The following is a 213,449-nucleotide window of genomic DNA, read 5'->3' as shown; positions in this document are numbered from 1 at the left end:
GAAACCCTGATATATGCCCTGATTGAATTCAAACCGGCAACCTTTCAGTGCACAGATGATACTCAACCAACTGAGCCACTCTGGCCGGGGCCCCTTGTCTCTCTTGCCTTCCAGCAGTCCTCCTAATCTGTGATCGTTATGTGTCTCGGTGCCTCTGTTTGCCATCTTTAGCACCCTCTGGAATGTAAGCTCTCTGGATACAGGAAGTCTCTTGTCTTAGTCACTGCCATATCCCTGGCAGCTGGCTCTGGACCTCAATAAACAGTTATTAAATTGATAAAAGAAACATGAGTTAGAAACATGGCTCCTACTTCAAGAGCCATGTTTCTAACAAGGATTTAAGGCAGAATGTGCTTCACCGTACAATGATAAGACTAGTGTGAGCAGGCTTTGTGGAGGAGGGGCATTTTCTCTGGGTTTTTAAGGTGGAGCAGAAATCTAACAGAACAGGAGACAGAGAAACTTGCCAGGTGGAGGGTGTGAATATGTGTAGGTTCAGCGTGCCAATAGGTAGTCACTTGGAGCAGAAGAAGCCAAAGTGTGGTCCAGTTGCTTGGAGGAAATGGCAGTCCAGTTGGTGACAGGAGGGGGACTAGATTATATGGCAAATGTAAATAAATGTATTACCTACGAGCTTGGAAATTCTTCAGTGAGAAGCAGGGAGCCATGCATGGTTTCTGAGCTGAAGAGCAACAGAGAAAGGACACTGCTCTAGGAATACTGGAGAGCAGTAGAAAGGGAATGGATGTGGGCAGGGGGATAAGCTTGGGGGGATTGCAGTAATCCAAGGGGAGGTAATAGGGACAGAGGGGACCTCCAGGATAGACAGAATCTGCAGTGAGATTCTCTCACTCTTCTTTGCCTCACCTCCAGGCCTGCAGATTCTGTCTATCCTGGAGGTCCCCTCTGTCCCTATTACCTCCCCTTGGGTTACTGCAATCCCCCCAAGCTTATCCCCCTGCCCACATCCATTCCCTTTCTACTGCTCTCCAGTATTCCTAGAGCAGTGTCCTTTCTCTGTTGCTCTTCAGCTCAGAAACCATGCATGGCTCCCTGCTTCTCACTGAAGAATTTCCAAGCTTGTAGGTAATACATTTATTTACATTTGCCATATAATCTAGTCCCCCTCCTGTCACCAACTGGACTGCCATTTCCTCCAAGCAACTGGACCACACTTTGGCTTCTTCTGCTCCAAGTGACTACCTATTGGCACGCTGAACCTACACATATTCACACCCTCCACCTGGCAAGTGGACAGTGGAGTGCTGAGATGGGTTGGAGATGGAAAATTCCTTGCTACTCCTCCCAACCAGAAGGGAGGGTCTATGTTCCCTGCCCTTGGGTGTGGGCAGGAGTTGTGATTGCTTTACTGGCAGAAGTGACCCTGTGTCCATTTGTGGACTCAGAACTTACATCCTGGCAGCTCCTCCTTCCTGTTTCCTGGGACATTCATCCTTGGAATCCAGCTGCCATACTGTGAGAAAGCCCAAGTGGAGAGGAACCCATTTCCAAACTGCTTTATGCGAGTAAAGTAGGCATACTGGCGGTGGGTACTCTATGCTGGCAGGTTCCATGCAGAGCAGAGTTACACCATCCCACCGAGCCCTGTTCAAAATGCAGATTTGTGAGCATTTGGGGCATGTTTGTTACACAGCTATAGAGAACTAGAACAGGCTGCCAGCTATGGGAAGGGAATGCGCCCAATTGGTGGAAAAGGTCAGGAGGGCAGCCCTGGATGGATGCCCAGAATCTCAGCATCTTTAGACCTAGGGAAGACCCGCCACCCGCCCCCTGGTTCAGGTCAGGTTCCTGTGGCAGGGCATGAGTTGTGAATCATAGGGCTGAGCAGTGGAGGGTGAGGACCATATCCCACTGGGGAGGGGTGCCTACAGCCCTCAATCCTGCTGGCATAGGGCTGGCTCTGCTGAGCAATGGAGGGTCTACATGTGTTCATGACCCAGAAAAGGGATGGGGCAACACCAGCCTCCCTGAGGTCTCATCCCTGGGCCCCCACCCCCAGTACCCTCAGGCCCTGATCTCTGGCCCCTCATGCCTGGGGCCTCTAGCTCCTGCACTGTGTCCTTAGCTTGCCCTTCTGAGTGTCTTACCCCCTGTCCTGGAGCAATATGTGCCATGAGTCCCAGATACAACAACCCTCTAGGACCTATGGTCTGGGGCAGTGTCTCTCTGGATTCTTGTTTTCCAAGCCCTCCAGCTTCACCCCCACATTTCACTCACGCATAGGGATTTGCCCTCAAGACAGGCAGTCTCAGGAAGGAACGAGAATCCTCCTCTACCTTCCAGGCTCGGCTTAGAACCCACTCTTCCAGGCAGCTCTCTCTGACTTCTTCCCCCTTCTTGCTTCATGGACACTCAAATTTGCTGTTCAGTGGTCCCCCCCTTCCCCGGTGGGGGCAAGGGCACTGCCTTTCTCCCAGCCTGTGAGCTTCCTGAGGACAGTTCCCATCCTGCCCCCACCAAGCACTGAATATAGAGCTCAGTGACTGAGCAGGTCAGAGGTAGGCTGGACTTCAGGAGCCCTTTAGAAGGGGGACATGGCAAAGCCCCCAAAGATTTTGCCCCCAGTGCACCTTCCAAGAAGTCAGTCCTACAGAATTCAGCTGTCTGCTATATCAGGGAAAGGAGCCCTGGCTGGGAATGGTGCCAGAAGGTAGAAGCCCCACTGGGTCCCTGGCTTACTGTGTGACTCTGGGAATGTGGCATCCCCTCTCTGAGCCTGTCCACTCTATGAAAGGAGGGTGTGGAAAGAGCTGATTTCTGAGGTTCCTTCCAGTTCAAACATCTTATGTTCTATGAAAGCCACATGATTGTCGCCATGGAGACATCAGAGAGGAACTGTAGCAGTGCTAAGTGCAAATTCTGCCTCAAAGAGAGAAGAACCGCCCTAGCTGGTTTGGCTCAGTGCAGTGGTCGGCAAACTCATTAGTCAACAGAGCCAAATATCAACAGTACAACGACTGAAATTTCTTTTGAGAACCGAAAACCGACTTCTGCGCATGGGCCACAAAGTCTCAATTGCACTGTACGTGTGCACCTGCACGTGGTATTTTGTGGAAGAGCCACACTCGAGGGGCCAAGGAACCGCATGTGGCTCACGAGCTGCAGTTTGCCGACCACTGGATCAGTGGATAGAGCTTTGGCCTGTGGACCAAAGGGTCCCAGGTTTGATTCCGGCCAAGGGCACATGCCCGGGTTGCGGGCTCGATTCCCCCCCAGTAGGGGATGTGCAGGGGGGAGCCAATCAATGATTCTCTCTCATCATTGATGTTTCTATCTCTCTATCTCTCTCCCTTCCTTTCTGAAATCAATAAAAAATATATTTAAAATAAATAAATAAATAAATAAATAAATAAATAAATAAATAAATAAATGTATCTGTATTTAGTATAAAAAAAAAAAAAAGAGAGAGAAGAACCCACTTACCCCAGAAGCAAGTGGTGTCAGAGATGCGCTCCCCCATTGCCCTCAATGCCCCGGTGTAGCCCACTGAGGCCCTGCCCAGCAGGTGGTAAGGTACAAGTGTCCATTCCTGCCTGAATGGGGAAAGGACCATTCCATGGAGGGCTGGAGCAGAGGGCAGGTCCACCCTCAGCTGTATCACCGCTCACATCAGCTCAGGTCCTCACATATGAGTACTCTTGGCAGTCTCAGGATGCAAAATGTGCCAACTGTAGAACGGAGGAGGCCTGGCTCTGATCCAGATCCTGCACTGAGTCTCCATGTGGGTGAAACTTCTGGGTTTGGGCAACACAGAACATCTCCAGTTGCCTCATGGCCCAGGCTCTCCACGCAGTCTCTGAATGTCACTCCTGGTCTTAAGGTGGGGGAAGGCATAGGTGTAGTGTAAAGGAACAAGATGGACTCCTATATAGCCATGACAACCATTAAAGTCTGAGCAGTGGCTGCCCCTGGGTTGGGCTAAGTGCCTCACTTGCATTGTCTTTTCTTTCTTTTTTTAAAAAATTACATTTTAAGAGAGAAAGAGAGAGAGAGAGAGAGAGAGAGAGAGAGAGAGGGAGATTTGTTGTTGATTTTTGTATATGCCCTGACTGGGACTTGAACCTGCAACCTTGGCATAGCAGGACAATGTTCTAAGCAACTGAGTTACCCAGCCAGGACTTCTTTTCCTTAATTATCCTATCTAATAAAAGAGTAATATGCAAATTGACCATAACTCTAACACACAAGATGGCCCCCCCCATGTGGTCAAAGATGGCTGCCCTCATGTGGACACAAGATGGCTGCCACAAGATGGCCTGCAGGGGAGGGCAGTTGTGGGAGATCAGGCCAGCAGAGGAGGGCAGTTGGGGAAGACCAGGCCAGCAAAGGGCAGTTGGGAGGGACCAGGCTTGCAGGGGAGGGCTGTTAGGAGTGACCAGGCCAGCAGAGGAGGGCAGTTGGGGTGACCAGGCCTACAGGGGAGAGCAGTTAGGGGTGACGGTGCCGGCAGGGGAGGGCAGTTGGGGGGGACCGGGCCTGCAGGGGAGGGCAGTTGGCGGGGGGGGGGGGGACCAGGCCTGCAGGGGAGGGCAGTTGGGGGGAACCAGGCCTGCAGGGAAGGGTAGTTGGGGGGACCAGGCCTGCAGGGGAGGGCAGTTGGGGGGCACCAGGCCAGCAGAAGAGGGCAGTTAGGGGCGACCAGGCCAGCAGAGAAGGGCAGTTAGGGGCGACCAGGCCAACAGGGGAGGGCAGTTAGGGGTGACCGGGCTGGCAGAGGAGGGCAGTTGGGGGGGACCGGGCCTGCAGGGGAGGGCAGTTGGGGGGAACCAGGCCTGCAGGGGAGGGCAGTTAAGGGCGATCAGGCCTTCAGGGGAGAGCAGTTAGGGCCGACCAGGCCAGCAGGGGAGGGCAGTTAGGGGCAATCAGGCTGGCAGGGGAGCAGTTAGGCGTAGATCAGGCTGGCAGGTGAGTGGTTAGGGGGTGATCAGGCTGGCAGGCAGAAACCATTAGAGGCAATCAGGCAGGCAGGCAGGCGAGAGGTTGGGAGCCAGCAGTCCTGGATTGTGAGAGGGATGTCCCACTGACCGGTGGGATTGGACCTAAATGGGTGGGATTGGGCCTAAACAGGCAGTCAGAAATCCCTCAAGGAGTCCCAGATTGGAGAGGGTGCAGGCTGGGCTGAGGGACACCCTCCCCGCCGCCCATGCACGAATTTCGTGCACCAGGCCTCTAGTAAAAATAATATATGATATTTGCTGGTATGTCAACAACTAAGAGGTAAAGTCAAGAATAAAAGTTCTCATCCTCCCCAGATCCTACCTTTTAGAGGTAAGCACTATTAGATTTGGTAATGGCACCTGTATCAGTTTCCTATCACTGCTGTAACAAATTTCCACAAACAGTGGCACAAAACAACTCAAATTTATTATCCTACACTCAGGAGGCCAGAAGTATGAAATGAGTCTTAAGGGGCTAGAGCAGCCGTGGGCAAACTACGGCCTGCAGGCCGGATCCGGCCCGTTCGGCTGTTCTCTTGCTCTCCCCTCCGCTCCTTCACCAGCAGCAGTGTTAACATGGCAACGTAGGGAAACACGGCTGCAGCTCCTTCTTCTGAATGGGCGGATTTATATCTGCCCATTCAGTAGAAGGAACAACCTCTCAATCTTCCAGAGGCTCCTTGTAATGCCCGCAGACGCGTCTCCCGACATCACCCTGGGAATGCGTAGACACGTTATCGTGGTGATATAGGGAGACACGCCCCTGGAGAGCACAGTATCAGAGCCTTTCTGAGGTAAGATTAAGAGCTCTACTCAAACACAATTTTTTCCTGTTCCCACGTTCTGTATATCACAATGACTTGTTAATAAAACAACAAAGACTTTCAGCTTTTAGGGCTTGTATCCACTGCAGTTTTTTTTCCCACTGTGGACATGCGCAGCAGGGAAAAAGACACACAGAGGACACGTCACACTAGCCATGCTGCGGCTGCATTTTTTTGCTGATACGGATGCGGTATAACGCTACCGTGGCCACCAACCGCATGTGTTAGCCGCAAAACAAATGCATTTTGCGCTGCGTTTGCTTCTCCCCCTTGCGCCTGTAAAAATGCATGCTACAGGGCATTTGTGTTAACATGCACCACTACACATTAGCATCAATGCAAACATGATGGAAACCTGTGTACCCTGCATTAACCCTAGCTGCGCTGCATTGCAGTACTGCACCACACTGCAACGGCAGCACGGCTAGTGTGAACGAACCCTAATTCAGTGGGTTGAACTAAAAGATTGTATAGAAATGTGATGAACTAAAGATTTTATTACAAAATCGCTTAATTTCAGGGTTTCAGAAGTAATTGGACAAATGAAAAACTGAAAATCAAATGTTCATATCTAATACTTGGATGAAATCCTTTCCTGGTAATGACAGCCTGAAGTCTTGTACTTATGGACATCATCAGATGCTGGGTTTTCTCCTTTGTAATGCTCTGCCAGGCTGTCACAGTAGGGGTATATATATAAATATCCTGCCATTTCCAGCTTTTAATAAGAAAAACTGTTGCAATGGGCATTTAAAAGTGACACTTGGTTGTTTTTATAGAGTCCAGTGGATGCAATCTGACATTGATAATGGGCTCTTTCACACTATGTGCACTGCGGCTGTTTTTTTGCCAGTAACGGAAGTGCTAGTGGTAACTACTGGTTACCCATGTTTTGCACTGCCCTAGCACCTCCCATACAAGTGTGTCTGGAAGACACAGCAATGTGCAGCTATGTGTGTTACCATAAACAAAGGGCCTGTGTGAAAGATACACAGGTTTCCTATGGAGGAAAGGGGTTGTTCTCTATGGTCAGGGTGTGCCTCTGTCCCATGTCTGAACTTTTTCAGATGATTTTGTTATATATATATTTTTTAGAAGACCAAAAATGTTATAGTAGAGCAAATTCAATCACTTGTTTTTATACTTTACTGTCTTATTTTAGTAAAGAATTTAATAAGAGAATGGTACTGTTGGTTTTAGCCCAATATTAAACATGAGTGGACCAAAGAAAAGGAAAGTGGACAGTGAATGCTGAGTGTTTAAGAGGGAGTGGACAACAAAATATTTTTTCACCGAAGTCCGATCAATGCTGGTATGTCTGATATGCCAGGAAACACTTGCAGTCTTCAAAGAGTACAATCTCAGCCGTCATTTTGCCACAAAGCATGGCAACTATGCTAGCAAGCAGTCACCTCAAGAATGGGAGACTACTGCACAGAGGTTGATGGCTAAATTACAGGCTCAGCAAAATGTCTTTCACAGACAAACTGCAATTCAAGAGACAACTACCAAAGCAAGTTTTATGCTATCATTCAAATTAGCAAAAGCTAGCAAACCTCTCTCTGAAGGCGAGTTTTTGAAAGAATGTATGATAGAGACAGCAGGTCTCTTGTGTCCAGAGAGCAAAGGCAAGTTTGAAAAACTCAGCTTATCACGCAGGACAGTGACTCGTCGAGTGGAACTGATTGATGAAGACTTGGCCAGCAAGTTAAATAGTAAGGCAGAGTTCTTTAAGTTTTATTCACTAGCATTGGATGAAAGTAATGACGTAAAGGACACTGCTCAGCTCTTAATTTTTATCCGAGGGATTAGTGACAATTTTAAAATTACGGAGGAGTTTTTAGCCATGGAGCCACTGAAAGGAAAAACACGGGGAGAGGACTTGTATGACCGGTGTCTACTGTCATCGAGGAAATGAAGCTACCATGGAGTAAACTTGCTAATGTCACGACAGATGGATCTCCAAATTTAACTGGAAAAAATGTTGGACTGCTAAAAAGAATTCAGGATAAAGTGAAAGAGGAGAACCCTAACCAAGATGTTATTTTTCTTCACTGTATTATTCACCAGGAATCATTGTGCAAGTCTATATTACAACTTAATCATGTTGTTAATCCAGTGGTAAAGCTTGTTAATTTCATTCGAGCAAAGGGACTTCAGCACCGTCAATTTATCAAGTTTCTGGAGGAAACTGATGCGGATCACCACGACTTACTTTACCACTCTCGTGTCTGCTGGTTGAGTTTGGGCAAAGTTTTCCAACGAGTGTGGGAGCTCAAAGAAGAGATTGGTGCATTTTTGAAATTAAAGGGGAAGTCTGACGAATTTACTGAGCTGAGTGACAAGAATTGGCTGTGTGACTTTGCATTTGCTGTAGATATATTTTCACATTTGAATGAGCTAAATGTGAAGCTACAGGGAAAAGATAAGTATGTACAGCCGAAACCGGTTTGGCTCAGTGGATAGAGCGTCGGTCTGCGGACTGAAGGGTCCCAGGTTCGATTCCGGTCAAGGGCATGTACCTTGGTTGCGGGCACATCCCCAGTGGGGAGTGTGCAGGAGGCAGCTGATCGATGTTTCTCTCTCATCGATGTTTCTAACTCTCTATCCCTCTCCCTTCCTCTCTGTAAAAAATCAATAAAATATATTTAAAAAAAAAAAAAAAAAAAAAAGATAAGTATGTACATGACATGTACACTAATGTGAAAGCCTTTAAATCGAAGCTGATTTTCTTTTCCAGACAAATTTCAGACAAAGTCTTCACTCATTTTGCCACACTAGCCACACAGAAGGAGACCATCCAAAACGTGAAGAAATACAGCAAATCACTGCATGACCTGCATGCAGAATTCTGTTGTCGGTTTTCTGATGTTGAAAAAATTGACCAGTCACTTCAACTGGTGGCCTGTCCTTTGTCACAAAACCCTGAAACAGCACCAGAAGAGGTGCAACTGGAACTCATTGATCTTCAGTCTGACTTTGTCCTAAAGGAGAAATTCAGCTCTCTTGAACTAAGAGACTTTTATGCTTCACTTAATGAAGCCACTTTTCCAAACATCTGGAGGATGGGACAGAAGATACTGGTGCTGTTTGGGTCAACCTATGTTTGTGAGCAGACATTTAGCATCATGAACATCAACAAAGCCCCTCACAGATCCAGCTTAACTGACGAACACCTCAGATCTATCCTGAGAATAGCCACAACAAAACTAACTCCAGACTTTGATGCATTAGCTAAAAAAGGAGACCAACAACACTGTTCCCACTGAAGTTGATGTTTTAAAGACTAAAAACCTTTCAACCCAGTCTACATTGCCATCTACATCTACGTCCTGGGCATAATTTGGAAGTTGCACTAAAGAAAATCTTAAATTTACTGTTTACACATTTTGTTCTTTTCTATTTGTTTTAGTTTTAAATTATTTTATTATATTTAAGTTTAATTTGAAAGGCTTTTGTACCTTTCCTTTGTTAAGCAATTTTATTTTGCCTTTGCCATCTTCAATATAAGGTATGTTATTGTGCTATGATTCCTCCATTTTTTGAAGTTCCAAATTATAATAATTAGTGTTTACATTCTTCTTGTTAAAATGTTTGAAATGAATAAAACTATTGAAATTAAAAAAAAAAGACCGTACCCTTTTATGTAATGATGTTTACTTTGAATTTATATTAGTTCACACAAACACTCCATCCATGCTTTTGTTCCGGCCCTCCAGTCCAGTTTAAGAACCCATTGTGGCCCTCGAGTCAAAAAGTTTGCCCACCCCTGGGCTAGAGTCAAGGTGTCCGCAAAGCTGATGCCTTCTGGGGGCTCCTGCAGAGAATCCTTATCCTTATGTCTTCAGCTTCTGGTGGCTTCCAGCTTTCTTTGACTCATGGCCACATCACCCCAATTTCCATTTCCATAGTCACCTGGCCTTCTCTTTTTCTGCTGTCAAACCTCCCTTTTATTTTATTTTTATTATTTTTAAAAAATATTTTTTTACTGATTTCAGAGAGGAAGGGAGAAAGAGATAGAAACATCAATGATGAGAGAGAATTATTGATTGGTTGCCTCCCGCACAGCCAACACTGGGGATCAAGCCCACAACTTGGGTATGTGCCCTTGGCCGGAATTGAACCTGGGACCCTTCAGTCCACAGGCCGAGGCTGTATCCACTGAGCCAAACCGGCTAGGGCCAAACCTCCCTTTTATAAGGACACTTGTGATTACATTTAAGGCCCACCTGTGTTACCAGATGGGGCCTGGACCCGGAACAGGTCCACCTCGGGCCCACTGGTAGTGTGTGGGTTTTTTACCCTGTGTAGGAAAGATATCACAATATGAGTCCAGATGATTTTGAGAGTATGTTAATTAAAGCTGGGGACTGTGAAACAAACGGAGGGCTTAAGGCAGAAGAAGCAACAGGAGAGAGCCTAGGCAGAGCTGCTTTGGCTCACTGAAAAATAAAAGTCACAGTGATAGAAGGGAGCTCACTGGGAAATAAAAAAAAAGGGGGGGGCCTTGATCAATAAAAATATATTAAAAAACCAAAAGCTGAACCTGGAGACAGGTTCAGGGGTCTTTAAGCCAGGACGATCTGCCACTGACCACTGATCCCCTGGTGACCCTTAGAAAAAGCAAAGATACAAGGCCTGGGCATGCTCTAGGGAGAGTGTGACTGTGGCTCCTTTGCTTTGAGGCTTTTTATCTTTCTTTGGCTAGCTGGAGTCCTAGGGAAGGTCTCAGGGGAAGGTTTTTAAAAAATATATATTTTTATTGATTTCAGAGAGGAAGGGAGAGACAGAAACATCAGTGGTGAGAGAAAATCATTGATTAGCTGCCTCCTGCACGCCCCCAACTGGGGATCGAGTGGGCAACACCGACATGTGCCCTTGACCAGAATTGAACTTGGGACCCTTCAGTCTGCAGGCCCACGCTCTATCCACTGAGCCAAACTGACTAGGGCTCAGGGGAAGGTTTTAATAGAATATTCAATAGCTTTTCAGGTGTGTCCTTCAATATGTTGACTTACCAAAGTGTTTGTATAGAGAGGTCAGGGGTTATTTTCTGATTAGTTTCTTCTTTTCTATTTTTATTTATTTTTTTAAATATATATTTTATTGATTTTTTACAGAGAGGAAGAGAGAGGGATAGAGAGTTAGAAACATTGATGAGAGAGAAACATCCATCAGCTGCCTCCTGCACACCTCCTACTGGGCATGTGCCTGCAACCAAGGTACATGCCCTTGACTGGAATCGAACCTGGACCCTTCAGTCAGAAGGCCGATGATCTATCCACTGAGCCAAACCGGTTAGGGCAGTTTCTTCTTTTTTAAATTCTCACCTGAGAATATCTTTTCTTTGATTTTTAGAGAGACAGGAAGAGAAAGTGAGAAAGTGACATCAATATGAGAGAGAAACATTGACTGGCTGCCTCCCCCCTCTCCTACTGGGGATTGAGCCCACAAACCGGGCATGTGCCCTTGACCAGAATCAAACCTGGGACCCTTCAGTCTGCAGGTTGATCCTCTATCCATTGAACCAAACTGGCTAGGGACACATGATTAGGTTTTTACAAATTAGCTTTATTTATGTACAATAACATTAACCAATTTTAACTATACAATTTGGTGAGTTTTGACAAGTATATAGTCATTTAAACATCACCATTCTAATTATTTCAATCTTCACCCGAGAATATTTTTTCCATTGATTTAAAAAAAATTTTTTTAAATATGTTTTTATTGATTTTTAGAGAGAGAAGAAGGGAGAGGGATGGAGAGATAGAAACATCAATGAGAGAGAAACATCATCAATTGGCTGCCTCCCGCATGCCCCCTACTGGGGATCTAGCCTGAAACCTGGGCATGTTCCCTGACCGGGATTCAAACCAATGACCTCTTGGTTCCTGGGTCGATTCTCAACCATTGAGCCACACTGGCTGAGCTTCATTGATTTTTTTTTTTTTTTTAGAGAAAGTGGAGAGAAGGGAGGAGGGGGGGAAGAGAGAGACAGAGAAACATTGATGTAAGAGAGACACATCAATGGGTTGCCTCCTGAACATGCCCTCATTGGGCCGGGAATCAAGCCTGCAACCAAGGTACGTGACATTGATGGGAATCGAACCTATGGCCCTTCGGTCTGCAGGCCAATGCTTTAACCAGACAGGTCCCGAAAATATTTTTTTCATTGATTTTTAGAGGGGGAAAGGGAAAGAAAAAGAGAAACATTGATGTGAGATAGACACATCAATTGGTTGCCTCCTGCACATGCCCTGATCGGGGGTTAGGGACTGAACCTACAACCAAGGCTCCCTTGACTGGGAATTGAACCCGAGACCCTTTGGTGCACAGGCTGACTCTCTGACCACTGAGTTACTCCAGCCAGGACAACACCATACTAATTATATAAAACATTTTTATCACCTCCAACATTCCCTCCTGTCCCTTTACAGTAATTTCCTTTCCCTATCTCTAACCCCTGACTACCTGCTTTTTTTGTCACTATAAGTGGTTAGATATTTAAAAAAGTGTTGCCCTAGCCGGCTTGGCTCAGTGGATAGAGCATCGGTCTGCAGACTAAAGGGCCCCGGGTTCAATTCCGGTCAAGGGCACATGTCTGGGTTGTGGGCTCAATCCCCAGTCCGGGGTGTACAAGAGGCAGCCGATCAATGATTCTCTCATCTTTGATGTTTCTATCCCTCCCTCCCCCTTCCTTTTTAAACAAACAAACAAACAAACAAAAACAGTGTTATTGAGGTCTGATTGACATCCAATAAATACGCATATTTAAAGTGTACAATATAAGTTTTGACATATGTATACACTCATGAAACCATCACTGTAAACAAGATAATTAAGATATCCATCACTTGCACATTTACCAACCAATTGCCTAGATTGTCAGGATATCCAGCCTTGTCCCTAGGTCCTCTGGAGACAACTTTCTACTGTGGTGGGTATCTCTGGGCTAGGGTGAGCTTAGCTATTGGACTCAACATGTGCTGTGGTGAGCAGGTGAATGGACCCAGAGCGCCTCTAGGGGGCAGTGTGGCCTAAGGCCACTTTCTTGCCTAATCATTTCCCTTGACCTTGCAAACATAAGGTTACATAAAATAGAACTTGTTAATTGTGCCCTTCAAATCATCTATATCAGTGATTTTTCAACCAGTGTGCAGCAAGAATTTTTAAAACATGCAATACATGACTATTTAGTCAGGGGCACTGACCTATTTTCCCTTAGATGGTCAAATAAAAAATGACAACAGCCAACACAATAGCTGTCTGGTGAAAGTGAATCAAAATTATACTTTTTTTTTTAATATTTTATTGAGTTTTTACAGAGAAGAAGGGAGAGGGAGAGAGAGTTAGAAACATCGATGAGAGAGAAACATCAATCAGCTGCCTCCTGCACACCCCCCCGCAACCAAGGCACATGCCCTTGACCGGAATCGAACCCGGGACCCTTGAGTCCGCAGGCCGACGCTCTATCCACTGAGCCAAACCGGCTAGGGCTATACTTTTTTTTTTTGTCAAATCGGCAAAAAACCCCAATATATTTTGTTGGTGTGCTGCAGAATTTTAGTGATTAACTTATGTGTGCCATGAGAAGAAAAAGGTTAAAAATTGCTGCTCTATATCAGCACTGACTTTAAAAATTGCTTCAGCCCTAGCTGGTTTTGCTCAGTGGATAGAGCATCGGACTGAAGGGTCCAGGGCTTGATTCTGGTCAAGGGCACATGCTTGGGCTGCAGGCTCCATCCCCAGTAGGGGGTGTGCAAGAGGCAGCTGATTAATGATTCTCTCTCATTATTGATGTTTCTGTCTCTCTCCCTCTCCCTTCCTCTCTGAAATCAATTAAAAAAAAAACATTTTTTAAAAGAAAATTACTTCAGCCATGGCCCAGTAGCTCAGTTGGTTAGATCCTTGTCACCATACTCCAAGGTTGTGGGTTTAATCCCCAGTTGGGGAACATACAAGAATCAACCAATGAATGCATAAATAAATGGAACAACAAATCTACGTATCTCTCTCTCTCCCCCCGCCTCACCCCTCTTTCTAAAATAAAAAAAATAATTTTTAAAATTGCTTTATTTTTTTTTAAATATATTTTATTGATACTTTACAGAGAGGAAGGGAGAGGGATAGAGAGCTAGAAACATCGATGAGAGAGAAACATCGATCAGCTGCCTCCTGCACACCTCCCACTGGGGATGTGCCCGCAACCAAGGTACATGCCCTTGACCGGAATCGAACCTGGGACCCTTCAGTCCGCAGGCCGACGCTCTATCCACTGAGCCAAACCGGTTTCGGCTGCTTTATTTTTTGAAAAATATTTTTTATTTATTTCAGAGTGGAAGGGAGAGGGAGAAAGAGATAGAAACATCATTGATGAGAGAGAATCATTGATTGGCTGCGTCCTGCACACCTCACACTAGGGATGGAGCCTGCAACCCCGGCATGTGCCCTGACCGGGAATCAAACCATGATCTCCTGGTTCATAGGTTGATGCTCAACCACTGAGCCATACTGGCCGGGCAAAAAATTGCTTTATTTTTACACTTCAAAGGAAGTTGTAATAAAGTCTCCCACAATGATTTGGTGAATTTCTAATAATTTAGCTTTGCATATTGATATTCTATTTTTGAGAATGCAGTGGTTCATTATATATTTTATACAAGTTATACCTTTAATTAGTGTAAAATAGAAGGTTTATTTTCCCATTTATTATCTTTTGGTTTAGGTTCTATTTTTTTTTTAATCCTCGCCTGAGGATATTCTTTTTTTAAAAAAATATATTTTGCCAAAACCGGTTTGGCTCAGTGGATAGAGCGTCGGCCTGAGGACTGAAGGGTCCCAGGTTCGATTCCGGTCAAGGGCATGTACCTTGGTTGCAGGTACATCCCCAGTAGGAGGTGTGCAGGAGGCAGCTGATCGATGTTTCTCTCTCATAGATGTTTCGGACTCTCTATCTCTCTCCCTTTCTCTCTGTAAAAAATCAATAAAATATATTTTAAAAAAATAATATATATATATATATATATTTTATTGATTTTTTACAGAGAGGAAGGGAGAGGAATAGAGAGTTAGAAACGTCAATGAGAGAGAAACATCGATCAGCTGCCTCCTGCACACTCCCCACTGGGATGTGCCCGCAACCAAGGTACATGCCCCTGACCGGAATCGAACCTCAGACCTTTCAGTCCACAGGCTGACGCTCTATTCACTGAGGCAAACCGGTTAGGACTGAGAATATTCTTTAAATTGCTTTTCAGAGAGAGTGGAAGGGAGGGAGGGAGATCAATGTGAGACACTTTTTTTTAATTAAAATATATTTTATTGATTTTTTACAGAGAGGAAGGGAGAGGGATAGAGAGTTAGAAACATCAATGAGAGAGAAACATCGATCAGCCGCCTCCTGCAAACCCCCCCACTGGGGATGTGCCCACAACCAAGGTACATACATGCCCTTGACCGGAATCGAACCTGGGACCCTTCAGTCCGCAGGCCGACGCTCTATCCACTGAGCCAAACCGGTTAGGGCGAGAGAGACACATTTACTGGTTGTCTCCTGCATGCCCCTGACTGGGGGCAGGAAGCAAACACAAAACCCAGACACATGCCCTGCCCTTGACTGGGAATGGAACCAGAGACCCTTGGGTGCCCAGGGTAATGCTCTAACCACTTAGCACACCGGCCAGGGCAGGTTCAATTTTTAAAAATATATATTTCATTGATTTTTAGAGAGAGGAAGGAAGAGGGATAGAGAGATAGAAACATTGATGAGAGAGAAACATCTGATCAGCTGCCTCCTGCACACCCGTACTGGGGATTAAGCTCACTGTGTTCTGATTAAAATACATTGTTTCTTTTTAAAAAATTATTGATTTTAGAGATAGAGGAATGGAGAAAGAAAGAGAAAAAGAGAGAGAGAGAGAAACAACCATTTGTTGTTCCACTTATTTACTAGTATGCATTCATAGGTTGATTCTTGTATGTGCCCTGATTGAACCTGCACTCTTGGCATATTGGGACGACACTCTAACCAACTGAACTAACCCACCAGGGCTTATTGTTTCATTTTTGTTTTTTAATTTTTTATTCATTTTAGAGAGGGAGGAAGGGAGATAGATAGATAGATAGATAGATAGATGTGAGAGAGATACATTGATTGGTTCCCTCCTGTTTTGCTGGGACCAGGTATTGAACATGCCCTAACAGGGAATTGAACCTGAGACCTTCGAGTGCACGGGGATAATGCTCCAACTTAGCCACACTGGCCAGAGCTCATTGTCTCCTTTTTAATCCTTTCTTGGACCAATCAGGTTTTTTTTGGTTTGTTTGTTTCTCCCCTTTCCAGTAGTTTCCCCCTTTATTTTATGCTACTAGTAATAGTTATCATTAACTGTTAATAAAAACCTTAAAATCAATATCTGATCATGAATTAAGCATTTCTCCAATGTCCCCCTCTCAGAATCAAGCAAAGATCTTTGATAAATTTTATTTTCTCTGTTTTATCACAAAGTTTGTTGAACTAGTCTGAAATTTCATTTTGAAATTATTAATTTCTTCTTTAAACATACCTATTTTCACTCTGGCCAGTGTGGCTCAGTTGGTTGGGCATCGTGCTTTGCACCAAAAGGTTGCTGGTTTGATTCCAGGTTAGGGCACATGCAGGGGTTTCGGGCCCCATCCTCTACAGGGGACGTGCAAAAGGCAGCCTATCCATGTTCTGCTTTCGATGTTTCTCTTTCTCCGTCTCCCTTCTTCTCTCTCTCTAAAAATCAATAAACTATTAAAGAAAAAATATGTATTTTCTATTTCAGAAATAATTCCAAACAATTGCATTTATTCCACAACCATATTCAAACAATCATTTAGACTCGATTAATATTTTTTCCTCATTTTGCACCACTGTTTTTCGTGGGGGTATCTTCCCTCATGTTGAGTTCTTGACTCTTATCAGTTTGTTATTTGTCTGGATTTAAAAGTTTGGGTTTGGAATATAATCTCAGTTTTGGCATTTACCTGCTGTGTGACATGGCACATTTCTTAACCTCTCTGTGCTTTAGTTACATCATTTAATAAAGACAATAATAAAAGTATCCATATCCTAGAGTCCTGAAGACTCAATGGAATAAGGCAATGAATGATTGCATGGGGAAATGACAGATGTGGGATTCCTCCTATCTCTCGGGAAACTATCACCAATCTTTCCACTCATTGTGCCCAATGATGGAACAATTTTTAATTAAGTATTTTTATTGACTTTTAGTGAGGGAGAGGGAAAAAGAGAAACATCTAGGTGAGAAAAAAACATCAATCGGCTGCCTCCTGCACCCCCCCTACCAGGCATTGAGCCCACAACTCCGCACGTGTCCTGACTGGGAATGGACCAGCAACCTTTTGGTGCAGAGGAGGACACCCAACCATTTGAGCCACACCCGCAGGGCTGGAACAATTTTATTATTTCTTCATTATTTAAAAAACTGAGATATAATTCACATACCATAAAATCCACCCTTTTAAGAGCACAACTCAGTGATTTTAAAAGTATATTTACAAGACTGTGCAACCATCATCACTAATTCCGTAGTATCGTCATCCCAAAAAACCCCATATCCATTAGCAGTCACTCTCCATCTACCACACCCCCTGGAGCCATTGATCTACTTCCTGTCTTTATAGATTTGTCTATTTTGGACATTTCCTGTAAATGAAATCATAATAATATGTGGTCCTCTGTGTGGGACTTCTGGAGTGTTTTCAAGGGTGCATTCACGTTGTTAGGTGTGTATTCTTCCCACCACGAGCGTTAGTTTTGTAATTAAATCTTTCACACACAGGAACAGATGCCTCCTATCTAGAGCCGAGCACGGAGTACTTAGTGGGCAAGCGGCGGCCCGAGAGGGAGGACGCGGTGCCCCGTGAGCAGAGCGCAGTGTTCTGTCTGCTGGCAGGCGGGCGGCTGAGAGATGCTGACTTTCACTGTCCCAGGTGAGGCCACTTTGGGCGTCACCTTTGTGACTGCCGGGACTAGCAGTCCTGCCTCGCCGGCGCTCTGGCGGAGCTCCAGGAGAGGACGTATATTTATTGAGTGTCTACAGTGCGACAGGTTCTCGGGATACCGCGCAAATCGAAATGGACAGAGGCGCTGAGAGTGGATGAGCACGCACAGCAGGCGCCCCGAGATCTCCCTCCGGAGGTTATTATTGCTGGTGCTTTCAGTGTTTAACTGTGGAGACCGCGGGGCTGAGAGGCACGAACGCGACCTGGAACTGAGGCGAGCGCGCACAGCGAAGAGTGCGGAGGGGGCGTGACCTTAGGATACCCCGCCCCTCGCGCCTCACCCCGTGCCGCGGCCACACTGCCAGAGCGAAGGGCGGAGCCTTCAGACGGTGACGGAGGGGGCGGAGCCTATAGACGCCCCGCCCCGCCGCGCGGGGAGGAGGAGGAGCCGGTGGCGGGCCGTATTGCAGCGCGAACGCGCGAGCGGGTGGCGGTGGACATTGCGGGTGGCGGGAGCGGGCGTCACGCAGGCAGACAAGCCACGGTCACCCCTGGATCCCGCCCCGCCATGCCGTCCGCAGGCCCCGCCTGAGTCACGGCCGCCGGCGCCGGGCGGGCTCGGGGTCGGGGCCATGCGCGCGCTGCCCTGACGATGCCGCCCGCCCGCCTAGCGCTCGCCCTGGGCCTGGGCCTGTGGCTTGGGGCGCTGGCGGGAGACCCCGGGCGCGGCTGTGGGCCTTGCGCGCCCCCTTGCCTTTGCGGCCCGGCGCCCGGCGCTGCTTGCCGCGTCAATTGCTCTGGCCGCGGACTGCGGACGCTCGGGCCCGCGCTGCGCATCCCCGCGGATGCCACCGCGCTGTGAGTAACCCGCCGCCCCGCAATGCGGACCGGACAGTTGCCATGGCGCCGGGCGGGCGCGAGGACATAGTTGGGAGGTGGGGGCCTAGCGGGGAGCAGGACGGGGGGAGGCCGCCGCGCGCCTGCACCCTCTTGGGAGAGGCTGGCCGGGCAGGCCGCCGGCCTGGCGGGCCTCGCAGGGCGTGGGCGCGTCCCCGGCCTCTAGAAGGGGAAACGGAGTGCGGGCCAGGCCTTTCCCAGGGCGAGGCTCCAGCGTAGTGAGGTCGGCCCAACTAAATAAGGAAAACCTGGGACCGCGGCCGGCTGTCAGCCCGCCTGGAATGAGCCAGAGTGAAACTGAATAATCTCTGTTTCTGTGAAAGCAGAGACATCCCACCCGGTGGGGCTCTGCAAACGCGAGCTGACGGGGGGTTGGAGGGAGCCTGTGGCAGCGTGCGGGGGCGGGGTGGGGCGGTCTCTGAATGGAGACTGCAAACACTGAAGCCCTAATTAGGGACTAATAGGATTCGGCCGGGCGTGGATACCCAGCACCTTAGAGCCCAAAAGGAAGCTAGGAGGTGGAGAGCTCTATGTGGGATGGTAGAAGGATTCCCAGCAGAGGTGTCTGGACAGGGATTTGATGGATGTGTAAGAATTGGCCTGAAACCTAAGGATGGGCAGGAAGGTGGGTCTAGGGCAGGGGTGGGGAAACTTTTTCTGCCGAGGGCCATTTGGATATTTATATAACATCATTCCATCATTCGTGGGGGCCATACAAAATTATCAACTTAAAAATTAGCTTAGCTATATTTGGTGAAACATTTAATTAACTCACCCCTAGTGCCTTGGCAGGGCCAGACCAAATGATTTCACAGTCCGAGGGGCTGGATGTTCCCTACCCCTTGTCTAGAGGTAGGGAGGAGGGAACCATGTAGCAAAGACCTGGAGGCTGGACTTGGTTGTGTGTAGCTGCAGTGTGCAGCTGCAGGGAAAGTGTGAGGGAATGGAGGCACCAGGGGCAGGGGTCCTGAAGGGCCTCAAGTGTCCTGTCTAGGGCTCTGATGTTATTCTGGGAACAGTGGGTGGGTGGGGTTTAAAACACCAAAGAGCTGTCAGGTTTGCATTTTGGAAGTAGAAATGAGTCAGCCTTTATGGAGAGCTTGCCTAGAGTGAGGTCCTGTGCCAAGCTCTGGTTGTGGTTGTCATGCTTAACCCTCATCCTAACCCTCTGAGGTGAAGGTACAGTGAAGATCCCCATTTTACCGATTAGAAAATGGAGATGCTTGTGATGCATCTTGTCCAAGCACAAATACCAAGTAATAGTCAGTACATGGCAGAGCTGGGTTTGACTGAGGTGTTCAGGATCCAGAGTTGGAATAAAAAGGTTGCAGGGGACCAAGATTTGCAGACAGTTTTCCCTGGGGTGGGGGAGGCTCAGGGTCTACTGATCCACATCCCTACGGTCCCCTTTGGATTTCTTGGGCACTTCCAGGCACCTAAGGCAGGCTCCATCTCTCCTTGGACGAAGGTTGTTAAATCTGGGGGTGGGCTCTGGCATTCAGTTTTGTAAAATTGTTCCCTGGGTGACTCCAGTCACCTTTAATTAGGGGGCCTGATGGCCAATGTTTGGATGTTGGGGGGCAGGGAGTAGGGGTGTGTGCTTCTCCTGAGCAATCCAGATGTTCTTGGGGATTTGCCAGGTGGACTTGGGGGTGGGGGAAGGGCAGGTTCTCCAGGACCAGCCAGGAGCTGTGGGGGCTGCTCTGGGCCTGTTGTCTTGCTTCATGCCCACTAAAGCATTTGCCATCTCTGTTGTCTCTGTGGAGATGAGCCTCCTGCCTGCCACCAGTGCTCACATCGTTGCATCAGACCCACCTTATCCCTTGTTTCTTGATGCTGTGGGTGAGATTACTTTAATCCCTGGTGGGCTGGGAGTTGCTAGGGATCTGGCCTGGCTCCTGCTGGCTAGTCCCAGCTGGCTTCTGGGAACTATCCAGGGAATAAACAATGCTGGTGGGTCCAAGGTCAGCAGCAGGGCCCATGCTCAGGAGGCTCTAGGAGACAGTGATGGGGCCCAGGTCTGTTGCCTTGCATGTGTCCCCTTAGGCTCTGCTCCTGGGCGCTGGCGGCCTGGCCCGACCTGACCTGGCAGAATTCTAGGCTTGTTGGCCCCTCTGAGTGTGTGTGACAGGACCCTTGGAAGCAGGTGGATGAAGAAGAGAGGAGACTTCATGCTCTTCTTTACACTCTCAAGCTTCTTCTGGAAGATTTCCAGAAGGCTGAGGGCTAGGACTCAAGGGAAACTGGACCGTTGGGTGCAGATGGTGAGGCCCTGCTGGCTCCCCATCTGCACTCTGTGGGCTGCCCCAGCCATTCTGCCTATCCACCATGCAAATCCCCTCCTCAGGGAGAGGGAGATAGATGAGCCTTCTCTTCTCCAAGGGAGATAGGGCCGAACTTAGAGAAGCCAGGAAGCCTTCTGGGCGAGGGTGTGGATGTGCAGGGGACCCAGCAGCCCCTTCTGGGAGGCTTAGGCTTGGTGCCTCTGTTATCAGGGTCTTGCAGCCACCCCTCTATTTGAGACTCCTTGGCAGGACCTGGGTGAGAGTCTGACCATGTGGGCTCCCGAAGCTCCCAGCCTTTCTTGGGTTAACCAAGCAGCCTGAATACGGTGATGTCACTCAGCAAAATGCTGCTGCTCTGCTTGTAAAGCCTTATGGAGAATTTGAACATATATAGAGGTAGGCAGAATAGCCTGGTGAACTCAGGGACCCACTGCTTTGTGGCCTGATCTGCTCCTCCACACCCCCACTCATTTTTGAAACAAATTCTAGCATCCTATTCTTTGATCTGTAAGCATTTTGGAGTGTATGGCAACACCATGATTATATCTGCGACACATGTCCATTGTGTTCAAATTTTTGGTTGTCTCAGTTTTTTGTTGTTTTTTTTTTTTTTAAATATATTATTGATTTCAGAGAGGAAGGGAAAGGGAAAGAGAGAGATAGGTCTATGATGAAAGAGAATCATCAATCAGCTGCCTACTGCACGCCCCCTACTGGGGATTGAGCCTGCAACCCTGGACACGTCCCCTTGACTGGAATTGAACCCAGGACCCTTCAGTCCGCAGGCTGACACTCTATCCATTGAGCCAAACTGGCTAGGGCAGCGGTCGTCAGTGGACCACTGGTGGTCTGTGAGGTCCGAACGGTTGGTGACCGCTGGGCTAGGGTGTCTCAGTTTTTTATAGTAGTTTGAATTAGGATCCAAATAAGGCCCACACAGTGCATTTATTTATTTATTTATTTATTTATTTATTTATTTATTTTCACACAGTGCATTTAGTTGGTGTCTTTTCTTTTTTTAAAAAAGATAGTCTTTTTTTTTAAATTCCAATTTTTAAAAATTTTTATTTTTAATTGATTTTAGAGAGGGAGTGATACATCAGTACATCCATCAGTTATCTCTGCTATGAGCCTAGTATGTGCCCTGACCGGGAATCAAACCTGAGACCTTCCAGTCTATGGACGACACTCCAACCAACAGCCTCACCAGCCAGGGCAGTTGGTGTCTTTTAGGTCTCTGTTGGTGTATAGGCTTCCCTTTCATCTTTTTCTCCTTGTGCACTTTGTTGAAGAAACTGGCTTGACAGTCCTTGGGATTGGGTTGTGTACGCTCTGCATCACCTCCATGGCATCATCCACATATTCCTCTGCCCTCTGTTTCCTATAGATTGATAGTTGGGTCCAGAGCTGTATTGTGTGGTGAGTCATATTTCAAGTGCTCTGGAGCCAGGTGGCTACTGTGTTGGAAAGGTCAGCACAAAGATAGGATGTTCGTTACCACAGAAAGTTCTAGATGTGACATCGCTGCTGCTCCAGGTGTGGTCTGTCGATCAGTTAGTTTCAGGTGTGGGTGATTTTGGCTGACCATTTCTCAGGTATTGTGTGCTGCTAATGTTGGCCAGGGGCCCTTCCTGGGTTTTGTGTATTGTCTTGTGCATGTTTTGTGTCTGAGTCTAGGCTAGGAACAGGGACTCAATTGGTTTGCTGATTAAAATTTTGGGGACCTTAGGATCATCTGTTGGCTGGGAGCAGTCAGGGCCTCACCCTTCCCTACCTGTACCCCTAAATGACAGGAGAGTGTGGGGGAGGCTCAGCCCCTGTTGTCTGCACAGGATGTGTGTGAGGTAAGGTGAGCAACTCCTGGACTTGGTCTGGCCTGATATGTGTGTGTAACATGTTAGACTTCAGGTGCCACATGTGATGCTGTCTTAAGGGCTGGCTCAGTAACAGAGGGTTCCTTCCATGAGCCCTGGGCATGACTGCTGTGTGTCAGCCCTGTTCCAGGGGTCTTCAGGACCCACCTTTTTGAGGCTCAGTTATGAGGGAGCCATTGTTAAATCATAGACAGATAATCAGGGGGGACCACTTTGGAGGGTCTGCCTACAAGGTCCCCCAGTGTAAGTGACATTGAAGTCTTCACAGAAATCATGTAGGGGCTGGTGAGAGTATCAGCCTAGCAGAGTCTCAGATGGAGGGGTGGGAGGTGGGGCCTTTATTGAGAGAGCAGGTAGGGGCAGCATTGAAGGATCTAGGAGGAAAGTGGCATGGTTGGCATATTCTAGAAAGAACACTGGCGAGCCGCGGTTTGCCACTCTGTTGACTAATGAGTTTGCCGACCACTGGGATAGGGGCTTAATCACAAGGAACAACAACAGCCTGTAATTATTGGAATCGAGAGTCTAGGTCAGTGGTCGGCAAACTCATTAGTCAACAGAGTGGCAAACCGCGGTTCGCGAGCTGCATGGGGCTCGCGTGCCGCAGTTTGCCGACCACTGTACTAGGAGGATCCGTGTGTCCTGCACACTCTGCTGGCTCACCCTCACATTTCCTGAGCTGCACATGATAGTTGGCACTTGGGAATTCAGACTATAAATGTGTGTGTAATGTTAGTTTGCTGATGAGACACAGAATGCAGATTTGCCAAAACTGGGGACAAGAGGGCACACACCTCCTACACGTGGTCCCCTGAATGGGGACCAGGTTGGAGAAAATGTTCAAGTCATCTATTTGATGAGGGACTTGTAGCCAGAATATATAAAAAACCCTTGTAACTCAATGCAAAAAAAGACAAATGACCCGATTAAAAAATGGGAAAACTGACATATCTCTAAAAAAGATATATAAGTGACCAATCAGCACATTAATAGATGCTCAATGTTTAGCTTTCAGGGAAATGCAAGTCAAACCCCAGTGATAACATCCACTGGGATGACTAACACCAAAAAGACAGACAATAACAAGTATTGATGAGGATGTGGAGAAATTGGAAACTTCCTCCACTGCTGGTGGGGATGTAGAATGGGGAAGTCCTTTGGAAAACAGTTGGGCAGTTTCTCAGGAGAGTAAACATAGAGGTACCATAGGTCCTAGCAATTTTGCTTCCAGGTATCTATCTATGGGGAATGAAACGTACGTCCACACAAAAACTTGTATGGGAATCAAACCGGAGACCTTCCAGTCTACAGACGAGACCTTCCAGTGTGGCTCAGTTGGTTGGGTGGCGTTCCATGCACCAAAGGTTGCTGGTTCAATTCCCTGTCAGGACACATGCCCCGGTAGGGGTGTGCAGGAGGCAGCTGATCAATGTTATGCTCTCACACATTGATGTTTCTCTCTTCTCCCTTCCTCTCTTTCTACAAATCAATAAACTATTCTTTGAAAAAACAAAAAACACGTGTATACCAATGTTCATAGCAACGTTATTCTTAGTAGCCAAAGGTGGAAACAACCCAAGTATCGCATCAGATGAATGAACAGAATGTAGTCTATTCATACAGTGGAATATTACTCAGCCTTAAAAAGGAATGGAATACTAGAGAGAAACCAAGATGGCGGCATAGGTAAACACCTAAATTGCTGCCTCGCACAACAATTTCAAAACTATAACTAAAAGACAAAACGGACATCATCCAGAACCACAGGAAGGCTGCCTGAGTGGAAATTCTACAACTAGAAGGAAAGAGAAAAGCACACTGAGACTCAGAGGAGCTGCAGGAGGCAGACGTACTGAGACGTGCGCAGAGAGGACTGGCAACTGAGTGCGCGGCTGGCTTTCTCAAGCGGGAGGGAGACAAAAGCTCCTGACTGCACTGAACTCCAGTTCCGGGCGAGACTCTGGGGACCCAGACTCATACGGGGTGAAACTGGACTGTCAGGAAAGAGAAAAGCACACTGAGACTCAGAGGAACTGCGGAAGGCAGAGGTACCGAGGCGCGCGCGGAGAGATTGGGCAACTGAGTACACTACACGGCTGGCTTTCTCAAGCGGGAGGGAGACAAAAGTTCCCGACTGCACTGAACTCCAGTTCCGGGCGAGACTCTGGGGACCTAGACTCATTCAGGGAGAAACTGGACTGTCTGGCAGCGGGCGGAACTCGAGGGCGGCTTTCTCTCAGAGGTGCTTGCAGCGATTACCATGGGACACTGAGACACAGGGGCCTATTAGGGCAGGGCTGATGGGAAACCAATGCTGTCTGCTCCGCCCTGAAACTCCGCTCCATCCAAGCTAAGCACAGAGGCTTTTGCAAGTCTTGTCTCATAAGGGTGTCTCCAGCACAGAAGTTCTCCCAGCGTAGACACAGCTGATCCTCAAAGCCAATTGGCCTGGAGGTCAATTCCTCCCAGTGATACCAACAACAATCAAGGCTTAACTACAAGACTGTGCACACAGTCCACAAAGGGGTGCACCAAGAGTGTCCACCTCAGGTAACTGGGGAGGCTGAGCCACTGGGCCCTATAGGACACCTAGCACACAGAGCCACTCTATCAACTCAGGGAAGCAACGAAAATGCGGAGACAAAGAAACAGATCACAAATGAAAGAAATGGAGGAAAGCAAATGACTGGATACAGAGTTCAAAACCACGGTTATAAGGTTTTTCAAGAATTTTCTAGAAAAGGCCGATAAATTTAGCGAGACCCTCGAGGATATGAAAAAGGACCAACTAGAAATTAAACATACACTGACTGAAATAAAAAATATTATACAGAGATCTAACAGCAGACTAAAGGATCGCAAGAATCAAGTCAAAGATTTGAAATAAAAAGAAGCAAAAAACACCCAACTGGAAAAGCAAAAAGAAAAAAGAATCCAAAAATATGAAGATAGTGTAAGGAGCCTCTGGAACAACTTCAAGCATACCAACATCAGAATTATGGGGGTGCCAGAAGAAGAGAGAGAGCAAGATACTGAAAACCTATTTGAAGAAATAATGACAGAAACCACCCCCCCACCTGGTGAAAGAAATAGACTTACAAGTCCAGAAAGCACAGAGAACCCCAAACAAAAGGAATCCAAAGAGGACCACACCGAGACACATCATAATTAAAATGCCAAGAGCAAAAGACAAAGAGAATATTAAAAGCAGCAAGAGAAAAACAGTTACCTACAAGGGAGCACCCATACAACTGTCAGCTGATTTCTCAACAGAAACTATGTAGGTTAGAAGGGAGTGGCAAGAAATATTCAAAGTGATGAATAGCAAGAACCTATAACCAAGATTACTCTACCCAGCAAAGCTATCATTCAGAATTGAAGGTCAGATAAAGAGCTTCACAGATAAGAAAAAGCTAAAGGCCCTGACCAGTTTGGCTCAGTGGATAGAGTTTCGGCCTGCGGACTGAAGGGTCCCAGGTTCGATTCCAGTCAAGGGCATGTACCTTGGTTGCGGGCACATCCCCAGTAGGAGGTGTGCAAGAGGCAGCTGATCGATGTTTCTCTCCCATCGATATTTCTTTTTTTTTTTATTTTATTTTATTGATTTTTTACAGAGAGGAAGGGAGAGGGATAGAGAGTTAGAAACATCGATGAGAGAGAAACATCGATCAGCCGCCTCCCGCACACCCCCTACCGGGGATGCGCCCGCAACCCAGGTACATGCCCTTGACCGGAATCGAACCTGGGACCCTTCAGTCCGCAGGCCGACGCTCTATCCACTGAGCCAAACCGGTTTCGGCTCCCATCGATATTTCTAACTCTATCCCTCTCCCTTCCTCTCTGTAAAAAATCAATAAAATTTTTTTTTTAAAAAAAAAGCTAAAGGAGTTCATCACCACCAAACCAGTATTATATGAAATGCTGAAAGATATTCTTTAAGAAGAGGAAGAAGAAGAAAAAGGTAAAGATAAAAATTATGAACAACAAATACATATCTATCAACAAGTGAATCTAAAAATCAAGTGAATAAAAAAATCTGATGAACAGAATAAACTGGTGAATATAATAGAATCAGGGGCATAGAAAGGGAGTGGACTGACAATTCTCAGGGGGATAGGGGTGTGGGGGGTGTGGGAAGAGACTGGACAAAAATCGTACACCTATGGATGAGGACATTGGGGGGGGGTAAGGGCAGAGGGTGGGGTGGGAACCGGGTGGAGGGGAGCTATGGGGGGAAAAAGAGGAACAATTGTAATAATCTGAACAATAAAGATTTATTAAATTAAAAAAAAAAAGGAATGGAATACTGACACATGCTATAATCATAGAGCAATCTTGAAACCTTGATGCTGAGTGAAAGAAGCCAGACACAAAAGGTCACATATTGAATAATTCCACTGATATGAAATGTCCAGGGTGGCCAAATCCATGGAGGCAGAAAGCAGACTAATGTCTACAGCTAGGGTGGGGGATGAGGGTGGGGGGATGATGGTCACAGAATGTGGTGATGAAAATGTTCTAGAAGTAGATAGTGGTGATGGTTGCACAGCCTTGAGAATATGCCAAACCACTGAATTTATACTTTAGAATGGTGAACTTTATAGTATGTGAATTATGTCTAAATTAAAAGACAAATCTCTGAAGAAAATACCCACCACTGCCTGGTCCTATCCCTCTAAAGTTGCCAAGTGCTGGGTTCTGTATTAGACCCTTTCTGACCTTTATCTCATGGTGTCTCAGTGCTATGGGGGTGGAACCACTGTTGGTCCCATGTTACAGACCAGGACACTGGTCTCCTGGAGGTTGAGTCACTTCCTGGGGTCACGTGACTGGTGTGTTGTGGCAGAGAGGTGATTTCATCAACATGCTTTGGGGCATATCCCCACAACTGCATGCAGAGGCCTGGGGTACAGCACCAGCCACCTGGCTTATAAATCAGAGAGAGGTAGCAGTGGGGGTGTCCCTGAGTGGGACCAAGTGGGCTCTGGACTCAGGTCCCAGCTGCTTGCTTGGCCCTGCCCTTCCCACCAACTCCTCCCTCTGCCTTCCTTGTTCTAGTCCTTTCCACCGACTTCCTGTTTGGTTTTAGGAGGGAGGCATGAGAGCCCAGGAGTAGGGAATTCAGGCCCTGGGTCAAACCTGGTTCGTATCCCAGCTCCTATACTTCGGTGTGACCTTCGCCAGGTCATTCAGCCTCTCTGAGTTTGTTTTCTCACCTGGGAAATGGATACCATGAGTGGATACATCTCACGGGCTTGGGCCTCAGAAGTAAAAGTGTATGGTACATCCGCAGGAGTCAATTGCTGATGGTCCCAGTAATTGAACTGTTGCCAGAGTGGCCTCTTCCATCTGTTCCTCTCCATGTTCTCAGAGCCCATTACTGTATCCTAAGCACTGGCCACCAGGAGATGGGTCCCTAGGACCTTCCCTGCTGCAAAGCAGACAGAACTCAAAAGCCTGAGTAGAAGTACCCCTGAGCTGGTGCATATGTGTCCATGACTTTGTTGCTCAGACCAAATGCCTCAGCAGATAGGAGAAACACAGATGAGGCTGAACAGGCAGACTCCTATATACCCCTCAGCACTCAGGCTGGGAGACCACATCCAGAAGCCTGGTCTGACCCTGGAAGTGCCTTCAACGCAGAGCCACACAGCTGGTAGGATTCATCATGCCTAGGACCAGCACATTCCTCTTGTGTTTTTATCTCAGTTTTAAGCCTTTGTTTTTGATGCATTTAGGTGGGGATATGTAAAACAGTGAAGTTATGAGGCATGAAAAGAGTGCTATGAACTCTTTTGAGCACCTTGTTCTTGATGTGGAACCCACATTCATGTAAGCTGCCCAGTGTCCCCCTGCACATCGGCTCTGCTGCCACCTCAGCTGTCACATGCACACCCTGTGATTTCACTGGGGGAGCTAACTTGTTATGCAGGTGCTTTAAGGGAAGATGCGCCTGGCTTTCTTCCAATCTCAGACTCAGTTTCCTTTTCCCAGTTCTCTGCAGGCTTGGCCTGCAGTCCATGCCTCCCCAAGGCCAGGGCATCTCCTGGTGGAATTCCTATTAGGACCACTTTGTCCTCTCTTCAAAAGCCACGCCTGGGGGCCACCATCATGTGACAACTGGCTGGGCTAGTTGGTACTGCCAGATGTGGTCCTACCCTCAAACCCTCTCAGCTGCCCCTGTGCCGGTTGGGTAGGGAGTGTAGAGAGAGACCCTGGCTGGGTTTGGTTTCCAGAAAAGAAGCCATTTTGATGTAGATGCACATTTTCCTTTCTGGAACATTGTGTGGTGGCAGTGCCGCAGTGAGAACCCAGTGGGCCCAGCCTGCTGAGTACTCTGGAATGAAAACATCCCGTTTCCCCTGCCACTGTCTGGGGTGGTGCGGTGTCTGGGTTCTCGGCACACCGGGGCCTGGCCCTGCCTGCTGGGTGTCTGCGTCTCCAGCTGGCCAAGGCGGCAGAGGCGCTGCCAAGTGAAAGGCAGCTGGAAAATGCAGCTCATGTCCTTTTTCCCCGGAACACCTCGTTCTTTATGGTTTGGCAGCCATCTCCGTCAAGGGGCCCAGTGATGCCCAGCTGCTGATGTCAGGGAGGAGACTGCATTTGGGGGCCAAGGTGGGCGGAGCTCTTTCTCTTCCTGAGGAGTCTGTGGGCCCAGGCCTGACAAAGCATAGTGCTCCCAAGTTTAGCAGCCCCATGCCCAGAGCCATGGCGCCCGCTCCTGTATCCTGGGGGCCACTCTGGGGCTTTGTACCAAGGCAGAGCAGAGCCAGCTTTTCCTTCTAGTCGAGATGGGGAATGAGGGCCAGGCTCAGGGCAAGGCTAACGGCACTGGAGGCTCCAGGGTCGCGCACCTCCAAACAGCTCTGTAGCCCTGGCTTCAGGCTGCATCATGCCATTGGCTGTGCCCAGCAGCTGAGTGGGTGGTGGGATTGCCGGCCATGCTGGACTGATGCTTCTGCCCCTGTGCTGGCCCCCTGGCCAGGTTGGGAGAGCCCCGGCTGCCTTCTTCATTCTTCAGATTCTGAAGAAATGATGGTGGGGTGAGGATGGTGGCTTCCCTGAGCCTCAGCATTCTCATCTGTAAAGGGGTGGTGTGGCCCCTGCTCTGGCTGGCTCTGACAGGCGAGCGTTAGAGGGACATGCCTGGGGGGCACCCAGGTGCTGGTTTTTTTCCTCTCCTTAACTTGGAAGGGGGATCCCAACTCCCTAGCTGCAGGTGGAAGGGTGAGCTGGGCCCCTCTCCTGGGCAGGCCCCCCTCTTTCCCAGCCCCTGGCCCCCACCCTGGTCTGTTAGTACCCTGACAGTGGCTGATCTCCTCAGGAATGGGCTATGTGGAGGACACCCCACAGCTTCATCTGCCTGTGGTCTCAGGGGGATCCTAGCCAGACGGTGTTACTGTACCAGACACCCATTGCTCATCCTGGTGACAACTTAGTAATAGGATGGCAAAGCTCCTTGAGGGAGCCCCACAGAACACCCTGTGAAATGGGCACTGCCTGCTGTTCCATGTCCTGGAGCTGAGAGGCTGAGAGGCTGTGGCGGGCTCTCACTCCGGCCTTTCCCTCTAGTTTTCAAGGTTGAGACATCCCCCACACCCCCTTGCTGATTCCCTGGGCCCTGGTTTAGAGCCAGGTGGGGGCTTGGGCACAGAGCCAATGTGGGTCTGCCCCTTCCTGCCCCTTCTCCCTGGCAGGCCTGCCTCCTGCCCACCTCCCCAGCTCATCCTCTTTGCATGTTTTTCTTCAAATCAGCTCTCTCTCTTAAACTTGAATTCATTAAAAGTCATCGTTTCCGGCCCTGGAAGCCAGCCTCACTCTCCACAAATAGGGAATGAAAACAAAATGAGGTTATTAGACTCAAATTGGCGCAGGACTGGGCTCCTAACTGCCTGTATCCAGTGCTACAGGACACATTAGTGAGTGACAAGGTGGCAAGTGGGTGGCACTACCTGGCCTGAGGGCTGAGGTGTGGGGGCAGGGGGCTCCTGAGGGGCCAGGACCAGCACTGTGGCCTTTCTCTCCTTCGGCCTTAGCCTGGCTTCCAGGGACTGTGTGTGGTGTTCCCCTTGCTGGGTGGAGCCTGTGGCACCTCCAGGGAGAGGACAGGCTGGCCCAGCAAGACCCACTGACACTGTATTTCCAGGAGCTCTGAGGGTTCAGGTTGGAGGGAGCCTTGGGCCCTGGATGGGGAGTAGGGTGCCTTTTTCTGCCCGCTGTGCTGTCCTGTCCTGTCGGAGGGAGGAGGCAGTTGCTGGCTTGGGAGGAGCAGGTTACATAACATGTGCAGGCGGCCCTTCTGGAGCCCATTCCCCTCAAGCCCTGTATCCAGCACAGCGGCCAGCACTGGGGTGGGGGTGCTGGGCTGGGGCCTGGCACTCACTCCCGCCGCTGACCACATGTGTCTGGAATGTGCAGATGTTTCCTTGGGGGCTCTGACTGGCCCCCAGACCTTGCCCGGCATCTGGACTAGGGAGCTCTAGACTGGAGAGCAGGCACCCAGGCCAATCCCCTCCTTGGCCGAGGAGAAAACTTAGGCAGCTCTGGGCTGCAGGGCAGCTTCCCAGCTTGTCTGGGGCTTTATTTCCTCAGCTCTAAGAGGGACTGCCCTTGGAGCCACCCAGGGGACACTCTAGCCCTGCTGTCACAGCCAACCTCTCTCCTTGGCCTTCACCTCTCCATTCCACTTACCTTTACACTCAAAGTCCCTTTCTATCTCTTTCTGCTCTGGTCCTGGGACTCCCTCCCCTCCCTTCCTCCTCCCCTCCTCTCTCTTCCCCACCCCTCCACAGCCACCCCTCCACACTGCAAGGCTTGGGATGTGAGCAGGGGCAGAGCCCTGTGTGGGTAGGGCAGGGGAAGCTGCCTTTGCCCATTGGATTGGGAGGGCCCTCAGCCCCTTCTGCTGGGCACCTCCAGCTTGGTGGTGGAAGCAGGGATCCCTCCTTCCCTCACCCTACCCTCTCTCTTGCTTGGAGCAGGAAAGATCAGAGCCAGAGGCACAGGGATGTGCTATTGGATGCTCAAACCCTGAAGACAAGGATGCAGGCCCAGGGGAAGCTAATGGTCTTCCCCTTGAGAATGTCTGATTTAGAAGGCAGGGGGAGTTGGGACCACCCCTGTGCTGGGACAGACTGAGCTCCCCAGTGACTGCTGGGGCCCTGTTGGGGGAAGAGAAGGAGGGCCCAGATGTATGGGGTAGACCAGGGATCTTCCCTTCTTCTCCATCACACGTGCCTGTCTTGGAGCAGGAGAGGGGACAGCAGAAGGAATGGGCTGGGAGTGAGAATCCTCATCTCTGTGGGATTCGTGTTCAGTGTTGCAGGCAGTGGGGGCCCCTCCCAGCCCTATCCCTGGTGCCTAGGGAGGTGACACATGTCTTGTGCTATTGTGGGTGTGTGCCTGTTCGCAGGTCACTCCCCCCCTCTCCCCAAGCTGGCCTAATCTCTCCAACCTTGGCATCCCTGGAAGTTGCTGGCTTGGGGTTTGCAGGGACCTGGGATGGTCCAGCTAGCTCAGAGGGTGGGCCTCTTGGCCTAGCATCTCTCAGGGTGCTGTCTAGCCAAGCTGCTGGCTCTTCTCCCATGGGTCTGGCTCTGCTGTTTCTGCCCACTGTGTGGGCTCCTATAGGCAGCTCCTTGGGCCTGCTGTGTCCTGTCGTTTCCCCCTCCCATGTCGTTTCCCCTCACTTTTTCAGGAGTGTGGGACAGGGAGTCAGATTGCGATGACATCACCTGGGGGTGCAGAGGAAGCTGAGGGGCTGGAGAGGGGATGGGGCTGGCCCGACGCCTTGGCGTTCCCCCAGAACAGTGATGGCAAAAGCAGATGGAGATGTGGAAAGTGGCTGTTCAGGGCCTCGGGGCTGTGGGGCTGGGTGAGGACTCTACCCATGTCCCCTTCCAACGATTCTCCTTTTAGTGACCCTCCCCCATGACCCCTCCAGCGACCTCCACTCCAGTGTTTTCTCTGCTCCCTCCCTTCCCAGTGTACACTGAGCACAGAAATGGGTAGTGCTGCCCACTGTGTCCCCTGGAAGAAAGTATATGCCCCCTCCATGTCTCCCAGACCCACTTTTTAAAAAAAAATATTTTTAGTGATTTTAGAGAGGGGAAGGGAGAGGAAGAGAGAGATAGAAACATCATTGATGAGAGAGAATCATTGATTGGCTGCCTCCTGCACAGCCCCTACTGGGGATCAAGCCTGCAACCAGGGCATGTGCCCTTGATCGGAATCGAACCTGGGACCCTTCAGTCCTCAGGCTGACATTCTATCCACTGAGCCAAACCGGGTAGGGCTCAGACCCACTTTTGAGCATGTATCTCGGCTTACCTGATGGCAGCTGCCAGACTGAAAGGAAAAAGCCTCCTCCCACCCCCATGTCAGAGGGAAGGGGGAAGCTGGATTCAGATGGGGAGAGCAGAGGTGACCCTGCCAGAGGCCCCATCCCCATGTCCCCTAGCCCACAAAGCAGCCGTGGGCAAACTACCGCCCGCGGGCCGGATCCGGCTGTTCTATCCGGTTCTCTTGCTCTCCCCTCCGCTCCTTTACTTTGAATTTATATTAGTTCACACAAACACTCCATCCATGCTTTTGTTCCGGCCCTCCGGTCCAGTTTAAGAACCCACTGTGGCCCTCGAGTCAAAAAGTTTGCCCACCCCTGCCACAAAGACTTCTGCCCCTGGAGTTCTTGGAACCCACACTCTAGGCATGGGTTCCTGTCCCACAACCCTTGAGGCAAACAGACATGCATGTGCGAGCACACACTCCCCTTTCCAGATGGAGAATCTCAGGTCTCGGTAAGAGTGGTGGGCACCGAGCTCAGAGGCAGGGCTGGGGTCTGACCCTGAGGCCACAGTGCCACTTCTTGGAGTGGAGGAGGCCTGGGTCCTGAGCCCCCTGGCTGGAGTGGCTTCTGACTGCACTTGCCCACCCTCTCGCCATCTGTTTCCCGGTGAAGCCCCCTCTCCTGGTCCTGTGTCCTGCCAGCCCCCGTTCCAGGCCCCCTCGGGCAGCCGGCTGTCCACTCTGCACTGAAGCTTTCACATCCCGTTTCTCCTACTTCAAGAGCAGAATGAGAGTGTGGAAAATCTAGGGTACCTGCCTGCTCTTGAGAATGGGTTTGTTACTCTGCACCCCTTCCAGCGCTTTCTTTAGTTCTCAGTTTGAACATTTGGGGAGGGGGGCTGCGGTTTGCACCTGTGTTTCTCGTGCCTTTGTGTGCTGAGGAGGCACCAAGCCACACCGCTGATGGGCTTAGGGCTCTCAAACTAAATCATGTCTCCTGTCACAGGGGCGGGGCAAAGAATGTCTGGGCCTCGCACTGTGTGTGGCTACACTGGTTCCCAAAGCAGTCAGGCTCTCAGGGTTCTGTGTGGCATGACTGCATGAGCTGGCACCTGCACTGCTATTCGACCTTCTTGCTGGGAGGAGAGCCTTGCCAAGTTAGGTGTCCTGGCATCCTGCCTGGTTGGGCCACTTGGTCAGAGCAGTGGTGGGGCTGCTGTGGGTCCTCCTGATGGAAGCCCCGTTTCTATCTGGTCCCAGCAGGAGCTCTGACCCACCAATGCCTCCCCCACCCTAAGGGACCCCAGGCTAGTTTTGCAGAGGCTCCACCGCCGGGAGGACCTGCCTGCTTTTCTGCCAGCCTGGCCCATTTGACCGTGTTTGAAGTTTCTCTCACAGCCCCTCTTGCTCTCTGGAGGACCATGTTCTTGCTCACTTGCTACCTGTACCCTCTGACTGAGGCTGCCCCTGGCCTGCTGCCCACCCCCGGCAGGCTGAGGCCAGTGTCAGTGGAGCTCTTCGTGTCCATGTGCTGTCTGCTTATCGAGTCCCTGGATGGCTACTGCACTTTGCAGAGAGAGAGAGAGACAGACACACACACACCAGGCTCCCAGTGTTAGCTTACTGCATCTATAGTTCAAATCCCCGCACCCCCTTAGTGGAAGCCACAGGGGGATTGGGCCAAGCTCCCTACATTGGTCACTCAAAGGCCAGTGGTGCCCCCAAATTCCCTAGGTAGCCCCCTGGTTATGTTGGGAGCCAGGATAGTGGGAGCAGCCTGGCTGAGACCCAGACTTCAGACCCTGTCCTTGGTAGGTGGCCAGCATTCAAATATTGGTTGCCATGAGCCTCCGTGTGGCCAGCAGGTCTCCAGGGAGGAGCAGTGGTCAGAGGCTGGGTGGGGGTCATTTCCTGAGCCTGGTTCCAGAGGTGGTCCTGGTTGTTGTGAGCTGAGCAGGTAGACTGTGCCAGGCATCCTAGTCTGCCAAACCCTGGGACCTTGTCTTCCTCTCACCCCCATGACCTTGGGGCCTGTGTGTGTGGAGGCCCAGAGGCCTGGGCTGATACTTGGCTCCAGGAGGACCTTGTTTCACACCAGCCTGTTCTTACTAAGCTCCTTTTGTGTTCAGAGCAGGTTGGAGAAAGCAGAGCCAGAGGGTGACTGATAGGAGCTGGGCTTCAGGACACTCTCCCACCCCAGGCTGCATGGGAGCTTGCATAGGAGGGCCCGTGGTGGCTGGGCCAGGGCCAGGGATGGGGGTAGGATGGGGGAGGCTGTGTGTTTTAGGAGCTGGGTTGGCAGGCCTGGAGGAGGCATTGATGAACCCCAGTCTCTGCATGGCTGTGTGGTCACTGATGGGAAGACAGGGTTGATGAGAGGCATTCTGAGACATCAGAGGGCAGAGGCTTATGGGTAGGAGGTCCAGGCCTCATTTATTTATTTATTTTTTTAAACATTTTTTTAATATATTTTATTGATTTTTTTTATAGAGGGGAAGGGAGAGGGATAGAGAGTTAGAAACATTGATGAGAGAGAAACATCGATCAGCTGCCTCCTGCACACCTCCCACTGGGGATGTGCCCGCAACCAAGGTACATGCCCTTGACCGGAATCGAACCTGGGACCCTTCAGTCTGCAGGCCGACGCTCTATCCACTGAGCCAAACCGATCAGGGCTGGGCCTCATTTATTTAGAGACCATGGTCTGGGGTACACAGACCTGTGGGAGCCTGGGGAGAGGCTGAGGAGGATAGGGTGGTTAGGTGACTGGGGGTGTCTAAGTGATCCATGAGTTCCCGTCCCAGGAGATAGATGGGCAGAGCGACTGTGATCTCCCCCTCTCAGCTGGGAGGGAAAGTGGGATTATTGGCTAAGTCCTTGTTGTTTCAGTCCCGTCTTTCTTTGCACAGATTTTTGTGGGGTCACATTCTGTTTCAGGAGATTCCCTTGCTCTCATCTGTCAGTTCATCCACTCCTACGCAGGTAGCATAGTTTAACATAGGGTCAAACCATGTTTCACCTTTTCTTGATGGTTCTTGCCCAATTATGCTTCTCACTGAATTTGTGTTATCTTGACCGTGTGGGGTCATGTTATCGAGGTCATGTTAACCTTGAGGTTTAATAGAGGCTGTTGTTATCACTATGGTGCTGGGTCATCCACTAGGGCCCTATCCCTATTCATCTGGACTTTGTGCCCCACTGTGTCTCAGGGACATTCAGAGGCCTCCCCAGTGGCAGCAGCTGGCCCCTGTGTGGTGGGGGGTGAAGTCTGCCCTCCATGGTGTGGGATGACCTTGCTGAGCCAACGGGAAGGGGACTGGGCAGGGCCTTGGATCTGTAGGAGAGGGGCAGGGCATGGATGGAGTTTGAGGGGCCCCAGGCCTCTCCTGCCTTGGTTTCCCCAGCTGAGAGTTCATTCCGATTCTCCATTCTGGCCCTTGGGATAGGGAGCTTGGGGGTGGGGTACTGGGGAGCTTCCAGGACAGCCTCAGGGTGGCCTTGTGTCCTGCCTAGGGATCCAGTGCTGACCTGTGGCCGCTTTGTTTCCCAGAGATGTCTCCCACAACCTGCTCCGGGCGCTGGATGTTGGGCTCCTGGCGAATCTCTCAGCGCTGACAGAGTTGTGAGTGTCCGCTTTGGCTCAGCTGTGGAATTCCACAGGGTGGGCAGGTGGCGGCAGCTTGTCACCATTGTGGTTATGGGGGCATCCCTCAAAACCTGCCGAATCCCCCCTTTCTTTCAGGGACATAAGCAACAACAAGATTTCTACATTAGAAGAAGGAACATTTGCTAATTTATTTAATTTAAGTGAAATGTAAGTTGCATTTTAAAATATATATATATATATTTTTATTGATTACAGAGAGGGAGAGGGAGAGAGAGATAGAAGCATCAGTGATGAGAGAGAATCATTGATTGGCTGCCTCCTACATGCTCCCCCACTGGGGATTGAGCTTGCAACACAGGCATGTGCTCTTACTGGGAATTGAACTGTGACCTCCTGGTTCATAGGTCGACGCTCAACCCACTGAGCAACACCGGCTGGGCTAAGTTGCATTGTTTTTATTTTCTATTTATTTTTTTGTTAATCTTCACCCAAGGATATTTTTCCATTGATTTTTTTAGAGAGAGTGGAAGTGGGGGCGTGGGGGGGTGTGGAGAAAGAAACATTGATTGCTTGCCTCCTGCATGAGTCCGGATCAGGACCAATGATCAAGCCTGCAATCCAGGTACATGCCCTTGACCGGAATTGAACCTGGGACCCTTCAGTCCGAGGGCCAACACTCTATCCACTGAGCCAAACTGGCTAGGGCTAAGTTGTATTGTTTTTGATGGGTGTCAGTGGCTTGGCCCATGGCCCCCCAAAAACACCACGCCCTCCTGACCTGGCCTTCATACTTGCTTCCTAGTTTGAGACCAGACTCTGAGAGGCCATTTGTTCACTTGTTGGGGGTTGGGGGCCTGACCTCCCTGAGATAAGGACAGCCTAGACTCTTCCTCAAGGCCAGGCCTGGTCCCCTATACCTGCCCTACCACACACTGAGTGCCTGGCCCTGCTCCTCCCACAGAAACCTGAGTGGGAACCCGTTGGAGTGTGACTGTGGCCTAGCTTGGCTGCCGCGCTGGGTAGAGGAGCAGCGGGTTCATGTGGTGCAGCCAGAGGCAGCCACTTGTGCAGGGCCTGGCCCCCTGGCTGGCCTACCCCTCCTTCAAGTCCCCTTGTCTGACAGTGGCTGTGGTGAGTGTGGGCAGGGCCAGCTTCATTTCCTGTGGTACAGCCCTTCCAAGCAGGGACTCTGCAGGTGCTCGGGTCTCCAGCCTAGATGGTAGATGGGGACCTGGGGAACAGGGTTGAGACAGACTAACTGGGTCAGGAAGGCCCTCTGGACCAGGGTGTGGGCAGGATGGGGGAAGACCAGCAGTGGGGTGGGGTGGGGTGATCTGGGATTTGGAGTGGGGGCTGAGAGGCAGCCATCTGCCCCTTTCAGGTGAGAAGTATGTTGCCTGCCTCCCCAACAACAGCTCGGGTGCCATGGTGCTGGTGGTCTTCTCAGTTGCTCATGAGGGTTCACTGGTGCCCGAGGCCTGCAGTGCCTTCTGCTTCTCCACTGGCCAGGACCTTGCGGCCCTCTCAGAGCAGGGCCACTGCCTGTGCGGGGCTGCCCATCCCCCCAACACCTCCTCCACCTGCCTGCCCTTCTGCTCCAGCTCCCCACAGCCCCCTGCCCCTGCCTGCAGGGGCCCTACCATCCTCCAGAATGTCTTCCCTGCCTCCCCAGGGGCTGCCTTGGTGGGGCCCCAAGGACCCCTGGCCTCTGGCCAGCCAGCAGCCTTCCATGTCACTGCCTTGCTGCCTGTCAGCTCCACACACTGGGACTTTGGTGACAGCTCCCCTGAGGTGGACATTGCTGGTCCTGCCAGCGTTCACCACTATGTGTTGCCTGGGCGCTATCACGTGACAGCAGTGCTGGCCCTGGGGGCTGGCTCAGCCCAACTGAGGACAGAGGTGCAGGTGGAGGCGGCTCCCGCTGCCCTAGAACTCATGTGTCCAGCCTCGGTGCATAGTGATGAGACCCTTGAGCTCAGCATCCGAAATCGTGGTGGCTCAGGCCTTGAAGCTACCTACAGCATCATGGCCCTGGGCGAGGAGCCAGTCCAAGGTGGGTGCCTCCCTGGGCCCAGGTCACCACTCCTGTTTTTCACCCCAGGGTCAGGGGTGGGTGGGGCAGAGGCCCAGGTGGGCACACATTAATGCCCTATCTCTCTCCCTGCCGGCCCCCAGTGGTGCATCCGCTATGTCCGTCTGACACTGAGATCTTCCCTGGTAACGGACACTGCTATCGCCTGGTAGCAGAGAAGGCAGCCTGGCTGCAGGCACAGGAGCAGTGCCAGGCCTGGGCTGGGGCCGCCCTGGCCATGGTGGACAGTCCCGCCGTCCAGCACTTCCTGGTTTCCCGGGTCACCAGGTACCTGAACCCAGCCCTGAGAGGCTGGGAGGTTGGGGTGGTGAGGCTGAACACTGGTGGGGACAGAGCCTGAGACAGGAGGACAGGTGAGAGTGGCTGGAGAGGCCTCAGTACCAGCCAAGGCTGGCACTGGGGGGCCAGATCCCCACCTCCTGGTTCCCCGTGTGGGAAGAGCCTAGTTAGACAGTGAAATCATGTCCTGGACATCCTCAGTGTACAGAAGGGGAAATCAGTTGAGGGCCAGAGTGGTCAGACCCATGCCCAAAGTCACTGGTTAATATGCTTAGCCCCAGTCCCTGGCTCTGACCACAGCTCCTCATTTCTCTCTGTCTATCCCTGTCCTTCTGCTTGTCCCTGTCCCTATCCCTCTGCCTGTTTCTGTATCCATCCCTAGCTATGTGTCTACAATTCTTGCTCCTAAGAGGGTCTTCCTACCTTGACAGAACTATGGAGAATATCCCTTTGGGAACTGATATGTGGGTGTCATGGCCTCCCCACAGGACATCGTGCTGGTCTGATTGAGGCAAACTCCTTTGGCTGGGCCCCTAGCCCCATGGTGAGGGTGGCTGGATGGGAATTACTATGGGCCTTGCTCTCCAGGTCATGTCTCTGAGCCTCGGTTTACCCATCTGGATAGTAGGGGCAGGGCCCACCTGAGGGACTGCTATAAGAAGCCTGCCCCTAGAGAGAATGAATGGAGGGGCACTTGTCTTTGGGGAGCCCCCTGAGTCCTTGCCCTCCCCATCATCTGCAGGGGCCTGGATGTGTGGATCGGCTTCTCGGCTGTGGAGGGCGCTGAGGCAGGCCCACTGTCTCGGGGTGAGGCCTTCAGCCTAGAGAGCTGCCAGAACTGGCTACCTGGGGAGCCACATCCCGCTACTGCAGAGCGCTGTGTGCGGCTTGGGCCTGCTGGGCAGTGCAACACAGACCTGTGCTCGGCACCACACAGCTATGTCTGCGAGCTGCGGCCTGGAGGTGTGCTGGGGCTGCTAGGGGGTTTGGGAGTGCCTTCTGCCCTGAGCCAGGACAGCTACTCTCCAAAACAGTCTCCTGGCCCCAGAGCTCCTCCTGCCCTTGGCCAGGACAGTGCCCCCTCCTCCCCCCAGGCTCTTTTCTTAGCCAGTCAGTGTTCATTAGGTGTTTGCTGAGTACCTGCTGTCGTCCTGGGCTGGGTGTGCACTGGAGGAAACAAAACTAGAGGAAGCTGGGGGAGGGGGGGGTGCTGCTGCCAGGTGGCTCAGTCCTGCCCTGGCCCCTTTCACTCTCCTCTTTGGCCTGGGACCAGTACCTCATTGCACACATGCCATCCCAGGCCCCGTGTGGGATGCGGAGAACTTCCTCTTGGGGGCGCCCAGCGGAGACCTGCAGGGACCACTGAGCCCTCTGGCACAGCAAGAGGCCCTCTCTGCCCCCCGGGAACCCATCGAGGTAGGCCAGCCAAGATCCTGCTCCCAGACACAGATCACCCTTATTGTGTGTCTCTTTAAAAAACAAGCTGCTTTTTTAAGGGTCCTTTTTAATTTCCTATGTGCCCAGTAGAAATGGTTTAGAACAGCAGTCGCCAACCCTTCGGACCTCACGAACCACCAGTTGGCGACTGCTGGTTTAGAAAACCCGCTGTTGCGCAGGAAGGAGAAGCCCCTGGCCTGGTATCCAGGAGAGTTCTGAGCTCCTATGCCTTTTCTCTCTGTGTCTGTGGATTAAAAAAAACCACCACGGTGGGGTCCTGCTGCTCACAGGTGCTTTGACATGACTTTTCCTCCCTAGCAAAGCATGTGGGGGGCCTCATAAAGCCCCATGTCGTGGCTCCTTCCCTTCTTGGCTGGTGGAGGCTATAGGCCAGGGTTTGTGGAGCTGAGCATGCCAAATCCCCCCTCCTACTGACACCTCCCCCCACACCCCCTCTGTCCTTATCCCTTTCCACTTCACCAGGTGATGGTGTTCCCTGGCCTGGGCCTGAGCCGTGAAGCCTTCCTCATCACTGCCGAGTTTGGAACCCAAGAGCTAGGCCGGCCTGCCCAGATAAGGCTACAGGTGTACCGACCCATGGGAGGAGCAGGTGGGACCCTGTCCTGGTGGTGGGAGTTGGGGGGCTTGGGTAGCCTCTGTGTGTTGTCATGTCTGCTGGTCTCTTGACCACTGGACTGATCTCCAGCCTCAAGGTGGACAGAATGGTGTCCACAGAGACCACTCGTGCCGGGGTCCCAAGGACAGATTGGATAGGGTTTGCCTGGGTGGCGGGTTCTCCCGGCTCAGTCAGCTGGCCCGGTGTTGGGAAGGGGAGGGGAATGATGGTAGAGGCCGGGAGTACTTCATGGCAGGGCCTCAGGTAGTAGTGGACATCCCTGACTGGAACTCCCCGTAAATCAGGACCTGTGATACCCTTCCTCTCCTCACAGGGGTCCCAGCAAACAGCAGCGAGCCTGAGAGTAGGTCCCTGGAGAACAGGACTGAGCTGGCTCCTGACTGTACACCAGAAGGTGTCTGGTGTCCCAGATCCAACATCTGCCTGCCACTGGACACCCCCTGCTACCCTCAGGCCAACGGGTCCACGGCAGGGCCTGGGCTCCCAGGGGCCTCCTACACACTGTGGAGGGAGTTCCTCTTCTCTGTGCCTGCGGGGCCCCCTGCCCAGTACTCGGTGTGTGTCACTGGCCTGGGTGCCATCTACCTCCCCCTCAGCCACCTGAAGTCTGGGTCTCCCCATTAAACATAGACAATATGCAGATTCTTCCACATAGTCCACGGGCCCCCCCTGCCCACCCCCCAGCCTTGTCAGAGCACTTGTTCATCTCCCAGCACAAGAAGCTCCTGCCCCAGGACTGTTACACTTTCTGTGCCTTCTAAGGAGGACTCTAAACCTCTTGGCTTGGCTTTTTCCTTCCTCTTCTTCAAGTCTTGGCTGCAGTGTCCCTCAGAGGTCCCTCCCCTGTCTGGGAAGCATCACTCTGCCTGCATTCTCTCTGTCTTGCTTTGTGCATGTTCTGTTTGTCTGAGGCTGTCCTTCTGTCCCCACCATGAGTGCCTGGGGCCCCTGTGAAGCCTGGTAGAGTGTGAGTGACTGATGAGTGTTGAGATCCATGTGGAGGAGTGACTCCAGGTTACCTGTGAAGGTCCTACCTACCTGTTGGAGCTCTGGCCCAGTGTTCTCTGCAGACCCCTGACCAGAGGTGGCCCACTGTGAGGCCCTGACACAGCCCCACCTCCCTCTCCTGTAGGTCGCCTTCCGTGGCCAGGATGGCCCCCTCCTCCCTGGTGACCTCATAGGCTTCCAGCATGATGCCGGCCCGGGCGCCCTCCTGCGCTGTACCCCAGCACTCAGCCACCCTGGCCCCGAGGCCCCATACTTCTCTACTAATGCCTCGGCCTGGCTGGGCTGCCTGCCTACCCAGCTAGAGGCCAGCCAAGCTGGCCAAGCCTGTGCCCTGCGGCTGCTCACTGCCACGGAACGGCTCACTCCCCTGCTGGGCCTCAGGCCTAATCCAGGGCTGAGGCGGCCGGGACGCTATGAGGTCCGGGCCTCAGTGGGCAACAGCGTGTTTAGGTGGAACCTATCCTGCAGCTTCGATGTGCTCTCCTCAGTGGCCGGGCTTCGGGTGGTCCACCCCACCCCCCATGATGGCCTCCTCTACGTGTCCACCAATGGCTCGGCCTTGGTGCTCCAGGTAGACTCCGGTGCTAATGCCACAGCCACGGTGCACTGGCCGGGGGGCAACATCAGTGCGCCCTTTGAGACCACCTGCCCTGATTCAGTGGCTGCCCTGGTGCCAAGCTGTGCCTATGAGGCCAACAACACCCTGTTCTCAGTGTTGGCACTGCCGAGACTCAATGAGGGCGAGCATGCAGTGGAGGTTGTGGTGGAGAACAGCGCCAGCCGGGCCAACCTTAGCCTGTGGGTGAAGGTGGAGGAGCCCATCTGCGGCCTCCGAGCCATACCCAGCCCTGAGGCCCGCGTGCTGCAGGGCGTCCTGGTGGTGAGTGTTGCCAGCAGGTCTGTTCGACCTTTCCTGAGATAAGGTGCCCGGGCAAAGAGTGGCCTCTCCCCGATGATAAAAGAGCTTGGTTGGTTAATGGGCAGGTCCTGTTAGGTGGCCATTTATTCCTAAGTTACTGAAAAGTCACTGCTGGAACAGTGGCTCTAAAAATGTTTTTTCCACCCTCACATTTCTAGAAACAAATCGTGAAACCCTTCACACACTTCTGACCTCATTAACACTGGGTGTGTTTTCAGGCCCCAAGCACTTTTTGAGAAGGGGTCTGATGCCACCTGGCCACATCAGGGCCTCTCTGGGAAGGGGCTGTCCCTGGGCCTGGGGTGCCCACCTGAACAAGGCAGCCACCAGCTCTGCACCTTTGCACAGGAACTTTGGAAGGGCAGTTTCTGACAGTCCTGCCACTGTATAGTTGTGTCCCCCAGCTTGCCCAGTCACATCTGTTCTGTCAGGTGATGCAGGTAAATATCTAGGCATGAGATGCATTGAGACTCACATGCCTTCCCAAATGGCACTGTGCTGTTCAACTAAGGGGCTGGAGCAGGAGCCCTGGAAGGGGTGTGCAGGTTCAGAGATGACAGGTGGGGAACTGAGGTACAGAGAGGTCAAGGTGTGACTAAACCCAAGCTCAGCCCCATACCATGTGGCTCCTTAGTCGAGGGTGAGCCCTGAGGCCCTCCTCCTACCCCTTCTCCCCCACAGTGTCTTCAAGTCCTGTCCCAGGAAGCCCCACGGGGAGGTGTGTCCAGGACGGTAGACGTGGGCTGAGGGCAGAGTTGGTCCTCCAAAGACCCTGTGCTGGGGCAGGGTCACCGTGGGCTGATGCTGTGCCCTTTCCTCAGAGGTACAGCCCGGTGGTGGAGGCCGGCTCAGACGTGGTCTTCCGCTGGACCATCGACGACAAGCAGTCGTTGACTTTTCACAATATGGTCTTCAATGTCATCTACCAGAGTGCTGCGGTTTTCAAGCTCTCGGTGGGTGAAGGGCGCAGGAAAGGCTGCGGGTGGGCGGATGACTAGTGCTCGCCCTTGCCTTCTGTTTCTGTTCCCTGTTGCTCCTGACCACCCTGTGGTAGCTGGGGGTGAGTGCAGAGTGGCACTTTGCCCACTCTGCCTTGAGGCCTGCTGGCTACCTGAACACCACCACCTGTCTCCACAGCTCACAGCCACCAACCATGTGAGCAATGTCACTGTGAACTACAACGTCACCGTGGAGCGGATGCATAAGATGCGGGGCCTGCGAGTGTCTGCAGTGCCACCTGTGCTGCCCCCCAATGCCACGCTGGTGCTGGCGGCTGATGTGCTAGTGGACTCGGCCGTGGAGGTGGCCTTTCTGTGAGTGCACTGGGCCCAGCAGGTAGCAGGAGTGGCAGGTTCTCTCAGCACCCCCTTCCCCAGTCCCCTCCTCATCTGTCAGAAGGTGATGGGTACATAGGATCTAGGAGGGGGTGGGAGCTGCAGCAGGGTTGGGTGGTATCCTGAACGAAGGTACAAGAACAGTGACTGTAGCCAGGCAAGGGTGCCCCCTATAGGAGCGGCCAGCCTGTCCCACTCATCCTCCCAGATGCTCACTGCCTGCCTGCTGCCCTGGCAGGTGGACCTTCGGGGATGGGGAGCAGGTGATCAGCCAGTTCAAGCCTCCATACGACGAGTCCTTCCAGGTCCCAGACCCCATGCTGGCCCAGGTGCTAGTGGAGCACAACACCACTCACACCTACACCATCCCAGGTGAGGGCGGGCCCACAGCCCTGCTGGCCCCCACTGGGCAAGACTTGCTTCACTAGTAGCTTGGGGTGATGGCCCAGGGCCTTACTAGAGTGAAAGAGGGGTGGCTAGGGGTGAGGGGTGGACTAGGTCACTGAACCCTGTGAATTGAATTTGCTGATAGGAAACTAGACCCTCCTATGCCCTTCTCTGAGCCTTTTTTTGGAGAGAAGGGGTGGAGGGTTACTGTTTAGTTACTTTTAAAATTCCAGAATCCTCATGCACAGAATGCAAAGTTAATAGCAGGGTTCCCACAGTCCTTGCTTTGCACTGGCACTCACTCTCTTAACCTCAGTGAAGTCTTACTTAGAGACAGTCTGTTCCTCATCCCAGCTCTGCTATAGCCCCGTGTCCTGCTCTGTGCTGATGGCACCCTACACACACATCTCTGCGAGGACCCCTGGGTGGGACCCCAGGGTGTTCTTTCCATTTTGACCATGGCCCTACTCTGCCCTTCTAAGAGGTTCCTGCGCACAGCAGCCCTCATAGGGTTAGGGAGGGATTGTGCTAATAGGCGGCATAGTGGCCACAGCGCCATTCCCGCTCCTGGCCTGTCCCCCAGGTGAGTACAATTTGACCCTGCTCGTGTCCAACGCCTTCGAGAATTTGACGCAGCTGGTGCCTGTGAGTGTGCGTGCCATTCTGCCTGCCGTGGCTGTGGCTGTGGGCAGCCCTGTCCTGGTAGCTGGCCGGCCCGTCACCTTCTCCCCACACCCACTGCCCTCGCCTGGGAGCATCCTGTACACGTGGGACTTTGGGGATGGCTCCCCAGCCATGGTACATCACCAGCCAATGGTCAACCACATATACACCTCGAGGGGTACGTACCACATCTGCCTAGAGGCCAACAACACAGTGAGCAGCACGGTGGCATGCACTGATGTCCGTGTTTTTGAAGAGCTCCGTGGCCTGAGTGTGAGCCTGAGCTCAGCTGTGGAGCAGGGCACGCCAGTGGTGGTCAGCGCTGCCCTGGAGTCAGGCGACAATGTCACATGGACTTTTGACATGGGGGATGGCACGGTGCTCACGGGACCGGAGGCCGCAGTGGAGCATGTGTACTTGCAGGCTCGGAACTACACAGTGACCGTGGGTGTGTCTAGCCCCGCTGGCCACCTAGCCCAGAGCCTGCCCATGCAGGTCTTTGTCCTGGAGGTGTTGTGGATTGACCCTGTGGCCTGCATACCGGTGCAACCACAGGCCCGGCTCACGGCCCACGTCACAGGGAACCCTGCCCACTATGTCTTCGACTGGACCTTTGGGGATGGCTCCTCCAACACGACCATCTGGGGGGACCCGACTGTGACTCACAACTTCACACAGAGTGGCACGTTTCCCTTGGTGCTCATCTTATCAAGCCGTGTGAACAAGGCACATTACTTCACCAGTGTGTGCGTGGAGCCCGAGGTGGGCAACGTCACTCTGCTGCCTGAGAGGCAGTTTGTGCGGCTTGGAGACAAGGCCCAGCTGGTGGCCCACGCCTGGCCCCCGTTCCTCTACCGCTACACCTGGGACTTTGGCACTGAGGATGCACCTTGCGTCGGGGTCCCTGAGGCCACATTCACCTATTGGGATGCAGGCTCCTACCTGGTGACGGTCACTGTGTCCAACAACATCTCGACTGCCAATGACTCAGCGCTCGTGGAGGTGCAGGAGCCCGTGGAGCTCACAGGCATCAGGGTCAATGGATCCCGTGTGCTGGAGCTGCAGCAGCCTTACCTGTTCTCCACTGTGAGCCACGGGCGCCCTATCACCTACCTGTGGGAGCTTGGGGACGGCACACGGCTTGAGGGCCCTTCGGTCACTCACATCTACACCAGCACAGGCCACTTCACCATCAGGGTGGCCGGCTGGAACGAGGTGAGCCGCGGGGAGGCCCAGCTGAATGTCTCAGTACAGCGGCGTGTGCAGGGGCTCAGTATCAATGCCAGCCGCACAGTGGTGCCCCTGAATGGCAGCGTGAGCTTTAGCACCTCGCTGGAGGCGGGCAGTGACGTGCGCTACTCTTGGGTGCTCTGTGACCGTTGCACACCCATTCCTGGGGGCCCCACTATCTCCTACACGTTTCGCTCTGTGGGCACCTTCAACATCATCGTCACAGCTGAGAATGAGGTGGGCGCTGCCCAGGATAGCATCTTTGTCTACGTCCTGCAACGCATTGAAGGGCTGCAGGTGGCTGGTGGTGGCGGCGGCTGCTGCTTCCCCACCAACAGCACCCTTCAGCTACAGGCTGTGGTCAGGGATGGTACCAACATCTCCTATGGCTGGACGGCCCAGCGGGACAGCGGCACAGCCCTGGTTGGCAGCGGCAAAACCTTCTCACTCACTGTGCTCGAGGCTGGCACCTACCACGTCCAGCTGCGGGCCACAAACATGCTGGGCAGTGTCTCGACCAACCGCACCGTGGAATTTGTGGAGCCCATAGGGTGGCTGTCTGTGGCTGCCTCCCCGAACCCGGCCCCTGTCAACATGAGTGTCACCTTCTGCGCCGAACTGGCTGGTGGCAGTGATGTCATTTACACCTGGTCCCTGGAGGAAGGACTGAGCCGGGACACCCCAGAGCCATCCACGACCCACACTTTTCCCACTCCCGGCCTATACCTGGTCACAGTCACGGCCAAGAACCAGCTGGGCTTGGCCAACACCACCATTGAGTTGGCCGTGCAAGTGCCTGTGAGTGGCCTCAGCATCAGGGCCAGTGAGCTGGATGGAAGCTTTGTGATGACTGGCTCCACCGTGCCCTTCTGGGGGCAGGTGGCTTCCGGCACCAACGTCAGCTGGTGCTGGGCTGTTCCAGGTGGCAGCAGACACGGCCAGCACGTCACTGTGGTCTTCCCTGATGCTGGCACCTTTTCTGTTCAGCTCAATGCCTCCAACGCAGTCAGCTGGGTCATCGCCACACACAGCCTCGTGGTGGAGGAGCCTGTTGTGGGCCTGGTGCTATGGGCCAGCAGCAAGGTGGTGGAGCCTGGGCAGCTGGTCCACTTTCAGATCCTGCTAGCCTCTGGTTCAGCCATCAGCTTCCACTTGCAGGTTGCGGGGGCTGGCCTCGAGGCACTCCCAGGGCCTCACTTTTCCCGCAGCTTCCCCCGGGTTGGGGACTACACAGTGAGCATCCAGGCCGAGAACCATGTGAGCCGGGCGCAGGCGCAGGCACGCATCCTGGTACTGGAGGCCGTGGGTGGGCTCCAGGTGCCCAACTGCTGCGAAGCAGGCATCGCCACAGGCACTGAGAGGAACTTCACAGCCCGAGTGCAGCGGGGGTCTCGTGTTGCCTATGCATGGTACTTCTCCTTACAGAAGGTCCAGGGGGACTCACTGGTCATCCTGTCAGGCCGTGAGGTCACCTACACCCCTGTGGCCGCAGGGCTCCTGGAGATCCACGTGCGTGCCTTTAATGAGCTGGGCGGTGTGAACCAAACTCTTGTGGTTGAGGTCCAGGATGTCATCCAGCACGTGGCGCTGCGCAGCAGCCGCTGCTTCACCAACCGCTCAGCCCGGTTCGAGGCTGCCACGAGCCCCAGCCCCCGGCACGTGGCCTACCACTGGGACTTTGGGGATGGGGCCCCAGCAGAGGACACGGAGGATCCCTGGGCTGACCACTCCTACTTGCAGCCTGGGGACTACCATGTGGAGGTGAATGCCTCCAACCTGGTGAGCTTCTTCGTGGCACAGGCCACAGTTACTGTCCATGTGCTGGCCTGCAGGGAGCCCAAGGTGGACGTGGCCCTGCCCCCTCAGGTGCTGATGCGGCGCTCCCAGCGCAACTACCTGGAGGCCCACATTGACCTGCGCGGTTGTGTCAGCTACCAGACTGAGTACCGCTGGGAGGTGTACCGCGCCACCAGCTGCCAGCGGCCTGGGCGCACAGCCCGTGTGTCCCTGCCTGGCGTGGACATGAGCCGGCCCCAGCTGGTGGTGCCTCGCCTGGTGCTGCCTGTGGGCCACTACTGCTTTGTGTTCGTGGTGTCATTTGGGGACACACCCCTGTCGCAGAGCATCCAGGCCAACGTGACAGTAGCCCCTGAGCGCCTAGTACCCATTGTGGAGGGTGGCTCCTACCGAGTGTGGTCAGACGTGCAGGACCTCGTGCTGGATGGGAGCAAGTCCTATGACCCCAACCTGGAGGATGGCGACCAGACACCGCTCAGCTTCCACTGGGCCTGTGTGGCCTCAACGCAGGTCAGATTCTCGGCAGGGCCAGAGGAAGGGGCGTCCTTCCAGTCCCCTCAGGTGTTTGCACCAATGAGCCCAGCAGGGGGAGAGGGTTCATCTGCTGGCAGAGTCCTGGTGAGCTTGATCCCAGCGGGAGGAGGGTGGTCCCCTGCTGTCCTCCGGGTCAGGCTCTGCTTTGAGTGGGGGCCAGGGTCTCACCGCCCCTGTTCTTGGCCACAGAGCGAGACTGGTGGGTGTGTGCTGAACTTTGGGCCCCGCGGAAACAGCATAGTCACCATCCCTCGGGAGCGGCTGCAAGCTGGTGTGGAGTACACCTTCAATCTGACTGTGTGGAAGGCTGGCCGGAAGGAGGAGGCCACCAACCAGACGGTGGGTGCCACCTGCCCTTGGCCTTAGCCCGGGAAAGTGGAGCCGTAGGCCTGCATTGGGGGTGGGGTGGGGGAGGGCTGCCAGGAAGGCTGAGTGCACAGGGCTGCCTCCTGCAGAGAGCACCAAACACCCTTTTAAGGTTTTCTATGTTTGAGTACTTCTAGAGCAGTGGTTTTCAACCTTTCTAATGCCGCGACCCTTTAATACAGTTCCTCATGTTGTGGTGACCCCAACCATAAAATTATTTTCGTTGCTACTTCACAACTGTAATTTTGCTACTGTTATGAATCGTAATGTAAACATCTGTGTTTTCCGATGGCCTTAGGTGACCCACAGGTTGAGAACCGCTTCTGTAGAGCCTAAGACCATCGGAAAACACAGATATTTACATTACGATTCATAACAGTTATGAAGTAGCAACGAAAATAATTTTATGGTTGGGGGTCACCACAACATGAGGAACTGTATTAAAGGGTCGCGTCATTAGAAAGTCTGAGAACCACTGATCTTGAGGCTGTCGGTTCTCCTCTAAGTTACTACTTTTGATACAAATTTTGTTTAACAAGACGTCCTGCTTCAGCATTATTTCCTTCCAAACCTTAGAGGAGCTGAACAGCTCTTGTGATTTGTGAAAAATAAACTGTCCCAACAGCACAAAGGCAGCAGTGAGGAAACACATTCTCCCTGAGAGTGGCTGTCCTGGTTTCCTAACAGGGAGGCCTGCTCTTCCCTCTCTGAGGGCATGTGCTCTGTTCCCCTCCCCTGGACTGGCCAGGCAGGTCAGGACCCCTGTGCAGTGACCCCATGTCAGCCACTCCAGGTGCTGTTGGGCAGGGCCTGCTGATGGGAGCAGGTGTGCCAGGCTTTGCTGGTGCCTGGGTTGGGGTGTCTGTCCCCAATGCCAGGCCTCTCCCGGATGGCCTGCCTCGGGAGTGTCTGGGTAGGTAGGAGCTCCGATCAGGGTCCTGCCCAGTTGGGCTGTCTGAGGTGGACCCTGCCCCCCCAGGACAGCAGGAACCTCAGAAGGGACTGTGTAGAACACAGCTGTCCTCCTTCCTGTGTGCATTCCTATGTGAGCACTTACCAGGTGCCTCCTGTGGGCCAGGCCCAAGATAGGCACTAGAGGCTGGAACGTGGTCTCTGCTCCTTTAGATGATCCGTGCCCTCAAATTGGAAGATCCAAAACCCGATGAATGCCCTGGGTGAGGGCCAAGCTCACTGTCCTTTGGGAACTTGGACTTGGGGCCTAGAGGGGAGCTTCCCCATCTGGGGCAACAGCACGTGCAGAGGAAGAGGCCCTTCTCCTGGGCCCAACCACCCCACTGACCTGGGCAGCCTCGGGGTCTGGGCCTGAGAAGCAGAGGCCCTTATCTCAGGGCCTGGCCTTCCTGTAATCCCACCCCATCTCCAGGTGCTGATCCGGAGTGGCCGGGTGCCCATAGTGTCCTTGGAGTGCGTGTCCTGCAAGGCGCAGGGGGTGTATGCAGTGAGCCGCAGCTCCTACGTTTACTTGGAGGGCCACTGTGACAACTGCAGTGAGGGCTCCAAGCGAGGGGTGAGCTGGGTGGGCCTGAGGTGGGGGCAGGGCTGGGTGTAGGGTCCGGGCTTAGGTGGGGACGTGTCCCAGCTTCAAGGGCTCAGCAGCCCCAATCCTGCCCCTGAGTGCTCATCTACACCCACAGCTCTGGGCTGCTCGCACCTTCAGCAACAAGACGCTGGTGCTGGATGAGACAACCACCTCCACAGGCAGCACTGGCATGCGGTTGGTGGTACGGCGCGGTGTGCTGCGGGACGGTGAGGGCTACACGTTCACGCTCACGGTGCTGGGCCACTCTGGCGAGGAGGAGGGCTGCGCTTCCATCCGCCTCTCCCCCAACCGTCCTCCGCTGGGGGGTTCCTGCCACCTCTTCCCACTGGATGCCGTGCATGCTCTCACCACCAAGGTGCACTTCGAGTGCACGGGTGAGTGTGGCTGGGTGGGAGGCAGGAGGCCACTGTGATGCCCATGGAGGCCTGCATGGAGCGGCTGAGGTGACTCTTGTGGCCCACAGGCTGGCGGGATGCAGAGGATGCGGGTGCCCCCCTGGTGTACGCCCTGCTGCTGCAGCGCTGTCGCCAGGGCCACTGTGAGGAGTTCTGTGTGTACAAGGGCAGTCTCTCCGCCTATGGGGCTGTCCTGCCACCCGGTTTTGCACCCCACTTTGAGGTGGGCCTGGCTGTGGTGGTGCAGGACCAGCTGGGTGCTGCTGTGGTCGCCCTCAACAGGTGAGCAGGGCCTCTGGGAGCAGGGCTTTAGGGATGGGAGCAGGGGCTGCTCTGCCTGTTCACTTATGTCCTCTGTGCAGGTCTCTGGCCATCACCCTGCCAGAGCCCCCAGGTGACCCCCTGGGCGGCCTCCCAGAGCTCACCCCATGGCTGCACAGCCTCACGGAGAGTATGCTGCCCAAGCTGCTGAGACAGGCTGACCCCCAACATGTCATCGAGTACTCACTGGCCCTTATCACTGTGCTCAATGAGGTCAGTTCCGGGGCTGGGGGCGCTGGGGCATTTGCCCTCAGCTGTTGGGTGCTGGCCCAGAGCTGTACTTCTGACTGGATCCTCGAATTCTTGCCAAGGGCTTGTCCCTGGCTTCCGACAGACAAAATCCCTAACCTCCTTGAAATGGCCTCTCCTCTCAGCAGTCCCTTCCTGGGACCCTCCCCAGTGTCAGATTTCCTTTGCCTTGCCTCTCCGTGCACCCAGAACCTCAGGAGGGCCCTTGAAGAAACAGGGTTTGAGTTACTGCCCACATTATGCAGCACCTGAGATGGTCTGCACTCTGCCCACCAACATGGCTACCTGTTGTCCACTGATGGCTGCCTTGTGCCCTCCACCCACAGTACGAGCAGACCCTGGCCATGGTGGCAGAGCCAGACTTAAGGTGGCACCTGCAAGCTGAGATACGCAAGAACATCACAGAGACCCTGGTCTCCCTGCGGGTCAACACTGTGGACGACATCCAGCAGATCGCAGCAGTGCTGGCCCAGTGCATGGTAGGATGGGACCCAGGCTCTTGGGCAGCACTGGGCCTCCCTACCCGAGAGTCTGGCTGGCCATGTGCCCTTCCTGGGGGAGCCCAGCATGAGCCATAGGTGCCCCCCAGGATGACCCTGCAGGGCGACCCAGGGCAAAAGGAGCAGCCCAGGTACGGAGAGGGCTGACATGGTTTCTCCAGTCCCGAGAGGCTGCCCGCCACCTCACCTAGAAACCGGGAGCTGCTGGGCTGGGCCACATCTTGATAGGGGTGGGGGGCACTGTACCTAGGGTGCCAGGGGATTGCTACAGAGGCCTTAGCAGAGGAGCAGAAAGCCTCTGGGAGTCTCCCTGTCTGCCATGTGGCATTTGTGGCTATTTGTGTGGCTGGAAGTGGCGAGTAGGGCTGTATTACCTTGGATTTTGTTGTAGGTAGGGAGGAGCCCCAGAAAGGCTCTCAACAGGGAGGCACATGGGGGAAGCTGTGTTTGGGGTGGTTTGAGAGACCCGATGGAAACAGGCAGGCTGTGGTCATGGAGGGCACCCCAGAATCACAGTGAATGTGATGGAGTTAAGCTGGGCCAGGAGCTTAAGAGGGAGCTTCCAGGCTGGAGCGAGGCTGGACATGGCCCGGGTTCCCTGCAGGTGTCCAGCAGGGAGCCTGTGTGCCTCTCATGCCTAAAGAAGACACTGCACAAGCTGGAGGCCATGATGCGCGTCCTGCAGGCCGAGACCACTGCGGGCACTGGGACACCCACCGCCATTGCCGACAGCATCCTCAACATCACAGGTGTGGGCTGGGGCCGGGGACCACACGGTACTCCTCCAGTCCTCCATCTTTCTGTCCCCCTGCCGCTGCTCCATTTCTCTCCCCCAACCCTTCTTCCTTTTCTTGTCACATTTCTCCCTACCAACCTCTCCCCCAACCCTCCCACCTCCTCCCAACCTTGCCCCCCATGTCTCCCCCGTCCGCAGGTGACCTCATCCACCTGTCCAACTCAAATGTGCAGGACCTGCAGCCCTCAGAGCTGGGGGCTGAGCCGCCTTCACTGATGGTGGCATCCAGGGCCTATCACCTGTCGTCAGCCCTCATGTGCATCCTCATGCGCTCCCGAGTGCTCAATGAGGAGCCCCTGACCCTGGCGGGCGAGGAGATTGTGGCACAGGGCAAGCGCTCAGACCCACTGAGCCTGCTGTGCCAGGGCAATGCCTCGGGCCCCAGCTGCCACTTCTCCATCCCTGCCGCCTTCAGTGGGGCTCTGTCCAACCTCAGCGACGTGGTGCAGCTCATCTTCCTTGTTGACTCCAACCCCTTTCCCTTTGGCTACATAAGCAACTACACCGTCTCCACCAAGGTGGCATCTATGGCCTTCCAGACGCAGGCTGGCACCCAGATCCCCATTGGGCAGCTGGCCTCGGAGCGTGCCATCACCGTGAAGGTGCCCAACAGCCCTGACCAGGCTGCCCGGGTCCACCGCATCCCTGCTGGTTCTGCCACCGTCCCGCCCCGGGCCTCGGTCAGTGCTGTGGTCACCCCCAACCACAGCAAACCTGAGGCCGGGCTGCACCTACAGCTCACCTACACGTTGCTGAACGGTGGGTACCATGGGCCGGGCAGTGGGCTGTGGGGGAACCAGGGAGGAGCAGGAGCTGTTTCCAGCATGGAGGTCCCTGCAGCCCTGCAGGAGGGCGGGTTCAAGGGCTCTCGGGGATGTCGCCCAGGCGGGTGGTCGTCTGACCCTATACATGCCGCCCCCAGAGCACTACCTGTCTGAGGAGCCTGAGCCCTACCTGGCTGTCTACCTGCACTCAGCGCCCTGGCCCAATGAGCACAATTGCTCAGCCAGCAGGAAGATCAGCCTGGAGGCGCTGGTGGGCAAGGACCACAGGCCCTACACCTTTTTCATCGCCCCTGGGTGAGGACCTGGGAGTGGCCTACATGCTGGGTCACTGGGTCTGACAAACCAGACCAGGACTCGTTGGCATGGGTGGGCTAGTCTCTAAGGACGAGCTGGACATGATTAGAACCGTATGTGCCAAGGTCTCATGGGCTCCCTGTGGGAGCAGGTGTGCAGCAGAGTGATCGGGGCGTGGCCAGGCCTGGCCTCGAATGGTGAGCGTGGCTGTGGCTGAGGCTGAGAATACTGCCGTGACTTGAGACCAGGGGCTGGGCAGGGTGTGGCTGTGACATTCCCCCTGCTTCTAACAGGACCAGAGATCTGGGCGGGAGTTACTACCTGAACTTGACCAGCCACTTTCACTGGTCTGCTCTGGAAGTGTCTGTGGGCCTGTACACGTCCCTGTGCCAGTACTTCAGTGAGAAGGAGATGATGTGGCGGACGGAGGGGCTTGTGCCCCTGGAGGAGACCTCACCCAGCCAGGCTGTCTGCCTCACCCGCCACCTCACGGCCTTCGGAGCCAGCCTCTTTGTGCCCCCCAGCCATGTCCACTTCATCTTCCCTGTGAGTGGGGCCATGTTCCTGAGCAGTGTGGAGGCCCCAGCTATATCCTGAGCCTGTGAGGCAAGGGCCATGCTTCCCGGGCCTGATGGCTCTGTCTCCCCAGGAGCCGGCCTTGGACATGAACTACGTCGTCCTGCTGACGTGTGCCATGTGCCTGGTGACCTACGTGGTAATGGCTGTGATCCTCCGTAAGCTGGACCAGCTTGACGTTAGCCGGGTCCGCGTCATCCCTTTCTGTGGGAAGGGGGGCCGCTTCAAGTACGAGATCCTGGTCAAGACTGGCTGGGGCCGAGGCTCAGGTGAGGGGAGGGCCCCTCAGCCAGGCTCCCAGGCCACTCTCCTTTGCTCTGGCCACTTCCCCTACTAGTGATCATAGATGACATAGAACAAGGGCTTACTTGACCAAATGCTGTGTGACCTGTGGACAGGTTGTCACCCTTCCTGAGAATGAGAACAGTCTCTGTGCAGCAGGTGCTGTCAGCCTGGATGACCTTGCTTTGTACGGTCATACGGGACTACCAGTGTGCGCAGGCCATGTGAAAGCGAGCTTAGTGATCAAAAGGGGAAATTATTTTGTTGTTATTTTTTTAGTTAATCCTCACCTGAGGATATTTTTCCATTGACTTTTTTTTAGAGAGGGAGGGAGGGAGGAAGGGAGGAACACATCAATTGGTTGACTCCTGCATGCACCCTGACTAGGGCCAGAGAATGAACCTGCAACCCAGGTACATGCCCTTGACCAGGAATTGAACCCGTGACCCTGCGGTCTGCAGGCTGATGCTCCAACCACTGAGCAATACCAGCCAGGGCGGAAAATGATTATTAAATGATAATAAATCATGGTGAAAACAATCAAGATTATTTCCAAGGTGGTAAAAATCATTGTTTATAAACAGTACAGTGTAACTTGAAACATTTAGTTAGTACAGTGTACTTAAAACAGACACACTGAGAATTAAAGTGTTTTATTTCTTTGTGAAAAACTTACCAAGAATAGTTTGACAGTGTTCTCTCATGTAACTCACAATATGGAGTGAACATCTTTTTGTGCCCTGGCGAATTGCCAGATTCCAACATTTCTTGTTTGCACTCTCCATATCATGAAATACCTTGGAGAGTTCTTTTAATATGAAGTTTTTGCCCCCGTATTTGTTCTGTAACCTCATTGTCCCTTTTGTCACAGCCTCTGTCCTTATTTATGCTGGGAAGTTTGTCACTGATGGCCTTTCTAGAGTCTCTTTGGCAGGGTCCGCACCCCCATGGCTACTGCTTCAGTGGTTCATTTACCTTTGATTCAGAATTCATGTCCAGCATTATTATCATTTTTCATTTATTTGCTGTGCTTTCCTCTTTGCCGGCCAGTGCCCTGCTTTGATGGCCCATTCTTGTAAAACACGGGTGGCTTCATTTTAGGGAGACCAGGAGGCAGCACCATTACACACTGGGTGGTCTGTGGGAACTGAAAGATGCACCGTGACCTGTCATCAGCCGGCTTTGGAAGAAGTGAGCGATTGGCCACTGGTCAGGCTGTGCATCCCTTATTTACATAGTGGACTGGAGAGCTAGCAGCCAAGTTTATATTTCACACAGTTACAGTTAATATACCATCATAACTAATATATGAATCATGTCATTGGGGGCTGTGTTTATTTAACAAATTAGGTAACTGAGATATGTGTTCATAAGAGCTGAGCAGAGTGAGGACTGCCTATACTTGAATGAAGAAGACAGGAAAAAAATGGCTGGGGTCACATGGCTGGTGGGCAGCAAATCTAGAGTCATATCTCCTCTCCTTCTACCCTCCAGGCACCACGGCACATGTGGGCATCATGCTGTATGGGGCGGACAGCCGGAGTGGCCACCGGCACCTGGATGGGGACAGAGCCTTTCACCGCAATAGTTTGGACATCTTCCAGATTGCCACCCCGCACAGCCTGGGCAGTGTGTGGAAGATCCGCGTGTGGCACGACAACAAAGGTCTGTGGGCACCTGCTCCTGCCCTCTTTCCTTCCCGACTGGCACTCTGCAGCCCTGACCCAGCTCCCGCCCCCTCTGCAGGTCTCAGTCCCGCCTGGTTCCTGCAGCACGTCATCGTCCGGGATCTGCAGACTGCCCGCAGCACTTTCTTCTTGGTCAACGACTGGCTGTCAGTGGAGACTGAGGCTAATGGGGGCCTGGTGGAGAAGGAGGTGCTGGCAGCGAGTAAGGGCCTGCTACCCCTCTCGCACCCTGCGGCTGGAGGAGGAGCCAGTGCCGCTGGCCTCCTGGAACACCGTCGGTGCCCTTTCTCTAGGTGACGCAGCCCTTCGGCGGTTCCAGCGCCTCCTGGTGGCTGAGCTCCAGCGTGGCTTTTTTGACAAGCACATCTGGCTCTCCATATGGGACCGGCCACCACGAAGCCGCTTCACTCGAGTCCAGCGGGCCACCTGCTGTGTTCTCCTCATCTGCCTATTCCTGGGTGCCAACGCTGTGTGGTATGGGGTCGTGGGAGACACTGCCTACAGGTGGGTGCCTGTGGGAGTTGGGATGTACTCCCTATGCCCAACCCCTCTTGTTCCCCCTCCTGGCCTAACCTAGCCAGGTCTCTCCTCTCTTGCCACGTAGCTCGGGGCCTGTGTCCAGTCTGATTCCGCTGAGTGTTGACACGATCGCCGTTGGCCTAGTGTCCAGTGTGGTTGTCTACCCCATCTACCTGGTTATCCTGTTCCTCTTCCGGATGTCCCGGAGCAAGGTGGGCTGGGGACCTCGGAGCTTTGGAGAGCAGAGCCTCATTGCCTGTGCAAAGGGCTGTGCTGTCCAGTATGGCAGCTAAAGAGGGAACATCAGCAAGGCCTTTAGCTGAGAAAAGGAGAAATACAGTTGTTGAAATCATGAATGAACAAGGGGATGTCACTACCAACAGCACAGAAATTAACAGGACTGATAACTCAGAAGAAACAAACAAGTTCCTAGAAAGACAAACTACCAAAACTGCCTCAAGGAGAAATAGAAAACCTGAACACACATGTAGCAAGTACAGGGGTTGAATTTAAAACCTCCCATGAAGAGAAGCCCAGATGGCCTCACTGGTGATTATACCAAACAGTTACAGAAGAATCAGCAGTTCTTCCCAGACTGAAAAACAGGAGGGCGAAAATAAATACATTTTAAAAAAAACAAAAACACAAAACCAGGAGGGCGCAGGAGGGAGAACTTCCTAACTCATCCCACGAGGCCAGCACGGCCCTGACACCACAGCCAGACAAGGGCACAACAAGACGAACCACAGACCACTCTCCTTAGGAATATGCAGGCAAAAATCCTCAACAAAATAGCAAATCAAATCCAGCAACTCATAAGAGAGGCCTATACACATGACCAAGAGGGATGTACCCCAGGAGTCCAGTACAGTGATATGAGCCATATGCAGCTGCTTATATTTAAATAAATCAACACCTCGGTTCCTCAGTTGCTCCAGCTACATTTGAAATGCTCCGTAATGTCAAACTCAAAGGCTAACACGAGCCAAATAAACAAGGTTTAAGTTCATGTGGGCCGCAAAAAAACAAAAGCTTCAATTTTCATGGAAACATAGGTTTATTTCGATAGAGACATGCTGAATACAAAGGGCTGAAATAAATGAGTAATCGTTAACATAAAACAATAGAACATCTTAATAAAAATTAATATTTTTTCTTAAAACATTAACTTACCAGACACTGAACAACTACACAAATTAAGTGTAACGCAAATAAACCTATTTTTCTTGTTCTCTGAAAGCGAAATATTTCCTGTTGCACACACCAAACAAGTCAGTCCAAGACTAATGACGTGGCAATTGGCTGCTAAAATATTCACTGCTAGTATTAGTGGAGAGAAATGGTGTGCCTGCGCGTAAGGGAAATGAATGTAACACAATTATAGTCATCAGTCATTAGTGAACGTTGTAGTTTGTTATTAATAAATATATATAACAGGTTATTGTAAAAATTAAGTTATGAAATTTTTATTAAGACGTTTCTTATATACCATTGGCTGGGTCGCAAAAATATTCGTTGGTGGGCCACGAGTTTGACATGCTTGGGCTATGGTGACAGTGCAGGTATAGAATGTGTGCATCATTCTAGAACATTCTCTAGAAAAAACTAGTCTAGACTCCGCTGGCTCAGGAGGGTGCATGTCTCCCTGAAATAGGAGCTAGAGCTGCTCCTGCTGACTACCTGCCTCTCCCTGCAGGTGGCTGGGGCCCCAAACCCTACACCCACAGGGCAGCAGGTCCTGGACATGGACAGCTACCTGGACTCCTCTGTGCTGGACAGCTCCTTCCTCGCCTTCCCTGGGCTCCGTGCCGAGGTGAGGGTTCCCCACGGGCCCTGCCTGGGTTGAGTGGGTCCCACTGCCTCTGGGCAGCTCGGAGTCTGAGGCTCTGTCTGTACTTTTCAACAGGCCTTCGCTGGACAAATGAAAAGTGACTTATTTCTGGATGATTCCAAAAGGTGGGGGCCCCTAGAGAAAATGTGAACCTTGGTGTAGGTCAGCTGCATGTGCCATGTCATGGTTACCCAGGCTGCGTGTGTGCCATGTCATGGGTGTCTGGGCTGCGTGTGTGCCATTGTATGGGTATCTGGGCTGCGTGTGTGCCATGTCATGGGTGTCTGGGCTGCGTGTGTGCCATTGTATGGGTATCCGGGCTGCGTGTGTGCCATGTCATGGTTACCTGGGCTGTATGTGCTGTCATGTGTCCTTGTCCAGTATTTGTTGGCCCTTTGTGTTGTCACATACTGTTCCAGGGGGGTGTTTGCTCAGAAGCCCCATGTATCCGTGTGTGACTGGATGTGTAGGCGTGTTTCCTTGGGCTCCCCCTGCTGACCTGTGTCATTTATAGCCTGGTGTGCTGGCCATCCAGCGAAGGTACGCTCAGTTGGCCAGACTTGCTGAGTGACCCATCCATCATGGGCAGCACCCTGCAGCGGCTGGCACGGGGTCGGATGGGCCACATTCTGGGCCCTGAGGAGGACAGTCTCTCCCTGGTCAGCCCCTCCTCACCTGCCAAATACTTCTCAGCTTCAGGTGAGCAGGAATGGGAGACATCCATAAGTTCTCCCCAAGAGGGTTCTAAGGCTCAGGGTGGGAGGAGCCCAAGCCTCCCTGATGACACATCCTGCTTTCTTTAGATGAAGACCTGATCCGGCAGATCCTGGCTGAAGGGGTCAGCAGCCTGGCCCCCACCCAGGACACTCAAGTAGAAACGGATCTACTCACTGGCCTGTGAGTGCCCAGCTCCTGGGGGGTGGAGGCATGTGTAGGGGACCCAGGCCAAGAAACCCTGCTTCCTGCATGGGACTGGCCTCTTGTTGTCCAGCCCCATGGCCCCAGTGTGGAGCTCGGGTAACGTTGTTTGACCTCTGAGTCCCTCACTAGTTGAAAGGACTTCCTGGGGTCAGCAATGGCCCAGGAATGTTCCCTTTAGTATAGCAGGAGGAGGGACATTTGAGGAACAGAAAGGGTGGCTGTGATGAAGAATCATTGTCAGGTTTTTAAATATCCCATTTTTTTTCTTTTGAGACTACTTGTTTCCAATTTAGTAACAAGATTCATTAGGAACTCCCTTCTACTCTGTTGTTGTCGTTAATCCTTACCCAAGGATCTTTTTTTCATTGCTTTTTAGGGTGAGTGGAAGGGAAGATGGGAGGGAGGGAGAGAAACATTGATGTGAGAGAGACACATCGATTGGTTGCCTCCTGCAAATGCTGCGACCAGGGCTGGGGATCGAACCTGCAAACCAGATGCATGCCCTTGACTGGGAATCGAACCCGGGATCCTTGGGTGCGCAAGCTGGTGCTCTAACTACTCAGAAACACCGGCCAGGCACTTTCTGCTTCTTGTATTTATTTTAATATCTGTATTTCTATTCCTTTAACTCTTCTAATTTTCAAGCAACCAAAAATTACTGAGATGCACAAATTGTCCCAGACACAGAGAAAAAGGGAAAATTTCTGCAATCATTTTATGAAGACATAACCATGACATGATGGCATTTTTATGAAGAAATTTCCAGTTGATTAAAAACTGTAACATAGGGAGATTCTAGGGTAGTAATTATAAGCTGACCGCCCCAACTACCTGAATACCTGCAGCAGCACACCCCCTTGTGGATCTCTGTTCAGACATTGACTGTCTGCCTACAGCTTCTCCTCATGGATAGTGTGCAGTGCAGACTTAACAGCATGCACAGAGCACTTGATTTCCCCACTGAGACATTTCCATCCCCAGCCAAAAATTGTATATTCATCCTTGACTCCTTTCTGCATCCTTCCTCACAGAAGTCTTCTCTCCACCTGCCCTTGCCCCTTCCATCCAAGCGTCATCTTCTGCCTGGTCCATTCCAGGTCCACCTTAGCAGAGTCCTCCATCTGCACCAGAGAAAGTTTGTTCCATGAGGCAGGCCCTGTCACAGCCTTCCTGGGGCATGGGTTAGCTATGGCTGCATAATGGGTTACCCCAAAATTCTAGGCTTAACTCAGATGACAGGCATCTTGGTGCTGGCTGTTGGTGGGAGGCCTCAGCTTCTCTGTCTGGACCACACCATTGAGCTGCTCAAGCGTCCTCGCAATGGGGTAGCTAGTGTCCCCAGAGTGGATGGTCAGTTCCCTTGATGGCTCAGCCTTGTTAGTCACACACTCACTCCACAAGATCCTCTTGGTTTCTCCATGGGAGGAAACTACATAGGGGTGTCCTGCCAGGAGGGAAATGTCATCGGGGCAACTTGAAGGTGCCCACCAGGATTGGGTGCACTCCTTACATGCCCCACCAACCATACCCAGTCAGGCTCCACACCTTCCCAAGTCCTTTCCTGCCACCTTCTCTCTGTTACCCCCTTCCTTTTGGTTACAGCATCCCTCACTCTTCTGCCTCCATCTTTTGTATCTGTTGTTCCCTCTGCGTAGCCTGTTCCTCCCCAAGATAAGAGCTTCATGGTCTACTTCCTTCAGGTCTTCACTCAAAGCTACCTTCCTTCCTGCCTTAAGCAAAGGCAGTAAGGTGCAATAACATGGATCTATGCACGTGTGCACACACACACACACTTAGGCCTCAGTTCCCTCCCCTGCTTCCCATACTTGAAGCAATGTTCATGCTTAATGTTTGCTTCCCCCACTACTGTGTGCACATTATAAGTGCATGGACTTTGCTCTTTTCACTCAGTGCTTGGAACAGTGCCTATATTTGTAGGGGATTAACAACTTGTTGGGTGACTGAAGGAATCAGTGAATGCTATCCAACAGCAAACATAGTCTTTGCTGTCATGCGGCTTAGAGTTGAAAGTAAAATTGTGTGTATTCTATGCTGTATCCACTCTATGATTTGATACAACATGTTTATACCCACATGTAAAATATAAACATGAACATATAGAAAAGGGACTAGAAATAACTATAACAATACTGCTCCTGTCATGATGGAAATGCTGGTATTAAGTATCTGTTCTCTCTCTCTCTTTTAAAATTCAAATGTTTAATAAACTGTGTAGGGCTGGGATGGGGTAAATTTGCCACATGTTGGGGACACCACAGCTGGGCCCATGATGGTGGCTGGACTCGCTGCCTTTGTGTGGTGTGTGTGTGTGTTTGCCAAGATCATTATAGAACTGTACAAACAGCTTTCTAAGTGGCTAGAGTGGTGGCCTCGGAGCCTTCTCGGTGTCCGAGAGGTGACTCAGAAGCCGTCAGCATTCACCATCTTCATGGGCTTGTTTTCTTCCAAAGCAGTAGCTCTAACTGGACACACAGGTCTCTGTACATGGTCTCCACAGTGTGGCACAGTTGTTTGAGTTCTGTTTCCAAATGGCTGATCTTGGCCATTTTCTGGGTGAAACCTTTGGAACATTTTCTGGGTGAAACTCTTGGAACCTTTCCTGATGATCTTGTGGTAATTATAAAGCTGATGCATCCTCTCCTCCAGCTGCTCTGTCAGGTCCAAAACCTTGATCTTGAGGCTGTGCCTGAAGTTGGTCGTGAGTGCATGGTCCTTCTGCCTGCTCTGGTGGATGTTTTCGATCAGCTCCTGGGCCCTCTCCTTCAGGATCTTGATGCTCAAGCCCAGAGGAAAAGTAGGGTCCTGACTTCCCATCCATCATCATCAGCTGGCGATTGGCACTGGAGATAGCAATAGAAGGGCTAGAAACCCGACTCCTGGCTGGCCCCCACCAGCTTCCTCTTTGCAGCCTCCTTGTCCTGCTGCTGCTCCTTGCTCTCCTCCAACGGCTGTAGCTCCTTGTCCTCACACTCTATGTGGGGCATGTCTACTCCCTGTAGCTCTATCTTGTCTTTTCTGTTCTCCGTTTATTATTAACCTACTTCCTACAAATAGTTGATGCTACTTTTATAATCAGAAAAGTCAATTTCAAGGAAAATTTGGCACTGATATCCTCTGTAATTTCCCACTTCCCTAGAAAATGTTGCCTTTTATTCTCTAGGACAGTGGTCGGCAAACACATTAGTCAACAGAGCCAAATATCAACAGTACAACGATTGAAATTTCTTTTGAGAGCCAAATTTTTCAAACTTAAACTTCTTCTAACGTTAGTTCTTCAAAATAGACTCGCCCAGGCCGTGGTATTTTGTAGAAGAGACACACTCAAGGGGCCAAAGAGTCGCATGTGGCTCGCGAGCCGCAGTTTGCCGACCACGGCTCTAGGAAATGCATAAACTAGAAATATTTAGGGTAGCTCGGTGGCAGGCAGGTACTGAGATTTTGGGACCTGTTCTCTTCTGTTTCTGTAATCAGGGCATAGGTGTGCAAACATCACCCTAAGTGTGTGCACTGCCTTCTCATTAAGTGCCTGTCCGGGTCCTGCTTCCCTTTCCCCCCTTTCTCCTTCCTCCCCATTTCCTCTCATTCTCTCTCCCCAGGGTAGCAGCTCTGGAGCTGGGAAGGGCGGTGGCACCATGAGAGACACGCAGTGTCTGGGTCCCATGGAGTGCTGTGCACTATTGGAATTTGAAAAACATACGTCCTTGTTCAAAAGTTAGTCTTAGGTTACAGAGGTGCATGAGCACAGGGCTCCTCTGTGCACCATGTGTGGCAGGGAGGCTGAGGAGGAAGGCCCGAGGCATGGGGAGTGCTCACTGGAAGCCATTCATAGTTTGCTGGTGTGAAGAGCAGGAGTGGGACTCTGCTGTAGTCCTGCTGTAAAGGCATGGCTGCTGGAGTGGTCGCAGGACAGGAGAGGTGGCACAGGTCACAGAGAGTTATGGGGCAAGGTCGATGGAGTAAGCAGGAAGTGAGGGGGTGAGAGAGACAGGCTGCCAGGACCTGGGGGTGGGGGTGAGGAGCAAGGCCCAGAGAGGCTCAAGGAACTGCCTCACAGATGAGGTGAACAGTGTGTGGGCTGCCAGGTGAGTGCCCTCTGCTCCCATCCTGTGCCTCAGGTCCAGCGCTCCTGGGGAGAGGACGGAGATGCTGATGCTGCGGAGACTGGGGGAGAGCGGCCTCCCCAGCCCAGGCCTGACGTGGGAGCAGCCCCAGTCAGCAAGGCTCTCCAGGACAGGTGTGCTCTTGTGTCCCCGGGATGCCCCTCCCTCCCCTCCCTCTGGGCCCCCAGTCACCCATCTGTCTCTGCCTCCCCAGGGCTGGTGGAGGGCCTGCGGAAGCGACTGCTGCCGGCCTGGTGTGCACCCCTGGCCCATGGGCTCAGCCTGCTGCTGGTGGCTGGGGCCGTGGGAGTCTCGGGGTGGGTCGGTGCCAACTTCCCCCCTGGTGTGAGTGTCATGTGGCTCCTCTCAAGCAGCTCCAGCTTCCTGGCCTCATTCCTCGGCTGGGAGCCTCTCAAGGTGAGTGGGATGCAGGGGGCCAGGCTGCCAGCCACTGGCACTTGTGCGCCTCGCTGATGCCACCCCTGGCTCAGGTTCTGCTGGAAGCCCTGTACTTCTCACTGGTGGCCAAGCGGCTGCACCCTGATGAGGATGACACCCTGGTGGAGAGCCCGGCTGTGACACCTGTGAGCGAGCGTGTGCCCCGTGTGCGGCCCCCACACGGCTTTGCGCTCTTTCTGGCAAAGGAGGAAGCCCGAAAAGTCAAGAGGCTACACAAAATGCTGAGGGTGAGTCAGGCTGTTGTGGCCAGTGCCTGCCCATCCTCTTTATCCCTTGGCTAGTGCAGCCTCTTCTCAAAAACCTCACATGTACCCCTTCCTCTCCAAAGAAGGCCCTAGGGCTCTGCAGTCCATCTCCCTCCCATCACCCCAACTCCTGATGCCCCTAGTCCTTCTCTGCCCCTTATACCCACCTCCAGTGCCTCCTTCTGCCTGTTCTGGCAGGGCCCTAGGTGTGGCTTCCTTGGCCTTCAGTGGATCACATGTCTGCCCCTAAGTGGGGCACTGGTGGGGCGTCTGTGCTGCCCTTTCTCAGTGCTAGGCGCCCTGGCTAGGTTGCTGTCCAGAACCTTGCCCTGTTACGGTAGCTGGGCTGGGAATGGCTGACACTAGGGCTGTCCCTGTTCCCCAGAGCCTCCTGGTGTACATGCTTTTCCTGCTGGTGACACTGCTGGCCAACTATGGGGACGCCTCATGCCACAGCCACGCCTACCGCCTGCAAAGTGCCATCAGGCAGGAGCTAGATAGCCAGGCCTTCCTGGCCATCACCCGGTACAGACACCCTGGATGCATGTACACATCTGTTTGCTGGGCCAGGGTGGTACTGATGCCAACCAGGGTTCACCTTGATCCTGCCCTTGGTCCAGCTCATCCCCCAAGGGACATTGGGAAGGGTCTCGACACATTTTTGGTTATTAGGACTGCAGTGGGTGCTGCTGGCAATGGGTAGCAACCAGAGATACTGCTAAACATGCTACGGCACCCAGGACAGCCCGTAAGAGTTACCTGTCCCCAAACGACAATAGGCCGAGGTTGAGGAAAGGGGTCATGCCTCATCCCCTCTGGCGCACTGACAGCCTCTTACGGGCTGGGCCAGGGTTGCAGTAGTTGTGCTCCCTGGACCTCTGACCCCTGGCAGCACGGGGAGCTGAGGGGTTGAGCATGTGACTGTTTCTGGTGCGGGCAGGTCTGATGAGTTCTGGCCGTGGATGTCCCATGTGCTGCTCCCCTACGTCCATGGGAACCAGTCCAGCCCAGAGCTGGGGCCCCCACGGTTGCGGCAGGTGCGGCTGAAGGAAGGTGAGCTGGGGCCACTCTGGCACTTGTCCCTGCTCTTTTCCAAAGAGAAGGCTTTGGCAGGGTTTTGGTTGAACTCCCTAGCTATGTGACCTTTACCCTCTCCCTGGTTCATTTTCCTTATCAATCAGTCAGTGAGACCAGGACAGCTATCTTCAGGATTACTGGGAGGGTTTCAGGGGAGATCATGTGGAGCTGGTAAACAGTAAGCTATCCTGCTTTGGTCATGCTCAATCCCCAGCCCTCTGATTTCAGCTCTCTGCCCAGACCGGCCAGGCTCAGGGGCGCACACGTGCTCAGCAGCTTCCGGTGGCTTCAGCACCAGCGACTATGGCATTGGCTGGGGTAGTGCTGCCCACAACGGCTCTGAGATGTGGGCCTATTCTGCGCCAGATGTGCTGGGGTGAGCACAGGAGAAGCCAGGGTGTTCTCCAGAGGAGCCCCTCCTCCCAGCCAGCATGGCTCCCAGGTTGCTGCAGGGCTGGGCTGTCTAACACTGCCCCTCACTTGCAGCATCTGGTACTGGGGCTACTGCTCTGTGTACGACAGCGGGGGCTACGTGCAGGAGCTGGGGCTGAGCCTGGAGGAGAGCCGCAAGCAGCTGGGCTTTCTGCAGCTGCACAACTGGATCGACAATAGGTAGGCACTCATGAGACAGGCTGCCTCGCTCTGCCGCGATCCACTGAACCCTTGGTGGTACCCCTCATCAGAGATCCCAGTTTACTCTCACTCCCCAGCTTTGCCGCTCCATATCGGTCACTCTACTTCCTCCCCAGTCCACACAATGTCCCCCCCCACCACCACCACCAGAGGCCCTGCCTCTGAGGTTCCTGCCCTCTCACTCCTCCCTCATCCTGTTCCTCATCCCTGCCGTCTGAGAAGGAGCCGCGCAGTGTTCGTGGAGCTCACACGCTACAGCCCAGCCGTGGGACTGCACGCCGCCGTCACATTGCGCCTCGAGTTCCCCGTAGCTGGACACGCGGTGGCCTCCCTCAGCATCCGTCCATTTGCGCTGCGGCGCCTGAGCGCAGGCCTCTCATTGTCTCTGCTCACCACAGTAAGCTCCGCCCTCCTGGGCCTGCCCCCAGCACAGCCCAAGCCCACCCACACCCTCACATCCCAGCCCCGCCCCTAGCACATCCTGACACCACCCACTCAGGTCCTGACCCGCCGCGGCCCCGCCTCTGCAGGTGAGCCTGTTGCTGTTCGCACTGTACTTCTCAGTGGCAGAGGCGCGTGCCTGGCGCAGGGAGGGGCGTGTGCGCTTGGCGCGGCCTGGGGCGTGGGCGCGGTGGCTGCTGGTGGCACTGACTGCTGCCGCAGCCCTCCTACGCCTGGCCCAGCTGGGCGCTGCAGACCGCCAGTGGACGCGCTTCGTGCGCCGCCGCCCGCGCCGCTTCACCAGCTTTGAGCAGGTGGCGCAGCTGAGCGCTGCGGCCCGTGGTCTGGCCGCCTCGCTGCTTTTCCTGCTCTTGGTCAAGGTGAGGCTGGCCCAGCGGGCATGGGGCTGGGCAGGCTGAGCCAGGGTTGGTCGGCTGACGCCCCTTGCCCACAGGCCACGCAGCAGCTGCGCTTCGTGCGTCAGTGGTCGGTTTTCGGCAAGACGTTGTGCCGGGCCCTGCCGGAGCTCCTGGGGGCAGCCTTAGGCCTGGTGACGCTCGCGGTGGCCTATGCTCAGCTGGCTATTCTGGTAGGTAATGGTGGGGCTCTAGGGGGAGGCTTAGCCCGGGGTGCATCCCTCACTCATGCCACCTTTCCCATAGCTGGTATCCTCTTGCATGGACTCACTTAAGAGTGCGGCCCAGGCCCTCTTGGTGATGTGCCCCAGGGCTGGTTGGCCAGCCCTGTGCCCTGAGTCCTGGCGCCTGTCCCCTCTGCTGTGCACGGGGCTCTGGGCCCTGCGGCTATGGGGTGCTCTGAGGCTGGGGGCAGTCCTTCTCCGGTGGCGGTACCATACTCTTCGTGGGGAGCTCTACCGCCCAGCTTGGGAGCCACAGGATTACGAGATGGTAGAATTGTTACTGCGCAGACTGCGCCTCTGGATGGGCTTCAGCAAAGTCAAGGAGGTGGGTACGGCCCAGTGGGGGGGGAGAGGGACGCGCCCTGGGCCCAGGTGAGCCCAGGGTGCAGCCGGACTGACCGAGCCCCTGTGCCGCCCCCAGTTCCGCCACAAAGTCCGCTTTGAAGGGATGGAACCACTGCCCTCCCGCTCATCCAGGGGCTCCAAGTCGTCCCCTGATATGCCCCCACCTACCGGGGACTCCGATGCCTCCCATCTCTCAACTTCTTCTAGCCAGCTGGATGGGCTGGGTGTGGGCCTAGGCAGGCCAGGGCCACGGGTGGAACCCGAGCCCTCCCGCCTCCAAGCCGTGTTCGAGGCCCTACTTGCCCAGTTTGACCGACTCAACCAGGCCACGGAGGACGTCTACCAGCTGGAGCGAAGGCTGCAGAGCCTGCATGGCCGAAGAACCAGCCGGTCCCCAGCTGTGCCTCCCCCTGGCTCCTCCACAGACCTGCAGTCAGCCTTGCCCAGCCGCCTTGCCCGGGCCAGTCGAGGCATCGGCCTGACTACAAGCCCCAGCAGGGCTTCCTTACGGGCCAAGAACAAAGTCCACCCCAGCAGCACTTAGCCCCAAGGGACCTGAGCTCTCGTGCCTTTTCCCTGGGGTGGCCTGTGGCTTCACTCCAGCCCCTTGGGCCCAGGAGTTAATGCTCAGTATTACTTTCTGCCACCCTCAAGGTCTAGGGCCAGGCAGAACAGCTGCATGCAGCTCCCCCAGAGAGTGGGCAGCACTTGTCTCTCTGTGGGCTTCAGCACTTTAAAGAGGCCAAGTGGCCAGTCAGGACCCAGGGTTCCCTCTCCAGGCCTCTGTGGGAGGACACAGCAGTATTGGACCGAGTGCCCGGCCTCAGATACTAATTTATTTCCCAAGTCCTCAGGTACAGCGGGCTGTGCCCGGCCCCACCTCCTGGGCAGACATTTCCCCCTTGCTAAGGATCCAGGCTGCGGGGAGGGAACCTGCACCCCTTATCCTCCCCCTAAATTATTACCTCTCCTGTCCCCTGCTGAGTGCACTTACTTCCAGCTGCCATCTATGTGTCTATTGTCAGTAATTTATATGGGGTTAAAAATGTATATATTTTTGTACGTCGCTATTTTTCACTAGGGCCAAGGGGCCTGGTGGCTGCAATGGCCTGGTGCCCACTGTTGCCTGCATTGAGGGGGAGCTGGGACTGCAGAGCTGGCCTCCTTCCTAGACAGCTGCCCACATGGCCAGAGCCAAGAAAGTGACAGCTGCTGCTTGTTTCTGAGTCTGGCCTTGGGCAGGTGCTGGGACTTTTGTTTGAGGGCAGGGCTACTCCCTAGACAGTTCTTATCACCGCCATGGCCTTGTTCCCCTGCCCAAGGCCAGGCAGTGAGAGGCAGGGCCCAGGCCTGCTGGTGTCGGGTCTGAATCAGGAACAGCACTACTGTGGGGGAAAGACCCCTCCCTGGGGCTGGCTCCTGGGGCTGGGAAAGGGGAGTGTGTGAACACTTGTGTGAGGCTTTCCTGAAGGGGGGAGGCCTTGAAAACAACCTGATGGGCCCCCTTAACTCTGTGGGCATGGCCAAAGCTTCAGCCTTGATCCTGCCCCTCTTCTCCTCCCCCCCAACAGACAAAGTCAAATAAATGAGTTGGCTGACTGCTACCTGTGTCTATGTCCGAGCATTGAGGTCCAGTGGGCACACGACCACTTTATTCATTTGCACAAATAAATACTGCCCAATGCCTTGTAGGGGGCAGGAGGGTCTAGCAGGGCAGCTGCAAAGAGCCCTGGGCATGTCCTCAGCATCTTAGTGAGCTCCAACACGACCAGGCACTGCCCCAGCTGCAGCCTCACACAAACTCTGTGAAGTCATCCACGGAGGAGATGAGGCGCTTCCGCTGGCCTGTCTCATAGGTGGGCATGGGCTCGGCAGGGGCCTGCGCCGGGGCTTTGGCATGGCCCGGGGGGTGCATCAGGGGCAGGCTGGGGTTTGAGTAGTGGGCTTCCTCACGGATCTGAAGGGAAAGGAAGCCTTGGCATCAAGCCCAGAGGACAGCACATGTTTTCTCCCAAGTGGATATTGGCACCCTCCCTGGCCAGCCACCATTGTCTTTGGGGAAGCCTCTGCAACCAGGTGCCCATCCTCCCTACCCGGTGGCGGAGCCTCTTGATGTGGCGGAGCCTGGCGATCCACTTGGAGGGATAGATGTCAGTGGGGTTGGAGCGGCTGTGGTGCACCTGCGAGGCCATCTGGGGCAGGGTGGGCAGAGTGGTGAGTCCTCTGTGGGTGGTACCTACAGCCTGTCCCACCTGCCCAAGATGCCGCCTCTACTCACATTTGCATGTAGGGCCATCTGGCGGGCCACGAAGGGCAGGTTGCGGTCAGACACAATCTTGGCCACGCTGGTGTCCACAAGGCCCTCCATGTCTGGGGGAAACACAGCACTCATATGGGGCTCAGGACCCCAAGAGCCTCCCCGTCAGGCCCTAGGCCTCACCTTTCCTGCACTGCAGCGACACCAGGTTGCACTCATAGTCCAGAGGGGTGATAATCACATGGACAAAGTTGAACTGGCCCTGCTCAGACAAAAGCAGGGTTACCTCAACACCAAAGGCCACTTTCTCCCACTTCCTCATGAAGGGCAGCAGCTCATCAGTGCTAGATGCTCGCTAATGCCACTATTGTTTTTGCACACTCCCTCCTATCCAGCCTGGGGACTAGGGTTGATATATGTCCTCTTGGCTACCTTACATTCTAAAACCCAACTTCTCCACACCAGGATCCCAGCATATGAATTTGCTGAAGTGTAAGTTCACAGTTATAATCATAAATAGTCACAGAGCCACCCCCCCCCCCCCCCCCACACACACACCACTCTGCCTGGGGCACCCGCTGCCACCCGCTGAAAACTGCCTCATTGTCACTTGAAAGCAGCACGTGTAGCTCTGCAGGCTCCCAGCCCCTGGCTCAGATGCCCTCCACACGCTGACAGCTCCCAAGAGCCTCACCAGCCGGCACGTCCAAGCACTGCACACGCACCAGCAGCAGTGCACCTGAGCGCCGCACCTCAAGGAGCAGCCCAGCCACCCCCGCCTCGGGCACTTCCTGGTTTCCCAGCTTTGCAGCAAAGGAGAACCAACCAGCCTCCCTACAGGCACTCCTGCCCTCCACCAGGTTTTCTGCCCGGAGCCTGTGTTCAGTAACCTCCAAAGCTTCCCGTTGCATTGAGGATAAATCTGAACTCCTCTGAGCACCAGCACCTCAGACACTTGGGCTGCGCTGGGCTCCCCATCCTGCTTGGCCTTGGAGCTGTCGCCGTCTTCCATGTCCCCACTCTGACAAGTTGCCAGGACTGAGCCCACCTCCTCCCCTTAGGACCTCGAGCACAAGCACATGAAAAGGGGAGGGAATCCAGGGCCTATCCCCACCCCCCAACCACTCTGCAATGATAGGAGGTAGCAAGGGAACAGGGCTCACAGCATGAGCACACTAAGCACTTACTACATGCCATGCACCGTGCTAAGCACATGTGCATTCAGTTATTCCTCGCAAAACCACAGCCATGTGCCACAGGCTCAAAGAAGAAACTGACAGGGTTGTCATCCTCATTACAGAGGACACAGGCTCAGAGGGGGGACCTGGCCACCCCAGCTGGCAGTGGGGACACTAAAGCAAGTCAGTGCTCCTGCTTATCACCACACTGGTCTCAGTGGCGCTCACTGCTTCCATTCAACATGCACCAGTGGGCACTTCCCCAGAGATGTGGCCTCCAGCTAGGGTGCCCAGGGACCCAGATTCATGCCCACCTGCCCTGAAAGCCCCTTGCTCACTTTGATGGTACCCAGCTTGAAGTCCTCGCCAGAGTCATTGTAGACAATGGACACAAAGTCGTTTCCCAGGTGGCGCTTCTTGTCACAGCGGTGCTTGTCCACGTCCTTGGTGGGCATCAGGGTGGCAATGTGGAAGACAGCTGTGAGGTAGAGGGGGAAAGCTGCATGGGCCCGGCCCGGTCCAGGCAGGGTGCTGGCAAGGGGGCAGTAGGACCTCTATGCCTCTCGCCAGGAGCAGAGGCTCTGGGTGCCTGCAGAAGCCATGTCTCTGGTGCCTGGCCAGCAGCACTTGGCTCCTCTCCCTGAGGGCAGCTTCTGGAAACAGAGCTGCAGCCCAATTGCTGCCTCAGTGTTCAGGCTGATGACCTCAGGCCCTTGGACACCTCCACTGCTCCCCCAAGGATAGGCCAATAGGAATGAGGTTGGGGAGGACACACGCCACAGGAAGGCTCACACCTTGCATGATGTCATCATGCCAGCAGTAGGTGAACTGGCCATCCTCGCCACAGACATCCAGGCCACCCAGGTACACCTTATCCGGCTGACAGTCCTTGAGCTCGATGAGCTTGCCCAGGCCTGTCAGGAACTCCGTGTACCTGTAGGAGCCATGCTCGTTGGACAGGATGGCGAGTTCACTATTGCTCTGTAGAGAGAGAGAAGCATGGTGGCACCTCTCCCAAGTCGCCCCCATCCGTATACTGCCGCCCCCTGAGCACAGCTCCCAAGGGCCCCAGGGGGTTGCTGGGAGTCAGGGCGTGGTTGGTGGGGGGATGAATGGTGTGGCTTGGCAAAGACCCCCACTTCTGTCATCAACCTGGACTCAGTGCAAGGTAACTTCATTCCAACAGTTCCCTAGGTGACATCCTTGACTTCCCCTTTCATAATTAGTCTGCCAGCAAACTTGGTCAGCTCCATTGTCAAAATACACCCAGAACCCTAGCATTCCTCAGCACCTACTGACCTACTCCTCAGACCTGCCCCTCTCTCACTTGGACTGTCACTATCCCACTTCTCCAATCAGCAACCAGAGCGATGTTTTTGAGGTTTCGGTTGAATCATAGCAAACCCTTGACTCAAAACCATCCAAGACCTTCCCACCTCACTGGGAACAGAAATACAGCCTTACAGCGACCCATGAAGCTCTCGCTGATTGGCCCCTCCCCATCACTTCCCCACCTCCACCTCCACCCCCTGCCCAGTGCTTACTCAGTGCCAACCCTTGATGACATGAGGCGTGCCTCTCCCCAGGGCCTTTGCATGGGATGTTTCTACAATGGATGCTCCCACACACACCTGCACACATACTATCTCCCTCGCATCTCTGCTCAGTGTCACCTCCCTTGGATCATTGATGAGAACAGCACCCTGTTCATACTCAGGCTCCTGGGACCTGCCCCTTCCCCTCCACAATCCTCAGCACTCTCTGGTGTACATGTGCTTACACACTGACCCGTCTTTCTCACTCGTCTGTCCTCACATCAGAATAGTACCTGGTATGGAGCTCAATAACCACTTAATACTCTAGCAACTTACATGGTAACAGCTCTGTGGAGGACAAAGGTCCATCCTCCCAACCCCCGCCCCAAATAGGAAGGCCGCCCAGCTCTGCCCTGGCACTTAGGCCAGGCCCTGCCATCCCAGCAGCCTCACCTGGCCTTCTCCCACGTACAGGACGGCAATCTTGTGCGTGTCATATGATGGGATCTGGTCGAGGAGCTGCACTGACCGCTCGAAAGACTACAGCCACAGAGTCCGGTCTGAGTCCAGGGCAGGGGCTTGTCCCCTGCACCAGCCCTGCCTGGCCAGGCTCAGCCAGATGCCTGCCCAAGGGAGGGCTCTCCCCGCCCAGGCCGATCACCACAGGCTGCCACAGGGAGCTGAGGCTGCAGTCCCCTGCAAGCCTGGGTTAAGGCCACCACTACCCAGAGCTGGGCATCCCACTGTGCCCTGACCCCAGGCTCCAGGGAACCCCTGAAGGGGAGGAAAGGCATGCCCACCTCATTGGGCAAAAGGATTGGCTTGTTGGACTCGTCACCAAAGAAGGGCGAATGGTAGAGCTGTAGGAACACAAAGCTGCAGAGGGAAAGATGAGGGCTGAGCGTGGCACTGCAGGTCCCAGATCAACGTCCTGGCTGTGCGATCACACACAAAGAGGCAGTAGGGCCTGTGCCCACTGCCCAAGGACTGCCCTCTCCTGTGACTGAACAGCCCAGGAAGAGGATATGCAGACCATACCCCAGCCTTTTGTATCCCAGGCAATTAGATGCCATGTGACCACAGAGGCTGTCCTGTCCGGGAGCTCCAGCCCAGAGGGTGAGGCTCACCTGGGGTTGATACCTGGCACCTTCTCGGCATTGGAGGCTCCTGCTCTGCTTTTGAAGGAGTCCCTCTCCACCCTCTTGCCCCTGCGTGACGGGGCCGAATCAGAGATGGTGTAGCCTCGGGGCCGCAGGCCACTGGGGGAGCGGGGACAGCTGGAAGGCATGGGACCCTCAGCGTGGGAGGGGCCCCGGCTGGCTTCGCCTGGGGCTGACCAGGCAGCGCCTTCCCCATCTAGGATCCCTGACTGTGACCGAGCCTTAGCCTCAGGGCTCAGCCGGCCAACGTCAGCCTTGTTCCCAGGGTCCCCGAGGATGTCCTGCAGGGTCTGCAGTTCAGGTGAGGAGCTGGACTTGCTCAGGGGCTGCGAGGGCTGGAAAGAGAGGTCCACGGAGGGCCGGGCTGCCTCGGAGGAGACAGCCCGCTCGATGGGGATCCCCCCAGCGGACAGCTCCTCTGCGCGGAATGACTTCTCCTCCTGGCTGGAGGTTGAAGATGACTGGAAAGAACGTATCCCAAGAAAACATTCATTGTCACTGAGCCCACCTGGGGTTTACCTGGAGGCAATGAGGCCCCACATGTCCTCCTGCCCAGGGCCACAGAACCACCAGCACCAAGCTGATGATCCCAACCTCCCCCAGGACAGCACCTGCCTGTGCAACATGCTGGGCAAAGGAGCCAAGAACCCCACAAACCAAAGGATGCCACCAGTGAGGAGCCATCCCTAGATGGAGCTCTTAGAAATCCCTGGTCTGAGCAGAAGGGACTGAGAGGAATAGGCAGCCATTTCTCAGATGAGAAAGATGGGTTAAAAGACTCACCCAAGCCCTGGCTGGTTTGGTTCAGTGGATAGAGCGTCAGCCTAGGGACTGAAGGGTCCCGGATTCTATTCTGCTCAAGGGCACATGCCCGGGTTGCGGGCTCAATCCCCAGTGGGGTGTGTGCAGGAGGCAGCCGATCAATGATTCTCTCTCTCATTGATGTTTCTCTCTCCCTGTCCCTTCCTCTCTGAAATGAACAAAAATATATTTTAAAAAAAAGTTGGGGGAAAAAAAGACTTGCCCAAGTTCAGAACCACAAAGCTTGAGAATGGAGAGTCCCTGCATCTGCTTGTCTGAGACCCTACCCCCTTGCCTTGGCTCTACCCCTGCCTCAGCCCCGCCCTTCCACCTTAGACCCTGCCTCACAGTCTCACCCCACCTCCCACACCCAGTGGCTAGCTGAGATCTGAAAGCAAGCCTGGCTCTGAAGGCCCAAATGGAGAATAACCGAAGGGCCCCTCAAGCCAGTGGCTCTGGTGCCCAGCGATACTCACCCTGCTATAAGCTTCAGTGTGTCGACAGCGCCTGTCTGTGCCTAGTGTTGCCTCAAAGTCCTCCAGTTCTGGGGGCAGCAAATTAGCCTCGTCTGGACTTCCCTCCTCTAGAACCACGGCAGAGTCTGAAAGGACACACATGGCTGCTGGGTGCTGGTCCAGCCCAGGGAGCTCATGTGGCCTCAAAGGTACCAGCCTTTTCCCCATGACAGGGCACAGGTGCCCCCAGTAGAACCTGACCCAAGGCCTTCCTTGCCTGTGGCTCTACGCTACCCCTGCCCACCAAGCCAGCTAAGTGGGTGTGATCCTACACAGGCTCCAGGGGGTCAGGATGAGGGGTCATCTGGCTTCTCTAACCCCCACCCACCCAGCCAGGTATCCAGAGAAGCTGCTGCTGCTCCTCCAGCAAGGCAGGGAGGCGAGGGCAGATGGTCCCCGAGGGGGAGGAACACCTGGGATGAGGCCCAGCTCAGGAGGAGTGGCTGAACCAGCCCCAGAAACTGGGGAAAGAGGCCTGAGCTCCTCCCTGCCTGGACCGGAGGAAAGACAGACACGGGAGAAGTCCCTGTGCAGACAACTGGGGAGCCTGTTCTGGGAAGCAGAGGCTTGCCTTCCAAATCCAAGCCAAACCCGAAGCCAGGTGTGCTCAGGAGAAGGCATGATGCCCCAAAGCAGCATTTCCTGTGCCAGTATCAGGGCCAGGGGCAGGGTAAGAAGCCACCAAGGGTTAGCTCAGCCTAAGGCCACCTGCAAACAGCCCTGCATATGCACAGTTCATTAGCTCCCTGCCAGAGCCCATCTGCACACTGCCCTTTCCTAACTGGCTCCTGCCCACACAGGGGATCCAGGCAGACCAGAGTGCTGTCAGGTCAAACCCTCCCTGCCAGGGCCTGGGGGCAACAGGCCAGAGGTCAGTTTGCAGGGTCCTCAGCAAGCCCATGACTATAGTAAAGGCACACAGCCCAATTTGTGAGTCCACAAAGCCAATCAGATCACCAGAGGACAGGGCAAGGTCAGCTCAGCTGAGCCACCGGGGCCAGGCTCACCCCCAAAAAGCTGTCCCCTGCCAGCATCTGTGGCTCAGCTCCCCAATGTCACCTCATCAAGCCTAAAGAAGGGGCTGGAAGGGCCCATCCAGCCTGGGAATAAAGCTCAGCCACAAAGGCTGGGCAGAGGGGTTCCTGCCGGCAAAGCAGACATTATGCACAGATATCTTCATGCAAGTCAGGGCCCTGATCCTGGAGGGTAAGGAGAGGCTGACAAGATCACGTAGGGATGAGCGGAGGAGGGACAGTGAAAACAGCATCTATGAGGCAGAGTAGGGCTCTGCAGCAAGCACTAAGGAGATGCACGAATACCTGCCCAGGAAATGCTTTCTGCTCAACCTGTGCAGTCTCCTTTGTTGGCTTCCCTTGCAGTGGCCTCTTTCTCGTGGTACAGAGACGAGAAAGAGGCCACTGCAAGGGAAGCCAGCAAAGGAGACTGCACAGGTTGAGCAGAAAGAACAGGCACCACTAGACCTGCACAGAACCAGAGCCTGGAGAAAGGGGAGGGCCAGCAGCATCCGGGCAGGCAGGTGGGCAGAGTGTGCATAGGGTCTCAGCTCTCTAAGCTGCTAGAGTGGATTTTGGGGAGGGGAGTGCATCCCCCCTCCTCAGGAACAGAGCTCAGCCTCTGAGCCCTATCTGTGGCCAGAGGGTGGCCTAGAAGATCGGCTCCAATCCAGTCAGGCAGGGGCATTAGAGCTCACAGGCAGGCTCAGGCTATGTGCTTGGCGCATCCAAATCCACACTCCGACAAAAGTGGGGCCAACCCTATAGCCTCGCACACTGAGCACCCCGAGGAGGGAGCAGGGCAAAGGCTCCTCACAGCCCTGCCCACATCCATCCTGTGAGTAGGACCAGCTGAGGGGACATCAAGTCTGCCGCTCCACCAGTGCCCAGTCTCTAAGGAGAGTCCCTCCTGCTGGAGTAGGCCCTGTTCCCCAACACCAGGGTCAGCAGCATAGGCATCCTCCCACAGGCCAGCCTCCTTGCAATGCCCGAGGCTGGCAGTACCAAGAAAGATTTGAGGACCCGTTGGGCATGTGCCCACAGTGTGGTGGACCACACCGCCATCAGATGGTGTGTACCAGGTGTGAGATAGGCCAGTGCTCACCTGTGTTAGAACGTGGGGGTGGGGAAGGCTTGGCTGAGCTGGCTGCCGGCACTGACAGTGACTTGTACAGGGCCGTGTCGCGGCGCTCCTTGAAGCGCTCTGCGGCCATGAGGGCATTGGACAGCTCCTGCAGTGGCATGTTGTTGATGTCCGAGGAAAAGGGGCTGAGTGGGTTCTCCAGGCTCATCAGCCAGCTGGTATTCCCTGAGGGCAGGCAGCACCCCTCAGGCTGCAAGTCCATGCATCCAACCTGTCCCTTCCCCACCCCCGACCCTCCCTGGGCAGCCCCTGGTGCACTGTCCTTAAGGGCATGTGCCCGGGGCCTTCAGGGCTCTTCGTGCTCAAAGCAGAGAGTGAAGGACCCAGGATCCCCAGGCCGCAAGGTCAGAGTAACACCTATTTGTGGTCACCCTTCTCAGTGATGAGCAAGCCTCTGCCCAGGTCAGCTCTTGCACCCAGACCAGGCTCAGGAGGCATTTCAAAGCAGCAGCCTCCTCGCCAGTGGGCTGGACAGGGCCTAGTTTCAGAGGCTCTGGGCTCTGTCCTCCTCCACACAAGGCTCTGATCCTGGAGGGTAACGACTCGACCTTCCTTACTGAGCCTCCTCACATCACAGTATCACACCTGACCTCAACCCACGTCCTCCTGCCCTACCTGGCCCTTTCTCACCTGGTCTCCCGCCTCCCGAGTGCCCACTCTCCAACGGGAACCCAGGGGGACTGGGCTAAAACACAAGTGAGGAGCCTCTCCGAGCCCCCATCTCAGGGCCTTGCGGCCCAGCATCCCATCCCTCTCACTACTTGGTCACCATCAGCCCAGACCACGACCGAGGTGCCTCCTGAACCCTGCGCCTTGGCTTGTAAGTCCCCCTTTAACCCGAAACACCTGTTATAGTCTGATTGTCTCCCTGAAAATCATGTTGAGTCTTAACCCCCAGGATCTCAGAATGTGCCTCTATTTGGAGATGAGGTCTTTAAATGGGTGATTAAGGTAAAATGAGGTCGTACTGGTGGGCCCTATCCAATCTGACTGGTGTCCTCCTAAGAGGCGATATGGGCATAGACACATATAGGAGGACATCAATGTGGGGACATGGGGAGATAACCATCAATAAAAAAACCAAGGCCTCAGGAAGAACCAGCCCTGCCAACATCTTAATCTCAGACTTCCAGACTCCAGGACTGAGGAAATACATTCATTACGGAAGCCCCCCAGTCTATGGCACTTTGTTATGGAACCTAAGTAGACTGTTATGTTCCCACTTAGCCACCTGCATCTCCCCCACTGTTCACCTCTGCAGACTTAGTTCAAATGCCCCTGTGGCCCAGCCTGCTGTTGCTCACTCCTGTGTTTCCCCCTTATGGGTAACTATCCCCCACTATGTGCTAAGAGATCCACGCTGGCTGAGCACAAGCCACCCCTCAGTACCTGTGGGCCTCCGGACCAAGATCTCTGCCCAGCCCTGGGTCAGCAGGGGCACATAGGCCGCCAGGTTGGTCTTCTTCTGCACTGGGAGCTGGGTGCTGGCTGAGGCCTTCTCAGGCTTGCTGGCTGGTGCAGTCTGTGGGCCTGGGAAAGCAGGGCTGCCTGGGAAGTGGGAGGCTGGAGTGTCCAGGGCACCAATGCGAAGGCCGTGGCCCCCTGAAGGGGTTGAGGGCAGAATGGCTGGTGACCACCTCTTGCCCAGTGCAAAGCCACCAAGCCGACCTGGCTGCTCCACCCAAGGCCCATCTGGCCAAGAAGCCCCACGTCAGTGCCCAGCACAGCTCAGCCCTCCCAGGGCATGGCCCTCTTATGGTATCGGCTTTAGTAGACCCAGGACCACAGGAAGGGGCTCCAGCACCTGTCCCATAATTGCACCATGTCTTATTCCAGCTGCATCTGAGAAGAGCCCCAGGGATGAGCTAAGCTAAGGGCCAAGGCTGCTAAGGGCTCATAGGAAACACTGGCCACGAGAACAGAATCCTCAGCAGCAAGGGGGCCTTGTGTAACAGCTGTGTACAAGGTACACCACCCTTTCCCACCCATGATGCGGGCTCACAGAGACAGCACCTCCATTATTCAGGAACTGGGCCGGGCCAAAAGCCAACCACTTGGTCTCCTGGTTCTCAGAGGCCTTGCTGAGCTCAGGGATCTAGAGACACGTCTGTGAGGGAATGGGGTGGAGGCTCACCAGACATGGAGCGAACCCGGTCCCGGGCCCCGAGGCACACCTGCTGCCCAGTCTGGGACTCCAGTTTGGCTGGTGCCTCCTTTGTCTGTCTCATGTGCATGCTGAGGTCAGAGCTGGAGACAGAGGGCCCATATAGAGTGTGACCAGGGTGCCCCATGGGCCCCAGACCAGCACAGCACTGTCCCATGCAAGCCTGGGCACTGTCAAGGTTGAGCAGGCAGGGGGCGGAAGGTTCAGTCACCTCAACTCTGGACTGCCCTCCAGTTCTCCCGAGTCCAGGCCCAGAAGCGACCGGGTTCCAGTCCCCACACTCGTTGTCACGGTGATAAGCTTATTCCCAACCAGCCAGGTTTTGGTCCTACCTCCGGCCAGGAGAAACTCTCCCACGGGGGATCTGAAAGCACAGGAGTATAGGCCCTGCTACTGGACACCACCAGGTGGAAGCACTGGATGGGCATCCTCAGTCATGCAGAGCTGCCCTGCCTGGGCCAACCCAAGGGAAGGAGCCCCATAGGCCACACCTGCTGCCTCTACTTTGACCAAGAACAGTCACTTGGCCAAAGCAGTGGAGAAAAGCTGGCCCTATGCCCATCCTGCCCCAACCCTGGAGCCTGGCCCACACCTCTTAGGGACTGCTGTGAAGTTGGAGAACACGTATCTGGCCATCATATCCAGACATGTTTCTGTGAGCTCCAAGTGGAGATTTTTCAAGTTGTCATCAGCCTGGGCCATTGAGTTCTCATCTGCAGACCCCAAGCTGGCGCTCGTGAGGGACGTCTGGATCCTGCTGGAGGGAGGGACCATGGCAAGGTCAGGGCACTGGGCAGGCCAAATTATCTACCACTGGGGACCAGAGATGGAGGCATGCATGTGCTGAGAGGGCCAAGCTCAGAAAGACCCCGCCAGTGCACATGGCCACTTGAGCCACAGCTTGGCAACAGAGTGGACATGTCACCCCAGAGAGGAAGTGCAGGAGCTCATGGGAGACCCAGGCCCACTCCTGGGAGCAGAGGCTTAGGAGGCAGGAGAGATAGACATCCCCTCACCAAAGCACGGGAGAATTAGGTGATGGCTTCGTGGCAGAAGTTTAGTCATGCAGAGACAGCGAGACCACGGGACGCACGCACAAAGATTGCATTCTGCCCACAGGGCCTCCCATCGAGGACAGGAAGGGTCTGGGCTTCGTGTGTGGCTCTTTACCCTCACACTCAGGTAACCCTGTGCTCCACATGCACCCCAGTGACCAGAAGAGGGGGGCTTATGCAGGTTTAATTCTCATACAAATTCCACATCACCTTTGCCATGTTTTGTGCATGGAAAAAAGCTAAGAGGGAGCCTCAATGACCACTGCCCCTCCCCGAGCCAAACCCCATTCAGTGGAGGCCAGCCTGAGGCTGGAGCCCAAGCCAGGCATCAGGGAGGAGGTGGGTCTCCGAGCAGCAGGACACAGATCTGAAGGGGCTTCCAAGTGAAGAGGCAGGTATCCCCTGCTTAGTGCAGCCTGGCCTGGTCAGCACAAACAGTGACCCCGAGAGCCAACACCTGCACCCCAACACAGCAGGGAGGAGACCAAGACTTTCATCCTTCAAAAGCCCAGGCCTCCCCTGCCCCTCCCAGGTTGGCCCCCACCCCTATTGCCCTACAAACACACCCCCATTCCCTTTCAGCTACCACAGAAAGCAGACCTTTTCTAGAAGAAAGCTCAAGAAGAACGTTCACTAGAGAGGATATGAAAAGCCAAACCCTCGAGAATGTGTTCCCACTGCTTTAACTTGCAAAGGCCCCTGATCAATGGGGACAGGCCTGCAGGAGGCTGCCAAAGGACACTTGCTTCTGGCTCCCAGACGGCCTGAGGAAGCCGTGTAGCCAGCCCGTGCTTGTTTGAGGCTTGGGGACAGAATGCAACCTTCCCACCCCTCACTGCCAGGCTCCCTGGACCAAGGGCTGGGCTCAGCAGGGCAGGCCACTGTGGCCAAGAGGTACCACTTGGGCTCTCCTCCTGCTCCAGCCAGGGAGGGCATGGGTAGGCAACGAAGTCATGCAAGCAGCCCCATGCACCGCCACCCAGGTGCTCCCGCCTGGCAGCGCCACTTCACGGGCCAAGCTCCAGGGTCTGAGCCCCCCACCCAACAAAGCCCACTACCTGCGGACCACATGTTCAGACACACTGATGCTGCGGCACCGGAAGGCATCGGCTGCAGAGCTCTCCTTGAATTCTTTGACGGGTGGAGAGTTATTCAAGCCTTGTTTGGGGGGTCTGGCTATCCTCAAACTACCAGGTGAGGAAGGAAGGCCCAAGCCCCAGGGAGCCCAGCTCCCGGGAGGGGAGAGCAAGCCATTGGAGGGATGAGGAGGAAAGGTCACAGGCCACAGGGTCAGCATGGAGAGCCCGTGGGTGAGATGAACAAAAAACCATGCCAGAAGCCAGTTAGCAGGGGGAAGAAACAGAAAACAAAAAACGCATGAAAATACATCTTGTAAACATGACAGAAAAAGGTTTCACTCGTGATACCAAAACAAAGAACACTAGTGCAAACTAAACGGGTGTGGATCTCACCGCACGGCAGATTCCAGGCTGTGCTGACCAGGTGTCCGCGCACCCTGAGGAAGGCCAGCACTGCCCAGTTCAGGGACTAGGAAGAGCTGAGGCCCTGAGGGTAACTGTTCAGAGAGGCCAGTTCTTAACTAGCGGCCCCCAGCCACCAGAGGCTTGAGAGAACAGCTTGTGACTTTAGGTCCCACTGACCTGGTCATTCTGGAAAATGCCGTATTCCCACTTAGGGAGAGCCAAAAAAGCTTAGGCAGGAAGGTGGGGGACAGGAAGGGGGTAGCCGTTCAAATGAAATGCAAACAAGAACACAAGGCCTAGCACAGATCTTTGTCAGATTTGGCAGAAGCGGCTGCGATGGTAGAGAAGAACATGTCCCCTAGTTAGCCAAGGGCTGGGAAGTGAGTTCTGGAGAAAGGGCACCCGGCCCGAGGCTGGGCTGACCATAGGGCCCTGGGTCCCCAGGAGAGGGTGTTGGGGCCCTGAGGCTCCTCCCCATCCAGGCCAGGTGTTTGGCTTCTCAGGAGTCACAGATGCCCTAATGCAACCCTGGGCTCATTCAGTAGTCAGATCCAAACACAGATGTCCTACTTACTGCTGGCACCCCAATCCCCAGCTCAGCACCTCTTGCACGGGCCACCCAGGCAGGCCAGGACTGGCCACGGCCCAGCACGCAGTCTCCAGGATGCCGCAGACCACACGGCCGCTTGGTGAGAAGAGCTCTGGGCTCTCCAACTGAATGTGGAGCACTAGTGGCCTTCACAGGCCCTGCCCTGCCTCACCACCCCAGGGCACCTTGGTGCCCAGCACAGCCTGCACAGGGGCCTACCCTCAGCCACAGTCCCATTTCCATTCATTAGCCTGAGGGCAGCCGGGCAGCCTCAGGCCCTGCATGCACCATGCTGGTCACAGGTCACAGCTCACAGACCTGCCCTGCCCCACCCGGACACCAGGCACTCCCATGACAGGCTCCACACCTCTTGGGCCTCTCGTTGAGGCTGGTGCTCCGTGCTCTGAAGCTGTCCTTCTCAGGGGTATCATCAAAAGACAGGAGGACGTTGGAGCGCAGGCCCTGTCAGAGTGGAGCAGATCTGAGCTGGAATTGAGGGAACTGGCCTTTGAGGCACCCACATGCTTCTTCCCTGTGCACCTATCAGCCCTACCCAGGTATACTGCCAACCGGGGATAAGCTGCAGGTCTAGGACAGCAGTGGCAGCTCCTGCCCCCATGCCCACAAGTGTGTCCCAGTGGGCCAGGCTCAGCAGAGCAAGTCCTGAGCATCGTAAGCATAGTACCAAACAATGCCCGACCCCTATCACCATCTATCATCCTGCTCCAGCCATGGACAGTCAACAGCAAAGCCAGTCCCAGCCCTAACACTGGCTTACCTTAGTGATAAAAGGAACAAAGTCTTTCCGGAAGGGCAGGCGGCACCTAATGAACCACATAGCTATGACATGATGGGCCAGGCACACAATGTACTGATTGAACCTGCAAGAAGAAAGTGCAGGAGCTCCATCCTGGCACTTGAGAGAAATGCTCCAGGAACTGGAAGCACAGACCAATTCTAGGGCACAGAGGTCAGCATGGCTCTCTGCTCCAAGAGGCCTGGCCTCCCAGGGCATGCACACCAGCACTTACTTGGAAGGGTTGGTATATGGCAGGGAGATGGCAAACACGCTCGCATACTGCTCTGCTGCAAAGTTCCTGTAGAGATGAGGCAGCCTGGCCAGAGCTGCGAAACAAGGAGACAGCCAGTAAGAGAGCCCAGGCTAGCCCGGCAAAGACGGGCCCAAGGCTGCAGTGGGGGCTGATGTTACCAGTCCTCTGTAGTTTCTGAAAGCCAGTGCTGCCATTCTGACCCAAGAGGGCTGCAAAGGAATAAATGTCACAGCCCACCAAATATGACCTTCCACTGACCCTTGGCCCTGGCCCTCTATACCCAGGGCTGACAAACTATGGTCCCTAGACCAAATCTGGCCAGTGGCGTGCATTTGTATGACCCATGAGCTAAGAATATTTTTACATTTTTAAAAGGGTTGTAAACGAAATGAATGTACAACAGAGGCCGTAGGTGGCTCTTTGCAGAAGTACTGGCCCTGTTTGCCTTCTGTTGTCCACACACCTGAGGGCCTACTTAGGGCCAAACACACACTAGGATACTGAGAATAAAGGGGTGAACGAGGCACCTTGAGTTCCTGGAAGTCAGTCTGAGAGGCGAGTCAGCAAAGCCCCTCCAAGCTGTGGTATGTGCTTTGAGGGGGACAAAGAGGAGGCTGTGAGAGCCAGGCTGATTGCAGGGGCCAATGTCAGGTAACAGGAAGCTTCTGTGCAATTTAAACTGACACTGAGGGGGAAAAAGGAGCCAGCCACTCAAAGGCCAAGAAGGAGAAAAGCATTCAAGGCACAGGTGCAAAGGCCCTGAGGCAGCAGAGGGTGGCATGTCCCAGGTTCCCAGGAGGACGGTGCACCTACATGCAGCCACAGAAAGGTTACGAGATGAGGTCAGAGAAGTCAGTTCAGGGTATTTCAGGAAGGGCAGGGCACAGTCCCAAACTCAAGGGTCCACCCCACATTCACATGCATGCACATGTGCACACATTTACACACATGGAGGTACAGACACTTACTTGACAGGAACTCAAGAAGTGGAATGGCCATACTGGCCGTGGCCGAGATGTGTGTGAGCTTCACAACCAGGATGGGCAGAGCCTTGATCATGATGTCAGGCATCTCCACGCTGCAGATGGCCAGGGCCACCACACACTGGCTGGCACAGCGGTAGATGAGGCCTTGCTCCAGACAGTACACCATCTCCCGCTATGGGCAGCACAGATGCCTCAGCCCCAGCCCCGGACAGACCAGCCCTCTGTATCCCCACCTATCTGACAGCTGTTCTAGTGAACCAGGGCGTTGTCTACCCTCACCTGCTCTAAAATGTTCTACACAGAAGGTCAAGGCTTATGAAGGTTAAGTGCCTTGTCCCAGGTCTCTGAGCATCTAAGTGGAAGAGCGACCAGCAGTTGACCCCACCCAAGCTGACTGGATATGGGGGCTACTCCAGTCAGATGCTTCCTGACACTTTTCCACCAGCCAACACCCTGGAGCCAGGACATGCTGGGCCCATCATCCCCTTGGTTCTGGGACCCCCAACTGGTTGGCCTAAATAAGCAAGGGGAGGTTCTGCCTGACACAATAAGGCTGCTAGGCCCACACGGAGCCTGGCAGTATCCTCCATGAAGACAGTAAGGCTGGGCCTGTGGACTAGTGCCAAGTGCAGGCTTGGGCCACAGCCTCAGCACAAACCACCTGGTGGCTCGAGGCCCCATGGATGATTTTCATTTCCTGCAGCTGCCCCACCCCTCAGAAATATTTCAGGCCTCAAGGTTCTCAGGGAACCTTCAGCCCAGCATGGCTAGCTGCCCCTTTGGGAATACGAGGAGGGAACAGGATGGGAAGTTAAGTGTGAATTCCCAACAGTGCTGTGGTGATCACGAACTCAGAAAGCCCAGAATCTGAGTATAGGCCTCTCTCCTTGCTGGCCATAACTTTGAGCATGCTACCTGACCTCTCTAAGGCAAGGTTTTGACAAAGAAAGGTGTCAGGAAATTATTTTATTATTATTTTTTAATCCTCACCCAAGGATATGTTTTTATTTATTTTAGAGGAAGGGAGAGGGAGAGAGAGAGAAAAAAAACACACATCAATTTGAGAGAGAAACATCAATTGGTTGCCTCCTGTATGCACCCTGAACAACCAGGGATCAAACCCACAACCTGGGTATGTGCCCTGACCGGGAATCAAACCCACAATCTTTTGGTGTATGGAATGATGCTCCAACCAAGCTATACTGGCCAGGGCAGGTGTCGTGAATTTTAATGAGATAGTAGTAAATGTAAGGGCTCAATGTGGGCCTCACTCACAGCAGCAAAGAATAAATAAGTCAAGCATTGCTATTCATGCTTGCTGCACCTGATGACAGATGTGGAGGTAGATGGAAGTCAGGGGGCCCTTGGCCCAGCCACACTGCCTCTCAAAACAGGGCCAGCTCTGCCAAGAGGCTTGGCCACCTGTCCTAAAGCTGTAGCAAGGACAAGGCAGGCAATATTCCTCAAAAAGACACTTCTGCCCAGCCAGCGCGGCTCAGTGGCTGAGCGTCGACCTGTGAATCAGGAGGTCACGGTCTGATTCCCAGTCAGGGCACATGCCCGGTTTGCGGGCTCGATCCCCAGTGGGGGCGTGCAGGAGGCAGCCGATCAATGATTCTCTCCCATCACTGATGCTTCTCTCTCTCTCTCCCCACCTCTCCCTTCCTCTCTGAAATCAATAAAAACATATTCTATAAAAAAAAAACACAAAGAGACACGTCTGGGTGTGTGTTGGGTGGTGGGGGAGGGGGGGGCAATCAGGTGCTGCATTAAGCCCACATACCCCAGAGGAGTGCTCAGGAATGCCAGGGGATTCAGATGTCTGCAGTGCCAGGGTGGGCCACAGCAGGGGTCCAGTGGGCACACAGGGAAGCAAAGCCAGGCCCCTTGTCCTGGCCTAGCAGCCACAGTAAGTTAGGAGGAAAATGTTGAGCCCATTTGCCTGAAGCAAACACCCTGAGGATCAGATAGGCACCACAAAGTTCAACTGTCACTCTCCCATCTGGTACCTGTCTGGCTTTGTCCAAGTAGTTATGGTAAGAGATCAATGCTGTCAGCACAGGAACCACAGCCAGATGTAGGTCAGTTCTGGAGAACCCTTCTGGGGTGCCTCGAAGTCGTTCGAGGGTCTTGGGACCTGAAAGCTAACAAACAAGGGCCAGATGTGAAGCCTTGCCTGGTGGCTAAGTCAACTGTTGGGTGGCCAGAAGTCCCTGGGAACATAGGCCCAGTGGGAGGAGGGTCAAGAGCTCAGGGGCCTTCCTACTTCCATTTCCGGCCAAAGGTCTGCCTTTTCAGGGAGAGACAGGAAATGTGATTGATGTCTCTATCACAGGAGCCCCAGTGAGGCAGAGACATCACACTCAGTATCTTGAGTTCTAGCTCTACATTGGGGACCTTCCATTTTCTGCCCCATACGCTGGGAAAGAAGGACGGGTCCTGGAAGCATGTTCTACACTCTAGACAGAGATCACATCTCTGAAGGAAATGCTTTGATAATGATGTTCGTTTCACCATGCCGCCCAGGGCCTTGAAGCCTTTTGGAGAGAGAGGAACTATGCTGCAGCACCACCATCAGCGGCACAGGAACCCTTCAGTGAGTGACACAGGAAGCAGCATGTTACCATGGAGCACAGAGCAGAAGACAGCTGGTCAACGCTGCACGGAGAGGTGAAAATGAGGACCTTGTAACGCAGCGACTCCGGCAGCTTGCTGAGCACAAGCTTCAGCACCTTCCAGTCAATCTCCTGCAGGAAGAGGGGTCAGTCAGGGGGAGGTCTGCTCCCTGGAGAGGGGAGATGGAGTTTCCAAGTTTGAATTGCTAGTTGGAGCTGAATAGCTGGTGGGGTGGGGTTTGTGGACCCTCCACTTCTCTGTTTTCCACACTTCTGGGCAGGGCAACAGCTGCCCTTCCCTTTGCCAGGCTGAGTGAAGGCCCAGTGTAGAGCCAACACTGCCTCTCTCTTTTTAGCTGGATCTGGAACTTCCACACACCTGGCGCCATCCTTCCCATTCGCCCAACAGAGACCACGGGACTGCCTGCCTACTGCACGGAACCTAAGGGGCCTCACGGATGCCCACTCAGCACGATAGATAAGGTACAGCAGGAAAAAGCTATTACACCAGCTCCAAGGGAGCAGCAGCAAGCATCCCTCTACAATCCACAAGCCCGGGTAACTGTTGCAGGACTGAAGTCAACCCAAGGCCAAAACAATAGGGAGGACCGTCATGGCACCACCAGACCCATTTGGTAGCCCTCCCAACCTCCATTAGAGGTGACCACTGCCCATGAGCTACACCAACTGCCACAAATCCTGAAAGCCTTTCTCAGACCCCATCTGTGATACAGAGGCCTTGACAGTCACAGGAAATCTCAGATGGTCCCCTTTAGTGCCAACGTCAGGCACCCCAGGGAACCTGCCCTGCCCTCCGCTGTAGCCCTCAGGAGCTCCCCTAGCCCATTACAAGCTGTCCTGCCCCACCCTGCCCTGGCACACTGCTGTCCACTTCTTTCTTGCTGGCCCGTCAGGAAACGGGCCTAAACTCTTCTGCCTCCCCATCTCCACCCAGCTAAATCTCTGCTAACAAAACTGCACTGACCCTACTTCAAAGCTTGCTTACTCCTGCCCCTGAAACCTTCCCTGCCTTTCAAAACTGACCTTACTTGCCCCTCCAGGTGCCCCAACCAGATGTGACTGCATCCCTTGCAGTCCCACAGGCCAATCTATGCTCCTGAGGCCAGCCCTGCTCCATGATTCCAGTTGTCTGTCTACACACCTTAGTCTTGCACCAAAACCATCTCCTGGAGACAGGAATGTCTCCACACCCAGCTCTGCACACAGCAGGTGCTCAACACATAGTTACAGAACTGCTGTGGAACCTCAGGGTAGAACCTGAAAACCAGCACGAACTTCCCAAGGTCACTAATACAGGGAAATGAACTGTATGACACTCTGGGCAGCACCAGTCATTGCTCAGTGCCATTAGGGAGCTCAAGGGACCAGCCAACTCACCTGCTTCAAGCACTGCAGGAGGACACGAAAGACCAGGGAGTAGGGCAGAGAGCCAAGCCGTACGGCAGGGCCTGCAGATGCTGGGCCAGACAGCCCGGTGGGAGGTGACAGGGGGCCACTGGCCTTCTTCTCAGAGCCTCTCTCTATCTCCCTGTGGAAGCAAACGGGAAAAGCACTGAGGCTGAAGCCCCTGATCCATAGGGTAAGAAGACCCACTGGGACCCTCAGACACACGACAATCCTTGGGGTGAAAAGCAGCTAGCTCCACCAACCTGCCCCGTAACCTTAATGCCATGAAACTGGGGAAACAGGTCTGATAGTGGCAGAGGGAAGGAGGTCAGCCCACACGTACATGTAGTCACAGAGGCAGTAGGGGCTAAACCGCACAACGCCATCCTTGGTGGGCAGGCCAAGGCGATGTAGTGAGTCGGCCCGCAGCAGCAGCAGGAAGTCGAAGGCCTACAGGGAATAGAAAGCACCATCCACAGAGCAGGACCATAATGGACCCATGCCCTCAGACCCACACGTTTCTCAGGAAAGGCTGCTTTCACTAACAGCAAATACACCCCAACTTCTCCACGCAGACAGTGGCAGGTGGTGAGGTACAGCATTCACGGCCCTCTCCCTCAGAGCCCAAGGGCTCTGACAGTCCCATAGCAGATGGCAATGCTGTGGCCTCTCACACCATAGGTCCCACCTCCAGGAAAAAGGAAAGTGATGCCTTTCATGCTGGCTGGATAGCACTGCTCCAGGCCTGAAGTGCCGGAGAGCAAACTTCTGCTCAGGACACTGTCACTTCCTCCAGTGAATGAAGGGTCACTTAACTGGGCTCCCTAAATGACAGAGGGCTGCCCCACCAGGGAGATGCTCTGGGGAGAGCCAGGCTTCTGTCTGTGACCTCGGCTCAGCCTGGTGCCAGCATGCACAGTGGAAGCTCAAGGCAGTTTGTCCTGCCAAGCCCCTGACCCCACACAGCCACACCTTTTGCTGTAGGTTGCCGACAGATTCTGAAGCACCAGGAATGGAACACATGCTACCCTGTAAATTGGTGTGACACCCTTTCTCTGTCCCCATCCCAGGCCACTGTGTGACTCAGACTGACATGCCACAGAGCCTCTCAGGCTGCAGGCAAAGAGAAGGGCAGCCGGTGCCACAGCTGGTACTAACGGAGGGGACAGTTTGCTGGAGGACCCCCCACCACCACGGACATTTGCCACCAAGTCTCCTGTTTGAGGTCACTATACCACCACGACTGAGGCAGCTGCTGGGCCCCCCGGGGAATCTACCTCAGGCCAGCCCGGTAGGCCCATCATACCTGCAGCCGGATGCTGCTGGCAATGGGCAGGGTATAGCTGTGCTTATAGTGGAGCTGGATGTGACTGACGAGCATCTCGTATACACGCATAGCGTGGCTGGCAGGCAAGGTATACAGCTTGGTCTGCAGAGAAAGTATGCTGGTCACCAGGAGGGCAGGAGGCCACAATGCAGCCAGGGAGCTGTCACCCTGGCACCCAGGAGGAGAGAAACCAGAACAAGCTTTAGAGGCAACTGGGTAGCATCTACCATTTAAAATGCATGAACACTTCAAAGTCTCCAGGACTTTGCCCCTCGGACATCCCCACAGGCAGGCATGCAGTAATAGCAAAAAATTAGAGCCAGCCTCATCCCTATCATCCATAGGGAATCAGTTACTAAACCAGAAAAGTCCATTCAGCAGAGCGCCACACAGCCGTGTGTGAGAGGAGACCCTGCAGGCTGAAAGAGCACACTCAACACCACACAGCAGAGGATAAACCAGGGCAGGACAAGCACGCATGATGCTCTGTGAGGGGTATAGGTATCTTTTTATTATTATTATTATTTGAGTTCAGAGGAAGGGAGGCGTAGATAGAAACATCAACGATAAGAGAGAATCATTGATCGGCTGCCTTCTGCACTCCTCCTACTGGGGAATCAAGCCCACAACCCAGGTATGTGCCCTGACCAGGAATCAAACTGGTGATCTCTTGGTTCATAGGTTAACGCTCAACCATTGAGCCACATCAGTCGGGTATAGGTGTCTTTTGAAGTGATAAAGATGTTCTAAAAGTGTCTGTAGTGATGGCTACACAACTCTGTGAATACACTGAATCATACACTTTAAACAGATGAATTGTATGGTATGTAAATTATCTCAATAAAGCTTTAATAAAATCAAAAAACCTTGGGGACAAATGGATGGCAGCCCTTCCCTCCGCTACTGCTGGGAGAGCTGAGGGCATTGTTGGGCAATGACTCAGGAATGGCTCTGCACAGTATGGCCCTGACCAGGCCGAGTCCACCCCTCTCCATGCTGTGACAAGTCAGAATCACGCCCAGGCTGCCCTCTTTGACCCCCATAAAGCCCAGTTCTCCCAGGAGATGTATCCCAGAAAGATCAGCACTCTAACAGACACAGCTGGTCATCACACCCCCTCCCAGAAGAGTGGAGGCCCACCTGAAGGATGACCAGGAGCCCCAGGACAGCAGTCTTCACATCCTCCAAGGAGGCAGAGTATGCTGCCATGTCTCTTTCCTCCAACTCTGGGGGCGGAGAGAGGGAGCGGGCAATCACCTTGGGAGAGAAGATCTGTATTTAAATCCCGGTTCCAGGCTCCCAGAAGGAGCACCCATCAAATTCCGAACTTTCCCCCAGCATGTATTTTTTTCCTTTATTTCTCAAAAGGAGAGATGCACTTTATGCACCTGAGGAATTATTTAGACACTGTGGTGCATTTCAAAATTAAAAGAAAAGGATGCTGGCTGTGTAGGCAGACCATGGGCCAAGCCCCACCCCAGCCCAACTTGGGCTACCACCAAGCCACTTCCCAGGCTCTGGGCAACAGGACATTGCTGAGCAGCAGCAGGCCCAGCAGATCTTCAGACAGTGCCCATCCCTGCTGGGAGGGAAGCCCTGCCTCTGAGAGACCCAGCCAGTCATTCTGCAGAGGATGGGGATAGAGTCCAGAGAATGCTGCTGCATGCAGGGCCTTGCCCCAAACAGGAGGGGTCCTTCTGGCAGCCCAGGGACCCGGAGCCCCAGCAGCTCTCACTTTCTCAATGATGTCCAGCAGGCTGTTGAAGTGGTGGGTGTGGCAGCCTTCAGCCAGGTCCACCAGCAACTGGGTGGCCAACTTCCGGACCTGATGGTCTCTGTCCTCAGGGATGTGGGAGAGCTGTGAGATGACCACCGTGTTGATGAGCTCCTCCTACAGCAAGCACAGTGGAGTGAGGGGAGCTACCTGCAACAGAGGCTGGAAAGCAGCTAAGGCACCACTCCAAATGGGAAAATGTATGGCAGCAATGGGTCAGCGCTGCCAGAGTCCCTTCCAGGGTGCTCTGCCTGGCCCCTCAGTTCAGGAGAATGGCAATGGCTACATGATGGCCCAGCACAGGCACAGGTCCTCAGGCTCATGATGCAACAGTGAATGTCCTCACTTGCACTTTGTCACTGACCATCACAATTAACATAATCTTACATGGAAGGCCCTCTGTGTGTGCGTCTGGGGTATGAAGGCCTTGTCCCTAACATCACGAGTCCACCTTAATAGGGCAGTATGACGAGAGCTTTTGGGAAGGCAGGGCAAGACTGACCCTGATGTGAGGGATCTGAGAACCCAGAGTGGCTTCCTAGAAGAGCAGCACTAAGCTGGACTCCGAAGGAGGCCGGAATGCCAAGACACAGACTCAGGGAAAGGGAAGGCTGAGAGGGTAGGAGGAGCACCGGGAACGCCCGGTGTGCTGAAAAGCAAGGGGAAACACACAGAGCCTGAGGTGTATCTGCTGGAGGAAAGAGCATGGCGGGCAGGCTCTGGCCACAAACCCAGTGAAAGATGGGCTGGAGGGAGAAACTGGCAGTAGAGAGACAGGCAGGGCCTGGCACTACCCCAGCAGCTAGTGGTCGGGCTGGGGTCCAGAGGGTAAGTGTGATTACAAAGACAAAAAAAGAAAGAAAATATCCCCATGCAGGACTGCAAAACACTCTTTAACAGGACAGAAACTGTGCCCTCCGGCCTGCTCAGCCACACCTCTGAGCCCAGCATAGGCCTGGCAGAGGATACCATGGAATATATGGATGGATGGATGGATGGATGGATGGATGGATAAACAAACAAGGGAGAAACAGACAAAGCCTATTGAGAAAACCTGCCACAAAGGAGTGTGTCAGATCCCAAGTCCGGGCAGATCCCCGGAGGCTCTCAGTGCCCAGTGAGGGCCATGCAGGGCCTCTAGGGCCAGCCTCACCCTCACCCCTGATGCCCCAGGGTGCCCCCGCCAGCCATGGGACACACACCTCATAGAACTGCCTGTTGATGAGCAGCACGAAGGACAGGACGTCCAGCACCTTGATACGCACAGCACTGCGGGATTCACTCCTAGGGGCAGAGGCACACCTTCTGGGGCCTGGTGGGAGCACCACTGCCAGCCTCACCCCCTGCACCCGGCAAGCTATGCCCTGCTAACACTGCATCCCAAACTCCGAGAGCTCCCCTGGCCTCACCTCCTGCACCCGGCAAGCTATGCCCTGCTAACACTGCATCCCAAACTCCGAGAGCTCCCCTGGCCTCACCTCCTGCACCCGGCAAGCTATGCCCTGCTAACACTGCATCCCAAACTCCGAGAGCTCCCCTGGCCTCACCTCCTGCACCCGGCAAGCTATGCCCTGCTAACACTGCATCCCAAACTCCGGGAGCTCCCCTGGCCTCATCTCCTGCACCCGGCAAGCTATGCCCTGCTAACACTGCATCCCAAACTCCGGGAGCTCCCCTGGGGACCCAGACCCCAGGCCCACTGCAGGAAACTAAGCCCCACCCCCTGCCCCAGACTGGGTGGCAAGGAACTGACTCTCTTTCTCTCTGTGTGGGGCCCAGCTTGTCAACATCCAAAGAACTGGGGAATGAGACACAGAGCTCAGCCCTTAGAGAGGCATCTTTCTATACAACCACTCCACAGCAAGAAGCAGAGGCCTCGAGAATTCTGCCCTACAGGAAAACAACATTTTCCTGCTCATTGAGAATGATTACTTTCAAGAATCAGAAAGGATAGCCCTCACTCTTTGTGTTCTAGACCCCAGCCCAAGGCATAGACACAGGGTCAGGTTCCAGGGCCCAAAAGGTCTCCAGAGTCTCCCTACCTGAAGAATTTCTCCATCAGTAACTGCAGGTTGTGAATCCAGCCAACCTTTGCTGGGTGGATTGACTGAGCCCTGTAGGTTATTAAGTTTAAGAGGGAGGACTCCTGTCAAAAGAAGAAAAACCTGTTGTGAATGAGCCACTTTGCCTCTCCAGAGATTTTGTTATAAGCACACCCTGTGCTAATGGCCCAGGAGAACAGTTTGCTCAGTGAGACCAGCCACTTCAAGGCCCAGGTGGGGAGCCTACCAAGACAAAGCTTTACTGGCAGCAGCGAAAATTCATTTAAAAGCACATGTAGAGCCTTGGCATTAAGCTGAGCATTTCTGGCACAAGGACTGCCTACTGCCCAGAGAGCAGACATGTTAAGCAACAAATCTCCATGGCGCTGGCCAGCACCTTCCTCCACACAGGTGGGAGGAAACTGACAGTTAGGCTAGCACTGTGCTCTGAGCCACACATTGTTTTCTGGCACCTTCACAGACTTCCCTGCTGGAATACAAATCTCAGGAGAGCAGAAGCCTTTATTTTAAACACAGTTTCAGACCCACGCAGCCAGGGTTCCCAGAGCTGAGCAGAACCACCCTCCCTACAAGCCTGGTGGAACCACCCTCTTGCCTGAGCAGCAAAGGCCCCACCAGGTTTTCGAGAGGTGGTCTTACAGGTCTTTGGTCTGCACATCTCTCAATGAGCTCAAAGTATCTCTCCTGTGAGCCATGGAACTCGTTCTGATCACATAGCTCTTCCACTGTGGTCAGCAGGTCATGGACAATGGCTCTGAGCTCTGGGCTCTCCAGGCTCTGCAACACAAAGGTGCAATTACACAGGAGTGACTTCTGGCTTCCCTCAAGGACTCAAGACCAGCTGCATCCAGATCCTCCCCATGCCCTTCCACTGGACAGGGGGAATGACCCCCACGCTGCTGGGACCCATGAGGCAGCCAGGCTGTTCCTGCTCATTCACCACCCCCAGGGAGTCCTGGCTGTGCCCACATAGGGACCAGCTCCCAGTACTTCACACCTCCCCGGGCTCAAACACCTTCTGAAGACCCCAGGGAATGGTCTCCAGCCTGCCACTCTGGGATGAAGCACCACCTGGCCAGCTGGTCAGTGGACAATGAGGGATGAGTCCAGTCCTTCCTCCCCTTGGCTGGCCACCTAAACACTGGTCCACGCTAGTCCCCAGAAGACCCAGCTCTGAGCCCTTGCTAGACACGACTTTGTGATCTCCGCAGCCCCCACATCAGCATGTCCCCCTTCCTGCTGTGGTCACACTGTCCTCCAATATTATACCAAGGTTATGGCTTACTTTCTAGATGCTGAGGGAACTGTCTTCAGGGTCCACTTCCAGGCCATAAAGGTGACCCAATCTTAATCAATACCAGCACTGCCCCCTTAAACACCTGCTACATATTCCTGCTCCCAATGATGGAGCGCACTTGGAAAACTCAACTGTCTTTAATGGATGACGAGTAGACACGACTAAAAATCATCAGGGAATACACCAGGCAGGCTCAGAGGGAAGGTCTTATGAGAGTTATCATTCAGGTGAGATGAACCAGCCAGCCCCACAGGTCCAGGCCCTGGTCCCCAGGGAAGGGCCCTTAGGCCTGCTTGTCCATGGTCTTGGTCCTCCCTGTGCCCAGTCTTCTCGCTGGCCTGACCTGAAGCTGCTGAAGCAGGCGTTCGATAATGTTCAGCAGAATGTCCCATGTCACAGCCTGGAGCTCCCTCTTGTACTTTTTGATGAGTCTGGTTATAGAGAGGACGATCTCATAGGACACCACCTCGTTTGGACAGGTCATGGCCTGGAACACAAGGCCCAGGGAGCAGGCAATGTTTAGCTACTTCTTGCTCACCCACAGAAAGCCCCCATCATGTCACCCATGAAACGCAGCATAAGAAGCCTGAGAGGGCCACGCTCCCCATGCTTATCTCACGGGTCACCCAAGTATCATAGGAATCCAGAAGTGTTTTCTACATTGGCTCCAAAAGGCCTGACTCAGCTAAATTTCAGGGCCCTGACTTACTGGCCTAGAGGAGCCTAAAAGCTACCCTGATGCAAGCTATGCCCAAAGACCCCACACTCCACTGCCCAATGAGGAATGGGCAGGGCAGGAAAAACAGCCCATAAGGAGATTCTTTGTTAAACCTGTACACAACACAGCTCGTCGGAGCTGCTTTCCCTGTGGGAAGATGCGGTTGGTACAATGGCCCCGCTCACCGAGGTGCTGTGATAACTACGTGAGAAACATACACAGAAAGTACTCCAAATACGACCAGGCACCATGGAAACAGAAGCCCATCACTGGCCTCCATTCTAGAGCGAGTGATATCACCAAATGAAATCCTCACCAGTTAGTGTCCCATCCCTGGCGGAACCTTGAGCAGTTCTAATGATAATTTTCAAGATACGAAATTCTTAAGATAAACGATTTGCTTGAGGAAGGGACTTTCAAACGGCCCTAAACCTCATTTCCAGTTGCAAAGCAAGTGACTGGAAATATCCCCACTGCCCCTGCAACAGAACCCGTCCAATGGGTCTGTTCTGGCCAGGCAGGAAACCTGAATGAGGTGAGTTCTCTGGCTCTCACCAGCTCCTGCGGCACAAAAAAAGAGTTACCTCATAAAATGATGGCAACACAGATGTCGGGGAGTTCTTGAGAGAATGGAGTCGGTGGGCTCCCCAGAGAGCCATGCCAACAAAGAACACAGCTCCTCTCAGCAGCGGGGCATCTTCCATGTAGGCTCTGAAAATGTTCCCCAGAAAGACGAATGTGAGCAGAGCCTGGGGCCAGTGTCTGCCTACTGCAGGACCCAAGGGTGGGCCCAGGCTCCTTGTAGCCTCCCCAGAGGTCCCTGCACTTATGGGGCAGAAGCAAAGCTGGTGAGAAGTGCTGGTCAGGGAACACAAAGGTCAGGGTCAGCAGCAACCATCTGATTCATTCACACATTGCTCACCACGAAGCCATGCTAGATGCCAGGGCATGGAGGTGAAAGAGCTTACAGTCCGGGTGACACAGACATGAACCACAGAGCCACGTAAGGAAATGCCAAGTTGCTACCTCAAATCACAGCTAAGAAGGAAAATCACGGGATAGGAAAGCAAAACCTGCTTGGGGTGCTCAGGGAATCAACAATGGCGCCTAGATGTCAAGGAGCACTCAGAGAAACTTAACCAAGGTGAAAGATATTCCAGCAAGAGCAAAGGACACATGCAGAGGCCCATGGCAAGATGGAGGGAATGAGAGGCTATGGCTGGGGCAGGGCCTGAGCACCCAGGCTTTGCTGCAGGGAGGAGTTTGGTTTTGATCTGAGAGCCACTATAGCTTCAAGCAAAGGATGACAGAGATCTGTGTTGGAAAAAGAACATGTGGCTGCCGTGAGGAGGAATGGACTTCAAAAGGCCAAGAGTGGCCCTAACCAGTTTGGCTCAGTGGATAGAGCGTCGGCCTGCGGACTGAAAGGTCCCAGGTTCGATTCCGGTCAAGGGCATGTACCTTGGTTGCGGCACATCCCCAGTGGGGAGTGTGCAGGAGGCAGCTGATTGATGTTTCTCTCTCATCGATGTTTCTAACTCTCTATCCCTCTTCCTTCCTCCCTGTAAAAAATCAATAAAATATATTATTAAAAAAAAAAAAAAAAAAAAAAAAAGCCGAAACCGGTTTGGCTCAGTGGATAGAGCGTCAGCCTGCGGACTGAAAGGTCCCAGGTTCGATTCCGGTCAAGGGCATGTACCTTGGTTGTGGGCACATCCCAAGTAGGAGGTGTGCAGGAGGCAGCTGATCGATGTTTCTCTCTCATCGATGTTTCTAACTCTCTATCCCTCTCCCTTCCTCTCTGTAAAAAATCAATAAAATATATTTAAAAAAAAAAAAAAAAAAAAAGGCCAAGAGTGGCCCTAACTGATTTTGCTCAGTGGATAGAGCGTCGGCCTGCGGACTGAAGGGTCCCGGGTTCGATTCCAGTTAAGGGCATGTACCTTGGTTGCGGGCACATCCTCAGTGGGAGGTGTGCAGGAGGCAGCTGATCAATGTTTCTCTCCCATCGATGTTTCTAACTCTCTATCCTTCTCCCTTCCTCTCTGTAAAAAAATCAATAAAATATATATTTTTAAAAAAAGGCCAAGAGTGGGTAGAGGAGTCCATCGAGGAGATGAGAGCTGAAGGGGTGGGGTGGAGGCCCTTGGTGGACAGATGTAAGCCTCCTCTAAGGGACAGAAGCAACAGGACTGATAATGGTTTGGCTGTGAGAGGTGAGGGCGAGGGCCTCAAAACAGGATCAAAGGTGAGGCAGCCTCACTGGACAAGATCCAAATATGGGAGGGAGATTTTGAGTTCAGTTTTGAATGTTCTGATTTTGCCAGCAGAAGTTGAAGAGGAGAGCAGATCAGGATCATTAAGATGTATGCTCTAGTTTTAGCGCAAGCTTCTGGAGCAGTCACCCCAAAGGAACAGGAAACCTCTCCGTTCGCCTATACCGGGCAAAAGCCAACACAGACAACCTCCTCACGAAGGCTCTGCAGCAGCCGATCCAGCCACTTCACCCTCACCTTCTGCCCAGGCCTTAACCACACTCACCTGTCCTCCATGATGCGGCACATGTTATAGATAGCACTGTGGCCCAGGTGGGTGCCCAGAAGGTTACGCATCAGCTGGGAAACAAAACACACCAGATACCATTGGCAGATACAAGTCCCAGGACCCCAAACTCTGGCCAGCCCTGCACAGCCACTGCTCCAACACCCTTCATGTCCAGCCATTTTCAACCATTTCTTCCCAAACACAGAGGCCACAGAGTTCCCAAAATGCCACCAAAACCCTGACCTCAGCTCAACCACCTTGGGGAAATGTCAATGGACTCCCCTTAACAGGCCATTATGTGGCCATTCCAAGAATCAGATGGCCATTCATTAAAGACAAGATGGCCCTTGTCCTGCCCATGTGCCTGGCTTATAACTTCATCTAGGAAAGGACTCTCTAGGACAACAGTTCAAACTCCCACCTTCCAGCAAGGTTCACAGAGCTCCTTGACATTGATGGTGCGACAGAGAGTGACAATAAAGAGGGGGAGGCTCTCAGCTGGCAGGCAGTTGTAGCAGACCACGGCATCCAGCACCTGCAGAGACACCTGGTGGGGTGGAGAGAGGGGTCACACCAGCCCTGCCTCAACTCCTGCCCATAGGGAGGTAACATCCCCAGCCTCCTTCCCACCCTCCTTTGGTCAGTGAGTATTGCCCCTTCCCACTGCCAAAGCAGCCTTCCTCAAAAGCACAAGAGCAAGTGAGTGTCTGGGGGATACTTCTACATCCCAAACATTGTGGATCATCCCATCCTGAACTATGACCCCACAACAGAGGTCACCCAACCACCCTTACTTACAGGAGAGTGTGAGGCTCAGAGAAGCCGAGCAGCTTGCCTGGAGCCACATGGTCAGTGAGGGGACTTAATCCCAGAGCCCACCCAGACTATCCAGAAGGAGGGTGAAAGAAACTGTCTGAGAGGGTAGCTACTGACCTCTATGTCCACAGAGGACACAGTCTGCACACAGAGCAGGCAGATCATGCTGTTGGAGGAAGCGCAAAGTCAACTGAAAGGCTATTTCCCTGAGGCTGCATGGCTCCAATTTACTTTCTGATACTCCACAGAGTCAGTTACATGAGGGGCTCCTCCTCCCTAGGGCCCCACTCATCTACAGATAGGCAGGTGCTCAGGGTTGCCCCTGCCCTCATGGATTTCACAGAGTGTTTAGAAAAAATGACAACAAGTAAATAAAACCAGATAATATTACATCCATTAAAAATAAAATACTAGATCAAGCCTCAAAATATCAACTTAAGTAGCAGGTGGCTATGGCCACTTCTAACTTCTCCATTTATTTGGTGGTTTCAACAGCTCTATTCACCCTACAGAGTTGAACTGAAGACCCAAGACAGTGGGACTAGGATCAGAGTAACGTTATTAGAATTCTTTTCTTACTGGACCATTGATGCAATATATTCATCGAGGTAACAGCTGTTGAATTTGACCAAGTTCACAAGCACCAGAAGGAATTCTGAGGACAGGCCAATATCCATCCACTGCAGGACAAACTCAGCTGGGGAGAAGAGGAAGAGAGCAATGTACTTCCTCCCACCTCCTGCCCAGGAAAACACATCCCATCCCACTCAATGCTGGAAACCCCATCAGCAGTCCCCATGCAATGACAGGCAGGTCACGCAAGCACAAAGTCGAGGGAGGCTCAGCTGGAGCCTGAGCACGTCGGCATTTCAGACTCTGGAATTCAAATTCACCAACCCCCAGCATGCACTGAGGGATATCTGGGCTGAGAATCGGTAGCAGTGCTTGTGCATCTGAGGCTCAGAGACCTGGCCCCAATGCTAGGGGTGCCAGTGTCAGCAGGACACATGTTTAGGAGGCAGATTCCTGGCCCCCTGGCCCCAGAAAGAATCTCTCAAAGGAGACACAAGCAATGCTTGGTGTTAGCCAAGTAAACTTAAGACAGCAAACCTGACCATGACCCCGTCAGCACCTGTCCTGGAGGCAAACTAACAGCTGAGGCCCATTTCTGGCCAATACAACAGCAAGGAATTTAGTCTGATTTACTTCTTCCTCCTCCTTTCCCTCCTCCCCTGACCAGTGACATGAAATCTCAAGACTCACAGAAACCTCACACCATCAGAACAAGCAGCAGAAAAGCCAGCAAAGGAGAGAGCTGGAGGTCAGACCCAGGGCATGAAGAGGGCAAGGAGGCAGACCCACTGAGGCGGCCCCGGCCCCCCAGAAACCTCAGGGCACTCTGGGTATGACACAGTCTAATGCCCAGATCAGCATTCTGCACTTCCTACAGCAGAGCTCAGACCACCTCCTGCCTGCCTGAAAGGCACATCTAAGACACATTCCCCAGGAGTTCTGAGCCAGCAGGTCTGGAGTGAAGCCCAGGACTCTGCATTTTTAACAAGCTCCCCCAGGAGATTCGGGTGGCTAACCCAGGTTGTACATGAGTAAGCAGAGCTGTGTGGTGCAGCGCTGTCTGTAGGCCATTCCTGCAAACTGCAGCACTCCCTCAGGGCCCCAGTGGCTTCCACATCCCAGATTAAATTTGATCACCAAGGCCAGAGAAACCTCACACCCAGTGTGGCACCCACCCAATTCTTCTTCCAAGTAGGTAATATGTCTCCCATTATCCGTAAGGGCCTTGAAAACTTCCAGTCTTTCGTGGAGGTCTTCATTGGAGGGATAATCCTTGATGACCTTGAAGAAGAGGGCCCTGAGAACACCCAAGCGATCCCCCTGAAGACAAAATCACAAGGTCAGCAGCCCAGCTTGGATTCCCTGGTCACCTGGGCTTTCTGGGCAGCTGGAAGAAGTCCAGTAGGCTCCAAAACTCCCAACTCTGGGCCTTTTTTCCTTCCCACAGGAACTGGCTATGAGGGACAAATTGGGAACATCAGAGCAGCTCCGAGTAGGGAACCAGATGCACCGGCCATCTGACCAGCATGTGTGAAGCACCCACTATGTATTTGGCTGTGGGCACAGAGTAGGGACAGTGCAGTTCCATACCCCCACCTCTACCACACTCACAGCCCAGGGTGGACACATTTGTGCTCACAGGACAATGACAACGATCTAACTGCACTGACGGTGATGGGACCTCTGGGGCAGACGGGTGTGAAGGAGTTGAGGAAACAGAGGAGGGGAGGAGCCTTCCAGGCAGCAATGGCAGAAGGTGGCCTGAGTGGTCCAGGAACAGCAGAGACCAGTGTGGCCAAAGCACAGTGAGTATGGGTGGCTCAGGGAGAGGGAACGAGGTCAGCAAGAGCAACAGTACAGTGGCTCTCTCATGCCAGGCACCGTTCTCATCATTTTGCATAAACTGCCTCATTTACTCCCTAAACATTCCAGAGGAGAAAAGAGCCATGAGCAACCTCTTCATAGGTGAGGCTCAGGGAGCTCCAGAGACTTGCCCAGCACCCCACAGATACAAGAGGCAATGCCAGGATGCCCACTATGGCCGTCTAGCTACAGAGACCTTGGGAGCTACAGGCCCTGGGCCTGGTGCCTTCACCAAAGACAAGAATCCAAGTGGGACCAACAGGAGCAGTCAGTGGGTGGCCCAATATCATCCCACACCCATCCTAGCTCCACCTGAGCACAGACCCAACACCCTTACCTGTCCCTGCACGATGGCCTTCAGGAGAGCCAGTACTGCGTGGCGGGCCTCTGGGGGCCGTTCTGGCTGCAGCAGGTCTGCAACTGCCTTCCAGAGTGCTTCCACTGCATGCTGCCACCAGCAAAGAGGGGAGAGAGATTAGGGTGTGCTGGACCCCTCAACTGGAGAGCAAAGGGCAGAGCAGAACAACAGGGTCTTTTGACTTAGATCTTGCGTCATTAAAGCCCACATCTTGTATGCCTATCACAGCCCATAGTGACCATGAGCCTGACAAGGGGAAGCTGCAAGCCACTTCAAAACCCTCACCAGTCCACAGGTTAGGGGAGGAAGAGGAGGGCAGGCAGGACAGAGAAACTGCCCAGGCTGCCTCCAGAGATCACAGGGAGTCCACCTTAAAGCTTGCTCAGACTCTGGTGGGAAAAGCCAGTAGAAGAGACTCAGAACAAGAAGCACCATAGTGGTCCCTGGGCCTGTAGCTTGACATAGAAATCCACCCCCTGGCTTCCCTCTGTGTAAACACACCAGCCCAGCTATAGGCCACTCACTACCAATTCCCTTCCCCACCTCTGCTGCCTTGCTTGACCTGTCAAGAACTCTGTGCAAGCCTTGCCGGTGTTGCTCAGTGGTTGAGCATTGACCTATGAACCAGGAGGTCACAGTCTGATTCCCAGTCAGGCCACATGCCCCGGTTGCAGACTCGATCCCCAGTAGGGGTTGTGCAGGAGGTAGCCAATCAATGATTCTCAATCACTGATGTTTCTAATCTCTCTCCCCCTTTCCCTTCCTCTCTGAAATCAATTTAAAAAAAAACCCACAGCCCTAACCGGTTTGGCTCAGTGGATAGAGCGTCGGCCTGCGGACTCAAGGGTCCCAGGTTCGATTCCAGTCAAGGGCATGTACCTTGGTTGCGGGCACATCCCCAGTAGGGGGTGTGCAGGAGGCAGCTGATTGATGTTTCTCTCTCGTCGATGTTTCTAACTCTCTATCCCTCTCCTTTCCTCTCTGTAAAAAAATCAATAAAATATATTTAAAGATTAAATAAATAAATAAATAAAAACCCACAAAACTCTGTACAAGTTTCTGGAATTTGCCTCTAAATTCACCTAGTCCATGGGAGACCTGGCTCCTGTTCCCTACAGCTACCCAGTATCTCTCGTCACCTTCCCTTCTCTATATTAACCATCCCAGACTCTCTTCAACCGGGGTTTTCAGATGACTCACCCTTTCCTGAGCTCACTCCTTTAGGTCTTGTCTAACTAACTCAGGATATACTTGAACTTTCACCTCCTTTGCCCCATACACAATATTCCTACTGATACAACAAAACGGACACTGAGCCCTAGCCAGGTTTGGCTCAGTATTACAGCGCTGGCCTACAAGTTCAATTCCCAGTCAAGGGCACATACCTCAGTTATAGGCTCGATTCCCAACCCAGGTCTGGGTGCGTGCAGGAGGCAACCAATCTTATGTGTCTCTCTCACATCAATGTTTCTATCTCTCCCCCTTCCTTCTACTCTCTCAAAAAATCAATGGGGGGGAAAACACACAAAACAACAATAACAAAAATGGACACTGAGTTTGTAGACTATCGCAGCCTCATAGACCTATCTGACTATTCACATGTAGCAGCTCAACCACATTTCACCTTTCTATACCTATAAAGGTAAGTTTATGAACACAAATACCTCTTTTCACTTTTAAAAGAAAGTATCTTTATGTTGAAAGTATTACTATTTTCACATTTACCCTTAGTAATGTGCAGCTTGCATGTTTCAGACAGAGCTGCTGAGGGTGCAGTGGTCATTCTCCCCCTTAGCAGATCTGAATCTGCGAGGTGTGAGGTCCACATCTCCCCCGACTCACAAAAACGCCATGCAGGGCTAGAGCAGAGCCCTTGAAGTGGACAGCTTCCAACTCAGAGCCCTGGACATCAGGAGAGAGCCTAGAAAGCGCTGGCTAAAATAAATATGCCTATGTCTGTAAGGCCGCTTGATACCACCAACCACACTCCTCTCCCAAAAAGCCAGACTAGTGGGCCTTGAATTGTTCTCTATGAAACCCACACTCTTCCCTGACACACCTCTATTTTTCCTTCCCCCAATCTGTAATAAGAGGACAAGTAAGGCCCTAACCAGTTTGGCTCAGTGGATAGAGCGTCGGCCTACGGACTCAAGGGTCCCAGGTTTGATTCCGGTCAAGAGCATGTACCTTGGTTGCGGGCACATCCCCAGTAGGGGGTGTGCAGGAGGCAGCTGATTGATGTTTCTCTCTCATCAATGTTTCTAACTCTATACCTCTCCCTTCCTCTCTGTAAAAAATCAATAAAATATATATTTTTTAAAAATGATACCTATTAAAAAAAAAAAAAAGAGGACAAGTAAGGACATTTCTGGAAACTACTACAACCCCTTTCTCAAATCTGCTAGGAAAGCCTTAATCCCTTTGCTCTCCATCTCCGCAGAGGATTGGTCCCTCAGGGTTGTGCTCAGGGCATTTCCAGAAGCTTCCCGGTCACTAAGATGAAGTATCCCAACTGAGACAGACCTACCTCTTCAAATTTTTTCGTTTTTGCGACTTCACAGATCTGCCCTATTACCCGAATGCGATTGTTGAGGCCACATTCAACACTCAGTTCCTGGAAAAAGTAAAAGACAGAAAAGGGGCCGTGCTCAGGCAACAGATCTCCTAACTGCCAAGCGCAGACTACCATAAGAACTGTACCGTATTTCCCACTCTGGAGACTTGCAGCAGACCTTTCTGAAATTAGGCATTACCCCATCTCAGTGGAGTGAAAACAGACTTTTTTTCCAATCACCGCATTTTTTTATTGTGATAAATTCACATCATATAAAACTCACCACTTTAAACCATACAACTAAGGCTCTCGTGGGGTAGCTCAGTTGGTTAGAGCTTCAGCCCGATATGCCAAGGTTGCAGGTTCGATCCCCGGTCAGGACACATACAAGAATTAACCAATGAATGCATAAATAAGTGGAATAACAAATCAATGTTTCTCCCTCGTCCTTTATCAATAAAAAAAATTAAATCATACAATTCATGTTTTAGCATATCTGCAATGCTTGTAACCACCTCCACTAATTACAGAACATTTTCATTACTTCAAAAGGAAACCTCATACCCCTTAGCAGTCACTCTCCATTCCTTTCTCCACCCAGGCCCTGACAAAGCCTAATCTACTTTCTGTCTCTATGGGCTTGCCTATTCTTTGATATTTCATATACATGGAATTACACATTATGTGAACCTTTGTGATTGGTTTCTTTCATTTAGCATGTTTTCAAGGTTCATCCATGTTGTAATTAACATGTATGAGCACTCTGTTCCTTTTTTGACATGCAATACTCCTTTGTATGGCTGTATCACATTTTGTTTATACAGTTGGCCCTTGAACAATGCTGGGTTTGAACTTGAGGGTCCACATACACATGGATTTTTTAAAAACCTAGTTTTAAGGAGGCTTGACTTGTAGTGGTAAACATGCAATATACAGATGATGTATTATAGAAATGTACACCTGAAACCTATATAATTTTATTGACCAATGTCACCCCAATAAATTCAATTTTTAAAAAACACAAAAAATTTGCATTTAAGTAGACCTGTGCAGTTCAAATCTGTGTTATTCAAGGGGTAACTCACCAGATAACTGAACATATGTTCTATTTCTTTTTTTTTTTTTTAATATGTTTTTATTGATTTCAGAGAGGAAGGAAGAGGGAGAGAGAGACAGAAACATCCATGATGAGAGAGAATCATGGATCGGCTGCCTCCTGCAAGTCCCCGACTGGGGATCGAGCCCACAACCCGGGCACGTGCCCTTGACCGGAATCGAACCTGGGACCTTTCAGTTCGCAGGCCGACGCTCTATCCACTGAGCCAAACCGGCTAGGGCGGCGTTCTAGTTTCTGAATGGGATACTTTAAAAGTGCAAAAGCTGCCTTGTCGGTGTGGCTCAGTGGTTGAGCATCAACCTATGAACTAGGAGGTCACACGGTTCGATTCCTGGTCAGGGCAGATGCCCAGGTTTCTGGCTGGACCCTCAGTAGGGATGTGCATGAGGCAGCTGATCAATGATTCTCTCTCATCATTGATGTTTCTATCTCTCCCTCTCCCTCCCTCTCTCTAAAACCAATTTTAAAATTTTTTTAAATAAATAAAGAAAATAAAAGTGCAAAAGCTAAGTGCTGGCTGGGTAGCTCAGATGGTTAGAGCATCATCCAGATATGCCAAGGTTGTGGGTTCGATCCCCAGTCAGGGCACATATAAGAAGCAACCAATGAATGTATAAATAAGTGGAACAACAAATTGATGTTTCTCTCTCTCCCCTATAAACACACTTCCTCTCACTCTAAAATCAATAAATAAAAGTTTTTCAAAAATAAAAATAATAACAAAAGTACAAAGACAACATTTATTTATGGACAAAGTATGGTGTCAGGAATGTAGGGAGATTCAAATAAAGATGAAAAATAAAGACTTCTCACAGGAACTCACAAATTACTACGTAGTTTACACATGGTCATCACCCTAATCACCTGTGGAGACCATGGCATTCATATCCCATATCATAAAACAGGTTTTCTTGAATTGACGTTTGAATACTAACTCATGTGCTGAACCAAGTCGTCAAGATTCTGACTTCCTAAATCTCCAGAAAAAAAAGACATGTAAGCCTCCCTGGTACTGGGGACAGCAGCCTCAAACAGACTGTCACCAGCAACTCATCTCCCACAGAACCTGTTGACAGACCAAACCCAGCCTTCCTTGCACCCCCCAGGCCAGCAGGGAAGACACAGGCAGCTCACTCACTCTCAGGATTTCCGCTGTGATGACAAACTCCGTCTGTTTGCCCTCTGCAGACCTAGGATTTGGTCTTGAAGTTCCCAGTCCCAAAAGAATCTTGAACTTCTCCTTCAAGCCTGAATCTTTGCTTGTTGGTTTGGCCATGGTGGGTAGGAACGCAACATGGGACTCTGCGCGGGGGGCAACAGGCAGAGATCTCAGAAACAACTCCACACACCTGCCCCTGCGGACCTACAGCCACCCGGGAACCCTGTATTTCTGGTGGGCACCTTTCCTCCCACAGCCCCTGGAGAGAACTTAACCACAGCCACACTGTCGAGGCCAGAAATAAACCTGGGAAACGCCAGGCCGCCCGCCCCTTAGTGCATGGGGTGAGGAAGGGGAACTAGGAGTGAAGGGTAGGCACCGCGGGTCCTAGGAAGCCCTGACATTAGCCATCTCTCTCCCCGCCATGTAAAGAAGGACTCTCGGAGGGACGCGGGAAGCAGGATCCCCCTTTCACTGGCCATGACTTAAAACCATGGAGAGCTTGGAGCTCCAGGGTCAGGCTAAGGGGGGCGCGGCCTAGACCCGGACCCGGGCCCAGGCCACTGCGGGGTTCGCCCCCGCCGCCTCATCACCGAGTAGGCCCGGCGCGGCCGCCTCCCCTCGGGGCCGGGCCACACCGCGGTCTGGGCGGGCATCGGTGGTCGGGGAACATCGAGGCACTCACCCCGAGCCGCGCCCGCGGCGCGCGGGGCCGGGCGGTCCCAGCGCAGAGAAGGGAGCACACACCCCTGCCCAGACCTGCCGCCGGAAATGCGCACTGCCGCAGCGGTTGGCGTCCAAGGCCGCCGCACGACTTGCTGGGAGTCGTAGTTCTAGGCTTCCTTTGGCTAAAAGAATGGGTGAGACAAGTCACATGACCGTGCCGCGGGGGCCGCCGGGATGTGTAGTCCGCAAGAGTTCGACATGAACACCGCGAGCACGAGGATGGTGACCCGCAGCTGGAGCCGGGAACCTGGGGTCGGACCGAGGGGGAGTGGGGAAGAGGCCGCGCCGCTCCCAAGGGGAAAGTCGGGTGCAGGTAGCGCCACGACCCGGCCAGGGAAAGGGAGGAGGGGAGAGGGAGGAAACTGCAAGGGACTGAGGGCTGGAGTCCCGAGCCCGCCCTGGAGGGCTCCGAGCTGCGCGGGCTGGGATCCGGACATCGAACGCGGCAGACCCAGCGGCAGCAAGCAAGTTCCTCGGCCCTACGTGCTGCTGGGTTCCCACCTAGCGCCCTTTTCCCAGGAGTCAGGGACTGGGTTCCAGGAGCTCACACTACCCCGACCCTCATCCTAAACAAGGACGTTCTCTGGGTCTCAGCAGCCTGTCCTGAAATGTTCCTCTTGTGCCAAAGCTCCCTGTGGGGCAGATTGGCCCCATTGTCATAGCTGCTTACCTCTCAAGTCTTCTCTCCTTGCTAGAGAGTGATGTGTGCAGGATTGGCCAGAAGGGGATTCCCATAGGCACCCAAGGACCCCAGGGGTAGTCCAGAAAAGGAGACCCACCAGAAGCATAGCGGGAGGAACTGGGGCTAGAAGGAATAGGCAGGTGACAAGTCCAGCCAGATAGGCAGGAGCTTTGATGCCAGGACAGTTTAAGTTCATTATGAGCACAAGGAAAAACCAATGAGGATTTTTAAACAGGAAGTGACACAAGCCAATTTTGATCTTACGAAGTTCTCTCTGACAATGTGGAGACTAGATTAAGGGGCATCATGGTAGAGGCTGTTAACCAGAGTTCTCATCTGTTAACTTGGACTTGGACAGGGGGGCAGTGGCACAAAGAAGGCTGACCTGTCCCGGGTGTGTGCTACAGAAGACAGAGTATACCCCCTCCCCAGTAGTAGATGATGGATGATGGATGCTTGTCGAAAGAATGAAGGATGAGAGATGAGAGAGCACCTTATCCTTGCCTATGTCCCCCACTGAAGGGACTGAGTGACATTTTTTTGCAGAAGGAAGGAAAAGCCACCACCCTGTGAAGCGTCAGCGGAAGGCACAAAGCCTGAAAGTGGCCTATGAAGCCTCAGATGGTGAGAAAGGAGGGGGAATCAAGGTGCCAAGCTGGGAGCCTCAGGACTGGCAGCAGCAGCTGGCAAACATCCGCACCATGAGGAGTGAGAAGGACGCACCTGTGGACCAGCTGGGGGCTGAGCACTGCTATGATCCCAGTGTTCCCCCAAAGGTAGGGAGGGGCCCCATCTGCCTGGTGACCCTCTTCTGAACAAGATGCTTGATTCCTTTCAGGCCTGACACCTGGTAGCTCTTAGCTGACACCACCCTGAGAGGATGCACACCTGGCTCCCAGAGCACTCACTGGGCAGCATTACCTGCTTCATTGTGGCCAATCAACAGGTCGGGGTACCTGTGGCATGAGGCCTCATGCTCTGCCTTCTGCCAGCACTGTGCTGAATCATCAGGGGCATTCAGTAAATTTGCTGATAGAGAAAGAGTTTTTGCACTTCTTTAGCCCAGAGCCTGGTCCTTTGATCAACGTGAATCTAATCCCAGTTCTTCCACTGGGTGACTTGGGCCTCAGTTCGCTTGTCTGTAAAATGGGTAGTAGCATCATTCACATAGAGATAACAATAACAGCCAATGGTTGCTGCACTGACATTGTGCCAGGTACAAGTCTAAGTGTAGTGAAAATTCATTTAAGCTTCACAGGGATTCTGAGAAGCAGGTGCTATTATTGTCCCCATGTTATAGATGAAAAGCAGGCCCAGACCAGATCCCACACACCTCCCCCCATTGGCCAAGGTGGGTAGGAAGCTGACATCCGGTCTATTCCTACATGGGTAAAGGACTTGGCTAGAGCCTGGCCCACAGTGAGCAACCAGGACCGACCATCTTTTTGGTCCCTGTCACTGTGAGCAGGTGCAGAGGTACCAGGTGCTGCTGTCACTGATGCTCTCCAGCCAGACCAAAGACCAGGTGACAGCGGGTGCCATGCAGCGGCTGCGGGCCCAGGGCCTAACGGTGGATAACATCCTGAAGACAGATGACAGCACACTGGGCACACTCATCTACCCCGTGGGCTTCTGGAGGGTGAGCCCAGCCTGTGGCAACTAGGGCCAGGGTTGCCACTGGCCTGGAAAAGACATCAGGTCGCTGAGGGCGGCTGTGGGGGTGGCAGGAGGCTGGGTTGGACATTTCTGACCACAGGGGCCTGGATATGAGTTCTCACTAGAGTGCCCCACCCCTCTGAGCAGTCCACAGTGGGCCAGGCAGTGGGGCCTCAAGTCCAGGCCTCGGAACTCCTTGGCCTTTCCTGTTTGCAGCCCACCCCTTCCTTCCTCCACCTCCCCACCCAGCTGCCTGGCCCTTCCCTTTCTCACTGAGGCTGCCCATCCACCTTTCCCTTTGTTTACCCCGAGCTTCCCTGGAGTGTGTTACACCCTCCCCTCCGGAGTCCCGAGAGGCCACAGCACAGGGTGGCCAGGAGGCAGATCTATTGAAGGTGGCCAGGCGGGTGTGGTACTTCCCTAGGCACTGGTGTGGGTTGCAGTGTGTCAGATGGGTTTTAAATAGCTCTTGTCTGCTCAGGCACAGGATGGGAACCGCCCAGCTGGCCTGTTGGCTGGCAGGGAACCCCAGACTCCAGCCTTCCTTCCTGAAGGTCCAGGTGCTGCTGAACCCAGCTCCTGGCATGGCTGCGCCTGCTTAGCCTGCCTGGCCTCTGGGGGTAATGATGGGGCAGGGGGGAGCCCAACCTGGACCCCCAAGATATGCCATTGGCCCAAACAGGTGGAAGGCAGGCATGCATTGGGCCTCCCTCAGGCTGCCTGTTTCCTTGGTTCATTCCTACCTCCTAGGGCAGTGGTCGGCAAACTCATTAGTCAACAGAGCGGCAAACTGTCCTGGGGGACAGGAGCAAACAGGTGCCTCTGAGTGTGTCCTGGGTAGCTTTGGGCACCTGTGGTTCTTCCTCGGGCCTTGTCCTCCCAGGTTGGACTCCACTCCCACCTCCAGCACTTGACCCCCCTCCCTCCCCATTTTTCAGAGCAAGGTGAAGTACATCAAGCAGACCAGTGCCATCCTGCAGCAGAACTATGGTGGGGACATCCCAGCCTCTGTGGCAGAACTGGTAGCACTGCCAGGCGTTGGGCCCAAAATGGCGCACTTGGCCATGGCTGTGGCCTGGGGTACTGTGTCAGGCATTGGTGAGTGGCATGTGCCCATGAGGAGGGTGGGGCCAGCTCTGAGCTTGCTGACTGCTGTCAGGGTTCCCCACACCCTCTGACCTGTAACCCCAGTTCAGGTCTCCTCATCCACAACTCAGCCCAAAGGGTCAGAAAGATATTGCCAGCGCTGAACTAGGCCTGTCCCGCCTGAGATGAGTACTAATCCATTTGCTGAGCACCTACTTTGTGCTGGGCTCTGGCGATGGACTCGGTGTCTGTGGAAATGATAACTCATCCAAGAGCTGAAGGGTAAGGCGGGGCCAAGAGGAGGAACAATGTTCCAGGCAGAAGAACAGCATCTGCAAAGCCATGAGGTGGGAGAGAGGGCCAGAGCAGGAGGCTCTGGAATGAGTGTGGGCAGGTTAGGGTGATGTTGTGAAGACAGGGGAACCCAGGGAGAGGAGGAATGGGCTAGGGGGATGGGGAAGAGAACTGGGAGTGGGGGAGCCTCTTCCTGGAATCCCTTTCCTGGGTCCAGGCCTAGCAGCCTGGCATCAGAGATCTCTGGGTGGAGACAGGATCTGGGTCACGGTGCAGCGGCTGCTTCCTAAGGTCTTTGCCCAGAGAGTTGGGGCTTCTGAGGCCCCAGCAGCAGGCCCAGCCAGCCCAGAAACCAAGGCTTGACCCGTAACCTCTCTGTATGCCCCAACCCCAGTGCCTCTCTGGGACTCCAGAAGGCGGGGCTGGGAAGGGGTGGGAATCCCCACAGCTTGTGTAGCCTGCCCCCTGGGTGGAGGCCCTTTTCCAGCACTGCCCATGAGTAGGATGGCAGCCCCAGAGAGCCAGAACTGGGCCAAGGAGGGGGCCAAGGCAGAGCCTCCCCTAGAGCTCCTGAAGATGCCATCCTCTCAGCAAATCCTCGAGCTTATCTGGGCAGCTGTCCTCAGCTTCTCTTTCCCGGGAATGGTCTGGCAGGTCTGTGGGTGAAGGGCCCCCTGCCCACCGCCCTAACAGGAGTGTCAAAATGTCATCCTTTCTGGTCACCCATAGGGAAATCCTGGGGAGAGTAGGCTTTGCCTCCCAGGGGCTTGCTTCCCCAGGAGAAGCTCCCTCATGAGAAAGCTGATCCCAGCTCTGCCTCCCCATCTGGGTGACCTTGGGAAAGGCACTTGGTGTCTCTGAGCTTTGACAGTTGCCCTCCTGGACCAGCCCACAGGAGGTTCACACAGTGTGGTGTGACCCTCGGTTGGGCTTCAGGGAGCACAGTCACCTCCATGTTACGGAAGAGGAAACTGAGGCAGGAGGATCCAAGGGTGTAACCCTCTCCCTGGGCTTGTTAGCAGCAGGAGAGAAAGCTGAAGCAGGGACCGGCTTTCTCCTTGACAGTTAGGAGGAGAGGGATTGCAGATAGCTGGGCAAGGGGGCCTGGGTGATTGGGTGCCCAGGCTGGGCTCTGGGGTGGCTGTAAAGGGGAGCAGGGCTGCAACCCAAGTGACAACAGCTGGAGCTGGTCTGGCTGGGCTGCCCACTCTGTTCCTTACAAGTGCTGGCTCTGCAGGCAATAGCCTCATGCTGGCACCCAAAGCCAGTGGCTGGGCCAAGAGACACTGCTCCCTGCACCCCAAATGAGGGCCCAAGTCCTCAGGTTCCTGGCTACAGCCCCTGCCCAGCAGTAGTGGTGGCCTGGTGACCCACTCTCACGTCTGGCTAGTACTGTGCAGTTATGGACCCTCAGAGCTCTGTGTGGGAAGCCAGGGCGACTCACCAACCTGGACTAATGGGTGGGACCATGGGCAAGAACGGGGAGTCTGGACCTGCCCCACATTCACCCCACCCTGTCTCCATGCAGCAGTGGACACACATGTGCACAGAATTGCCAACCGACTCGGGTGGACCAAGAAGGTGACCAAGTCCCCGGAGGAGACCCGTGCAGCCCTGGAGGACTGGCTGCCCAGGTGCTACAACAGGGCAGGATGGGCTCCCCTTCCACCTTCCCTCCTTCCCTCTCTCTCTCTCTGCATTAACCCACTCCCACCCCACAGGGACCTGTGGAGTGAGATTAATGGACTGTTGGTGGGCTTTGGCCAGCAGATCTGTCTGCCTGTCCGCCCTCGATGCCAGACCTGCCTCAACCAGGCCCTGTGCCCAGCTGCACAGGGACTCTGAAGGCCATGTCTATTCTGCGACTTTGTTGGGGAGCGACAGCCTGTTCATAATAAAGTTTGGGGTTTTGCAACAGTTGGGATCTAACTTCTACCCTTGGGAGGCCAGCATGTGGACGTGACAATCTGGGCTGTGTATGTGGGGGGTGGGTGCAAGAGCCCAGACTGAAGAGATGGATCATGGGAGCCAGCTGTTAAGAAGCCTGCTGGTGACGCTAGAGGCCTGGGCTTCCTCCCTCCCTCAGCAGCTGGCTGAGGGCCCAGAAACACCCCTCTCCTGAACTTGTGCACCCTGAGAGCCTGCCACTGCCAGGAGGCCCTACCCCCAGTGCTTACAGAGCCACCTGGCCTCCAAAAGAACACCAGGAAGCCCAGGCTGGGTGCCACAGGGCATGAGGCCTGACCTTTGTACCTGCTGGGGGCTGGAGGGCTATATGAAGGCATGGGGTGCCAGGGGCCCAGAAAGCTTCACAGAGGAAGTGCTGGTAAGGCAGCTGGGCCTCACCAGGCAGAGGAGGTGAGCAAGGGCCTCAGGGGTGAGAGGAGGGCAGGGTTCCAAAGGAAGGGATCCCAAGTAGTCCGGTGAGGGCAGGGGGAGAGGGAAGCAGGAGCTGAGAAGAGTTGGGACTTGGCTACCAGGTGGATGGATTCAGGGAGGGGAGGTTTAAGAAAGACCTGTTGCCCTGGCTGGTTGCTCAGTGGTTAGAGTGGCGGCCCACAGACCAATGGGTTGTGGGTTTGATTCCCAGTCAAGGCCATGTACCTCAGTTGCAGGTTCCCCAGCCCGGTAGGGGCCTGTGCAGGAGGCAACCAATGGATGTGTCTCTCTCCCCCTCCTCCCTCCCTTCTCTAGAAGTCAATGGGAAAAATATCCTCGGGTAAGGATTAAAAACAAACAAAAAAAGAACAAGACCTGTTTCCAGCAGCTGAGATTTGGGGATGGGGCTGCTAGGCTGCTACCTTCCTGCCTAGACCACCATTCCCCCATCCCCTGAGGAAGCACAGAGGCAGCCAAGGGTGTGAGGAAAGCCTGTTTATTCCAAGGGCGCAGATGCGCTATGGCTTACAGGGCAGACAGCAATGTCAGTGGGTTTCAGGGCAGAGTCTGTGGGGTCTACTGGGGGAGGGCACCAGGCAGGGGCCAAGTCCAAAGACGAGTCGCTCCTGGGGTAGGCTCTCACACAGCCACACTCCCCAAGCCTGGGGGCCGTGGCAAAGGAACAAGGGGCCTGTCCAGAGGCTGCCCTCTTCAGGGGCAGGAGGCCTCCATCCTCAGGCCCCTCCGAGAGCCCAGACCCTGCATCCCAGACCCCTGGTGTGGTGGGGACATAGAGGATCTGGCCTAGTGAACCCCCACACCAGAGAAGGCAAAGACAAGGCTGAGGGGAAGCTTCTATAGCCACATCTGGCCTCCCAGCCTCACCTGAAGCCCCCTCAAATTGCCTGCCCACTACCTCTGTCCCAGGAAGTTCCTGGGACTCCCACTGGCATGGCTGCTGCCAAGAAGGAAGGGGTGGGGAGGAAATGGTTTGTAGAGAAAGGCTTGTTTTATTGCAATTATTTAGAGAACATGTCCTGGCGGGGGCGGAGCTCTGGTATTAAGTGAAAACATGTGTGGAGCTGGAGCTCTTTTTGGAAAAAAAAAAAAAAAAAGCAAAACCACAAATTCCTTTAAGTCAGCAGGCCCAGGCAGAGCAGCAAAGGCCCGGCCCCTAGGGTCACCGCTGCTTCTTCCTCTCTCAATGTCTCTCACATATCGGGGGCTCCCTCTCCCCAGTCTTGCTGCCACGTTCCCCCAGCACCCACGGGAATGGTAGGGGGATCAAGACAGGGACTCACTGGGATGTGGGTTGGTTCCTGGGTGGTGATGGGACCACCACGGCCTCTGGGGGTGAGGATGCACCTCCTCCAGTCCACTGAGGCTTGGGGAGCTCTGGTCTGGGCCCAAGGAGGGAGGCCCAAAGTCCGTGCAGGGAGAAGGCCCGGGTCCAGCACACAGGTAGTGAGGGGTTCAGAAATTGCTGAAGATCTCACGCTTCTGGTTCCAGTCCATCTGCGGGGCCCGCTTGTTGACCCTGGTGGCTTTTGCCTTCTCCTTGGCCTCAGCTGCCGTGGGGCTCAGGTGGAGGCCACTTTCCTGAAAAGGGTCGTGCTTCCAGGTGCTGCGGTCCTGGGGGCAGACAGGTAGCCAGAGTGAGCCCTGGACCCAAGCCCCCACACTGATAAATAACCCTTTCCAGGGAGCTCACACCAGAGGCCACTTGGTGGGGCTGAGGTAGCAAGCCCAGGAGGGCTTCCTGGAGGCAGTGGCCCCACTGCCCAGGTTGAAAGCTCCATAAATACCCACCCCAAAGGCCTCTCTGGCCCCCCCAGAGTGTAAGCACAGCAGAGGAAGTGGATGGACATTTGCTACCTCATTGTCCTTGTCTAAGCCAGGCAGATCACTTCGGGATGAACATGCTGAGCCACCATTGAGCTGGGAAACCAAGGGCAAGGTGTAGTAGCTTCAGAGGCCCTGCCCTGTCCTGTCACTAGTGTTCACACACATACACACACACACACCCGCACACACAAAGCTGCATTTATTCCTCCATTCGGCAGTGGGCACCGAGCCTCTACTATGCTCCAGGCTTAGTGTAGGTAGGACACTGGACACTAAACAGTGAAGAGGCAGGTGGCCCGGCCCTGGCCAATTCACAATGGGGAGGAGCTATTCTGATGCATGAATCACCCACATGCGCGTCACCTGGGGCAAAGCCAGGAACAGCTTCCTGAGGAGAGACGGACACTCCAGGTAGCCAGTCAGTGCTGGGCAGAGGGAACAGCAAGGGCAGTAGCCCTGGGGCCCGAGTGCCGTGTGGGGCTGGGGTGTGGCTGACCCAGGACAGGATCCACAGAGGGCATTACAGCTGGGAGTGTCGGGCCAGATTGGGTGTCACAACCTCAAATATACAAGGACAAATATGGGGGAGCTCTGTCAGGCTTAGGGACCCCTAGAGGTGCCACTCCAGTCTCCTGGACCCACCCTGTCCACCTCCACCCATCCTCTCACCTGGGCAGGGCTGGTCCCATTGGTGACAGGTGATGGCAGTGGACCTGTGGGGACAGTGTGTCAAGGGCTGCCCAGCCCCCATGCTCCCCCGCCCACCTTAGACCCCCAGGGCAGCAGCCCACCTTCCACATGCTCCTCGGTGGGTGTTACCCGCAGTCTCTTGAAGTGCTCGTCCGTTTCCGGGTCCACGACCAACAGCCGGGCCTCATCCTCTCGTGCCTTGATGCTGGCAACCACCTCTGCGTGGCGCAGTCCCTCCACATTCTGCCCATTCACCTGCCGCCGGCAGCACAGGACAGCACTGAGGGCAGGCCCCCACCAGCCCCCCGAGCTGCCTGGCCAGGTGTGACATCAAATATTCATCAATGTTGTCACCAGCCACGGCAGCAAGAGGAATGCCAGCTCAAGTTCCCAGAAACTCCCCTCCTCCCAGGGAGGACCTGGGGCCCACACACAAACAGGGGACACGGGCACAGACATGCACACAGGGGACACGGGCACAGACATGCACACAGGGGACATGGGCACAGACGAACACAGGCACCTGCCACCCCAAAGCCTTGGTGATGGGTACCTCAATAAGTCGATCTTGGGCACGGAGGCCAGAGTGGGCGGCCGGCGAGCCCACATCCACCGAACGAATGTACTGTCCTGGCCGGGACTTGTCACTGTGCAGGTTGAACCCATAACCCTGAGGGCCCTTTCGAAGGTGGCAGAGCCTCGGGCGAAGCTCTCTCGGGGGCCCATTGACATCCTGCAGGCACACGGGACAATCTTCAGCCCCGGTCTCTCACCCCAGAGGCCACTGACACCACCCCAAAGCCTCTGGCCCCCAGTGTGCAGCACAGCAGTGGTGGTGGGCAGTAGGGAGCCATAACCCCACACTGGGCATCAGGCCCTGCCCAGTGGCAGAGACAAACACTGTACACCCACACCCGGCGGGGGTGGGGGGGTAGCATTAGGCTGCCTGTGACTGAGCTCCAGCTGCAAAGTCTTAGTTCCCAAACCCCAAAATGACTTCTGATAGGGCCAGGGCCTTAGGGATGTTGGGAGAGTTAACAGGCTCCAGGATAGCACTGAGCACAGGCCAGGGTCCTAAGAGAGGCCAGGCGAGACCCGCTGCCACTCAGCTCGATGTCCCAGTTATCCAAACATGTTCTCAAACATGCTACACAGACACACAAAGCTGTCCTCATGGGCCCTGCCTGCAAGCCCTCTCCCCACCCCCCTCTGTGAGTGCAGGGCTCTGCAGAGTCCTCGGCTTGGGCAGTTTTGTTTTCTCTCCCACAGGGCTGGTGGCAGTGCTACTGTGTTTGCTTTCACATTCCAGAGCAAGCTGGAGCCACCCTCACCTCCACCCCTACCCACACCGAGCCCAGAGACTGGAGGATGACCGGCTGGGCTGCTGCGGCAGGAGCCCAGTGACAGGGCCGAGGGTGTGGCCTGCCCTGCTGCCCTCCCTGCTGAGACACAGGGGCCTATGGTGCCCTGAGGGTCCCCCATCGACATCCCAGGGCCCTGTCTCGCTTTACCTCTGGCATCCTGCAGGAGGGCTGTGGGCCAGGGAGCCTTGCTGGCAGGGGCCAGGCCCCAGTACCCCCACCCAGCCTGGGCCTGGGGCCGTCAGTGACCACAGTGCTGAGTGGCCAGCGGCTACCGGTGCTCAATTAAACATGGCGGTGGCCGGAGTGAGCAGGCAGGCAGCAGCTCAGGTTTCCCGGGACGCTCAGGGCTCCAGTGCGCGTGCAGGTGAAAGGGTTCAGGGTGGGAGTGCTCACCAGGCCCCTCCCTTAAGGGTGCTGGAGGGACCCTAGGTCAGGCTGGGGGTGACCCTCAGGGAAGGTCTCCAGGCCTTGGGTACCTGCCTCCCTACAGCACCAGCCACCCCCTGGGCCATTCCAGCCTCCAGGCCTGCAAACTGATTCAAAACCCCAAATCTGACCGTGAATGCTCTGGCTTGCCAGTTGGTGGCCACCCAGCTGTGGGACCAAAAGTGTCTTTCCTTACCGGGTGGGTGCCTTGCTGTGGGTCCAAATACTTCCTGCCTGTCAGGAGCACCCTATTCCTGTTCAGCCTGTGCCCTTCCTCCAAGACCCCTTCCCTGACCCCCAAAGACTGCCTAGAGCCCCCTGGGGACACCCACTGCAGGCCACCATCTGGCCCTATAACCCCAAGAGCTCCAGGGACAGAGCTGCTGCTCTTCAGTTCCCTGGGGCCTCAGCTGGGCAACATGGTCTAAACTGGAGGGTGAGAGACTCTCACAGACACACCTGGAGGTACAAGTGTGCAGCTTTGAGGAGGGCCCGCACCTCCCCAGAGGTGCCTCTAAGTACAGGCCGCTGGAGCACGGGCCCCCCAAGGCTGGCTGGGACAGAGCAGAGCCAGGGCCAGGGCCAGGGCCAAGCATGGAACCTGGAAGTGGGACATGACCATGCCTGGAATGTAGACATGGGCCCAGGTAGCAGAGGCACATCCCATGGTCAAAGAGACCAGATATCCAAACATATGTTTGCAAACATGCTACACAGACACATAAGGCAACCCACACCTGTGAAAGGATGGCCCAATGCTATGGGGCCCTGTGGCCTCTTCCAACACCCTCCACATTAACCTTCAGGGCAGGATCTGTCAAGGCCCCCAAAAGAGAAAATAATTTGGGGGGCACAGATTTGGGGGCATCCCGGGCCATAAGGCCAGGCTGAAGTCACATCTGGGTTCAAAACCATACTGGCCATCCCTACCTCAATCCAGCACAGCTGCCTCTCATCACACAAGCCAAGAATTTTCTCCTAATGTCTAGCCTTAATCTCTCTCCTTATGAGAGACCAGGGTCCACGGAGCACCAAACCTGGCACTGGACGCACAAGCTAAGGGGCTGCAATGCAATGACCCAGCAGGGAGGCCCTGTGGGAGACCAGGCAACAGTGGGTCTGGAGGGGGCGCAGGCGGGCCAGCACATTGCTCACATTCCTCACTCCCAGCCCTGGCTCAGAGCACTTCCTGCCCTCTCCCAGCCAGGCCCTCAGGCTCCCACGGCTCCCAGCAGGGCCGCCCCAGAACTGGACAAGCCCTGGCCTCCTAGCTGTGCCTGTAACCAGACAAAGAGGCTGGCATGGGGGTACCCCAGGAGCCAGGCTGTGCCCCCCCCCCCCCCCCCGCCAGATGGTGACTCACCAGCGCTGGCAGAGAAAAGCCCCATTGTTCAGGGTCCAGCTTGCTCACACCAGGGTCCCCTCTCCTAACCCTGGGGGACACAAGCTAAACTGGCTGCTGGGGTCCTCACTGCCCACCCTGCCCCCACCACACCTAACCTGCACAAGCCCCTGGGATGGGCTCGGTGGAGGGGCTCCTGAGACCAGGGCGGGTGGTGTGGAATTCCAGGAGTGGGCCATGGAGGCGGGATAGAAGTGGCTGACAGTGAGCATCCAGCTGGCGTGGCCTGAACTCTCTGGCTGGCCCAGGCTGCCACCCCATTTATCTACCTCTCACTGAGGCCCAGGCTCCCCAGGGACAGGTGGGGACATGGGGCTGAGTCACTCTGGGGAACAGGGTGGTGGCTGAGCCCCCCTCCCTTATTCAGGCTCCAGCCCAGGGCCGCCCCCCCCCCCCCCCCCCCGGCTAGGTTTCCGTCCCAAGAAGGGAAGGAAGTTGCTGGAAGGCCCTGCCCTGCTCCCAGGATTCACAGCTGGGGAGACAGGGAGGTAAGGGAGGAACCCCGACCCAGAATAGTATAGTCCTACTGCAGCTCCCGGGGCAGAGGCAGGAGCAAGGAGCCCCAGAAGCCCTCTTATAGGACAAGGTCCTATGCCAAGCAGCCACCACTCACTCTCAGCCCCCAAGGGCCTCCAAAACCAGACTTCCTGTGAGGACGAGGAGGACCCGGGGTCTACCAGTGCCCCCACCTGGCACCACTGGTTGCTAGTTGCTCTGGCTCTTGTGGGGGCTGTCCCCTATCATCACTATCTGGACTGGCTGCACGGTAGATGCAGCCACCCCTAGCCCTGTCTGGCCTGGGACTGAGTCGCCACTGACAAGGCCCTGACGGCCCCGACAGCCCCCAGGGCCAGCCACATTAGTGTCCTCCCCTGCTCCGTCTCTCTCCTCCCAATCCCAGGACAGGAGGTAACAGGCTGAGAGGGTATAAGTGGCCTACAGGGTATAAGTGGCCTACAGGGCCCTGTCTCCAGCCCAGCCCTTACCTCCCAGGGGCAGGAAGCATGGGCCCTTCATCCTGCACCAAAGCAAACCACACACATCCACCTTACCCCTTAGAGCAGAGCCCTGCATGCAAGCATCACACCCCCACACACACACACCCCCAAGGCCCAGTGCCTCCTTCTGATGATCTGAGTTCAGCCAACAAAATTGGGGGTCTCTATCCTCTGGCCAGCCTGAACCACAGAGGAACATGCCAGTCAGGCCCCACTCTGTTCCTCTAAAAATATACCCAGAGGAAGCCCCCTCCCAGGGCTTCCTGCAGCCCCAGAGCCTGAAATAGCAGAGGGGGAAGGCTCCACCCAAGGACTAGGTGGGCCACCCCATCCTGAAGATAAGGCCTGAGGGAGAATTTTTTCCACAGGAAGGTGAACTCAGCCATTTGTGTCCAAGTCAATGGACAAACGTCTGGAAGGAGGGGCACTTCCTGGGGGTGGCGTGTGAGATGCCCAAGGAGGAGGAAGGCTTCAACCCTCAGGCCTGGGAGGGGCCCAGCCAGCACACCATCCCAGGAACCCTCTGCAATCACAAATCTGACCCTAACACCCCCTATTCCAGTGTTCGCTGGCCCCAGGACAAAATGCAAACTATAGGGCCTGGCACTATATACCTGAGACAACCCCCCCTCCAACCCACCCAGGGTTTCTCTGTCCTTGAGCACACATACCCCTTTAGAACAAAAAGCACAGGCCTATACTCCATCCAGGTCACAGGCATAGGGTAAGGCAGACGCTGGGATCCCCTGCACACCCAGAAACTTCAGCTCTCACACCTCCACTGGGCTTAGGCCAGTGGTTTTCAAAGTGGGATCTGGGGAACCCCTGGGCTTGAATCTCCTAAAGGGATTGATTTTTCTTTAAAAATTAAAAAGGGAGAGAGAACATGAGAGACACTAACATGGGGTTTCCAGGAGGGAGGAACTAGCAGCCCCAGGCTCTTCCTCCCAGTGTCCGGATGCTTCCCAGGTAGGGTCACCACGCCCCACCCCCCCCCCCCCCCACACACACACCCCAGGCCCAGAAACCTAGAAGGAGGTAAATTCTTTTCCAGCTCTTCCAGCCTGAGGATGGGGAGAAGGGCAGGAAGAAGAGGGAGGTGCCCCAGTCTATAAACCATCAGATGAGGACTCAGCTTAGAGACAAGGTCCTAAGAGAGGAGACTCCTCTGGTGCCCCCAACCATACACTGTCCACAGAGGAGGTCCAGCCCCCACCCCCAAGGCCTTCACAGAACAATCAGGTGCCTAGAGACAGACACAGGGACAGAGCCAGACGGATAAACACCAGACACAGGCACAGAGCTGGGCTCATTCAGTCCCAGGACATCCGAGCAGCTCCTCCCTAGGTTGGGTTCCTTAGCCCCTCAACTGGGGAGGGGGCCTTGTCAGAGTGGCCCCTACCTAGATCAGATGGCTCTGAGCATCCTGGAAGAGGGCTGGGGGGCGAATGGCCAGGCTGCCCTCATCCTACCCAGCTTAACACAGTCTCAGGGCAGAAAGAGTATAGCCAAGAGGGTAGTCACCAGGGGCAAAGAAGGGCCCTAAGAGGCAGAAGAGACTGAGACAGTGCCTTCTGGAGGGAACCGGAAACAGAGACTGCCATTGAGAGGCCAAGATGGTTCTGGGAGAAGCCAAGGTGGTCCCTGTGGCAGAGTCTTGCCATACCTTCTGGCCATCCTTGCAGCCAAGGCTGCCTGCCCGTGTCCAGACGGGCTTTGGCTCCCAGGGGTCATGGGCGGGTGGAAGCCCTCGCTGGGCCATCTCCTCAGTGCAGGTCAGCTGCCGCCGGCGCAGCTCCTCGTCTGTCTCCTTGTCTACCACCAGCAGCCGGGTCTGCCCTTCCACAGCCTTGATCCTCTGGACCACCTGGGACAGGCAGGTGGTAGTGGGTCAGCAGCCAGCTCTCTGGGCAGCACATGGACAGTGGCACCACCCAAGGCTGGCCAGGCTGACCTACTAGGGGTGGGTGGCTGGACCAAGAGGCTTGCCGGCTCCACCCCCCACCCCCGGCTTCAGCAGCTCCCTCCCTCCTCTCCTGGGGCTCCTGACAGGAGGGCCCAGGCGACAAGGGCCTCAGTGTGGTCCCAGGCCTTGCCTCAGCCCAGGGTCCTCTCCAGCAGGGGTGGGAAGCTGGGTGAGGCAACTGTGCAGGCGTGCATCTATCTGTGTCGGTCTGTCCTCCGTCTGGGTTTGAAAGAGAGGCATCTCTCTGGGTGTCAGTCTGGGTGTATCTGTGCCCATTTCTGTTTTTCTCAGTGGTGGGGCATGGAAGTCTAAATCCCTGCCTCTAGGCCCTCTCTTTGCTCCAGACCATGAGCATAGATCCATTCCTGCTGAACCTGCAGGGTTCCTGTGGCAAGGCACCTCTCAGGTACCACACATGATGCTGTAAGCAGGATTCAGACCCAGCAGGCAGAGGTGTGGAGGGGCAGGTCCAACTGTGGGGCAAGTGTGATATGTGGCCCATCTGTGTGTCTGTGCAGATGCCTGCATGTCTAGAGCATGTGGGTGTCCATGGGGCATGCATGCCAGTGTAAGCCTTGCAGGGAGAAGGAGCACTGTGCATTGGACTAAGGAGGGCAACATCCCCATCCCCACCCCAAGGCCTGCGGGAGGACAGATGGGGCTCCCATCAGCTGCTTGGCAGAAGTTGTCAACAGAGAGGAGGGTCTGAACCAGACCCGTGTTTCCCTGTCCCTCCTCTCTCCCCATGCAGCACCCCGCTGCTTCCCAACTGTGGTACCCAAACGAGTCACTCAGCATCTCCAAGCATCGGTTTTCTCATCTGTAGGATGGGAGCTATAACTGCATGTCCTCCCTCCTGGGGCAGTAGGAGGATCCCATGGGGTCCTGTGTGTGGAGTTCTAAATTTTTTAAAATTTTTTTTAAAATTCATTTTTAGAGAGAGAGGGAAGAGGGAGAGAGAGAGAGGCATCAATTGGTTACCTCCCGCACGCACCCCCACCGGGGATCAAGCCCACAACCTGGGCACATGCCCTGATCAGGAATAGAACTGGCGACCTTTCAGTGCAGGGGATGACGCTCAACCAACTGAGCCACACCAGCCAGGGCTGAAGTACTGAATTTTTAATTTTTATTTTATTTGAGAGAGAGAGGGAGAGAGGGAGAGTTTTATCCCTGCTACCCAGTCAGGACTTGTGAAGTTCTTAGACCAGCACCCAGAAGCCTGGGACAAGCAGGGACAAGGGTGGCAGTTGACTGTTAAACAGTGATCAGGTACCACCTTTGCCAGCCTCTCCCTGTGGTCTGTCAAGCCAAGCCCTCTAGCCCTGACCCCCACCTTCCTTCAGTAAACAGCCTTATCAGGTTGACATTCTGGGTGGAAGACAGGACAGCAGACAGATGGATAGACAAGGGCCCAGGAGCTCAGCTCCTGTCTCAGCCAAGGACCAATATATTAATCTCTAGACCCCAGGGCTGGGCACCCAAACGGATCATGGATGCAGAGGTGCAGGGGGCACACAGAGGAACCTGAGCAGGAGCAGCTGTACACAAGCCAGATGAGTCCCTGGCCGTGGGAAATGGACACCCTCAGGAGTCAGACCCTGCAGAGAGGAGACACTGCCCTCCCTCTGGCCTTCCTCTCCAGCTGCAGGAGGCAGGGGCTGCGGCCCAGTGACACCTGCAGGGCCAGGCAGCCTCCAAGGAGAGGAATGTGCTGTCACCAGCAGTGATTCCTACTGGGATCCAGACACCATCAGCCAGCACACCCACGAGTACCCTGGCTGCCAACACACATTGACGACTACACACAGCCAAGCGGGTCAGCATGCAAGCCTGGACACACACACACATAGAGTGCAGCTCACACACATCCAGGCGTGCAGACCTGTGTATTTTCACACGCAGCCCAGCTCACACACATGTCCAACACACATCGCAGCTCACATACACATGTCCAAGCAAACAGACCTGTTCACGCACATACACACCTAGGTGCAGACCTGTATATTCACATGTACACAGTCCAACCCATACACACTCACTGATGCGGGCACACACAGGTGTGCCCTTACTATGACACTTCCTAGGTTCACATACTAGTAGATAGTTGTCTGCCCACATGGGTGATCCTCTGAGAAACCTGCACACTCACACTCACGCTCATACCCAGGTGAGTACACAAGCTTGTACAAAAGTTGCCCCTCACCTACATACTTAGTACACCCAGGCCAGAACAAGCCTAAAGATCTAGACCGCAGTGCGGGCCCCTCCCTGCCAGGATTCCCCCTCTGAGGTGCAGGACTGCTGAGCTTAGGGGGTGGGGTACTAGGAAGGAGGCCGGCGGCCGCTGCCTCCGTGGCTCCGTCCCCCACTTCCTCGAGCGGGGATGGGGGCGCGCAGGCCCTGGTGCGACCCCCTCCTGGCCGAGAGCAGGGAGCTGAGGCCTGGGCGCAGGCAGCACTGGCCGGGTGGTCCTTGGTACCTCCATGGTCGTGCTCCCGGGGAGGGGGCCCGGCGAGCTGGGACAGGGCGCAGGCACCCACCTGGTGGTGCGTTTCGCCCTCCACGTTGACGCCGTTGACCTCGACCAGGCGGTCTCCAGCGCGCAGCTCGGCCGCCTCGGCCGGGGAACCGGGCTCCACGCGCCGGATGAACTGCCCGCGACGGCCCTTCTCGCCATGCAGGTGGAAGCCGTAGCCTTGCTCGCCACGCACCAGGCAGCACAGGCGCGGCCGCAGTGGTTCTGGGCTGGCCATGGCGCTGGCTATCCACCCGCGGGCCAGGGGCTGGCCTCGGCGCTCACAGCCGCTGCCAGCAAGCCAGGGGCGCGGGCGGCTCGGAGGCAACAGCGGCGCTGGGGACCTGGTGTTGGCTTCCGCGCCTCCCGTTCGGCTCCCGTCGCCTCGGGCTTGGGCTGGAGCTCAGGCTGCGACACCGCCCCCGCACCGCCCCTTCCCCGCCTCCTCCGCCCCCGCCCTGGGTCCAAGCCATCCTGGCCTCGCCCCTATCTCGGCACCCTGCCAGCCCTGGGGAGCCCAGAGGAAGGCTGCAGGAACTGGGGGTTCAGAATCACCGGGAACCCCTCTGACTTGCCCCCACTCTGGACAGCCTCCTTGGCGTCAGCACCTTTGCCTTCTGTTCCAGGCACATTTATTGAGCACCTACTGCATGCAGGGCACTGCACCAAGATAGAGAGGTGGGAGAGGGATGGAGAAGGGTCCTAGGGCCCAAGGAGTCCCACACAGGAGACAAAGGGTAACAACAAGGGCTACAGCTCTGCGCACCCTCCTTGGGAAGCACCACTAGCACTGCTGTCCATGAATCTGGGTCCCTCCTGTGCCCACAGCTGCCCTGGCCCAGTGCAGTCTCCAGGATGGTCCAAGAGGCAAAAGGAGAGGTTTGAAAGTGACATGACTGCAGCCCCTCCCTATCTACTGGAGGCCAGTACCTGAGTGACTCCCTGGCCCTCCCCAGGAGTGTTTGCTCTGTTCTGTGCTGTGTGTGTCCATTAAGCATTCCCATCATCCTCTCCGTGTGCCAGGACCCCTCACTCCTGCCCATTGTCGGTGACTGAAAAAGTGGAAGGGTGGGGTAAGGTAGTACACTTGTCTGGCTGAGATGAGGTCTTGGTCTTTGCTACCCCGTTCCCCATCCTAACCTGGGATATAATGTGCTGAGGAGTTTGATATCTGAGCCCTGGCCTGTGGTCAGCACTCACAGGAGCTGTTTTCATACGTAGGAACCAGTGAATCTCCCCTCCTCTGCCCCCAGTCCTCCCCTGCTTCCATCCTCACTCTCCCCAGCCTCTACCTCCTCCCAGAAAAAGTGCCCCCTTCTGCCAGCCAAACAATAATAATCACAATGGAGAATCATTGCCTCTGAGTGCACTTTTCCTGGAACAACCCTACAAGGCTCAGGCCATTTTACAGATCAGGACTGAGGTCTGGAGAAGGAAGAGTCTCAGGCCAGGTTCCCCAGCTCCTCTTGAGCCGAGGGCTGAGAGATTCCAAGTCCACACTCTTCACAGCTTCAGATACTGGAAGACAACTAGATGCAGGCTCCTCCTCAGTGGACCCCTCCCTAGCACATACCTGGTCCCCAGGAGTCAGGCACAGCCAGCCCAGACAGTTCCCCATTGAAGGCGGGAGCAGGCTCCACTCAGGCCCAGTCCTTGCTGCTACTTCTCCAGTGCCCTCAGCCTGGGCTTCCAGCTCCCACCCAAGCACAGGGCCCGCCTCCGGGCAGTCTCCTGGGCCAAAGCCCCTTGGGTGTCCACACCCCAGCTGCTGCCCATAAAAGCCACTTAGACCAAAACTGCATGGCTACTCCCCCACCCCACCCCACCTCTGAGTTCCTGGCTGATGCTGCCTGCCATAGGCTCCCATCTGGCTGGCCACCTCCATTTGTCTGTTTGCCTGTTCAGAGGTTGCCTGATTGGCCTGTGACTGGCTTCCCTGTACTCAACCTAGTGCTGCTGCATCAGGAGGCGTGAGGATTGGTGCGGGCAGTGAGGTCTATCATATACCACCCCAAGGGGTTACCCCAGAGCAATGAGGACCATCCAAGACCTGCCAGTCTGTAGCTTTGGGGCCACACCAGAGTTGAAGGAGGTGGCCCAATGGGAGACCACCAGACAAGGTCCCCTGGGTCTGAAGGCTTGGAGACCTCCTCCTCACTCCCTGGGACAGAAGCTCCTGATCAGTCTTGGGCCTTTTTTTACCTTCCACAGCAAAGGACTCAACCTGTAAGTGAAGACGGATGGGAACAACACAGCTGGAGGGAGGGGGTAACAGGGCATGTGGTCACAGCCAGGGGCCAGGCGCAAACGCTGGGTCCAAGAGTAACAAAGGAGGCCCCACAGCCGGAAAATACAAGGGAGGGTAACAAGAGTAAGGAAGGGGGTGGGTAACAAAGGAAGTGGGTAACAACAACAAATAAATAAAGGCGCAGGGAAGAACTGCAGGTAAAAATTCCAAAGGGGGAACAGGAATGAGTGAGAGGGAGCAGGGTCAGTGTGGAGGGCCTCAAGTAACAGCCCGGAGGAAGGGCGACCAGCAACTCTCCTGGGCAAACTCTTCCCCAAGTTTCCTGCAGCCTGAGCCTCAGGCGCTGTGATGAAAGTGAGAGACGCAGAACAGGCAAAGGCAGAGGACCAGGAGCGTGGCTGAAAGGTGCCCAGGAGCTGTAAGCAGTTTGGGGTCTCTGGGAAAGGAATAGGGGAGGTGGACGGTGAGGCGGATAACAGGCGGAAGGAAGTCAGGTTGGAGGTGGTCTGGGGGATCCCCCTCCCCCACGCCCTCCCCCACGCCCTCCCCCACTCCTGCCACCTAGCTACGCGGACCTTGCGATAGAGGGCGAGGAGACCTTCCGGTGCTCCCCTCCCCTGGACAGTCGTTCGGCCCACCCTGGGTAAGGAGGGGGCTTTCCTCTGAGCTTTGAGTCCAGCTCCCTGCTGCAACACCCCAGCGATAGGCGGAGCCTGGGCCTGGGCGGTGACTCCCATGGGGTGTGGCAGTGGGAAGAGGCCCGCTCACAGTCAGAGGATGGGTTCGTGCCTCTCGCGGGGGGGAGGGGGCGGGAGTGTCTTACGCCTGTGTAATGGCCTAGAGCTTCCTCGGCCGGCGCCGCCTCCCTCCCTAATGGCAGTAATGGCCCCGAGAGATAACTAGGACCTCAGGCTTAGGGCTCCTCCCGTAGACGACACCAGGCCTCTCTTCCCAGCCCAAAATAGAGCAGCGAGACCAGGGTGACGGGAAGAAATTTGAACGAGACCGACGGGGAGAGAGAAGCGGAGAACCACGAGTACCAAAGAGGGAGGTGGCGCAGGAAGCCCACCGAGGACGCCGGGACGGCCGTGCCCTGCCCACCCCGCTAGGGTTCTGCCAGCGACTCATCCCAGTCGCCCCCACCGCTGGAGGCGCGGAGCGGGCTGTAGCCCAGAAGGCAGCCGCGCAGCGCCACCTGCTGGCTGTGCGTGGGATTGCATGGCCCGAAGGCCTGCCCCAGGTTCCACCCCTCTGACGCCGACAGGGTCCAGCTCTGTGAAGTGGGGATTGGAGCGAGGTCGACACGCTAGGGCTGCTTGCAATACAGGGACTTAGAGGTGCCATATGAGTGGTAGGCAGAGAAGCAAAGACTCTGCAGAGCCCCTAATGGGCTATTCTCCCTCACCTTACCTAGCACCAACCTCTCTGGACTGGGATACCTCAGGCAACATGAAATCTGGCCTTTCACCAAGTGCTCCAGCACTTGTGACCAAATATTTGCTGACCACTAGATGCCAAGCACATTGAGCACTGGGGAAACATCTCTGAGACCCATGGAAACGAGAATTTGTGTACTCGGCAAGGGGAGGCGAGGCCCAGGGCTAGGGAAGCCCGAAGAAGGGGCATTTAACCCAGCCTGGAGCCCAGGAGTCTTTCAGGGTGGACCACGGGGCTGTGTCTGGAACCTGCCGGATGTCTGCAGGCTGTGTGGGGAGGGGAGGGAGCAATGAGAGTGGGGGACAGATCCAGCCCTGTGGCCCAGACCCAGAGATGGATTTCATCCCACCAATGGTGGGGAACCCTTTTAATGTGTACTGGGTGTGACGAGGTCAGTAAACCCATGGTTTGAAAGAACAAGTTCAAGGAGGAGCAGGGGCAGGAGTGGGCTCAGAGAGAGAGAAAGAGGACCTGAGAGGTCTGGATCCACCCCTTCTGCCAGTGCGGATCCTGAAGCAAAAAAAAACTGAGTGGAATCAGGGTAAATAAATTCAGGGTAAGACTTGAGAGAGTGGAGTTAAAATGGGCACCCACATTAGGGGATCACGTGCAGAGGATGCATTCAGGAGATGAGAAGGAATTGCCATTGAGGAGAGATGAGGGCTTCCAGAGGCCAAAGGGGCAGTGTGGGGGCTGGTTCCACATGGGCATCCCAAAGCCAGACAGGCACGGGACCACCTCTCCTCCAGTCTTTGCTGGGTGTCCCAAGGGGAGACCTTGCAGAAGGGCTCCAAGGGCAAACAGCAAGGATCACAGTGCCTAGGTACTGTGAGGTCCAGGACAGTTGTGGGAGTCTGAACCCACACTGAAGAGTTGAAGAGAAAGCGGGAGGGTGGAGGGGCCCAGATACTTGTGAAGGAGGAGCTGGAAGGGGACCAGGTAGAGGAGGTCTTTGCTATTCAAGATGGCACAGCACATTGCCTAGGGGGGCTGGAGCCAATAACTGGGAATGCAGAGGGGAATAAGAGGTAGAGGGTCCTTGAGGAGGCAAGGGGACTCAGTGGTGGGGCTCTTTCTCCCTAGGGGGAAAGCATGGCTGTTAAGGGGGCAGGGGTTCCCACTTTCTCTCCAGAAGCCTTCTGCTGAGAGGAGGGAGGGGTTCCTAGGAAATCTAGGTTTGGAATGAATGCTGGGAGATCAGGGAAAGGTTGGGTGGGCTGCCAGGTCTTGAGATCCCACCTCTTTGGGAAAGATAATCTCCCCAACCTGGCCAGGGGGCATAGTGAGAGAAGCTGAGGGCGAGGTGAGGTTGGGGGGGGGGCGTGCGCTCCATCTCAGTGGGTGAGGTATGAGCTCCTGTTTTCCTCTATTCCTTAGTGCAGTGGTCGGCAAACCACGGCTGGCGAGCCACATGCGGCTCTTTGGCCCCTTGAGTGTGGCTCTTCCACAAAATACCACGGCCTGGGTGAGTCTATTTTGAAGAAATGGCGTTAGAAGTTTAAGTTTAAAAAATTTGGCTCTCAAAAGAAATTTCAATCATTGTACTGTTGATATTTGGCTCTGTTGACTAATGAGTTTGCCGACCACTGCCTTAGTGAATGACAGCAGGAACCCAGGGTCTGACTTACCCTCTCCAGGGCAGACCCCTACCTTCCTGGGGACCCCAGGGCCTGGCCTGATGACCCCCACCTCCGAAACAGGAGGGGCAACACTGGCAGAGAAGGGAGAAGGGAACCCAGGCCCAGGTAGTGTTTCTGTCTCTTTCTCCTCTTCCATCCCTCTTGGACATACAGATCGAGGGACTTGGGGGTTGGGGGGGTGGGGAAGGGACGGGAGAGAGTATTAGATTCTACTGGGCAGCAGAAAGCTCCTTACATTTTCCAGGGTGTGGGCATGGCTGTTTGTGCCCTGAAGCTAGATGGCAAAGTACACATAGCAGAGGAAAAGGATCACACGCGAGGCGCAGGAACCAGGCAAGTTTTATTGATCAAACAGCATGGCTTGACCAGAGCTTCGGGCTCTGGAGGCCAAAGCTACTATGCCTGAGTCAGGCTCCGGGGCGCCGAGGGCAGGGGCTGAGTGCAGGACCGCCCTGGAGCAAGACGAGGCCCGCGAAGGCAGTTCGCTTCTGGGACCAAGGCTGAGCGGGAGACTCTAGAAAGAACATAGCAGGACCATGGGGAGCGGGCTGTGCGCCCTCCACTACCCCACCCCCACCCCTGCTCCAAGAAAGCCTTCCACCGCTTGTAATGAGGGATGAAAAGGTAGGAAGGTGTCACTGGGCACGCAGATCTGCGCTCCGTGTTCAAACTTCCCGAGCCCGCTGCCGTCCCAGCCCCCTTCCCCTTCCCTGGTACCTGGCCTGCTCCGCTAAAGTCCAGGAACCAGCGACCAGCCGCTGCTGGGTTTCAGGCGCAGGCTCCAGGGTGCCCTGACAGGGAGCCCCGCGCGGTATCTACTGAGTCGCGCCTCCTATGGTTTCTGAACACCAGAGGGAGGCAGGACAGCTTGGCGGGTGCAACCTGGAGTAGAGGGTGTCTATGGCAGATGGCCCAAGGGAGTGCGCACGCAGGCCTGGAGTGCCAGGCAAGGGGGCCGGCAGTGGGACGCAGCGCAGCGCAGCCCCACTCGCAGACCCGCGGCGCGGCCCACCCGGGGGTAGCCGGGATTAGCCGCGTGCTTTATACTAGGCCCCTGCGGGCAGCGGCAATTCGAGCAGCGGCACAAGGAGGGGAGCTGGCTCAGCTGAATCTGGGTGTGAGGGGGAACTGGAGTATCTGGGAGCCTAAGCGCAGAAAGCTACGGGCCAAGAGTAGATCTCTGGTGGGTGCAACTATAACTGCTCATTGGCCCCACCCCTGCTCACCCCCGCGGTATTCACTGGGTTCCCAAGAGTAGGGGGGAGGGATGCAGGGAGAAAAGGAGCCCAGGTTAATGCATCTGGATGTGGGTTAGTGGAGCACCCTAGCTGAGTAGGCCTTTATTTATCTATTTATTAAAAACACTTTTATTGATTTCAGAGAGAAAGGGAGCGGGAGAGATAGAAACATCATTGAGAGAGAATCACCGATTGGCTGCTTCCTGCACGCCCCCTACTGGGGATGGAGCCCCAGTAGGGGGCGTGCAGGCATGTTCCCTTGACTAGAATCGAACCCAGGACACTACAGTCCGCAGGGCGACACTCTATCCACCCAGCCAAACCAGCCAGGGCTGAGTAGGCCTTTAGATAGAACTTACGTTGGTGCTCCCCTAAGGGCGCCCCTCTTCCCACCAAAGAGTAAATGCCAGGGCACAGGGGCAAAGAAATGCCCCTTAGCCAGAGTATGTGTGTGTATATATATATATATATATATATATATATATATATATATATATATATATATATAATATATTTTATTGTGTTTTTTTGTTTTTTTGTTTTTTTGTTTGTTACAGAGAGGAAGGGAGAGGGATAGAGAGTTAGAAACATCGATGAGAGAGAAACATCGATCAGCCGCCTCCTGCACACCCCCTACTGGGGATGTGCCCACAACCAAGGTACATGCCCTTGACCAGAATCGAACCTGGGACCCTTCAGTCCACAGGCCGACGCTCTATCCACTGAGCCAAACTGGTTAGGGCTAAAATATATATATTTTTATTGATTTCAGAGAGGTAGAGACACAGAAACATCCATGATGAGAATCATTGATTGGCTGCCTCCTGCACACTCCACACTGGGGATCCAGCCCATGCAACCCGGGCATGTGCCCTGCCTGGGAATCTAACCGTTCATAGGTAGCTGCTCAACCACTGCGCCACACCGGCTGGGCCCAGAGCTCGTTTTGGTGGGGCACCAGCAGAGCAAAGACAGGGAGGCTGGCAGAGCCCAGGTTGGGTAAAGTAGAGCTGATTGGTGAGGGGCCCTCTGCACCATTTAGGACCCCTCTGTGTATCTCCTCCCCAAGGACTGTCCCTTATTTTTACGTAACACAGCTCTCAAATCTGTTCTCACACACTCCCCTCCCACTCCTAGCTTCTCCCCACAAACCTGTTTCCTAGCTGCCGCAGAATAGATGCTTGAAACCACAAGTTTGGCCACAACAAGCCCTCCCTAAGTGGCTAGTGGTTTCCCCAAGTCTTCCAGAATAGCCAGACCCTCCTCATACCCCAGCCCTGGCCTGGGCAGAATAAGAGCCTGGCAACCTCCAGCCTCCTCTGTAGTCACGATCCCCTAAGACCATTTCTTGGGCCCTGGCTGGGTAGGTCAGTGTCATCCCTATACACCAAGTTTGCAGAAGGCATGCGGGAGAGGGAGCCCAGGGCTGGATTAGGGGAATAAAGGGTAGAATAGCTTGATGAACCCTGGGGGCTCCCAATTTGGAGTGCAGAGGAGGGGCTCAGCGACCTGTCCAGCCTGGAGCCCAGGGCCTCAGTGACAAAGCATCTGCCATCCCTCCCACCACCAGAGGCCTGGAGTCAAACCTCCATGGTAGGAGGTGAAGCTCCTACTAGCTCATGAGAGCTCTCCTTTCTGGAGAATCACCTCTCCTTGCATCCACACAACAGCCCCTCCTAGACAGCGACTGATCATGGCTTCAGACTCTCTGCACACCACTTTCCTCCAACACCACACCAAGCCCCCCACTGGCTGGGACCACGTCTGCTTTGCACTCATGGCCCCAACCCCAGGCACAGAGCCTGGTTCCCAATATGAATTCCATCCTAATGACACAGTGAATGAGCAAATCCATTTTGTCATTTTTTTAAAAAAAAGAATAGTTTATTCATTTCAGAGGAAGGGAAACATCTATGTGAAAACCCAACATCCACTGGCTGCCTCCTGCATGCCCTCCCTCCCCCAGCGCATACACACACACTGGAGATTGAGCTCAAAACTCGGGCATGTGCCCTTGACCAGGAATCGAACCAGCAACCTCCTGGTGCATGGGACGATGCCCAACTGAGCCACACTGGCCAGAGCTCCATTTTGTCATTTTTAAAATTATATATCACACATCAAATTCTAATAAGGGAAAAAATAAAGATGTCCCAATGCCACCCTTTCACATGCCAGTTCTGCTTTCCAGGGGCAATTGCTTCCAACTGCTGAAGCTGTTTCTTCTAGTATTTACCTCATTTTAAAACCACAAACTTACCTGCTATTGTTAAAATTGGTGGTCTTTTTAAAGGAGGTATAACACTTTAAGTGCATGCATCTTTTTTTAAATGTTTTTATTGATTTTTAGGGGGGGATAGAGTGATAGAAACATCGATGAGAGGAACATCATCCATTGACTGCCTCCTGGGGACTGAGCCCAAAACCCAGGCATGTGCCTTGAACTGGAATTGAACCAATGACCTCTTGGTTCCTGGGTTGAGCCACGTCTGGGCAAAGTGTGCACATCTTAACATGTTACATATGTATACACCTGTGTGTACACAGCCCAGACCAAGATAAATTTCAGCTCTCAGGAGTGCTCCCTTTGCCCACTCCTAGTCAGAAGCCCCATCTATCACTTTAGCACTACTGACATTTGTGGGGTTGTACTGAGCACTGTGGGATATTTAGCAGCATCCTTGGCCTTTACTCATTTGTGTAGGTAGACTAACCCCTCCCTCAAAGATGACTACACCCTAACGTGTGAATATTCACTTTACATGGTAAGGGGGAATTAAAGTTGCAGATGAAATTGAAGATACTAATTAGCTGACCTTAATTTGACGGCCCAATGTCATCACAAGGGTACTTCAGTTTGGAAGGAGGCGGTCAGAGAGGTAACAAGGAAAACAGAGGTTGGAGGGCTGCACCTTGCAGATGGAAGGGCCACAGGGCACAGAATGCAGAAACCTCCAAAAGCTGGAAAAGGCAAGGAACTGGATTCTCCCCTAAAGTCTTCAGAAGGAATTCTGGCAGCCTGCCCTGGCCGGGTAGCTCAGCTGGTTAGAGTGTCGTCCTGATACTCCAAGGTTATGGGTTCAATCCCCTGGTCAGGGCACATACAAGAATCAACCTTTTTGGCTCAGAGGAGGCTCAGGTGCAACTTTCTTCGGTCATCCCGAATCGGGTTCATCTGACACCAGCTGCCTCCACCATGCAGCTGAAATTCGACCCCAACAAAATCAAAGTCATATATTCGAGGTGCACCAGTGGGGAAGTGGGTGCCAAGATCAGCCCCCAAGATCAGCCCCCTTGGGCCTGTCTCCAAAAAAGGTTGCTGATGCTTGGCCAGCATGGCTCAGTGGTTGAGTGTCGGCCTATGAACCAGGAGGTTGCAGTTCGATTCCTGGTCAGAGCACATGCCCAGGTTTTGGGCTCAATCCCCAGCATGGGGCATGCAGGAGGCAGTCGATCAATGATTGTCTCTTATCGTTGATGTTTCTATCTCTCTCTCCCTCTCCTTTCCTCTCGGAAATCAATTAAAAAAAAAAAGTTGGTGATAACATCGCCAAAGCAACTGGTGATTGGAAAGGTCTGAGGATTACAGTGAAACTGACCATTCAGAACAGACAGGCCCAGATTGTAGTGCCTCTGCCTTTGCCTTGATCATCAAAGCCCTCAAAGAACCGTCAAGAGACAGAAAAAAGCAAAAAACAAAACAAAACATTAAGCACAGTAGAAATATCCCTTTTGCTGAGATTGTCATCACTGCCCAACAAATGTGGCACTGATCTTTAGCTAGAGAACTCTCTGGAACCATTACAGAGATCCTGGGGACTGCCCAGTCTGGTGGCTGCAATGTTGATGGCCGCCACCCTCATGACATCATAGATGGTATCAACAGTGGTGCAGCGGAATGTCCGGCTAGTTAAGAACTACAAAGGAAAATGTTTCAATTAAAGATTATTTGATAACCAAAAAAACCCCCACAAAAACAAACAGTACATAAGGCAAATGGACAATGTTTCTTTCTTCCTGTCTCTGAAGTCAGTAAAAACATATGCTTGGGTAAGGGTTAAAAAAATAAAAATCAATGTGAAAGAAACACTGACTGACATGCACCCTGGCCAGGATTCAACTCCACAACCTTTTGGTGTACAGGATGATGCTTTAACTAACCGAGGCACCCGGCCAGGGCCTGTCATTTCTTTTATATACTTACTAGAGGCCCAGTGCATGAATTTGTGCACAGGTGGGGTCCCTCGCCCTGGCCAGCAATTGGGGCCGATCAGGGGGGCCGTCCGGCCCGGGGTTGGGCGGGCAGGGAGGTTGGCCAGCTGCGGGAGATTGGCCAGCTGCAGGAGGTTGGCTGTGGGAGCACACTGACCACCAGGGGGCAGTTCTTGCATTGAGCATATGCCCCCTGGTGGTCAGTGTGTGTCATAGCAACCAGTCGACTGGTGGTTCGGTCGCTTAGGCTTTTATATATATAGATTTTGCTCTTTCCCCCCAAATGCTATGAGATATGTCAAACTCCTTGCAATAAATTTTCCTAATTCTCAAGCACACAAGGTCACCCATTATCAGTTCCGTATTTATTCTGGAGACCTTCCTCTGGGAGCTGGTGGGCTCCTGACCCAATCTGGACATCCACTTTCTAAGCTCCTGCACAGGAACTACGCAAATGGGAACATAGGAGACAATTTGTTCTTTTTATGTTAATGACATTTTGTGCTAGATTCAAGGTTTTTCTGAGCACAAAATTTGTATGAAAATCATATTCCCGCCGAAACCGGTTTGGCTCAGTGGATAGAGCGTCAGCCTGCGGACTGGAGGGTCCCAGGTTCGATTCCGGTCAAGGGCATGTACCTTGGTTGCGGGCACATCCCCAGTGGGAGGTGTGCAGGAGGCAGCTGATCGATGTTTCTCTCTCATCGATGTTTCTAGCTCTCTATCCCTCTCCCTTCCTCTCTCTGTAAAATATCAATAAAATATATTAAAAAAAAAAAAAAAGAAAATCATATTCCCTCAGAAATTTGAGGAACTTCTAGCTTTCAGCATTCCAGGATTATAAGTGATTCTCTATCCTTTTTATAGGTTGGAATTGGGGTCCCAACATAGGAGAGTCCCTCACCAATAAGCAATTCTAAGATGCTAGCAGAGTATACAATAATTCAGCTAAATTCTGACACTACCTGAAGACAGAGATGATTCCACAGGTAGGGCTCAGTCCTATAAGACCGCTCCCACCCTCCAACATACCTCAGAGATTAGCCAGCCTCCAAGTCCAGGTATTTCTTTCTTTTTTTTAAATATATTTTATTGATTTTTTACAGAGAGGAAGGGAGAGGGAGAGAGAGTTAGAAATATCAATGAGAGAGAAACATCGATCACCTGCCTCCTGCACACCTCCTACTGGGGATGTGCCAGCAACCAAGGTACATGCCCTTGACCGGAATCGAACCTGGGACCCTTGAGTCCGCAGGCCGACTCTCTATCCACTGAGCCAAACCGGTTAGGGCAAGCCCAGGTATTTCTAACCAGAGCTGGCTATACTAGTAAATCAGATTCCCACGACCCACTCCTTGGGCTTGGTTCATTTGCTAGAAGCTCACAGAACTCAGAGAAACATGTTACTTTCTAGATTACAGGTTTATTATCAAAGAATATGACTCAGGGGCAGATAGAAGAGCCACATAAGGCAAGGCACCAGGAAAGGGCAGGCAGCCCCTCGGCCCTGTTCAGGTGCACCACTCTCCCCGCATTTCCATGTGCTCACCAACCTGGAAGCTCTCACAAAATGACCAGCAAACTGCCCCTCTGGGTTTTTTATGGAGGCTTCATTAGAGTTATGATTAAGTCATTAGGAATTGGTAATTGATTCAATCTCTACACGCTACTGATGTATGGGGATGGGACACAAAGTCCAACCCTCTAATCATATGGTTGGCTCCATTGGCAACCAGCCCCCTATCCTTATGTGCTTCCAAAAGTCACCTCATTAACCTAACAAGATACACTTGGGAAATTCCAAGGGTTTAGGGCAGTGGTCGGCAAACTCATTAGTCAACAGAGCCAAATATCAACAGTACAACGATTGAAATTTTGAGAGCCAAATTTTTTAAACTTAAACTTCTAACGCCACTTCTTCAAAATAGACTCGCCCAGGCCGTGGTATTTTGTGGAAGAGCCACACTCAAGGGGCCAAAGAGCCGCATGTGGCTCGCAAGCTGCAGTTTGCCAACCACTGGTTTAGGGAGTAGTGAAGCCAGGAACTATATGGATGAAAACCGAGCATCTTATAAATCACATATCACAGTCCAACCTCTGGTCTTTGAACTCGGATCCCCCACAGCAAATTACTTAAGTCAAAAGATACTGGTCCAGCCCTGACTGGTGTGGTTTGATGGTTAGAGCATCGGCCCACTCACTGAAGAGTCTCAGTCAAGGGCACCTACCTGGGTTGCAGGTTTGATCCCTGGCCCCAGTTGGGGTGCATGCAGGAGGCAACCAACCAACATGTCTCTCACATCAATGTTTCTTTCTCTCTCCCACCCCCCCCCCCTCTTTAAAAATCAATGGAAAAAAATATCCCCAGGTGAGGATTAACAACAAAAAGATACTGGTCCAGCCCTGATTGGTGTGGCTCTGTTGGAGTGTTGTACTGTACACCAAAAGGTGGGTTTGATCCCTGGGATCAATTCTCTCCCCCATCCCCTTCCTCTCTCTAAAAAAGATACTTGTCGCCCTAACTGGTTTGGCTCAGTGGATAGAGCGTCGGCCTGTGGACTGAAGGGTCCCAGGTTCGATTCTGGTCAAGGGCATGTACCTTGGTTGTGGGCACATCCTCAGTAGGGGGTATGCAGGAGGCAGCTGATCAATGTTTCTCTCTCAATGATGTTTCTAACTCTCTATCCCTCTCCCTTCCTCTCTGTAAAAAATAAATAAAATGTATTTTTTTAAAAAATAAATAAAATAAAAAAGATACTTGTCCATTACTAGAATCTCATTCAGTCATGAGTAACTATCCAGCCATCATTTTATCATATGCAAACGTCTTCCAGGGTGATGTCATTCAGGTTTGCAAACCGCCATTCAAACCTGTCAGGTTCCAACAGCATAGGTGGTCTCGGGAAAAACATGGCTTCACCCTTTCAGGCTGTGTCATCTCTTGCTGAGCCCCTCTTCAGGCATTAAAAAATAAAATGTTGGATTTCCCTTGTTGCATAACCCAATTATTCATCCCTTTGTCCTTTGCTATTATTTCTCCTTCTCTCCATCCTTTGAAGGGTCTTTAGGTTCTGCCACTGTGCGGGTCCAGATTGCAGGCAGCCACACTAGTTTAGCCAGTGCCTCCCCTGAGGCACTCTCACTCAGACAGGCTGAGGTTACTGGTGCAGAACTCATGGGCTGCCCGAACCACTACACAACACATCAGCATCCACTGTCAGCCCCAACTCTGCTTGCTGGGGTAAAGGCACAGCCTATCCCATCAGGCCCTTAGGAATTCTGATATAAAGGGTTTAACAGTAGTTACAGTTTCTTGCTTAATAATCCTCCCTGCTTCCAGCACCTGCAGTTGTACCCCTGGTCCTGGGACCACTGCCAGGTAGGGAAAAAAAGCTGCAGTAATGTGGGCAAGAACTTTAGTCACACCAGCACCCCCCATCCCTTCCCCAGAACGTTAAGCCCCCCTCAGATTGTGAGCACACACTGCAGAAGGCATATAAGCCAGCCCTTCATGTCTTTATTCCTGCCGTTTTAGATAACCAATGTTTGAACTGCCCATTTAAATTCTCTATCAAACTCATACTCTGCCTATTGTGGGACATTACTGGCTGTAAAGTGTGTTCCTTGGTTCCAAGAAATGTAACCTGGTGGTACAAACAAGTACAGTACTTTCCGTTCCTATTCTTGAACAGTATTTTGTGCATTTTATCTGCCATTGAGTATGCAAAACCCAGTCTGGAGTTAAATGTCTATTCCTGTAAGGACCCATTTATAGCCCCAAGGTGCTACTGGCATTGATCCAATGTACCCACTTCCCCTGGGAAATCTTTCCCAGAGCCATTTGTAGTCTGTCTCTCTCTCTTTTCTTTTTTTAATATATTCTTTTTTCTTTTTAAAAAAAATATATTTTATTGATTTTTTACAGAGAGGAAGGGAGAGGGATAGAGAGTTAGAAACATCGATGAGAGAGAAACATCGATCAACCACCTCCTGCACACCCCCTACTGGGGATGTGCCCACAACCAAGGTACATGCCCTTGACCAGAATCGAACCTAGGACCCTTCAGTCCACAGGCTGACGCTCTATCCACTGAGCCAAACCGGTTTCAGCAATATATTCTTTTTTTAAAATATATTTTATTGATTTTTTACAGAGAGGAAGGGAGAGGGATAGAGAGTTAGAAACATCCATGAGAGAGAAGCATCGATCAGCTGCTTCCTGCACACCCCCTACTGGGGATATGCCTACAACCAAGGTACATGCCCTTGACCGGAATCGAACCTGGGACCCTTCAGTCCGCAGGCCGACGCTCTATCCACTAAGCCAAACCGGCTACGGCTGCAGTCTGTCTCTTGTTGACAAAGTTCTTGTGCCTTGCAGGGTGCAAGAGAACTATGTCTAGATTCAATCCATCTCTGTATTGCTGTAGCCCCCCTTGCCCACTCATATCATGGGCCCAGGTACCACAACGGTGCACACCAAAGGGTCTACTTGGTGCCAATCACCTTCTGAACTTGGAAGGGCGTTCTTTAGATGGGCATCAACTTGTCCTATTGTAATGTACCCTTCAAATTCCCACAGGGACTTTGGCATCCCTTTAATAAGCCAGATGTCCATTGCCCTAATACCTGACCATTGGCCACTGCCCATGATTGAGTAAAAACCCGAAGGAAGGAGCTTTTACTGCTGTTCAATTCTTGCTATCACTCCTGGAAAAACAGCAAGCAATTCAGCCCATTGAACTGATCTGTTTTTACCTTCTTTGATCAGAGTAGTGGCCTTCCAAACAGGATGTTGTCCGTTTACCTTGGAACTGGTGTTCACAAACCAAGCAGCTCTTTGTTGATCAGCCAAGAGCTATTTATAGGGCACTGTCCAGTGACAACAGAAGCTAGCAGCTCCTCACAGTTTCTAAGTCAGTCCTAGGCGAAAAGACGCTTCCTCCTCCTATCTCCTTGCTATTGCCAGGCAGCATGATCTTTTATAAATCATTTCCATTTTATTATCTTACTCTTCTGGGCCCTGCAATACCTATTAGAGCATTTTTCTGTCATCACCCAAGACATGGTGGGTATTTCAGGTTTCAAGATCACTTTATGTCCTTCAGGCATGAGTAGCTTCAGTTTATGTCTGATAGCAAGGTAGGAAATGCTCCACAAATGAAAATTCTCTTGTCCAGTGTCCCAGTAGTCATCAATAGAAAGTGCTCATGAAGTGCTGCCAAGCCCCAGCCCACACTCCACATGGGCTATTGCACAGAGAAGCTGTTCCAGCTTCTATTCCATCCTGTGTGGGCTCAGGCAATCACACAGGTTCCCATTCAGCATGTCCAATTAATGTGGCCAGAAGGTGCATTTACAAGCCTGTTTTACAAGATGAGGTAGGGAAATGTTCCCCAGTTATATACAATGTCCATCCCATAACACAATCAGGTAAGGGACACGACTTCACATAAAGCCTGCTCAATTGAACTGATCTGTTTTTACCTTCTTTGATCATAGTGGCCAGTTCTCCTACTAACTTTTGCCTGAATTCCATCAACCCTCACATTTCTAACTGTAGGCCCTATTGGGACTTATCAACTGGTCTTGGTTTTACAATACTAGGTAGGGGAAGTGTGCCCCAGTAGGGCATAATATCCACTCCAATAAAACATTAGTTAAAGGAGACACAACTTTAATATATATGTATATGTATATGTATATGTATATGTATATATATGTGTGTGTGTGTGTGTGTGTGTGTGTATATATATATATATATATATATATATATTTTTTTTTTTTTTTTTTTTTTTTCCCCCCCAGAGAGGGAGAGAAACATCAATGATGAGAGAAAATCACTGATCAGCTGCCTCCTGTACGCCACAATGGGGATCGAGCCCACAACCTGGGCATATGCCCTAATTGGGAATTGAACCATGACCTCCTTGTTCATAGGTTGATGCACAACTTCTTTACATAAAGTCTATTTAAATATTCCAACTTTCATAATCTACCGATCATTAGATTTTCATGTTCTCTCAATCTCATTGAGTCAGATTCAGCAACAGGCTTTGGTGCCACAGTTCATGGGAATACCATTATCAAGGAGTACCTAGAAACTTCTCTTTTCCATTCCGACCATTTTACCCACTTTTGTGTAAAAGGCTTTAAGTCCCATAGTGAGGGTCAAGGCAAGGGACCTGGGCCCTTTTGCCAATCCTTGACTTGATTAACTGGCCTAACCCCTGTCCTGGGCAGGTTGCTTGCACAATCCTTTTAGCCTTCCAGGTTCTGCAGTGCCTTCCTTCCTGCAAGGAAGCTACAGGTGTGCTGGGAAACTTGGTCATTGAAGAGTTTCATCATGCTACTCAAGACTGGCTGGCAGGGCAGGCTCTGGCAAAGCTGGGAGGTGCCCTCTGAGTAAGCCCATAGTTTCCTCCACTGTCCACACCCCACATCTCTCCCAGACCCAAGTCCATCTCTGTCCACCCCATTACAGACTGACAGCATCCCCAAGTGTCTTTTTCAGATAGGGCACAAAGTAGGTGCCCACAGAGTACTCATGAGTTACAGAATCCACTTGGCTCCTTTAACATAAATGACTACTTTAAAAAAGAAAAAAGAAGAAACCTATCCCCCAACAGTGTCGTTTCTGCCTCACTTCCAGGAAGAGAAAGTCAGAGTCCCTGGCAGATGTCACCAGCCCAAGCTTTCCATGAACAAACCAGGGAAATTTCACAACGCTGGAAGCAAACAGATCTCAAAGGGCAGCAAACCATGGGAGCCTCAGCTAGGTGCTCCCAGCCAGCAGCTGGCATAGCAGGGAAGGAGGGGGGAGCTCCCTGACGCCCTCTGACCTTTCCAGGGCTTCCCAGTCAGGACAGACTCAGAAACTACCCCCTTCACTAGAGAACTGAATGAGCCCCCCAGTGGGAACTGGCAAGGAGGAAAACTTCATGGAGTTCTCCATGTACCCAAGCACCCTGAGGAGACTTCAATGGTTCTGTCTTGCCCTCTGGGAGGGCACCAATAGATGAAAAATGCCAGTCTCAGTACAGCATTGGGGTGGTGGCAGGAATACAGCTAGCCAAGTTTGCTTCTAAAACAGATTGTTCTTGCCTCTGGAGGTGCCCATTTGCCCTATGCCCCCCCCCCCCCCCACTAGAACTTTAGCCGAAGAGGCAGTAGCTTGTCTAGAAGGGAAAGCTTCACTTTGGTGAGAAAACATACTGATCATGACTAAAACATGAGAGATGGGAAGCTGAATTTGCCAAACCTGGAATGGTCCAGTAGGCAATTTCAAATGTCTAGGAGCAGTGTCAACAGGCTTTCCTGGGTCCTATTATGGACAGGTGGGAAAAGGTAGATGCTTTTCATGGCCTTATTAATATTTCCCCACCAATACTGATTCATAAATGCTACCACTTTGTCAACGGACCAATGGTTTAACGCATGTACAATAGTCAGGAGTGGAAATTTTAGAGTCTCCAGTAGAACTGAGTCCAAACCAGAGTTTTCTCGTTTTATCAAACCAACAATTGTTGGATTTCCAATTTTGTTTTTCTTTTGCTGGAGCCAACTGTTGGGCATCTCTAGCCAGTTTTCCTGTTTCGGCTGTGGATATATCCCTTTGGACCATGACAGACGTTTGACTACTGCTGGTTCCCTTAAGGGCAACATCCCTTGTGGAAGTGTCAGGAGGGGATTTCCTTTAGCTTACAGAGAATCCAGTTTAGAGTGCCCTGGGCTCTTAAGAGCTAAAGCAGCAGGCAGAAGTACAACATCCAATGATTCCCGAACACAGGGCCACTTCTAATTTTAATTGCACTGGAATTCAGCCTGCTGTGAAGTAGCCTAGGTTAAAATGTTGCCTTCATGATTTCAAAAGAGGTTTAGCTTATCCAGTACAGGACTTACAATTTTCATTCTTTAAATATAAGCTGTCTGTAAACCATGAGAAATCAGTATTACCCAGAAGAGCGTGTAGTAGATCCTCACCAGGACTCAGGAGGTGATCCATCAGTGCCACGTGGTCACAAGGAGCTTCACCAGCACTGGAGGAAAGAGCGGCTGGATTAAAGTTACTTCGTGAAAGTTATGTAAGGTAACTTACTGAAAAATGCTGAGAGAATGAGAATCCAGGAGAGCCTCTACAGCATGTGGTACAAAGATGGTTAAAGGGGATCCCTCAATTTCCTTTGTCGTCTTAACCAAAAGGGCATTAATGGTTCTAAGAAGGGTATTGTCCCTGAACCACAGGGTCCAATTGCTGACCATAGTATCCTAGGTGTCTATGGTGATCTCCATGTTTCTGAATGAGTACTGCAAGAGCATTTCCTTCCTTAACATGTACAAAAAGTAAAAAGGGAATCTGATAATTTGGGTGCCCAAGAGCTGGCGGGTTCATTAAACTCTCCTTTAAAGATTTAAAGGCTATGTTGTCTTGTTCTTCCCATAAAATTGGGTCAGGACTGTCATTCTTTAGTAAAACATACAGAGGTTTTGTCCTAAGAGATTTGGGATCGTTTCAACTATAGCTGAGTAGCCCAAGAAAACCTTGCAACTGATGCTTAGTTTTGGGCCTTGGGAAACCTAGGACATCATGAAGCCTATCTGGACTCAGGGTAGTCCTTGTTCTGATATCAGATGTCCCAAATAGCAAATCTGAGTTTGGACAAATTGTAATTTTTATTTAGAGATGTTATGTCCCTTTAAGCCCAAAAGTTCTAACAGGTGTATGCTGTCTTCCTGCAAGACCTGGGAGGAAGAGCAAAGTAAATCATCCACTTCCTACAACAAGGTAGAATCTTTAGGGAAAGTTATGTCATCTAAGTCAGCCTTCAGGATTTGTGAGAATTAGAGGGCTTTCAGTAAAACCAGAGGCATTACTGCCCAGGTAAATTGTTTTCCTTTCCAAGTGAAAGCAGAAAGATATTGGCTAGCTTCATCAAGTGGAATTTTTAAAATGCACTGCATAAATAAATTGCCATCAAGAATTGATGTCCACCCTAGCCGGTTTGGCTAACTGGTTAGAGTGTCAACCTGAGGACTGAAGGGTGCTGGGGTTGCAGGCTCAGTCCCCAGTGAGGGGTGTGCAGGAAGCAGCTAATCAATGATTCTCTCACCACTGATGTTTCTATCTCTCACCCTGAAATCAATAAAAATATATTAAAAAGAAAAAAGATGTTTCTATCTCTCTATCCCTCTTTCTTCCTCTAAAAAAAAAAATCAATAAAAAAACATCCTATATAATAAAAGGCTAATTTGCAAATGACCACATGGTGGAATGACTGGTCACTATGATGCGCACTGACCACCAGGGGGCAGACACTCAATGCAGGAGCTCCCCCTTGGTGGTCAGTGCACTCCCACAGGGGAGCACCGCTCAGCCAGAAGTCGGGCTCATGGCTGGCAAACACAGAAGCAGTGGTGGGAGCTTCTCCCGCCTCCACGGCAATGCTAAGGATGTCAGACTGATGGCTTAGTCTTCCTAAGCCATCAGTCGGACATCCCCCCAGGGCTCCCGGACTGTGAGAAGGCACAGGCCAGGCTGAGGGACCCCCCTGCAAGTGCACGAATTTCGTGCACTGGGCCCCTAGTATTTTAAATAAGCAATAGGGCGTTGAGGGATAACAATGTTGTTTACCCCTTAGAGGTCCTGAACAAAACACCAGCCTCGGATTTTTACAGGTAAAATGGGAGTATTGCTGGGACTAGTGCAAGGAAAAGTGAGGCATGAGTCCCTTTTCAAAAAAATATATTTTTATTGATTTCAGAGAGGAACACTGGGGATTGAGCCCACAACCCGGGCATGTGCCCCGACCGGGAATTGAACCGTGACCTCCTAGTTCATAGGTCGATGTTCAACCACTGAGCCAAGCTGGCTGGGCAGAGGCCCTGAGTCTTATAATCTACCAGAGGACCAGTGCACTAAATTTGTACCCGGGTAGGGTCCCTAGGCCTGGCTGGAGATCAGGGCAGATCGGGGCTTTCCGGCTGCCAGCCAGGGCCTTCCTTGGTTCTGCGCCACTCAATGGCGGTCAGCGCACGTCATAGCGAGCAATCGAACTCCCAGTCTCCCGGTCAAACTCCCGAGGGAACACTTTGCATATTAGCCATATATATATATATATATATATATATATATATATATATATATATATATATACACACACACACACACACACACACACACACACACACACACATATACACACACACACTAGAGGCCTGATATATGAAATTTGTGCAAGGGGCTTGACCTTCGCAGCCCCGGCTTTGTCCGGAAGGTCACCTGGCTGTCTGGTCTAATTAGCATATTATGCTTTTATTATAGATAGATAATGGGCTTTATGCCTTGAGGGCTTCATTAGTTATGAGGTATTAATTTGGGAAGGGGGTTTGAGCAATCTATTTGAATCTTAATAGGTATGGATTCTGCCAATATCAATTGAAAATTTTACCCATAAAGAGAATGGCAAAAAAAAAAAAAAGAGGATGGCAGCTAGTCCAACAGGGACAAATCATCAGGGTTCCTAGATTCAGGTACAGTATGTTCCGAACAAATAAAAGATGCTGAAGAGTCAATTAGTTCACTTGATTAACTATTTTGACAGCTACTGTCAAATTCTATGATTATTTTCCCCTTTCAGGAGAAAGAAATCCTGGCAGGACACTTCCCTAGGTTAATAAATTAATAGGAACCTGGCCAGGTATCTCAGTTGGTTGGAGTATCGTCCTGATGCTCTAAGGTTGTGGTTTCAATCCTGGGAAAGGGCACACGATCAACAAATGTATAAATGGGTGGAACAATAAATTGATGTTTCTCTCTGGAGGAAAAAAATTCAAAGAAAAAACTACTTCAAAACAAACAGAGGTACAAAGAAGGATGCCCTGGTCAGTGTGGCTCAGTTGGTTGGTGTCATCCTGTGCACTGAAGGATTGTTAGTTTGATTCCTAGCCAGGGCACATGCCAGGGTTGAGGGCTCAATCCCGTTTGTGTTGTTGTGCAGGAAGCAGCTGATCAATGTTTCCCTCTTGTATAAATGTTTCTCTCTCTCTCTCTAAAAATCAATTTTAAAAATCTTTAAAATAAAAAAGCATCTCTCTTAAAAGGCATAAACAAAAGGAATAGATTCAGAAACATATTCAGGTTTAAAATCCCACAATTAGAACTATTTTATTACTCTGAAGCTGCTTTATAGCAGTGGGTTGAGCTTAGGACAATGATTCATGGCCGATCTGGAGAAAAGTTTCTCCAAGCCAATTAAGAGGGAGGATTGGGAAGAAGACTTAGTAGTTCTCAGAGCCATCACTGGCGATTAGGAAGACTCTGGGAAGGCTGGAGGCACCTGAAGCGCTAAAATTTGCAACAATCTCTTTTACAATGTCCCAGCTCTTTGTGAAGTATGGTAGCAATCATCTCAGGTAGAAACTGCAGTTCGTTGTGTTTTTTTAAATATATTTTATTGATTTTTACAGAGAGGAAGGGAGAGGGATAGAGAGTTAGAAACATCGATGAAAGAGAAACATTGATCAGATGCCTCCTGCACACTCCCCACTGGGGATGTGCCTGCAACCAAGGTACATGCCCTTGACCGGAATCGAACCTGGGACCCTTGAGCCCGCAGGCCGATGCTCTATTCACTGAGCCAAACCGGTCAGGGCAGAAACTGCACTTTTAACTTTAACCCTGCTGTTTTGGGTTCTGTACTTATTTGCTTGCTAAAACAACAGAAAAAGTATTTTGATTTTCTGAACTTATGTATGCTATCCCAATCAATTGAATACTCCATGGATGGTGGTTTGAATATCCCATTGATTGTGATCTTACTGGTTATCGAAGCACATTCTTCTGTACCTGGGAACCAGGACAGCATAATTACCCTAAATTGTCTCAGTAGCTACAGATAATGTGTTTCGGTTGATTCAGTGGTCCCGGAATCTGGACAGCACAATTCTAAATCGCCTCAGTGGCCCCAGATAATGTGTTTCTGTTGATTCAGTGATCTGCAGACCCAAAAACTATACTTAATCTTTATAGATAACTAACTTGCTCAATTTCGCTTCTGTAACTGCTTTGTGCAAACCAGGTTCCTCATTCCAAACCCAAAGATGTAATCGATACCTTTGTGATATTCTGCCTATATAAGCCAGATGTGGCAAGCATTTCAGGGCTGTGAGATTTGGAGTGCTGTTGCCCCTCGTAAGCCGCCGGCTTTGAATAAATGACTCCATAATTCGGCTTCTTGATTGAGGCGTCCTTTGTGAGATTCGGGGTACACTACAACATTTGCAGTAACAGAAGAATCTAGGAGGCTTTTGTTTTTGTATAGGGGCCTTCATTTGCCGAAGTTGAAAATAAAAATTCTTAGCAGTCTGTGGCTCAGTTGGTTGGGCGTCATCCCCTGCACCCAAAAGGTTGCAGATTTGATTCCTGGTCAGGGCACATGCCTGGATTGTGGGCCAATCTCATCCAATGCTGAGACTGGTCCTCAACGACTAGCAAATGAACTAGCTGATTATAAATTGGGAAACCCAGGCTGGTAGATTTGAGTAACTGTCAAACTCTTCAACAGATGTTGGAGGGTCCTCAGTTGCTTTTGGAAATTCTCTCACTAAGGCTCATAATTTAGCTTTAGTCCAAGGAACATATGAAGCTTGAGGTCTATTAGGATCCTCAGAAAGCTGAACTTGAAATTCAGAGAAGGCAGGCACCAGAGGTAGAGTCCCAAGCAAAGAAGCAGATAGTGGAAAGCCAGATGGCTTCCAAGGAGGATATGGAGAAGAGCCTGAGGCAAAGGAGTTGCGGTGGGGATAGGGGGTTGGACAAGAAAATGCTGGCAGTGAGGAAGCCATGTTCTCTCGCTTTGGAAGTTCAGTATCCTCAGTTAATTCTCAAACTTTATTGCACAATGAGGCAATTTCAAATTCTTGGTAACGTTTGAAGTTTCAAAATAGCATTTCATTTATTTTTGCCAATTTTAGCGCTTGGATTGTCCAATCGTTTTTAAGAAAAGTTTGAGAGTCTCAAAGATTCCCCAAAATGGCCACTGATACTCTTATTAAAAAAAAAAATGTGTCTATTGATTTTTATTTTTTTTAGAGGATATAGAGAAACATAGAAGGGCTGCCTCTTGCACGCCCCCTACTGGCTATGAGCCCGCAACCGGGCATATTCCCTGACCGGGAATCCAACCTATGACCTCTTGGTGCATGGGTGATGCTCAACCACAGAACCACAACAGCTGGGCGCCACTGATACTCTTAATTACTTTTGTACTTTTGGTCAGACAAGCCCATTTAGTTAAATATGCACATAAAGAGTGACTGAGACTTTTAAACATAATAATTTCAGGCGGAGTGCCTTTAGGAAGGGCGTTCTGAAAATATTATTTAGATAACTGACACCCCATTTTCAGAGGCTTTTCTTTAAAGCAAGGGCTCAAAATAGTTTAAAACAGCTCAAGCAACCTGCAGCCAATCTCACTTCAGAACAGCTTGATCACAGAGAGTCCTGGCCAAAGGCTTTTTAAAAAGCAAATTCTTAAGTGGAGACAGTCTGTTCTAGGAAGAAACAATCCAAGGCTGAATAACAAACAGTGCAGCCCCTAGCAGCAGTCTGATTCCCCTTAGGGAGTCTGGCCAGAGTACCCAACTAGCTCACGAACAAACGACACCTTTAGGCAAAACAAAACACTCAAAACAGTTCCAGAATAAAGCTTGAAAAGCTCCAGAACAAGAAGCAGAAGTACTGTTCTGAGAGAAGACTTACCCTTTCCAGCTCCTGAATTGGAAAGGAGACAGTGAACTCAAGACAGCTCTATGGAAGCCAGCACCTGTTTGCCCCTTAGGCCGAAGCAATCGGGGTCTCTTCTCTGGATTCCGAGAGCCCCCAAAATTCGTCGGTAAAAAAAGTCGACCAGGCATTTCATCACCAAAAAGGATTTATTCAGGAAAAAGTAAGGATTGCAACTCAAGAACTTACAGACGTGGTGAGCCACGTGCATTTTCGGCCGAAAAAGGATGGATAAAGTGCTTTAGAAAAGGGCACAGGAAGTTAAGGGGCGGGGCTGATAGGACCATAGAGCTCTGTTGTAACTCTAGAGTTCTTCCCGTAGGCCTCCCCTGATATAGGGTGTGAGAGCGCCCCCTTCACGCCTCTAAATTCTGTCTAGGTTGAGGTCTCTATCACAAATTTTGACACTGGCAACCTTATTGAATGGAGCCCCTGGGTGGAGCCCCTGGAGAGGGCGGCTGAAAAAAAAGGTGCGGGGAGAGATGAGCGGAGACCTCCGAGATGTTCGCTGGGGCAAGAGTACCCGACATCAGAAGGGCTACTCCAACCGGCTCTTCTCTGGGGCGGAAGTCGCTCCTGCACTTCCGCCAGGCTGGGCCGTTGTTGGGCGGGGCGGTGACGTAGCTCCGGAAGGGGCGGGCCCGCCAGGAGACTGGCGGCGCCGCGCCGGCCGGGAGGGGGCCGGAGCCCTTACCATGGCGGCGGGGGCAGACGCCGACAGTCGGCGCGCGGCCCTGGAGACGGTGACGGTGGCGCCCGAACGGTGCGGCGGGAGCTGTGTGCTGTGCTGCGGGGATCTGGAGGCCACGGCGCTGGGCCGCTGCGACCACCCGGTGTGCTACCGCTGCTCCACCAAGATGCGGGTGCTGTGTGAACAGCGATACTGTGCCGTGTGCCGCGAGGAGCTGCGCCAGGTGCGTCGCGGCCGCCGGACCGCGCGTTCGCGGCGCCGGGGCGGTCACGGGGGCGCGGCCGGGCGGGGCGGCACCGGGCGGCGGGCATCCGGCATCCGGAAGGAGACTTTCCTTCCTGATGTCCACCCGCCGGCCTGATGGCGCCTGTTTCCAAAAGAGAGGCCTGGCGGGCCACCCGGGGCAGTGTCCTGACCGTGCGGCCTACTGTGGGTCGTCTGGGGCCGGACGCCGAATGTGGCAGAGATGGATTGAAGAGGGAGTGGTCCCCTAACTCTCTATACCCCGGGAATTCTTGTCGGGCCATAGAAATGAGTATGGTCAGAGTAAGAACTCGACCTGCTCGTCTTTTGGAGTTTATTCCTCAGGAGTCTCCATTCTGGTGGAGGAGACAGGGCAAGTGGGCACCTCTAGAGGCAATCTGTTTTGGAAACAAAGGGTCAAACGTGGCTTTTCCAGCCTGGCTATGTTCCTGGCCCACCCCACCCCACCCCACGGTACTGAGACTGGCATTTTTCATCCATTGGGTGGAGGTAGCACTCAGACCTGCCCACCAGAGGGGAAGACAGAACCATTGAAGTCTCCTCAGGATGCTTGATGGGTGGAGATAAGAGGGGCATGAAGTTTTCCTTCTTGCCAGTTCCCACTGGGGGGCTCATTCAGCTCTCTAGTGAAGGGGGTAGTTTCTGAGTCTGTCCTGACTGGGAAGCCCTGGAAAGGTCAGAGGGCGTCAGGGAGCTCCCCCCTCCTTCCCTGCTATGCCAGCTGCTGGCTGGGAGCACCTAGCTGAGGCTCCCATGGTTTGCTGCCCTTTGAGATCTGTTTGCTTCCAGCGTTGTGAAATTTCCCTGGTTTGTTCATGGAAAGCTTGGGCTGGTGACATCTGCCAGGGACTCTGACTTTCTCTTCCTGGAAGTGAGGCAGAAACGACACTGTTGGGGGATAGGTTTCTTCTTTTTTCTTTTTTAAAGTAGTCATTTATGTTAAAGGAGCCAAGTGGATTCTGTAACTCATGAGTACTCTGTGGGCACCTACTTTGTGCCCTATCTGAAAAAGACACTTGGGGATGCTGTCAGTCTGTAATGGGGTGGACAGAGATGGACTTGGGTCTGGGAGAGATGTGGGGTGTGGACAGTGGAGGAAACTATGGGCTTACTCAGAGGGCACCTCCCAGCTTTGCCAGAGCCTGCCCTGCCAGCCAGTCTTGAGTAGCATGATGAAACTCTTCAATGACCAAGTTTCCCAGCACACCTGTAGCTTCCATCCAGGAAAGATGGTGTGAGGAGACCATGGTCATGGGCACTGCTGGTCTCATCAGAAGTGAGCTGATACCTCTGTTTGTCTACTGTAGCCAACATCTGGTCTCTCACTCCTGTGGGATCCATGCCCTCCCCAAGTGCTTTGTGACAAGGGGGTGTTGACATGAGCTGTCAGCAGGATCCAGCTGGGGTGTGGTTTGGTATCAGATGACCATGGCTGACCCTAGCCTTCTCAGGCCTGCCCCAAATTGCTCAGCAGCAGGAAGTTGTCCCCAGAAGTTTGGGGGGATGATGCTCTTCTCCATCCTGCTTCACTCCCACTCTTTTCTTAGAATATTTTAAAAGTTGATTTTTAGAGAGAGAGTAAAGGAGAGAGGGAGAAAGAGAAACATGGATCGGTTGACTCCAGTACGCACCCTGACCAGGGATTGAACCGGTGACCCCTCGGTGCACCGGATGATGCTTAACCAACTGAGCCACACCAGCCAAGCCACTCCCACTCTTGAACTTGCAGCTTTGCCCTAACCCTTCCTGTTCCCATGTTGAGCTCTACAATGTCCTCTGAATTCCTGTGTCCCGTACCAATTTGGGAATCCCACAGCAACCCCCAGCCCAGGAACCTGCCTCAGCTCTGCCCTCCCTTATGGGACTAACTCTTTGAAAAACACCTGGGAGGAAAGTGTGCCAAGATGCTATGTGAAACAGGCCAACTCTATTTGCTGGTGAATTCTTGCACCTTGACAGAGTGCTTCCCTGTGCCGGCCTGGGGGGCAGGCATGGGAAGAGCAGATGCAGCATAGTCCTGCAGCTGCTGGTCAGGCGAAGAGCCAGATCAATCTAGATTGCTGGCAGGTGCTCAGGGTGGAGGTTGAGTGCATACAGGTTAAAACTGATGTCAAGTCCCTCTGATGGCATCTTTCTCAAGGTAACTTCTTCCAAAAGATGATTCTTGCATTGCTCTCCACCTTGCCCTGATCCCCAGTGATGTCAAAGAGACTTGATGGGACTACTCTGCAAAGTGGGATGGGTCTGAGCTAGGAGGGGCCCTGTAGGCCACCTAATACAGCCCCAACCCCATTTCACAGGCAGGAAGGGGGGTGGCTAAAAGCAGGTTCTGCTGACTCAGGTCATACTTTTCTCTTTTTGGTGCTTCCTCCTCACCACCTTGGTCCTGGAGCTCCTCTAAGATTGTCATCATCTGGGCTCCTCTGGTGCCTGTACACTCTAGGTGGGACAATCCCCAGGGGCCCATACTATATTTTCTCCCTTGCTCAAGACCATTGTCACTGCCCACCTCTCACCATCTGGCGTATTCTTGCTAGTGGTCACTGCTGGCAGCACCTTTCCTCTCGTGACTCACTCTTACTAAGTGCTCACTGCGTACTGGGAGTGGGGAGCAGCAAGGCCCCATTCTCATCCCTGTGGAGTGCTCCAATGTGAGCTCTGTCACTCCCATCTCCCCCTTTCTCTCAGGTACTAGCCTGGCCATCCTGGGCCTAGCCAGGGGTGCACGTTCCTCCTTGGTCAATCACTGCTTCGCCTACCCAGGGCCTGCCCAAGATGGCCCATCCTCAGGTGTCCAGACCTGGTCTGGCCTTTGTCCTTGGACCCATGACCCCCTTCCATCACGTGATCACCATAGTGGGTAGGTCTTGGGCCACATTTGTTGGATCCCTGGTGAATTCCTGCCCATCCCTGGCCAGGCCACCATGCCCTTGTCCTTGTCCAGCCATTCAATCTTACCACTTACTCATCCTCTGCTGGGGACCAGGGATATTAGCCATACCAGGCACACTGCCATCCTCTCGTCTGCTCATTGCTGGGCTCAGTCTCTGGTGCAGGCCTTGCGGGTGGGGAAGAGTCCAGTCTCACAGTTTGGGAGGGGTAATTAGCATTTCCCCACTCCAAACCTGCCACCTTCATTCTCATAAAACCCTAGCCATGCCCACAATCACTTTCCTTTCCCAAGCCTTTTCCTATGGTTCCAGTTGCTTCTTGAGCCAACCTAGTATCTCCCTTCTGGCCTGGCTCAAATGTGCCCAGCCTGGGCTGTCTCACCAGACTACTCAGGAGAGACAGGCACCTACCCAAGCAGCCTATTGATTGGTCTTGAGACCTGTACCTCGCCTCTGTCCATGGCAAAGGTGCCTGCAGCCCAAGGAGACACCACCCACAGTAGATGGGAGCTGGTTGCTGAAAAGAGGATGCTGGAGCAGGGAGGTGTGGTGGGGCATCCCAACACTGTTTTTCTGGGGAAGGAAGTATTTCCTCTGCTAAGTCTGTTATGCTTGGGTATTTCTTAGCAGCCTCAAGGATTCTCTTGCAGGTTGCTTGCCTGGCCACCTTGCAGGCAGATGCTATGGCTCCTAAATCTGCAGCCTGTGTTGCCTCAGCCTAGCTATGGCACCTCATTTGGCGGATAGCTCCTCCAGCAGCATCCTGCCTGGCTCTCAGCCCCTGGGCCTTCAGACACTGGCGTCTGGGCTGGAAAGGTACCCTTGGGAGGACTCAGAAGGCAGGGCTTGCCATAGGAGGGAAAATCCCATGAGAAGACTCCAGCTTGAGGTCCAGGCCTGAGGATAAGCTGGGGAGAGGTGGAGGGTAACCCTTTAGCGGTAGAGCCACAACTCCTCCCTGAGGACATGGGAGCTCCGCTGAGACTAGGCTCCACTCTAGCTCAGCATGTGGCAGAGGGCAGTGCCTGGCCTTACCACACATGAGGGCCAGGGGAAGAAAGTCTGTGGGGCCCTGCTCAACCCCACACCCTCCAGAATGGGTGTGGCTGGGCCATGACTGCATCCCATGGAGGAGCCCCTCCTCTCCTGTGGCATCATGGAAACATTATGAGTGGACACAGGGTGGCTAGGCCCTGACACACAGGCACCTGACCCATCCTGGCCTGGCAGCACTTGTTATTTCCTTACCTGCTTTTGGACTCTGTCTCTCCCCATGAAAACTGTCCTGTGCTCAACCCCTGCGTGATTAAATCCCTGTCACTACCCTGGGTGTCTCTGCCTGTGGGCAGCCTCTGTCTGTCCAGGTGTAGGCTTGGTGGTGAATGAGTGAGGAGCCAGTCGCCTCCTGGTGGCGAGGCTGGGCATTTCATTTCTGACCCAGCAACCCCAAGTTCATGAACTGCAGGTGAGGAGAGGGGCCTGCCTCTCGCTTCCCAGGGGAGCCTTGAGTGCCCTTTCTTTCTTCTTAGCCTGATTGCATCCTCCAGTGGCTGTCCACTGCCTTGCTCACTAGGCCCTCTCACTTTCGGTTCTAGGTGGTCTTCGGGAAGAAGCTTCCCGCCTTTGCCACTATCCCCATCCACCAGCTACAGCATGAGAAGAAGTATGACATCTATTTTGCTGATGGGAAAGTATATGCCTTGTACAGGTGAGAAAGGAAGCATCAATTCAGGCTCCTAGGGTCTGTGGCCAGCCTGCATCTCTGGGGCACTTTATGGCAGGCATGGGCACATCTGTCACCTCCTGTGCTCCCCAAAACCCTCAGTGGGGTGGGGGCACTTGGTGCAGCATGGATGTCAAGGGCCAGGAGGCTGGGTTCCTGTCCTCCATTTCCTCTCTTGTAAGTGGAGACACAACACCCCTCCTTAGTTGGGTAGAGATGGGACAGGAGGTGAAATCAGGGAAAGTGCTCCTGGCATAGCACCCAGCACCTGCTTTCTGGAGCCTTTCAAGGTGCACAAGAGCTCCTGCAAGTCAGGCTCTTGGCCCATGGCGGGAAAACCCCACAAAGGGATATAGTTGTCATGGGGTAGTCTTAGTCTTCCAGGTGAGGGGCAGCCCCTAGCTTGGCTACAACCTGGGCTTCTGACCCCAGCCCCCTGTATGGGCTTATCTTGTTCCCCTGACACAGGGGTTATTCTCTTGGATCATTGATCTAATCCCATCTTGAGGCCTTGCTTGACTTGGGCCCTGGCAGGGAGCAGTTTCTGACCCCTTGCCCAGCACCATCTGACTCAAAGGTCAGAGCCATGGAGGGCACAGGTGGGAGTGCCTGTTCTGGCTCCTGCTCCAGGGCATCTGCAGAGGCATGGAGCCAAGGGGCTGTAAGGAGGTGCCAGTGCTTGCTCCAGATGGCAACGCTGAGTGTCTATGGGGGGCGGGGGGCTCTTGGTGTCTCCTAGGCAGCTGCTGCAACATGAGTGCCCAAGGTGCCCTCAGCTGCCACCTTTCGGCCTCTTCGGGGACCTGGAGCAGCACATGAGGAAGCAGCATGAACTCTTCTGCTGCAAGCTGTGCCTCAAACACCTCAAGGTGCGCCCTACCCTCACAGTCTCCATCTGGGGCTCTCAGGGACACAGGGAGAGCCCCAGGCAGAAGTAGATGGTGGCCAGGCTCTGTAGAGGGGATGGTATGGCGGGGCTTAGCCAAACAGCTGTGAGAGGCTGGTTGCTGTCTCTGACTCTGGACAGGCCAGACCCTGGAGTCCCCAGCATCCTCCCAGTTCTTTTGCCTCACAGAGTGCTTCCTGTGTGAGCTCAGGCTGCACACAGCCCAGGCAGGGAGGGGCTCCCAGTGACTATGTAGGCCCACCAGGCTCCTGGTAACTGGGGTAGAGCTGGCACCTCTCCATAGTTGGGCTGTGGGAAGGGCTGGGAGCCTGCACCCTGTACCCAGCCCCGTTCCTTGCAGATTTTTACATATGAGCGCAAGTGGTACTCACGCAAGGATCTGGCACGGCACCGCATGCAGGGAGACCCCGATGACACATCGCATCGTGGGCACCCGCTCTGTAAGTTCTGTGATGAGCGCTACCTAGACAACGATGAGCTGCTAAAGCACCTGCGTCGAGACCACTACTTCTGCCACTTCTGTGACTCGGATGGAGCCCAAGACTACTACAGGTGGGAGCGGGACAGCATGGGGTGGTCTCTAGGACACCTGGAGCAAGCTGGGCAGAGGCCACTGGTTGGGTGGTGGGGCTGACAGGGCTCCTGCTGACACTGTCAGCGACTATGCTTATCTGCGTGAGCACTTCCGGGAGAAGCACTTCCTGTGTGAGGAGGGCCGCTGCAGTACCGAGCAGTTCACCCATGCGTTCCGCACCGAGATCGACCTCAAGGCCCACAGGACAGCCTGCCACAGCCGGAGCCGCGCTGAGGCCCGCCAGAACCGCCAGATAGACCTGCAGTTCAGCTACACGCCACGACACTCTCGCCGGAATGAAGGTGTGCAGGGCCTCCCCACTGCAAAGCAGGGCTCACAAGGGCTCCAGCCTAGTGTTCCCAAGGCAGGGTTTACATTTTCCTGCTCTGGAGGCTTCAGACGGAGTCCTGATTCAACCTTTCATGTGTCAGTGGGGACAAGGGATTCCTGTTGAGCCTGCTTCTCTGAGCACACTATGACTACAGGGAGCTCTTTTTCCTGGCCATTTCCCCCAGCATCTTGGATCTGCTATTCTGGGGTCCCTGGGACTCTCCCCGGGTTGGAAGATTGTTGAGCACCTGCTGTGTGTGGGTCCTGTCCTGAGGCTGTGTGGTGGCAGGCCCGGACCCTTCTGCAAGCCCGCTTCTTGCTCTGACCTGGTACCCAGGCCATAGAAGCCTGGGGCTGGTGTGGAACCCTTGAGGTGTCTGAGCTTGTCCCTTGAGCTCACATACTGTGGGGACAGGGAAGCCTCTGCTATACAAGCCAGAGCACTAGCATCAGCCTGGCCTGGGCCTGTGACAAGCTATGTGCTGACCATAGGAACCGTCAGTGGCGAGGACTATGAGGAGGTGGACAGGTACAACCGCCAGGGCCGAGCAGGCCGGGCCAGTGGCCGTGGAGCCCAGCAGAGCCGCCGAGGAAGCTGGAGGTACAAGAGGTGGGAGGATTTGCATGCTGCCGACGTTCTTCTGGCACTACTGCTGCGATGGCAGAGGCCCACAGCTGGGCTAGGAACAGGCACAAGAGTCAGAGGACTCTGGCCTTCTGGCACCTGGTGTCCTGGACATGGTAATAGGATCTGCTCATGGTCTTCAGCGAGTAGATATTTTCTCTTCTTTCCTCTAGTTCCAGCCAGACACCAGGACCTGCAGGTTGGGTGGGTGAGAGGTGCCTGTGTCACTTGGAGGTTCACTGCAGCTGTGCTGTGAAACACCAGTGCCGCAGGCACATGGTCAGGCCGGGGACTGCCCTGGATGCCCTGCAGGATCCAGGCCTCTGGGGACCCCAAATGCTATCCCAGAGCACTGAGCCCAGGTGCTGCCTGTAGCCACAGCCCAAGGCTGATGGAAAAACTGCTGCTCCACAGCTCCCTCTTATGGCCAGGGAGGGTGGACCTGCACTGACTGCTGGCCTTAGGCCTACATCCTGGCACCTCCTGGTGACCAGGCTTCCTAAGGACAAGGTCCCTCCCAAGCCCCTTGCCCTGCACATCACTGTAGTCCAGGGCCTTGCCCAGTCTGAAGGCCTCCCCATCTCAGGGAAGAAGAGGACCGAGAAGTGGCAGCTGCCATCCGGGCCTCGGTGGCCACGCAGCAGCAGCAGGAGATACACAGGAGTGAGGACCGGGAGGAGGGCAACAGGCTCAAGAAGGAGGAGGCAGGGATGTGGGGAGCCGAAGAGCCCCGAGGGCCCCGGCGCCTGCTACGGACTCAGGGTGAAGGCCCAGGTGAGCTGGCCCTGCCTGCAGGCAGCTCTGCCTGTGCCAGGGAGCCACCTGGGAAGCTCCTTGGTCATCCCAGAGGGCCTGCTCCTGCCCCTTCAATATTGGTCAGCCCTGACATAGGGTCCTTTTGTGTCTTGTAGGCCCCAAGGAAGCCTCGACAAATAGCCAAGAGGCCTTCCTAGCCAACAGCTCAGCAGCAGGGGCCACACATCTGAGGTACACATGCACATGAACTGGGGCAAAAGTGTGGATCTCATAGAGGGTGGGTACGGGGCAGTCCAGGGCCTGGCAGGCCGCTGACCCCTCTCCCCTCCCTGGGCTCAGCACCCTTCCGCCCTCCACTTCGAAGCTCAAGGATGAAGATTTCCCCAGTCTCTGCACCTCTTCTTCCTCCTGCTCCACGGCAACAGCCCTGGGCCCGGTGGGGCTGGCACTGGTGTACCCTGTTCCTACCAGGGGCAGGAGCACCTTCCAGGAGGATGACTTTCCTGCCCTGGTGTCCTCCACCTCCAAACCCAGCACAGCTCCCACCAGCCTCATCTCTGCCTGGAATAGCAGTGGCAGCAAGAAGGTGGTGCAAACCACCCCAGGGGCCCAGGCTGCTGGTGGGGGCAGTCAACCCCCCAGGAAGGTTGGGAAGGGGGGTAAGGGCAACAAAAAGGGAGGGCCGCCCCCCCCAGAGGAGGAGGAAGAGGAGGATAGCCGCACTGGCCTCACTACCCAGGAGCTGCGGAGCGTGCCCACCACAGTTGCCGTCTCCTCCCTGCTAGCACTGGCCTCCACCCAGACCTTCACCAAAGTCGGCAAGAAGAAGAAGGTGGGGTCTGAGAAGCTGGGTGCCACATCACCCCTGTCACTGCCCTCTGAAAAAGATGGGCCCCCTGGGGCTGAGCAAGCCCCCCCGGCCCCCATAGGCAGAGCTGAGGGGCCAGTCGCTGTCATCGTCAATGGACACACAGAGGGGCCAGCCCCCGCTTGGAGTGTCCCCAAGGAACCCCCGGGGCTCCCACGGCCCCTGGGGCCCCTCCCCTGCCCCACGCCCCAGGAAGACTTCCCAGCGCTTGGAGGTCCCTGCCTGCCTAGGATGCCCCCTCCCCCAGGTAGGTGCACCTGGCTCAGGCCTGCTTCTGAACATCTGGGAAGGGGTTGGGGTAGTAGAGTCAGACTGGAGCCCTCTGCCTGCCCCACCCCACCCCCCAGCCCGAGGTTATATTGTACAGCTAGACACGGGGGAGAGGTAAGCCTGTGCAGAGGTTTTTCAGCTGTCTTGGAAACACAGTGTAACTCTGGATACAGATGCTCCATCTGTGATGAGCATGACCTTGGACCACCACTTAACCTCTCTGTGTCCCTTTTCTCCATGTAAAATTGAGCAATCCTAGCACCCTCTCAAGACAGGGGCAAATGAGTTAACTTAGGCCAGCATTTGCTACAAGGCAGTGCAATATGTGTGCTGGCTCTGGGCTTCATCAGGCTCTGAGCCTGCTCTTCAGGGGAAGTGTGGTCTGTGGATGGAAGCCTGACGTGGGTGAGCTGGGCAGCCTGTGGGATGCAAGGAACAAGGCCTGGCAGTTCCCGGCCAGTGAGGGTCATTACCTGGGTCTTGGTGTGCCACCCCCGCAGGCTTCAGCACTGTGGTGCTCCTGAAGGGCACTCCACCCCCACCTCCACCAGGTCTGGTGCCCCAAGTCAGCAAGCCACCTCCTGGCTTCTCTGGCCTGCCCAGCCCCCACCCAGCCTGCGTCCCCAGCACTACCACCACCACAAAAGCGTAAGTGTGGCAGGCTGCCTGGCCTCCTGCCCCTAGGGGCCAGGGGAGAGTGCCCTCACTTTCAGCAACCCCAAAGACTGAAGCCTCCCATCTCCTGACTCCTAGACCCAGGCTGACACCAGCACCCCGGGCTTACCTTGTCCCCGAGAACTTCCGGGAGAGGAACCTGCAGCTCATCCAGTCCATCAAGGACTTTCTGCAGAGTGACGAAGCCCGCTTTAGCGAGTTCAAAAGTCACTCAGGAGAATTTAGACAGGTCAGGCTGGTGGAGGGAGGCAGTGGGGGGTGGGAGTACAGCCTGCCACCTAGGGCCTAGGCCTGGGCCAGGGGTGACTGGGTCTGGCTCTCGGTGGCAGGGCGTGATCTCCGCAGCCCAGTATTATAAGAGCTGTCGGGACCTGCTTGGGGAAAACTTTCAGAAGATCTTCAATGAGCTGCTGGTGCTCCTGCCCGACACAGCCAAGCAGCAGGAGCTGCTATCTGCACACACGGACTTTCGAGGCCAGGAGAGACTGCCTGGCACCAAGGCCAAGAAGAATAAGAAGAATGCATGGCAAGCCAGCACCCAGCAGGCAGACCTGGACTGCTGTGTGTGCCCCACCTGCCAGCAGGTACTTGCAAATGGTGACTTCCGCAGCCACCAGGCTCTGCACACTGCCCGTGATGACGACTTCCCCTCCCTGCAAGCTGTTGCCAGGACCCTCACATAGCTCCCGCTATGTGGGCAGGAGCGGCCACAACCATGAGCCTCCTTTGTCCCTGCTCTTCCTCCTGGGCTGACAGACAGCCAGGAAAGGCCCTGTTGAGGCCACCTGCTCAGGCCCTTTGGTTGGCCGGCCCACCAGGGGTCACAAGGACAGCCCACTTCACATCAGCACAGTTAGGCAGGTTTCCTGCTGGGAACTGGGCAGATACCTCTGCCTCAGTGATGGGCCAGTCTTGGTTTGTATCTCATGATTTTGGAAGGTGCCAGGGGAAGAAAGGGCCAGGATGCCAGGACTTGTCCATGTTGTCAGAGGCAGTGGCCACAGTGGCCCAATCTAGGACCTTCTGAGCCTGAGGGCTGCAGCACCTTGGCCCCCAAGCCTGAAGCTGTGGGTCCACTGATGCAGGAGTAAGATTTTGAGTGTGTTATGTAAACAGTTGGCTGTTTCATGATTCAAGAGTGTTCAGGATTAAAAGACACAAAATTGTGCTACTTGAAGTTAAATCTTTCTACAAGAAGCTGAATCTGGGATCTCAAATTGCTTCTGACCTTTTATAAAACAGTTTATCTTTAAATAAATTTATTTTGCAATAATGCACATAGCTGGCATTCTGAGCTCTGCCTTCTGAGGTCACTCAGTAGTGAGGGGAACTCTGAGTCTTTACATGTTACAGCTCAGGTGGTTGGCCAATAGAAGAAGGTCTGTGGGGAGAGCTGGGCAGCTGCGCTTTCCTAACAGGAAGCAGAAGCCAACCAAGAGAGTGCAATCCTGGAGGTCTAGCACTGCCCAAGCCTTTCAGGAATAGACACAGCCACTGCTTGACAACTACACTTTGTACCCAGTAAACATATACTTCCAGGACATGGGAGGCATACAGACAAGGTTTACATGCAAAGATGGGTGGGGGGAAAAAAACAACACAGGGTGAAAGAACTACTAAAGGTGAACTTCAAGAACAATTTAGAAACGGGGAGGGGCACAACTGAAATACTGTGAGAAAGTAATTTGTGACAATTTGGGTGGGAACCAGACACATACTGAAATCTCCCTTTTCTGTCCCAAACACATAGATAGGAAAAAGTTCTAAACATTCCAATAAGGCAAAGGAAATGTCTTTAAGTGAGAAGAAATGGAGATGCCTTTCTAAAAGCACCAATAGTATGAAGGCCAAAGTCAGTGGCCTGCAGAGGAGCCAGGCCAAAGCCACATGGCTACATTACCACTGCCTGCCTGAAGCTGAGGATTGGGATGGTACTGCTTGTCCGCCCAGGGCTGGGACTGGAGCAATGTTTCTAGGTGATGGCCATGCATCAGAGGCCACCACTTCCCACCACACACAAGCCTCTCATAGTGCCCTCGTTGCAGACCTGAGTACAACCAACCCCACAGAAGAGCAATGTGGAAATTGGAATATCATGTTAACAATATTGAAAATACCTATTTTTTTACTAGTAAAATACATTTTTATTAATTTCAGAGAGGAAGAGAGATGAGAGAAACATCAACGATGAGAGAGAATCATTGATTGGCCACCTCCTGCATGCCTCCTACTGAGGATCGAACCTGCAACCCGGGCATGTGCCCTTGACTGGAATTGAACCCAGGACCCTTAAGTCCGCAGGCCGACGCTCTATCCACTAAGCCAAACCAGCTAGGGCGAAAATACCTATTCTTAGCAAAACCCATAATAATACTAGGTGACACATTAATTCTGGCTGTGAAAAGCATTCCTTTGGGCTCTTTACAAGTATTAACATATACACTAAGTGGCCAGATTATTATGGCCACCTGACGTAGCCGTACACTGCATCGTATGGGATATGGAAGCTGAAGGCCTGTTGGAACACCTTTGCTGTCTGCAGTTACCAAGATAAAATGTCTCCAATTTGCACAGGAACACAAGGATTGGACAGTTGAGCACTGGAAAAAAGTCATGTGGTCTGATGAATCACATTTCCAGTTGCATCATGCAGATGGCAGCGTGAGAATTTTGTGGAAACAGCATGAAAGCATGCACTCCACATGCATGAGTACAACCCTTCAAGCTGGTGGGGGCAGTGTTATGGTTTGGGGCATGTTTTCCTGGCATGATTTGGGCCCTTTAATTCATGTGGAACAACGTCTGAATAGCACAACATACCTAAGTATCGTTGCTGATCAAGTTCATCCTATCATGTTGATGGCGTATCCCAATGGAGATGGCTTCTTCCAACAAGACAATGCGCTATTGCCAAAACCAGTTTGGCTCAGTGGATAGAGCGTCAGCCTGCGGACTGCGGGGTCCCAGGTTCGATTCCGGTCAAGGGCATGTAACTTGGTTGCGGGCACATCCCCAGTGGGAGGTGTGCAGGAGGCAGCTGATCGATGTTTCCCTCTCATCGATATTTCTGACTATCCCTCTTCCTTCCTCTCTGTAAAAAATCAATAAAATATATATTTTTTTAAAAAATTAAAAAAAAAAAAAAGAATGCGCCATGCCATGGTGCTCGCATTGTGCAGGAGTGGTTTCAAGAACATGAGGGAGACTTGACTTTGCTTAGGTGGCCCCCACAATCACCAGATCTCAATCCAATTGAGCATTTGTGGGACGAAGTTAAAAGCCATCAGGCAGCTGGTTCCACAACCATCAAATCTCAAAGAACTGGACAGTGCTATTCATCAGGCATGGTGTCAGATTCCTCGCATCACCTTTCAACATCTCGTGGAGTCAATGCCAAGAAGAATCGCCGTGATGGGGTGGTCATAATAATCTGGCCACTCAGTGTATTTACACATGTTATCATCGCACCCTATGTGAGAGGAACTATTATCCTTTTACAGAGGAGACTCCAAGGCACAGACAAATTAAGAGACTCGCCCAAGATGACCAAGCTGGAATGTGGCAAAGCCAGCATTCCAGCTCCAGAGATGGATCTTAACTGCTTCACTTAACCAGGAGGTTACTAACCAATAAGAAATCTTAGAAATGAAAAACTGACATAAAAATAGGTTCAAAAGTAAACAAGACTGCCTAGCTAGCCGAAACCGGTTTGGCTCAGTGGATAGAGCGTCGGCCTGCGGACTGAAGGGTCCCAGGTTCAATTCCGGTCAAGGGCACGTACCTTGGTTGCGGGCACATCCCCAGTAGGAGGTGTGTAGGAGGCAGCTGGTCGATGTTTCTCATCGATGTTTCTAACTCTCTATCCTTCTCTCTTCCTCTCTGTAAAAAAATCAATAAAATATATTAAAAAAAAAAAAAAAAAAAGACTGCCTAGCTAGTGTGGCTTGGTGGTTGAGCATCAACCTATGAACCAGGAGGTCATGGTTCAATTCCCAGTCAGTGAACAAGCCCAGGTTGTAGGCTTGATCCCCAGTAGGGGATGTGCAGGAGACAGCAGATCAATGATTCTCTCTAACCACGGTGTTTCTATCTCCCTCTCCTTTCCTCTCTGAAATCAATAAAAAATATATATTTTTTTAAAAAGTTAATAAGACCAAGCTGGGGAAACCTCCAAAGAACAATTGGTCATGCAATGTGGCTCTGGAAGCTGCATGATACACCTGATGGGTCCCAGGAGCAGAAGGTGGTGAGAAAGGGCCATTGGAGAATCATGACTTTTTCCCATGCATTGAAGAAATATAAAAATACAAACAAGCACTAAGGATAATGTTTTCAAGCCATGTCTTAAAAAAATGTTTAAAGACACAACTTAGAGCCCTAACTGGTTTGGCTCAGTGGATAGAGCGTCGGCCTGGGGACTGAAGGGTCCCAGGTTCGATTCCAGTCAAGGGCATGTACCTTGGTTGCGGGCACATCCCCAATAGGGGGTGTGCAGGAGGCAGCTGATCAATGTTTCTCATCGATGTTTCTAACTCTCTATCCCTTTCCCTTCCTCTCTGTAAAAAAAATCAATAAAATATATTTTAAAAAAAATAGACACAACTTAGAAAAATATTTACTAAAGTAACATAACCTACAAAGGAATGCAAATTGTACTGTTATCACTGCTCTCAGCAGCATAAGATCCTAAAAATTACTAGAGAAATACCTTTAAAGTTCTAAGGAAAATGACAATACTTATATACCCAGTAAAACTATCAAGAACATGGGGCTGGCCAGTGTGGCCCAATGGTCGAGCATTGACCCATGCACCAAGAGGTCCCCAGTTCAATTCCAGGTCAGGACACATGCCTGAGTTTTGGGCTTGGTCCTCAGTAGGGGGTGTGCAGGAGGCAGACAATGGATGTTTTTCTCATCCATGTTTCTATCACTCCCTCTTTCTCTAAAAGCAATAAAAACATAAAACAAAATATGGGAATAATATAAAGATTCAAAGTTGGCATCATCCTCTGATGAAAGATATTCTAAAGATATACTACCACAAGAAATATTTAGTACTACTGCTAGTATCATCATCATATATAATAAAAGGCTGACCTGCCCCTGTGCCCCATGCAGCCTCGCAGCCCACAGTACCTTTCAAGGTGCACGAATTCATGCACTGGGCCCCTAGTCCTATATAATAAAGAGGTAATATGTAAATTAACCATCACTCCAACAAACAAGATGGCCGCCCCCATGTGGTCAAAGATGGTCAGTAGGGGAGGGCAGTTGTGGGCAATCAGTCCAACAGGGGAGGGCAGTTGGGAGGGACCAGGCTTGCAAGGGAGGGCAGTTGGGGGCGATCAGGCCTGCAGGGGAGGGCAGTTAGGGGTGACCGGGCCAGCAGGGGAGGGCAGCTGGGGGCAACCAGGCCTGCAGGGGAGGGCATTTGGGGGAGACCAGGCCTGCAGGGGAGGGCAGTTGGGGGGACCAGGCCTGCAAGGAATGGCAGTTAGGGGCGACCAGGCTGGCAAGAGAGGGCAGTTAGAGGTGACTGGACCAGCAGGAGAGGGCAGTTGGGGGGGACCAGGCCTGCAGGGAGGGCAGTTGGGGGGGACCAGGCCTGCAGGGGAGGGCAGTTGGGGGCTATGAGGCTGGCAGGGGAGCGGTTAGGTGGCGATCAAGCTGGTAGGCAGGCAAGTGGTTAGGACCCAGCAGTCGCAGATTGTGAGAGGGATGTCCGACTCCTGGTATGGAATGGGGCCTAAACCTGCAGTCGGACATTCCCCGAGGGGTCCTGGATTGGAGAGGATGCAGGCCAGGCTGAGGGACCCCCCTCCCCCCGTGCATGAATTTCATGCACCAGGCCACTAGTAGATAATAAAGGGCTAATATGCAAATTGACCGAACGGTGGAACAACTGGTCGCTATGATGCGCACTGACCACCAGGGGCAGGCGCTCAACACAGAAGCTGCCCCCTGGTGGTCAGTGCACTCCCACAGGGGGAGTGCTGCTCAGCCAGAAGCCAGGCTCATGACTGACAAGTGCAGCAGTGGTAGTGGGAGCCTCTCCCGCCTCAGTGGCAGTGCTAAAGTTGTCCAACTGATGGCTTAGGCCTGCTCCAGAGCAGGCCCAAGTCGTCAGTCAGACATCCCCCGAGGGCTCCCGGACTGTGAGAGGATGCAGGCCGGGCATAGGGACCCCCACAAGTGCACAAATTTCATGCACCGGGACTCTAGTAAGAGATAAAAGAGATTGGGATCCCCCCAGCATTTCAGAGAGCCTGCTCTGAGCAATCCAGTTCTAGACCAGTGAGATGTGTGGTGAAGGCTAATGGACCTGGAACCCCCAGATTGTGGAGATCAGCCTGGCCTCCATCTCCCTGCCTCTTCCTAGATTCTGAGCCCTGGTGCCCTTCAGAGCCCAGCCTTTGCTACTAGGAGGGGCAAGGATAGGAATGAGTCCAAGAGTGTCTATGGCACAGTAAACTCATTTAGTTTTTATTGTAAAGAAGTTGCAGTTGGAACATGGGACACTGAAAATACACAATCACGGATTGTTCTTTCAGAGGAGCGAGGGAGAGATCCATATATACAAAAAATTGTAAACATGTTCACTTAAATATCCACACATAATTGATATATGCTACAATGTACAGGGTTGTCATTCAACTGCAACTCCAGAGGCATCTGTCTGTAAGAATGAAATGTGGCAACCACATCTGGTATAATGTGAAAAGCCAGCTTCGAGCAATGCATGAGTAGTCAGCTATGCAGAGGGACCCCAACCTTAAACTGGGCCTTAAAATGGGGTGCAGGGTAGGGAGTTGAAGGACTGGTTCAGGAAGCCAAGGTAAAGGAGTTTGCATGGAATGGCTGTCTCCAGGGCACCATGGAGCCTCTGTCCTCGAAAGAGGCTTGTCTTGCCAGGCACACAGGTGTCCCTAGCCACCCTTACTGAAGGGCTGGGAGAGGATTGGTGCCCGGCCTATAGCCATCTTTGTGCCTTCCCTGGCCAGAATCACCCACACCCAGGCAGAGGCCTGGGCCAAGGCATGGAGGGGCTGGGTTGAGCAGCAGGGACCACAGAGAGGGGCTGCTTGTGGGAAACTATCAGTTGAAACTTGAAAACTTGACCACAATCACAACATGGAGAGGACCAGGCTACTCTCGTGAGCAGGTGAGAGGGAATGGAAGGAAGCTCCAGACAGAGCACATGGCCCCACAGGGTGAACCAACATGACAGGAACAAGGACTGTCACTACCCACGGGAACATGGGACGGGGAGCAATGGCCATGCTCCCTGGGTCATGGCATGGGGAATACTGCCCCCAGTCTGGGACAGGCTCTGCACCTAGCAATAAAGGGCAGCTGGATCCCTGATGCCAGAGTAGACAGGTGAGCCCCGGGCTGGCTGCCTCATGAAGGGAATGGCTCCTGCCCAGGCTGATCCACTGGAGGCTGGAGATTAAAGGTACCGGAGGAACTTGAGGGTACAGCCCAGGCACCCTGGGGGCTACCCTCTCTTGGCCCCAGACAGCCCACAGTGGCCAACCCTCCATCCCTGGAGTTGGGCCAGGAGGACCTGAGGGAGGTCCCAGGAGGCCTTGGGCCTTGCATCAGTGGGGCAGCCTTCCAGCCCTGGTCTGGGTTTGCCAGCCACTAGTAGGCGGGCACCTGGTACCCTTTGGGGCTGGTGTCCAGGGTCTCGGTGAAGGGCGGGCTCTGGTAGGTCTCGGTGCCCTCCACACCGCTGCCCACTGGGTAGCCGGGGTAGTCCTGGCCCGCCCCGGAGCCCAGCTGTTCGGTGGCAAAGAGCGACATGTCGGTGCCTAGGCGGAACCGCTGCAGGGCCTTCACGGTGAGAGCCACCTGAAGAGGAGCCCGAAGTCAGCTAGAGTGGACACCGGCCTGGCCCCGGTCTGGCCCTCACCGCCCGCAGGCCGCACTCACCCAACTGAGGATGGAGAAGAAGCTGAAGGCGATGGCGGCCCGCGCTGCGTCTCCCGCCTGTGTGGTGGCCGGCCCGGGCGCCGTGCGCTGCCACTGGTTGGTGAGGAAGCAGAAGCCCACGAACCACAAGAAGGACCAGAGCCCTGCAGGCAGGCGGGCGGCGGTAGGGTTAGGGGAGCTCCCCTGGGGGACTCCATCTAACCACTCTGGGAGCGGGCGTCAGGACGCACGGAAGCCCCGCCGGACCTGCTCCTTTCCCATACACCCCCGAACCGCACTGCACAGCACGCCCTCCGGAGGCCCCGCCCCAGAAGCCCGCGCCGCCCTCGCGAGCCGCCTCCGGCTCGGTCACGCCCACCTGAGAAGCCCAGGTCCAGCAGCACCGCGCGACGGCGGTCGCGGACGCTGCTGATCTGCTGGAAGCGTAGGTCGAGCAGCAGGAAGGCGGCGCAGGCGAGGAAGGCCCCGAGGCCGAGCGTGACGCCGAAGCGACAGGCACCTGCGTTCCCGTTGAAGACGCAGCGCAGCTCCGGGCCGTCGTCGGAGTTCACGTAGCCCTCGTTGACTATGGGCCCGAAGACGGCGATGGAGAATACCTGCGGGCGGGCGGCGGGTGGTGCTCAGGCCTGGGCGTGGCCCGCCCGAGCGGCCACGCCCTGGGGCCTGTCCCTGCGTTCCCTGGCGGCACAGGGTGCGTATCTGGGTGAGGGTCTTCAGCACCCTTCCCTTCAGACCTCCCTCAGGTATTTAGTAATCGTGGACAACATGTACCGTTTAGTCAGCATCTCCTATGCCCAGACACCGTGCTTAAAACTGCTGCTTTATGTGTGTTCGCTCATAGAATCCTCCCAGAAAACCACGAAGGTGCCCTTCATTGTTCTTACTCCCTTTACAGACGAGGAAATTGGGGCTCCAACAGGTGAAGTGATTTGTCTCAGGTCGCATTGCTAATAAGAGCAGGGGCTGATAGTCGAGCTGGGTCTTCTGCACTGCTTGGGGGCCGTAGTGTCTCATCACCCGCACGGCCCACTCCAGAGTGTGGGAACAGGAGCCTCCAGAGTGTGATTCCAGGCTTCAGCCGGTGGTGCTGGGGGAGGTAGGTGTGGAGCCAGGAGAGAGAGGCCAGGGTGTAGGGGGCACAACAGAGGGACAGCTGCAAAGAATGGAACCTGCCTGCCCTCAGCATTCAGAAACTGTGTGGCCCTGTTTCTCAGCATATCACATGTAATTAACAGGCCCAGCTAATGGGGTGTTGGGGACAGAGAAATAATGTCCATCCAGCATTCTACACTTGGTGGGCACTCAAGTGATGATGACCCCACATGACTATACGTGTTTGGGCTCAAAAGGCGAGAGGATTGACCTCTGGGGTTCACTCCAACATCAGCACCCTGTCCCCATGAGGGCTGGAAGGCCAGTAGGAGGTGGAACACAGTCATTTTATTTTAAAATTCTAGAGCATGATCATTTTAAGCCAGATGCTGCTCTTTTAGCTCTGGGCAAGCCTGTTTCTAAAAAAAAAAAAAAAAAAAAAAAAGATCTCCACTTTCAATTTCATTTCTCTCCTTTCCCACCCTAGTTCCTAGAGATGTAGTCAAGAGGAAAACTGAGGTGCAGGATTTAGACTCACCCCCGGAGTGGTACACAAGTCGAACCAGAGCTGGGACCTGAAGGTAGGGTTCCTATATCCTGGTCTGGCCAGAGTCACTCCACCTGGAAGGTGGCAACCCCCTGCCCTACACTGGGCACTGCCCTACTCAAGACCAGCGAGTAGGTGTAGCTACCAGCCGTTACTGGCTGGACAAAACCCAGAACTCAGCACCTCACCTCCATCTCTCCTACCTGGAGAAGTATTAAGGAGGAGCAGGCCACCAAGCAAGCCTAGGGACGCCCTGATAAGCTAGACTGCCCCTAAAATCTGTCCCTCCCTCACCACCACCAGTCAACCATCCCGAAGTAGAGCCGCATCTGGCTGCCCCACCCAGAGGATCCCTGATCAAAACCCCCACTCACAGTTGCAACTGGGGGGCCTGGGAAGGGCCAGCTCCCTTTGAAGGAGCCTGGAGGATGTGTGTGCAGAAGCAGGGGGAGGCTGTGCCAGATTCTCTCAGCTCCCGTAGCCCCCTCCTTAGACTGAGGCTGAGGCTGAGTGCCTGAGCCCCTCCGTGAATCCCACCCCACCCCTGTGCCTGCTTCTAGGTCATGAGACAGGAAAAACGGAGCGAGGGCTTAAGAAGGGGACTGTTAGACCTAAGGAGGAATTGGGGATGGGGGACAGTGGGAAGTGACCTCTCAAGGTCCCAGGCTGTAGCCACCAGCCCCTCCCCCGCCCCAGGTGGGCGCGCCCAGCACGGTGATGTCACCCCAACCTGCGGCCCGCGAGGGAGGAGGCAGCGAGGAAGAGGATGAGGGCGAGGGACAGGGTGGGATCAGGTACCGGGACATTGGCCACTTACCCAGGACACAACCCGCAGCAGGGTCTGGGGCCGCTTCACGAAGCTCACGGGGTCTAGGGCGGCCCCCGCACGGCCCGCGCCAAACGAAGCTCCTTCCATGGCTGGCCCCAGCGGGCCGCGCACCCCTTGCACCCTCTATCAGTCTGTCAGGCCGGCCCTGCCCAAGATAGCCCGGGGCTGCTGCGAACGCTGCTGGAGCTGCTGCTGCCTCTGCTGCCTCCCGGGAGCGCGCACTGGCCGCGGCGGGGACGCGCGGGGCGGGGCCGAGCCCGCACCCCCTCACTGGTCCACGCACCAGGCTGGAGCCCTCTGGTCCCTCCCGTCCGCTGTCCTTCCACCCCCAACCCTCAGCTTCATGACCGGGGTCCAAGATGGACTCACCAGATCACGATCAGGGGGCAGGGCCAAGGAACTGGGCCTTCACCGCCCCTCGCAAGCAGTCAGCAGTGCAGGGGGACACTGGGCTCCGCCTTTGCTGTAGCCGGGCAGATAGACAGAGGGGACCTGACCCCGCGCCACTCCTCTGAGCAGGGCCCTTTCATGAACGTGTAACTGAGGCCAGATGGCTCTAGTGTCTTTCCCCCTCAGGAAATAGGAACAGGGCTCCCCGGCCTTGGTCCCCTGCAAACCAAAGATCGGTCACTGGGGCCTTTCCCCCCATGACCCCCCCCTCCAACACACACACACTGCACCCTAGCTTCTCCTTCAGAGGGTCCTAGCCACCTGACATGGAAAGAGAATGGTCTCTGCTACCAGGGGCACTTGTCCAGGTGGGCAAAGCCCACAGGCCAGTATAAGTGGGAGTTGGGGCCCTGACCGGTTTGGTTCAGTGGATAGAGCGTCCGCCTACGGACTGAAGGGTCCCAGGTTTGATCCCGATCAAGGGCATGTACCTTGGTTGCAGGCACATCCCCAGTAGGGGTGTGCAGGAGGCAGCTGATAGGATGTTTCTCTCTCATCGATGTTTCTAACTCTCTATGCCTCTCCCTTCCTCTCTGTAAAAAGTCAATAAAATATATTTTAAAAAAACAATTGCAGTTTATTTTTAAAAATAGTAAGTGGAAGTTGGGGCATCTCTGCTCCTTTCCTGTGGGTGGCCAGGTGTCATTCCAAGGTTGTTCTGAGCCTTCCACACTCCTGGGTTTCCTGGACTGACTTGTGACTGACATATTTAGTTTGGAGCCAAGGAGTAGGGAGAAACAAAGAGATGGGAGTTTGGCCAAACTGGGACTTCCCAGCCCAGGACCACTGCTGGGTCTTTTCCATAGATCCCCAGGCCCCCAGTTAATGTCCCTTCTTTCAGGTTCCTTCCAGCCCAGCCCAGCCCAGCAGGAGCTCGGATGACTCCTATGTTTCTATCTAGGGCAGCGGTCGCCAACTGGTGGTCCGTGAGGTCCGAAAGGTTGGCGACCGCTGATCTAGGGCAATGATAAGACAAGTTTGTATTTGTTGAGCATTTACAGTGCCAAGTACTTCACAATGTCCCGTGGGGGTAGGAACTGTCATCACCCCCATTTCTCAGGTGGTTAATAGGCAGACTGGTTGAGTGCTGGATCATATAAAGTGAAGAACTGGGGCTCAAATCCAGGTCTCTGTCATAGCATCTATGTGGACAGAGGGTGGTGCCTGGCCCAGCCTCCTGGGAAACCTATGCCAGGGCAGGTGTGGCCAGAGGTGCTGCCCACCAGTCTTCTGTCAAGTGCATTAAACTGCACCCAGTCCTGCTACTTCTCACCTGTCGGCAACTGTCTTGGTCTCTTACATCATCCATTTGCCCCTTAATCATTTGCATCAACACCCAAACATGCTATAATTTCTTCTCTATTAAAAAACATCAACTCTTGACCCCATTGCCCCTCCAGCTGTCCCCATGTCACTGCTCCCTTTACAGGGCCAATTCAGACACTGAGGTCCCCACCCTCCTAACAAGGCTTCTAATGAATGTGACCTTCTCCTCGTTCCTCTTACTTTACAGGCCCTTCCTTGTCACCCTTTCAGTTTTCCTCCTCTTGTCCAACCTGTGATCCTAGAGGCCCCAGAACATGATCATGGCTCTTCTCTATGCTATTGGACTGTGCTAACAGCTCCAGCCAGAACCTTCCCTTGGACTAGAGCAGGGGTGGGCAAACTTTTTGACTCGAGGGCCACAATGGGTTCTTAAACTGGGCCGGAACAAAAGCATGGATGGAGTGTTTGTGTGAACTAATATAAATTCAAAGTAAAGGAGCGGAGGGGAGAGCAAGAGAACCCTCCGCTCGTTCGGCTCCGCGGGCCGGATAGAACAGCCGAACGGGCCGGATCCAGCCCGTGGGCCGTAGTTTGCCCACGGCTGGACTAGAGTCCCACTTGTCTTCCTTCACCTGGTTGCCCTGGAAAAGTCTGTGGCAAAGTTTAAGTTATTAAGGGGTGAAACTTCAGGGAAGCGAGTTAGGGAATAAGGGAAATGAAGCGAGAGCAAATATAGGTGGTATGTCCACAATGGCTCACAGGCTTCTCAGGAAAGACCAGAGATGTGCTGGGGACAGTCCATCAAGGGGAGAAAGAGCAACTTATCTGCTGACTAGTCCCCACCCATTTCTTTGTGTCTCCTGGGTAGCATGTTGTGGAAGCCAGCACCCCTGGGAGAACAGGTCAGGTGAAAGTGGTGAGGAGGCCGTGGCAAAAGCTGGCCCTTTGCCTAGGGAGAGGCTGAAACACGGGGGACAGAGGAGATCAGAGTTTTATGACTACAGGGATGGGACACACTATTGCTGTGACATTCTTGCTGGAAGCCAAGACTTGGGAGCAGGTATGGCTGAGCAGATCAGAAAGGCTCAAGAGCTGGGTCCAGGTCACCCCCAACCCGCTCCCCTCACAGCCTTCTTCATCTCAGATACAAAGAGCAACTCCATCCTCCCAGCTTCTTGGGCCAGAACCCCAGTCACCTTTGGCTCTTCCTCTTCTGTACCTTCAGAATATATCCGGCATCCTCTCCCACCCACCCTGTAGTCAGCCTCCCCCTTCAGCTGCCACATGGGTGCTGCTCTCCCTGCTTCCACCCATGCCTGCCTCATCCCAGCTCAGAGGAAACTTTCAAAAGTCACATCTCACCATTCCTCAGCTCCAAATCCTCCAAGACCTTCCTGTCACAGAAGCTGGGAGTTAAAACCATATCCTTGCTGGGGCCTTGAAGACTTCATGCTGACTCCCCTTCACCTCTTTAACCCTCCCTCAGCTCCAGGAATTCAGCCTCCTTGCTGTTCCTGGAATATCCTGGCCCACTCTTATCTTGAGAACTCTCTAAGGAGCCAGAATCTGGACAGGAGGAAGCAGCTGACCAGAAGAGGGAAGGCCTGTCCATCACTGAAAGTCCAGCAAACACACTGAAGGCAAGTTCTCGTCACTTCTTCAGCATTTTATTTTTGTCTCGAGTTCCAAGGAAGCTGACCCCACGAAGCCTCTGAGGAGCCTGGTACTGCTTATGGAAGGCCATGTGCTGAAGAGAAAAGGAGCTGCGGTGTCGGTGACCCTCAGAGAAGAGCCATGCCTGCACTTTCCCTCCCTGTAGGGACTGAGCAGGGTGGAAAGCTTAGCCTCAGGCCTCTTTCCTGAAAGGCAAAGAGCACACAGCCTCTGAGGATACCTACAGTCACTGCGGCTGTCTCTAGCCACAGTGGGGAGACAATGGCCCGGTCTCAAGGATTTTGTGAGACAGAGGAGCCCAGCCAAGCCTATCACCTTCCTGTGTGGGGAAGTGGGCACCAGGGTGTGAGATGGGCAGGAGGCCACATCCTGAAAAAAGCGACCTAGCCTGGCCATTGTCACTCAGTAATTGAACATCAACCATGAACCAAGAGGTCACCATTTGATTCCTGGTCAGGGCACATGCCTGGTTGCAGGCTCAATCCCCAGTACGGGGCGTGCAGGAGGCAGCTGATCAATGTTTCCATGTTTCTCTCTACCCCTCTAAAAATCAATAAAACGTATTTTAAAAAAGGGGAGGGGACAGCCTAGGTAGTTCCTACTCCTTCACTTGCAGCCCCACAAGGCCTCAGCTGAGGAGGAGGCCATCAGGGTGCCATCAGCAGGCATCCTGAGAAGGAAAGGGCCCCATGGGAAGTGGCTGGGGAACACCCAACTGAAACACAACAGGCTCTGGCTCTGCCACACTTTAAAGAGTGCTACCATGCACTTTAATGATTGCCCTGCCCCTCTCTAGCCAGGCAGCCCCCATGAGCTCTAGCTGGCTGCCCTCTAGTCGCAGGAGCCATCCTTCCAACCATCACGCCAGCGCTCATCCACTTTAGAGCAGTCGAAGTCAGGCTTGCCTAGCTTTCGGTTCACCTCGTTGTGCAGGCGGCACAGCCACTGGGTGAAAGATGCCCGTGTGCGCGTGTCTGGCTGGTTCCTACATATCCTGTGTGGGGGGAAGCATATGGAGAATGAGGACAACAGTGGTCCACTGCCCCACCTGCTCAATTCAGAGAGCGATGGGATGCTGCTGTAAACTACACCCAGGTGTACCTCATGTTCTGAGAGACAGTAATTCCCAGAACAGGGCTGACCTGGTAGTGTCCAGGCTTGGTGGACTCCTGGGCCTGCTCAAAACCTCACTTGGGGAGCTTGAAAACCCTCACAAGAGCCCAGGGCAAGACATTAACACAGATCAGGCAACTTTATAACCTCATAACAATCAGGAAGCCTCACCCAGCTTCCCTGGCCCCAAGCAGTGTGGAAAGGGTGGGGCCTGCAAAAGGCATAACTAAAAGCCAGACCAGTTTCTTAGCACATGGGGCTCTGGTGCCTCAGCTCAGCAGGAGACCTGTTCTAACGGCCCAGGCTTCAAATGGCAAGGGCTGCCTTGCCCCCACATCCAGCCGAGAGACGCCTATGGGTGCCAAACAACCCCAGGCTGCTTGCCCTTTGAGTAGAAAGATGGCTGATGATCCATTCCCCTGTTGTGGTCCCTGCTCTTGGCAACTCTCTGCCATTTCTGCACCTATTTCTCGAGGCTCTCCTTTCTGACTCTGTCAAGGGCCCCAGGCCCAGGCTCCAGGTGGGATGCACTGCTGCTTGCAGATGGTACAGAATAACTTACCTCTTCCTTATGTCTTCTGCACATTCCTCACATGGGTAAAATTTGGAAAATAAATGTATGAGTTGGGCCATGTCTTGCTGTTGTTCTGGGGTGGGCAGGTCGGGGTAGTAGGCAGCCAGGGTGTGGAGGACGGCCCAGCTGTGGCGGCCCAGTTCCTCACGATCCTGAGGACAATCTTCCCTAAATCTGCTGCCCCGCTGCGGAAGGAGGAGAGGGTCAGTTCAGTCTCCCCGGACCAGAAGCCTATGAAGCTCCCCTTTTTCCCTCCCCGGCCGGAGGCCCAAACTCCAAACGTTAGTCCTGCGGCGAATCTGGCCCTTGTGAGGCTGAAAGAATAAAGGCCGGGCCTACCTTGGGGGCAAGGTTCAGGAACAGCCAACCCTAGGGGCGTCCATCAGGCATAGGGCTAGTGGGATCGCTCGGCCGGGGCGTCGGGAGGCCTGCCCAGGGAACCTGAGAACGCGGTGGGAGGGCCGGGGCGGGAAGGGGGAGTCGTGTGCGGGCCGGGGCTAGGGGTGACCAGGGCTTGCGAGCCTCGGAGAAGAGGTAGCGCCCCCCGCCTCCCCGGCATCTGCACCTTCTGCTGCGTCCGCATCCATGACTTGAAGTCCACGCAGGCACGGCAGTGCCGTCTCCGGGAACTGTCCTCGGCTACCTGAGGTTCAGGGGTCGGTGCCAGTGTTGGAGATGGGGCCGAGGCGGCGGCGGAGTCTCTCCGTCCCGCGCCCCGGCCGCGCGCATCCGTCACCAGGTCCTCCATTGCTTCGGAGCGCGCGCCGCCGGGCAGGAAGGAGAAGAGGTTCCCGACCCCGAAGCGCCCCCGTTCGCTGGGCGCCGCCATGTTGCCCGCGCAGTGCCTGCCGGGCCAGCTTGGCCTCCAGAAGGGCCTCCAAGTCGGCCTTCAGACCAGCGTGCGCGCAGCCAACAAAGCCCGGCCACAGGAACCCAGCGCGCACGCCGCGGGCTCGGGCGCGGAGGCCGGGCTGCAGCTACGGCTGGGGTCGGAGTCCGGCGTGGAGGCGGAGTCCGGCGTGGGGGCGGGGCTGGGAGCCGGGGCCCACACCCGGAAGGAGGCAGAGCCTGAGGCTGAGTTTCGGGTCAAGGACCCGCCAGATTCTCGGGCCCGGGCTGAGGCGGGGCCAGAGGCCGGGGTGCTGCCCACGCCCCTAGGCCTTGTTCCGCAGCCGGAGCCCGGCTGGCGAGGTCCATGGCGAGGCTCCCGCTTCCTCCAGTAGAAGAGCAGCGTGTTGTGGAAGGTGCGCAGCGGCCGCGCCGTGGACTCGGACGGCGGCCGAGGCGAAGTCCGTGTTGCGACCCTCAACGCCACCATTGCTCCCTCTGACCGTCCCGCGTGCCAGTAGCCAGGCACTGTGCTTTCAACTGGGGGTACGTCCCGCCGCCGGCTACGCGGCGCTATGGCAACGTAGGGCGGGGCCTGAGCGCAGAGGGCGGAGTGCCCTAGCGGGAGGTCCCGGGGTGGGGGGCGGGAGAGGGAACTGTGCCTGCAAAGGAGGCGGCGCGCCTCTGAGCTGCGCGAAGGAATTAAACCCAAGAAGCAGTGCCGCAGGGAACTCTGCTTCCAGTCATTCCGCAAATATTTGTGTACTGCCTAATCTGTTCCAAGTACTATTCCAGGCTCTGGGTAGGGCGGGTAACAAGATCCAACCCTGACCTCCTAGTCCCAGTGGTCAAGATGGAGGGGGGGAGGGAGTTACACTAATAAATGTTCACTCACAAACTATGGTGGGGTGGAGGCCATAACAGGGTGTGGCAAATTCAGGGGGCCTTCTTGAGAAGGTGACCCTTATGCAGAGGCCTAAAGGATATGGAATCAGCTGAAGGGAGCAGTCATGGACAAGGCTGGAGGTGAACCCTAACCAGTTTGGCTCAGTGGATAGAGCATCGGCCTGCAGACTGAAGGGTCCCAGGTTCGATTCTGGTCAAGGGCATGTACCTTGGTTGCCGGCACATCCCCAGTGGGGGGTGTGCAGGAGGCAGCTGATCAATGTTTCTCTCTCATCGATGTTTGTGACTCTCTATCCCTCTCCCTTCCTCTCTGTAAAAAAAATCAATAAAATATATTAAAAAAAAAAAAAAAAAGGCTGGGGGTGAGAGGTCTCAGCCTCTTGCATAGGCTGAAAGGCCGTGGGACAACAAGGACCTTGTCAGCTGCCATGGGAACTGGGAATTTATTCTGAGAACTGTGGGAAGGTACTGGACAGTTTTGGGTAGGGCTACCTCTATCTGATCCCATTTCTGTTTTGCAGATTCCTCTGGAGAGTCAGCTTCATGGGAACAAGTAAGGAACATGGGCCTTAGGTGGGGGTGAGGGGGTTGTAGTTGCCCAGGTGAGAGATTAGGGTAGGGGCTGCTATGGAGAGGGGAAGAGTGGAAACGATCCAGGGTTGTGTGGAAGCAGTGGGTTAGCTGAGGGGGCCTCAGCAGCCTTCTAGGTCCCTGGCTGTTAGTAAATTGGCCCTTCCCTAGCTTCTATCCTTTGTCTTCCAGGGGAGCAGGGTCTGTTCCTACCTGGACTCTGCCAGGCCAGACGCCCTCAGCATAGCCCCCACTGAGATTAGGGAGAGTGAGACAGTTGGGCTAAAGGCACTCTGAAAATCAGGCCTATGCCAGCAGGTGTTCACTGTCCAGGCCAAGACCAGTGAAGGTTTGAAAGCTTCAGAGAGAGCTGCTGGAGGGATAACACAAAAGCCCTTTGTCCAAGCCAGGTGGTTTCCTGGAGGGATGCCCTAGCCACTGACTCCTCCCTGAAGGGCTTGGGGTGGGGTCCCAACACAGAGCTGGTGGCCTCAATAGCAGGAGGAACAACACTGTGCACCAAGGTTAGATGGAGCTCCAGAAATCTCCCCTATAAGAAAGAAAGCAGCCCGGAATTGTGGGGTACCTGGGCACATCCTCTGGAGACTACAGGGTCTTTTCACCATCCCAGTGGGGGAATGGTCACTCCTGATCTCAGAGGCTGTGTTTGCAGTAACTTGTAATAAATTATAAATTTAGAGGCAACTCTCAAAACAATCCTAGTCAGCCCCCCTCCCCCAAGTGCCAGTAACTGCAGAGATGGACCACCACAGGGAGGGAAACCTCTGGGGTGAGCCTGTGAGACCCGACCCTCCCCAACACATACAGAAAAATTGGCATTATTCACTTAATACAAATTTCCTCCTTTGTGACTTGGGGACATTAAGAAATCTTCCCTCCAATGTGAGGATTAAGCCGTTCCTGATGACAACTGTGTTAACTGTCCAGGCAAGTTCAAAGGCAATGCAGTGGGGCACACCTTGGCAGGAGGCTCTCACCAACCCCAGTATTATGCAGGACTAGGAGAGCAGGGAGGGGGACCAGACCTAGCGGCACTTTGATGGGCTCTTCCTTCTCCACCTCCCTGGCAGCAGTCCCAGCCCCTCCACCGCCTCCGTGCTCCCCCTCCTACAATCCAGGCCCTGTGCTCCCGCTCTTCCATCCAGATCTTCAGTTGGAGGCCCAATGAGGAAGCTAAGGACAGGGGGAGGGCAGTGCTGCAAGGATCTGGCAGGTCTGAGGCATCAGGGGAATTCCAACCAGTCTTCCGGGTGCCCAGAAGTACCTTGTCCCTGTGCGGTTAGGGAGCCAGCAGGATATTCTACCACACACTGCTGACTCCAGAAGCCTAGGACCTGGACCCTTGAGACCACAGATATGGTGGGCCCTAGGCACCCAGTGTCAGTACGTGCAGCAGCTCTGGTGCAGATAGAGAAGCTCCAAGTAAGTGCTGGTCCCTGTGGACCTTAGGAGGAAATAGGGAGGGAAGGAGGGAAGGAGGAAGTTCAGGGCCCAGTCCCTCCCAGGTGCCCCCAGCTTTTCCTCCAAACAGATATTCGCCTTCTCTGTGTGCTGGTCGGATGACAGCAACACCTTGGTGCGGAGAAGCTGGGACGAATTTAAGAGGCTCCATGTGAGTGAACCTGGGACTTCCTCCAACTGAGCGACAGCCCCACCATGCCGGCCCTCACACCTGTGCTGGCTTCTAGCCCCTATGATCCCAGGGAGATCCCCCCACCCTCCCAAGGTTACCCAGTGGGCTCTCAAAGACCAATATGCCGGTTCTCTCCCTTAGAAGATCCTCAAGGAGACCTTCCCGGTGGAGGCAGGCCTGCTGCGGAGATCTGACCGAGTTCTCCCCAAACTTCCGGGTCAGGCATCAGGGATTCTGAGAGTAGTAAGGGGAGGGGGCAGGAGCAGCAACCTGGTGATGGGAGCCCTGGGGTGGGGTCCCACGGTCTATCTCCTGTGGTACCCATAGATGCATCTACATCACTGTTGGCGCGTGGGGGGCGCACAGGCCGTGGCCTGGCGCGCCTGCGGTTGCTGGAGACCTATTCTCAGGCCCTGCTAGAGGCAGAGCGAGTATCCAGGGGGCCAGCACTCATCGCCTTCTTTGAGCCACAGCTCCAGGACCTGGAGCCTTCACTACCACCTGGCAGGTGCCTGACCCACCCCTAACTCCCTGCGGGAAGCATTTGGGTGGTGGGGGCTGAATGATGGAGAAAGGGCCTAGGCAGTACAAGGCTGAAGCGTGGCAGCCCATCCCCACACACCTCTCTCCTGCGACCACCCTTTCCAGCCTGGTGATCTTGCCCGTCCTGGAAGAGCCCCCACCCCGCCCTGTGGGCAGTCTTGCCATAGGCAGCCTGGAGGCTCTGAGCCTGCACTGTCTGCAGCCCTTCAGTACCCAGGATACACGGGGCCAACCCTTCCATGCGCAGGCCCAGGAGGCCCTAGACGTGCTGCTGCGACACCCCTCAGGTGGGGCTGGGCAGGAGTCTTGAGGGTTTGACCTGCTGCAACCAGGATCCCAGCATGCCTGGGGATCTGAACCCCTGCCCTCCTTTGTGTACAGGTTGGTGGCTGGTGGCTAATGAAGACCAGCAGACGGCATGGTTTCCTGCTCCCTACTTGGAGGAGGTGACCCTGGGCCAAGGACAAGATGGGAGACAGCCCTTAGGGAGTAGCGGTAATGAGACTAATCCCCTCCCCATGCCCCCTCCGCTGCTGGGCAGTGTGCAGCAAGGCTGGGGGACAGAAAGCACCTGACCCAAGGGTGAGATGCAGTGGAAAGACTAGGTGGTGGCAGCAGTCCCCTAGTATGTACTTGGGCCCCATAGTGGGCTTGAACCCCAGTGGGTTTTAGAATGGTCCTTGGCATTAGCAGAGACACAAAGAGAGAGGGAGAGCCTGGAAGTGGGATTCAGTGAGAGATCGATGAGGGGACAGATGGAAGCCCTGTGGTAACCACCAAGTGCGCACTCCCAGGTTCCCAGTTCTGTGCATCCCAAGCCTATGAAGGCAGCCAGGCTGATGAGCTGTCAGTGCCTGCGGGGGCAAGAGTGCGCGTGCTGGAAATGTCCGACCGAGGCTGGTGGCTGTGCAGGTGGGGCTTTGGTGGGGGGAGAGGGGCAGAGTCTTAAGGGGTTGGGAGGGCAGGGCCAAGTGCTAAACAAACTCTGTCCTCCTTCCAGGTTCGGTGGCCGCACAGGTCTTCTCCCCTCTGTGTTACTGAAGCCAGATGGGCTAGGCATGCTCCTGAATGGACCAGGGTTCCATTCTGGGGCAGAGGGTGGAGAGAACAGGGCGGGGGAGGCCCAAAGCGCCCCTGAGTCCCCCCAGGTCATGTCACTTCCTCCTACTGTGCCAGCCCGCCCCCTGCTGAGTGCCATTCAGAAACGCTGCTGCACCATCACCCGTAGGGCACTGGGGAGGGACCCACGGAGTCAGGGACATCCTTGAGGGTGTGTGGAACTGCATGAAGAGAGCACTGTGTGCCCTATCACCCCCAGGGCAGGGGAGGTGCATTTGAGGGTGGGACTCTCTGGCTGGCAGGGCCAGGAAGCTACACTCTCCCATTTCCTCTGAGTAAAGTTCTGATTAACCCACATTCAGTGTCCATGCTGAGGAGCAGGGCCTGTTGGATGGCACAGGCCAAGGCACAGGGATGATGTGTGGCCAAGGTTGTAGTCTGGGACCTGGGGTGAGACAAAAGCCTAACAGACACAGGGAACTGGGATAAAACCTTCTGGTGTTTCAACAAAAAACAAAAATAAAAAACAAACAAACAAAAAAAAACCTTCTGGCGTTTCAGAGGGCAGAGGGGGCTGCAGGGAGGGTGGGCAGCTTCATGTTGTGCCACAAGAAGTCTAGGAAGGTGGCTGCCTGCAGGGTCCGACTGAGCCGCTGGAAGTGACGCTCTGGGAATGACGGAAGATGTCAGGGGGTCCATAGAGTCCGGCCAGGCTACTCCCTACCACCCCCCAGGGCTGTGTCCATGTACCTGTGTAGGGCAGCAGGGCCTCAAGTGAGGCCTGCACACCTTCATACGTCAGCAGCTCTTCTGGGGCCTCGTGCCGCAGGAGCACACCCAGCACGGCCTGGGCTTCATGGCAATGCCGCGAGTTGGTGTTCCACGTGACACAGAAGCGCAACAAGGCCTCTGCAGGTGAGAGGGATGGTCAGACCTGCGTGCTGGCCACCCCACTCATATCAGTCATTGTCCAGCCTCTACCCTCCTGCCCCGAACCTTTCTGGTCTCGCCGAAGTCGGAGCACAGTGGCTTCCAGTTTCTCGAAGGCCTCAGGGTCCCTCCGGATGGCTGCAGGAGGAGGGAAAATAAGCTCCAGGGAAGGAGCAGGACAGACCTGAGAGGACCCTCTTCCCCCTCCACGGTCGCCTGTCAGGCCCCTGAGGTAGCACTGACCCTGGATAACAGTCAGCACAGTATGGGGCCGGTCCAGGGAGATGGCCAGGCCCAGTGCCCGCAGGTACCGCTTCTCCTGGAGCAGGTTGTCCAATTCTTGCTGCCTGGCGGGGGAAGGAGGGAGGACAGGGCCACAGGGCTAGGGCTGGGGCTGAAGGCAGAGCCATCAGGAGGCCGGCTTAGGAGTCAGCAGACCAGGCCTGAACACTCACTGATGGTGACCTGTGTCAGTGCTCCAAGCCTGTCTCCCTAGGTCATAAAGCAGGGGTGATGCTAATATACCCTACCCCGAGGGGAGAGGGTGATACTGATGCATGGGAGGTGCAGACATATGGGTGGCACTCACAAGGAAGCTGGGTGGGACCCTCCAGACTTACTTGACCACCTGCTCCTCCCGCTTGGCCAGCTCCTCTGCCTGCTCCATCTCGGTAACATCCTGGGGTTACACTGGGGTCAGAGTGGAACCTCATGCTGCCCTGCCCACTCTTCGCCCACTGCACCAATGCCCACACACCTTCCAGAGGATGACACAGGAGTCACTGGCGCCAGTAAGAGCATGGTCGTCCAGCTGGCTGCAGTGAAGCCCCCAGACCTTGTCATGGTGGGCATCCAGCGTCCTCACGCACTCATTGTTCTTGATGGTCCAGAGCTTCACGAGCCCATCAGAGCCACTGGGTTTGGGATTGGGAGGGGGCTCAGCACTGGGACCTGTCTCCCAGCTCACCACAACCCCTACTCTGTCCCCAGCCCAGTCACCTGGACAGCAGCTGTGTACCCCGGCTCACAAAGGCCACCTTCAACACAGAAGCATCATGCCCCTCGAAAGTCTGCAGGGTTGGGACAGGGAGGGTATGAGATAGCATCAGGGAGGGACCAGGACTGGGGTGGGGGCCGCTTACCTTAAGGCAGCTGAAGTCCTGCAATGCCCAGAGCTTGACAGTGCCATCAGCTGAGGCAGTGGCCAGCACCTGGTCCATAGGTGAGAACTGGACACACCAGAGGCCACGCCGGTGGCCTGAGAAGACACCCAGCAGCTGGCACTGTGGCAGGGCCCAGAGCTTGGCTGTGCGGTCCTGTGAGCCTGTGGCCAGCAACTTGTCATTGGGAGCAACAGCTACACTGTTGATGTCCTAGTGATGGCAACAGGTAGCAGGTCAGATACCCCTATCCCAGTGAGGGCCCTGCCACACTGCCACCCCAGTGTGCTCACCTTGTCATGGCAGCGTTGTGTCGCCTGGGCCTGTAGGAGAACAGGGCCACTGTCTGGGGCTGTGCTCTTGGACAGCAGGACTTTGGGGATGGGCCACAGCTTCACAGTGCAGTCCTGGCTGCCCGTCACCAAGAAGGTCTCCTTCAGCCTAAAGCCCAATTGGGGGGCAGGGAAAGACGCCTGATGAGCCTTTGCCAGCCCAGTCTGCCAGTGCACCACAGCTCAGGCCTGCAGGACCGTGGTCCAGATCAGAGGGGCTGTTCCAGAAGGCAGATCGCCTGAGTTACTCAAACACATCTCCGGGACCACTTGTCTGCACTTCAAGCCCACACTGCCTGCCCTTGGTGCCACCACCCCAGGTGACTTTGTCCCAACAATGGGACCCCAGCCCTAAATACAGGGAGCGCCTTCTCAACCTGCACTTGTTCAGTGTCATTCTCTCTGCCCCAACATCCTACCCCTTTCATCCACCCAGCTCCAAGGCCACTTCCTAGGAACCCCCATCCAACAATGGCACTTGGGGTACTCCTGGCCCATTCGTTCGTTATTCTAGATCCCTAGGTTAAAGCTTCAAAGAGCAAGGTCAAAGGCACCACCTTCTCCTCTGCGTCTCCCTGAGCTGGGACTCCATCAGCAGGGCCTAGGTCTCCACGTCTGTGACACTCTGGATCCCAGCCCTGGCCCACTACCTAGAGCAGCAGATGGTGCCCACGCTGTGTGTGTGCCCAGAGCCCTGAGCCACACAGGTCACTTCGCCAGCCTTGTTCATCCTCCAGATGCGAATGCTCTGGTCCTGGGGACGGGAGGGGTGAGGACAGAGGCTGGGCCCGACTTTCCCACTGGGAACCTATACCTCCACACCTCTTGGGGTACCTCACCTTGGCACAGCTGGCAAAGAGCCACCCCTTCCGAAACACATCCAGGGCAAGGACAATATCTGAAAGAAAAGTGGAAGGAGAACGGTCAGAGATCAATTAAGGGAAAGGGTCCTAGGAGCATTGGCCTGGCACCCTCACCTGTGTGGCCATGGAGAATCTGGCAGGCTGATGTCTGTAGCTCAAATACTTTCAGGCAGGGGCTATTGGAGGCCACGACAATGTGGGAGTCCTCAGGCCCAAGGAACCGGACATCCAACACCTCCTCGCTGTAGCCGGCAAACTGCAGGGTGGAGGGACACAAGCCAGGGCTCATGTGAGAAGAGGGTCTACATCCCCAGACCGAGGGTTGACTGGGGGCAGTGCTCACTTGTTTCTGCAGCTTCAGAGAATGTGCTTCATAGAGCAGAAGGTTGTGGTCAGCAGTGACAGTGAGGAGCAGGCCAGCAGCTCGGACCAGGGTGCAGTGGGTCAGCTCCCGCCCAGGGCCTGACAACTGCTGCTGTGTGTGTACACATTGCCCAGAGGCTGCCTCCCACACACGCAGCACACCTATGCAGAGACAGAGGCTGCTGGGACTCAGGTCCATGGGCCACCCCCAGTCCCTGCTGCCTGCCCTGGCCTGGCCCCACACACCTTGGTTGCCAGCTGTCAGGAAGTGCAGGCCCGTGGACTTCACACCCAGCTTGGGTGCCAGCTCCTCTGGCAATAGCACTGCGGCCTCCACACTCTGAGGAGGAGCAGGTCAGAGGTGGCAGCCCCAATCATAGCCCTAACCCACTCACTGTCCCTGACCCCCCAGGTGTCCCACCTCAAACACAGGGATGGTCCTCAGGGCCTGGTGGCTCCGCAGGTCCCAGACAATGCAGATCTTGTCCCGGCCCGAGCTGGGGGAAACAGCCACCTCAGTTCCCGAATCTCAGCCATGGCCCTCCCTGCCTGCTAAGACCTGGGTAGCTGGTTACTGACCTGAGCATGGTGTGGCCATCAGCACTAAAGGTAAGTGAGGTGACAGCACTGTAGTGGGCAGTCAGTACAGCCAGGCACGACTGGTCCTGTAGCGACCATATGCGGATGGCGGCGTCTGTGGCTGAGGAGAAGAGCAGCAGGCGTACGGGGTCCGGGTGGAAGGCCACCAAACTGCAGGTAGGTAGGTGCGGCAGGTGAGCTGTGCCATCCCAGCGTGATGCCCCACTCACCCAGGCTCTGCTGTCCCTACTCACTGCACGACACCTGGCGAGCCCCGGAAGTGGTGTGTCCCATAGTGCCGCACAATGTCCCAGATACGCACAGCCCCATCACAACCGCCTGTGGAAATGTGTTTGAGGTGAGGGGCCTGGTGTGCCCAAAGCCCCGTGCCCGCCAGCCGGCCCATCTACCTGCTGGGGCCCTACCTGTGGCCAGCAGTGTGGAGGTGGGATCAAAGGCCATGGTGGCCACAGGGGCTGTGTGTATCGCTTTCCACAGGCGGATGACACTGCCCTCTCGCCAGGCCCAATGAGCCAGCAGCAGTGCCCGACTGGCTGTCACTAGCACCTAGGGGAGGATGTAGTTTACCTGGGGGGTCGGGGGGTAGAGGCAAGGCCACCCATCCTCATAGACTCAAAGTTTGATTGGGACGTACTGGAGCCCACCTCCTACCCCTGCCCCATATACCTCATCATCAGGACTGAGATCAAAGGCAGTAATGTCCTCCTGGTCCTCCTAGGGGCAAGAGTGGGCGCACAGAATGCTATGAGAATAGGCTGTTTTTCCACACTAGTGCCTAACCCTGGCTCTCCCTGCCCTCACCTGCTCCAGGCTCTGCAGGATGGCCCCTGAGGCCACATCCAGGATGTTGACTTTGGTACCACAGACGCAGAAGAGGTACTGCCCAGTCTGGTCCAGCTGGTGACAGAGAGGGTCTCAGCCAAGGTAACACTCTGTAATCCCTGCCTGCCCCACCACTCTGCCCGCCACCACCCCTCCCCCCTCCCCCCCACCCCGTCACGAGCTGGTACCTGCACCTTCCCGCCCTTGTAGAAAGGCTCGATCTTGCGCTCAACAGCATAGCTGGAGGGTGGACAGAAAAAGAGAGTGAATCACCTACCCCTTGGTCCCCAGTGCCAAGCCCTGTGCTGGGTGTGGGTGCTCTCCCAGAGGTCAACCCAATAGGTCCTTGTGACTGAGCCTCTGGATAGCAGTAGGGATGGGGTACTAGTGGTGATGAGTTCTTTTCACTGTTGTGAGGTGGGTGTTGGTATCCCCTTGTTACAGATTATTTGAGACCCAGAGCTGGGCTGGTGATCCACAGAGGGTCCCACTACAGCATATGCTGTCCAAATGGTCCAATTTTCCCAGAGATTCCCCAGTGCAGATCAGGCCAGGCCTTGGGGGCCCCCTGCTGGCCATGGGAAGCCAGGCCTGAGTACTGGCCCATGGCAACATACTCAACACCATCCCTGAGGTCCGGCCTGAACCCTTTCCGAATTCTTCCTCCATCCCCAGCCTGGCCTACATCTCAGTCCCCAAGCAGTCCTATTCCATCCTGGTTGGCTGCCTCCATGCTGGTCCAGGTCACTGCACCGTCCCCTCTAGAGAGAGGCTCCAGCATCTTCACCAGCCCCCCCCCCCCCCCCCCGCCCCACACTCTCTCAAACCCTGCTGCCAAAAAGGTGAATTAGAACATAACTCGATCTTAAAATCCACTCCTCTCCTTACATGTTTCCAAGATCCTGCCCAAAGGGGCCACTGCTAACCTTTCCTGTTTCGAACAGGCTGTTCCCTGTGGGTGGCCTGGACCTCTCTTGCCAGATTTCAATGGCGCCTGACTAATCCACTGGGTAAGCCGTATTGCCAAGATGAAACAAAGCCTTCAACTCCCGAGCCCAGTAGACCATCCACCCGGGCTTCTTTTGCTAGTGCTTGTCACAGCCACTGATGAAAATGATTTGCCAAATACTCTTATCCCATCAAACTGCGCTCCAAAGGGCAGGGCTGAGTCTGTCCCTTTCCGGACACTGAGCATTTAGACGTTCAGCAGAGACTTGGATAAAAAGCACAGGATCAGGGCTTCCTAGGCCACTGCTGACAGCCCATTTCCTGACCTGTCTTCCTGCTCCCTGGAGAAGAGGGACAGCAGGTGAAAGCTCCCAGCCGCCTGACCCAAAGGTGATTCTTCTCCGCTACCCGAGGGTGTCAGAGGTCCCGCTCCCATCCAGAACCAGCCTCCATTTGTGTTCAGTCCGCCCCTTCCTCCTCCAGGATTTCTCGTCCTCTACTCCCAAACTGGCTTCTAATTTAATAACCTGGCCGGGCCCCAAGCCCCCTCCCCGAGAGCAGCCATTGCTGGCCCTCTCACCTTATAATATTACTACAGCCTCCACGACCCCGCGGACCAGTCTGTACACAGTCCTTATCATCTCCCCAAACCCGAATGGAAACCCGATCCGCGGCGGGCTCCTTCGCTGCTCCGGCTGCGAACCCGGTTCCCTTCCCGGGCGGCGCCCATAGCCTCAGTGTCCCCACTCACTTGGCCTTGAAGCGGCTAAGTCCGGCCGCAGCCTCCTCCATGTCGCTACCGCTGCAGCCGCCGCCGCGTGAGGGAGACCCGAGCGCCGCTCCGTACTGCCGGCGCGCTTCACTGGCGTCACCGCCCGCTACCACTGTGACGTCATTATGACAATGCGATCCGCGCCAGTTAGGAAGCGGAAGCTGGCAGAAGCGTTTCCGGCCTGGAGGTTGGGTTGTACTCCGGCTAGGGCCGGTGGAATGGCACAGACTGTGTTCACTGGGTAGTTGGCATTTTATTTGATTTTATTTTATATTGAACTTATTGCAGTGACACTGGATAATAAAATTATATAGGTTTCTTCTATAATACGTCATCTTTATATCTGGCCTTGACTAGGAATCGAATCCGCAACCATAGTATATTCAGATGACACTAACCAACTGAGATACCCAGCCAGGGCAGGAAGTGCAATTGTAAATGGGGTTGTGGAGGGCTTCATGGAGAAGGTGACCCCTGAGCAGAACCCTAAAGTAGGTGAAGCAGGGAGCCCTGTGGTTATCTAGAACGGTGCTTCAGGCTAAGGGAACAGCCATTGCACAGGGCTGGCGTTAGGAGCAGCAACGGAAGCCCATGTAGCTTCAGGGAGTGAGTAGGGAGGAGAATTATAAGGGGAGGAGGTCAGAGATAATAGGGATTTACTGTGAGTCATTGTGATGAGTTGGCTTTTACTCAGCTCAGGAATTTGAGCTGTTTGTGCTACTGGCTATGAAGCTGGTAAGCAAATTGCTAGGAAGTAACTGGGAAGAAGTCTGGGAAAAATCTTTGTGAGACATTAATTTGAGTGGAAAATAGCCAGGCAAAGGAGAGTGAGGGAAAGAGCTTTTGGGCAGGGAAAATAGCCAGTGTTAAAATCCAGCGGTGGGAAAGAACTTGGGAGAGGTGGAGGGAGAGAGTCCAGAAAGTGTCCCTGCAGGGTGAAGGGAGTAGTGCCTGCAGAGGTGGAGGGCTGCAAGCACAGAGGTGGCGGGAACAAGGCAGTTCAGGGCTCGTGTTTATTTATCCTTCAATTTACAAAGTACTTTGGTCCTGGACCCCCCACACCTCAGCCCCAATGCTGCCTTCTGGGGTGGCCTCAGCATCCTCTTGCTGTGCACTGAGGAGCAGTGCGTCGTTCTCCAGGAAGTTTCCTAGTTGGGCCAACTGCCTGCAGATGAGGCTGGTGGTGTGGTGCACCTTGCGCACATGCTGGAGCAGGCACAGCACTAGGGTCTGGCTGCGATCCTGGCGCTGGCCCCAGGCTTCGCGTAGCTCACAGTGGCAGTTGTGGGTTACATGCTCTGTTGGGTCCAGGGTTGCCCCACAGCCCAGGGCGCAGCGCTGCTGGGTACCATGCTGGCAGTGCTGCAGGTGCTCCGCCAAGGCCCCACGTGGTATTTGCACCATGCAGCCCGCGTTGGGGCAGGCCATTAGCTCGAAAGGGCATGAGTTCTGGTGCCCTTTGCGATGGGCCAGGGGGCACGTCACCAAACAGCCAGCTTCAGCGTTCTTGCACTAGGGGTGGGGGAGAACAAGGTGAGCCAAACCAGGTCAGGCATTGCCAGCCTTTGAGCAGCCCACCCCCAAATCATTACCCACCCATGACATTCATTCCACTGACTAGGAACCGTGAACTAACTGGGAACCTCCCAAGCTCTTAGGCACCAATGATGTGGAAAGAGGGAAAGAGTTGGACAAATGCTTGGAGGTGGGAAGAATCTAGATCTCTGAGAGGAGGGGGACAGGTTGAGGCCTGACACTTGGAAAATGGAAGTGCATGGCTGAGTTGCACTAGATGATTGTATGTATGCACGTATGGCAGGTTTTTATTTTATTTTTAATATATTTTTATTGATTTCAGAGAGGGAGAGAGAGATAGGAACATCAATGATGAGAGAGAATCACTGATTGTCTGCCTCCTGCACACCCCACTGGGGATCGAGCCTGCAACCCAGGCATGTGCCCTGACCAGGAATCGAACCATGACCTCTTGGTTCATAGGCCAAGGCTCAACCACTGAGCCATGCTGGCTGGGCTATTTTTTAACCTGTTTTTGCATCTACAAAATTAGGAGGCTGGAGAGTTAATGGCTGACATAGAGATACATTATCCTCTAAAAATTTTCTGTTTCCCATTTTACATTTGAGCCCTGGCTGGTGCTGCTCAGTGGTTAAAGCATTGGTCAGCACACCAAAGGATCCTGGGTTCAATTCCCAGCCAAGGGCACATTCCTGGGTTGTAGGTTCAATCCCTGGCCCTAGTCAGGGTGCACGCGAGAGGCAACCAATTGTGTGTGTCTTTCTCTCTTTCCTCTCCCCTCTCTTCGTCCCTCTAAAAAATCAATAGAAAAAAATATCCTCTGGTGAGGATTAACAACCAAAAAAAACCCATTTACATTTGCGGCCCCAGGAGCTGAGTAGTTATGTAACTTGCCCAAAGTCACAATGCAAGTAAATGGAACTCAGCCAGGGCCGATGACCCCAAGTCTGCAGTCTGTGTTGCTGGAGTAGAAACCCTCAGTTCTCTGAGGGTGAGATTTTCCTAGCTCTCTCTCCTTGCTCTGCCCCATCCCCCAAGGGATACAAGGAGGTTGGTGGCAGTGGGTGCTTTGAACTACCTTAACTTCCAGGTGGCCAATGGTCTTTCGGAGTTTATTCACATGGACCATCTTTTTCCGTTTCACCTCTTTCCTGCAGCACGGACAGGTCTTTTGTCTAGGAGGCATGGGTTGGGTGAGTGTTGGTATTGGGAAGGGAGCAAGTGGCAGCAACATGTTGGTCCCTTCTCTCTAGCTGGAAGAGGCATGAGAGGGCTTTATAGGGACCTCTCAGCTCCTGAGACCTGGCCAGGGGCTGCAGGCAGATAACACAGGGTGAGGGGACCCACATATTTCAGTCTCAGATTTAGCAGCTGAATCTTATGGCCATGGCTTTGCAGACCTTCCTCTCTATCCTGGGTTACAGAAATGGCCATTATCCCCACCCTTGCCACCCAGCCTCTTGGGAACCCAGTAGCACCTGGCTAGCCACCGGAGAATGCACTTCTTGCAGAAGATGTGGCTGCATGGCAACCTCATTGGCCTCTTGAGAACTCCGTGGCAGACAGAGCACAGAAAGTTGCTGTCGGGAGGGCTGGTGAAGAGGTTGAGATCATACCCGCCACTCTGAAAAGGCCAGGCCAGCATCAGGGGCTGGCTGGGACCAGAATCTGGTCACCCATTCCATATGCCAAGAGGGAGACCCCAGCAAAAGCTTTGGGTAGGGAGGTGGGCCACATGAGAGCCTCAAGTGGAGGAGTGGGTCGGCACTCACTTTGAGGGGGCAGCTGTGAGAGGGTCAAAACCTTTGAATACTAATCCCCAGCTTTAGAAGCTGGTCTTGGCCTGGATTTACTCTTGGCCAGAGTCCTCTGAAAGCTTTCCTTATTCCATTTGGGAGCTTGTAAGCCATTGTCCACCCTTTCTCAACGTGAGAATTGGAGTTCAGCTCTGGGTAAGTCTCTGGATTTAGGCACAAATATAAGGGCCAGAGGCAAGAGGGTCTTGGGCTCACCATGATATGTGTCTAGCCGGCAGCTTCTGACCCCTGGGGCTGAGGAGCATCCATTTCACCTAGGGGAGTGGGCCGACATCACAGTGGCATTGTCCCAAAGCAGGCCAATCACAGTCCTGGCCCAGGGCCCACTGGGACTCTGCACCACCTGGCTCTTAACTGCCCTCTAAAAGGGCACAGACCTGGGGTAGGTCCCTAAAGCCCCTGCCTTGGTGGTGGCTGACAGCTGATCCCCAAGCAGCACTAGGCCAGGATTCAAACTCCTACGGACAGTATCCTCAAGACTCAGGCTTCAGCAGGAATGAAGGGATGGCTCCCCTCTTCCTCCTAAAATAGTGCTGCCTTGGTGGCTAGATCTCTAAGAGCTCAGGGGCTTTAGGATCTAAGACCCAAGGTGCTCCAGGATACAGATCAGGGAAATGAGGACCAAACTGCCACTCAACCTACAGTAGAGGAAGAGCTAGCCTGTGGTAAAATCTCTGAGTAGGTAGGCTCGGACCATCTGGGCAGGCCTATGAGAAAGGCATAGGGAAGTCAATTCCAACCTGAGAGACAAGCATGTTCCAACATGTAAAGCACAGAACAGAAAAGTGTATTTCCATACCACTGAGTGGTTCACTCATCAAATCCTAAAGACCCTAACCCTGTCCTGCGTGAAGTTACGAAGGAGCCACTGTTTGAACTGTGAATCTTACACTCCTATCCTTGCTAATGGCTAGCAGGCCCCGCGTAACTCCTATCAAGCTCAAGGTACTTTATCTGCTCTCCTGTGGGACCTTAGGAGTCACCCACCAACCTTGGAGACGCTAAGTTCTACGCCTGTGTGGCATCAGAAGTAGAATAGGGCTGGCTAAGGAGGAAGAGGTGTCCTACACGGGTCTCTCCTTCACAGCACACACTGATCTTAGGGTCAACAGATGCATTTTCCAGGATTACAGGCAGGGGACCAAAAACACGCACATGCACGTGAGTTAGACCAACAGCTTTATTAAAAAGTTAAGACAAAATAAATTAAGTAGATAAAAAAGAGGACAGCGAAGTCCCTCTACTGCCCCGATCCTGGCGGCGTCGGCCTCAGGCTTGGGGCACCTGGGAGTCCTGCGGGCAGAAAACGGGGTGAGGATCTGATATCAGAGCACGCGATCCGTAACACCAAGGGCCGCGGCGCGTGTCGGGGCCTGGGTTTCACCTCCCCACATCGAGTGGACAGTGAGCTGAGGCCCCCGGTGGCTCTGGGCGCCGAATCTCACCCACGGTCACGGCCAAGGCCGCAGGTGATTTTCAACCAACGCCGATCTCCCGACCACCACCCAGCGACATATACCACCCAGAAGCAGATCCGCGGACCTACCTGCAGCCTGTGAAGGAGCGCGCAGCCGAGCGGCAATTTATAGTGACTCCGAGAACCCGAAGACGCGCAGACGCACACAGAGCTGACGAGGTCCCGTGAAGCCAATCACAAGCTGTCTTATAGGCCCTTGGAACACTCGCGATAGAGATGGTGCAGTCTAGTTCTCGCGGCACTTGGCGTCATATAAAATCTCCCTCTCAGGAATCTTTGTTCTTTTTTTCCGACCAAACACGTGAGTGTTCATTCTTATTGGTTTGGGTCCGGGCCTCAGCGGCGGCGATCCACGGACATCGGGCTGGACCCGGGATGGTGTGACCGCGTCTTGGGCGGGAGGGAGCCCTAGTCCAGGCGACCGCGAATGCCAGGGCCTTGTTTGTTTTTTTTGTCGCTCAATTTAGCAAATGGCGGATGACGCCGGTGCTGCGGGAGGGCCTGGAGGCCCCGGGGGCCCCGGAATAGGAGGTCGCGGCGGCTTCCGTGGAGGATTTGGCAGCGGCATCCGGGGCCGGGGCCGGGGTCGCGGCCGGGGTCGGGGCCGAGGCCGCGGAGCCCGTGGAGGCAAGGCCGAGGACAAGGAGGTAGGTCCGGGCTATGCGCGCCAGACGGCCCCGTGGGCGGCACCGGGCATTCTGTCTTCCTCACGGCGCCTTTTCCCTCCAGTGGATCCCTGTCACCAAGCTGGGCCGCCTGGTCAAGGACATGAAGATCAAATCCCTAGAGGAAATCTATCTATTTTCCTTGCCCATCAAGGTAACGCGTGGGTTCTTTTTTCCTTGGATGTTAGGTAGGTGCAGCTTTGGGGAGTCTCATTTGGTCTCGGGTTGAGGGATGACATTTATTGAGGGGCCCCGGGACTTCATAGGTTGTGTGAGTGTGTGGGTAGTCAGTCTCTGACGTTGGGTTATCAACCTGTAAAGGAAAAACTAGTCAGTCAGAATACCAGTTCTACAAGGAAGCCAAGTTAAGTCTCCCAGTGACTATGTTCGGATATGGTATTTATTTTAATCGTGTTTTTCTACAAATCTCATTTCTCGCAGGAATCTGAGATCATTGACTTTTTCTTGGGGGCATCCCTCAAAGATGAGGTGTTAAAGATCATGCCTGTGCAAAAGCAGACACGTGCTGGCCAGAGGACCCGGTTCAAGGTATCCCACTGATCGTGTGTTTTCCTGGGCTGTCTCTGCCAAGGGGCTTTGTGAGACTCTCTCAGCTCTGCACTGTTACACTTGTTTTCACACGTGTGACTTTCGTAATAGGGAGAGAGAGAAAGGACCTCCTCAGGACCTCAGGTTGGCCTCATAGTGGCCAGCCTTTCCTGAGGGGCGCAACAGGCCTTGGGTGGCGGTTACTGATTCTGTGCAGAACAGTGGACCACCAGCCACTTCAGTTTCTTCACAGGCATTTGTCGCCATTGGGGACTACAATGGACATGTTGGTTTGGGTGTTAAGTGCTCAAAGGAAGTAGCCACTGCCATCCGTGGAGCCATTATCCTGGCCAAGCTCTCTATTGTGCCCGTGCGGCGAGGCTACTGGGGAAACAAGATCGGCAAGCCTCACACGGTTCCTTGCAAGGTAGGCTGGGTGGTGGTGACTGATGGGGGGTCTTCAGTGGCAGAGACCAGGCCCAGCTTTCTGACTCCAACCCTTTCAGGTGACTGGCCGCTGTGGCTCTGTACTGGTGCGTCTCATCCCTGCCCCCAGGGGTACGGGCATTGTCTCGGCCCCTGTGCCTAAGAAGTTGCTGATGATGGCTGGTATTGATGACTGCTACACCTCGGCCAGGGGCTGCACTGCCACCCTGGGCAACTTCGGTAGGCGGCCTACACAAGGGCTGTGACCTCTGAGCACTGCTTAATCACAATATGGGTGGTTGGTGGCCAATTTTCAGGGAGAGGAAAGCCCTAAAAGCAAAGTAACCTCTCTTCCTAGGAGTGGGACAGCTTCTGCCTACATCTGAAGTCTTGTGTTTTGGGTAAATCCACCAACCCTTTTACCTTTTTTAGCCAAGGCCACCTTTGATGCCATCTCTAAGACCTACAGCTATCTCACTCCGGATCTCTGGAAAGAGACTGTGTTCACAAAGTCTCCCTATCAGGTACTGCCTGCCCCCACTACCTTGTTAACCAATGCAAATGCAGCATGTCTGGCTCTACAGCGAAAGCCTTGTCTGTCTTTCTAGGAATTCACTGACCATCTTGTAAAGACACACACCAGAGTTTCTGTGCAGAGGACCCAGGCTCCAGCTGTGGCCACCACATAATTTTATATAAGAAAAATAAAGTGATGATTTAAGCCTGCTAATAGTTGCCTTTTATTTAGGCTCATCAATGAGTCAAGGTTGAGGGCTGAAGGTGATTTTATTCAGCAAGAAACAGTCATTCATGTGGAAGGGGACTCAATGAGCAGCAGCCTCTTTCGCAGCTTTTCTCTCTGCAAGCATCCTCTGCTTCTGTTTTGCCAGGCACTTCCTGGCTGAATAATGGGCGCCTAAGTCGTGATCTGGGAAGAGATGGGAGAGTCATTGGGCCACTTCTGCCATAATGTGTCAAGTAGTAAAGTCAAGCATCCAAGACAATTATTAGGCAGAAGGGACCTGGGGCACAGTGATAATTCCCTCTTACACCCTGCAAGGCTTTGGGAAACCATGGGAAAGTACACTGATTTGAGAACTGATTATTCCAGTGCCCACAGCTGTTAGGAATAGAGGGTTGGCTAGCAAGCAGGAGGGTCAGGCTGAGATGAGGCTCACTCACAACGGTCCTGGTAGGCCTTGGCCACCTGTGCGAACTGCTCCACCTCCTTAGCACAATTCTGCCTGTAGCTCTCACCTTCCCTCTGCTGACAGGCCTTCAGCCTTTCCTGGATAATGTTGACAATTTCTTGATCAACTTTGCTGAAAGAAAAAGGAACAAGAAAGGTGGTTTACAAAGAATCATTTCTCTGCACCCCAGGAGAGAATGAAAGCATGGGTTGGATGGGGCATTCTGTCCTCACCCCCTCCACCCCCAAGATCTTAGGCATGATATGGCCGCTGTGCAGGGCCCTGTTCCCCAGTCAAGGGCAGGACATACTAGTCTCTTCTCCACTGCATTTCTGCTTCAAACATGCACAAGACATCCTTTTCCTTGCACTCGGTGATGTCTGGCACCCGGCGGAACTCCCGGTGGTAGTAGTAATACTTGTTTTTTGCATGCTGCTGCTCTATAAACTCTGCAAAGAGAAGCCCCCAGACACAGGTTCCATTGGTTTGGTCAGGGCACGGTTTAGATGGACTCTGCTTTATTGCTAATAAGCTGTAGGAGGGGCAGATTTCCCTTTCTAAACTTTTACAAAGACTGGCAAGTGGACTAACTCCAGTGTAGGCTGGAAAGGGCGACTAGGTTTTACGGAGCTCCCTGTTAACTGTCCCTGCGCCCCCCGCCTCCCTCCACAACCCTATGGGGCAGGTCCTTATTTACAGATGGGACTGAGAGGGAAGGCAAGCTGACTGAGACTCTCATAGAGCCAGCAGCAGGGATTCCAATCCCAGTTCTGCCACCACTCACTTGGTCTAAACTTGCCCATAGGGAAGTTAACAAGTTGGACCAGGGAATAAATAGCAACACAAAGGGAGTGGGTCCACTGCCTTTTCCAGACCTTGGCGGTCTGGTTTGCTGAGTTTATTCTAACAAAAGAGCACGCCATGCAACCAAATGTTTAATGAATGAAATTGGTTGGTTAAATTTTTATGGATGAATTGCCTGGCACTAGTGATTGAGGGCAGAACGTATTCTTGCTGCCCCCCCCCACCCCCCCATCGGGGAGGGCTGAACCACAAACTGGGCAACAACTGTTTTAAACTTGACATGGAGCAATTTGGGCACATTTTGCAGGCATGCAGAGGGTTAGCAAAGAACCCCTTCATTTCAAAACCCGTTTGCTGACACCTACTGTACACAACGCAGAATGGGAAGCGTGCAGGGAGACGGGTCTTAACAAGCCCCAGGACACAGATGATTGCGATAGGTTGTTTAACCCCTAATATTTGGGCAAAGGGGGAGACCAGGATTGCATGGAGAGTCCTCCAAGCGGTGGGAACCGGAGAGCACTGAGGGGTTTTGGAAGGGGGCGTCCCTGAGGTAAGGCCTAGGGGTGTAGTTGGGGGGGTCTAAGTAAGCGATGAGGCCCGAAGATCTACGGGTGGGCGCCCCGGATTGCAGCGGGGTGTCCAGGTTAGGCCACGAGTTCCGTAGTACCGGGGAACTCGGGGAGCAGCGGGGACCGGGTGGAGCCCGTACCTCTCACGAGGGTCACAGGCCGGTCCACGAGGAGGTCGAAGGCCTTTGTCAAATAGGTGATGGGGTTGGGCAGCGAGGTTTGCGGCGAGGGCGCCGGCGTGCGGCGCGGGGGCTCGGGGTACACGTCCTTGTCCCAGCTGTCCGGCATGGCGGCGGCTCCCGGCGGGATCAATCTCGGGGACACTGTCCCTGCCTGTACCTCAGTAGCGCGGCCTAGTCCGCAGCAAAGGACGCCCGAGGGCGGCTGCGCCTGCGCAGGGCGGGCGGTGCTCGCGAGGCAACATGGGACTTGTTCTAGACACGCCCACCTTTGGGCTCGGCCACGCCTCACAGCGTGGGTGCCCCCTCGTGGGACTGAAGCGCCAATGCACATGTGGCGCCCTCCCGGGGTTTCTATGGAGTATCCCTGTTTACATTCTAAAAATAAGCCCTAGCCGGTTTTTGCTCAGAGCGTAGGCCTGTGGACTCAAGAGTCCAGGGTTCGATTCCGGTAAAGGGTACATGCCCGGGTTGCGGGCTCCATCCCCAGTAGGCGGCGTGCAGGAGGCAGCTGATCAATGATTCTCTCTCATCATTAATGTTTCTCTCCCCGCTCCCTTCCTCTCTCTCTAAAATGCAATAAAAATATTGAAAAAGAAATAAATAATAAAAGGAGAATGAATAAGTAAACTATTAAGGCCTGTGCCAAGTGTAGTGAGGAATAAGATGAACACAGCTGGGCTCTCCTGGAGAACTCAGGGCAGTAGAGCAACCAACCAACCACTTGTAAACAAATAACACCAACTCTTCCAGGATGCCTCTTGGATTGCTCATGTCCTACAGGCTTCTCTGGGAGGCCTTTCTTGGTGGGCCTGCCTGGTGCAGAGCAGAAGACAGGGCTTGCCCCTGAGAGTCCCCTATTATAAGGAGAAGTGGTTCCTATTTTGGGCACAGGGTGCTCTGGTCCTGCTCTGATGGTTTCATCCTGTTCCTCAGCACTGTTGTGTCCCTGAGGCACCTCTACTGACCAGGGTCCTGCTGGCTGCCCTCTGTGATCTCCACACCTGGCATGGCCCCTGGCCAGCACTAGGGAGGGTGCTGGTCATTTTCTGCCCAAAGGCTGGGCCAGGAGACACAGAGCCATCAACTCTATGGACACACAGAATCTGGAATCACAGAAATGCCACCTCTTCAAATCATGAACTCTTGGAAACACACACTGTCAGACCCAAAGAATCATAACATTGGCCTGCAACCTCAGACAGAAAAGGAAACCCAATGTAGGCAGGGCTGAGCCGCTGCCTTTGCTATGATGACTTGATAGTGCTGAGGTGAGGACCTTCTGCTGCTGCCTGGGAGCAGAGGGACTCAAAGATCATGCAGCAGAAGCAGAAAAAGGTAAATGAGAGGGAGGGACCCAAGTAGCTTTGTGGCTCTGTGTCCAACCCTCCTGCCCTTGGCCTGTGTGCCTAGAGCCAGTCCTATCACACCCACATTTCCTATAGCACTCTAGCACCAATGGCATTCCTTCTGCCCTGAGTCTGCAGCAGTTTCTTCTATGCTTCATTCCCTCAGTGGAAGGGGTTACCCCTTCCCTGTGATTTTATTCCCTTGGGGCTCAGATCAAAGTATTAAAAGTAGTTTTGTGCCCTACCTGGTTTAGCTCAGTGGTTGGAACGTCGGCCCACCGACTTAAAGGGTCGCAGGTTCGATTCCAGTCAAGGTTGCAGGTTCCTATCCTTGGCCCCAGTGGGTGTGGGAGGCAACCCATCCATGTGTCTCTCTCACATCAATGTTTCTCTCTCTGTCTCTCCCCTTCCCTTCCACTCTCTCTAAAAATCAATGGGAAAAATATCCTCTGGTGAGGATTAACAACAACAAAAAGTAGCATTGTAATTAGAAACCAACAAAAACAAAGAGTTGTGATATTTTTGTAGCACAGGATCTTAGCACTAAGTGATGCAAAATCGCAGACCCTCAGAAACGTCTTAGGCCTATAAAACTCTGGTTCTGCAGCTACAGAACTTTATAACCATAGAATCTTTGTATCAAAAATAAGAGCTTTCAATACCCCTTTCATTAGAAACTTCAGCCCATAAAAGTATCTAAATGTTCTTGGATTACAACTATTACAGTCAAGGGATCCTGATATTGAATCAGGGCCCTGGGGATCCCTCCCCATCTCCCTGCAGCTCAGGCTCACAGTACTCAGGACAGGATGCCTCAATGTCAGCAACCTGAACTCAGACCCTCATCTCCAGCAGCTGCACGAGAGAAGCCCCCCGGGTGATTTTCTTCTGTCTCCCACCAGGCCAAGTTGTTCCTGGGAGCAAGTCTCACAAGAAAGAAAGCAAAGTGGGCGTGACCTGTTTCCAGGGCCTTTGAGAAAAGGAGTGCCAGCCTTGGCTCCAAGTGTCCCCATGCCCATTTGATGTCCCCCCATCGCTCCGCCCAGGCCAAGCCCGCTCCTGGCACTAGAGTCCATACCCGCCACCCCGCCACGGGAGATGACCAAGCTCTCCTGCCAGGGGCTAAATCTGGGATCTGGCTGTTGTGTGTCCTGGCCCTGCCACTCGACCTCCAGCACCTGACAGGGAGGCCCCTTTCTTTCCTGACCGGCAGGGATCAGCGGCCATGGTCAGTAGGCTGGGGGGCTGGAGCTGGACCAAGCCAGCTTTCCTGGGAAGGGGCAGGTGGGCTTTAGGAGCTTCCCCCAGCAGGGATAGTCCTTGGGCCTGTAAAGGAGTAGGGGATTGGAGAGGATCGCAGGTGCCAGAACTTGGACTGCCAGGCCTAGAACAGGCAAGAAGATGGATGGATGGCAGCAGCCCCCTGTCTCTGTAACCCTAGCCACAATGTGGGCCTATCTCTCCTGGACCCAGCCAGGCTGAGCCCACTGAGGCAGAAAACCTGTGGATGAGGAGGACTTGCTGCTAACTCCATTCATAAGACACTGTCCCTGGGCCAACCTTCCCCTCCTTTACTGCAGACAGATGGAGGCACTGAAGACCACCGAGCATCAATATGGGGTCTCTAGCTCCTTTCTCTGGGTTGGGACTATCCAACCATTTTCACCTGAGTGACCCCAGCTCTGACCTCCATCTTCTCTTGTCCTCAGTCCCACCGGAAGTTCTCTGCCCCTCGGCATGGACACCTGGGCTTCCTGCCCCACAAGAGGAGCCGTCGGCACCGGGGCAAGGTGAAGACATGGCCTCGGGATGACCCCAGCCAGCCTGTGCACCTCACAGCTTTCCTGGGTTACAAGGCCGGCATGACACACACTCTTCGAGAGGTGCACCGGCCAGGGCTCAGTGAGTGGCCACAGAGGGATCCCCAGGGCGGGGGGATTTGGACAGAGTACCTCTGCCTGCCAGGAGATCTGGAGAAACTTCCAAATGCTAGAGATCAGGATTGGACTTCAAAAGGGGAAGTGACCCAGGAAGGGAAAGGCCCTGCCTGTGGGAATGGCAGTCCCTGGAGGTGGGTTCTGTCATTGCCCTCAGTTCACAGATGAGGAAATGGGGTGGTTATAAGACTTGCCAGTGGTGCCGAAACCGGTTTGGCTCAGTGGATAGAGCGTCGGCCTGCGGACTGAAGGGTCCCAGGTTCGATTCCGGTCAAGGGCATGTACCTTGGTTGCGGGCACATCCCCAGTGGGGGGTGTGCAGGAGGCAGCTGATCGATGTTTCTCTCTCATCGATGTTTCTAGCTCTCTATCCCTCTCCCTTCCTCTCTGTGAAATATCAATAAAATATATTAAAAAAAAAAAAAAAGACTTGCCAGTGGCCCAGTTAGTAAGTGGAGGAGCTAGGAGTCAAAGGCAAGCACCCAGTTATATTTATTGTCTTGGGGTCGTTATAATTCACATGTTGTTGTAAGAAACAATACAGAGAGATTCTATGTGCCCCTCACCTAGTCTCTGCCAATGGAAAGCTATATGTCACAGCAGGATGCTTGTTGATCCATGTTTCCCTAGTTGTGTTTGCGTGTGCACATGTGTATTTAGTCCTATACAGCTCTGTCATGTGTACATGTGTGTACCCACCACCTCGGAATATTCCACCCCATATGGGTCCCCCTGGTGCCCTTTTATAGCCACAGCTACCCTCTCCCCCAAACTTTTGGCAGCCACTCACCTGTTTTTCATCTCTTCTAATATATATATATTTCTTTTAATCCTTTTATCTTTTTAAAAAATTATTGATTGAAAGAGAGAGGGAAAGAAACTGATGTGAGAAAGAAACATCGATCAGTTGCCTCCCACACATGCCCGACTGGGGATCCGAACCCACAACCTGGGTGTATGCTCTGATCAGGAACTGCACCTGCTATCTTCTGGCGTACAGGACAGTGCTCAACCAACTGAGCCACATCAGCCAGGGTTCTCCTAAATGTGTATGTGTGTGTGTGTGTGTGTGTGTGTGTATACATATGTATTTTAAATAAAAATATTTTTATTGATTTTAGAGAGAGAAGGGAGAGGGACAGAGAGAAACTTGATGTGAGAATTATCATTAAACTGCCTTCTGCATGCCCCATACTAGGGATTTAGACCAGTGGTTGGCAAACTCATTAGTCAACAGAGCCAAATATCAACAGTACAACAACTGAAATTTCTTTTGAGAGCCGAAAACCGACTTCTGCTCATGGGCCACAAAGTTTCAATTGCACTGTAGCTGCGCGCCCGCACATGGTATTTTGTGGAAGAGCCACACTCAAGGGGCCAAAGAGCCGCATGTGGCTCTCGAGCTGCAGTTTGCCGACCACTGATTTAGACCATAACCCAGGCATGTGCCCTGACTGGGAATTAAACCGGCAACCTTTTGGTATATGGGATGATGTACTCAACCAACTGAGCCACACCGGCCAGGGCTCCCAATATATTTTTTAAACAAAGAACTTCTTTTACTTTGTAATAGCCTCAGTAATAACACCTATAAAACCATGGGTTCTGACAAGTTACAGGTTTTTTTCCTAGAACTCATCAACATACATTTGTAACTATTAAAATAAAAAAATGATCATTTATGCCCACTAAAGGAGGCCTAACCCCACCCTTTGGGGGATGCTGCCTTGGCTGTTGCTCTCCTAGCCAACTCCCAGATGGTCTTGTGGGGAAACTGAGGCAGGGAGCAGGTCAAGCCTTGCCTGAGATCTCAGAGTCAGAGCTCGCATGGACCAGCAGCCCTGACCAGCAGCTGCTCCATGCCAAGGCAGAGAGGGAGAGAAGGGGCAGGGAGCAGGCAGGCTGAGGGCTGGAGGTCAGTGAGGGCTCTGGTTGAGAGGGTCTCTGTACCCAGCAGCCCTGGGGCTGTGGTGCTCCGTCCTCCCTCAGGCAGGAGGGACTGCAGTTGGTTCTTCCACTCTGTCTCCCTCACCCATGGGCTCTGGAAGCTCTCCTCCATGCCTGTCTCTGGGTCTCATCCAGAAATTTCCAAGCGGGAGGAGGTGGAGGCTGTGACGATTGTGGAGACGCCACCTCTTGTGGTGGTGGGTGTCGTGGGCTACGTGGCCACCCCTCGCGGCCTGCGGAGCTTCAAGACCATCTTTGCAGAGCACCTCAGTGATGAGTGTCGCCGGCGCTTCTACAAGGACTGGTGAGGGTCCTCCAGGCAGACCCTGTGTGGGCTGGTGGGGATGGGTGGGCCCTTCACTCCCCATCCCTGTGTTGGAATGATGGGGGTGGACAGGAGGAGAAGTGTCAACAGTATGTGAAAGGCAGGAAAGTGTGTGTGTGTGTGTGTGTGTGTGTGTGTGTGTGTGAAAGGATGCCTTCAATTCAGTAAAAGATGAGTATTAGGAGTCTTGAGAGGAAATTGGGATAGAGGAAAAAGAGGAAGCAGATATTCTAATCCTCAGGGTTAATTAAGGGACTAATTGGATGAAATGTCAGAGTGGGCTCCGAGCTTCCTAGCAGCCAGGGTGAAAAGGGAAACAGCCAACTGACAAGCTCTTCTCATCAGAAAGAAAGGCATTCTCAGGCCTCAGTCTTCCCTGGTACAAGTCAAGCTCCCCTCCCTCACACCTGAGGCACCTCACAGGCATACCCCTCCTTATGTAGGCACAGCCCAGCCCTGGCCCTCTATGGGCCCTAGAGTCAGAGCAGGCCCTGTGACCATAGAGCCTAAGAGGCCATACCCAGGTCAGCCCCTTAACCCCACCCCTCACCTTTAGGCATGCCACAGACACCATCCAATTGAAACGGGAGTGATCCCTGCATCTTGGGGCTCCTGTGAAGATTAGATGGACAAAGTGGGTCAAGGGTTCAAGAGAGAAAGTGCTTGGCAAATGCCATCTGGTCTTGTTTTCTCTATTTTTATTGTTTTCAACTTGCCCCTCATCCAGAGACTTTGACCTTTGTGAGCCTTGGCTTCTTCATCTGTAGAATAGGGATTATGGTGTCTATCAACCAGAGTTCCAGTAAGGGTTAGGAACAACGTGCAGTACAGCTGTTTGCTTCTGAAGTGAGATCAGCAGCCATATCGGTGTGGGCAGGTGGCCAGCATGCCCCTTTCCCAAGCTCCTGCACATCTGGCACTCACCCGCAGGCCCTAGGAGCCAGGGAGAAGGCCTAGCTTACAGAGGAGGAAACTGAGGCCCATAGAGGGAGGGACCGTCTGTGCTTAAAGGTGGTGACTGGAGCAAGCCCAGGGACTCCAGGGAGGTACTGGCAGTGGCCTCCCCCAGGAAGGAAAGGCGGAAGGAAGGGGACATTTACTGTTCTAAGACCCTGTTTGGTGGGTGGCAGGTGGGCAGGGCCCAGGGAACCACCCAGCTGGCCCCTTTGAGCACCCTCTGTGCATGGCTCAGGCACAAGAGCAAGAAGAAAGCCTTCACCAAGGCCTGTAAGAGGTGGCGTGACGCCGATGGCAAAAAACAGCTCCAGAAAGACTTTGCTGCCATGAAGAAGTACTGCAAGGTCATTCGGGTCATCGTCCACACCCAGGTCAGCCCTTTAACCTCAGCTCCCCCTCCCCCACCCCAGCTCCAGGAGCCCTGGCAAATGTCAGCCTAAAAATACTGTGAGTCCTGGGCACAGGACCAAAGGGTTGGCTGTCTGTAGCTCCAGAGATGAAATGCTGGCTGCCAGTGTGCTCTGAGGGCTATGGGCATTGCCCATGCCCGGTGGTCAACCAAGGTCCTGAAATGCCCCAAAGGGCTTGGGTCTCCTGCCAAATGCCCGGTGTAGAAGGCCAGCTGCCTCCCTGTGGGTTCTGCTATAAGTGTGTGTGCATCCACATTTGTACATGGCGTCTGGCTTGATGTGGGCTGACATGTTACCCTCTGGCTTATTCTGGAACATTCCTTGGTGTCTAATCCTCAGGGAAGCCTTTCATAGGCCCTGAGTAGGGGTACTCCCTCCCTACCCCCAACCCCTGCCCAGTTACTCTCATACTTGCAGTTCCTAGTTACCTGTGTCATTGGTTAATGTCCATCTCCCTTGAGCTCCTTGGGGGTAGGGGCCACGCTGCCTGTTCAGTGCTGTGTCTCCAGAACCCACCAAGAGCCTTGTATGCAGTAGGTATTCCATAAGTACTCATTGCTGAGCACTCTGCTGTGACCTAACCGAGTTCCTGCTTCCACCTGTGCATCCCTGCCTGCTTCCAGCCTGTGCCACACAGAGCAGCAGCCAGAGATGTTTAAAAATATGAATTAGATTGCATTAGACACCACACTTGGGGATAAAACTCAAGTTCCTCCCTACAAGACCTGCCCGGCAGGACGCTGTTCATGTCTGACTCCTTGCTCCCCATGGTAGACCAGTGGTTCTCAACCTTTCTAATGCCACGACCCTTTAATACAGGTCCTCATGTTGTGGTGACCCCCAACCATAAAATTACTTTCATTGCTACTTCATAACTGTAATTTTGCTACTGTTATGAATCATAATGTAAATATCTGTGTTTTCCGATGGTCTTAGGCTCTACAGCAGCGGTTCTCAACCTGTGGGTCGCCTAAGGCCACCGGAAAACACAGATATTTACATTATGATTCATAACAGTAGCAAAATTACAGTTATGAAGTAGCAACGAAAATAATTTTATGGTTGGGGGTCACCACAACATGAGGAACTGTATTAAAGGGTCGCGGCATTAGAAAGGTTGAGAACCACTGGTAGACTCTAGACACACTGGTTTCCTTTCTGTCCTCCCAGTTCCTCAGGATCTTCCCTGTCTCAGGGCCATGGCATATGTGGTTCCCTCTATCCCAGAAGCCTCAGATGTTCACCTAGTGGCTCCTTCTTATTACTGGTGTCACCTCCTCAGAGAAGCCCTCCAGGACCACTCTATGTGCAATGACTATTCCCTTCCCCACTAATAGTCCACCAGAACACTTAGCCCTCTTCAAGATACTTGGCTTCTGTTTCCCAACTAGATGGTGGCTCTATGAGGACCAGGACCCTGTCTGCCGCATTCTATGCTGCACCACAGTGCCTAGCACAGGACATGGCACATAGCCAGATCAGGCATGGGAACATCTACTGAATGAATGCAGGCATGCCACTCTGCTAGTGGTCACAGCCAGTCATGCGGTGTCTGTAAATGCGGTTTTGACCCTATGGGGACTCACTGGCATGATGTATCCTGCAGATGAAGCTGTTGCCCTTCCGGCAGAAAAAGGCCCACATCATGGAGATCCAGCTGAACGGCGGCACAGTGGCTGAGAAGGTGGCCTGGGCCCAGGCCCGGCTGGAGAAGCAGGTGCCAGTGCACAGCGTGTTCAGTCAGAGCGAGGTCATTGATGTTATCGCTGTCACCAAGGGCCGGGGCATCAAAGGTAGGGCTGGGTAGGGATGGCAGTTCCTGGAAGGCTGCCTGAAGGGGATGGGGCCAGACTGGCCTCAGCCACCAGCCCCTCCCATCGGTAGGGGTCACGAGCCGCTGGCACACCAAGAAGCTGCCTCGGAAGACCCACAAGGGGCTTCGAAAAGTGGCCTGCATTGGCGCCTGGCACCCTGCCCGAGTGGGCTGCTCTATCGCCCGGGCTGGGCAGAAGGGCTACCACCACCGCACGGAGCTCAACAAGAAGGTGTGATCCAAGTCCTGGTGACGGGGGAGGGACGTTGTGAACAGACCCCAGCCGGTGGGGTACATGACCCAGACACTGCCCATTCCCCAAAGGCTCCGATATGCACCCACCAGTGCTTGGGTTTAAGCCCACATCTGATGGGTGTGGACATAGTGCTGGCCCCAGAGGTCACCTGCTGCCCTCAATGTGCCCTGTCCTCCTGGCAGATCTACCGCATTGGCCGGGGGTTCCACAAAGAGGATGGGAAGGTGGTTAAGAATAACGCGTCCACCAGCTACGACTTGACTGACAAGTCCATCACGCCGCTGGTGAGGCTGGGCAGCCAGTTTGGCTGAGGGGCCTGGTGAGCATGTGTGGGGTAGGTGTGTGTGGTGTTGTGATGCCCCAAGAGCTCAGGCCCCACTAAACCCCTTCCTTCCCACACTCTCTGAGCCTCCTCTGCAGATAGCTTATACTTCAACTGCTGTCACGGGGTGCAGCGTGCAGCAGCTCTGACTGTGGCCTTGGGGACAGGCTGCCGGGTTTGAATTCCAGCTGCAATATGTGCTGGAGCAGGTGACTCCACCCTTCCGAGCCTCAGTTTCCCCCTGAATAAATGCAGATTGTTAAATGATTTACTGTGGGAGAAGACCTAGGGTGTGGCTCAGAGGCTGCTTTGATCAGTGATAGAGGGTCATTCTTGGCCAGGGGCCAGCTCTAGCTCCTTCCAATTACAGCTGAGCACGGGAGTTTGGAAGATCCTGGAAGGCTGCCTGGAGGGGATGGGGCCAGCTACCCCTTAACTCAATCTGGATCCTGACCCACCTCCCCACAGGGTGGCTTCCCTCACTATGGGGAAGTCAACAACGATTTCCTCATGCTGAAGGGTTGCATCGCGGGAACCAAGAAGCGGGTCATCACACTGAGGAAGGTCAGGGCAGGCAGTCGGTTGGGAGCTGGGGAGCAGGAGCCCCATGGGCTTTGCGAGGGGTGGGTGGCTGGCCTGCCCTGTCCTCCAGCCTGTTCAGAAGAGGGGCAGTGGATGGGGAAAGCAAAAAGAAAGGGGTTCTGACAGGAGATGGGTGGGTGGATTGGGGGTTACTGGAGGGGGTGGAAACCTCCATCTTGAGGATCTCCTTTCCCACGGATCCCCAGTCCCTCCTGGTGCACCACAGCCGCCGGGCCCTGGAGAATATTGAACTCAAGTTCATAGACACCACCTCCAAGTTTGGACATGGCCGCTTCCAGACAGCCCAAGAGAAAAGGGTCTTCATGGTGAGTCCCCCCATCTCCCTCCTCTGGAGCTCAGACCTCACATTCCACCTGCTCCAGAGTGGGGAAGCTGGAGCAGATTGGAGTGGCAGGGTGCCCCCTGCACTCATCCATAGGAGGTGGCTTTTAGGAGTCTAGCCCTGGGCATTAATTCTTGCTGGAAAAGAAGGTAGGCGGGGGACTACCATGGGAGGTGCCATCAGAGCCGGCTCTGGGTGACTCAGGCGGCTGGCCAGGGGCAGTATTCTGAGCCAGACCCCTGTGATAAAAGCTTCTCCGGCCCCCCACTCCCACAGGGTCCCCAAAAGAAGCATCTTGATAAAGAAAAGCCGGAGACCTCGGGAGACTTGTAGGAGGCTTGGGATGGACGGAGCCTGAAAGAAGCGCGCGAGACCCCGTCTGTTCCCTTTGTCTAATAAAGGCTGGAGACAACTCTTCTCGCGGTGTCTGAATTGAGAGCGTGGAAAGGCCGGTGACGACCTGTGGCACGGGCTAAAGCGCCGGGGCAGAGAGAGCACACACCAAACCCAGCGCAGCTCGGCGCGCCCCCTGGCGCTGGCCCGCGGGAACGCAGCACAGGAGCGGTCCTCAGGACGCGTCGATGGGCAGGGCCTGCTGGGAAGGCTGGAGGAGGCGGGTTCTCGGGAGGGTGCAGGCCTCCTGGAAGGGAGGAACCCAGAACTCTGGTCCGATTGGTTCCCGGGAAGGGGCGGATCCTCCGGAGGCGGGCCTCGCGGCGTCCCTGGACGTGATTGGTCTCCTGGAGGGTGCGGGGCATCGGGTGCGGGGCTGGGTGCAGGCTCGCGGTCGGTGGCCTCAGACCTAGGTGAAGCGAGCAACGTTCGTGCTGCGGTCCGGTCGACGCCATGTCGTTCTGCAGCTTCTCTGGGGGCGAGGTTTTCCAGAAGCACTTTGATCCGGGTACAACCTGTGACCTCCTGGTAGAGCAGCGGGGCGGGGGCGCGCATTAGAGGGGCCGTCGCTGCCCTCGGATGGTGATGGAGCCCTGGAGTCCCGGGAATGGGGCGGCGAGTGGGACCGCGCGGGGAGGAGCGCGTGTAGATAAAGGGGATCACGGAGGAGGGAGGAATCTGGGGGGCTCGGAGAGTAGGGGTACCTGAGGGGAGGAGGACATTAGAGGGGTTCACTCTCCTCGAGGAGGAAAGCCTTTGAATGTGAACGTGGCCGTTTGCGGGGGAATCAGTGGGGTCAGGGTACATGGGGTGGTGGGGCTCCGGGTCAGGATCTGGACTTCAGAGGGACGCGGTGGAAGAGGGTCTTGTCCAGGGGCAGTGGCTGCTCCCTCTCTCTGATGTTTCCCCCGCCCTTTCCCCGTCCCCGTTTCCTGGGACCCGCGAAGTAAGCCGGAAGCACAGAACGTCCCGTTCAGATCCGAATGTGCTGGCCTTGGTGCCTCCCCCACCTGCCCAGGGCCCGGGTTGGGTAACCAGGAGTGGCCAGTGTAGTGAAGTTTGACCGGACAGCCTGGGCGGGGTGGGGGGAGTGGGTCTGGGAGTGGTTTGTGGCATGGCCTGCCCTCAGCACAGGCTCCAGGCTCTGAAAAGCCCTGCTGAGCCCCCTTCTGGGCTGTGCTGCTTGGTAATGGACTAATTTGGTAAAAACGTGCCATAGGCAAGACTAGGGCAGCAACTTACTTGGGATGGAATCTGTTGGGTATCAGCTCTCCAGAGGACTAGGCTCTGATACTCAGCACCTATGGATATCTGCTGTGACAGAGGACCCTCTGGGCAAAGCCATTCCCTGAAACCCTCCGGCTCTGGGACCCTCAGGCTGCTCTGCCACGCCAGTAACTGCAGCAGCTCCTGGTTCCTCTTTGCTTCCTCCTGCAGTTACTGGTAAAGGTTGAGTAGTTCAGGGACTCCAAGGGAGGCTGTCCCTGGGCCAGGAAGTGGGTAAGGCATACCTGCTTCCTGTTCTGCAAGTCAATTCCCCCTTTCCCCCCCATCAAAGTGCTCTTTTGAGGATAGGTTAAAACCTGTTCTCCCTGGCCCCCTGTCTGGTCTGGAGGCCTTTTCTCTGGAGCCATTCTCTTTGGACAGGGAGAGCCAGCCAGTGGCTGTGGCTGGGAGTCTAGCTCAAGGCTTCGCTGAGCAACAGGACAGCCACTTGGGAAGGGAAGGGGGCGTGGTGGTGCTGGCCATGTCATAGCCTCCCCTGTGTGGGGCCTGTGAAGGGTGAGAGTGCTGTGCCCTCATCAGACTTCCTGGTTGCACACCCTCTAGCTGAGTGGTTTGCATCACTGAGCTTCAGGTTCCTCATTGTACAATGGATAGGTCTGTATCACAGGGCTGTTGAGAAGAGTCGATGAAATAAGAGTGAAAAATGACTTTCTTGGTCTCTGGCACATATTAAGAACCACTAAATGTGCCCTAGCCGGGTTGGCTCAGTGGATAGAGCGTTGGCCTACAAACTGAAAGGTCCCAGGTTCGATTCCGGTCAAGGGCTCATGCCTGGGTTACGGGCTCGATCCCCAGTAGGAGGTGTGAAGGAGGCAGCCGCTCAATGATTCTCTCTCATCATTGATGTTTCTATCTCTCTCTCCCTCTCCCTTCCTCTCTGAAATCAATAAAAACACAAACAAACAAACAAATTACCTACTTAAAAAAAAAAAGGACCACTAAATGTGAACTCAGTGGTGTGTCTTCCCCAATTCCCAGGTGGGGGTGTGGGGAGGGTGTGCATCTCACTCTGCGACTGGGGAGAGTGCTACGTTTTACTGGGTCAAGGATTTGGGAGCTCACCCCAAAGAGGCTGGAGGCAGCGTCTTTGCTTCTGCCTCTCCTGCCTCCAGGTGTCTACGTGTGCGCCAAGTGTGGCTATGAGCTCTTCTCCAGCCGCTCAAAGTATGCGCACTCATCCCCATGGCCAGCCTTCACGGAGACTATCCATGCTGACAGTGTGGCCAAACGCCCAGAGCACAACCGGCCTGAAGCCTTAAAGGTGAGTGGTAGCAGTAGGGGGTGGGAAGGGGGGTATTGGCCACTCCTTCCATCCTTCTGCTCCCCCTGCAGCTCTAGGGGCTTAGAGTCTGTCTATCCCAGGCCTCCTGCCTCAGCCAGGGAAGCTGCTACCCCAAACTATGAGACAGCCTGGGGTCTTGGTGGGAACAGGGAAATAGGACGACTTTCCTGTGCAGGCTCCAGGATGGAGGTCAACCTCTCCCGCCATCAGTTACCTTGGAAATGGGCATGGGGAGGACATTGTCCGCTGGTGGCAGGTGGGGCCATTGCTGTGGTTGTTTTGTGGCTGGAAGCTCACGTGGCTGTTTTTGTGCTCTTCCCAGGTCTCCTGTGGCAAGTGTGGCAATGGATTGGGCCATGAGTTCCTGAACGATGGCCCCAAGCAGGGGCAGTCCCGCTTCTGAATATTCAGCAGCTCACTGAAGTTTGTCCCTAACGGTGAGTTTGCCATCAGGCAGCTGGGTATAGGCCTGTCATACGTTTTAGAGGCTCTTGGCAGGGGACATACTCTTTTCATCCACTTACAGTGACAGCATGGGGGAAAACAAAGCATGCTGCAGGGCTTCCCATGGCCACCCCAAAAGACAGCTGCAGGACAGGGACAGAGGAACAGATGTCCTGCCTCCTGTGCCTGGTTGATCACATGTATCCACAAAAGGGACACCTGAGGGTGAATGAGGCAAAGGATTTTCTCCTGAGATCTGGCTCTTCCCCCTGACTAGAGTGGGAGGCAGGGCTGGGCGAAGGCTGAGGGTTAAGGGCTGTGCACCTGGGGCCTGGCACGTAGTAATAGCTCATATAGGCACTTCTGTTGGCAGTATTCTTATTATTCGTAGTTTGTTTTGGGGAGTTGTATTTCATTTTCCTGCATTTTATCTGAGTTCAGCCTCTTCTCTGGTCTTTGCTCTCCTGGTCACACAAATGCTCACAAATCACCTCATGTCTGTTTGCATACCCAGCCATCCTCAGGACTACTCCCAAAACTTTGTAGCTCAAATCCCAGTACCTTACTTGCCACCTGCGAGACTGTGGCTAGTCCCTAGTCTGTTTCATCCTCTGTAAAATGGGGCTGCTGACAGCGCCTGCTTGCTGCATCATTGAGGTTAAACTAGGGTGTCCATCGGGGCTGGTGCATGATAAGGTGCGAAAATGCTTTTGTCCTTTTGTAATAATTTATCCTCTGTCTGCATGCAGGAAGAAGAGGCTCTAGGTTGTGATGGGGCACACAGACTCCCCTAAGCTGGGTGTCTGGGTCCTCTTAGCTCCCCTGGCTTGCAGGCTGGAGTGGAGGGTGTTAGTGCAGGGGATAGTATCTGAAACATAATTGAGCAAGGATTGTTTTTTCTCCCCCCTCCTTCCTTTCTTTCAGACAAAGAAACTTCTGCCTCCCAGGGGAAGTAGATGGGCAGCCCTCAGCCACCCCACATGGCCACTGCAAGGTGGCCACTCTCTGTCCACCCTTACTTGGAATTGAAACCTTGGACATTCATACAGGGAAGGGGGTGGCTGAAACATCAGAAAGGTTCCCAAGGCCTTGACTCTGCACTGGTTCTCCTTCGGAAAAGTACTGGTTTGCCACCTATGGCCCATATCCTGCTGCCAGGATGGGCCTGCAGGGCCCAGTATCAGCTCATCTTGGCCTCAGGGAGGTGGGTTCTAGGCTTGGCTCATCTGTGAATGACACTGCACCCCACCTTTACTTCTTCTCAGCCCACTGCCCGCTTCCTGCCTGTGGGGCCCAAATCTGAGATGGACTCTGGCCTTCACCAAGGCTGGTGCCCATCTACTGAAGCCGTGCCAGGAGACAAAGGCGGCTCCAGCCAGCTGCTCCAGCCTCAGTCACTGCATGATTCACTCTGGTTAAACCCTTCCAGGCAGCCAGAGTGTTGAAGATCTGTGACTTGTGGTGGGAGTGGGATGAGGGGACAGACCTTTGATCTCTCAGATACAAGAGGAGAAATTCTGAACCATGTTTCACAATCTGTGTGGCTGTTGCTTGCCTCACTTGGACTGAGGAAAGCATCTATTGCTCCATTACCTTGATTGCTCAAAGTTGGGGTTCCTGGAGCTCACAGCCTACAGTCCACACATTTCCAGGGCACAGTGGCCACGCTTCATTGCACATGCACTGAAGTTCTTGCCATCTGGGAGGGTGGGTGATGCTGAAACCCTCCTTCCCATCTTGAATTCTCTCTGGAACAATTAGGTGATGAATAAACAAATGAAACCCAGCCCTGCTCTGTTTATTAACAGCATCAGAGATGCCAGGGTACAAGGGTCAGGCTTTGCACAATTGTTTCATTTGTTCCACAAATATTTATTGAGCATCTGCTTCATGCTAGGTTCTAGCCTTGGTGCTGCGGATGCAGGCATGTGCAAGACAAATGGGGCCCTCAAGGTCTTATGGCATATTTGAGGAGACAGTAAATTCATGTCAGATGATGAGAAGGGCTGTGAGCAACTACAGCAGAGTAATGATGCCAGGATGTGTGGAGGGGGTGATCAGAGGACTGTGCTTTGCCTCCAGTGGTCAGGGAGGAGGGGTCATCTCAACACAGCAGTGACAGATGAAAGAAGCAAGGAGGAGAGCTTCCCAGGTAGAGGAGGCACAGCATGTGCTAAGGCACTGAGATGGCAGTGAACATGGCATGCCCCAGGCCTTGTAGGGGGAGGTGTGCTATACTCCAAAAGAACTACAGATTTTTTTTTTTTTAAATATATTTTATTGATATTTTACAGAGAGGAAGGGAGAGGGATAGAGAGCCAGAAACATCGATGAGAGAGAAACATCGATCAGCTGCCTCCTGCACACCTCCCACCAGGGATGTGCCCGCA

The 213,449-nt window shown here is 53.9% G+C and overlaps 14 protein-coding genes, 1 long non-coding RNA gene and 1 pseudogene across 37 annotated transcripts; 8 read left to right on the top strand and 8 right to left on the bottom strand.

Annotated features, from left to right (window-relative positions):
• The first annotated feature begins 18,247 nt into the window (after positions 1-18,247).
• Positions 18,248-69,683, top strand: PKD1 (polycystin 1, transient receptor potential channel interacting). The gene is made up of 46 exons (XM_080677127.1): positions 18,248-18,634; positions 36,667-36,738; positions 36,859-36,930; positions 37,685-37,854; positions 38,105-38,776; positions 38,899-39,082; positions 39,837-40,057; positions 40,395-40,510; positions 41,015-41,141; positions 41,482-41,723; positions 42,301-43,056; positions 43,917-44,048; positions 44,233-44,408; positions 44,668-44,801; positions 45,400-49,016; positions 49,230-49,379; positions 50,791-50,934; positions 51,062-51,341; positions 51,431-51,644; positions 51,725-51,896; positions 52,259-52,411; positions 53,037-53,181; positions 53,367-53,987; positions 54,151-54,307; positions 54,601-54,853; positions 54,957-55,152; positions 56,660-56,830; positions 56,912-57,055; positions 57,147-57,357; positions 57,458-57,584; positions 59,069-59,185; positions 59,279-59,328; positions 59,718-59,902; positions 60,007-60,100; positions 64,261-64,379; positions 64,460-64,662; positions 64,737-64,931; positions 65,335-65,474; positions 65,890-66,002; positions 66,255-66,402; positions 66,513-66,638; positions 66,882-67,056; positions 67,190-67,480; positions 67,555-67,689; positions 67,763-68,065; positions 68,162-69,683. The coding sequence occupies exons 1-46, from the start codon at positions 18,429-18,431 to the stop codon at positions 68,627-68,629; spliced, it is 12,897 nt and encodes a 4,298-aa protein (XP_080533253.1). The 5' UTR covers positions 18,248-18,428; the 3' UTR covers positions 68,630-69,683.
• A 12-nt stretch (positions 69,684-69,695) lies between these two features.
• Positions 69,696-108,010, bottom strand: TSC2 (TSC complex subunit 2). 5 transcript variants are annotated; one of them, XM_080677128.1, is made up of 41 exons: positions 107,889-108,010; positions 107,183-107,346; positions 104,901-104,987; positions 102,353-102,463; positions 101,328-101,472; positions 100,159-100,276; positions 99,697-99,745; positions 99,185-99,310; positions 98,761-98,834; positions 96,804-96,930; positions 95,845-95,988; positions 94,844-94,981; positions 94,184-94,287; positions 93,344-93,425; positions 92,103-92,258; positions 91,508-91,624; positions 90,347-90,469; positions 89,384-89,490; positions 89,032-89,182; positions 87,643-87,765; positions 87,028-87,162; positions 85,001-85,190; positions 84,012-84,105; positions 83,759-83,861; positions 83,348-83,442; positions 81,966-82,094; positions 80,445-80,609; positions 80,064-80,216; positions 79,823-79,935; positions 79,078-79,290; positions 77,650-77,853; positions 75,493-75,617; positions 74,183-74,676; positions 73,856-73,931; positions 73,509-73,595; positions 72,315-72,501; positions 71,859-71,998; positions 70,526-70,604; positions 70,364-70,455; positions 70,179-70,277; positions 69,696-70,042 (listed from the first exon to the last, which is right to left on the bottom strand). In XM_080677128.1, exons 2-41 carry the CDS (start codon positions 107,318-107,320, stop codon positions 69,878-69,880), a joined length of 5,358 nt encoding a protein of 1,785 aa, XP_080533254.1. In that variant the 5' UTR covers positions 107,321-107,346; positions 107,889-108,010; the 3' UTR covers positions 69,696-69,877. The 5 variants fall into 5 exon arrangements, with proteins under 5 accessions (XP_080533254.1, XP_080533255.1, XP_080533258.1 ...); XM_080677129.1 differs by having other exon boundaries at positions 80,445-80,606; XM_080677132.1 differs by lacking the exon at positions 79,078-79,290.
• An 86-nt stretch (positions 108,011-108,096) lies between these two features.
• On the top strand, positions 108,097-113,560 carry NTHL1 (nth like DNA glycosylase 1). 2 transcript variants are annotated; one of them, XM_080680055.1, is made up of 6 exons: positions 108,111-108,242; positions 109,158-109,387; positions 110,080-110,250; positions 111,206-111,365; positions 113,176-113,281; positions 113,369-113,560. In XM_080680055.1, exons 1-6 carry the CDS (start codon positions 108,128-108,130, stop codon positions 113,490-113,492), a joined length of 906 nt encoding a protein of 301 aa, XP_080536181.1. In that variant the 5' UTR covers positions 108,111-108,127; the 3' UTR covers positions 113,493-113,560. The 2 variants fall into 2 exon arrangements, with proteins under 2 accessions (XP_080536180.1, XP_080536181.1); XM_080680054.1 differs by having other exon boundaries at positions 108,097-108,242; positions 113,176-113,560.
• Positions 113,561-115,013: 1,453 nt separating this feature from the next.
• NHERF2 (NHERF family PDZ scaffold protein 2) lies at positions 115,014-125,627 on the bottom strand (the record flags this gene model as incomplete). Of its 3 annotated transcripts, XM_080677769.1 has the most annotated exons (7): positions 115,014-115,658; positions 115,902-115,964; positions 116,541-116,584; positions 116,663-116,816; positions 117,115-117,294; positions 122,418-122,618; positions 125,261-125,627. In XM_080677769.1, 7 exons carry the CDS (start codon positions 125,471-125,473, stop codon positions 115,500-115,502), a joined length of 1,014 nt encoding a protein of 337 aa, XP_080533895.1. In that variant the 3' UTR covers positions 115,014-115,499. The 3 variants fall into 3 exon arrangements, with proteins under 3 accessions (XP_080533895.1, XP_080533896.1, XP_080533897.1); XM_080677770.1 differs by lacking the exon at positions 115,902-115,964 and having other exon boundaries at positions 125,261-125,622; XM_080677771.1 differs by lacking the exons at positions 122,418-122,618; positions 125,261-125,627 and adding an exon at positions 119,852-119,932.
• Positions 125,628-134,707: 9,080 nt separating this feature from the next.
• On the top strand, positions 134,708-135,712 carry LOC308253912 (large ribosomal subunit protein uL11-like; annotated as a pseudogene). Its single transcript has 2 exons — positions 134,708-135,113; positions 135,334-135,712. The product of its transcript is annotated as a large ribosomal subunit protein uL11-like (transcript).
• A 14,220-nt stretch (positions 135,713-149,932) lies between these two features.
• ZNF598 (zinc finger protein 598, E3 ubiquitin ligase) lies at positions 149,933-161,644 on the top strand. 2 transcript variants are annotated; one of them, XM_080677768.1, is made up of 12 exons: positions 149,933-150,707; positions 155,235-155,347; positions 156,102-156,231; positions 156,610-156,821; positions 156,928-157,145; positions 157,666-157,774; positions 158,385-158,572; positions 158,710-158,785; positions 158,894-159,669; positions 160,193-160,340; positions 160,446-160,596; positions 160,697-161,644. In XM_080677768.1, the coding sequence occupies exons 1-12, from the start codon at positions 150,276-150,278 to the stop codon at positions 161,048-161,050; spliced, it is 2,907 nt and encodes a 968-aa protein (XP_080533894.1). In that variant the 5' UTR covers positions 149,933-150,275; the 3' UTR covers positions 161,051-161,644. The 2 variants fall into 2 exon arrangements, with proteins under 2 accessions (XP_080533894.1, XP_080533893.1); XM_080677767.1 differs by having other exon boundaries at positions 157,666-157,783.
• Positions 161,645-166,824: 5,180 nt separating this feature from the next.
• On the bottom strand, positions 166,825-171,145 carry SYNGR3 (synaptogyrin 3). The gene is made up of 4 exons (XM_080682519.1): positions 170,759-171,145; positions 168,661-168,898; positions 168,303-168,445; positions 166,825-168,221 (listed from the first exon to the last, which is right to left on the bottom strand). Exons 1-4 carry the CDS (start codon positions 170,855-170,857, stop codon positions 168,012-168,014), a joined length of 690 nt encoding a protein of 229 aa, XP_080538645.1. The 5' UTR covers positions 170,858-171,145; the 3' UTR covers positions 166,825-168,011.
• A 2,949-nt stretch (positions 171,146-174,094) lies between these two features.
• Positions 174,095-176,737, bottom strand: GFER (growth factor, augmenter of liver regeneration). Of its 5 annotated transcripts, none has more exons than XM_080678404.1 (4): positions 176,413-176,737; positions 175,836-176,032; positions 175,082-175,154; positions 174,095-174,308 (listed from the first exon to the last, which is right to left on the bottom strand). In XM_080678404.1, exons 1-4 carry the CDS (start codon positions 176,674-176,676, stop codon positions 174,138-174,140), a joined length of 705 nt encoding a protein of 234 aa, XP_080534530.1. In that variant the 5' UTR covers positions 176,677-176,737; the 3' UTR covers positions 174,095-174,137. The 5 variants fall into 5 exon arrangements, with proteins under 5 accessions (XP_080534530.1, XP_080534529.1, XP_080534532.1 ...); XM_080678403.1 differs by having other exon boundaries at positions 174,096-174,345; positions 175,066-175,154; XM_080678406.1 differs by having other exon boundaries at positions 174,134-174,345.
• NOXO1 (NADPH oxidase organizer 1) lies at positions 176,720-181,912 on the top strand. Of its 4 annotated transcripts, none has more exons than XM_080678399.1 (10): positions 176,895-177,221; positions 178,103-178,134; positions 179,243-179,594; positions 179,704-179,784; positions 179,947-180,022; positions 180,133-180,313; positions 180,454-180,635; positions 180,730-180,843; positions 181,143-181,260; positions 181,349-181,912. In XM_080678399.1, the coding sequence occupies exons 3-10, from the start codon at positions 179,529-179,531 to the stop codon at positions 181,614-181,616; spliced, it is 1,086 nt and encodes a 361-aa protein (XP_080534525.1). In that variant the 5' UTR covers positions 176,895-177,221; positions 178,103-178,134; positions 179,243-179,528; the 3' UTR covers positions 181,617-181,912. The 4 variants fall into 4 exon arrangements, with proteins under 4 accessions (XP_080534528.1, XP_080534525.1, XP_080534527.1 ...); XM_080678401.1 differs by lacking the exon at positions 179,243-179,594 and adding an exon at positions 179,039-179,099; XM_080678400.1 differs by having other exon boundaries at positions 176,908-177,221; positions 179,456-179,594.
• TBL3 (transducin beta like 3) lies at positions 181,846-188,296 on the bottom strand. 2 transcript variants are annotated; one of them, XM_080678398.1, is made up of 22 exons: positions 188,177-188,296; positions 186,666-186,717; positions 186,457-186,552; positions 186,322-186,369; positions 186,060-186,201; positions 185,889-185,973; positions 185,635-185,805; positions 185,477-185,552; positions 185,302-185,395; positions 185,036-185,217; positions 184,807-184,948; positions 184,669-184,727; positions 184,480-184,583; positions 183,791-183,938; positions 183,480-183,710; positions 183,337-183,407; positions 183,095-183,251; positions 182,958-183,016; positions 182,581-182,684; positions 182,404-182,475; positions 182,158-182,316; positions 181,848-182,074 (listed from the first exon to the last, which is right to left on the bottom strand). In XM_080678398.1, the coding sequence occupies exons 1-22, from the start codon at positions 188,215-188,217 to the stop codon at positions 181,965-181,967; spliced, it is 2,403 nt and encodes an 800-aa protein (XP_080534524.1). In that variant the 5' UTR covers positions 188,218-188,296; the 3' UTR covers positions 181,848-181,964. The 2 variants fall into 2 exon arrangements, with proteins under 2 accessions (XP_080534523.1, XP_080534524.1); XM_080678397.1 differs by having other exon boundaries at positions 181,846-182,074; positions 183,337-183,710.
• A 930-nt stretch (positions 188,297-189,226) lies between these two features.
• On the bottom strand, positions 189,227-191,411 carry RNF151 (ring finger protein 151; the record flags this gene model as incomplete). Its single annotated transcript, XM_080678674.1, has 3 exons — positions 191,212-191,411; positions 190,812-190,908; positions 189,227-189,709 (listed from the first exon to the last, which is right to left on the bottom strand). Exons 1-3 carry the CDS (start codon positions 191,376-191,378, stop codon positions 189,227-189,229), a joined length of 747 nt encoding a protein of 248 aa, XP_080534800.1. The 5' UTR covers positions 191,379-191,411.
• A 1,301-nt stretch (positions 191,412-192,712) lies between these two features.
• LOC308253300 lies at positions 192,713-193,189 on the bottom strand. The gene is made up of 2 exons (XR_013961122.1): positions 193,097-193,189; positions 192,713-192,843 (listed from the first exon to the last, which is right to left on the bottom strand). It is a non-coding gene; the product is annotated as an uncharacterized lncRNA (long non-coding RNA).
• A 25-nt stretch (positions 193,190-193,214) lies between these two features.
• On the top strand, positions 193,215-195,393 carry RPS2 (ribosomal protein S2; the record flags this gene model as incomplete). Of its 3 annotated transcripts, XM_080679362.1 has the most annotated exons (8): positions 193,215-193,328; positions 193,495-193,674; positions 193,757-193,846; positions 194,134-194,241; positions 194,495-194,668; positions 194,748-194,907; positions 195,100-195,191; positions 195,276-195,393. In XM_080679362.1, the coding sequence occupies exons 2-8, from the start codon at positions 193,498-193,500 to the stop codon at positions 195,354-195,356; spliced, it is 882 nt and encodes a 293-aa protein (XP_080535488.1). In that variant the 5' UTR covers positions 193,215-193,328; positions 193,495-193,497. The 3 variants fall into 3 exon arrangements, with proteins under 3 accessions (XP_080535488.1, XP_080535486.1, XP_080535487.1); XM_080679360.1 differs by lacking the exon at positions 195,276-195,393 and having other exon boundaries at positions 195,100-195,275; XM_080679361.1 differs by lacking the exons at positions 193,215-193,328; positions 195,276-195,393 and having other exon boundaries at positions 193,358-193,674; positions 195,100-195,275.
• Positions 195,394-195,434: 41 nt separating this feature from the next.
• On the bottom strand, positions 195,435-197,696 carry NDUFB10 (NADH:ubiquinone oxidoreductase subunit B10). Its single transcript, XM_080679363.1, has 4 exons — positions 197,374-197,696; positions 196,168-196,306; positions 195,850-195,989; positions 195,435-195,595 (listed from the first exon to the last, which is right to left on the bottom strand). Exons 1-4 carry the CDS (start codon positions 197,519-197,521, stop codon positions 195,492-195,494), a joined length of 531 nt encoding a protein of 176 aa, XP_080535489.1. The 5' UTR covers positions 197,522-197,696; the 3' UTR covers positions 195,435-195,491.
• On the top strand, positions 197,034-208,070 carry RPL3L (ribosomal protein L3 like). Of its 4 annotated transcripts, none has more exons than XM_080679359.1 (10): positions 197,034-197,214; positions 200,471-200,663; positions 202,781-202,949; positions 204,163-204,298; positions 205,944-206,130; positions 206,222-206,382; positions 206,589-206,690; positions 207,197-207,292; positions 207,517-207,636; positions 207,930-208,070. In XM_080679359.1, exons 2-10 carry the CDS (start codon positions 200,624-200,626, stop codon positions 207,984-207,986), a joined length of 1,068 nt encoding a protein of 355 aa, XP_080535485.1. In that variant the 5' UTR covers positions 197,034-197,214; positions 200,471-200,623; the 3' UTR covers positions 207,987-208,070. The 4 variants fall into 4 exon arrangements, with proteins under 4 accessions (XP_080535485.1, XP_080535482.1, XP_080535483.1 ...); XM_080679356.1 differs by lacking the exon at positions 197,034-197,214 and adding an exon at positions 199,736-199,989; XM_080679357.1 differs by lacking the exon at positions 197,034-197,214 and adding an exon at positions 199,855-199,989 and having other exon boundaries at positions 207,248-207,292.
• Positions 208,071-208,272: 202 nt separating this feature from the next.
• MSRB1 (methionine sulfoxide reductase B1) lies at positions 208,273-212,845 on the top strand. The gene is made up of 4 exons (XM_080677684.1): positions 208,273-208,554; positions 210,446-210,594; positions 210,938-211,052; positions 211,984-212,845. The coding sequence occupies exons 1-4, from the start codon at positions 208,500-208,502 to the stop codon at positions 212,013-212,015; spliced, it is 351 nt and encodes a 116-aa protein (XP_080533810.1). The 5' UTR covers positions 208,273-208,499; the 3' UTR covers positions 212,016-212,845.
• The last annotated feature ends 604 nt before the right edge of the window (positions 212,846-213,449 follow it).

This window comes from Plecotus auritus, assembly GCF_963455305.1.
Source record: "Plecotus auritus genome assembly, chromosome: 7".
NCBI classification, from domain to species: Eukaryota; Metazoa; Chordata; class Mammalia; order Chiroptera; family Vespertilionidae; genus Plecotus; species Plecotus auritus.
The sequence above is the reverse complement of the archived record's forward strand: the minus strand, read 5'-3'. Positions and strand labels throughout refer to the sequence as shown.

Excerpts from the sequence above, each read along its gene's own strand:
- PKD1 (XM_080677127.1), top strand. The coding sequence starts at position 18,429 with ATGCCGCCCGCCCGCCTAGCGCTCGCCCTGGGCCTGGGCCTGTGGCTT. Across the intron at positions 36,931-37,684 it reads TTATTTAATTTAAGTGAAAT|AAACCTGAGTGGGAACCCGT; the intron begins GTAAGTTGCATT and ends CTCCTCCCACAG. Across the intron at positions 53,182-53,366 it reads CAGCATCCTCAACATCACAG|GTGACCTCATCCACCTGTCC; the intron begins GTGTGGGCTGGG and ends CCCCGTCCGCAG.
- TSC2 (XM_080677128.1), bottom strand. The coding sequence starts at position 107,320 with ATGGCCAAACCAACAAGCAAAGATTCAGGCTTGAAGGAGAAGTTCAAG. Across the intron at positions 82,095-83,347 it reads CTCAACGAGAGGCCCAAGAG|TTTGAGGATAGCCAGACCCC; the intron begins GTGTGGAGCCTG and ends CTCACCTGGTAG. Across the intron at positions 80,610-81,965 it reads TCTGAACATGTGGTCCGCAG|CAGGATCCAGACGTCCCTCA; the intron begins GTAGTGGGCTTT and ends CCCTCCCTCCAG.
- NTHL1 (XM_080680054.1), top strand. The coding sequence starts at position 108,104 with ATGTGTAGTCCGCAAGAGTTCGACATGAACACCGCGAGCACGAGGATG. Across the intron at positions 108,243-109,157 it reads AAGGGGAAAGTCGGGTGCAG|AAGGAAGGAAAAGCCACCAC; the intron begins GTAGCGCCACGA and ends ATTTTTTTGCAG. Across the intron at positions 109,388-110,079 it reads ATCCCAGTGTTCCCCCAAAG|GTGCAGAGGTACCAGGTGCT; the intron begins GTAGGGAGGGGC and ends CACTGTGAGCAG.
- ZNF598 (XM_080677767.1), top strand. The coding sequence starts at position 150,276 with ATGAGCGGAGACCTCCGAGATGTTCGCTGGGGCAAGAGTACCCGACAT. Across the intron at positions 160,341-160,445 it reads ACTACCACCACCACAAAAGC|ACCCAGGCTGACACCAGCAC; the intron begins GTAAGTGTGGCA and ends CCTGACTCCTAG. Across the intron at positions 160,597-160,696 it reads ACTCAGGAGAATTTAGACAG|GGCGTGATCTCCGCAGCCCA; the intron begins GTCAGGCTGGTG and ends TCTCGGTGGCAG.
- SYNGR3 (XM_080682519.1), bottom strand. The coding sequence starts at position 170,857 with ATGGAAGGAGCTTCGTTTGGCGCGGGCCGTGCGGGGGCCGCCCTAGAC. Across the intron at positions 168,899-170,758 it reads TGCTGCGGGTTGTGTCCTGG|GTATTCTCCATCGCCGTCTT; the intron begins GTAAGTGGCCAA and ends GCCCGCCCGCAG. Across the intron at positions 168,446-168,660 it reads GCTGGACCTGGGCTTCTCAG|GGCTCTGGTCCTTCTTGTGG; the intron begins GTGGGCGTGACC and ends GCCTGCCTGCAG.
- GFER (XM_080678403.1), bottom strand. The coding sequence starts at position 176,676 with ATGGCGGCGCCCAGCGAACGGGGGCGCTTCGGGGTCGGGAACCTCTTC. Across the intron at positions 175,155-175,835 it reads GCAGAAGACATAAGGAAGAG|GATATGTAGGAACCAGCCAG; the intron begins GTAAGTTATTCT and ends CCCCCCACACAG. Across the intron at positions 174,346-175,065 it reads CGAGGTGAACCGAAAGCTAG|GAAAGAGGCCTGAGGCTAAG; the intron begins GCAAGCCTGACT and ends TTTGCCTTTCAG.
- NOXO1 (XM_080678399.1), top strand. The coding sequence starts at position 179,529 with ATGGTGGGCCCTAGGCACCCAGTGTCAGTACGTGCAGCAGCTCTGGTG. Across the intron at positions 180,023-180,132 it reads AGTTCTCCCCAAACTTCCGG|ATGCATCTACATCACTGTTG; the intron begins GTCAGGCATCAG and ends TGGTACCCATAG. Across the intron at positions 180,314-180,453 it reads CCTTCACTACCACCTGGCAG|CCTGGTGATCTTGCCCGTCC; the intron begins GTGCCTGACCCA and ends CACCCTTTCCAG.
- TBL3 (XM_080678397.1), bottom strand. The coding sequence starts at position 188,217 with ATGGAGGAGGCTGCGGCCGGACTTAGCCGCTTCAAGGCCAA. Across the intron at positions 186,202-186,321 it reads ATCTCAGTCCTGATGATGAG|GTGCTAGTGACAGCCAGTCG; the intron begins GTATATGGGGCA and ends ATCCTCCCCTAG. Across the intron at positions 183,252-183,336 it reads GGTACACAGCTGCTGTCCAG|TGGCTCTGATGGGCTCGTGA; the intron begins GTGACTGGGCTG and ends TCCCAAACCCAG.
- NDUFB10 (XM_080679363.1), bottom strand. The coding sequence starts at position 197,521 with ATGCCGGACAGCTGGGACAAGGACGTGTACCCCGAGCCCCCGCGCCGC. Across the intron at positions 196,307-197,373 it reads GCCTGTGACCCTCGTGAGAG|AGTTTATAGAGCAGCAGCAT; the intron begins GTACGGGCTCCA and ends TTCTCTTTGCAG. Across the intron at positions 195,596-195,849 it reads CAAGGCCTACCAGGACCGTT|ATCACGACTTAGGCGCCCAT; the intron begins GTGAGTGAGCCT and ends ATCTCTTCCCAG.
- RPL3L (XM_080679356.1), top strand. Across the intron at positions 206,131-206,221 it reads CAAGGGCCGGGGCATCAAAG|GGGTCACGAGCCGCTGGCAC; the intron begins GTAGGGCTGGGT and ends TCCCATCGGTAG. Across the intron at positions 206,691-207,196 it reads ACAAGTCCATCACGCCGCTG|GGTGGCTTCCCTCACTATGG; the intron begins GTGAGGCTGGGC and ends ACCTCCCCACAG.